We start from the raw sequence: 288,358 nt of genomic DNA, 5'->3' as shown, positions 1-288,358 counted from the left end.
TTCCTAGACTACATTGCAAGAGCTGGTCCAACAATGAAAAAACAAAAACCACTTTAAAGGAAGTGGACATTGAAAGCAGCTGAGAAGGATGTCTGGTGTAACATGACTGCGTGTAGAAAGAATTAACATCCTTGTAGAGAAAGAAGGCAACAATGACATGTTCCTGACTTCTCCAGGCTAGCCTCTCAATTATTCTCCATCTCCTCTGTTTTCATTTCGCTTTTTTATTGAGATATGAACTTCAGTATTCAGTCCATGGTGGCCTAAATACATACTTGGCCTTAAACTTGCAGTCCTCCTGCCTCTGCCTCCTAGGGGGTAAGATTATAGGCATCAGAATCTTCTTTTTGTTTTGTCTTTTCCTGTTAGGCTTTTGAGACAGGGTATCATGTAGCTGTGGCTGACCTTAAACTTGTTTTGTAGCTGAGGATGGAGTTCTATTCCTCTAGATTCAAGGCAGGTTGTTGGTATGAATCAATACCCTTGAAATGAACTGATTTATTAGTGTAGTAATTTTATATGCAGTAAATACTTTCACTGTTCTTTGAGGTTCCTTTATTCTTAGAACTTATGCTATATGCACACATTTTTATTGTCTTAAAGTATTTTTATATTTCGAGGTTATAATATAACTGTGTAATTTCCCTCTTCCCTTCTTACTTTCTCATCTTCTGTTTTTGTAGCTGTGGGACATCCACTATTGTTTCTTTGTTCCCTCTCTTGAAACTGGAAAAACAGGGCTTGATCTCACAGTGTAGGCAAAAATATACAGTCTGTTCTTTTTATAGCCTGAGATTTTTTCCCCATCAAAAGATCGGTCATCCTAAACTCATGACTTCAGATATTACAAGTCATACTAGACATTATCAAGAATCTTTGTCAATTATTATAAGAGCCTGTGGTGATATATTTGTAATCTAAGAGATAAAGCTTGCCTGAATATCAGAGGTCAGAGCCAGCCACAGAGCTAGTCACAGAGGTCAGGTAGTGGTGGCACACACCTTTAATCCTAGTACTCAGGGAGGTAGAGGTAGAGATCCATCTGGATTTCTGTGAGTTCAAGGCCACACTGGGCTACATGAGATTAATCTAGTCTAAAAGAGAAACAGAGCCAGGCAGTGGTGGCACACACCTTTAATCCCAGCACTAGGAAGGTTGAGACAGGAAGTGATATGGCTGGGCAGGGAAAGGAATATAAGGCAGGAGGAGACAGGAACTTGGTCCCTTCTTCAGACTGAGGAGTCGATGAGGGAAGAGGAGGTAGTTGTGGCTTGCTCTGCTCCTCCCATCTTTCAGCTTTCACCCTGATATCTGGCTCCAGGTTTTTATTATAAGACCATTTAGGATTCATGCAACAAGAGCCTTCCTTGCTGACTTCATTGTTTTTTTTTCTTGCTTTTTTCCCTGACTGATCATGATAGTTTGTGTTCTAGTTTCCTTTAGTTGCTCTGATATAATACTCTGACCAAAATCAACTTAAGGGAGGGAAGGGTTCATTTGGATTACAATTCCAGATTGGAGTCCATCATTTCAGGAAGCCAAAGCATGAAATGAAGGCAGCAGCTTGAAAGCAGGCCTGCTTGCTATTCTACATAGCACCCTGTCTGACAAACGGACTCACTTCGCATCTGAAGAACTGTGACAGGAACCATGAAGATGCTTCCTGTTGCCCAGCAAGCTGGACTACACTCATCTAGCTTTCTTATAAAATTCAGGACTGCCTGGATAGGAAATGGTTCCACCTGCAGTGAACTGGGCCCTTCTACACCGATTAATAATTAAAAAAATCTCCCCAAACACATCTACAGACCACTGTGTCCTAGGCCATTCCACATGATATTCTCTTCCTGGGAAATTCTGGGTTATGTCAAGTTGATAGTTGCAGCAGGGACCATTTGGATTTCCAGTATCCATTCATACAATTTTGTGATGGTTTTCACAAAGCAGTGGAAATAGTCTTATGTCACTCTTAGTGCTTTGTGCTACAAATTCCAAGCACTTGCCTAATTTGGCTACCACTTCCCCCTTGAAGTGCTCTTCTTTGCTTACCAAATCACAACATCATTCCTACAATTCTCTCAGTTTCTCAAGAGCTTCTTTTCTTTCTTGCCGTGTCATTCTGTCATTCTCCGCCTGATTCCACCCCTCAACATGTAAAATCGACCAGCATTTTCAGCACTTGCTGAATTCCTGATCACCACAGCCTGAACTCTCCCAGATTTCAAATCTTTCTGTGTCCAAATTTAATTCCAACTATTTGGTGAAAGTCTCTGCTATAGACGGGTTTCATTAAGACATTAAATGATACACCTTCCTCAGTGCTCCTGTCTTTGCAATGAGCACAATGGCTTCTTCCAGAGGGATTGCTTCTTCCAACCAATTCATCTAGGACTCACTGGACAGCATTTCAATTTTAATTTAAACATCACCCCTGAGGAGGAGACTTCTCCAACCCTGTCTTAGTGTTTCTATTGCTGTGATTAAAAACAAAATGATGAAAGGCAACTTTGGGAGGAAAGGGTTCGTTTTGTCTTACAGCTTGTAGTTCATCATCCAGGGAAGTTTGGTCAGGAACTCAAGACAAAACTGGAGGCAGGCGCTGATGCAGAAGCCATGGAGGGGTGCTGCTTACTGGCTTGCTCCTCGTGGCTTTCTCAAGCCAGCTTTCTTACAGCACCCAGGACCACCAGCCCAGGAGTGGCACTGCTCACAGTGAGCTGGGCCCTTCTATGTCTACCGCCAACCAAGGAAATATACCACAGACTTCCCCAGACAAATCTGGTGGGCACATTTCCTCCGTTAAGGTTACTCCTCCAACATGACTCTAGCCTGTATCAAGTTGACATAACACTAGTCAGCACAAGCCCTCTAAAGCTGACTTAGCTTTTATTCTTCTGACTTACCACAAACCTTTGTCCATAGCTCAGTGGTACAACTCATTATATTTTCTGATATTATTGGCTTTATATTTGTGCCAGTGAAACATTTGTGGTAATTTGACTCTACTGATCATATATATATTTTAAGGACAGAGATCAAGTACCAAGATTTTCTTCTATCTCCTTGGTTATTTATTAGAATATTTGTTATTTTTTTTTAAATCTCTGGCACCTCAGAAAGTGTTTGGCCTTGAAAGATAATATTAACAGCGAATGACTGCTATATAGCCTGTGATCAAAAGTAGAGAAGTGGTGGTGTTTTCTTCTCTTACCATTTACACTTGAATGTTGAAAATCAAAGAGGCTTAGTATGGGAATGCTAACATCATTGACTATTAAGACCCTCTTAGGGAGTGACAGCTAGCTGGACTGGGGCTACTGAAACCCTCTAAATCAGTTGTTCTCAACCTTCTTAATGCTTTAATGTGATTCCTCATGTTGTGGTGTCTCCCAATCAGAAAATTATTTTCATCGCTACTTCATAACTGTAATTTTTGCTACTGTTATTAATCTGAATCATAATGTAAATATTTTTGGAGAATGAGATTTGCCAAAAGGGTCATGACCTACAGGCTGAGAACCACTGCTCTAAATGTTCTGCAACTCAAGTTTTCAGGTAGATAATGGTCACTTGTTGGAAAACCCAGGGTCATTTTGTATTTGGAGAATCCATCAATTTTCAAGTCATTAGCTTCACTGTATCTCTAAAATCCATCTTCTCTCTTTTTTAGCTTGAAACAGTTTCAAGCACTGCCTATTGAAGGAGACCAGTATTTCTTTTCAGCGCTAAAATTTGCATTCCATTCATAATGCGACAGTAAATAAGATACACGTATTCATCCCTATGTGGACAAGCAAGCAAAAGAGCCGTTCCATGATATTATTCATTTGCAGGTGTTTACACGTTTGTCTTTAACTTTCATCTCTACTTCCAATTTTAATGTCGTCTAGGTTTTGCCTTCCCTCAAAGATCTTGTCAATTTCCTAAAATGTAAAAGTCATTTGTTGTTGACAGTTTAGGATCAGTTGTGTTCTGTGGTCACAGCATTTCCAGCTCTACACTTTAAATCAGGCAGTGTTTCATTTCATCAGATTCTTCTTAGCGACTGTCCTGACCTCATCTCCATTCGGGAATGAGCCGCTAAGCATTGTCTCTGTCATCTGCCACTCAACTCCTTCCTTCTTGTACATGCTTGGTCTCCTGAAGTAAATTTTTATGGGTCACATATCCTGAACAGAAAATGGACAAATAGATCCCTATTTTTCCGTAAGACTCAAATACCATTTATCTCTGATCAAGTGTATTGCAGATTTTCCCCTGTTCCCATTGTTCACTTTTCATTCAGCAAACACACTAGCATGTTTAAGAGCAATGTTTATATCTTACAAATTTATGAGCAAGAGAAAAGCTTATGCAATCATATAATTTTTCTTTGTCTCAATTTAAAATATAGCCTTAAAAATCAAATATACTTCAGATTTCTTGCAATTTGAACAGTAGGTTACTTATAAAGAAAAAATTTTGAATGCCTGCCACAAAGGACACTCATGTTTCCAGTCCAGGTCAATTGTCTCCACTGGTTTTGGGTCCACTGTGAAGTAGAACATCATGGCAAGGGCCGTGTAGTTGAGGAGACTGTTCACCCCATGAATGTTGAGAAGGAAGGAGTGAGGTAGGATAGAAGAAAAGGAGGAAAGGGAAGAGAAAGAGAGGACATAGGGCCGGGCGGTGGTGGCGCACGCCTTTAATCCCAGCACTCGGGAGGCAGAGCCAGGCGGATCTCTGTGAATTCGAGGCCAGCCTGGTCTCCAAAGCGAGTTCCAGGAAAGGCGCAAAGCTACACAGAGAAACCCTGTCTCGAAAAACCAAAAAAAAAAAAGAGAGGACATAGGAACCAGGGTTCCAATATCCATTTCAAGGCCACTCACACCCCTATAATTCAACCTGTGTCTGCTTTGCTTTGCCTCTAAGTTACTACTAGCTCCCACTAGCTGGGACCAATTCAACACATGAACTCCAGAGCAGCTCCATATCAAGGACCCCAGTGCCTCAGCCACATGGAAGTGGCAAAGCCTTCTTGGGGTAAGCATCAGAGGCTAGCAAAGCCTTCCTCTGGTCCATGTGTGGATGCCGATAGCGTGTACAGAAAATGTCTATCATAACTTTCTCCCCCTGGATATTTATGGTCCGAAGACTGCTTCGCTACAAAGACTGCTACTATCAAGATTAGTTGAAACTACCTCCTTGTTCATCTGTATGTAGTAACCCTGTTTCCCAATTCAACTGTGTAGAATAAACATGCTGAGCTTGCAAGGTGCTGTGACTTCTCCATCCAAGACCTCAGCCTACCCAATCCTAGCTTTCCTTTGTCTAAGTGTCCCTGTGTTTATCCTTTCTTTATTCTCCTATCCCTAGTTAAGGTTCTGGGACTCAAGCCATGGAAGGGCTTGGCAATGAACCTTTGTGGCGTATTTGAGATCAAACTGGAGCAATGCCTAATAGCAAAGTGATTAAGATGCATCTAGAACTGTGTTATCTGCTCGGAAGACCATTTTGCATTGAATCTCAAGACAGCTTTCAGTAGGTGGAATGTCTGTTGTGCCTGCTCTTTATATGAAGCTGCTGAAATTTACAGAATTTAAAATGTGTCTAAGGTCACTTAGTGAGTAGAAAGAAAAGCTATAGCCCTGAAACATGGCTCACAACGTTATTCTTGCCCATTTTTCAGCTGGAGAAACATAAAGTTCAACCAGGCTGAACACAGCCATGATACTAGAGGAGGATGGAGTGGTCACTAACAGTCTTCACCGTGTCACTGTCCATTACTCAAGTGTTGCATGAAACAAGGGTGTCCTGATTTCTTTTTTTTAAAGCTCAGTCCAGTATCCAGTTTTGTTACCTTTCCTGGGGAGAAAGTGGACAGTCTATCAAATAAAGTGTCAGCAAAGCATCTTCAAAATATATACCCATCAAAAGAACAACCTGCCATTTCAACAACAAAATAATGGGCCTGCGGTAAAAAGACCTACTGGCAACACAGAGGACCTGCACATTTGGAAATAACTCCAGGCAAGAGGGAAAAAATCATTTCACATAAAATGACATTTTCACATTCTATAAATTTGTCCTGTAGCCTATCTGCTTTTGTGAATATAGACAACTGTATTTACTCAGAAACTATTTCAAACATTTATTTTTACTTATTCTAAAATTAACTCTTTTTAATATTTGCCTAAGTTCCATAGAAGATATTGGTTTTTATATCTCAGATGTGATGTTCTTATTTGATTTTAAAAACTCTTATAGGGAAAGGCTTTTAAAACTACTTTTTGTTTTAAAAAGAGATCAGAAATTATTTTGCAAACATATATGTTTCAGCTGAACTGGAAAAATCCTGACTTCCAGATATAAAACTAGAGTCCGGCTAGTTTGGCCCCCTGGCACTGAAGTTAATGAGGGTGTGAGGTTTAGGACTGCTTGCTTGTACTTTTATGATGCTGAGAATCAAACCGAGGCTCCCATACATGCTAAGCAAGCTGTTTCCTACTGAGCCTGGACCACTATACTCCCAGTCTAAGATGTTAACCTGTTCAGAGTATCTTTCAGCTGATGGACATGCAGTCTGGCCATGGTTATGCAGGTTGGTTGGAAAAGGTGGCGGAGTACACAAGTATGTAGATACTGCTGCAGAAATTGTTTCTGTTCATTGTGGAAGGCAACTTGTGATTGGTTATAATGAAGAGCCGGCCGGGCATCTAACAGTGGTTAGGAAATTTTCTACAGTCATAAAGAAAGGACAGATGGCATTCTGAGTTGGCATTGGTTCAGAAATGAAAAAATATGCTTTGGGGTTATGTTGTGTTTTCGTGGGTATATGATCACTACTATAGGTAAGCAAGTTTAACCAAGGTCAGTTTGTGGGCCCCAAGAGTACCTAACTCTGCAGGTTTCTATTTTTCTCTTTTTTTCCCCCCTGCAAGCTGGAGAGTTGCTTGTTATTTTACAAACTACTTTGAAGTTAGAAAATAGCAAAACAAAAAGTAGATCAGGCAGCATTCCAAAACATTATATTTTATGTCTTGTCAAAAATTTAATGCCTATTTTCCTCTAGTTTTATTGTGATATATTGCTCTTAGGTCGGGGGGTACTTTGCAGTAAGGAAAAGAGCCTTGGGATCGAATGAAATAATGGTTCCCAGAATAAACCTCACTCCAGTCGGTGACCAAGGTCAACACATGTTGACCAGATAATGATTATAATACTGATTTTGAAGATCTGGATTAGTTAATAAGATGATTATCAAAGTAGACAGCTAAGTATTACTTTGGATAGTAATCTTTGACTCCTTCAAAAGACCAAATTAAACTTGAGATCATTGTTTAGTTTTCTACTTTTCATTCTGTAGCCTCAGTTTATGACAAAGCACGGGTATTGTGCTTGGGCAATGTGACCATGTAACTACTTAAAATCTGTTTGGGATTGAAAACATAAAAAAGAGCTCTTGATTCACAGCTTTCAGAGATTGTCTGCTAGTCCCCATTGACTGACTGACTGGAGGACTGTAACTGTCATTGTTGTAAATCATTTCTCTTCCGACCTAGTCACACTGAATTGTTCCTAGAGAAAAATAATCCAATATCAACAGCAGCAGTAAGTCAGAAACTCAAGTTTTTTGAACTCTTATATTCAGGAGAGCCTGGTTATATGTAAATAAGCCTTAGTCTAGAGAAGAGAAAACATGTCTAAAACAGTTCATTGTTTCTGTTATTCACTTGGACCAATAAAATCATATGTGTGTAGATTACAACATGGTATTTTAAATACTTATACATGCATAATGGCTACACTCTGAAAATTAAGATATGCAGTATCCCAGATGTGTATTATTTTAGCAAAACTCTTAACTAATTGCTTTCTTGAGAAATTTCAATTATTTCATATTTTTTTGTTCTTGTCACAGTGATATAGAACAGAACTTTCTTAACTTTCTAACTTCAACTGTATTCTTTGACTGGCATCTTTCCATCCTCCTTCCCCCACAGCCCTGGTTAACCACTGCCATGTCCCTCTCTGACTCTGACTTGTACAGATTCTACATACAGGTGAGGTCATGAGGTGTTTGTCTTGCTGTGCTTGCTTATCTCATTTTGGATAATGTTCTCTGCATTTGCCTCTGTTGTTTCAGATGACAAGATCTAAATCTTTTTAAAAGGCTGAATGCATTATTTTCTTTGTCCACTCGTCATTTGACAGGAACTTAAGTTGATTTCACTTCTTAGCTACCATTGATAGTGCCACAGTGGACACTGGCATGCAGCTGTCACTTCCACTGACGCAAGAAAGGGACGCAGATGCAAAGTTTTGTGTCAGCGAGTTCCTTTGGGTTGAGACATGACCTCCTCAAAAGAGAAGGGAGGCTCATTAGATGCAGGAAGCTAACAGAACTGCAAGCTTGGGAAGCTCATGATGCTTGAATGATCCGGAAGCTTAGAAAATGACAGGGTTCACAGCACCTCTCCACAAGGTTATGTAAGCAGTAAGCAATTGCTAGTGAGGAGGAAACTCCATTGAAGTTGCCTGTAAGTTGGACAGGAAGCTCCAGGAATGCAGCCTCTGTGATCCCCACCCATGCCAGGATGGGCTTTTTGGTGACACAATTACCTTATGTCACCCACAATCTGTGAGTGACCCCAGTAAACTCTCTGGTTCATCTAGCTAGAGTTGGAAGGAATTGTTCCTTTGAGAAGAATCTTTGAGAAGAATGTTTCTGTTCCTGTCTCTCCAGAAAACAGTCATGCAAAACAAACAAACAAACAAAAAAGCATTCTGGGTTAGCTGTAGTTTAGGCTCTTACATAAAGAAAAGAAACAAACACACAAGTCATGATAAATAAAACATTAGGTGGCAGCATGACCTCATATCAGGTGTAACTGATAAAAGTCTAAAAGTCTTGGTAATTAAAAGCATTTATTCTTTGATTTTAAAGCCCTCTCTAGTAAGACAGAATTATGGGATAGTGCTTGCTGGTGCTGTGTCTACTCAGCATAGAGTACTGACTTACTACATCATAGTGGGCAGTGAGTTGTGGTTGAATCGTTTTAGTTTGAATTTCTTCATTTTTAAAGTAAGGAGAATTAGAGACTCATTTTCATTATTTGTAAATGGATGCTTTTCTCTGTCCTGCCCTGTTCCACAGCTGCTTCCAAATAATCACTCAGAGGTTTATATTAATTATAAATGCTTGGCTGATGGCTCGGGCTTATTACTAGCTAGTTTTTACATTTAAATTAACCCATTTCTATTAATCTATATATTACCACTTGGCCCACAGCTTGCAGTGCTTTCACATCTTGCTTATTTGGTGGCTCACAGAATCTGCCCCAATTCCATCCTTCTTCTCCCTGTATCGTCATTTGGTTTTCCCACCCAGCCTTATTCTGCCTGGCTATGGGCCAAAACAGCCTTATTTATCAACCAGTGAGAGCAACACATTCACAGTGTATAGAAAGACCATCCCACAACATTTCCCACTTTCTGTCCAATCAAAAAAGAAAGGTTTTAATTCTAACATAAAATTCTAACATATAAAATTATATACAACAAAATGAATTATCAAGTAAGAATTAGTTACAATATTTGTTTTTGGCAAAATTATAGAAAAAATATTCTATCATCTATCCTATAATTATGGCTCTAAAGTTTCATATGAAATTTACTTTTTATCCTAAGGAAAACTATAATTACAACTATCTAATCTTCAACTCCTTCAAAGACCCCAGAGGATATAATATTACCTGAGTAAACAGGAAGTGCATTGCAAGCAACTTCCATAATTCTAGAAATGACAGAGACATCTGGATGCTTGGATAGTCACCCAAAGTTTTTCTGCAACATTGGGGCATCCATCTTCAGCCTATAGGCCTGGAGTATCTGACAGACTTTTTAGTGAAGCAGGAAATTTGAAGGACCATCCTGCCTCTATTGGCAAAGTTCATTAGTTGCTTTCCTCTATGTCCTGAAGAATGTCTGACAGTTTCTTCTGTGAAGCAGGAACCTGAAGGACCATCCTGCCTTTGTGAAAAATTCCATTTTACAAATATATTTTTTGACTTCTGTTTTAGTTAAGGCATTTTTAAAATATCTAGGCTGGTGTATGTCATCAGTCCCTCTTTCAATCCCATGTCTCTCAGGAGCTGTTGCTTGCTTGTCAGGATTCAAAAAATTCAAGATCAACACAATAACATGCAGGATCCAGACTCCCTGTGTATTTCCCATCTCTACATGGCTTATCCATTTTTTTCTGTGACTATACCCTTTTTCTCTTCTTAAGCCTATGCACATTTTTCAAACATATTGTAACCCATTTAGAGGCCTTTTCATCTGAATCTGTTTTTATTGTGTATCTTTGTCTATATGAGCGAAAACTAAATCCACCACACAGCGGGTTGCAAAGCTTGGAGACCACTCTGTGTTACTGTGGGAATCCTCTATGCTATAGCTCAAGCCTGCATGCTGCAGCATCCTTGTACCATAGCACGCATGAGAGACATGAACTATGAAGGTGCTCTTGGCTCCACTTTTGCATGTGTAGAATCCCCACTACCACCTTTTTTAAGCTTTCTCAGGCTTTATGTGGATGTACATCTGACACGTTGGAGCATCATTTATAAATGAAGGCTTTTCTCTGTCCTGCCCCATTCAGCAGCCACTTCCAAATAATCACTCAAAGGCTTGTATTAATTATAAATGCTTGGATGATGGCTCAGGCTTATTAGTAGCTAGCTCTTACATTAGTTTAAACCCATTTCTATTCATTTCTATTAATCTATGTATCTCTACATAGCCTGTGGCTTACCAGTTCTTTCATATCTTGCTTCTTGAGTGGCTAGCAGCATCTACCCCAACTCCACCCTTCTCTTTATTTGGCTTTCTTACCCAGCTTTATTCTGCCTGACTATAGGCCAAAACAGATTTATTTATCAACCAATAAGAGCAACACCATATTTACAGCTTATAGAAAGACCATCCCATAGCAGTTATTTTTGCAGATTATTACAAGGATTATTGTAATAATCACTGTATTTATTATTCATTGTAATCATTAGTCCTTCTAAACTGTTCTAGACTATTATTCATTTCCAAATTATGATGTCGATGGTAGCTAGGTTCTGAGCTATCAAAGACAGATACAGCAAGGGCCTGTCCTCAGTGAGCTTTTCTTCCAGTAAGGATAGTGAACATACATAGCTACACGTTGCATTAAATGGATAAAAGGATCAAATGCCAGTGTTGTGTTGGGAGGGAGAACTATTGTCCACAGAGCAGAAAATAGATGAAAATGGGAAAATGCATTACCTTTTTACTTTCAATAAAGCAGTTTTGGGAGCCTCTTTAAATTTAAGAATTCAAATCTTTATCAGACTTCAACTTGGTTTATACATCAAAGTAACTGAAATGCTCTAAACCAAGCTTGCTAGTGTGTAATAAATTAGGATTAGTAAGAGAACATTCAAGTTGGGCATCTTTGAACAAGGGTCATGAGTTTTGCAGAATATTATGAGACCATGAATACTGAAAAACATGTTTTCCAATAAGAAATTAATTGCTCCCTTAAAAGCCACAGGGAAACAATGGCTTCATGACGTATGACTTCACCCTCAAAAGTTTTATCTTAGTAAGTGGTTAATCTAAACATATGCAACAGGAGAAAGAAAACTGCCCATGTTAGACTGAGGTCTTCAGCAGGCAGAGTAGTGTTTAATGTCATATGAATGTAATTTAATATGAATTTCTTCAATACTTGAGTAAGCATCCTCACCAAATCTGCTAAATGGAGTTACTGATTTTGTTTCTTTCTAGAACGATGATTTAGTTGTGCAATCATGCTGTCACCAGAAGAGATTCATCACAATAATGATGAGTCTTTTTCCTAAGGACATTATCATAAATCATTTGCATACAGCCCAAGAGAAAGATTTCCAGTTAAACTTTCTAAATGTTACAAAACGGTTATAAAGCATGAGTTGTTAGAAATAGGCATTATTTTTATTTCAGCTTGGGGAACATATGGCAAAATGATTATTCACTGATGCTGAATTGATTTAGCAAATGTGCACACACAAGGAATATCTTAAGAGATGTTCAGGATCTGCCATGCCATGATACTGATGTCAGATTCTTCAAATTATATTTATAACACTTTAGGTAACTAATGTAAACACTGGGTCCAACATTTTTGAAAAGATATTTTTGAAAGTTTTATGTATTCATATAACATGACTTGATTATATCCATCCACCATTACTTCCCTCAACCTCCACAGTGCCTCCCACCCATTGGTTGTGAATGTTGAGGCCAAGGGTCAACATTTACAGGCTAACATCCAGCTATTTATTTATTTATTTATTTATTTATTTATTTATTTATTTGTTCATTCATTCGTTTGTTTGTTTGTTCACAACAGATAGGATTTCTCACTAAGCCTGGAGCTTTCCATTTTGGCCATTGAGCCCCTGATATCTGTCTTTTTCTACCTCAACCACACTTACCACTAGGGTCATAGACATACTCCTCTGACCTGGCTTTTACATGGATGCCGAGGATCTGAGCTCAGGTCTTCATGCTTGTACAAGTACTGAGCCATCATCCCAGGTCCGATTTTTCCGAGATAATGTTACAGGACACACTTGACATTTATAAGCCTGTCACTTCTCAAAAGAAATTAGGCGATAGATTGATATGGGAAGGTGGATTTATTTATAATTAGGGCAAACTGAAGGAAGACTCCTAGATTCTCTGTGCTTGTGTGGCGGTGTCATAACCTTATTGAAAAAGATGAACCATGGGGCCAAGAAATATGCCAATTTTAATTCATGTGACCTCTGCAGTCTCTGCCTAAGAGGCAGGCTGGCATTAGGGTTTTAACATTTGCTTCCCTCAGCATGGGATCCTGAAGGAACTTGAATCCTTTGAAGCACATTGTTCCAACAGCCTGATAGCCATGGGGCAGTCTTCTCTCAGGCTCGAGTCCTATAATAACACACCTTTAAAATATGTTGTAACTTACAAGTGTTCTTCCCCATCTCTTCTTTCTCACCCCCTGATTAATCATTTTTATTTCTTCTCTCCTTCCTCTACTTTTTCTAGGTCTTCTTCTGCTTCATTCTTTACTTTCCTGTTATTAATCACAATTTTATCAGGTTAAGCATATATCATGTGTCCCTCTAAGAATAGTTTGCAATCTTGCTTCATCCTCACAGACTGAAAGCTAAATTCAAGGGAATTATCACAGTGAAGTTTTTTATTCTAATTTATTCCACTCTCAGGTTCTGAGGCATTTTCCATAAAACTACATCCTGTTCAAAACAACATATTTTCAAATTGACAGTGTAATCCCTAGTCAAGAGCTTAATGTATGAACTTTAATTTCCTTATCTTTTGATATGACTAATTTTAGACTATTGTACATAAAATATGGTTTAAACTATTCAATTGCCATCTAATTATAATCACAGAATCTTCCACACCTGCTTTCTTCACAGCAGTGATTTGAGTCAAATTATCGTTTGCCAATGATATGATAGTATACATAAGTAACCCTAAAATTTTCAACAGGGAACTCCTACAGCTGAAAACACTTTCAGCAAAGGGACTAGATACAAGATTAATGCAAAAAAAAAAATCCTCAACGCTTCCCCCCAACCAACACCAAACCAAACCAAACCAACCAACCAACCAACCAAACAAACAAACAAACAAAAAGTAGCCCTTCTATACACAAATGACAAATAGACTGAGAAAGAAATCAGGGAAAGAACACCTTTCACAAATAGTCTTAAATAATATAAAATATCTTGAGATAATGCTAACCAATCACATGAAAGATTGATATGATTAAAAACTTCAAGTATTTGAAGAAAGACATTGAAGAAGATATCAAAAGATGGAAATATCTCCCATGCTCATGGACTGGTAGGATTAATATAGTAAACATGGCTATTTTACCAAAAGCATTCTACAGATTCAGTGCAATCTCCATAAAAATTTCAACACAATTCTTTACAGACCTTGGAAAAACAAAAAGCCCAGGATAGCTAAAACAATCCTGAACAATAAAAGAACCACTGGAAATATCACCATCCCTGATTTCAAGTTGTACTACAGTGGTATAGTAATAAAAACTGTATGGGATTGGCACAAAAACAGACATGTTGATCAGTGGAATTGAATTGAAGACCCAGACATAAATCTAAACATCCATGGACCTGATTTGTGATAAAGAAGCCAGAAATACACTCTGGAGAAGAAGACATTATTTTCAACAAATGCTATTGTTCTAACTGGATGTCAGCATGTAGAAGAATGCAAAGAGATCCGTATCTATCACCCTGCACAAAACTCAAGTTCAAGTGGATCAAAGACCTCAACATAAAACCAGATCCACTGAATCTGACAGAAGAGAAAGTGGGGAATAGCCTTGAACTCATCGGCACAGGAGACTAGTTCCTGAATATAGCACCAGAAGCACAAACACTGAGATCAACAATTAATAAATGGGACCTCATGAAACTGAAAAGCTTCTGTAAGACAAAGGGTACTGTCAACAGGGCAAAATAGCAGCTTACAGAATTGGAAAAAAATCTTCACCACTCCCACATTCTGATGGAGGACTGATATCCAATATATAAAAAGAACTCAAGAAACTAGATTATCAAATAACAATCCAATTAAAATATAGGGTACAAATCTAAATAGAGAATCAAATAGAGAATCCTCAATGAAGGAATCTCAAATGGCCAAGAAGAAACACTTTAAACGTTCAACATCCTTAGTCATCAGGGAAATGAAAATCAAAACTAATGATTTTGAGATTCCATCTTACATCTATCAGAATGGCTAAGATAAAAACCACAAGTGACAGTTCATGTTAGTGAGGCTGTGGAGCAAGGGGAAACAACACTCTTCCATTGCTGGTGGGATTTCAAACTTGTACAGTCACTATGGAAATCAATCAATGGAAATCAATATGGTTGTTTCTTAGAAAGTTGGAAATTGATCTACCTCAAGGTCCAGCTATATACAACTCTTTGGCATATACCCAGTGGTTGTACAGAACTAGGGAGAGTGGCTAAGCAATGTCTGCTTTGACTTCAGGCCCACTCCATGAGAAGGACCCCACTCCTGACACTGCTTGGGTAACCAGGAACCAGAGACTAGATGGCCTAGAGACCTAGGGTAAAACCAAATACTACTGGTCTAAACACAACACAAAACAAAAAAAAAACCAAAGCAATAGAATGATTCATAATGTTAATCTGCTGTACTTGTGGATCAATGCCTTATCCAGTCATCATCAGAGAGGTTTCCTATGACAGCAGGTGGGAAAAGAAGTAGTGAACCACAGCTAGACATTACAAGGAGAGACAGTCTGAATCGGAGGTCTCCATCAAATCCCTCCCTTCAGAGCTCAGGCATTCAGGTAGAAGAGGAAGCAGAAAGACTGTAAGAGCTATCGGGGATGGAGGACACTAGTGGAACAGGACCCTCTGAGTCAACTAAGCAAGACAAATATGAACTCACAGAGACTGAAGCAGCAAGCGCAGGGCCTACAAGAGTCTCCACCAGGTCCTCTGCATATATACTATAGTTATTAGCTTAGTATTTTTATGGGACTTTTGACTGTGAGAATGAGTGGGTCTCTGACTCTAGTGCCTGCTCTTGGAACCCTTCTCCTGCTGTGTTGCCATGTCCAACCTCGATGTGATAGTTTTTGCTTCCTCTTATTTTATTTTGTCATGTTGGGTTGTTAGTTCTTAAAAGCCTGTTTTGTCTTTTTTTTTTTTTTTAATTAGAGATCCTGAGGGGAGGGAAGATGGGGAGAGACTGAGAGGAGTTGAGGGAGGGGGAACTGTAAAAAAAAAAAAAAAAAAGAACCTTAAAAAATGAATAAAGGTTGTATACACTTAGATTTTTTAAAAAAGAAAATTAACTAGAAAGAAATTGTAAAACTCATTGCTGATTCTAAAGGCTACTGAAATACAATTGAGGAAGAAAGCATGAGATGGCTAAGAAATTTCCATTCCTGGTAGTCTGGTAATTTGTTGGTGTTTCTGAGCTTATTTGGTCTATGCTTTCTGTTGGCAGGAGTTGCTAATGGCAGGGATAACACTCAGCTTAGTCACAGAGAGTGAGTCCTCAAAGAACAGAGAAAAGTATTAGCTAGACCCAAATGAGGAAAAGGCTCATTTTTTAATCCCTTAAAAACTAAGCTTTTTTCTTTTCTTTTTTTTTTTTTTTTTTTGAGAAGCTGTTCATCATTTGCACACGACTTCCTATCTCCTTGTTGGAACCTATTAAAGTTAATTTCTTTTTTTATTTTAAAAAGCATTTTAAATATCCAGTGACTACACCCTCTCACTTTACATTGTGAGACAAAGTCTCACATGTGGCCCAGTCTTGGCCTTGAATTTGCTATGTAGGCAAAGATGGCTTTGCACTTTGATTTTCCTGTCTGCAGCTCCCATGAGTTTATGGACATGTGTCACCGTCCCTGATTCTACGGAGTGCTGTGACTGAGAGTTGGGGTTTTATGCATGCTAGGCAAGTGCTCTACCAACAGAGCTACATCCCCAGACTATTATTTTTTTATAACCAAGAGTTATTTTAGACTTTTCCTTTTGCTGCTGTAGAAACATACCACACACCAAATTATTAAAAACAACAACAACAACAACAACAAGAATTTAATTTAGGAGTTCTTGAGCCTTGGAAATCTAAGATGAAAGTATATCCACCATCCTGACAGTGAGTCTTGCTGGGTCCTAACATCATGGGATGTGGAAGAACTATTTAGAAAGAAACAATCCTTCTATGTTGGGGCCATTTGTGAAGGTACTTATAATACTATTTCCAAAGACAAAATCCTTATGACCCAGATTCTTTTCAAACACTCCATATCTACCCACCAGCATTTTGGGAAAACTTAGATTTTAGATGGTTTACCTCAGAACATGCAAGATGGGACCTGATCACCATTCGTCATGATACAGGATGCTAAAACTGAGAAATTCAGTTTCCTGTAGTATATTGACTCTTAGAATAGAATTGTCGAGGAGAGACTGAAAGTGGCTGAGACTTCTTCAATGAAATAACATGCCCTGAGGGTGAACGGAGGTTACTTCAGTTCTTACAAGGCAAAGGGAAGCACGTGTGTGTCTCCTCCAGCCTCTGAGTGTCTTTGTACCTGAGCCGCCTCCTTTGTCAAAAATGGTCCGGATGATAAGAATTACCTATCTCCTACAGTCGCCTAAGGAGTAAGTGAGTTACAGTGTGGACCTAAAAATGCCTGGAAGAACAAGATGGCTGAGAGATGACAGTATCTCAGCAAAGATAACTCTGCAGGCTCTGCAACACTCCCTGCATTTCTCAGAGCCTTCTCTGCCTCACTGCTTTCCTTCCCAAACCCATCCTCTTCAGCTTGACTTTGCTTCACTTTCCCTTAGACCATGGTGGTCCTGTGATAGGACACTTTACTTGCCCAGCCCTGCATCAAGTATTTATACTCTTCTCTTGGTTCTTGCATCTCCATTTTGGCTTAAGACTTTCTCAAAACGTCGATTCTTCATGATCCATGTTGTAAGAAACTGGAATATGAAATGTATTGGGGGGATGATATTGGAATGTCAAGTTTCTTCTATTTGCTGTCGATAATAACCAACACAGAGCCCCCCCCACACACACAATTGGGCAAGGTACATAGAATAAGAATGTGGAATTCCTAAATGGAGCACTTGTATTACACCATCTCTTCCCAAGGCCCAAGTATCATTGTGGCAGGGTGAGTAGAAAGCATAACATCCAGAAGAATTGGATGACACAGTTACCAGTGTCTTCTGGACACAAGAAGGGAGCTGCAGAGATGAACTCACAATGGTTGCGACAGCATGTACAATACCTGAGCAAGTTCAAGTTAGATCAAATCCCAAAATGGAGAAAAGAAGTGGCCATGAAGTTTCACTCTTAGCTCTTTGCAATTAATAGCTGCTAAGAGAGGTAGAGTCATTTTCTTCAAGGGTTTTGCTTCTGTTGAGTCTACCACACTCTAGTGGAAGACCATGCATCCAAGACTATATACAGGCAGCTTGAATTGTACTTCATAGGTGTAAGAAAAAAAATAGAACAGAAGACACGAAATTGGGTGGGTATGGAAGAAGGGCGAATCTGAGAGGAGTTGAGGGAGGAAGTGAATGCGATCAGAGCACATGGCAGGAAATTCCCCAAGAGCATATAAAGACATTTGAAAAATATTAATTATCACAAGGGTTTCTTCCACAGGAGTCTGGGGCAGGGGGAGGGAGGTATTCTTTAATGCTGTACAGAAATGTCCAGCGGTCTCCAGGACTATCCCATGAAGAAAAACACGAATTCCATAGGCTCCTCTGCTACAGAACCATTGTCTTTCAACCAGTATCTATCCTCTATGCTTGGTTAGAGACTTGATAGCACCTACAGTTTGTCCCACCGGCCTCAACAAGCTGCAATGAACAGCTACAGAGTAAATTAAGCTGTGTCTTTCTCAAATGAGACTCACTAAAACGACATTTAAGTTTTAGGCACCCTGGAAGCTAACTGTTCACTTATTGCTACTGTTTTCTCTGTAAAATGAAACATATCATTGAAAAATACAACTTTGAAGCTTACAGAATAATAATGATTAAAACTTGTTAAATATGTATTCTGTGACAGGCTTTCTAAGCAGGATTATAATAAATCGTACCTTCCCCGGGGCTCAGTGGTATTTTTATATTTTTCTTCTACACATAAAGAAACTGCAGTTCTACAAATGTATGTAACTTGTCCAAGTTTAGACAGAGGATGAGTGTAGTCAGTCAGACGCAACGTTTGTTCTGCAGCTCAGATCCTTAATTATTCCAGACTGGTAAAGGGAATAGACATTTATATGACCTACACAGTTCTCTATATGAAGTAGACTGGCATAATTCAGTGGTTGGTGCTGACTGTCTATTTGATAGGATTGGGAATCCTTTAGAACAAGCTCTCAGACATGCCAACCAGGATTATCTAGATTAGGTTGCCCTGTGGACATCCTGTGAGGGATATCTTGATTAGGTTAGCTGAGGCTGAGGTGGGAAGGAGGGGGCAGCATTCCTTGGTCTTGAATCCCAGAGTAGATAAAAAGAAGGAAGCTCACTGAGCAGCAACACTCATCATTCTCTTCTTGCTGATGGCAGACCCAATGTCAACACCTGCTTCAGGCTCCAGTCACCCGCCATGATGAACTGTCCTCTCAAACTGTGCGCCAAAATAAACCTTCCTACTTTACGCTGCTTTCATAAGAGCATTTTAACACAGAAGCAGGAAACACAATAACAGGGGAGCATGTGGATGCTGATGTGAAACACAGAGTCGGTCATCAACCGTGGAAACAACTCACTTCCTGCCATCGCAGAAGAACCTCCTTTCTCAGTCTTCCTGTCTAAATGGATCCCAGAACACATTTTCGTGGCAGGACAGGCTTCCAAATAACAGCTTATACTTAAGCAGCCATGTACTGATGAGCCCTTGGAGCTGTATTAATTATTAATGATTTAAATGCAGGCATTTGCTGCATTGGAGTCTGAGGTCCTTTGTGAGTGATGTCGTGGTCTTCCAGTCAGTAAACCTAGTGCTCTCAAGAATGACCTTTCTGAGGCTCGTAAAGTGAATGAAGAGGAAAAAAGCATACTTAGAAATTTCAAAAGCTTCTTCGATTTCCAATCTAAGGAAAAATTGTGTATTTGTCTGGGAGCTCTCGGTGCTGTTGATTTCTTTTTAATGTCTAAGTACAAAATAGCAGTTTTCTTCACATGTTCTTTGAATATTGAATACAGTGTGAAATCAAAAATATCTCACCTGGAGATACTGGAGGAAAACAAAGAATGAGAGTCAGAAACAGCATTCTGAATGATAGACAGGAGCCAAGTACCTGTATGCATGGACAGTCAGTTTTGTACATTTCATTGCCTTACTAACCCTCCTGAGGAAGTTGGAGGCATTGACGATGGGTTGCACAGTTTTATACATCTCCCACACGTGGAAACAATCTATTTGAATAGAAGAAATATTGGAAAATGGGACTCCATTTCTGAATAATTTTAGCTCTATAGAATTTGTATCACCCATCCAATCCTTTAGAGTCAACAACTTCCCTACCTCGTAGCTAAAACTAAGGATCATCACAGAGAAACACCCCAACAAAGATAACAGAGAAAACTAAAAATAGCTCATATTCGGGAAGAAGACTAAATATCAAATTGCTCTTTCATGTTTTCTTTCAAAAACATATTTCTCTTTCACTATAAAATCTGATGAAAATTTATCCCTTGTAAATCCATGTATTTTTCAATATACTAAGGGGATAGAAATATAAAAGAAAACATCCTACGGTAAAGTGTATAAAAATAAAACATTCAAAACTATACACAGACCAATAGACCCAAAATGAGGTGGGTTGGAAATAATAGAAGGAGAAATTTCAATAAATCATTATACAACAACAAAATTATGTTATTTTCCAGTCAATCATGACCACCAAATATACCCCATCATTCTTTTCTTGCTCTCTGCCTCTGGAACATTCTTCTCTCTCTCCCTCCTCCTCTCCCTCTCTCAGTCATTGAGAGCATCATTTATAGATGATAAATGCAATGAAAGTAATCATTATGTGAAGCAGAAAGAGCCAAAATTTAAAAGGGTTGCTTCCTTTTTTTTTTCTAGGCTGAACTGTTCATTATTCAATTAGTTGTACTTGTAAAACTGAGTAAGAAAATAATTTTACCTGAAATTAATTAATTTCCTGTCCTTTAATTTGAATGTTAAAATTATCCAATTCAATGGCAATTATAATGCACATGTAAAAAAGGAGCTTCAGAAAAAGACATCTTTAAAAATGTTCTTCATAGTCTTGTCTTTGTTCATTTCTGATCTTTGTATGAGTAAAAATGCCATTAATTGAACCAATTTTGTGATACCAAATAGCTTCCCTTATGCTTTCAATTACAAAAGAAGATTAACACTGTATTTGTCATACTGGCAAGGCTTTTAGAGAATTATCCATTATACAAGAGAGAGTCAGTTTTATTTTGTTTGTAACATGAGTAAACAGTCCATGGTAGATATTCATATAATCTACTCAATTCTTGTTAGCCTAGAATTTAAGATTAAAACGTTTTCACCTGTCTGTTTCTTCATACATCACTTGTATCAGCCCGTTGTAAGAAGCTCAGGTACACCGTGTTTAGCCATCCCAGCATCCAACTGGATGTGAGCTTATCTGGAATATGTATGGTAATTCTCTTTCTAGCTAGTAGTGTAATTGGTTCATTTTGGTTTAGTGCTGAAATAACAAATTTCACAACCAATAGATGGCACTAGAAGTATTCCAAACATTTTCTTTGTCATTTCAGTTCCATTCAGTTTGATTATTCTTGACATCAATTGACAATTTATATAGTTAAACTAAAAACGAAGGTGCATTTAGAATATCTATGTTGAAGAAATTCAAATAATTGATTGCTGCACAGGTGTTAGACGTTTCAGTGTCCTAATGCTATGGAAGATCTTTCTGCTCGCACACATGGAAACCTCAATGTGTTATTCAGAGACGCATCCCCACCACCTGCTGAGGTTTCTGGGTTGTCTGTAAGCTCAGTGGATGTGTCTGTTGTCTGGACAGATTTTGAGTTTGGTGCTGTTTGCCTGTTCACGTGATCCCAGTGGGAGGAGAATTGGTGCAAAGTGTTAATTAAGTCTTCTCTTTTCTGTTCTTCACCTGGATTTTTCAAAAATCCAACTTAGCAAGTAACCTTTTCATTCTCCATAATAAATGACATCATAAAAATGCTCAATGAAACACACAGAGCAAAGAGAGAATGGACGATGGCCTTTCAACAACAAACTACAGCAAATGAAGCAATCCGCCTGTAGCATAGAATTTATTCCCCTGCATTTAATAGTCACTTGTTGACTTATTTATTTTGATGTCTATGCATGTTCTCTTTCATAAATTTATGTGCAATACATGCGTGTATTTTCAAAATTATACACAGATTAATAAAGCGGAAGAGAGTATCAGGTCCTCTGGGCCTTGAGTTCCAGGAGGTTGTGAGCCACCATGTGGGTGCTGGGAAGGGAACTGGGGTCCTGTGCAAGAGCAGCAAGCTCTTAACCTATGAGCCATCTCTCCAGCCCTTTTTCCTAAATTTCACAAACAATGGATGCAATACTCTAGAGTAGGTTAAAAAAGTTTTGTAGGTGGAATTCAATAGGGATGCTGCATATACAGGTAGCCATGCGAGTACTAAATCTGTGTTGTTAAGAAAGATTAAATGGCTGCTTTAATCTTTGCCTTTGTTTTTTGCGGGGGGGAAAAATATTTTGCAGTTATAGCAAGTGTTCCATGACTCCAAGTGATATTTTCAGAAAAGTATTCTTAGTATAATACAGTGATATAGCACTAAAGACTTTAGCTACTCAACCTGGAAATTGTTATCACCTTTTCAAAACCCTGTCTTAATGCATTGCCTTTAAATCTTTATTTCATGAATACTCCACACCAAGTGAACCTCACCTTCAGTGAGAGATGGACCACATTTCAATATTTGCTTTCATATAAAAATAAAGCATCTAAGTTATAAATATCTTGCTATTTTATTTTTAAAAAGTTTCAGGATATCCTGGAGATATCCATGAGATATCCATGAGATATCACCATGGAGAAGATGCATGCGTACATGGATTTACACTCACAGGTATTTCATGGTGGTGCCTCTCATGTACATACATCTGAAATGAGGCAATGTAGATGCAGGATGGAGTGCAGTGCCTTGCTGTACTTTTGAAGTTCCTACTGTTATGTTCCCTTAAAAACCACAAAATCATGTTCAAAGATTAATTATACACTTTCAGTGATAACACTATACAAACTCCTCTGTTTCTATTCCTGAGGTCATTCTTTAATATCTGGCTTTAAGAAACTCTCTGTGCTCATGTTCCTCATTCAGAATACTCAACGCTCTATCAGCTATTATGTAAGTGTGACCACATTCCTTTAACTTTCTTTAGTCACTATCTACAGGTGGGAGGTGATCTCTGAGATCCCCTCAGGGAGATCAGACGCTCTTTTTTTTTGTGAGCTCTGTGGTATGCAAAATCAAACTAAAACTAAAGCAATTTATTAATGTGTCTAAGGATGTTTGGAATTGCAGTTTAATTGGGGGCACATAAAACTTGTCCACAAATCATACTCAGGGATTTCTAGAACTGTGCAAGAAGTCCCTATGGAATAGTGCATACTGTGACATGTAGGTACTTTTATCTTTAATGCAAGAGTATGACTTTGATGCCTGAAGAGGCCAGAATTGACAGCATTCACTTGATGTCTGCATCATAGTTTCAGTGACATTTTCTTCTTCCCCAAGTCATTAGTTTCTCTTTTATAGCAAAGAAAACAACAACAACAGACCACCACTCTCCCGTTTTGCATTTTAGATAAAAAAGATTACAGCATGGATGGGTGGGTGCTGTGTAATATGAACAACTTGACATGTCAAATAAATGTCACCATAGCAGTGGTATTCTTCTATATTGCAAGAAATAGATACATCGGGGATGATTTACTGTCAAAGCTTTGTTTTTTGTTTGTTTGATATAGTCTTCTGGGTGGTGAGCTCCGCCCTCAGGAGAACAACAAATTATGTGTACTGACCTTCAATAAGTTACCAGCTCCTCAGACTTTCAGCCATGCCATTGATGTAACAAATTTATCCACCTCATAGATGAATGTTAAGAACTACATTTAAAATAAATGTGCTTCACATAAAATAATGTGTTGACAATCATGTGGCAGTATTTCAATAAATTAAACCTAGAATTATCTGAGACCCCAAAATTGTACTCCTGGGTATTTATTAAAAAATAATTAAAAACAGATGTTCAAATAAAAACCTATATGTGGATGTGCATAGCAGTACTGTTAAATATAGGTGAAGTAATAAGAGCAATTAAATGTGGTATATGCATGCAATGGAAAATTATTCCAAAAGGATGAAATATTTATACCGGCTGTCACGTGGGTGAGTCTTGAAAGCAAATTAAGTGAATGAAGCTATTTAGAATATCTGCATATTATATACATTATAGGAAACATCCATATTATGAAAGTCATAGAGAATGAGAGCAAGTAATTGGTTGATAGGGGCTAGGAAATAAGAAAAATGGGGGGAGACTACTTAGTGGTTGTGAGGGTCCCGTTGTGGTCCTGAGAAAGTTTTGAAACCCTATAACAACAGAAATGGGCTAATGCTACTGAACATGCCTTGATATTTTCACCGTTCCCTTATGGACAGTAGGCTAAATACATCTCGGGTGTGCACGGGTTGATAATTTGGGGACTTACTGCTACTAGTTTAGATGCTTTCAGTAGCAATGTCTTTTGAAAGTCATTTGATATTAAAGAAATGTAAACATCTACCAATACAAGTTTATAAAAATTTTATTTTTCCTAGTAATTAGGGGACAAAGGCCATTAATTATCAAAGTTACAACTCAGACAAACAGAAGCTCTGGGTAAGAGACTGAAAGGTTCACTCATACCAATCAAATATCCCTGAACCCATTGACCTATTTTAGGACATAAAAATTCTGGTTTTCAGAAAGGAAATTATCTTTCATGCAGCCTTACCCAGAACAATTTCAGATTAAAAATACCTACCACAATCTACACATTCAGTAGCTCATGCACCTATGACCCCTATGTAGAGGTGGCTGCCAGAAACAGGAGAATCCCCAGAAGGCCCTGGGCCAGCCAGCTTCCTCCTTGCAGCAGGAGGCATCAAGAGAAGCCCTCTCACACAAGTAGAAGGCAAAGATCAGTTCTGAAGTGTGTCTTCTGATGAACGCAGGGCCTTATGGCATATGTGTGCCTCTCCACATGAACACAAGAACACACAGTTAGTAAACGAGCAAAACAAACACAAATCCAAGCCAAAGAACCAAGTTCTAGGTTACCAAAGTTATATAATGATATTAAGATCAAAGCCCAAGACAGTCAACAAGCACATTTTATATGTCCTTTTTTTATTAATTATATGATAACTGAGGTAAGAAAATATAAAACCTCATCAGTGAGATTTCAAGTGCCAATTCTATGAGTATATTGTACAAGAATTTGTGTGTGAGGGGATGCAGTTATTTATAGCCCTCTCCAAGCTTTCAATATACATAGAGGCTGCACATAGAGGCAAGGGGAACACTTATTCACTGCTGAATGGAGGGAAAAATAGTGCTGCTACTATAGAAGTCAGAATGGGGGTTCCTCAAAAAGCCAGAAATTTATTTGCCACATGGTCCATTTATACTCACAATAACTACAAAAATGGAAACAGCCTAGATATCCATGAATGAATGAAGGGATAATAAAAAATGTGGTATACTTGCACAATAGGTTATTATTCAGCAGTTAAAAAAATGAAATTATGAAATTCTCAAGTCAATGGTTGGAGGGGAAGCAACCATTGTGAGTGAGGGAACGCCAAGCTGAAAAGACAATTGTACCATGTTCTCTTTCATTTGTGGAAGTCAGTTTTGAGTCTTCAGATAAACATGTCTTGTTTAGAATACTCGGGGAGGTCAGGAAACTAGTAAGGAGTCACCGGGAAGAGGTGCTTTCCAGGGAGGGAAGATAAAATGCAGTGATGCAGCATGAGTAATAGAACAGGAAGGGTTAGTTGGGGTAGGGGTGGGAGGGAAGGACAGTTGAGTGAACACCTGGCTAGATAACTAACACTAAAGACCTTCTGAAAAAGGTCATATAAGAAACCACTGCAGAATACACACACACACACACACACACACACACACACACACACACACACACACACATATGCTAAATGAAGTTAGCCTATAACGTCGGGTTCTACAATCTCCCTTAGAAACTACAGGCTGAAAGTTTAAAAGCCCAGTGTCAGCATTGGGTTACCTCTACTGGAATTACTGGCCAGTGAAGTCCCATAGATGCCCCCTCCTCCCCACAAAATACAGGCTATTGCCACTGCTCTTGGTTACCCCTCCAGAACTTGCTGGGAAGACCCTGTTGCTGGAGACACCACACACTTGAGTTCTAGAACGTGGAGAAATCAAGCTGGAGTTGTTCTGGCAGTTTCGCCTACACTGTTTAGCTTTCACTGTGCCGTGTGGTGCCACACAGGAGAAAATAAACCACCCGTCTTGCCTGGCTGCGAACCTAGTGAGCACCAACCTATCGGATTAGACACCTGTTGGCACAACAGTAGCAAAAAGGTCCTAAGAGTAGCCAACCACTTTTTGAATGGATTTAAGGCCCAATCCACAAGATAGAACCCAAACCTAGAACAGTACCTAGGAACAAGAACCTGTGGGCAGACAGGTCCTAGGTCCTAGGGGAGAACCTATAAGTATTACTCTGCTAATGAGAGAGAAACAGCATTAATCTGACTCCTAATAACTCACGCTCATAGATTAGTGCAACTCTTACCCCTTGTCATAGAAGCCTCCCTTTGCAGTAGACAATGATGAACTCAGACCTCAGGAAATAAGTGACCAGGGAGTATTCATCCCTAAACGGCACATCTATATCACACACCCCTCCTCTCTGGGCTCAGGAGTCTTTGTTGAAGAGGGGTGAACATACTGTAGGAACCACTATTGGTGGATGACTACAGGGAACAGTGTTCAGTAGACGCATCAGGGAAGTTGTGCACAGGTACCTACGGAAGATGTAACAACAGCATATGCCAAGACCTATGAATCCTCAAGCCAGACAAAGTTTCAGCACGGAGAAGGGAGGTAGGCACAAAGTCCCACCCCAGTCTGAGGAACTATTGCCAAATGCTCTAAGAAATTTACAGGAAGATGGGCATTCCAAGTTGCAGTCACCCAAATAAGCAACCAGAAGAATCCAGAGATGTAAAATAACAGTTGTCATCTACCCAGAAAAAAAAAATACATGTAGGGAAGCTGGGTGATGGCCACCAGTTTTAAAACTGCTCATCTCTGCCAATAGTATATCAGAGCTGTGAGCCTCAGAATATGTAAGAAATATGTCTAGTCATTCACAACACTCTCCCAAAGAGGGAAACAACCACTATGAAACTGTTAGGCCAGGAGCCAATCTGTGGGAATTAATGGAAATATTTGGGGATTAAATTCACCAGGGGGGGACGAAGGCATGACAAAATTGTTGGAAAAAAATTTATTATTAGATATACAAAGTAGCCTGGATTTCCAGCAACAGATGAAGCAACCATTGTTAGGGTACAGATTAGGAGACTTCCCTAGATCCTGAATAAAGGAACTATAAATGTTGTGCTCATTCACACATCCATGGTTGCTAGACTAACAGCCTTGTTGTCCTCTGTCTACTGGCCAGGGCATGCTGGAGCTGTCTTTAAACACACAATTGCATTCTGTTACCTGTTTATTAGGACTCTTAGCATCGTGCCAGACTGGTGACTTGCTTGTGACTAAATGCTTGACCCTTACCTGATTTAGCCAAAGTTTCTCAATCCCTTTTGACATTTTCCCCCTCATTCAGTCATTTACTAAGCCCCACAAGGATATTAGACATAGTGGCGAATTAAGAAGCCTTTATAGGTTTATAAAAATAAAAGTGTGTTCCGTAACTTTCAGTTCCTATGGCTTGTCTTATTTTTTTGTTCTCCATGTGCACATATCACTGCTTCTCAAGTCACAACTTTTCCAATATGTGTCTAGTAAAATTGTCAAATTCAAAACCAGAGATGAGAAGTGCATTTAAAGTTCAGAAATTAAACTGGCTAAAATAAAAGGTCTGGATTGCTTTTCTGCAGCTCCTGGTTATGTGTAGTTTCTTTTTCCTCCTCCTCCTCCTCCTCCTCCTCCTCCTCCTCCTCCTCCTCCTCCTCCTCCTCCTCTCCTCTTCCTCCTCCCCCTCCTCTTCCTCTCCTGTCTTCCTCCTCCTCCTTCCCCTTCTCCTCTATCTCCTCCCCTCCATCTTCCTCTTTTTTTAAGTCTTTAGATTCTCAGAAACAGTTGTGGCAAAGAAAGGCCCCCAAGGGGTGGTCATTAGCTCTGTACTGGGGAAGCGAAGTCTCTTCTCATTAGTGTGGAAAGCCATGACTGACTGTACTTAGGGAGGGAGAATTCAAACCCAGGTGAGTGAGGGCAGGAGGTAACAACCTATTAGCACAAGTAAATCATCTCATTATTTTTGATGCTTATATCACCCATCTGAACGCCAGCCGGGGTGCATGCTCCAATCATCTGTTCTTCTAATGATCCCCTAATCTGACTTGATTTTGTGAATCTTTTAATGTTTATTGATTTATATTTTTTTTAAAGAAAATTCATTTTGGTTAAAGAAATAAAAAAAAAAAAAAAACTCCCGTGAATAGGAAAAAGAAATTCATGATAATGATTTTACCCATGGGGTAAAATCTCTTTGGAATGAGCTTATTGGCAGTGTTCTGGTGCCACAATTATACATAGCTTTTGATCCTAATAATCTTTTAAAAAATACAAAATGACTTAAATGGCTATCATATAATTAGGGATCTAAATATAAATAAACACATATAAAGTGGGCTGATGCATGTCGAAGTTACTTCGTTTATTGACAAAGCGTAATTTATTTTGAGCAAACGATACAAACTCCAAATGAGATGGTATTCTGGAAACAAATGGAAGAGGATAAGAAGACTAAGGAAAATGCTGGTTTCCAGCCCCCTGGCTGGCTCCATGATGTACGGCTGAGCCTCGTGTGAGCTCCTGTGTTCAGGGTATCTGCAGTGTAAGAGCAACCCCGACACAGAGTCAACTCCAGTTAAACCTGGAATAAAAGTACACTCTCTCCAGAGTTAGAGAATTTAGGGTGCAAACAAGGAATAAAGGGGAAACCAAGAAATGAAATAATTTATGATTAGATTTTGTAATGGATTAAGCTTCATAAAGCAGCTTGTTTTTCTATAGTGTATTTTTTTTGAAATTATAATGTAATTCGATCATTTCTCACTCCCCTTTCCATCCCTCCAGCACCTCTCATGCACCGCCTTGCTGTATTTCAAATTCATGGCCTATTGTTGTATAATATATGTGTATGTGTGTGTGTATGCAAGTATGTATGCATTTATGTATGTATACACACACATATTCTGAAATACTTAAGTATAATCGGCTTAGTCCTTGTATTATTACACACGTGAACATGCTCTCAGGGCTGACCACGTGGTATTGGGTAACCAGTTGAAAGACTTTTTGGGGAAGACCACTTCTCCCCTCTCAGGACTCCCCATTTACCTGTCCTTTTTCGTCTACAGATGAGGCCCTACCAGGTTCCCCACTTTCCATGTTAGCATGTCCGTTGGTGTTGCCAAGCAACAAGTTTTTTCAAGTCTTCTTCGGCTATCCATACTAGTGAAGTTTCATGGGTGCTGTTGCCTCTCTGGCATCTCTAGGGGCAGCACAAGATCAAATTAAACGTCCAGTTCCTCTAGCTGTTACACTGTTTCTGCTTCCTCTGGCACATGATCCCCAAGCCTTAGGTGCAGAGTTGTGTTATAAATACCTCAGTTGGGACTGGCACTACACAATCTCTTGTGTGGTTTTCTGTAATGGTCTTTGTTGCCAAGAAAAGTTCCACTGATGAGGGGGTGAGAACTGCGCTTCTCTGTGGGTCCAAGAATAAATATTGAGGATTGAGTTAGGCATTATGCTGGTTTAGTAAAAATAGAAGTTGTGGATTCTCCTCCATCATCGGCCACTTCACCAGCCCCCGGGGAGTTGGCTACATTTCCAGTAGCAGCCACGCTGTCCCTCTTGCTGAGCAGGGCTTAAGTTTAGTCAGAGAGCTGTTGGTTACCTCCCCATAATGCATGCCACTCACATGAAAATTTCGTTTCATTTTTCTTATAGCTGCATATCAAAAAGTACACTGGAGAAAATACCTATTTCAAACAGCGCTGGGAAGACTGGATGTCCACATATGGAGAAATAAGATTACACTCGCCTCTTTCACCTTGCACAAAAACTAACTCTAGATGGATCAAGGACCTACATGTCAAAACTGAAACACTGACCTTGCTAGAAGAAAAGGAAGTGGAGGGTGAGTACCTTACAGGATGTAGATATATGAACAGGCTTTCTGAATAAGGTCCAATTTTTCCCAGGAACCGGGGCCAATAATTGACAAGTAGGACCTCATAAAACTAAAATGCTTCACAGATAAGCAAACATTAATTTAGTGAAGAAGAAGCCTGTAGAATGAGAGAGAATCTTTGCCAGCTACAAACTGAGTATTAATATCTAGGATATACAAAGAACTAAAATATAGACTAAAAAGCCCAAATGACACAAAAACTCAAATGACACAATTTAAAAAATGGGCCAAGGATATGAACAGAGAGTTCTCAAAAGAAGAAATAAAAATGTCTAAGAAATATTTCAAAAAAATGTTTATCACCCCTAGCAATTAGAAAAACTGGAAATCCAAGCAGCTTTGAGATGTCATCTTACCCCAGTCACTGACTAAATTCAACAAGAAGGATAAGTGCTAGAGAGGATGTCTGGAAATGGGAATCCCCATTCACTGTTTATGGGGTTGTAAACTAATCCATCCACTCTGTAAATAAGTGTGAAGAATCCCCAAAAAGCTAAAAATAAATCTACCATATGACCAACCCAGATGCACCATTCTTTGACATTTGCCTAGAGGACTCAGCATCCTGCTTCATAGACACTTACTCAGCTATGTCCACTGCACTTAGGAAACAGAAATAACCCAAGTGTCCTTCAACTGACGAATAGATCTAAAGAATGTGGCACATATACCTTATGGACTACTACTCAGCAGCCTGGTTTTTGCAGAACCAAGATGACTGAGGTAGAAGGAGACAGTAGAAGACTCCAATTTACAGAAAGAAATCTGACAGACACTGGGCTCACTCCAAACATTCATGTCGAAAATGAGTAATGCCAGTCCAACTGTGGCATTAACCCAGACAGGGGCATACTATGACCTCTGACTCATAACTCAAATACACTTAAGTAAAACAATATAAATTTCTAAGAACAGGACTTGAAGTACAGAAAAATCTCTGCAAATATTGGCTATTAGTATTATAGCCTTTTATTATAATTATGAGTATTGCTAGTAGTCTTAACTTTGGAAAAAAATGACATTTTCTCATGGAAAATATAGTCTTTCTTAAAGATATCAGAATTAATATTAATGGATGACATATAAAGCCTACTGGGACAGTTTAGTCCTTGGGACTCTTTATTACATAGTAAAAACACTCTAATTTTAACCATTATTAAGACCACATAGTAATTGTCTACAGGAGATTGGTTCTAAGACACTATGGATTCTAAAATTCATGTTTACTCAAATCTTTTCACATAAATGGTATATCTATATATAACTTTTATATTTCCTCTAGTGGACTTTAAATCATATCGAGATTACTTCTTTGTCTTAATATAGAGTAAACATTATGGAAATGGATGCTGAACTGCTTAGGGAATTACAATGTTTTCAGTATGTATGTTATTCTTTCCCCATTTATTTCCAGTCCCTGCTTAGACTCTGAATATGCAACCTATTGATAGGGATGGCTGATGGTACATGCAGAATAACTCCCTCAGATGTTGAATTTTGATTATTTCAGAAATGCATTAAAATTTTCACATGCTCACTTTGAGAAAAATGACACATACATTCAGCAAGAAAAACACAGGACCATCTTCTGTTTTAGCATCCAAATTAACAGTTGCAAGATAAGCTCTCCATATCTACATACATCTAAGAACTTGACGGTCCCTGTCTCAGAGATGTGCAAACTGAGTCGCAGATGGATTATTTAACTTGATAATGAATTCTGCATGTGACTTTCTCTGGGGGAGGTTTTTTTCTACCCATTCTGGTACAGAAGGCCATGGCAGCCCAGAGGAACATCCCACTCAAATCCCCGTTGAACTACACATTGTGGATCATGATGGTAAGCTATTGCTACTCACCAGGGAAGAGTATGTAGCTCAGCATCACACCTCTTTCTCTGTAATGAGTTCAGTCTCATGTGAAGAAGAGTTGGGGGGTTACCCTTATACCTCAGAGGTGTGAGCAATGACTTTGAGTAACTTCCTCAGCTAACTGTTTTTAAAAGTCAATCTTGGATGTATCATTAACAAAAGCATAGGCACTGAGTAAGACATAACTCCCCGGAGGGCAGGAATATCTTTAATCTTTGTTTTCTGTTACATATGCAGCCACAGTGAAACAGTGTTTTAGTTTAGAAAGTAATAAATAGTCCTTTAATCTGAGGGATAAATGTAAGTAGTCATAGACAAAGAAAATGAACATCAAGGTTAATTAACAAATTTAATTAGCAGCGAGAGCTTTGTGTTTGGCACTTTCCCCTAGAAAGGAGTAATATTATTACCTACCTAACTTTAAAGAGGCTTGGGGACATTCGACCATTTTCTCCAGCTAACAAAGCTAGAGAATTAACCAAGGAGTGCCTGGCAAACCTTTTCTGCTTCACAGCAGGACGTGTCTGCAGGAATTTTACAGTTATTTACTCTGTCCTTTATTTGCTACTGTGACCCCCAACTAGAACATTCAAGTCAAAACAAGATAGGAATGATGGCAGAACTGCTTTGTTCCCCGAGTTATCCTCAGCATCCCAAGCTATTTCTGGTTCATTGCGAACACTTGGTAAACCCTGCTGAATGAAGGCATGAACTAGGTTGTGGTGATACATTGCGTACCCTAATAAACTTGCCTGAGAATCAGACATAGAGGTCAGGCACACACCTTTCATCCCAGCACTTGAGATCTCATGCCTTTGCTTGGGAAGCACACGCACCTTTAATCCCAGGAAGAAATATGGCAGGGCAGGGAAAGGTATATAAGGCGTGAGGAAACGGGAACTCACTTTCTTCAGGCTGAGGATTTCGTAGAGGTAAGAATTAGTGGCTGACTGCTCTGCTTCTCTGATCTTTCAGCTTTCATCCTGATATCTGGCTCTGCATTTATTTATTTGTTTGTTTGTTTGTTTTTACTAAAAGACCATCTAAGATTTGAACAACACTAGGTGACTGTATTTGACCCTGAATCAGGTTCTGGTGCCTACATTTTACTTAGTGTACTCTACCTGTGAAGTGTAACACAAGGAGGGTCTCACTGTATATCCTTACCCTAAAGCACCAAAGCACCCTAAAGCTAGCAATGTCTTCCCTTAGCTTCCTATGGCCAAAGGGATGATGGATCACAGATAGCTACCTGGTATGGATTTGACAACACAGAATAGCAGCAAATAATTAGTCTCACAAATTAAATCAGAGTGCGACACCAGAAACAAAAGAAAGCCTGGAATTTAAAACAGCTATCCCTTATTTGTTTGCAAACTAGTTTAATTTAAGCTTAAAGAACAAAGAGACTCTCAGCATTAGTCCGGACTCGCTGGTTGCTGTATATCGTGATTTCTCTTGAGATCTTCCTATTATTTCAGAATTGTGAGCTATATGAAGTTAAAATTAGTAAGGGGATTTGAAGCGCTGCGTTTCCCTGCTGGGTTTCTTTTAACTTGAATAATTTGCATGCACACTCTCAGGGTTTTGATTCAGAAATTTTAATGTAAGTGATGAATTGGTCAGGTTACAGTGATGTTATAAAGTGGAGACTGCAGTCGTGTTACCCCAACAGCGCTTCGGTGGGCATCCTCAAAAAATCAAATGAGGACTTGTGACTCCCTCTTGGGTAAGTTTGTTTCAACAGCCCTTGTCTAAAGTCCATGGCACATGGCTCCCTGCTCCTGTGCCTGGACGGCTGCTAACTGTCATAATTAGTTACGCTGTACTCTGTGCCACTGCTGCTAGGCAACTTCCATCCACCTGCTACTTTACAGATAAGTTTTCCTAGAACCTGACTCCGTAGCAGCAAGGAGAGCCCACGAAACCGCCACATTGCTAATGCAAAGTAATCCAGGCCCTGAAAGACGTATGTGAGAAGTGGGCATTCACAGAATGGAAAATATAATTTATATTACTCATGAATTTCTCCAGACTGTTATCCATGGTAGCATTTCAGCAAATTTAAAGTCTGTATCATATATATATATAATATATATGGAAATAGTCTCCAGGTCCTCTGGAAGATCAGCCAGTGCTCTTCATCACCAAGTCATCTCTCCAGCACTGACTCTAAGTTGCGACACCAGCTTTTCCATGGGTGCTGCAGTTCCCAACTCCAGTCCCCATGAGTGCATCAGGCACTTTGTGGATGGAGCCTAAAGAGTCACTTTTAGTTTTCACTTGACCAAAGTCATGGGTGACTCAAAATGATGTTCCAAGATGGAGGAGCCTCTAAGGTTGATAGCTTCTTGGGTTTTTTTTTCCTTCCTGATCTTGCACTAACAAGGACAGGCTAGATCAGAACAATGACTCTACAGAAATCACTCTTGGTCACATATTATCATGTACGATTTTCATCTGCCCCATCACTGGAAATAGCAGCCAGCTGGTATTTTGAAGAGCCCTGGGTACTTCTGCATAGCCCGGAACTAGTCTTTCTCAGGAAGTTCATGTTGTACATTGTCCCTGAGTCGGCACTCAGTTCAGAGACAGTTTGACTGAAGAGGATTTAGGGGAGAAAATAGCTTTCGGAGGATTTTCTAAAATTAAATTAATTAATTTATTTACTTATTATTTTTCAGAAAGAAAGCATTCCATTCTCAGACCTCTTGCTTCTTCATTAGGAAGCAGTAAATTTGACCTTCCACAGTGGCATCTGACTCCTCTGTGTCTGCAGGGTACCTCCTTTCTGTAGATGTCACTACATGCAAATTTTGCCTTCTGGGTTTCCTTTCTGATGGAGCTGATCCATATCTTTTCTTCTTGTAATTATCCATATCAAAGATCCAGGCCTGGCTTATTGTGCCATGATGCATTTTGTGGAAACATGATATGATGAAAAGTGATGTTCCAAAATTCTGAATCAATATCACTGTGTCCAGACTTGATTGTTAAATTTGAATTGGAGACTGAGGCTAATTTTTCATTTAGAATGCTAATATGAAAAGTGCTCTGATGAATAATGATGTTGCCAGATCAGAAAATGGTTTCTGGATGTGATATTCTCTTTTTGTATTTATTTGTTATGAATGAGTAATCAATATGTAACTGAAAACAAATTTCAGATATAGCGTGGTCCCTAAATAATCTATATTTTAAAAATTTGATAAAGAGATGCTAACATAGGCTACTTTATAGTGTTTATCCTGAAAGGGTCAATGGAGTCAAAGCTTTTTTTTTGAGATTATAATATAATTACATATAATTACATTTCTTCCTTCCCTTTCCTCCCTCCCATATACCCCTCCTTGTTCTTCATCAAATACTTGACATATTTTTCACTATTATTTCATGCATATATGTATATGTATATATGTAATTTCATACACATGTATTTATATATGTATAGATAATCCTGACTGGTTCAGTTACTTGTACATATGTTTTCAGGGTTGATCACTAGGCACTAGACAACAATTGTGTGCTCTATCCTAGAGAAAACCACCTCTGCTATTCCTACATTTAAAAAAATATTAAAAAGTGGCCGGGCGGTGGTGGCACACGCCTTTAATCCCAGCACTCGGGAGGCAGAGCCAGGCGGATCTCTGTGAGTTCGAGGCCAGCCTGGACTACCAAGTGAGTTCCAGGAAAGGCGCAAAGCTACACAGAGAAACCCTGTCTCGAAAAACCAAAAAAAAAAAAAAAAAAAAAAAAAAAAAAAAAAAAAAAAAAAAAATTAAAAAGTGAAATCTCTTATTAAAAAAAAAGGCAAAGACAGGAAACTAGTTGAGGAAACTCACATCACACTGGATGAGCAGTGCACTGTGGTTCCTAAGTGGGAGAACTCACTTTCACCTCTGTCCTACTGGCCATAGATCAAAAGATTTGGCACCTCACGGAAAAACCTTCATATATACATCTGAAAAGTGCAATTCTCCTTTCTAAGTTATTCTATTATATTTGATATATAGCTACCAAGTAAATCTTTCCCTTTATTGAGAATATATTTTTTTCTCCCACATGACACACCCCGATCACGGTCTTCTCCCCTCTTTCCACCTCCCCCAACCCCACCGCTCCCCTTCACCTTCCCTCCCATCAGGATCTACCCCCATTTTGTCTCTCATTGGGAAACAAACAGGCCTCCAAGGGCTAATAATAAAAAATAAAATAAAATAAGATAAAAAAAAAAAAACCCTAACACACTGGAATTGGACCAAGAAAACAAATGGAGAGACAGGTCCCAGGAATGGCAAAAGAAACAGAGGCCCGCTGGTCCCCACTCAGGAATCCCACAAAACTACCAAAGTCAAAGCCACAATATATATGCAAAGGTGCTGTAGGGTAAAAAGAGTCAATAAAAAAATGTATATTAATAAAATAATATTGAGATAAAATTAAAATACAAAGGAAAAGCCCTGACATGACATTTTTCAGCAAGGCGCCTCCAAAGATGTCATTGAATTGGTTTTCTGTTGGCCGTCTACTGCTGGGCATGCACTCTACTCTTAATAGTAGTTTGTTCTCCTAGGGAGACCCTCTTGGAGGAAACCAAGTTTTCATTTGCAAATGGGCATCAATTGGAGATTTCTTCAGATTGGGGAAAGGGCATGGATCTGTCTACTCTCCCTTCAGTGGAGACCGGTGCCGGCCTTTTGCCTTCTGCCTCAGTCTCTGTGTTCACATGACTTTGATCACATTGATTTAAAGGGCCTTGTTCTCTTGGTGTCCTTCATCCCCTCTGTTCTTACACTCTTTCAACCTCCTCTTCTACAGGATTCTCTGAGGCCTGAGGGGAGGGGTTTGATAGAGACATCCCATTCAGAGTTGAGTGTTCCAAAGTTCCTTATTCTATACATAATATCTGGATGTGGGTCTCTGTATTTGTTCCCATCTGCTGAAGAAGGAAGTTTCTCTGATGACAGCTGAGCAATGCACTGATCTATGAGTACAACACAATGTCATCATGAGTCATTATTTTCCCCTGTGATTTGTTTTTAAGAACAGTAGTATTTGGTTTTACTCTAGGTCACTGAGATAATATTTTCAGTTCTTGGTCACCCAAGCAGGGTCTGGTATGGGTTCCATCTGGTGAAATGTGCCCTTAGTCAAATCAGATATTGGCTGCTTACCCCCATAAGCTTTGTGCCACCATTGTCCTAGCATATCTTGCAGGCAGAACACCACTGCAGATCAAAAGGCCCGTGTCTGGGTTGGTGTCCAGGGCTTGTGGCTGGATTGGTGTTTCTGTTTCTCCTTTGGTAGGTAGCCTTCAGAGTGTCCTCTTAAGATGCTATAATATAGGGCTGAAGGCTCTATGTAGATATCAGCTCGACTTCTCCATATTCAGTGAGCTGTATAGATGCTGTCCTCAGCAATGGAGCCTTGATCTCAGTTCTCTTTCCATACACTTTGCTGAAAGTGTTTATCTGTTGTAAAAGTTTCCTGGTGGAATTTTTAGGGTCACTTATATATACTGAATGGAAAGATAGTTTGACTTCTTAATTTCTAATTTGCATCCCCTTGATCACCTTTAGTTTTTTTATTGCTCTAGCTAAGAGTTCAAGTACTATATTGAATAGATATGGAGAGAGTGAACAACATTGTCTTGTTCCTGATTTTAGTGGAATTGATTTGAGTTTCTTTCTATTTAAGTTGATGTTGACTATAAGCTTTCTGTAAACTGCTTTTATTATGTTGAGACATTCCCCTTGTATCTGTAATGTCTCTAGGGCTTTTATAATGAAAGGGTGTTGGATTTTGTCAAAGGTCTTTTCTGCATCTAAAGAGATGATCATGTGGCTTTTTTCTTTAGTTTGTTTATATGGTGAATTACATTTATTTATTTTTGTATTTTGTATATTGAACCATCTCTGCATCTCTGGGATGAAGCCTACTTGATCAAAGTGGATGATCTTTTTAATGTGTCTTGGATTGCAAGTATTTTACTGATAATTTTTGCCCCAATGTTCATAGAGAAATTGGTCTGTAATTTTCTTTGTTGGGTCTCTATGTAGTTTGGATATCAGGGTTGCTATGGATTCATAAAACAAATTGGGAAATGTCCCTTCTGTACTATTTTTTGGAAGAGAAGTATTGGCATTAACTCTTCTTTGAAAGTTGGGTAGAATTCTGCACTAAAACTATCTGGCCTGGAAATCTTGTGCTCCTTTTTTTTTTAATTTTTCTTTATTAAGAAATTTTCTACTCCCTCTACATACCACCCACAGATCTCGCCCCCTCCCTCCTCCCAACCCCAGCCCTCTCTCCCAAGCCACCCCACATCCCTACATCTCCCAAATCAAGAGAGGAGGGATTCTGCAAGTGGGGGACTTCGAGATCATGATGGGAAGATGTGCATAGATGATCGGCCACACTTGTGTTCTTTTGTTTGTTTTTGTTTTTTGTTTTGGTTGGGAGACTTTTAATGACAGCTTCTAATTCACTACGGGTTATAGATCTGTTTAAATTGCTTATCTGATATTGATTCAACTTTGGTAAGTGATATGTATCAAGAATACTATCCATTTCTTTTAGATTTTCCAAGTTGTTAGAAAGGTTTTGAGATAATATGCTTGTAATTCTCTGGATTTTCTCTGTATCCATTGTCATGACCACCTTTTTATTTCTAATTTTGTTATTCTCTCTTTGCTTGTTAATTAATTTGTCTAAGGGTTTGTTGATCTTATTGAATTTCCCAAAGAAGCAACTCTTTCTTTCATTGATTCTTTACATTTTGTTTGTTTGTTTCCATTTTATTGATTTCATCCCTGAGTTTGATTATTTCTAGCTCTCTACTCATTTTAGGTGTGATTTCTTTCTGTTTTAGAACTTTCAGGTGTGATATTAAGTTGTTAGTACTAATTCCCTCTAATTATTGTATTTTAGAACTATGAACTAGAATAGCCTTCATTGTGACTCCCCATTTGGGTATGATGTATATTCATTTTCATTCAATTCTAGGGAGTCTTTAATTTCTTTCTTATTTTCTGTCTTGACACTTTTTTTCTATTCAGTAGAGAATTGTCCAGTTTCTATGAGTTTTGAAGCTTTCTGTTGTTTCTGTTGTTGATGATATCCAGCTTTAATCTGTGGTGATCCGATAGGATGTAGGGTACCATTTCAATTTCCATGTATCTATTGATACTTGTTTTGTGTCCAAGCATGTGGTCAGTTTTGGAGAATGTTGCCTGAGATGCAGAGAGAAGAAGGTATATTCTTTTGTTTGTGTGGAATGTTCTGTCTATGTCTGTCAGGTCCACTTGGTTTATAACATTAATTAGCTCCAGCATCTCTCCATTTAGGTTTTGTCTGGATAACCTATCTGTTGGCAAGAGTGCGGTACTGATGTCTCTCCCTATCAGTGTGTGAGTGTCGATGTGCGATTTAAGGTGAAGTGGTGTTTCTTGGATATCCTTGTGTTTGAGGCATAGATGTTAAGAATTGAAATGCCATCTTGATGGATTTTTCCTTTGATGAGCATGAAGTGTCCTTCCCCATCTTTTCTGATTGGTTTTGGTTTGAAGGATATTTTGTCAGATAATAAAATGGCTACACCTGCTTGTTTCATAGGTCCATTTGCTTAGGATATCTTTTTGCATCCTTTTACCCTGAGGTGATGTCTATCCTTGATGTTGAGGTGAGTTTTTTTGGATGCAGCAGAAGGATGGGTCCTGTTTTTCACTCTATTCTGTTAGTCTGTGTCATTTGGGGTTATTGATGTTGAGAGATATCAATGAGCAGTATTTGTCGATAACTGTTATTTTGTTGTTGTTACTGTTATTGTGGTGGTGTATGTATGTATGCTTCTCTTCTTTTGATTTGCTGGTCTGGGATTATTTATTCCCTGTGTTTTTCTTTGGTGTGGTTATCCTTCTTTAGGTTGGAGTTTACCTTCTAGCATCTTATGTATGGCTGAATTGGTATATGAATATTGCTTAAATATGGTTTTATCGTGGGATGCCCTATTTTCTCCATCTATTGTGATTGAAAGTTTTGCAGGGTATATAATCTGGACTGGATCCTGTGGCATCCTATTCTAGTGTCAGGTATAGAATATTTCTGTAAAACTTATTGGTTGTAAAGTTGCCAGAGGCCCTCAAACATTACATGCTTTTGCCACTTCACTTGATTTACCACAGAGCATGGTAAAACCTTATTGTTGAAGACACAATGAATCATGATTGCAAAATACAGAGAAGCCATACTGGAACTGAGCTGGAAGCTGGATGGTTTCCACAGCATCAGAAGGTGCTGTGCAAGCTACTGAGAGAGAAAAGGTATTAGTTGTCTTACTCAGCTCTGAGCTCTATAAAAAGAATGAAGATAATACCAACTGCAAGGCAGTATGTGTCCACTTGTGCAGTGATGTCATGATTGTAAGCAAGTACCCTGTGATTGCATCTGAGGTCACTCCACATGAGGAAATCCATGCTAGGGACTGTAAGTCCAGTTTAAAAATGCATAGATGAGCCGGGCGGGGTGGCGCACGCCTTTAATCCCAGCACTTGGGAGGCAGAGCCAGGTGGATCTCTGTGAGTTCGAGGCCAGCCTGGACTACCAAGTGAGTTCCAGGAAAGGCGCAAAGCTACACAGAGAAACCCTGTCTCATAAAACAAACAAACAAACAAACAAACAAACAAAAAAGGCATAAATGGAGAAGTCATAGGCCATATGGGTGAGGTGAATACTGCTGTTAGCTAAACTGACATGGTGTTATACTGGCTTCTACACGTCTATGTCTATACCCATAGACAAATGCTACTCTCAGCTTTAATCAGTGAACCCCCACTCCCTTGCAGTGAATGGTGATGGATCTAGCAGAGCCATGGCTGTTTATGGTGTTAAGACTGAGTTTTAGGTAAGTGCTGAGCCCTAAACAAAACATGCACATCTTCCACTCTAAGGTGCAGGCAGCAATGCTGAAGAAGGACAGAAATGATGCATGAAATGGGTGATAAGGAGAGGGGCTGTGATAAGCCATCTTCTGGAAAAGACACAGCCATTACTATCCAAAGTCACAACAGCTTCAATTACCTGCCCAACTGACCTGGGAAACAGCCATAGATGGAGGAGGGGCTCCCATGGTTCTATATCTCTCTCCTGAATTAGTGGCTAATCATAGATATGGAAGAGAGGGCCTCGATATGCTCAGCTTTGTACCCATTGGTGAACCTACCAGGATTCAGTGGATGGTTTCAAAACTGTGGTCACAACAACAGCCTTGGTAAATGAAGTGAGTCAGAAAACAAAAGGCATGATGAGTGTGGGAAAAGGACTTTTAGGGATGCTGGTGTTGATAGGTGGGGGATCATAAGACAGAATAGGGGCTGAAGGTAATTGGAATCCATTTTTTTTTTTACATGTACAAATTCTCAATGAACAAAATTAATTAATGACAAAGGAAAAGAGTAGTGGTACATCTCGAGTGCAGGGATTTTCTTCCTAAGGACTCAATGATAGATCATATTGCATCAATGGCCTCAGAGACTAATGCAGCAGAAGAGTTCACATTGCCCAGTGGTATCATCAGGCGTTTGCGGTGCAATGCACACTCACAATAATGATGTTGCTAGTCCCAGCCATGGTGTACTTGAGCATAGTGCAAAGCACTTGATAAAAAAAAAAAACAACGATGTTACTGCCTTAGGTATTTACTGGACTGTACTTTCATCCCTGTTTTAAAACATGCTCATATTATATATATATCGAATGGAGAAAAGTCATAAATAATTTACAAGAATACGATTAGAGTTAATATAAGAGTCAACAAGTTTTCAGAACATGAGTTCAATATACAAAAATCAATTCTAAAAAAAAAAACACTAGTGGGAACAGTCTGGAAATGAAATCAAGAAAGCAAATATAATACAGTAACTTTAAACATAATAAAATATGTATGATAAACAACAGAAGAGGCACAAAGCTTGCACAATGAAAAAAACAAAACAGTGTAAGGAAGGCACTGTAGGGCTGCATTAGGATGTGATATTCTCCTTGGTGATCTGTGAGAGGAAAACAGTCCAACCAAAACTTCCATTAGTGTTTTTTTTTTTTTTTTTTTTTTTTTCCAGACAGGGTTTCTCTGTGTAGTTTTGGTGCCTCTCCTGGATCTCGCTCTGTAGCACAGGCTGGCCTTGAACTCACAGAGATCCACCTGCCTCTGCCTCCCAAGTGTTGGGATTAAAGGTGTGCACCACCAATGCCTGGCTCCTTTAGTATTTTTGTAGATACTTGACTACCTGGCATCAAAATTCACGTGGAAATGTAAGGGACCTGCAATAGCCAATTATCCTGGAAAAATGGTACAGAGTTATATTTTCAGATTTCTAAAATTTTTTTGACTTTACTAGATCCCACAATAGACAGGAAGTGTAGTGACGACAGGGTGAATGAAATAGATTTAGAACTCAGTGTGTAAGAGCTCACATTTACTTCAGTTGTTTATCTCACACGAAGCCATCTTACCCCATTGTGCTGCTATGAACAGGTATCTGAGTCTTCTTTTTTTTTTTTTTTTTTCCAGAGCTGAGGACTGAACCCAGGGCCTTGCGCTTGCTAGGCAAGTGCTCTACCACTGAGCTAAATCCCCAACCCCTGAGTCTTCTTAATAATTCATAAACAGTGATATTTATTTTCACATAGTTCCAAAGTCTAGAAATCAAGTATTTGAAATTTGGTGAAGGTTGCTCTTGCTTCCAAAAACAGACCGTTGTTGGTATGTAGCCCCATAACAGAAGGACAATCTGTCTAGCCGCAAGTTTCATAAGGCAGAGCAGCAAGAAGGTTCCTTGGAGCTTGTAGGTAAGCTCCGAATCCCACACATGAGGACTGATTTTGTTTCAACTGCCTGCCCAGGGTCCACCTTCTACAACCACTGCATGCGGGAATATATTTCAGCGTGAGTTTTGGATATCATAAACATTTAAACCTCATCAAGTTCCAAGATAACACGGAGAGAGAAGAATATATTCTTGGCAAACCAGTGCTGGAGTAACCTGATAATATTTATTTTCTCATATTTAGTTCAGCCATGAAAAGTCTGAGACTCCCAACCAAAATGAAGAGAGAAATTCACACCATGGTGGTTTTTAATCGTAATCATCATCTCCTTCAAGTCCTCACAGATCAATTAAAGAGAATGAAATCCCAACTTCAGGCCACATAGAATTAACTCAATCTGCATCATAGACCAAAGTGCAAGAACTGTTTAAAAAAAATCTTAGAAGAATTCAAGATTTTTTTTTTTTTTATCACGGGTGAACCTCTTCGTATTTCTTTTTAATTTAAAATTTTAAATGTTTACATCATTTCTACTCCTTGCTCTCCCTTCTCCAAATCTCCTACGCCCCCTTTCAAATTCTTTACCTCTTTTTCTTTAATTATTACTGTTACATATATAGGATATATTATCACATATATCCATTATGTAATATACACATATACACACATATACATATATAAGATTTGGGATTAGGTAATTACTTCTTTGATATGACACCAAATGTATACCAAGCTAAGGAAAATAAATCTTAAAATAGCTTAATTTTTAAACTTTGTTTCCACAGGCACTGTCCTAGTTTGTTTTCCGTTGCTGTGATAAAAACACTATGGATAAAAGGAACTAGGGTAGGAAGGAGTTTATTTGGCTTACACTTCCCTGTCACAATCCATCCTGTAGGGAAGTCAGGAAAGGAACTCCGGGAGGCACCATGGAGGCAGGAACTGAAGCAGGGACCATTGAGAAATGCTGCCTTCTGGCTTGCTCAACTCCCTTTGTTATATAGCCAAGAGCCACCTGCCCAGGGGTGGCACCACTCACAGTGGGCTGGGCCCTCCCACACAATCATTGATCAAGGCTGGGCCCTCCCGCACAATCATTGATCAAGAAAATGCCCTAAAGACTTGCTGACAGACCAGTCTGAAAGAGGCACCTTCTCAATCGAGTATCCTGTTTCTAGATAACTCTAGCTTCTGTCAGGTGACAAACAGTAAGAATGGACACCATAAATAAAATGGAAAGACAGCTCAGAGAATGCCTGAATGCATCTTCAGAGTGTCTGAAAACCACTCATCTCTTGACCAAAAACAAACAAATTCCCAAAAAAATAAACACTAATGAATTATAAACGGGCAAAGCATTCACATGAACATGTCTCCAAAATGTACACAGAAATTTCTAAAAAAAAAAATAATAATAACATAAAAAGGTGTGTAGCTCAAGTGGAAAATCATACTGAAACACATTGAGAATCCACTGCACACCCACTAGTGTGGCTGTCGTGAAAGAAAGAAGAAGATGGACAATTTACAAATGTTGGCAAAGATGCAGAAACATGCACCCCTTGTTACACACTGCTGGATGAGATTTAAAACAGGACAGTCACCATGGAAAGCTGTTAAGCTCAAAACAATACACACTGAGTTAGCAAATAGTCATGTAATCCCACTATTAGGTGAAATGTAAGCCTGTGCACCAGTGGTCATAAAATCACCATTCATACTAATCAACAGCTGGTGTGTGTGTGTGTGTGTGTGTGTGTGTGTGTGTGTGTGTGTGCACATTTGAATATATTTTATATATATATATATATACAAAATGTGACATAGTCAGGTCTGGGGAGATTGCTCAGTGGGTAGGATACTAGCCACATAAGCATGATGACCTGAGTTCAGAATGTCAGCACACACATTTAATTAAACGTGTGTCAGTGCATGCCTATAATCCAGCATTCACAGGGCAGGTATAGGCAGATTTCTCCCAGCTTGATGGCCCTCCAGTATAGTCAGAAATGGAAGGTCCAGGTTCAGGTAGAAATCACGTCTCAAAATATACAATAGAGAGCAATAGAGGAAGACATCTATGTTGATATCAACTGCTGCTTTCCATAAACAAACCAAAGGAGAAACACATCAGCACACACATATGATACATGCATGTGCTACATGTAAAAATAGATGGAAAAAAGCAACATGCCCACACAATATAACATCAAGCCAACAAATCAGTAAGGTCATAGGTAATACAAGAAAGATGGATCTTGATTAAATTATTTGAAGTGAATGAGCTCAGCAGCAGAGGGCATAAGAAAACTTCCACCAACAGAAAATAGCTTCCAGGGACTGTGCAGGGCTGGTGTGTGACTGACAGTGCATTAGGAGTTAGAGTTAGGTTTACTTATAAGATGATGAAAATGTTCAAAATTGATGATTAAAGAACATATTGGGCATACTAAAGAAAACCATACTCAACTGTGCATTTTATACGCAAGTGAATTGCGCCTCCATAACACTGTTTGAATTCAAAGTTCATAAGCAAACATTAAAAAAAAATACAGCATGACATGGTCCTCAAGAAGACTATCATATTCTTCAGAATAGTTCACCACGGATATGCAGTGGACGAGCAACATTAGCACAAACAGAAGAACATTTAATAAATGAAATAACCATTTCTAAGATAAGACTCCAATAAACCACCACTTGTATTTCTTTAGTAATAAACCACCATTTGTTGTTGGTTACTTCCATAAGATCTGTGCTACTGTTGCACAGGTGGGTGTATCTTAGAGGCAGATCATTATTGTATCTCTTCAACTTCATAGCTGGGTGAGACGAATGGTTATTTTTTTCTCCTTTGGTTGTGTGTAGCCAGTAGGAGTAGAGATTCCAGTGACGATCAGCCAGATGTCCCATGTTTTATGATTCAACTACATGCTGTCTTCACCAATAGGGTCTTCCCAGCAAAATTTTGGAGGAAAAATCAATAGCATTGACACTAGACTGTAATTGGCTAACAGCTTAAAGAATGGTAATCCATTTCTGGTACTGGAGATTTCTTTGGTAGTATATGGTGTTCACTTGGGGTATTACCCTACTTCCCAATTATAAAGTTACTCTATTTAAACTCCTTTTATATTTGTATGTGTTTTAGGGAGCTTCTACACCAGTAGGTTTCCATGTAACAATTTTAAACTAATCACATAATTTCTAGAGCTCTTTATGTTCCAAATCCAGATCTGGTATAGGATCAGATATTACACTCAGCAGCCAGGATCCTTTTAACTTAAACCTCAGTTAGCCAGTCTTACTTGTTTTTGGTTGGTTGGTTGGTTTTATTTTTTATTTTATTTTTTTTGGTATCTTTTAAAAGTACAGTCATATCTTATACTTACCTTGTAATAGAATACTCAGAGTTTTTTGTGATGGTGATTTGTTTTATGTTTCTTCATAATTAGACTTAGGTAAAGCCACCTGGAAAACTACAAAAGTGATGTGATGTCCTTGTAGCACCAAGTGCAGGGCCTACTGATGCGATTATTGGGATCATTGCTTGGATATTAATGAATGTCTTCACTGTACACTTACTTTTTTTTTCTATCATATAAAAGTACTCTGTTGCTAGGTAGTGTGAGCTCATATACATCCCATAGTCATCAGGATGTGCCCATTGGTTTAGCATCTGCCTCTATTTCTTCTAGGACCCAATTGAACCTATGATGTGTCCAGAAAACTTGTTTTCTACCTTAGCATTTTCCTCTAAATCCCCTTCTCCCTGACATAGTTTAGGAATATTTATATATTTAATGGTAGTATTTGTATATGGATTACTGTTTCTTCAATGATTCATATTAGTTGTCATCTGGATTTCTCTGTACTCAAATTGTCCCACCTTTGGCCATTGGAGACCCGCCGGCCTTCTTTGTTTTTCTGACACAACCAAGTGTCTTCATTTCGTCCTTCTTCTTCCCAGCCCCACCCCCATAGTCTGTCATTTCTGGAGAACACTCTTTTCTTTCACCCTCATTGAGAAAATGCATCCATCAGATTGGTCTGCAGGCAAGTATGTGGGGCATTTTCTTAATTACTGATGGATGTGGGAGGGCCCAGTCCACCCCACCCCACCCCACTGTGGGTGGGGCCACCCCAGGCCAGGTAGTTCTGGATTGTGTGAAATGGCAAGCTGAGCAAACCATAGAAGGTACACTGGTAACCTGTGTTCCCTCATAGCCTCTGCTTCAGTTACTGCCTCCAAGTTCCTGCCCCGACTTCCTTTCCTGATGCTGTTAAACGGTAAGATGAAATAATCCCTTTCTACCCCATGTCACTTTAGGTCATGGTGTTTATCGCAGCATTGGGAAGCAAACTCAAGACACCTAGTTTAAAAATGAGAAGCTTCAAAGTTTGTTTTTGGTATCTTTGGATTCTGCTCCAACCTCATAAAACATTCTACTCATATATTATTGACAAGGCTCGCTCTCTTTTCGTTGATGAGGGGATGTGATTCAGCTGACGCGCAGTTGGATTTCTTTGTTTCAGATTTCCAGTTTTTCCTTCTTCTAACTTCTGAGTTTGCTACCTTCGGCTACTTCCTAAGTCAGCATGCACCAGAAGTAAAGTTGGAAAAGAAAGCACACATAATGTCATTCCTTTTCACTTTCTCTTGACTCTCCCATATTTTGTAGCTGACCAATTTCACTGTCTTCCAGTTCCCTGAGTTTCCCCTGCCAATATAAGCAGCACATATAACTTCAAATACTTCTTTTTTTTCCTCTTGCACCAGAATAGTGTACTATAATGCTTTTTTTGCAATTTGTTATTTATGCTTAACAATATTTTTAGGAAATGACTTCATATTAATTCATGAAATACTGCCTCAATTATTTTCTAACTCTACCACTATTCCATTGGGTTTACTTGCCATTTGTGGTGGTTTGAATGTAACTGGTCCTCATAAGCTCATAGGGAGTGGCATTATTAGGAGGTGTGGCTTTGTTAGAGTAGATATGGCCTTGTTGGAAGAGTGTGTCACTGTGGATGCATGGTTTGAGGTCTCATACATACTCAAGCCCATACCATATTCCATACCTATTCCCTACAGCCCTCCTCTAAGTCTCCTGTGCCCCTCAATAAATGACACAACTTCATGTTTATATTTTTAATAATTTACTGAGTTCAATTAATGCTTCCCGTATGTACATGGACATCGGACCATCCACTAGGACAGACATGATCAACCTACCAGTGACCACAGTCCCCCAAAGAAAAATGACTCTCCTTCTCAGAGCAGCTATGAACTGCCAATGACCCAAGTTGTAAATGGATTTTGGTCTAATCAATCACAGTTGTAAAATGTCCATTCTTATGCCAACTTACTGTGAATTTTACCCCTGTTAAGGGGTAAAAATGAGTGACATTTCCTATTGTGTCTCTTACCAGAAGACATATTGTTTAAGGAAGATTCAGCTAATATATATTTGGGTGCCATTTCTGTTTCAAGATGTTCCAAAAGAATGGTTCCCCAAATGCTTAAATGACATGTTTGCAAATGGAAATAATAGCATTGCAAGTTCATATAAAACAGAGTCCTTAGAAATGATACAGATTACCAGTGCCATCTAACTGGAAGGAATAGTTATTTTGTCTAGCTGGAATGATCAAGAGTTGTCATGGAGGAGAGAACACTTGACAAGAATTTTGAAAAATGAGGGTTTTAGCAGACATGAGAAAATGACTCATAGTAAATAGAGTTTTATTGTTCTCTCTATGCAAGGATTTGGCAAATCTGACTTGACACATTTTGATTGTAATTTTTTAAAAGGGATATCTCAGCTATGCATAATGCCTTTTAAAGGTTGCAATTGCCTTCTTGATTTATGACACAAAATAATAGCGATTTCTTGGTATTGTTGTACTATTCTACAGTCTTAGCATTCTTGGTACTTTACAGGCTGAGGCAGGAGGATGAGAAATCTGAGTCCATTTGGGTTGAAACGTGAGACCCTAGCTCAGAAAAAGAAATCTCTAAAATTAAGTTGTGTTTTATAAATAATCTTGATTTAAAAGAAAATACTCCCCAAACCAATAAACCATAAAATATTAGAATAATTATCATTGAAGTTTTTATTTTTTTGTACGTTTATGTGTATTGTTTGTATGTATGCATCATGTACTGACTCATCATATACATGTATGTGCTCATGTAGGTAAAATTCAGAATCTCTATTTTATAAATAATAAATAATAAATATATTTTTAAACAATATGTCCTGTGGTGAGAGACACGAGATTATATATATATATATATATATATATATATATATATATATATATATATATTTATCGTGCGCGCGCGCACGAGAGAGAGAGAGAGAGAGAGAGAGAGAGAGAGAGAGAGAGAGAGAGAGAGAGAGATCCCGGAGGCTGAACTCCCCAGTCTGGCTAGTCTGACTAGCCGGTTTGCTCTGGGCATTTCCTTATCACCACCTCCTGAGGGGATTTAAAGTCTGGTTCCCACACTGGCCAGACAAGTACTTCACTCACTGAGCCCTTAGCTCCATGTCTGAAATACTAAGGAGAAAATTAAACACGCTCTGTAACCTATCTTTCTCCCTTAACAAAATTCTACTTGAACAGAACTTATCTTGAAAGAATTGTTAATCTGAGACACTTTGATATTAAGCCACTTAATGTTTTTCCTCTGGTCCTTTAACAATCTGACTGAAAATGGGTGCCAGATTTTGTGGAAGTAGGATTGTGTTGGTTTCCTGTAAGTCTTCTAGAATGGTTTCCTATGTCTCTTTTCCATGCGTAAAATGGGAACCATGCTTATAAAAGACATTTATGAAATTGATTGACTAGTGTCTGAGTTGATCTAGCCTGAAAATCACCTACCATGTCACTTGATTAATAGCGAGACTATTAACGGAATGAACCATGAATGATTTACAGTGTTGCTCGATGTCTGGATGTCTGTGTATCTTCTTCTCTTCCCCCTTTTTTTGCTGCTGTTTCTGAGGGTCAAACCTAGAAATCTCAGCCCACAGGTTCATTCTTTATATATAATTAGAAAGTAAACAGAAGATTCTCAGGTTCATGAGGTCATATTTATTAATTTTTGATCTTAGTGTCTGTGTTGTCTGTGTTCTGTTCATGAGTTCAAGGCTATTGCCCACTTTCTTTTCTATGAGGTTCAGTGTGTTTCTGGTTTTATGTTGAGGTCTTTGATCTATTTAGAGTTCAGGTTTGCGCAGGGTGATAACTATAGACCTATTTGCATTCTTCCACATGCGGACATCCAACTTGGCCTTCACCATTTGCTGAAGATGCTGCCTTTTTTTTCCATTGTTTATTTCTTGCTTCTTTATATAAAAAAAATAAATCAGGTGTCCATAGGCATGTGGATTTCTGTCTGTGTTTTCAATTTGATTCCATTGATCAATGGACAAAAAAGATAAAATCTGAAAGTTTGAAAAGGTATTTTCTAAACTGTCTCTTTATCTAATAAGAGTTAGTTGTGGGAAGAACAAAAGCAAACAGTGTCTCCTTTCTTCCCCCTCAGAGACTGGCAGCACAAAAACTACAGAGCAGGATGAAATTCTTAGTTTACTGTTTCTCAGAGAGACAGGGACGGTGACGGAGCGATGGCACTTTCACAGCAGCCATTGATGTCCTGAAGATGTCACTTGGCACTGGCCATTTGTCCTTCCTGAGAGCTGATTGCATTGAAAGTGAAGTACACATGCACCGTGGCTGCCCTGTCAGTCAGCTTTAACAACTGTCACTTTGAAAACACACAAAAAGCACTCGGGAGGCAGAGGCAGATGGATCTCTGTGAGTTTGAGGCCAGCCTGGTCTACAGAGCGAGTTCCAGGAAAACCAGGCCCACACATAGAAACCCTGTTTTGAAAAATAAACAACAACAACAAAAACAGATTTTAATTTTTGTCCTGTTGCTCGTTTGGTAATTGTTAATTGAGTACCTACCATGAACCAGCCAATATCCCTGGTTTGCAGGATATAACTGTGTCTTGGTTTCAAAAGCTTGATGAGGAGAGAGACAATAAGCCAATCAAATAAATGAATATAATATTTACTACATGATGGGAAGTCAGTCTCATGTCCCAGTGTTGCCTAGTGGAGTAGTCAACAATGGCTGCGCTTCCCTCGGGCTACTGTGTGGTCATCACTGCTGACTTCATGTCGGGGTAGGAACATCATCGCTCTGATACTGTCCTAACATAAGCCCTTCCTTCTTGTATCCATTTGGAATCTCCTATTCCTCAGTTGCCTTTTTAAAGTTACTCACAATTACAATATTCATATCACGTTTGAAAAAGTAGCTGTCATAATTTGCTCAGGAAGATGATCAAGGACAGGATATTGCTGAATCCAGCAATATCCACCACTTTATAGGATGTGAGTAGCGTGTGTTCTGTGTGTCCTTAAGCCATGCTGCATAGGGCTCATGGATATAATTCTTCAGTGTCATGAGAGTGATATGCAGGTATGACATGCTGAATTTATTTTTTTTTAGTAGATGTCTATTTAAAAATATGCTCTCTATGTTAGAAGTCTTTAGAGTGGAAAAAAAGATTCTGAGGTTTCTATCAGCTTTTTGTGTTTGTGATAATCAAGCAATAAATAGCTCCATGGAGAAGCTTGTTTGTGTCTTACTTTATTACTATCCCCCTGGATAATTTTTCCTTCCAATTGCAATTAATTTGAAGGCAATCTAGGCATAAATTTACCAGAAGGTGAAGTCATAGATCCAACTAATTTTGTAATATATTTCAAATATTAGCGTTATGTGGAAAATTCATTCAGAGAAGGGGAGACGTTTAATTTCTCACATGCAGACGAAAAGGCAAACTAATTAAATCCAGCTTGATAAGGCTGAAATATAGCTGTTCTACAGAGGAAGTGAGTTTTGTGTATTTGTGGCTGAAAGCACACTGTTACTTAAGTTTGTTGTTTACAAACTGCTGTTGAAATCGTTGAAAATGTCACTCACCTGGCTAGAGCGCTGCATTCATAAATGCCACAGTTGGTTTCTAGGGAAGAGACTGGTCACCCAGGAGTCAATATTCTTAAGCAGTACTGCACTGGGCTCATGGAAGGAATGCTGTAGTGATTCACGGGAGGGTCAGGAATACAGAAACCAGAAAGTCTGTCTAAGAGCCCATTAATTTCCCACTCTCCAGCAAAGGATGCCTGTGACGAAGACACTATCTCTATGATGCATGTATCCTTCAGGACTTTTAGTTTACAGGAGTTGCTGCAAACTTCATCCTGAGTCACATACCCATTCAAAATTTGAGAAAAGAAGCCGGGCGGTGGTGGCGCACGCCTTTAATCCCAGCACTCGGGAGGCAGAGCCAGGCGGATCGCTGTGAGTTCGAGGCCAGCCTGGGCTACCAAGTGAGTTCCAGGAAAGGCGCAAAGCTACACAGAGAAACCCTGTCTCAAAAAACCAAAAAAAAAAAAAAAAAAAAAAAAAAAAAAAAAAAAAAAAAAAAAAAAAAAAAAATTTGAGAAAAGAAGTTAATCTCTTAATAATTTTATGTCTTTTGAGTGCTGTGTCGGGTCAAAGAGAAATGGAAACAGTTATAACCCTAAGGGATTACGCCACACAGGTATCCCCTCTCAAAATCAATGCACAGGGTTGGAGAGATGGCTGCCAGTAAAGTGTGTGCCATGCTGGGTCAGAGACCTGAGCTTGGATTTGTAGAACTCGCACAAAACTTGGGTGTGATGCCTCACCTATAAACCCAGCAATGGGGAGACACAAATAGGAGGGTCCTTGGAATTTGATGGGTGTCTAGCTAATCTTGCCAAATTTCTGAGCTCTAGGTTCAGTGAGAGACCCTGTCTGGAAAAAATGAGCCAGGGAGTGATAGAGAAAAACACTTGGAAGTCAAGCTTTGGCCTCTACATGCAGCCACCCACCCATACACACACACACACACACACACACACACACACACACACACACACACACACACACCCCAATTTCAAACCAAGATGAGCATTGCTTGTTATAAAAGCGTCTAAGGCTAGTCGATTCAGCTGTCCTTGCTCTAATTTCCCATGCCTGTGTCACACGCGACTGAGACAACAACAGTATTAGTCTGATCAGAAATTCCATATCTAAATGCTGTGTTCTAACGAATAGCCACACATTAAAAAACCAATGCTGGCCGGGCGGTGGTGGCGCACGCCTTTAATCCCAGCACTCGGGAGGCAGAGCCAGGCGGATCTCTGTGAGTTCGAGGCCAGCCTGGGCTACCAAGTGAGTTCCAGGAAAGGCGCAAAGCTACACAGAGAAACCCTGTCTCGAAAAACCAAAAAAAAAAAAAAAAAAAATTAAGCTGGAATTGATATGTAACACCAGTTCTCACTTTCTGCCCCCCAGGAGGTCCTGATCTCTTAGCCCTGTCATGGTCATCCTGCCTTGTTTACAACCCTCTCTTTGTTAATTAGTTCCCATCCCTCTTGCCTTACCTTCTTTCTGCTTGATTTTTCCCATGAACCTTATTTCTTTCCAACAGTTTAACTTGTCCTTATGTTTCTGATTTATTCTCTCTGTATATTGGGTCCACACGGCCATGGGTTTCTCCTCATTTTCCTCCCCCCAACATTAGAGGGGTTTATGTAGCATGTGTGACATAACCAAGGATTTACTAGTTAATCAACGTATTTGATTTTAACTTTGAGTTCCCAGCAGAACTTGCAGACACACTGACTCCAGGCACCTTGCCTCTTGCTCTGAGCTGTGCTTTTGTTGATTGTCTTCCATCATCTTGGAAAGACCTGATCTTAAGTTTACTGTTTATCCCCTCAGGCTCTCTTGAGTTTCTGTTGGGGAGTCCTGGCATTCTTTTTTCTCACTCTGGTACAATGCTTTGTTTGCTTTCTGAACAGCTTTTATCAAAGTCAAGGGACATCCATAATTATCTGATTTTGTTCATTCTTCAGTTTTGAATTTTTTTGTAATATTTCTTAAGAATTTGACACAGGTACACAATGCATTTTGATCATATCCACCCATGCACACCCCTCCTGGAACCCTTCTCAATGTCCCTCTTGCAAATGTATGTCCTCTTCCTTTTTATTTAATGCTGAGTCAAAAAGTAGTGCTACCTACATGTGCATGGGTGTGAAGCCATCCATTAAAGATCACAATCTGTACAGTATTTATTGCCCAGACATTTTGATATTTTAAAATAATAGCCATTTTTATAGTAATGTGCAAGCATCAATACTAGTACTATGTTTTATCACAATGAATGTTGATGTGTGAATAAATTCTAGTATCCAATAGGTATGCTCTTTGCAAATTTTACATGTTGATTTCAGATTCTACTTTGTAATTATAATACAAGTGTGAAAAAATTGTATGTAATATATGGTGGCTGATTTTGCATAAAATTTAAAAATAACTGTGTGTCTGAGATTGGAATAAAATAAACTTAATTCTGTCTATGGCTGTAAAATTCATAATCCTTGATCTTACCATGAAAGGTGTGTAGAAAAATTATCTATTCAAGGCCATTCCCATGTGGATTCATTTAGTGAAACTTTACTAGCAAGAACCTGTAAAAATGCTAATCAACTGCATTCCTCACCAGTTTAAGCCTAACTCTTTATTTGTTTCTGGCTTTGAGATAACTTTGAATAGGCAATGTAGTGTCACCATGGGTAATGAATGATGCATGTTAGAAATAGTGACCTTAAACCAGCGCATTTCTCTTAAAGGAATCAATTTACACATGAGTGCTGCTTACATTTTACCAGCAATTATGGATCATGTCTTTCCCATATAAATGATAGAAAATCTATTTTAATCAACATTAATTTCCATGACATTGTAACTTCCTTAGTCCCCATTATCAATGGATATAGCTTCAACAAAATAAAGATTAATGGGAAATGCAGATAAAACTGCAGGGAAAATAGTTTTCTTTGAACGTTAAATGTCTTGGAAAAATTATAGGAAATGTCAACAATGTACCAGCAGCATAACATGACTCAGAATATTGGCAGGTTTGCACATTGGAAGGACATTCTGAACACACTTGTAAATTAAAAGACTGTAGGACTTCCGAGGTCATAAGATAGTATTCATATAGTGCAGGTAATTAGCAGTGTAGCATATTTCCATTTCCTCCCTTTAAATACTTCCTTCTGATTTTAATCTTATGGAATCACAATTTGAGGCACTCTTATTAATTTTTCTTTTGCTTACCCAGAATAATTTAGTGATTCCTCGCGGTAACATAGCAAGACCGGGAAAATGCAGGCAGATGTACGTTTACACCACTGATTTGCTATTCTTTTCAAGTTCTTCGCCGGAAGAAAATTACACCTGAAACCTAGCAGCCTTGAATGAACCCAGCCATCCACTTCATGTTGTCTAGTTCAAAAGACTTGAAAGAGGGATCCAATCGTGCAACCAGACAATATGCTATCTATATCGTTTTCCTCACAAAACTCAAGTAGATACTTAACTTTGAGAATCTGATCCAGTTTCTCCAGACTTATTCTCAAATTTCCCCTAACTAGTGTTTTATATATTCTTAAATCTTCTTTGTCTTTCTCACCACCCTGCCTACACCTTTCAGTTCATGACTTTGCTTTGCACATCCTATAGGAGGACACGTTCACACAGGAACTAATCAACAGGAAGCAAACCATCATTAACTCTGTTCCACATTAAGTCCACCCTCTGGGTCGATCCCACCTCAACATTCGCTAACTCTGGGACCTAAGGTCGTGTTTATTCCTTTTATGTATGATGTACATACAGTGCTGGTACCTATGTCAACCTCATGAAATTAATAATATGTTACATCAATTTAAGAATATATCATAGCAAAATTAATGATTCACATATATTAGAAAAAGATCTAACATGGAGCAAAAACAGTTCTTAGCTATGCTCATTATTTTCATTTATTACTCTCTCCTGTTAGAAAAAGTGTCTGTTCTTTTGCCAATGGTCCTCTACCTGACCCTATCTTCTGAGGGTATTGACTTTCTCTTTTCTTATCTTCCCAGCTCGTCATTCTCGCTTTCTGCATCTCCCCGGATTGTTACATGAATAGATGCTAACACATTCTATCCCTAAAGTGTTGCCTCCTCTGTTTACTAATCTCCATTCTTACCCTGATACTCTGTCAAGACTTTGTAATATAGAATGAGACAGAAAACAGTCCAATGCCTTTGACCATGTGGAAAATACTCTTCATTCTTTTCAGCTCTCTCTGACCTTGGCTTCTATGACATCATCAATCAGCTGATTTTTTTTCCTATCCTTTTTGTTTTTCAGGTTAATAATTCTCTACTTCTATCTTTCTTCACCTTTGGAGTTTTCTTTGTTTCTTATTTTGTACTGTCTCCTCGTGGGAGCTCCTTTAGTGCCAGGGATTAAAATTTAAGTTTTCCTCCTTATTTTCTTCCCTCATTCTACTTCAATGCTCTTTGTTCTTTAGCACATGGCATGCTGTTCTGTTCACACAGTTGCTGAAAATAGAAAAAAGAAATAGTGTTCTACATGGTAATGCCTTTATGCCTTTCTTATTCCCACTTTATAGTATAAAGCTTGTGTGTGTGTGTGTGTGTGTGTGTGTGTGTGTGTGTGTGTGTGTGTGTGTGCATGTGTGCATCTGGGGCTGGAAAAATGACTCAAAGGTTAAAAGCACTGGCTGCTCTTCCAGAAGACTCAGACTCAATTTCCAGCACTCATATAGTGGCTCAGAATCATTTATAACACCAGTCCCAGGGTATCTGATACCCTCTTCTGTCTTTTGTGGGCACTTCATAAATGTGGTCTTTGGACATGCATGCAGACAAAACACTCATAAATAAAAATAAATAAATAAATAATTTTAAATTGTATATATGTTCACTTCCTTATATTTATCCATCTTTATTTTAAATAGAATCGTGATTTTTTAACATCAGAGACCTGGCTACTGACTGCAGACCTCATATGATATCATTTTGTCCCTTCTCCTTGCTGCCCACACTGGTCTTCACATTCCTCGAAGAGTCATGCTTTATTCTGCCTCATAGCCTTTCACTGTGTCCTCTATGGAAGGCTTTCTTGACCACTGTTTACTCCGATGATCTTATTCAATGGTTTGAGCTTCACTTGTCTGTCTCAGTTCTTTGAGTTCTCTTATTATTTTTCCTCTTGTGACAGTTATGGTAGTTATGATATACTTCAACTTCTCTGCTAGTTTAATTTGTGAGTTCCATGTGAGAAGACATGGAAAATGTTTTGCTCTGTTTGATGCCATGTATGGCCCTCTATGGGCATTTAACACGGAAGTCAATGAACCACAAACATGTAAATCTGTGAATCACTATGTATTATAAATCTTATAACTTCTTTGGTTTCATCTGAACTTCAACTGTCAAGGTGTTCTATCATATTAGCAAACACACATCACCTACGATGGATTTGTGTCAAACTATTATTTCTTCCATCTAGCTCTCTGCCATATTCAGCCTTCAGCTCAGTAGAGTGATAGTAGTTCGAAGTAATTTGACTTAGTTTTTAATTTTCTGGTTAATGCCTGACTAACTTTGGTCAAGTTATTTAACACCTCTGACCATCTCTATAAAATAAATATCTACTCCTGTGAAATTGTGGTCAACATTACATTGGATAACATGTCTAAAGTATGAGGAATACAGACATTCCTCATGTATGTGAGCTTGCAATTCTAAATACCCAAGATACTATCTACAGCACAACTTTCTAGCATCTTCATACAAAAATCACATGTATTCCTACTTTTAGGCTAAAATGTCCTTTGAGGTGAAAATCAATCAGAGGAGGTATTTCACGTCTTGTATTTACCCAGAGAGCTTAATGAAAACGTAAGTGCAAGGCTTCCATTGCTGGCCTCTGATTCAGCTTCTGCAATGAGCCCAGAAGTTTGCACTTCGATCAAACCTACTGACTGAAGCAGGTGTTCCATTAACTCCACTTTGCAGACCAGTGTCTCAACACAACCCAGTTTGGGATGTGGTGTTTTCAGCCCCGAACTCCATATATTTGTAGAAGCCAACAGTGATAAACGAGACTGTTTCCTCAAAGGGCACGTTTATTTTCTTCTGAATTGTAGGATTATTCAGGATGCTTTATGAAATAAATTTAATGCTGAAATTAGAAGATATAAGAGCAGTTCCTTTCCCCAAGGCACTGTGCATCAGACCATACTATAAGCTGCACATGAATCTCAGCTCTTACACCTGTGCATGCTCTTGTATTTGGCAAGGAACTCCATATACCAATGAGACGTGATATTATAAATGTAGATGCACCTCAGAAATAATGTGTTTTCAGGAAGAAAATCCACTATTATTCATTGGCTTGACATGCAGGCTTACATTTTATTAAGGGCATTCTTTAAGGGAGGCTTTTTTTTTATATAAAGCAGCAGCCATGAGATATGAAATGATCAAGAATAAAACAATGGAAAAGTGTTGTAAACAAAACACTTTATGTAACTTTTTTAAAAATTCAAGAAAGTTCTAAACATCCTTTGATAAATCTTTTACATAAATAACCCTACTTTTAAAGTGTTGATACTAAACATTTCAGCTCCGGTGGCTTCTTATGTGAGAGTCATTTAGTTGTCTTTTAAAAACAAAAATGTGAAAAATGAAATTGAATTTCCAGTTACAAAAATGCCCAAGGCATAAAATCCATATGGAATAGCCTCTAGATACCTTACACAGGCTAATAGCGTGCTTGAGTTCCTTCCACTTCTTAAAATAAATACATTCCTGATTTTTGCTTATGCCATGAAATGCTTTAATAGTGATTAAAATATTTAAATGTATAACATTTGCTTTGATGAATTTAAATTCAGTTCCTAAAACACTGAAGATGAAATTTATATCTTGCCAGCATGTCGGGTAAACATATTTTCCTCTAGATCTGTGAAAACTGTGTTCTGAGTTTCCCATTTATAACAGAGATAGTTCAAAGCCTCACTGTCTTTGGCTCCTGAAATGTCAGGAGAGAAATAGTTGAGCCGTGAGAGAAGCTTTTGTCTTCTTATTGCGGAAAGTAAGATGCATTTTCTGTTGGGTAAATTAGAAGACTTGAAAAGTCAAGCTGGATATAATGCCAGATTCTGAAGCACCCACTGTTTTCCACACCTCTATAGCACACTCACCCTGGTGATACTGAGCAACCACTGTGGGAAAGGGAACAGAATGATTGGAGGAGCCAAAGCCAGAGAGGACTGGGCTGAACCAGTGTCTTCAGGGCATGACTGGACTGCTTTATTCATGAACTCACAGATGCTGGCGTTACCTGCATAAAATCTGCACCAGATTAAGACAGTAGATAGTCAATATTCTAGCACTGAAGAGGAAAGGGGTTCCTGAACCTCCACCTCTGGGTAAAGAGTTATTGACACTTGGTGGCTTCTGCGGGTGGGAGGGGTCAGTTTTCTTTAAGGGTGTGGCTCACTGATACATCCACCATGCTTTAGTGAACAGCCCCACATCAATGGGTATGTGGGTTGCACAAATTAGACTCAGTTTGCTATGAAAACCAAGTGATAACATGAAGTTATGAGGGTGGGCAAGGTGAATCTGGGAAGAGTTAGGAGGTGTAGGTAGGAAAACTGGTCAAAATACATTGTAGGTATGTATGGAATTCCTCAAAACATTAATTAAAATGTTGTATGTTCAAAGTCCCCCTTCTCCTTCAAGTTCCAGCAAGCAAATATCCTCTTTCTTTAAGATCACCTTCGTCAAGAGTATCTCAAAATCTTTGGTCAGTTTTTGAACATGACTGATGCCATTGAATTATCCTTAGAATTACTAAATTACCCTGATACCTCATGAACAATATTAAATTGATCCTCAAACACAAATCTCATGAAGAGCTCACTAGCACTCTCCACCCCTTAGTCTCTCCACGATGTGATCCTCAAGCCAACTTTCCACTGATCTCAGGGATAACATCAGCCTCAGACGATTCCTTGGCTTTGGGTTGCTCACATTATGTAGGGTGTCCTCCATGTTCCTTGTTTTGAAATGATACTGAAATGTGAAAGTTGTCAGAACATACAATCTCTTCCTCTATTATTGCTCTGCCTAGAGAAAAATCAAACTCCGCATTGTGAAACTGGCCTACAGCTCTGGATTAACAAAGAATTCAAAATATTTGCACTTGCTGAGAAATATCTAGAAGCAGATCTCTTATGGATATGTTATAGAAAACGACAAGGTTCCAACAATGTTGGTAAACATTTGAATCACTGAGAAATCATACATGTTTACTAACTATGATGTGCCAGAAAATAAAACAGAAAGAAAAGGAGAATTTTATGCGTGAAACTTAAAAAGATGAAAAATAGGTGTTTCAATGACCAGTGTTTGTTAATTCCTGTTATTTTTTTATTTTTTATTTTTATTTTTTTGGTTTTGTTGTTGATGGTGGTAGTATGTATGTGTTTCTCATCTTTGGGATTTGCTGCTGTGCAACTATCTATTGCCTGTGTTTTCGTGGGTGCAGCTAATTTCCTTGGGTTGGAGTTTTCCTTTTAGTACTTTCTATAGGGCTAGATTTGTGGGTAGGTGTTGTTTAAATACGGTTTTGTCATGAAATATCTTGTTCTCCATCTATGGTGATTAAAAGCTATTCTGGGTAGAGTAGTCTAGGCTGGCATCTGTGGTCTCTTAGTGTCTGCAAAATGTCTGTCCAGGACCTTCTGGCTTTCAGAGTCTCCCATTGAGATGTCGAGGGTTACTCTGATAGGTCTGCCTTTATATGTTATTTGGCCTTTTTCCTTTGCAGCTCTTAATATTCTTTCTTTTGATTTTTAGCTTTTTTATTTTATAATTTAATTTAATTTTACATATCAGCTACAGATTCCCCTGTCCTCCCTCCTCCTTCCCCCCCACCTCCCCCCAGCCCACCCCCTATTCCCATCTTCTCCAGGGCAAGGACTCCCCTGGGGATTTAGCTCAACCTGGTAGATTCAGTCCAGGCAGGTCCAGTCCCCTCCTCCCAGGCTGAGCAAAGTGTCCCTGCAATATTCTTTCTTTATTCTGTAGGTTTAGTGGTTTGATTATTATGTGGTAAGGGGACTTTTTTGGGGAGTCCAGTCTATTTGGTGTTCTATAAGCTTCTGTATCTTCATAGACATTTCCTTATTTAGGTTGGGGAAGTTTTCTTCTGTGATTTTGTTGAATATATTTTCTGTGTCTTTGAGCTGGTATTCTTCTCCTTCTTCTATCCCTATTATTCTTAGGTTTGGTCCTTTCATGGTGTCCCAGATTTTCTGGACATTTTGTATTATGACTTTGTTGGCTTTACTGTTTTCTTTGACAGAATAATCTATTTCCTCTATTGTATCTTCAACACCAGAGATTCTGTCTTCCATCTCTTGCATTCTGTTGGCTGTGCTTGCATCTGTAGTTCCTGTTCATTTACTCAGATTTTCCATTTCCAGCATTCCCTCTGTTTGTGTCTCATTTATTGCCTCTATTTCAATATTCAAATCTTGAACTATTTCCTTCACCAGTTTGATTGCTTTTTCTTGGTTTTCTTGGCTTTCTTTAAGGGACTTATTTATTTCTGACTTTTTTTGTTTGTCTTTTTCTTGTCTTCTTTAAGGGAATTTTTCATTTCCTCTTTAAAGGCTTCTATCATCTTCATAAAGTCATTTTTAATGTCATTTTCTTCTGCTTCTTCTGTGTTGGGATGCTCAGGTCTTGGTGTTGTAGAGCTGCTAGGTTCTGGCGGTGTCATATTGCTCTATATGTTGTTGAATGTATTCTTTCACTGGCATCTACCCATCTCTTCCTCCAATCGGTGCAAACAGTGTCTGTCTCAGGGAGCCACTCTTGGTCCAATCTGACCTGGCAGAGTCTGTGTCTCAGGGAGCAGTTGTGGTCTTGGGAGAATGGGTGGGTTTGGGGGATGGAGTGGGGCTTATAGATTACAGGGTCCAATGGAAGTGGTGATAGGCAGGCCTGTCTTTGGAGTCTTGCCTGCTGGCCTGCAACTGGAACTGCAATGGGTGGGGGTAAAGGGGAACAGGCTATGCATCTGTGTCTAGGGCTTAGAGGCTACATGACTGGCTAGGAAAACAGTTACTCACCTCCTGGTCTAATCAGAGCTGGCAGAGTCTGTGTCCTCAGAGGGTTGGATATCACTGTTCTAACCATGTAAATGCTACCATAATATACTTGAGAAAAAAAAAAAACCTAACAGAAATATTGAGAGAAATGACATATCCATAATTACTGTAGAAAACATCAATCTATTCTCATAATTATTGCTATACTAAGTGTTTACAAAGATCAGTAATAATATAGAAAATCTGAATTTCATTCCCAAGCCAATTTACCCATTTGGTGTTTATTCAATGATCCACCCAAGGCAATGTGAAAATACATTGAAATATTTACCAAGAAAGAAGAAATTTTATGGCATAAAACAAAACTCAATAAATATGACATCTATCATAAAATATTCAAACACATATCTACCATCTGGCACCGCTACCACAGTCTTACATATATACACACAAGAAATGGAAGAATTGTACACAAGTGTCCATAAATGTTTATATTTTAATAGTCCCCAACTGGAAGCATTCCAACCATTACCAACAGATGGATATAGATTTCATAATACACGCACACACAATTTTTATCAAAAATGAATGAAATATTAGTATCAGTGAAAAATGGATTAAAAGTCAAAACTATTATTTAGAGGGAACATAGACAGACAAGAATGCATAATGTTGGACCAGGGAGCCTGCATTGGACTGACCATGTGTAGTTTGGTCTATTTGTGGGACTCCTAACAATGGGAGCAGGGGCTGTCCCTAATGCTTTGGCTGGCTCTTGGGAACCTATGCCTCCTACTGGATTGCCTTTCCCATAATAAATATAAGGGGAGGTACTTAGTCTTACTGCATCTTGATATGCCATGCTTTGTTGATACCCATGGAAGGGCTGCTCCTTTCTGAACAGAAACAGAAGTGGAGTTAATATCGGGTGGGGCAGAGAGGAGGGGAGGGAACTGCATTCAGGATGTAAAATAAATATATTAAATTAAAAGAAAACATAATGTGTGATTCTAGTTGTACTGAATTCCAGAAAATTCTTATAGTGACAGTGTGCAGCGGTTAGTTGGGATGAGAAAGGATGACAGACGACTGAGGTGACAAGAAGAGAAACTTCTGAGAAACCATGAATTAGACAGACCTCCTGATAGACTGACAGATGGGGGAGAGGGACCATGGATAGATTTAAAGGTGGGGTGAATTTCCAAGATGGTTGACTTCTTCCTCAACCTTGACTTGAGACATAAGCCTGGCTGCTTTTGTCTCCCACCAGCAGGCTCCTTGAACAGTTGTGGACCAATCAAGCATTCTATCTGTCTTCAAAAGGACCGACCCAAAAGTAGGGGAGAAGGACTCTTGAAAGTCTTTAGAAGCCCAGGCCAAGAGAACAGGCTGGATTGTCGACTTCCTGAATACCCCCCCCCTCCTTTGCAGAGGGTGGTCTCTTTCCCTGTATGTTTGCCCTGTGAATGTTTCCTCACCCCCAATAAACACCTTCCTGTAACTGCTGAATCTGTCTGCAGTGATTGAGATTTCTCTGCGGCTTCCCATTGTGCTCCAGATTTTCCTTGTCCTTTAATTCTGTAATTGGCAGGGAAAACAAACCCAGTGGATTTCCTAGGTCAGTGGTTCTCAGTCTCCCTCATGCTGCAACCCTTTAACACAGTTCCCCATGTTGTAGGGACCCCCAATCATTAAATTATTTTTGTTGCTACTTCATAACTGTGATTTTGCTACTGTTATAAATCATAATGTAAATATCTGATATGCAGGGTATCTGATATGTGAACCCTGGGAAAGCGTGGTTTGACCCTTAAAGGGGTCACCATGCATGGGGTTGAGAACCACTTTCCTAGGCTATCATTTTAGACTGTATCACATCCAAGTACATTTAGTTTAGTGATAATGACCTTACAGCTATACACATATGTTAAAATACATACTCTGTCAGTATGCATAGTTTATTGCCTACCAATTACACTTCCAATAATGTTGTTGTAATAAAGTTGTCATCTTCCTGGTTTCTAGGAAAACATTCCTGAAACTCTAGGGACACCAAAGTTAAAAGAAGTCAGCAACAAGAAACAGGCTCTTCTTCTAAAAGTGCTCCCTCATTAACTTATCCAGAAGAAAGGAAAGCAAAATAGGATTTTACCATGGTATCCTGAGCATTTCTCGAACTGTAAACCTCTCATACCATTAAATGTAGAGAATAGAGAAGTTGGTCCTCAAAAGATTCCTCAGAGACTCAAAGGAATGAGCTGGTTAGATAGTGCTGAAATCGTTTATTTAAAAAAAAAAAGTTTTTATTTTCTTTCTTAAAATCTGGTATTCATGGAACCAAAGTTACAGGAATTGCATACTGTTTAGGAATCTTGCCTTGTTCTGAATTCCTTAACATTACTTTTTTTTTTTTTTGAAGTGGAATTAAAGTGGCATTTCTTATATTTTAATGTATTTTCTTCTTTCCTTAGATTATTAATTTAATAAGCTTATTAACATTTCTTCTTTGGCACTTATACCAGCAAATGTTGATTTTTTTCCCCTAATGAGAAGATTATCAGGAAATAATATCTTTAGAATAAATAAATCTTTAGAATAAAATAAAACATTTCACAATATGATATTTTTATCTTTCAACTTTATTATTTTGGTTTGACTTGTTAACAAAGACCTAGAGCTTGTGGAGATGGCTCCGTCATGAGGACCTGAACTTGGATCCCGAGCACCCACAAAATAAAGCCAGGCACCTGCCACCACCTGGGAGGGACTTAAAAGAATAAGATATTCAGCAGCTTAAAATGTTTCTACCTGTGTTGTCTGTCATGAGGAGAAAACTGGAGGCTGAACACGACTTTCTTCTTGCTTCTATTCACTCTCCTAAAAGCCATATCAATGTGGTGCGCATGTAACCAGATTTACATGAATTACATGCAGATTAGGGAGCTTGTATTTCTTGGTGTGAATTCTTTAATCCTAGTGCTGGAGCAGCAGAGACAAAAGTACCCCTGGAGCTCGCCAGCCAGATATTCCAGTCAAAACAAAAACATGTGAATATAAAAACAAAACAAAGCAAATAAAAACAGACTTGTAAGGAGAAGAGGGGGTTGATTGAATGGGTAAGAGACAAGTGAAGATATATATATATATATATATATATATATATGTCTAAGAACAAATTTGGCAGTAAAAAAATTGTAAATAAAGATAGAATGTGATAGACAAACACACCCAACATAAATCTTCCCACATCCATATATACCCACATATGTGCACACATGCACATAAGCAAGTGTACATACCTATGACACAAAAATAATTTTAAAAACTCACAGATCTATTATCCTAGAAAAAATACTTGATTTTTATCATATCATAGAACTTGAAGAGTTTCCCACTTTTCATATGGACAAGAAGAAATCCCATTGTGCAGTTAGAAGAAGAAATACGAGGAAGATGGCGGAGTGGGAAGGAAACACTCTGAATTCACTCGGAAAATTTCCACAGGTGACAGCCATTAAGAGAATAAAATTCAGTAAAATTAGGCTTATCCGTCACTTTTCTAGCACTCAGCATTTTGAAAATACTCTTGTTCCTTATATTATTTGCAGTAGATTTTCTGTATAATACACTTTTAGGAGTAAAATGTTAATTTGCCAAGGTGATAGGTAAGACTGAGATAAAGTAGCCTATATGTGCATAAACAGTATCTAGGTAGGAGAGGCTGGTGAACAGACCAATGAATGGTAGAGGACTGGATAGATGGATAGATAGATAGATGATAGATTGATAGATGGATAGAGTAGGACATACAAAACTGATATGTCTGTATCATGAACTAAAGTTCTTTTAATGGAGTACCCTAGATAATAACCAATTTATTCCTATACTAGGCCTTAATACTTGAAAGCAATTAATTCCATCCCAAACAACTAGGCTGCTTTGGGCATTAACCATATATCATTAACCAAGCAATCTAAACCAGCTTTTATAATTAAATATTAAATCCCCAAAGACTATCTGTGATTAATGGTATGTTATCATTGATCTTAACTCATAATATTTACCATAAATATATAAAAATAACACTGTGAGAAACTGTCCTTAAGAATTATAATTTTATTTGTCATAGAAAAAAAAAAGAAAAATGTCCTTTCAATCCATATAATACAGCTTGTGTTCCAGGATGTTAAAGCCATTACTTGAATAACTGTATTTTATGTTTACTAGTTTATTGTAACAATTAACATTTGTTTTCTAAGGTTCTAAGATATCAAATGCTATTTTAATAATATCTAGATTTCATAGATTTAGTCTTTCATCATAACATTTCTGGGAGATTTGATAATTTAATTTGGTACATTACAAACATTATTTGAGAATTTGAGAAGCTGTATTAATTTGATAAACCAAAGGTCTTGATATATCATATTTCCCTATGTGCCCCGCTGACCTTTAGAAGATATGTGCCGTTTTCTTTTTGATGTCTTATCTGATCTCAAAAAATAAATGAACAGGAAGCAAAAAGCCTTTTCACTCTAATTCTCAAGGTGACATTTAAGACTGGCATCCTGCTAGCAGAAGAAGATCTCAAAATTTATTCTTGTCCTGTGGGGATAAGCAAATCATTAATATAAGAAGGTATCAGGCCATTAAGTGCTTTAAACGTCCACGATAAAACTTTAAAATCAATGGGAACCCTGACAGGAAGCCAATATGAAAACTGGAGGACAAAAGTGATGTACTTTGAACAGGTAAGTAGCCTCACTCCGTGAATGAGACGAGTCTGGAGATTGATTTATCAAGAAATCGAAACACCGAGATGTTGAACCAGTCCACTCCCTGTGATTATCACATTGCAGGAGTTTCAGGATCATTCACACATCTTTACTCAAAAGATGCACGCTGCAGGAGATAACCAGCTCTTAAGAAAGCATCACTTTGTAACTGGACTCGAATTAATTGTCATGCTAACATTTTGTAGAATAGCTAAGTTGTCACATTCCACAGGGACAGTGTGATTCACATCTGATAAGAATACATCCACAGGCATACTTTACATCAATGCCATCTGAATAATAAACAATTGTAGAATGCAAATATCAAAATGAAAGCATCCTTTAGTTTTTTTTTTTTTTTTTTTTTTGGTTTTTCGAGACAGGGTTTCTCTGTGTAGCTTTGCGCCTTTCCTGGGATTCACTTGGTAGCCCAGGCTGACCTCGAACTCACAGAGATCCGCCTGGCTCTGCCTCCCGAGTGCTGGGATTAAAGGCGTGCGCCACCACCGCAGTTTTAAGCTATACTTCTAATCTGCAAAGTTTCCAATTTGTAAGGATAGCTCTATTTTTTTATATATAGTTTTGTGTGTATGATACCGTAGATGAAGGGGATAATGAGAGCTAATTCTGAGTACTTACTACAAGACATGCATGGGCTGATTCAACCTACTACTGGTATCCACATTTTAAAGATATGGAGACTGAGGCACATCTGATAAATAATGCAGACTCACCAGTATTCCAAGACTTGCAAATATCAGAACGAGTATCCTGACCTTAGAAACTGCAGGGCTGACATGGGCATGGTATTTTAATATGTATGTTGTCATTCACATTTCTGGGTGTGTACACATAATTTGAAAAAAAAAATCACCGAACTGCTGCCATATTGAAAATAGAGAAAAAAGCAAAGTGAAGAGTAAATAAAGCCTCTAGACAGCATAACCTTTGCCTTCATGCATAAAACCTTTCAGGGACAGTATTCATATGCAAATGAATGTGTCACATTGCAACTGGAAAATTTGTTCTGTGACTTTTTTTCTTTATCCTATAAATTTAAGTGAACATGGCTGGATGAGGTGATGAGAGAGAGGAGGGGTGGTAATGGATCTACCAAAACCAGTGATGTAGGAAAAAAAAATATATAAGGAAACCTGCTACTTTATAAGCTAATTGAAAACCAAAATGTAGAGGAAGTAAGAGTTTGAATAGAAGCCTCCTCCTTCCTGAGTGGAGAAAGCTGCTCCTAGAAGCAATAGACTACTAAATACCATGTACTAGAAGTGGGCTCTCTGATTCTGAAATCTTGGTTAGGAGCCGTGGAGGCCCACAAACAATACAGACTATTGCTTTTGGTTGCTCATCAGAACTAGAAAGTAAGATTGTACTCTTGAAGATGTCACATATTTTTGGTTGCAGGACAAAGGGAAATGAAGTTTGCTGGCTAGTTTTCACAGTGTTGGAGGTGTTGTGAAGGCTAATGAGGGAGAAAAATCATCAACAAACTTAACTAGGTGTAGATCCTGTGTGCTACACTAGCCAAGTGGGATGAGCTCTCTGTCATAATAGTGCATGAGTGTTATGGAGTAACTTTGCTCTTTCTGATTAGGTATGAGGACTGACCCACAGGAGAGGATTAATGCCTGGTAGTATAAACCCAGTCAAAATTTCATGTCTAGGGTGGTCATGTGCCTTACTGAGGAAGATACTGCTGTTATTTTGCAGAATGGGCATGTCATCTTGACGACAGAGCTTTACAAATATTTATGTTGATACCCATAGATTTGAGCTACTCTCAGCCTTGATCAGAGATACTTCTCTTTGCCGCAGGTCATAATAACTGCAGAGACTCACAACCGATCAAAGGGCTGCAAATAAATGATGGCTGAATGTTCAATCGTAAATGTGACTTCTGTGTCAGCTTCTCCAAGAATCAGGTAATATCAGAAATGGGAGAAAAAAAAAATAATGTGAGAATCCAAAGAAGGTGATAAATATTACAGGCTGCTGTCTTCCACATGACATTGTTACTGTACTCATAGACATACAGCAGCGAACTAACTGGATCCAAATAAAAAGGTTCAAAAATAGAAGGAGAACTGGCTAGGAAGAAGAAGTGGGTGGGTGAGACGGGGAGATGAGAGGGTAATGGGGATGAACACAGCAAAAATATATACAGGTATGGAAATGTCATAATGAATCAAATTACTGCATGTAATTAAGATCAGCTAATAAAAAAAGACTTCTTCTGAGTATGCTGTGGGATGTTCTGTGTGCTATGAATGTGTTGCTCTGATTGGTTGATGAATAAAAAGCTGATTGGCCAGTAGCCAGGCAGGAAGTATAGGTGGGATAAGCAGACAAGGACAATTCTGGGAAGAGGAAGAGCAGAGTTAGGAGACACCAGCCTGCTGTCCAGGAAGCAGCATATAATGGTACACAGGTAAGCCATGAAATATGTGACAACACATAGATGAACAGAAATGGGCTGTGTTTAAGTGTAAGAGCTAGTCAGTGGTAGGCCTGAGCTAATGGTTGAACAGTTTGTAATTAATATAAGCCTCTGTGTTTTTACTTGGGTCTGAATGGCTGTGGACCAGGCAGGACACAGGAAAACTTCAGCTACATGAGTATGTTCTTGCATTGATTCCACAGGACTAATAATTATAAAGGCACATGTGAGTTTCTAGGATATGTTCATATTAGCATCTATAAAATACAAGGATCTTGCATGAGAGGAGGAGTAGAGTTATTGGTGGTTTTATCCTCAAGATTGTATCATAGATAAAAATGCACTTTGCTTTCATATTGTAAAAATGAAAATATGTATATAGCATATTCATTTTAATGGAATCCAAGCAGAAGTTTAAGGCATGGATGTTTCCTATTCTATCACTTATGTAAACTCAGACTGTGTAACAGGAAACTGTAAAACAGTAATCATGTCTAAGCAGTATTGACCAGTTTGGCACCAGGCACCCTCAAGGACAATCAGATTCTTAACATCACGTTATAAATTACTGATTAATTTATCAATTTCTTATCTTGGCTAAGAAACTTCTCTGAGTTATCTTTGTTCAACCAGCAAGATAACCTCCTTCAACACAATGCTCATTATTGAGAGAGGCAATGTATTGAGCAGGTAGCCAGTAAGTCCTAATAGACTCACCTAAAACTTACTAGTTCTTCATTTGCTGGCCCCAAATCTTGCTAGAATGCAATATCTTCTTCTGGACACTGAGGAGCAAGAGTAAAAAGCTTTCATATACTACCATTATAAAATTCAGAAAAAAATCCTCATACAATCAAAGAAATATGGATAACAACTTTCAGAGGCATTTTTTTTAAGTGAGAAAACCCTTTCTGTGGATGGAGAAAAGACTATGATATCCCTTTCTCTACTTCTTAGGAAACAAAAAACAAGCACTGGATATGGTGATATTTTATTTGTACTGAAATGTGATTTTATTTGTATATTAATAAATAAAGTTGCCTGGGGGTCAGAGCTAATAGCAAGCCATAGCAGAAGCTGGGCGGTGGTGGTGCACGTCTTTAATCCCGATCACATAACAGGCAGATCTCTGTGTGTTCAAGGATACAGCCAGCATGGAGACACATGCCTTTAATCTCAATACCAACCATAGAAGACCTGGAGGTCTGTATAGACAGGCAGTGATGAGGAGGTCATGTGGTTGGGTTTACAACCAATAAGAAGGCAGAACAGAAAGTCAATAAAAAGACTAGACACACAGGAAGTAGTTCTCTTTCTGAGGGGAAGGACGGCAGCGGCAGGAAGGGTAAGAAAGCGGTTTTTAAATCTCAGCTCTTAGCTACTGCTCTGACCTCTGGGGTTTTTAACTTTGCATTTGGCTCTGTTTTTCTTATTTAATAAGACTTTTACATCTACAATTGGAAGATGAGGATATCAGTCGAAGCAAGAACAAATTAGACGTCTATTTGAACAAGCTGGACACGGAATACTTTGGTATTGTTCAGAAATGCTGATGTGCAATTCATGTCCTTCAATATGATGTCTGACAACTTGAATACAAATAGCAGCTCTGGCAGGTCATCGCAGTTGGATTTAGAAGAGTAGTTATAAGTCAGAACAATTTGTCATCATATTTTTCTGTACACAATAAGTCAAATACCACCACCACCACCCCTTTATCATGGTGTTGCCTGTACTAGAAGGCAGGAATTATATCATTAAAAGGATAATTATTCTACCTATCTCCTTAGTATGGCTTAAAGGTGGGTCTGTCTTCCCAGGGGTGGTACCCTAATTCAGGTCATTCACTGACCCTGCTTAGCTGGAATGTTAGATCTCAGCCCAGGCCAGAGATTTCATCCTCTTGACCAGAATTTACCCTTAATAGAACTTAAATATTGCTGTGTTCAGAATGAAGGTTTATAAAGCAAAATTCAAGCACACTGAGTTTTTCTTTCCTCTTCTGTTCAGGGTTGGGTGGTTATGGAAGTATTCATGTCAAATGCTCAAGAAGTTGGGGACTGGCAGAAGTTGGGGATACTTCCATTGATAGCTAGTATCTATGGAAGATGGACATAAATGATTCTTTGAAGAGTAAATGACAAAGGTCAGATGTATCCATACTGTTACTTATCATATAAGAAATAGACCATTGACATATCTTCCAATAAACTAAGGTAAAGTGAAAGTGCTAATATCAATATTAATATTTACCAAGGAAGATTAGGCAAAAAAATCAGCACATTGCCTTATTGCTATAGATTCTACTTCCTTATTCATAGAATAAATAAATGCAAAACAGCAGTACATCAAGTTACTTTTGCCTTCCTGTAGCCACATAGGTCTAGCTCACAAGAAGTATGAATGTGGATACTGCTTTAGAAAATGTGAAGAAGGGCTTCTGAAATAGTTGTTTTATTCCCTGAGCCAGACCCTTTGTGGGCATCGATGCCTGGCAATATCTTCTCCCTAAGAAATTGTCTACGTTTTCCTTAGGAATAAAAAAAATCTCACTTTTATCCCTTGTTCTAGCTGCTGAAGTTCACACATATCAATTGAAATGAAAATTATACCAAAAGACTTAAAGTAGTTTCAGATATGGTCTGGATAATGTTCTTTACCTGACCATCCAGAGCAGATCAGGCCACTGGTCTTTTAGGGAAGATTTTCGAGTGTAGCAGGTTATATCACAAATGTGTTTAATATCTTATTGGTTCATCCATATGTCTTTGACTTTTGATGGGAAGATAACAAAATAAATTCATTGTAAAGTTTCAGCATAAACTCATCAAGATGACTGCAGGTCATCACTTGACTTGGGCAATTCTCTTTTCACAACTCAAGAATAGTCACTTGTCACTTGTAAATGGTAGATATGAAAGCCAAGAAGAAAAACATAGTTTCTATTCCAATAAAAATGGAACTTCTTGCTTAATTGGAATGAAAGAATTTGAAGAAATTGATTAACCTATTCCCTCACGTGGAGTAAAAGTATGCAAAGTTTATGTATTCACATGTGCTTACCACCAGCTTGAGAATTACTCACTTCTGGAAGTACTGGGTACTTCCTGGTTGTCGGCATCCCCTCCTTGATGATGTGAGAGACCCTAGGGTTTGTGGAATGGGAGGTAGATGCTCAGCAGGCTTCCAGTTCCACTAAGCAAAGCTTTCTCAGGTTTGCCGGGGTTGCAGAGCCTTGACACTGGTCTTTTCCCATCTCTCCCATGATACCGTATGTATGTCTGCTTTTCTCAACTTCACTCTAGTGGGCTCATCTCTAGATGATACTTTGAAGACTGAATGACAACCTTTCCATTTCTTCTCACTGAGCTAATCTCACCTTATCACTCAATATTCCAGGTGTGACAGGCCTTGTTCCTGTCACTTTCTTCTAAATTGGAACTGTTCTAGAGGTTTTCTCCACATGGTTTTTGAACCAATACAATCTTCAATCCCTATGCTTCTTTATCACTGAAGATACCATGGGATCTGTTTTATTTTCAATCTGAGATGCAAAATCTCTGCCAGCCTTTCTTTTAGGCCACCAATCAGCTCCTGAAACTTGACAAGGAGACATATTATTAGTTATGAATGCTTGGCCTAACTTAGGCTCATTTCTGACTAGCTTTTTTCACTTAAATTAAACTGATTCTCTTTTCTACCTTTTGCCTCAGGGCTTTTTACCTTTTCTTTCTGTATGTCCTACTTGTCCTGCTTCTTCCATGTCTGTCTGTCTGGCAGCTGCCTGGCTGAGCCTTGGTGTGTCTTTCTCTTTCTCCCTGTTTCCTCCTCCTCCTCCTCCTCCTCCTCCTCCTCCTCCTCCTCCTCCTCCTATTTATTCTCTCTGCCCATCTATCCCTCTCCTGCCTATTTATTGGCCATTCAGCTTTTTATTAGACCAATCAGGTGCCTTCGGCAGGCAAGGTGAAACAGATGCAAGACATCTTTACAAAATTAAACACACATCCTTACAGCATTAAACAAATGCAGCAGAAACAAGTGCAACACACCTTTACACAGTTAAAGTCATATTCTGCATCATAAACAGGGGTAACACATCTTTACACAGTTAAATATTCCACAACAAAGATCCACTTTGCCCTCTTTTATATGACAATTTTCAGAGGATTTCACCATTCTCGATAAGGATAAAAATCCTGACTGTAAAAAGAATAGCTTTTGTTGACATTACATCAGAAGTGAAAAAGAGGTGGCCCATTCCTATTTGAACATGCCCCACACTGTTCTTAAATATTCAAACTGTAAATTAGTATACAATACTCTGTGGTATTGCATGTTGGCAGGAAATGTACTATGAAACGTGATAATAGAAGTTAAAGGCGCTAAGATTGACAAGGTTTGTAAAGAGAACATCAGTGTAGTCAGAGATCGAAATGAACGGGAGAGGATTTAGGGGACAAATGGAGAAAAATGCATGAAAGATTTATCGAGCTGAGTCATCCCTAAGAAGGATTTAAATTTCATTCCAGAGTTCCAAGCAAAGACAGGTGGTACTGTCATGTTTGTGTTAAGAAGAACGCTCAGGAAGGTTGCAAAACATTTTATAGTTGAACAGTTTGTACAGGAGCTATGGGGATGGCTCAGTTCATTAAGTATTTGCCATATAAGCATGAGAACTTGATTGGGAATCCACAAAACTTATGTAAAAAGCTGGATACAATGGTCCCACCTGTTAAGCTATCAGTGAAACACTTTAGGAAACACAGCTAAATGTTAACAGAAAGAAAAGTAAGTTTGAAGTTGGAGATATATATATCTGCTAAGATTAGGACTGTAAGATACAACAAGGCTACCCTAGACATTGAGAGCTAAGGAATGGTAATATGAAGTCAGTTATGAGAGAGAGAGAACAGTTATTAAACTACCAGAGCTACAGAATAAGTTGAGATATTAGTGCTGTAAAAATGAAGAATAGAACAATGGTCATCAGAGCCTTAGAAGCATGTAGAACAAGGAGATAGAGAGAGATTGGCTCATAGGCAGGAGTGCTTTTGGATAGGGAAAATCAGCTATGGTTGACATCATCTAATTCAGTATTTTAAATAGCTAATAGAGAGGACTGCAAATGTTTCTAACAAAAAGACATGCTAGATGTTGAAGGCGATAAAAATGACAACTTCCCTGATATGATTGTTACATATTCTATGTCACATTTTAGTCTATAAATATGAACAATTACTATGTTTTATATGAAAAGAAATCTAGTTTTAAAGAAGGTAACTATGATTTTAGGCCACAGCAAAAGAAATATTTTTGCCTTTGTATTTATAACAGCACTGAGCAGAGAAGAAAATACTCCTACTTCCTCCAATATTTGACAAATAATCCCTATTTTAGACATGGAAAAATTATGGAGTGATGGTTTCCATTATGCAGACAGTCTTCCCTGGTAAATGGGAGTTTTAAAAAGATAAATGTCTTTGATATCTGTGCTCACATAATTTCTAAACAGCACAGTCATATTTAGAAAATGCATTTGTCATAATTTTACACAAAAACAAGTCTGTGATTATCTACCACAATATAAAAAAGTCAGGACACACTGATGTTTGAGATGCAAGAGATTTTCTATTGTCTTGTCCTTTTTCTCTGGAGCAATATTGACTTGGTTTTGGGGATGCTTTATAACTATTTCAGAACGTTTTTCCAAACTCATTAATAAAGGTTGTCTGGAGGATCGTGATCAATAGAACGAACGTTTGCTGGGTTGGCTTGCACAGGTAGATGAAAAGTCTGCCCCAGAATGACAGACGACTCACGAAAGCTGCCTCTATGGCGCCTCCTGTGTGACTTGCAGGCAGATCAGTTGGTCACTTTCTTCTTCCTAGAGACTTATTTACTGCTTATATAACCCTGGTGAGGGCCTGTGTGAATCCTGCAAACTCCATTCTTCCTAGATTCTTAAGTTCGTTTGCTTCATGAGTTTTGTGACCCTCCCTCCTCTCTTCAAGATACAGTGGTTCAATTAGGAGGAAATTTCTACAGAACTAACTCTCTCTCTCTCTCTCTCTCTCTCTCTCTCTCTCTCTCTCTCTCTCTCTCTCTCTCTCTCTCTCTCTCTCTCTCTGTGTGTGTGTGTGTGTGTGTGTGTGTGCATGTACATGGGTACAGTGGTCCATGAATGTGGAGACCAGAGGTTCACCTGTCATTCTTTGTCACCTTCTTCCACTTCACTTCCTCCTTCTCATCACCATATTTTTTATTATTCTTATTATTTTTAGTGAGGTTGAGTCTCTCACTAAACTTGGAGCATGCTGTTTTGACTAGACTAGCTGGCTAGAGAGTCCGTTGGTGTCCACCTGTCCCCACCTTTCTGCCACACCTCCCAGAACTGTGGTTAGAAGCACTCACTCTTATGCATGACTTTCATGTGTGTACCTGTTGGAAATCAGATTCATGTGTTTGCGTAGCAAGCATTTTACCCACCAAACCCTCTCTCTGTCTCCTTCTTCTACTTTTTATTCCATCCAGACTCCAGGCTTTGTGGTGGGGCCACCTTCATCTAGTCCAGGTCTTCCCTACCCAATGGGGTCCTACCTAATGATTCTGGAAACACTTTCACAGACTGATCCACAGGAGTATACTTTACCAATTTTCTACCACAGGAGTATACTTTACCAATTTTCTAGTTCTCTCTTAGGCTGATAACCAAGGACTTTCATTACACCACTATTATTGTGCTTTTAAGTAGCTATATTTTAAAAATATAAATTTGTCCTGTCTGAAATTACAAAGTCAAAATTCAAAGGTGACTTTTTGATTATACTTCATTTTGTTATGGATAAAGGGAAGATCAGGTCTCAAGATCACCAGAGATAATGACACGGAGAAAATAATTAAATAACCAACCACATTTCTGACCCATCTGGCACTTTGTCAAATATAGTGTCCTGTTTTATGTGGAGACATGTCAATGATACTTTAGCATGGCACTTAAAATGCAGCTCCTGTGACTGAGAAATTGAATTTCAATTTTCTGTAATTTTACTCTAAGTGGCCAAATATCAGATAACATAGCTTTCGAGGAAGTAAAATATAATATCTAAACGAAGAGGAGACCCATATTCTCTTCCTGCAGCACTTTGTTTAAGAATGAAAGTTCATACTTCACATGATGAAATCCACATCTGGCACCATTATCTGGCCAAGGACCGATAGTGAGATCAGTCATAGTTTCTAGAAGAGAGCCTACTACTATCCTGCTAAATGGATAGAACATTAAACTGACCCCTAATGATCTATTGTTTTATCCATAGATTAACGCATCTCTCAGTCCTCCTCAGAAAAAGCTTTTATTAGTAATATGTGGAGATGAACACATAGACCTTCAACTGGCCAAGGTGCAGAGAATAAAAGACTGCTGAATGGCCAAACCTAAATTGGGTATCTCTATCATACCCCTTCCTCTCAAGGCTCAGGGACCATTGTGGAGAAGATAACAGAAAAAAGTATAAGAAACAGAGGAAATGGATGGCTACGATGACACATGGACACATAGGGATTGTGATAACTTACACAGGTCTTGTGCAACTTCAAGCCAGACCAGGATGTGAAGAGGAGGGCATGAAGTCCCATCCCTAGGACCTATTAGACATTGGTAGATATTAGGAGACAGAAAGTCAGATTTTTCCCTAAGAGTGTATCCCTTGGTAAGTTGGCCACACTCCAACTGAATGCCAAGCATCCCAGAAGATTTGGGCAATGAATATTGTTCGTGATGAGTTAAGACACAAAATAACAAGATACAAAGTTGTGTGTGTGAAAAAGAGGGGGATCTGGGTCTGGGAAGAGCAGGGGAGGAAGGAGTGAATATGATCAAAGTGTATCATACAAAATTTTGAAATAATTGACAAAATATGTATTAAAATGAATTCGGGAGAAGGCTTAAGAAGCACCTTGTAACATACGCAAAGATCTGATGATGAAATGAGTGAAAATAGTTACGTCAGGTATACATGTATCAGAGTAAACGTTTTCATATTCTAACATACAAAGGAGAAAACAGAATGGTCTAGAGAAATCACAAGGTTAAAAGCAGAAAGGGAATATAAAAACTCAAAAATCTGTAATATTAATATCAATACAATTGTGTTTTCAGGCTTCCATATCTGCTGGTCCCACATCCATAGGATCAATCAATCCCAAACTGAAAATACCCCAAAATGTCTGTTTGCACGAAGTTGGGGGAGATACTTTTCTTTGTTATTTCTTAACACTCTAGTATGTATCCATGCACATAGAATTTAATTATATGAGATATTAAAAGTAATTTTTTGATGACATAAATTATACAGGAAGACAGTGGTGCCTAAGATGCTGTGGCATTTTATGTGAGATTGTAAGCTTCCATGGACCAGCTCTTCTCTGCGATAAGGAGAATAGTGCCCTCATAAAAAGAGGTCACAGGGGGATCATTTGTCTAGTTTAGGATGTGAGGATGTGGTGAGCAGGCATCATCTACAAGGCAAAGGCTCTGATCTCATCAGAGTCCAACCAGACTGGCACCCTGGTCCTGGGATTTGCTTATACATAACCTACATTGTGACATGTAGTTATCTATAGAACCAGGACAGAACAAACAAATATACTGAAAGCAAAACTGTTCAAAGATTTATTTTGGTGTAGTGTAAGTAATCAAGTTATACCATTTGAAACCTTTATTTTTAAAATAGAACTTTCAAATTTCTCCTTAACTTCTCTATTCACTTGTTTTGTAACTTAATAGTGTTTCACAAAAAGTGAAGACACCAGTTCCTACCTCTAATTACATCCCAAAGCAATTTAATTCCAGAATGAGTACCTGAGTTGATCTCTGAACCCTAAGTATAACAGGCCAGATGTGGCAGTGTACATCTGTAATCTCAGCATTTCTATGATGAGATGGGAGACAAAGATAGGAGAATTACCCAGAATCCACCAGGAAAGCTAGCCTAGAGTATGGAGCATGAAAAGCCAGAGAGGTACTTCCTCAGCAAAGAGGAAAGATAATTGATTCCCAAATGATGTCACTTAAACATCCCCACACACCATAGAACATACATGCATGTGCGTGCATGCACACACACACACACACACACACACACACACACACACACACACATACACACTCTTTCTACTAAAGATTAAAAACATTAAATTGGGCAAATTATCTGAATATATATTTCTAAAAGATACACAAATAACCAAAAGGCTCATGAAAAAGTGTTCAAGACCACTAGTCATTAAATAACTCTAAGTCAAAACCATGAGAAATAACACCTTACCTCCAAGTTAGAAGGGATACTATGAAAAATATTGCCAAGAACAAACATTGGTAAGAGCATGGATTCCATTCCCTTCTTCTGCTTTTAAAATTTGAAATATGCAGCTGCTGTGGAGAATTGTGTAGAATTTCCAAAATGAGCAGGGACACGATTGTCCTTTGATCCAATAACCATACCACAAGTATATCCAAAGGAGATGGAAGCTGTATACTGAAGAGCTAGCCACATTTTGTGTCTATTGAAAGAGATCCAGAACATTTGAGCTGTAGAATTAATCAGGATGTCCATTCATAGGTGGGCACCTAAATGAAAAGGAATATACTCATACATGATGGAATATGATTCAGCCATGAATAATAAGAGACTCATTCCTATCACTGTGACAATATGGATGGAGCTAAAGGATGTTGTGAAATCTGATAGCATCCAAAAGACAAGCAGAGCATACTCTTGTTTATTTGTGGAAACTGACAGGTACAGCTATGAAGAGCAGAATGACAGTCAGCAAAGGCTGGGAAGATGATGTGGGACATGAGAAGAGAGGGTGGTTGTCAGGTACGGGGGAGTCATTGGGTATGAGGAATAAGTTCAATATTGTATGGCGTAGCAGAGCACCTGTGGTTGACAACAGCCTTGCGTTTCCAAGTGTCTAGTAGAGTTCAGTGTTCCCTACACAGAGGCATGATAAATGTTAGAAATAGCACATACAACTATGATCCTGGTCTGATCAATTGACATTGTGTGTGCTTTGAATACAAGGCACCCCATGACTACTCAAAAGTATTATATTTAGGCCACAGGATCTGGTAAGAAGTTGGTACCAAGTGAAGGTTCATATTTAGTATAAGAATAAACAAATCTCCCGAAAGAGAAAAATTGATGTGACAAGACATTTTCCTTTCCTGACTGGAGTCTCTACCAGTACTGTCCTGTTACTCCTCTGTACTCACTATCAATCTGCCTCCATGAACTCTGCCCATTTTTTTGGTAGCTCTGGTATTCTACACAAGACTTCCAGAAGAGCAAGTTTCAAAAAAATGCTACAAGGTGACATATTACCAAATATCTATGGGGTAATTTCACTTAACAACCCACAGTAAGCCTTTTAGGCTAAAAGGATAATTAAAAATACTAAATGAGTAGTAACATTTGTATCTCTAATATGTAAAGATATATTTTAAATTTTATTTTTTAGTTTTATTTCATGTGTATAGGAATTTTTCATGAATATATATCTGTGCACCACATGCATACTTGGTGCCCACAGAGGCCAGAAGAAGACTTCAGATCCCCTGGAACTAGAGTTGCAGATGGTTATGAGCTACAATGCAGATGCTAGGAATCAAACCCAGATCCTCTGGAAGAGCAGACAGCACTCTGAACCATTGAACCATCTCTCTGACTTCTGAATATATATACATATATCCATAGATATGTAATATTTGGTAATATCTATTTATCTTGTGATATGTGTGTGTTTCTGAGTACATGTAGGTGTACCGTGTGCATTCAGAAGCCATAGACGTCACCAGATGCCTTTGAACTGAAGGGTTCACTTGTCATGTGAGTGCTGGGAACTGAACCCTCAACATCAGTAGTAACTACTCTGAACTACTGAGACATTTCTCTAGCCCCCCTAAAGATGCATTTTTTTAAGCAACAGAAGAAAGATTCAGGATAGTATAAGGTTTGCTAGCCTCTGTGAAATAAACAAAGGCAATAAAGTTATCTATTCAGAAACAATAGCACATGATAACCTAATAAAAGTGATTTAGAAGGATGTAAACAAGTGTAGAAGCAAGAATAATTTGATTCTGAACCAACTGAAGGAATTACTGCCTACTTAAAAACTAAATTTGATTGAATGTTAAAAAGATTTAAATAAATAGGTCCAATTTTGCCATTTGATTATTTTCAATGTAAAAGTACATCTGTTACAAAGACATCTGATTTTAATCATAGCAGCAATTTAGGAAAGAAATTTGCTAAAAGATGTTAAGCAAGTAGATAATTAGTATTTAATGTGCAGACATTATCATGTGCAAAATTACCCATATTTCTAAAAGTTCATATTTTTGAGGCCTATCCTACACTGTATATCAGTGGACTAGAAGGAGAGTTTGAAAACATACGTTTTATTAGGAAATTTTGGTTTGTTCATAGTGAAATGAATTGATTCTACTTTGAATAATCATGATTAAATATTATGCTGTCAGATATTAAAAATCAACCCTACAAAACTTTAACAGATTCTAGAATATAACAACAAATGTCTCTAAAGATACTGACAGGAGGTGTTTGCCATTTTCAAATTGACATTGTTTTGTTGTCTTCATTTATTCATTTAAAAAGTTCATATTGACAAGTTCTTTCACTTTCTCTAACTTAGCATGATTAGATAATGTTATGGAATAAACAACATGGATTTATAGTTCTAATATAAAGGAAAGGCTCTGTATTAGTCAGGCTTCTCCAGAGAGGTAGAAGCCATAGAATACAAGAGTAAATTTATTCTGGAAGTTGGCTCAGTCGATTACAGGAGCCACGGAATACCACAGTATGCCATCTGCAAGGCAGGGTGAGTCAAAAAGCTGTGTGGGAGAAGAGTCATACTGTGTCAGCCCAGAGTTCTGGGGACAAGCAAAGACAGTTGCTCAAGCTCAGAAAGAAAGAGAATTTACCTTTTCTTCTCTGCTCTGGATGAGAAGATGCCCATCTGTACTAATGAAGGCCATCCTTCATCATGGGGTGTACTCACTCAAATGCTGACCTCTTCTAGGACACACTCAGACATGCTTAGAAATAATGTATCAACACCTGTCTAAACATCCCAAGTCTAGTCAAGTTAACATAGAAAATCAACCATCGTGGCTTCCATACTAGTTGCAGAAAATAATTTCACATGTTTAAAGTTGAATAGAGGACATTATCAGTCTAGATATCTGCCACTGAACTTCATTACTGTTTGGGAAATTCTGTACTTTATAATTTGGGCTGAGGGGTAGTAAATTCCTTTCCGTACAGAACCTTGTACTTTCTCTGCAAAACATTGATTGTGACAACAATCAAAGGTCACTCAGATGCAGGAAGATAAAGATTTAAAAGAACATACCGTATTCCTTTCTGTACAGACAGTCCTGGTTCCCGGTCTCTACTGAAGCTGTCTAATGCCCTTTTAATACGTTCCCTTCCTACCTAATAAACAGAATAGCTTGGTTCTGCTTCTCACATCTAAGAACTTAACACAAAGACTTAGGTTTGAAACCCGTTTAAAATGGGTCAGGGATATCTGTGGAGCAGGGATTGACAGACTGAGAGAGCCAGAGGAACAGGATGTTTGCTATGAGTTTATGTCTCCTAGAAATGTCAGAAGCCACACACCCATGATGTCTCACCAACGTAGCTGCCTAAACATCAGCTGAACAAGGGCAACAACAATAGATATGCCAAAGTGGACAGGGAAGAGACCATGTAGCCTCAACCCTACACAAAGAACTACAGGCAGCTAAGGAATGCTGAGAGTGGGAAAAACAGTCTTCCCCACAATCCAATACTGTACTATATGGTCAGCCCTAAAAACATACACGTGTCAATAACGTTATATAAACTCCACAAGTTGTATTTACATATTTTGGAATACACACACACCACCACTACCACCACCACCACCACCACCACCACCAAACAACAACAAGTAAAGAAGCCGGGTGGTGGTGGCGCACGCCTTTAATCCCAGCACTTGGGAGGCAGAGGCAGGTGGATCAATGTGAATTGGAGCATGGGCTACAAAGCGAGTTCTAGGAAAGGCACAAAGCTACACAGAGAAACCCTCTCTTGAAAAACAAAACAAAAACAACAACAACAAAAAAAACCCACAAAAACAAAACAAAACAAGTAAAGAAAAAGAGGTCATGGATTTGAAAGAAAGCAAGGAAATATGGGAGGGTTTGGAATGAGGAAAGGGAAGGGGGAAATAATGTCATTATATTATCTTATTTTTTTTTAAATTAAAAATATATGAGAAAATGGGTAATAGCAGTTTATTTAATGGAAAACTCAATAGATGAAGTTTCTTCTAACTTGATATAGTTCAATCACAATTCACGTTTGCTCTAAATTACCCATGTATGCTTAGGGAGATGGCAGGGCCAAAGAAAACACAGAAAAGTAATTCTACAATCCCACATTGGTGCAAACACCTCACACATATGCTTTGGCTTTGTGCCTTGCATCCTAAAGAAACCTTTAGGAATGAGTGTTTCAAGAGAAAGCCTTGCCTAATAAATGTCAAGACAAATTAAATATATGCCAGCACATATAGGAGATTTGATGATGGGCTTGTGAACATTAATGCTGAATACACCAAGCTATTTCATGAGAGAGAAAATTTTAAACTTGTGGTGGTCCCAAAGAACAGCATGTCCACAATATATTTCTATTATCATAAAGCAACCATATAACGGTTTTCATCAAATTAAAAGGTTCTATACTAGGCAATGGCTCATTAAAACAAAGAAACAAACAACTCAGAAGGCTCACAAAGTTCCTAAAACTTAAAGAATTCATAAGGACCCTCAACAAGGTTATATGAGCAGTAAGGACTGCTGGAGAGAGAGGATTCTGACTTGTCCAGCTTCCTGCATTCGTGACGAGTGCAGTGATGTAGCTTTTGGGTGTTGTCACCTAGACAGTGTAGGGTTTTCTGTGATGCAGCTGCTTTTGAGTCATCTGTGTTTACATACATAACCCTCATTCATACTTTTGTAAGTAACCCCCAAACTCATTAGCTTTCTTAGTTGAATTTGATGGAATAATTTTTTGGCCTATTATCAGTGTAGCATCTGGGATGTATAGATGATTGCTCTTATCTCTCTGGGAACTATCAAAAAATACTTAATAAGTAAAGATACACAAGGAAGAAATAAGACCATTCAACACAGGCCTAATGATAATGTCCCAGAATGTAAGAAGTTTATAAATCATTAGGTGCAAGAAATTTGTTAAAATATAGATTCATTAACTCAGAAAACTTAATTTATTTAAATGAAAACAAATAATTTTAATTGAAAATTTGCAATCTATTAGATATACTATGATCAATGAATCAAAAATATAAAGCACATGGAATCATAGTAGGTAAAGTTCTGAAAATAATTAGAAGAGTTTAAACTGTGTAAACAGGCTGCGTTATTGGGCATAAGGTCATGTGTCCTAAGGTATTCTGTGAGGAATGTTCGCTTCTAATATCTGAGAATTCTAAAGTAAAATAACTTTCTAAAAATATCTTAAACAATGCCCAATGAGACACCTTGGTACATGGTTCACTTAAAATTGGGTGTTGTACATAGAGTTAACTGGAAGTTTAAAATTTATATGCAAAGCAAGAGACATTGTAATTATTAATATCAATTCACCTTCCTAAATTTGCCAGAATGATCTTAAAGAAACATCAGTGTATAAGATTTTCTGCTCAGGTACGTGTGTGTGTGTGTGTGTGTGTGTGTGTGTGTGTGTGTGTAGAGAGAGAGAGAGATAGACAGACAGACAGACAGGCAATGTCTCGTGTAGTCCAAGCTGGCCTCAACTCCTGTTTTTCCTGCCTCCACCTCACAAGTGCTGGGTTTACAGGTACCACCACATCCAGGCTCAGCTCTTGAAAGCCTTCAATAGCAAAAGGAATGAAAAAGACACAGAGAAGAGCAGCAGGAGGAAAAGAAGCAGGGTGAAATACTCATCCATCTGTTAATTTCCCCCCAGGATCTCAGCATCCAAACTCCTTCCATCTGATAAAGCCTGAGGCTGGTAAAAAGTAAAGGAGGATCAGGACTATTTCACAGTAAGATTGGCATTAACCCAGGAATAAAGGCATGTCTGTGAGTTGCTGAAAGCGGAATGTGCGATCCTTTTGTGATGGAGTGTCTTAGGCTCTTCCAGGTTGGCTACAAGCTCCATTTTCAGGCAAAGAATGAAATGAATATGCTTCAGCCCAGGCAGAGACTGGAGAGATGAAAGGTAAATATTAACTTACTAATGGCACTGGAACTCTAAGAGTCAAGAGCACGCCATTCTCTTTGTATTTTTCAATTCTGTCTATGGTCCTTGTGAGAGCTACGTTGTAGGGAAAAAACTTTGAGTCTGATTATATGGTTGTGAAATATATACATTTTTTAAATAACTGTTAGTTTTAAAGTGACTGAATGAGAAAAGAAATAGTAGGCTAAATTTTCCAGATAATTTTGATTTTTTTTTTCCAAAGTAAAGTAAGGTGCATATACACACCAGGCAGGGCTTGGGGGCTGGCAGAGGAGGCATGAGATAAAAATGAATGGCAAGAATAACTGAACCTGATTATTTGTTGTTGCTCTTTGGTTTTGTATTGTCTGAAATGTCCCCTCCATTTTTACGTAAGATGTTCCTTTAGGATTCAGTCTGTTTGAGATGGTCTTAGCATATGACTTTTAATTACTCCCCAGTAGTATAACCCTAAGGCTCCTCACAGAAGTGTTTTCAGAGAATCACTCATTCCCTTATTTCCGGGCAGAGCCTGAGTTAGCTTTCCTCTGTAACCTCAGAAATCTCACAACAACTCTCTTTTCTCCAGCTGTGCTTGAGAACTTCTGGGCAACTGTGTGTCTATCGCGGACGCTTTGTTCACTGTGGCCGTAACTTGACAATGCCCAGGTTGCTACCGGTCATCTCTCTGTCTCATGATTATGTTTCCCCCGCCGCTATGAGTCTCTCTAAACTTTACAGTCTCACCGGCTGGTCAACATGACTTGTTTACTTGGCCCGGCCACAGTTGCTTGAGCACTGTAGACGTTGACAACCTTTCCTCAAGCTTAGAGATATAAAAAGAGCATGAGGTAGTAAAAAAAAAAAAAAAAAAAATTCAAATCAGAAAAAAATGGAACATTTCTCCACCACTAACAAAAATGATTCATTTATCATAATAACCGCAGGTGCCATCCCGCATTGCTCAGGATCTAGAATCTCCCCAGTCAAGGCCTTTTGGTTGGGTTTAAAGCACTCTCTTTCGAGGACAGGACCACTGATAGATTGTTTATATACTAGTGGATGGCCCCACACCCATGTACATATGGGAAACACTAATCGGACTCAAGGGATTTTTGTTATAAATATATAAATATAAATAAATTTTGTTGTAAATAACAAAAATTACAAAAAAACCTGGAAAACATGAAATTGGAAGATATCTTAGTTAAGGTTATTGTTGCTGTGATGAAATACCATGACCAAGAGCATCTTGAACAAAGGCCAGAACACAACAGAACAGAAAAGTGTTAGGGTTAAGGGCACGAGGGGAAACTGAGATTAATGTACATTGTATAAATGTGTAAAATGTACCATGAATAAACAAAAAAATATTAAAACCCAAAAGAGATTCATCCTTCTAACACACACATCCCTCCCAGACATACAAAAAGGGATCAGATTGATTCCTTCCTTTACTGTGCAGGTAGGCTGGTGGGATATCACTTGACTACATGAGAACAATGCTTTAATTACCCTGTTAAGAAGGCTTTCCTCCATGCCACGTTCAACTTAATGAGCCCCTGGGGTTATTTTCATCATTGATAGGGAAGATAAAACTCAAATTTCCAAAGTTTTATGAGATTTGTGTGAATGGCTCTGTGTAATGAAGTCTACTTCATAAATCCCCAACTAATTTTCTCTGTTTACTTCATCTACTTCACATTGTGCAGGTATGCCTCTTGCTTGGAGGTTCATACCATAGCACTGGAAATTAAACATCCATTTATAAATCCCTCCCACCACAGTAGTGCCCAGGCTGGGAGAGAGATCCCACCATCAGCTGTGGTCCTCACAAGGGGACAATTTCAGTTCCGTGTAGACCATCCCTACATTTTCAGATGTGTGAGATGCTCTTGTTCAGAGGAGTCCCCCATGGTCAGTCTGTAAATGACTGGTTTATGGGTTTCAATGGAGAAGGCAATGTGTATAAGGCAAAGAGCAGACATGGGTAACAGGACCCTTGTCAAAGCACAAGCCATCTGAAGAGCTGGATGATTCACAAAACAGGAATCTGAGTAAGACATGAGATAAAACCAGGAGGGCGGTAGGTAGTGCCTTCTAGAGGGAGCCAGTGGCACTCACCAAAGCAGCAAATATTAAGATGAATTTGTAGATAAAGGCAGAACATGAGACTCCAAATATTAGCCTAGAAATTTCTGCCCTAGAAGCTAGGGTCTATAGGTTTAATATCTGTGTGTCTTTATCAGAGATTGCTGACGAGATAAATACCCAGTAATGACAATTCAGCAATGAAGCCGATTTTCTCTGTACTGGCTCCTTTGATGATCATATCTAGTACTAGAATCAAACCCCTCACTGGGGTCTATCCTGTCCATGTATCTGGGTGCCTTCCTGTGGTGTTACCTTCAGACTCTCCTTGGAGACATAAACTCTTTCTCCAAGTTAGTGCATCCAGGTCTCAGTCCCACACCTTTCTCGGCCCTCACTCCACAACTGTTTTCGTACCAGCAAAAGTGTTAAGTAAGACCCACTGTTTTTAGACTTAGATGCACATCATCCTTTATTCTCTGCCTTCACAGACTACATTTGCTCTTTAGTAATTTAGATTTCCTCACCAATATGCTCAGTTTTCTTGCCTTTTCACGTCCTTTTGCTTCTACTTGAATTTTCATAGATGGAAGCCACAGATTGCCTCTCCGACCAAACAAGTGCACACTGACTTCCCTGTCTAGAGCTACTTACGGCTCTTGATCTTATTTTAGAATTTCTATATGAGCCTCCCCTGGAGCAATCGTTTTCCATTGTGGATGGGGAAGAGATAGCAAGAGTCCTTAAGAAAGAGGTACTAGGCTAACTCAAATTATGCAATTTTACTAAGTGATGTAAGAGATTGAGATGTAATAATAAGCAGTTTCTCAACTGGTGTTCTTACTGGAATGCGTAAGTGTTTCCCTTTGAAGTTAAGATAAAAGAAATATTTCATCAGCCTTTTTCTGGCGTCTGAAAACCACCTCCTAATTTAATTACCCACACCACCTTCTCCAGCTACATTTCTGCAGAATGTATCTTACTAATACTAGATCTAGATTCATTTCAGCCCATTTGATACTAAAGGTGTATGGTCTTTCGGAACCTTTTCTGAATTATTCTAACTGCCCCATTGATTTTCCTTTCACTTTTCAGACAGACCTCTCTGTTTTGTCCATAAAATATGTCACCTCTTTCTCATGCGATTATCAAACTTGAACTATGACCTCTTCCACATCTGTTAACATCCACTTTGTTTTTTAAAAAGAATCTTGTGTGTGTGTGTGTGTGTGTGTGTGTGTGTGTGTGTTATCATGGCTTGCACCTGTAGTTCATAGAACAACCCTGGGTGTCTGTCCTTGCCTGCTACCTTGTTTGAGACAAGGTCTCCTGTATGCTTCTGAGTACCTAGGATATCTGGCTCAAAATCTTCGAGGCCTTCTCCTGTTTCTACCTCCTGTCTCACTGTCATAGCATTAGGATTAGAGACATGGAAGTTTGAATGTAGGTTTTCACACTTGCGTGGCCATTGCGTTACCACTTAGGACCAACACTTGAATTTCAATCATATTGCTTTCTACTGGAACATTGCATTCTTCTAGAACGTAAGTTCAGGGGCAAAGAAATTTTATATATCTGTTCAACTAGATCCTCCCAGATCTAAAAGAGCCATAACAGGATATTCAATAAAAATGTAAAGAGAAATAAGAACAAGGGTGAACGAGAACACACAAGGATTGGTTAAATCAAATTCAAATACCAATGTAGGCTTATCACAATGCTAATGTTACCACTTTAAAAGGAAAACAATTGAGGAGACTACATACTGTATGACTCTAACCACATGACAGTCTGCAAAAGGCAAAACCTTTATTGCTCCAATTAAGATTGGTGTCTTCAAGATGTTAATGGAGAGTGGAGGTGAAGGGTTATATGATGCCTAACTTTGGCTGTCACCCTGACCCATCCAGTTGAGGGATTGTCTCTATCAATTTGGCCTGTGAGCGTATGTAGCATTTTCTTGATTGATTTTTATACTATTTACCATTTACATTTTTATATTTTACCTGATCCAGAAATGTGACACACACTTTTGACCCCAGCCCTCTAAAGGCAGAGGAGATGAATCTCTGTGATTCTGAGGTCAACCTGGTCTACATAGTGAGTTCCAGGATAGCCAGGACTTCATAGAGAGAACCCCTCTAAAATAAAATAAAATAACATAAAATAAAATATAAAATAATAAAAACAAGAACTTAAAAAATTCCACCTGATGTTATAATGATTGATAAAAGTTAATTCACATGTATTCAAAAACAAAATATACAATCTCAAGGATAAACTTTAGTGTAACCTTTGGAATTTGTGATGTGATGATGGTGTGTCCGTGTGGGCTCATCAAGTATAAAAAGTCATCCCTCTTGTGAGGATCCTGGTCATCACTAGGCTATGTGTATGTCGGGGAAAGGGATGTAGAAGAAAATCTCTTTTCTCCTTAAATTTGCTACAAATCTGGAACTACTGTTGAAAATAAAATCTTTAGGAAAGTGGCAGTATTGTGTTCTCTTCTACGATCCAGGTCTCACTAACCACGGGTGGATGTCTAGGTTTGCAGTACCAGTCATTATTTCGTATATGTTGAGTTAACCATAAGTCCAATTAGATAGATGTCATTTACCATCAAAATATGAGTGCCACTAGTGTACCTTTAAGATATCCTGTCACGCTGACTATTGTTGAGGGGCATAGGCATCACAGCTGGGTATAAGACAACTTGTCTCCTCCCTTAGCCATTTTCTGGGACTTTGAAAGTTAGTCCTCAGATCCAAATCAACTCCTCCAAATCCTGTGTGTAAACTGCATGGCATCTTCAACAATAGGGACTTACATTCAACTTCTGTGAGTCAACGGAGGGCAATAACAATGACTTATATTGTTTTGGGAGTCTCTTGGACTCCCCTGATCAACGGCTCAAAAGGAGATTTTTCATGCCTAGTGATGGGTTTTATTGTCAGATAAGTCTACAGCTTTTGAAATAGATATTAACATCCCAGGCAGCATAGCTTCATTTAAACCGTATATATATATTATATGTAATTTTATACATATATAATGTATATACACATATGCAATAAAAATACACACACACACACACACACACACACACACACACACACACACACACATATATATATATATATATATATATATATATATATATGTAATTTTAGGATAATACATTTTGCTGCAGATATTTCAAATATCCTTAGTGTTATTTATTCCCCCTCTTTCCCTCTATATCTGTATCATCCTGCCTCCTCTCCCTAATTAGCTCCTCCTCTGTTTTTTTCCCATTTCCTTCTTCATAGTACCTGTATCCTTTTATGCCATTGCTAAATGTACTCTAAATACTCGTCTTCATATTCACAGATAAGTGTAACTCTCACCCTTCATCTTTGACCTTTTTACAGCAGACAGAGAACATTGCAGATAGCCACTACTGGTTGAAATGGAGAGCACAGCTTATTGTGAGGTGCTCATCCCCCAACTGAAACATCTGTAACACAACCCCATTGCCAAAGACATAGGAAACAGAAGAGGGGGCTGAAAGACTGTAAGAGGCTCAGGAAGTCCGCCGCCAGACATCTTCTAGATATGACCTGGGAGCTACAACCACGGAGTCTAAACAATGTGGCTGCTTCAACAAGACTTGACCAAAGACAACAGCAGTACACATGCCAAAATGGAGAGAGGAAATTTCGTGGGGTCCCTAGATAAAGAGCTACAGGCAAATAGGGACCACTGAGAGGAGTTTTAATCTTCCCCAGGGATGAGCCCCTAAATAGTTATCTATTACCAAGTGGTCAGGCATAAAAAGTATACATACAAGCAACAGTAAACAGACTTAACAGATTATATTTATATAATTATTCACACACACATAACAATACTAATGAAAAAGAGGCCATGAATTTGAGACGTCATAGGAGAGCATGGGAGAGATGAGGGGGAGGAAAAGGAGGAGAGAAAAATGATGTGATTATAATTAAATAAATAGAAATGTATAAATGCTATATACAATGAAATATAGTTCTATACAAACGTATTAATCATTTTAATATTGGAGCATTGAAATGTATCCATCTGTTTGAATGTGATGGGTAATTCCTAGCAGTATTTTCTTGGCAATATGGTGTTCATTCCTAGAATATTATTTAAATCAATCATTTCACACTTACTCTTACTGTGTAATAATAGCAAATTATTTCATCCAAGTTGTTTCAGTCTAATGTTTTTAAATTGGACTAATTTCTTACTGATGCATGATATAAATCAAGAATCTTATTTATGTGATTTATCTTCCCTCAGAAACAATTTTTGGAACAGTGAAGTTTATCTTTATACTGTATTAAGAAGTTAATTACATGAAAATATTTAAATATACAAGTGGTATTGTTATTAACTCTACTTAAATATTTTAAGTAAAATAAGCAGTATTTTCTATATAAACTATAAGACTGTTTCATAATATTTTCATAAAATTCTTTTGGTCTATTAGGTTTCCTCAAAAATTTTTATTCCTCAGTAAAACCATGCATTATATCTTGGAAATGAGTATATTGATGTGATTTCAGAAAAGATGCACTATTACATGTAGTACCAATTTAAATTTTGTCAGAGTTTAGAAATAGGAATATTGTGTCTACAGAGCCCAATTCAATAGATGTATGTTGTTGAGATTTATTATAATCTTCACAGAAGTTTTTGTTGAAGAATTTTCATTGAGAAATATATATATATATATATATATATATATATATATATATATATATTAGCAGCACCTAAGCTATAAAAATCCATTTAGAGAACCTTGAATATTATGCTAGATATTACCAGACATTTATAAAGTGCCTCAGGTTGACACTCAGGAGTTCAGATTTATTTATTTCACATACTAAAAGAATAACTCCATGAAAATTTGATGCAATATAAGAAATTACTTTGAAAATTTGGTTTTCTTAATTCAAAAACTTCCAATTGAATCACACTTTCCAGTAGAAATATTCATAAAGCTGTCAGTCAACTGCATGAGAAAGACGATGTAAATTTTCAGAGAGTAAGTAACAGAACACTCGTACTAACTTTTCTAATGCTTCCTTCTTAATGTTCTACTCCTCACATTCACATTTCCTGAACTCCTATGCCCATGAGCCACGGATTCATAAGAACTCTAGCTATATATATTTAATAATGATTAAGTTAATTTAATTTTGGTAAAAATTAGCAACTAGAGTCATTTTATAAAATTCAAATTCATCAAGGGTGTCCCTTTTGATTTTCCATTAGACAATAAAAATCATGACAGACTGACAGATGATATGGTTTAAATACTAGGAAATTATAGTTTTTATATTCTCAATTATCAATTAGAGGAGACTGTTAAAATTATGTAAGAGTAAATCATTTATAAAATGTGGTTTATCTCTATATTTTTAATTAAACTAAACAAAATAATGTCATAAAGTATAGAAAGTCTATGCTCTAGCTCTAGATTCATATTTTGATAGAATATTTTAAGTAAGTAGACTTAGTGTGATGAATAACATTGTCAGTTTGATGGGCTCTAGAGTCACCATGGGGACAAGCCTCTGGGTATGCATTTGCATTGTAAGGCGTGAAAGATCATGGCTTAAAAGTGATGTATTTGCAAGTCAAGTTGACAAGGAGTGAGAACTCTGATGTTTAATGTTGACATGGACCTGACAGGATTTAGAGTCATCCAGGGGCTTGACCTAAGAGTGTGCCTGAGGGTAATCTAGATTAGGGTAAATGAAGTAATGTAGACCTATCCTAACTTCTAGAGTGAATGAAAAGGGAAAAAAAAAATGTGAAGCAAGCACTCACATTCATTACTGCTTTCTTATTGAAGACCCAGCATGATCAACTGCCTCAAACTTCCCCCATTCTGACATCTCCTCCATTAAGGATTGTACCCACAACTAAGAGTCAAAATAATGTCATTGTTTCTCTGGCTAGAACTTCAAGTACTACATTGAATAAGTATGAATGGAAAAAGCACAGGGACAAATAGCCAAACTAGTGGAAAGACATGAACTGTGAACCAATAGCTGAGGCGCCCCCATGGAACTGGACCCGGCCCTCTGGATAAGTGAGACAGTTGATTAGCTTGAACTATTTAGGAGGCCCCCAGGCAGTGGGACCGGGACCTGTCCTTGGTGCATGAGCTGCCCTTTTGGAACCTAGGGCCTATGCTGAGTCATTTTGCTCAGCCTTGGTGAAGGGAGGAGGGGACTGGACCTGCCTCAGCTGAATCTACCAGGCTGAGCTGACTCCCCCGGGGGAGACCTTGCCTTGGAGGAGGTGGGAATGGGGAGTGGGTTGGGGGGGAAGTCTGGGGGGTAGGATCAGGGAGCACAGGGGAATCCGTAGCTGATATGCAATATTAAATTAATTATAAAATAAAAACTAAAAAAAGAAAAAGAAAAAAATCAAAATAAATTTCCTTCTTTAATTGCCTCTTCGGATATTTTTGCCGCAGCATCAACACAAGTACCCAGTTTACTTAGTGTCCTAAACTTTCTTCCTGCTATCTGTTACACGGTAACAGCCAAGTCGATCCTTCATAACTCAGAGACATATCCAATAATAAAAAATAGTGTAAGAATTAAAGAAACACCTAATATTAATTAGAGAGTGTGTGGAATCTTTTATCTATTTTTAATGTCATTTAGTGGTGTATCGGTTGCTATGGGCCAAGGACGACCACAGATGATTCAATTAGAAACCCTGAGATGTGACATGTGACATAGGACAAAGCTGACTGCCCTGCAGTGTATCGATAAATGGTCTTGAGGGCTTGAAGTGTAGTGTAGTGATTGACACTTGATTAACAAATACAAGTGCCTGTGTGAATCTCAAGTACTTTAAAGCAGCAGTAAACAGCCAAGGTGCAGTTGAGAAGTTGTTCCTGGAGACAAAGGATATCAAAGCCTACTTCACACTGAGAAAGTGTGTAAAACTAAATGTGAGGAGGAAAAAAAAAATGCATCCAGGAGATTTAAATGGCACTGCAGTAGAATACCATCGTGGTCTTCATTCAGGGAAATAGTTTGTGAGCAGGACATTAAAAATAAATAGTAAAAAAAAATGTGAAAACTTGATGGCTTTAATGTTAAGACTCCCATTTATCAAAAGCTTCATTGCAAGTATAAGAATTGCAAAGGATAGGAGAGGACTTTTATAGTATGTTATTGACCAAGAGTTTGTATTCAGGGCATATAAAACATGCTAGACTCTATGCCCAGCAGAAGATAGGAAGCAAAATATGAACTCAGTAATGTTTTGAAGATTTTTTTTTTTGTCTCATATTGCTTTGATTGGGCATTTTTTAATCTTGCCAGTCTTTTGCATATATTATGGTTTCCAATTTTTTATTTTGGGGATGTGTGTGTGTGTGTGTGTGTGTGTGTGTGTGTGTGTGTGTGTGTGTGTGTTTTATGATTTTTTTTTGCAGTATTATTTCAATTCTTAAATTTAAATTTTTTAAATTTGCCTGTTTTGTTTCCAAAACAGGAGAAAAAAGAAAGCACGGAGTTGGATGTGTGTGGAGAGGTGGGTAGGATTTGGGAAGAGATGTAGGAGGGGAAACCATAATCAGAATGTATTGTGTGGAACTTCAAAAACATAATACCTAGGAGCCATAAACAAAAATCACAAAATAAAAAGAGGAAAATGAAGAACTGCAACTTTCCAAACGCAAATACGTAGCTGGCCAATGTGCATATGAGTCCAGCCAGTTCTTATGGGCTCTGTATGAAATCTTACTATGCAGAAATTAATAAAGTGTTCATTTCTAGAAATGTTTGATGATATCTTCTGTTAGAATGTAAATGAACAGGACTTCTTCAGTGCCTGTAGGAAAATTAACTGATAAAACTACCATAGAAAAATGCCTGATATGGTCTATTGAAGTGGAAAATATATAAAACCTCAGAAGACTGAATCTATTCCTAATCTATATATTAACTATGGAAATTATTCATGCAGTGTGTGTATGTTGGAAATAGGATCACAAATGTTAATAACAACACAGCGGGAGAAAAATGAAATTCCATCAAAAATAAAGCAGAGCCAGGTGTTTTGATTCATTTGTACAATGGAGTAAGATAAGTTGAAAACTTATTATATATCACTAGATAAATAAAGAAATGTTAAACAAGTGTAACTAACCTTGAAAATAAAATCTCATACAGAAATATTTAATTTACATACAATTTTTAAATGCACCAGCTGTATTACTTGGTTTAGGAATACATTTTGGCTGTACACCACTAAAGGAATTTGAGGACTAGAAAAGGACAAATTAGAAATTTTGTGACCTAGGTGGTTTATTTTTCATGTCCTAAAACTGTGAAGCTATATACATTGATGATCTGTCTATACTTCTCAATATATAAACTTAATCTCATTAAAAAAATTAGACTCTAGAAGTAAGATTAATAGACCAAAATTAAAAATGTTATAAAGACTTTTAAAATAAAAACCGAACAGCGCAGAGAAGACTGATAGACCTCCAAAGACAAATCAATACCTTATGTAAATAGAACATTTAAAGCATATCCGAAGTATCCTATACAATTTTACATGACTTCGCAACTTGACTTTTTGATGTCTTGTCAAATCTCCGATTTATGTCCATACCAACCTCTGTTTAAAAATATCATATGCAAAGACCTCCAGCATCTATTTCTGAGTGCACACAGTAAAGTCATTTGTCTCCTATTATGAGAAATGATGACTGAGAAGCAGAACAAGAAAAAAAAATGAACTGATACAACCAGAAAAAAAAGGTTTATGATGCAATATTATTTTTACTCATCAATGCAAGTGGGAAGTAATAAGAAATTGGGTTCTTATGATTAAATAGCATTTGGTGGGGAAAATATTAGATCATACATGTACAAAAATTGTCTTTGCGAAACTAGTCACAGGAGGTAAAATATGGTGGACAAAAGGAAATGCACAAGAGAATGATGCAATCTATATCAATGCTTTATGTTTGTTTTTTTTCACAAATTAAGTAACTGTGTTTTATGTTCATCTATCACATATTCAAGAAATAGAAATGTGAGCTGCTACATGAAATATCTGCGAATATTTTTGGGAACGGGTGTTTGTAGATACACAAGTAGGAATTTTCACAATTGCAAGTGTGAACACTGAATAAGGGTGAAAGGCGTGGCATAGTGGGAGAAATAAAAGCAAAGGGCCAAAGTGAAACTCACTCCTGATGCCCGGGCTCTTGTCTTCCTGCTCCCCACCTCAGTCACTTATGTCAGGGATTTCTGTTCCCCCTGCTACTCCTTAACCGACAAGGGACTCTGCCGTGCCAGCCTTGGTTCTCTGTTCTTTTCTGTTTGTCTTACTCAATGACCTCACTCTCTCTAGCGATTAAAATTAGATATACAGCCTGAACTCCCCCTACACTGTTCATATTATAACTTCTGTCATTTCAGCCATCCTCAGGACACTTCCATCTAATGCTTCAACTTTCCATTTACAAAACGTATTGTACAGCTTTTCCATGAAAGCCAGAATTTCTTACATGCTTGAGTTTGACAAACAACTTGACTATCCAAGCATTAGTCCAAGTAGAACCTGGAAATTTTGCTTAGTTCTTTATTCTCTACCAGCAACATATCCCATCTTCTTCTCCTCTAAGTACCCATCACCATAATCATCATCTTCATCATCATCATCATGATCATCATTCTTATTATCCTTATTAGTCTCCAAATAATTAGGTTCTTTGTAATGCTGCAAATGTTCCCTGTTGAAAAGGCAAGCCTGAATCTACAACACAGTTGCCTACTTAACGTTCTCTACTTCCCCATAATTCTTCTCCCTGTCACTTAAACAATGTTTAATACTTAACAGCATATAAAAACCTAGTTTTAAGATCTGGTTTCAGACTTTATTTGCATGTATATCCTCACTAGAATACAGATTTCTCAAGAACCAATCAGAAGCTTCAATCCTCTGCACATTATCGTGTCTAATAAATATTTATGGGATGAATGTATTCTTTGCATGGCTGCTTGCTATAGACCAATTAAACATAAAAGTAGGAATTATTAATTGTAATCCATAGATAGAGCTCATGAATTGGTGTTCTCTGTGAGCTGTGGCTAAAATTAGTATTGTTTTTAACCAGAAAACTATAGTCTAAACTGTAACCTTGACAGTAATAAAATAGTAAATTTTTCACAAATTTAAACTATTGAAGATGTTTGGACTATTTAACTCCATGAAATATCAACTATTGGTTCCCTTTAGTATAGCTGCCATTGTCACAGCTAACAGGCTGTTCTTCCCTCATACATAAAGTCATGTAACTAAACAATAATTTTAAATATTTTAGCGAAAAATATCCAGCACAGCGTTTTACTTCAGAACTCCCTTGTGCTTGATTTTTGTTCCTTGAAACTGAGAGAAACAAACAAAATGCTAAATGGTCCACTTTACCTTTCACGTTGAAAACAAAGTGAACAAAAGTGAATAAATCTCCACTAGGAGATGGATTGTGATCTTTCTGCGGGAGAAAACAGCTCTGGCAACTCTGCAAGAGATAGTTACGAAGGCCCGGAAGCTTGAGGAGGTGGATGTTGTAACTAAAGGGGCAAGGGAAAAGGGGAGAGGGAAATTGAAATGTAAAATGTAACAGTATAAATAGCAAGGGATTTAACTGAGTGATTAAACTAAGAGCTAAACCAAGGCATGAGTTAAAAGCAGAGAAATACAGAATTAATGTTAAATGATAAGAATTTATGTGCTAAGAGTTCAAGAATACTTGTACAGTAAAAGTAGGAATCCATTGGGCTGTATGATAAGAACCTTCTTCTGTAAAATACTTACAATACTTACAGAAGACCAGAACCTTACCACGGTCAATCATATGCTCATCCAGAAAAGGTAACAAAGAAAATTTGAGGCACTTAGGAAGAATATGAGCAAAAATGATGAAAAAGTAAAAAACCCAACATATATCTAATATATAATCCAGTGAAGTATTATTAATCCCACATGGATGACAACTGATTGTCCAAACCTGTTGTTTGTCACAGACTCACTTTAAGAAGAACCATTAAAGAAGCAAAATTTCAAAGAATCTTAGGTTGCTGGTTCATTTGATTTTCCATTGTCCAGCTCCTGAATCTGACACAGCCAATCACAAAGCAGAAGGGACTCTCATTACACGTGACAAGAGAGTTGTTTTTAAGGGGGGCTTGAGCAGGTAAAGGAAGCAATGATGTAGAAAGGGCAATTAGCTACTGCTGGGTTGCTTTCCCTGTGAGGGTTTAAGCAAAGGGACATCTATAACATCCCTAGAATGGCTGGGACCTTTCTTATTGGTGTCTAGGAATCTCACGTTTCTGGTAAAGTGGATTCCTTGGAGATTTTGTAGCTTCCCTGACATTTCAGTTTTCTTACTTGAGACTGAGCCCAAATGAATCCATTTAATGTTGTCTGTTTTCATCTGTTTGGAGATCAGTCCAAAACCAAGACCTCCTGTAATTTTATTTAAAAAAACTGTTTCTAGATTTTGTGGATTTAACTAACCTGCTTAGTTTATTCAACTTTGGTTTTATTACATATAGCCTGTAGAATTACTTTTAAAAACTTCATGCTTTTAACTTTAACAAATTTCAGTAAAAATTTAGGTTAGTTTTAATAAGCATTTTACATAGACCTGTTTACCAGTGACCAATAACAGGGTGCTCTTGAATCTACCCTCTTGTCACAGATAAAATCCAGAATGCTGCAGAGGAAACAGATTTACACAGTAAAATGGAGATTCTTTCAAGAGCCATGGGAAAATATGAGGGTATAGAGTAATGTATTACAGAAGATACCATGCACAATTCTTTAAATATTTTTCATTTAATTCATCCAGATACACAGATTTCCATTTTCATTATTGACTATAAAATGAGATGACAAGCAATGTCATTGGAATGTAGGCAGAAGGAAGCTTTTAATTAAATCAATACAAAAATTTTAACTCAATGTGACAAGTGTTATAAACACTATATAGAATAAGATTCTTGGTGTGTAACAGCAAGACCTAATCTGGAATGCATCCTTAATATTAATGGAATGACATTTTGGCTGAAATATGGCATCTCTGGGGACAGGCGCGAACCAGAAGAAAGATAAATTGAAGATGTGAAAGAATTTGATACCATCCAAGACAGGGGGTAGTGGCAAGTCATGAATGACAATCAATGAACTATGGTAAGCATGGGGGAGGTGGCAGGGGGAAAAGCTGGAAGACCACATAGGACTTGGGTTATAGAGTGAGTGAATATCCCAGCACCCTTGCGTGACTCATGTTTAATATGAGTAAAAACACACAACAATCACAAACAGTGCATGTTACCTATTGCACAATTAGAAGTGGGACATACTGAATGTATTATTGTTTGAATTCTAAAAGTAGGTAGTAGGTTAAAACCATGATTTTAATTAGGAATAATGCTTGGTAGCTAATATTATGTACCAGAAATAATTAATGCTTTAAAAAGATAGAGGTTTAACCTGTTGTAGAGGCACCCTCCTGCAACCCCAGCAGTCAGGTGGGGAGAGGATTGGGGGCTTGAGCTTCCCACAGGATACAAAGTGGTATCCTGTATCAAAAATAATTCCAGAGCCAGGCGCCGGTGGCGCACGCCTTTAATCCCAGTACTTGGGAGGCAGAACCAGGAGGATCTCTGTGAGTTCGAGGCCAGCCTGGTCTACAAAGTGAGTTTCAGGACAGACACCAAAACTACATGGAGAAACCCTGTCTCTAGAAACAACAACAACAACAACAATAATAATTCCATGGACCTCTCTCTTAAGAGAAGCCTATATTCTCAGGTGTCTCTTAAACTTTCTTTTGAATGCCTCTCTTTTTTCTTAGTCCATATGCTTAAGCCTATTAAAATATTTTATTGAACCCCAAATCTACTTCAATATATGTATAATGTGTATGTGTAAAAATGATATTTAATTTTCTATACTTAAAAACAAAGATAAAGAAAAAGTAATAGAGCATGAACCCCTAGCCTAATCTCATAGAATCACAGATATATTTTTTCTTTGTATCTCCAAACTTGTAAATTAGGTATGAAAAGATGATATGTTTTCTTCACTCATTACATGCATCCTGGCTAACACTCCTATAACAAAAGACAGATTAATAATGGAACAAATTAATCAGTTTTGTACTGCAAAGAAAGCTTCAGAAATAAGAACTCAGAACTCAAGGAGAGTGGACTTCCGTGTTAGGTCTGATGACGGATGTGGGTATTTGTGTGGACACAAAGAATGAAGAGAAGTGAGACCTAATGGGGTAAGCTGAGGAACCCCAGCAGCTCCTGCTTCCTCATGCTTCCTCATTTTCTGATGGACACTTTATATAACCTTCCTTCCTTCTGGATATAGGGCAAGACTACAAGTATCTTTTGACCTGTTTTCAGAAAAGTTATTCGGAAGAGTGACTTTTCTTTTAGAAAAGCATGTATAACTTTTAACATATCATTGTGCATATTTATTATGGTACAATGTACATGCTCTGGTTTCTCTTCAGAACATACAGATATTTTATCCTTGTTTTTAAGTCTAGAAAATTAAATACCATGATGGTGGAGCAAGGACATAGCAAGAAAAAGCTGAGATTTTATGTTTTGATCCACAAGTATCAGAGAGAGAGAGAGAGAGAGAGAGAGAGAGAGGAGAGAGAGAGAGAGAGAGAATGGTACACATCTTTTGAAACTTCAAAACCCACCCCCAGTGACACACCTCCCTCAACAAGGCCCCACCTCCTAAAACTTCTCACATTATCACACAGTTCTATCTAGAGACCATGTAGTCAATGTATTCAAATATATAAGTCTATGGATGGCCATTCTCATTCATACCACTACAAATGTCATGAAACACGCTTTAGATAGAATCCAAAAGTGGTTGCTTACTCTCATAACAGCTGTGACAGTATTGTGCCGGTGGGACTATCTTGCCATGACAGACACTATTGTAGTTCATTGGACTCACAGCTGGGGTAAGACTGACGATTGCTTTTTTTCTTTTGGTAGCATTCCTAGCACCTCTCAGTGCTAGGAAAGCTAACTATGAGAGATGAAAGTTTCAGGTCAGTACCAGCGTGGTTTCATCAATAAGTTCTATAGGGTAACCAAGGGCAGTGGCAATAGTCTGTGATGTTTAGGGGGAGTCTGTGGAACCCCACTGACCAACAAATATTTTAAAAAAGTAACTCATTCCTGGTGCTAGAATTTGTATTTTCTAGTATGTGGTATCTTTGGGGGGGTATTATGTCCTCATTATGGGGGTAACTTTATTTGAACTCCTTTTAAGTATGTGTATATTTGAGAAACCCGTCTTCAGTGGTAGATTTCTATATGGACATCTCAGAAGGCCTTTAATACTGGTTATCCATCTCCATATTCCATCCCCTTCCCTGCCCTCCCATTCTCCAACCCATTTAATCCTACCAGCTCTACCATTCCCCTTAAATGAAAAGCAGGTTGCTAAGGCCTACTCTTAATTTAAGTCATGTGGTAATTAGCATATAGACAAGAACTTAAGTTGCAGATAAAAGTGACAAAACTAAAGTAACACAGGAAATCATGAGAACGGTGACCCGAGATCAAGATGTAAGTAAGTTCAGTCAGACGTGATGGTGCACATTTTTAAACCCAGCAATCAGGAGAAGGATCATGTTAAGAGGATCATGAATCTGAGGGCAGCCTGGATTACATACACAGTGAACCCCTGCTTTAAAAAAAAAAAACAAAAAAGAAAAAGAACGCCATCATCTAGAGTTATTGAAGATGTTGTTTCAAGAACACTGGAAATGCTTGTGTAATAAAGTAGGAAGGCAAATGGGGCTGTGACATGACAGAAGCCAATGCAGAAACGTCAGGGTCATAGAAAGCGTTGAGAGTCACACACCAGTGAATCTACTTTACACCATCCTTAGGAGACGACTCCCGGTCTTTCATACTCTTTGACTGAAGGCTCACTGGGGGAAGAGACAGCATTGCCCTCTAATTTCCCAAAGCCCAAAGAGAACCTTCCTGTTAATGTTCTATTTCGAGTCTGTCTTAGGGCTCTGGTCACCGAACCTCCTCCGTTTTTATTTTAAACCATTTTGTAGCAGGTCTTTCGTGAGTGTATCAGTTCTTCTTGCCAGAATATGAACGCTGGCAGAAAGAAAGGCCTTTTACATTGTATTTCAAAGCAGTTGAAAGGAGAGCGTGGGTGGACTTCAGAAAGAAGGAGCAAGCGATGCCTCTGCAGGAAGAAGGTGCAACCTATGCCCCTGCAGGAAGAAGATGCAAACTATGCCCCTGCAGGAAGAAGATGGCAACCGATGCCCCTGTGAGAAGAAGGTGCAACCTATCCCTTTGCATGAAGAAGGAGCAACCAATGCTTCTGGACTGGCAAGAAATGCAAAGTGGAATGATTTGCTTCAGGAGCCAGTCTGTGCAGGATTAGAAACAGGTGGTCAGTTTTTCACGTGGATGATTTTGTGAGGCTTTTAGATATAAATGTTAGTGAAATATTAGGTTCAAATCTGTTCTTTAAAAATTCAATGAGGAAAACAAGACACCCCTCCCCCCCCCCCCCCCCCCCACACACACACAGAAGAGACACAGAAAGAATTGGAGGCTTACGGAAATCAATTAAAGAAGCAATCTTTTTTTTTTTTTTTTTTTTTTTTTTTTTTTAGTCCTTAATAAAAATAAAGCATCCAGAAACAAGAGAAGATGGGCTCAGGGGAGATCATGGGGGTGTGATTATCAGAATAAAGAATAAAGAACTCCTTAGATATGAAGAAGGAAATAGGTGAAGATAGTGATGAGTATGGGAAATCTCAGGGTGAGCTTGTGAATCCCAAGTTTTATAAATTACTGGTGTTTTTTCTTCACACCGTGCTTCTCTGAACCACAGAATCTTTAAACTTATGTCACAATTGCATTTCCATAGCAACCTGGAGGATCCAATATGTCCACAAAAATGTTGTCCCTCTCCATTGCTTACCTCACTTTTCTCCATGTAAAAGCATTTCATGGCTTTTACTCTCTCTTCAGGTCCATTTGTTTTCTTTAAATTACAAGTGCACCAACAATCCATAGTATGGGCTGGCATGACTCTACCTGTGTCACAGTTGTTAGCTTTTAACTACAACTCCACACTAGGCGATTAATATTGTTACATACAGTTTATATATGAGTACATTGGATCCAGGTTGAGGCTTAGTGCTATAGTTCCTAAATTGCAGAACTAGGGTTCAAACCCAGCTGTGCAAGGCCCTTTAGCACTGCCCTGGGATGCTTTTCTGCTCTACAAGGAGCTCTCCCTGATCCCTTCCTCAGCAAGAAATCGCTGCATCGCTGTCTCATCTGAATTGCTAATCTGCTTGATCTGGAGGCCCACATGGGCTGTTTCATCGCTTTCATGTATAACTGTCTATGTGAAGGTTCTAACTTGACCACGCCCACTTTGCAAAGTCTTTTCAAGCAAAGACAGCTTCTCACTCCTCTCTGGACCTACAACCTAAGAAAGTGTAATTCCCCTCTCCCTGCCCCAGCAGATTTGATACCACCAGGCATCCTGAAATCAAAGTTGAGTGGATTCAGGACTACTGACTTGCTTATGTGGTGGAATCCACCTGCCTCAGTCTCTTCTCATGAAAAATGGAAGAACATCTCTGTGTTTATTATGAAGATTGATTTTAACATACGTCCTGATATATACTTGGGTGTCTCTTGTTTCTATTACTGGCTGAGCATAACAAACTGCTCATAAGTATTTGTAAATGATTGATTTAGTCACTGAGATTACATATGAATGTATCTGCTGGAAAGCATGGAGTAGCCACGTCTAGTTAAGGTCACAGATGACATGTTTGAAGTGTAATTATAATCATGAGTTTTTTACCTTAGTGTATGTTATGCAGCTAATCATCTACTTCAGGTCTGAACTTATAAAGATGAGTTTTATTTTGATCTGATACATTTTTCTTATGCATACAAAATGATACTCATAAATTCTTACACAATGGCAGATAGAGAAGACCTCAGTTCAGCTTTATTTGAAAGTTTACCCATAATACTACAATATTTCCATCTTTACAATGAAAAATAACTCAAACCCCCCTCATTAAGGCTAATTATATTTATAAGATAGGAAATTAAAATGAGAAATATTGAGAATAAATATCTAATAAGATCAATTGGGACTGAGAACTAATTATTTTATGAGTGTTTTATTGTTCTCAATAGAAGTAGTTTTCTTTGCTAAGAAATCATAGAGAATAATTTCATCCAGCTCTGTGCTTTACTCTCTTTGCATTCTCATAAGGAAACTTTTAATGAAGAATGTTCTGACTCAAGGCAAAATATAAGGCACATGTGACTCTCCTTTCTCAGACTGTGGAAAGGTCCAGTGACAGGTGACTCACCCACTTTGAGCTAAAGCTCAAAATCACTCTTTGCTGTTACAACACAGGCTCGATTGTGAAATGTTTCATGATACACAGCGGTCATCATTGCAAAGTAAATACTATATATGTACATTTCTTACTTAAAAGTGTTTTCCAGACTAAGAACCATTGTGTTTCAGTAGATGAGAGAAGGCATTTCTTTCAACAAACATGGGTACCTTTTAAACCCCATACCCACTTTTAACGTGTGGCATCTTCTTAGCTTTCACTTTCTTTTGCAACATAAATTTGTATATCTAGTTTAAACTTATGAATAAAACAGTATTTATAATGTATAGCATGATGTCTTGACTCATATACATGGTATGGGATGATTAAATCTAGTTAAGCAACCTACATCATTTCACATAGATATCATTGCTATAGTAAGAACGTATAACATCTAGTCTCTTCGTGTTCCTCAAGAATACATTGTCGCCGGGTGGTGGTGGTGGCGCACGCCTTTAATCCCAGCACTTGGGAGGCAGTGGCAGGCGGATCTCTGTGAGTTCGAGGCCAGCCTGGTCTCCAAAGCGAGTTCCAGGAAAGGCGCAAAGCTACACAGAGAAACCCTGTCTCGAAAAAACCAAAAAAAAAAAAAAAAATACATTGTCATTAGCTATAGTCATCATTCTATGTTACAGATTCCTTGAATTTCTTCCTCCTGGGTGTTTTTTTTCTTATCTTTAAAAATCTTTTTGAGCAATATCTTCATAACAACCCTATTCCCTCATGATCACTATTCTTCCCATGAGATCAACATTTTTAGATGGGATAAGTGGAGTCAGGGCTACTTGACACCTGGTCGGTTGACTTAGAATGATGTCTTCTATTTTCTTTCATTTCTGTTACAAATAACAGGTCTTCCAGCCGAGCTGTATCCCGCCTTAGGAATAGGATCATGATGCGATTTAGAGACACAGTGGAGTGTTTCTCAGTCTTTGCTTGTAGGCCCTTCACTTTCACCAGAAAAGCTTCCCAGAAGGAACGTAATGCCATACCCTCACAAAGGAGGAAATGCTGTGGGAGGAATGAGATTATATGCACGGGGATCATTTAGAAGGACATTTTAATCATCTCAGGGATACCTGATGAGGGCTTGAGTTAGGATTAATTCAAGTTGTCTAAAAATAAACTTTTCTTAACCATCTCTTCCTGCAAGTTCTAGTAGTTGAAAGCGTTTTCTGTTAAATGGACTTTAGAATTTAATGAAGCAGCAAGCCATCGAAGTCTAGCGGTTATAGGGAGAAGGTAGGTGATTCACTCGGAGGTACTAGAGTTGAAATATAAATTCATTTGAGCTCATGAGTCCCGGGGCCTCTTTGTGATCACTCAATGCAAGACAGGGAGGATTGAGAACCGTGGAGCAGCGACCTCTGAGAAAGAAGGAGCTAGCTTGACTGATTGGAAATGGCAGAAGTTAAGTCCCCGGGCAGAGAAACATGTGAGCTGGATGAACACATTATGTCGAGTTGCAGAGGAAACTCCTCAGGTGAATGTCAGAGCCTCCAGTGCTGTCCTGAGACTTTCCCCAGGGCTGCTGGGATGCCACTGAATTGGAAGCATGCCTGTGTAATGGAATAACTTATCAAGAGAAAGAAACAAAACTACAAAAGATATTTTTTTTTTCTTTTGAGATTATAAAAATACAAAACAAAATGAAAACCTAAATCAGTGGTTGCCAAAAGCTGGAGGTGGAGCTAAAGAGCTGATGGCTGATCATAGTACTGGTTACGGCGATGAGCACATTTACCAAAACTCAAGACTATACACCTACAATCTGGGCTATACGCTGCTTGGATAAAAGCATAGAGACCCACGATAGCTCCCAGAGCTGGTGGAAAACGCCATGTTGGGAAGCTGAGGTGGGCGGAGCCAGCAGCCACAGCTGCTGCAGTTTAAAGCAATAGATTCACAATAAGACAGATTCAGATGTAATAGTTTACAATGTGTGTAAAATATACGTAGGCTTGAAAGAGACAAAAAAGGTGATATATACAGTTATAGAAACAAATACATAGTTTTAAAAAATAAAGTCTTTAAAGACACAGTAAAATTAATATAGAAAATAAGCCACGTAAAGATGAATATTACACAGAGAATCTGGATTGTGTTGTCTTTGGGATTCTTAACTGCAGAGAGATATTTGATTGTAAAGGAAACTGAGTTAAACCAATATGCATATTTTAAAGATATCTTGACTTCAAAATTTGGATGTAAGGATATGTTGCTTTGGAAAGGAGACTCTGCTTTTGTTCCCACAGAAAGCCAGAGGCTATGGATTTGTTCCAGATTAAGATACATCAGGTTTGACCAGCCAAGACCCCCTGAAAGGTCTCCGATGACACCATGGCCCAGATGATCCAACATCCAGAATGGTTTCAAAGCAACTGGCTCAGACAATACAGCCTCATGGACTATTCCATAATCCTAAAATTTTCTTTGTGTCCCCATAAGATACAGCACCCCCCTCCAGCAGGAAGTAGTAAGAGAAGCTACGCCCAAATTCCCAAATTATATGTAATTTTACTTTGTTAAGGTTAAAACCTTGCTTTTTGAAAAAAAATGGGGGAAGTGCTGTGGGATGTTCTGTATGGCAAATGTGTTGCTGATTAGTCAATAAATAAAACATTGATTGGCCATTGGCTAGGCAGGAAGTGTAGGCGGGACAAGGAGGAGAATAAAGCTGGGAAGTGGAAGGCTGAGTGAGAGGGACACTGCCAGCCACCATGATGCGAAACAGCATGTGAAGATGCCGGTAAGCCACGAGCCATGTGGCAAGGTATAGATTAATAGAAATGGATTAATTTAAGCTGTAAGAACAGTTAGCAAGAAGCCTGCCATGGCCATACAGTTTGAAACCAATATAAGTCTCTGTGTTTACTTGGTCGGGTCTGAGCGGCTGTGGGACTGGCAGGTGAGAGAGATTTGTCCTGACTGTGGGCCAGGCAGGAAAACTCAAGCAACACTACAATGTTTGAATTATCTTCAAAGGAAGTCATACTTCAAAAGTCCTGAGAAAAATGTTAAAAATGAACATATTACACTTAGAAAGGTGGGCATAGTATTATAAGTAAAAAAGCACATATGCATGAGTGACTTCATCTACAAAAAGGTATAGTCTCAGGGACTAGATGAGTCTAGAAAGAGAGAGGGCCCTGTAAATTTTACACTTAGCTTGTCAAATATAAAATGTGCATCTACTAAAATGTACAAGTGTAAAATGTACAGGTTGTTCAACCAACCAGGTAGTGTAATGTGATCAATGTCTTGGATTAGTATGGGGTTTTGTGAAATGTTCACATAGATACATTTCCTCATGATCCACCATAAATTAAAAAGGACTGAAAAGTTAGCATAGTCTTGAAGAAAAACTCCAAACACTTATTTTTGTCCTTTAGATATGAATGTCAGCTGGTTCTTATATTCTCTTCTGAATGATATAGAAAAGAATCGACTCTTCTAAGCACCGACTCTAAGCTGCATACTCATGGCTAAGCCAACCTACTGACACCATTCCACGTGGCGGCAGTACCAAGGGCTATTATTTATTTCAGCTTGTAGTAGCTTATAATAGTTCCTCAAAATTGATGTTTATTATCCTGAACTGACATTTATTATCCTGAGGTCATTACCCCTGCCTCCTTTAGAATGACCCTGGTCTCCTTACTCTTCACAGTCCCCATCACCATGGGGTATTGGTTAGCTTTACCAAATTGTCTAAAGCGGGTGAGCTGGGTTTGGAGACTTCATTTTGGCCTTTCTCACTATGATGTCTTACCTAAAAAATAAAATAATGGTTCAGTATGGGAGTTGCTTTTATTGTGGAGTTGGGATTATAGCATAGATCTTTTCAAAATCTATGAACTGAAACTCTATCTCATACTGGTGATGCTTATTTGGAACTAAAGGTATAGGAAGGTAATTCAGTTTAGATGAGGCCATGAAGGTGATGAGAATTCGTGTTCTCCAGAAAAACATAGAGCTTGCCACCAGGATCTTTGTGGGGACACAACTCAAAGATGGTCATCTGTACATCTCAATTTAGTCTCTTACCAAGTACCTGGCCTGTGAGCACTCTACTTCTGCAATTCAGGCACCAATAAGTATGTATTGTTTAACCCACACAATCTATTATATTCTACAACAGCAGCCTGAGCAACCCAAGGAATCAGCATGTTCATCTCATAGAAGAATGGTTACCGAATGAATGATCAAAAGATAAAGCCAACTTACTGAGCTGGACCTTGGTTGCATCACACTTGCTGTCTAGAACCCAGATACCCGAAGTCTACGTAGGGGAATGACAAATCACTGGATTTCTAGGTGCCTACGTCAGTTCGTACATGCTGTCAGTCTATTTGCTATGTGAATATCCTTTCTCCTAATGCACGGGCATAGGTAACCTCAGGGAAAGATTGTGAAACCACTTAACAGAAACTGTCCTGGTCTTGCAACAGCTCCTGGCAGCCAGTCACCTGTGTAGCAATAGTGCTCCAGTTCTAAACCCTGGCTCTAGGTGGACAGGGTGAGAGTTTCTAAGTGTTAGAAATAATATTTATATTACATAGTTTTATAAAAATTCTGTCAACACACAATATATGGGTTTCCTTATGACATTTTTATATACAAAGGGGGTGGCCACACACCTCTTTACCTTACATTAACCACCTCTAATTTCTTTTGCTGTTTCAATATTAGGAATATACTCTTCAGCTTCCCACTAATTTTCCCTTTGGCATAACAAGGGAAATTGATCATCTCCCTGATTCCCAACCATGCTTGGGGATGACAATGATTGTGCTATCCTGATCTCGGCAGGCACTGTTATCTGAATTATATCTGTGTCCTAGTTAGGGTTTTTGTTGATATAAAGAGACACCATGACCACAGCAACTCTTATAATGGAAACATTTAATTGGGGTGGCTTGCTTATAGTTTCAGAGGTTCAGTCCATTATCATCATGACCAGGAGCATGGCGACAGACAGGCAGATGTGGTGCTAGAGGACTCGCTGAGAGTCCTATATCTTGCAGGAAACAGGAAGTGTACTGACAGTCACACAAGGGAAGCTTGAGCAAAAGAGACCTCCAAGCCCGCCCCCACAGTGACACATTTCTTCCAACAAGGCCTCACCTCCGAATAGCGCCATTCCATTTGGGGGCCATTTTCTTTCAAACCACCACAATTGTCTTAGAACTTTCTCATCTTTATTGCTATCAGTAAGACAAGGTCTGTAACAGCTTTTCCTCCTACACTAAAGAGAACTATTAAGACGATTTCATTGATACATGCCCTCCTCCCACCAGCACACCATGTAAGGCCTTGTTGAAAATGCTGTGTAATACTCCCAGGGAATGCAACTATCTACAGCAGTGGCTCTCAACCTATGGGTTGTGATCCTTTAGGGGATATAATGACCCTTTTACAGGAGACATGTATCAGATATCCTGCATGTCAGATATTTACATCACAATTCATAATAATATCAAAATTACAGTTATGAAGTAGCAATGAAAATAATTTTATGGTTGGGGGTCACCACAATATGAACAACTGTGGTAAAGGGTCTCAGCATTAGGGAGGTGGAGAATCACTCATCTACAAAGTCTTTTCTTTGTAGATAGTATTCCTTCCTATGCATGAACTTCCTGGAAACTTTAGTGTTTTCCATCATCATATGCCACAGTAAATTCTACATGTTTGCATTGCTGAAATGATTTCATAGTCAAGTATCAGGATGAATATTGCTGTGGAGGTATTTTTTTGTAAAAGTGGTAATCATTTTAACCAGTAGTCTTTGAGTAAAGAAGACACCCTCAATAATATGACTGGGATTTAATACAATTTACTGACAATCTTTGGAGACAAAACTGAGTTGTCTTAACTCAAGACTTTTTTTTTTTCTGAGACAAGGTTTCTCTGTATAACAGTCCTGGCTGTCCTGGAATTCTCTCTGTAGGCCAGGCTGGCCTTGAATTCACAGAAATCCACCTGCCTCTGCCTCCCAAGTGCTGGGACTAAAGGTATGCACCACCACCACCACCCGACAACTCAAGAACTTTGAGGAAGAAAGAATTCTGGCTCAGATCTCCAGAGATTCTAGATGGCAACATCTTTCCTCTCTACCCTGCATGCCCTGTGTGTTTCACACTTGCCACCCCACCTCCTTAAAATAAATCTGTTCACTTTGTCTCTTTATCAACTTAATGTCTAATGCCTGCTACCAAGAAAAAGCTCACGGCAGGAATGTGACTTCCTATAACCCAAACGGGATGTGAATCTGCTTGTTGGAGTGATGTTGGCTGTTAATTGAGACATTCTCCACTGGTTGGTGGCTGGTTGACTTGAGTAGAAGCTACTTTCAGGGGTTATTTTCAATATCCAATTTTATCTCAATCTCTTTGACTGAGCACCCCCAGAGTGCAGAATCCTGTCAAACAGGTATCCTTCCCCCAGCTCCATTGTTACACTGGAGTCCAATCTCTCATTGTTATGCTTTTGTTTGCATGCATGTAAACAACCTGGCATGTCTTTCATGCTAGTACATGCTTTCGCTAGCATTTTCCCCCAATACTGCTGAACAGCTTTAATGAATGGGCCACCACATTGTACGGAAGATGCTTGTCTTCATTGGCAGTCATTGGTAAATAATTCAGCTCAAAAGCCCATACATTCAAGTGCCTTCTCACGAGTCTTCCTGAGATGAACTAATGTAGACTCCTAAAAGAAGATTGGATATGTAGTAGTTATTAGGAATTGATACCTACGAGCTGGGCAGGTATCTGAGAGGAAAGAGTTCTCACCAAGAAATCTATGAATGGATACCTTAAGGAGTCAAAATGAGTGGATGTCTTTTACAGAAATCACCCCTGACTGCAGTATTTTACGCTGGGTCACAGTGAGTTGCTCACTTGATGTAGCTACTGAAGGAAGGAGCTGCTGTGAGAAGGCACGGTTTGCTTCAGCAGAAGTTGAAGTTGCTGCTATCTTTTTCTTTTTTTTCCAAGACAGGGTTTCTGTGTGTAGTTTTGGTGCCTGTCCCGGAACTCGCTCTGTAGACCAGGCTGGCCTCGAACTCACAGAGATCCGCCTGGCTCTGCCTCCCGAGTGCTGGGATTAAAGGCGTTCGCCACCACCGCCCAGCGAAGCTGCTGCTGTCTTGAGGCTGCCTGTGAGCCTCATCCTTTAGACAACATATTTCCGTTTGCTTTTTGGTTTTACTGTTGTTATTTGTTTCTTATTTTAGATTTTAGATCCTGTCTTCACCGGTGGCTGTGTTTCCCAGAATTCTTCTCACAGGATTTTCAGCTTAGCTCTAAAGGCACAGCCTCATCCTCATCCTTTAGGGTCTGTTGTTTTGTGAAGATGGAAGGCAACATAACAAGGAATTCTGGCCTCTTAACAGAGTTGAGTTGTTACTACTCAACGAAATTCAAGCCAGGTGGTGGTGGTACATGACTTTAATCCTTTAATCCCAGCACTTGGGCAGCAGAGGCAGACTGATCTCTATGAGTTCAAGGCCAACCTGGTCTACAGAACAAGTTCCAAGACAGCCAAAGCTATGCAGAGAAACCTTGAATCTGTCTTGAAAAACAAACAAGCAAACAAACAAAGAAACAATAAATAAATAAATCAAGAAAATGAGGAGTAGGGGCTGGCAATGTAGCTCAATTGGCAGACTGCTTGATTGGCATGCATGAAGCCCTGGGTTCAAGGTCCAGATCCACATAAGGACATGTTAGCTCAAGTCTATCATCCCAACGACTGGGAGGGAAAGGTACTTATTAGAAACTGACACCTAGGAGCCAGGGACATAGCTCAGTGATAAGAGTGCTCATGAAGAAATCTAGGAACCGATACCTAAATGGGAAGTGGAAGATCACAGGTCCCAGGTTATCCTTCAATACAGGAGAAACTTATCTCAGAAAACAAAACAACAACAAAACCAAAGAAGACTTAAGCCCTATAACAGCATGGACACAAATCCTGATAGCAGATGTGAAGAAGCTTGGCAACAGATTTACCTCCAGATTGTGAGACCCAGAGCAGAGAAACCAGCCAAACTCATCCAGACTGCTCACTTAAAGCAAAGTAAGTTCATAAATTGTCATGTTAAAAGCCAGCAACTGTGGTCCTTTGTTAGAGCAGCAATCATGGAAAACTAATACTGACTTATGATTCCCTTGCACAAAGGAGAATTTGTAGGACAGTCATGGAGTAATTTCTGAGTCTAGGCTTACTTCCTCCTTGTTCTTGCAAAACAGGGCTCAGTATGCTTCTTCTCTGAGTAAGGCATACTCTCTGAGTATCATGCTCTGATAACCCTAAATCACTTGGCGAAATCATGTTTAGATGATCCTACTGTAATCCACATAGCAAACATGACTGAAGATGTTTCACTTGTGTCCAGACTTTTGACATTGTGACATGACCTTGTCATTCATAAAGTTCATGCTTGAGAATCATCCAGTCAAGTTAAGGGAAAAAAAAAGAAATTGGAAAAAATCATGTTTTAAGTAAGTTTATGCTCTTGTGTTGAGACACAGACATAGATGTCCTAGGTTGTAAGTTGGACATGCCTGTATAATATTAGCCCATATTCTTCTACTCCACACTGGCTAAGGCCCTATATACCACAGAGTGGACAATCAATTGAATCTTATTTTGCAAGCAAGATCAATAAGCACCGTAAGATTGTTGTTTGTTTTACTACCTTTTTTTATTTTACAAAATTAGCAATGAGAGCAGAAAGGAAGAAGAAAAATGTTCCTTAAAATAAAAGGAGATATAATCTTTAAAGGTCCCACACCTGCAGCGGGGAAGAACTGGGTTTCTCCCCAGAACAGGCAAGGGTCAGAGTTTCATTCTACAGTCATAATTTGATTGAGTGACAGAGGACAAGAATCTCTTTGTACGTCCTGTTCCACAGCCAAATCCCTTGCTCCTACATGACAAATGGGTCTTCTTATGGTTAACCAAAGATATCTATCTTATCTTAATATGAGATTTATTTCAAGTAAGATGACATTGAAGTGATTAATTTTTCTATGAAAATTATGTCTGGATTATGCAACTGTCCAATTTGGCCATTAAAAGTGATTAATGAAAAAAGCTTTCATCATCTTATTTTATTTCTGATGGATTATCTATTTCCTAAACATGTACATATATTGTTTTTAATAATACCCTCTTTTATTTCTATAAAAAGATTTATAATTTACAAGTCAATTCCATTTACATTACCTGGCTGACATTTCTTAGTTACCGAAGTATCTTGTATCACTGATGAAGAATGTAAAAACATTTTTGTGGTTTTGCCCAAGCTGTGTATTGGTAGTATATGTCTAGACCTAAATACATGTTCAGGTGCCTACTAAAATAACCATTTCAGAAATCTTATTATTTTAAAACAGTAAAATACATTAATTTCATTTTGTACATTATAAAAGTCAATAATACATGTCTACAGAATTATTTATATTTACACAATCATAGGAATTTTCATACCATAGAATACTTCTTACCAAGAAAATGTTCAAGCTACTGATTCATATCTGTACCTACATGGATATAAAAAAAACCAGAGTCTGTGGACAAAAAAAAATGTGTATCAATCCAATTATATAACATCATATGTGGAAAAACTCAATTAATCCCAACAGTCTTCTGAGGTAGGAGAAAGAGTAAAAGAGAATGCAAGGAGGGCACAGCACATTCTAGACTTAGGAGAATGCTTGGGTATCTTCAAGTGCTAGTTCCATGAGTGTGAAAATTTACCCAAATAAATCAAAATGTTAAATACATACTGGTTAATGTTTGAATTATACTTCAGTAAAGTTTGTGTAAACTAAACTTGCAATATTGGCAAAAACAAAACAAAACAAAAACAAAAAACAAACCACAAAACCCTACAATTTCCCTTGACTCTTTAGCCTCATAGGCAAAGCCCAATAACTTGAAGGCTACCGTGGAAAGTATCCACATCTGTTTGAAACATATTTTCAGGTCTCTAGACAGCATTGCTAGGTAGCCTTTTATGACTGTAACTAAGCACCCTAAATAATGTACTGAAACAGAGGTTCACTCTTTGGAAGTTTAAAGTCCATAGTGGTTTGGCCCAGTTGATTTGGGGACTGTGGTACATGATGGAGCATAATTGCTTGCTTCATGGCCAGACATGGAAAGAGAGAGACAAGCAGGGCCTTAGTTCTGATACCACCTTCAGTAACATGCCTTGATTGACCTGCAGTTTCCATTATCTCCATTAGGGACTACCTCCAAAGCATTCCACCACCCCTCAATGGCATCACAGGCTATAGACAAAGAAAGCTATTAACACACAGGTCTAAGATCTAAGATAAAGCAATAAATAACCCTTCAATTATATAATTAAGATAATTTATTTCAATTTTATTAAAAAACATAAAAATATTACTAGACAAACCTCATGTCTCAAGGTTTTACTTCTGTGTGTCTGTAGATATACTTATTTGGTGAGTGTTTTATAGACATAGTTATTTGGTAAGTGTTTTAGCATCTGCACCACACACACTGTGAAGGTTCAGGACCTAATGTATGGTCTATTTAAGGTCATCACAATTTATAACTGAAAAATTATTACAGACCCTTTAATATAATCAGCACTAAAGTATATGCAATGAACAAGTGAAATAATTAAGATAAACATTCTAAATTGCTGTGGATCTTGTGATTCTAGGTCTGCACTGGCAAATGAACTTCTGATAAACTAAGAAAAAAAGTAAGCATAAAATGTGTAACACAAGTGATGACTAATACTATTTATTATACTTCAATCCAGTTCACAGTGTTAAAGAGCAGAGGCATAGACAAATGACTCTGAAAATACACTTCACAGTGTACAATAGACCTTGAATAGATTACTTATCATTGCAGAATGACAAAATCATAATCACAAGACTATGAAAAAAGTTAAATAGCATTAAGAAACTGGCACACAATATGTATAGAAACAGCGTAACAATTCCTGGTAGGTGGGAAGTAGAAAACCAGTGGACAATAGAAGAGCAATCTGCCTTAATTTTAGACAAATAAACCATGCAATTGCAGTGAAAATCCAGCTTACTGAGAAATTCCCAGCTGAGAGAATTTTATGTGAAGGTCTCCTATGACCTTGAGTTATTATGTGAAAGCAAACAGTGACTAACCTCCCCTCAAGGGCATTCTGAAGACATGACAAGTTTCACAAGGACTGAGCAAGCAAATCTATGGTGACATATTGTGAAATACCTTGTTTTTACATTGTTCTCCAAAATCTGAACAAGAAGCCTATTTTTGTAAAATTTCCTATTTTTGGAAGTGAATTTATTTGGGGGTTTCAAATAATAATTTGCTATGTTAATATTTTTCATTTTTTAAGATTGTGCATAAATTTTGTAATTTGTAGCCTTGAAATGCTTAATAATGTCATAGAATTTTGGAAGGTGAAGCTACCTATTAAAGTTTTCATGTAAATCCTGTGACCCTGAAAGGTTAGATGGCTCTTCTTTGATTACATGCACGGAAAAAGGCACTAAGTCCTTGGTTCTCAACCTGTGGGTCAAAACCCCTTTGAGGGTTGAATGACTATTTCACAGGGTCACCTAAGACCATCAGAAAACACAGATATTTACATTATGATTCATAACAGTAGCAAAATTATAGTTATGAAGTGGCAATGAAAATAATTTTATGGTTGTGGGTCACCAAAACATGAGGAATTGTATTAAAAGGTCACAGCGTTAGGAAGGTTGAGAACCACCGACTTAAGGGAAGGGAGATTTGTCTTGCAGTGTGAGAGGATCCAATCCATCATGGTGGGGAGGCATGATAGGAGGGGTGTCTTTTGGAGGGTTACGGCATGTTGGCAGCCAGAAAGCAGAGGGTCTGTGTGGGAAGCAGAAGCTGGGCTCTTCTTTCTAGCACATTTCTTCCTACAGGTTCCAAACTTTCCAAAAGAGTACCACCAGCTAGTGCTGTGGGATGTCTTTCTGTATGCTATGAATATGTGTTGCTATGATTGGTTAATAAAGAAGCTGCTCTGGCCTATGGTGAGTCAGGTTATAGCCAGGCAGGAAATCCAAGAAAGAGACAGGAAAAAGAAAGGCAGAGGCAGGAGAGACGCTGCCAGTCACTGCCAGGAGAAGCAAGATCTGGAAGTATTGGTAAGCCACAGACCACGTGGCAAAACATAGATTAATAGAAATGGGTTAATTTAAGATGAAAGAGCTAGCTAGCAAGAAGCCTGCCTTAGGCCATACAATTTGTAAACAATATAAGCCTCTGTGTGTTTACCTGGGTCCGAGCAGCTGTAGGACCAAGGGTAAGAGAGATGGGGTCATGGGGGAGTGGGGAGTGGGTGGGTGGGGCATGGGGACATTCTATATTCAAACTTCAACAGGCACTAACTTCTTGGTTCTTTAGAGACATAGTTGGTCAGCATGGAGCATACCACACAACTTACTAAATACTAAATTACAAATAGGTGGCATTTCTGCAATCTCTACCTCTCTGTTTGCACCTATGGTAAAACTTCAAATTCAAGTTTCCGATCTTGCATGCCTTCAGAATAACCAGAATATTTAGATGAAAACATCTACTAAATCCTTGGAATCCATTCAGCCTAGCTTAAAAATGAAATAATTATAGTGTAAAATTAGGAAAACGCCAACTGATAAGGTGTTTTTATATTATTTATCTTTAAAAATTCTCTCTCTCTCTCTCTCTCTCTCTCTCTCTCTCTCTCTCTCTCTCTCGTCGTGTGTGTGTGTGTGTGTGTGTGTGTGTGTGTGTGTGTGTGTGTATGTGCATATGAGTGCAGGTACCTGCAGAGACCAGAAGAGACCAGAAGAGGTCATCAGATTCCCTGGAGTTGCGGTGAGTCATCCAACCTAGGTGCTGGGATCAAAACTCTTTTCCTCTGAAAGAAGAGTATGTGCTCTTAACTGCTGACCCATCTCTCCTGGCCCAGAAAAGAAGTGTGATGCTGAATCTCTTGAAAGAACATCGAGATGGGGCACTGAAAGTCATTTTTCTTCTACAACATATCCAGTAACATGAGACATGTGTTCTTCAAAACTTCATGAGAGGCTTCCACAGAAGACTTTTTCCACGTGATCTTATCAGGACACACTCTAAACGTGCAACAAGGAGGGAAGAAATGCCTTTTACACTTTGTACATTCCATGTGGCCAGGCCACAGAAATCCCACTCAGGGCTGTGAGTCAGCTATAACCCCAGTCACAGTATGTTACCGGGTACGTACTTGTTTTTACTCCAGTCGAGGTGGGTATTGAGTAACTTGATCTTTTGTTCTTCGTTAAAAACCAATCTGTAGCATGACTTATGCATCTACTTGGTCTCAGTGCATCACTGTAGAGAGATTATTAAATGGATTTGGGGATCATGAGAGTGTTACTACAGCTCCTTGAAGGACACATTGGAACAATGCTGTAAATTTAATCTTGCACTGGGATTTTGCCAATGTAACTTAAAAGCTTATCAAACAATATCCTACGGTGTTTATATTAAGATGGGTTATGTTCTCATGATGAACCAGGCCTGAAATCACAGAGGGTCACATGCAGACACAAAGACCAAACTTGTCATAGCATTTAGGGACTCCAGATTTTGCTACAAATCTATTGGAAACCTGGTAGGGTGGCTGGGAAAGACAGGAGTGGAGTAGCATGATGGGACTGGACTCCCTTTAACCTGAGGTTACAGGCCACTTAAACTAGTTTTCAATGGGATCAACCAGGAGAGGAGGACATTGAGGTTCATCTTTAAACATGAACTTTATTGAGAACCAATCAGATGTCCCCAATATAATTGCAAAGGAAGTCAGAAAATGTAGCTAGGTAGATTAATAATCCTGGGATTATTACCAAGAGCTTTCTCCTCTTTACCTGCTTACAGTACTCAGGGCCTTCGCTGCTTTTTCCCACGAGCAGGTACAATTGATTATCTTTTGATCTGGAAGACTTTGTGAAGGGTGCTAGAAGATGTCCAAAAATGAATGAAATGATGTATTTCTTTTTTTTTTTTTTTCCAAGCAGCCTTGTCGATTATGGTGAGAGATATTTTAAAAGCTCCCAAGGTATGCAGGCGTACCTTGAGTTGGAAGGAAAAAGGTGTACACCATGGTCCGTGGGAGTGCTTAAAGAGGGACAGATCGCTGTAGAATCCAGAGGAGGCTACAGAGCTGGTGACCTATCCGCTGTGCCTAGAAGGGGGAAACAGATACAAGCTACACATGGACAAAAGGTGGGGGCATGAGAAAAGAAATACAAGAAGTTAAGGGCTGGCTGAGGAGGAGGATGGAGGCAAAGGACCTGAGCCCAAAGTGGGCAGCTGTGGGTGTAGACACTCGGGCTTCCTAAGTCTGGGCAGTACATGGATTCACTGTTTGTTTATTTGTGGGACATGAGCTGCTAGAGTCGCAGATAGCTTTTTTGTGTGTTTGTTTGTCTTTTTGCCTGTTTTTCCCATTGTTATTTCAGGTTATGAATAGAAATGTCAGGGGCATGCTTACGTCTGTGTTCTGGATTCTCTTCATAGGAGTTCTCTTTTCACTCAATTACATTTTCTCCTTAAGCTCTGAATAATATTAAGTAACAAATCACAGGATTATATGCACTAATTAACTGAACTTGCTCTTACCGCATTCTACTTTCAGATTCCTTTGTCATCCAAACAAATATTTACACACCATGCCTGGCTATGGCAACCAGGCGATTCAGAAAAGAATTCCCAAACATAACTCGAGGGAGGCAAGACAATTAGATTCCGAGTTTGGGGGTTTTCTTTGTTTGTTTGTGGTCCTGGGAATTAAGCATAGGGTATTGCACTAGGCAAGCTTCATACTGTTAGGCCACACTCTCAGCCTTACAGAAAAAAAAAAAAAAAAAAACCATTTTACTTGGGAGCAGTGGTTTTCAACCTGTGGGTGGAGACTCCCTCGGGGTTGCCTATCAGATATCCTTCATATCAGACATTTGCATTGCAATTTATAACAGTAGCAAAATTACAGTTACAGAGTAGCAATGAAACAAGGTTATGGTCGGGGTGGCAGCATTAGGAAGGTTGAGAACCACTGTTTGGATCCATTAGCTCACTGAGTAGCTCAAGATGACCCTGAACTCACTCGTAGTAGCCTTGACCCTCCAGTCTTCCTGCCTCAGCCACACCACCAGGCCCAGCTGGATTTAGAGATCTAAATACTCGAAAAAAGCACCTACAGCGAAAGCATGCTATGGTTCTAAAACGTTGAGTGTTGATGTCTGCCAGTTTGGCAATGGGTGAAGTAAGACAAGAGACTGAAGAAAAAAAAAGATATAAAACACACAAGAGAAGGAAAGGGGAGAACTGATTAAATTCAAGAACTGTATGCTTGCTTGTGCTTCCTTTTCTTAGAAAAGAAGTAAAAGTGATAGATGAGCACACACACACACACACACACACACACACACACACACACACAATCTTAATAACAAATGCCCAAGAACATGACCTCGCTATGTCTTTATGTTATTTCTCTTAAATGTTTATCACTCTTTCTTGGCAATGAACTAAAGATATTTATAGTCTTTGTTAGATATTCAAGTGTGATCTTCTACAAATATCCGTCTATGCTGAGTTCTCCCCCCACCCCCAGAAAACTGGTTGTTTTTAGAATGTTTTGCCATAACTTTTAGTTTTGGAATTATTAACTTTCCTAAAAACACTTAACATTTATTATTATTATTATTATTATTATTATTATTTTGTGTGTGTTGTGTTTGTGTGTGCATGTGTGTACATGTACATGCTTGCCAGGGGTGTGGAGGTCAGAGGACAGCTTGAAAGAGCAAGTCCCCTCTGACTGAACTCAGGTCTCCTCCGGACTTGGTGGCACACATCTTTTTAGCCGCTGAACTTTTTGGCTGGTGCGTTGGGGACATGAACATCCACCACCTGATCCTCTCAAATCCTCTTCTGATCACTTTCTACAGTGTCTTACTTAAATCTTTTGGAAACAACAATCCTCTTTTGTCACTGCAGAAACTCAAATCCTGCCCTTGCCTACAGACTGACTAGCTGGGGCAAAGTGGGATATCCTGAATGTCTCCAAGGGTACCACCTTACCGTGTCTATCTCCACATGTGTATAACGCGAGTAATTGTAGACTGCGTCTAATGGAGTGCTCCATTACGGAATTAGGAAAGGAAAAGGCTGGTTAAATGGGCAGAAAACTTCGACCAAGTTCATATTCAAGCACTTATTCTTCCACACAGTTTTTCTCCAACCAGAGAGTCCACTTAAAGATATTAAAGAAAGCCGGTCTTGGGAGTTGTCTAACCCTTCCGTTCCAACCCTTCCTCTTTTTAACTTCCCCCAAGAAGGGCATGTTAGGGGAAGAAACAAAACCAACATCTGTGGGGATTACCATCATTATCCTTAGCGTTATTCTTTGTAAAATAACTAAATCCTGTCTTGAAAACTTAAATGTTATCTACAAAAAAAGGGGGGGGGGAAGGAATTAGTTACGACTGACAGCCCCCCCTCACCCCCACCCCCCAGCAACTCTCATACTTTCAGTGTCTAATTGTGATGTTTTCTGTTCCCCTTTTGTCTTTTCCTTGGAGGGATTTGGCTCTGACCATAGTCTCTTTCTCCATCCTCAACTAGGCCAGCACTCACTCCGCGCTGCAATCCTTAACTGAATGAATGAACCGGGGACGGAATGGGCGGGCGGATGAGTCACGCGCCCTTTCCTGCCCCCCAGCTCCTAAAGAGGACCTGCTCTTTCCTCTGCCTGCGGCAGGCTCCTCTGGGCATCCTTATCTAGAGATTGCATAACAGCCTAGGTCTCTCGAGCCGCCCTCACACCTGCCTCTCCTCAGGTTGGGCGCCAAAGCGCAAGGGCTGGGAGCGAAGCAAGTCCGGGCGGCCCAGCCAACCCGGATCGCTCCCGGTCAGAACGAAAATCCGAAGTGGAGTGCCGGGGCGCCACAGAGCCCGAGCTGACAGGCGCCAACCGCGGCGCCCTCGGGAGCATGCTCAGTGCGCCTCCCTCCCCTGCGCCCCCAGCCCGCGCCCTCCTCCCGCGCCCTCCTCCCGCGTCCTCCCCCCACTCCCCCTACTCCCCTGCACCGCACCCAGGCGCCCCAACCCGCCTCGGCTCTCCCGCAACCTCCCCCCTCCCTCCCCCAGGCCTCGGCAGGCGAGGCCACGTCAGGGGACATAAATAAATAAATAATTCCATTCAGCGGGTGACAGCGAGCGAGGCAGGCGAGGCGGCTGCAGCTGGGCGGGGTGGGGAAGACCGGGAGAGCGGCGGCGGGCGGTGCGCGCACCGGGTGCCCGGAACCAGGTAAAAGGCGGTGCTCCCAGGGAGGACGAGGGGGAGGATGGGAGGAGGCGGCGGGAGGAGGCGGCGGGAGGAGGGCGAGCGCGGCTCCCCAGCGACCGCACGCCGGTGCAGAGAACCCGCAGCCCCGGGCTGCCAGCCCCGCGCGCGCCCTGCGCCCTGAGCCCTTATATAGACAAAAATCCCCGAAGCCGAGCGGGCGCGGGCTCGGGCGGGAGCTGCGGAGTCCCCGAGGTCCGGGGATCCAGAGGTTGCAGGGTTCATGCTACCAGCTGCTGGTGCTGCTCCCCTCCTCTGCCGTGCCGCCCCGCTTCGGGACACGGCAGGACACTGGGCGGGCCCCCGCCCGGCGAGTGCCCCCTCGCTCACTGCTCCCAGCATCTTCCCAGGATCCACAGCATCCCGGGTGGTGTCCTTGCAGTGGGTGTGGATGGGTGGGGACGTGCGCGGAGGGAATGGCAGCTCTTTCAGCAGAAGATGGGAGCCTGGGAAGAAGGGAAGGTGTTCTGTTTTGGTCCCCAGGAAGCCTAGTGAGAGAGGCCCGCTGGCAAGGTGAGGCTTGTGGTCTGGCCTGAAGGTTGTGCTGTCTTCCAGATGCCTGACAAGGGCCTGCGCCACCCTGGCGTCCTCTGGGCTTCCTAGGTCACTTCACCACGTTGGAGGTGCCAAGCTTGGCCAGGTAGCACAGGTGGCTGTGAGCCTCAGAGGATGATGCTGCATCCCAGCTTGCCTCTCCATCCTTTTCTACTTCTGCTTGCTAAGAGGGCTGCAGACTGCTTTGGGAGGGGCGGTAGTGTTCTAGGCCTCTCTCATTTCTGGTTGGACTGCTCCGGTTATACTTGGGGAAATGGTGACACACACACACACACACACACACACACACACACACACACACACACACACACACACACACCCCAGTTTCTCTGCAAGTGTTTCTTTAACTCACTTTGGCGGAGAAGTAAGAGCGGGCCACCTCGAACGAGGGCTGTCTAGTAGCAATTCAAAAGCTAATAGTCCATGTCCTGCTCCCTCCTCAAACTAAAAGGAAATGCAGCGAAGGTATAAAAATAGCAGGGAATGACGAACATGACCCTAAAAAGCCCTGGCAAGAGGAAATTGTGGGCACCAAGGCCTTTTTTTGCTGGCACTCTAGGCTTCGAGGCTGAACCCAGTCAGCTCAGACAGGAAGCTTTTCAAGGCCTGCCATGGTTCGATTGCATGTCCCCCGTCACCCCAACCACAAAGGTGTGCATTTTAAGAAGGTGGCAGGAAAATCAGAGCCGGGTGTGGGCAGCCGAAGGAAGATGAGAGTTGAACAAGGTAAGTCCCAGGAGGGCAGTGAGATGATCCTAACTCCGTTTTCTCCTTCCGAGGGCTGTGCACCGAAGTCCGTCTAAATAAGAGGGTACCTGAATGACCCCAGTGACAGGGAAGGACGTGATGTGTGTGCTGCCACAGCTCAGTTCATATTAATACTTCGTAGTTACATACTGCTCTTTCCTCCTCAGTTGTTTTTTTTTTTTTTTTTTTTTTTTTTTTTTTTTTTTTTTTTTTTGGTTGTTGTTTGTTTTTAAACTAGTGGCTAGCAATCTGAATTTTTGTAGGGGAGCAGTAGAGGATGGAACCCGGGGCTCTATCACTGGGCAATGTCCTTATCCATTTTTTTAAATTTCACTTTTATTTTGAAGCAGACTCTTGCGAAATGAGCCAGAGTGGCCTTGGATTCTCTGTGTAGCCTAGGGAGACTCCACATGGACATGGTCCTCCTTCCTGCCCAGGAACAGGGTTTTCAGTCAATCACCACTCTACTCTGATGTGACCTGCAGAACAGTGTCTTACACACAAATTAGTGCATGCTCCTGTCAATTCCAGTTTGCTCCCAGACATGCATGGTTTTTTTTTTTTTTTTTTATAGCACCTGCCCTGAAATTTAGGCTTTCATCTTTCCTACAGGTAGGGAAGGTAGAAGGACTTCAAAAATGCTCCTTATCCAGAACTTTAATTTGGGCTCGTGAAAGGGGTGCCCTCTAGATGTTTCTTTTGATACTGTTCTCATTCACCAAATACTTCAGAGATATTTGTGTGACAGAGGGAAACTAAATATAGAGTCAGTAAGACCCAGATACCAAGATTGTTTCCATGGTGCCTGGGATTTTTTTTTTTCAAAGAATTATTTTGTTATCGAGGCTACCATTGTACACATTTTTATCCTTCAAAGTCCACACAAATTTTCCCAAAGGAAAAGGCATATTGGTGAGAATCATTAATAATGAAAGTAAGAGGGTGCTGGAGAACTGTGATCCGCCAAGTCGAAATGCTGGGACTTTGTCAAGCAGCAACGGTCGCCATGCGGTCCATGCCACCCACTATAGCATCCTTAGCGTCTTTAGAATGCTATCTTCAGGCATGCTGCTGCTATTTTCTGTCAGTATCTATGAACCCTACAGGGTAGATTTGTCTATACTTATATCTACAGAATTGTTTAGGCACAGTTACAGGGCTTACTCTATCAACATAGTCTGTTTTCTGTTGTTGTAACAAAATATCTGACGTGGAATAACAAATTTGTAAAAAGAGGTTAATTTGCCTCATGATAGGGATGGCGGGAAAAACTCAAGTATCATGGTACTGGCATCTTCTTAGTGTCCCCTGGACAATGATAATATATTAGTGTAGTAGAGTAAACAGGGACAAACAAAAGTGGCCAAACATGTTGGGTCGTCTTAAGTTTTCACAAACTGCTCTCCTGGTAACTAACTCAGTCCCACTTGACCTGACTGATCTCATGAGAAGCATTATGCCTATAGGAGTGATACCCACGGAGTCCAAACTGCTTTTGCAAGTCTTCGGCACCTCTCAGCACAACACCATTTTGTCAGTAGTTCAAGGCTCCACATGTGTGTTCATGGGGACCAAGGAGATTCAAGCCATAGCAACTCCTCGGTGACAGAGCCAGCCGAGATAAACAGACTGCCTGATCCTAAGACCTGAGTAACACAGAGTCTGCCTTGTATGACGTTAGTCAAGGGCAAAATGCTTCTTTGTTGTGCTCTGCGGTGCCTGGCACATGGTACTACTGAAAAGCAGATTATAGGAGGAATGAAGTCAAGAGCAACAGAAGCAGAAGCAGATACAACAGAGGAGAAGGAGATGAAGATGAAGATGAAGGAGAAGGAGAAGGAGAAGGAGGAGGAGGAGGAGGAGGAGGAGGAGGAGGAGGAGGAGAAGAAGAAGAGGAAGAAGAAGAAGAAGAAGAAGAAGAAGAAGAAGAAGAAGAAGAAGAAGAAGAAGAAGAAGAAGAAGAAGAAGAAGAAGAAGTGGAAGGAAAGCAACAAAGAGCACACTGACCTCTTCTGTCTTTAGCTCTAAGTCAGGCAGGAAGTACCACAGGGATTCTGCCCTCCACAGCAGAAGAGCTGAAATCCTTTGGAGGAACTCTTTGTGTTTGAGGCATCTAGTTCGTGAGACTTGTTTGTGTGAAGCAGAAACATTGCTTTCTCCTGGATGGTGAATTAGCAAAAGGAGCATATAGCCTCTAATATCAGAGGGCAGCCCACTCAAAGTAGACAAGATAGAGTCAACACACACAAAAGGCTCCTTTAGGGACTGAGTTTGAATGGCTCTTAAGACCAAGCAATTGGCCTTTGTCCTAGGTCATGTGAGAGTTGAACTTCTATGATATTTTTCTAACACCAAAGAGGATACTGAATGTGAGATGACATAAATGGTGCCTGACAAATAGAATGGGCTGCAGCAAGTGCAAAAGACGCCCCTTGGCAGCCTTTGTCTCCCTTCCTACCCCGTCCTTTAACCGATTTCAGTGGTGAAGGCCCCTCCTGTTCCCATGACTTGATGTCATCATCAGGACTCTCTTGATATTGACCTGGCAGTCTCTTCAGCCGGACAGTCCCTTTTATGTTAAGTTCTGCTTATTCTGGAAAGCATTCTACCCATGTTTTTGGGCTTCTTGGTCTTGAGAACAGAGATCATATCTGACTGATCTGGGAAGCCATATGGATGGGACATAGTAGAGGTCAAGGCAGGTGCTCTGAAGACTAGCCTGTCTATATTATGATTTTTTTTTTTTTGGCTCCGTCTTTAGCCAGTTAGGACTAGTTGCCAACCTCTTCAAATCTTAGTTCCTTCTTTGTAAAAAAGAAGTCAAGAACAAAATTCATATAGATTAGAAAGACTAAATGGAATAGTATTTAGAACTAACCTATGCATAGAAATAATTTAAGGCATGGTAGTTGGATGATATTAATTATATTAATGATAATACTAGCCTGAGGGCTGAACAGGTCATTTCCAACTTCACTGGCTTATTTATCTTAACTGATTGGAAACCCCAGCTAGATGACTTATTGGTGGTACATAATTAAACATTGAACACACTGATTTTTTTTTGTATACTCTTTGTGGCAGACTTTCTTAAAACTAGATCTGCCAGGTATGCATATCCATTATTCTAGCTTTTGGGAGGTAGAAACAGAATGATCAGGAGGTGCAGGGCCAGTATCAATTTCATAACTATGTGGAGGCCATCCTGGGCTACATGAAACACTTTTATAGTAATTAAAAGAAGCATATTTGGATCAGTGTGTCAGGAGAAGCACTGGGAAATGATTGTATAGTGATACTTAATGAGTAACAACATTGAAAAGAATTTCAGAGAAAGCTTTATTTTTCTCACTTGGTCACTTAAGTGTTGGACTCAGAAAGCCAGTCTACCTGTTTGGAAGATTCAGTGCTTTACATCTACCATATGATGGAGCAGCCTACCATAGACAAACTTGTAGAAGAGTCAATATTAATAGCCCCACCCATATTTGACATCCAGCAAATACATGGGACTGTTATGTGCATGAACTGAAAAAACAAAAAATATGAAAAAAGGAGCTGGGGAATGTATCTTAGAATGTAAACAGCCTAGAGTTCTGCCCCTAGCACTATAAAAAATGGAAATAATTAATTACAAATTAAACACTGAGCTTAACAATAATAAAACTGGTCTCCAGGTAGGGCTGGAGTAATTTATACTTGGGTTCACCAGAGACATTTCCAATATGTTCATATATATCAGGGCTGATAAATGATGCACATATTTTGTAAATAATTTTCCTGACCAAATAATAAGACTCTTGCAAGCATTTTCATTAATATTCATGGAAATCCCAGAGGAGTTTCTGAAAATCCCCACAAAGTTCCTGAGTGGCAGCTACACTGTGCTAAGGGAAATTTATTTTTTCTTCAGTTTTCTTTTCTGTTAAAGGAATTATGCAGTTTATGGGTACTTCCAATGGTAGTGTTCATGTAGTTTAATTACAGAAATCAGTTATTCATATTTGGCAATACTTGTCATAAATACAACAACTTTCAATTAAAAGTATTTTGTATGAACAGATACAAGTGGAATGTTTGTTTAGATAAAGATTTATATAAATCATTGGTATTCTGAAAGCTATTTCAAACATTTGCTTATTTCCTCACTAATTATAGTGAAAAACTATATTTATTCTTAATTAGATTCCATTTAAAACTGTTACCTGGCACAATGGTGTGTTGGTTCAGACTCATACTCCCAAACTCTCTGAGGCGGGTAACGTAGAAATAAAATGTGTTCATTTAAACTCACAGTCTCAAAGGTTCACATATCTGTGACATGGCAGGTGCTGGTTTCTGTTCGGTGAGGGTTGTATATAGTGGTGCATTGTCGTGGGCATGTTTAAAAGAGCAAAGGGGTGCATCCCAGAGAGGGACTGGGATTCTGTATCCTCTGATAACCTAAGGACCTCTTACCAAGAGGCCCTCTCTTAAAGGTCCAAGCAATTGGGCTGGGCTAAGGATGCAGTTCAGTGTGTAGATTGCTTGGCATGCATGAAGCCCTAGATTCAGTTCTCAACACTGCATTAGTGGTGCGTGTAGAAACAACCGGAACGCTGGGCCTTTGTAGACATGCGCACACCTCTGCTGGACAGCTCCCTATGCTATACTACTGTCACCCCCAGTACTCTGAGGTCTCTTAAACAGTCTCCCTCTTTTTTCTCTTTTTCTTTCTTTCTGTTTCCACATCTCCTTCATGGGTGTCACATTAGATGTTTGAAAGATCTCTTTGGTCAGCCTTTGTTCGCACAGTCATTTTTATTTTTAGATGAGACAGTTATACATCCAAAATATACATGCTGTTAGATACTCCTCTTGCAGCAGAGCTCCCCCAACCCCTGCCACCTGCAGATAAGTCATAATGATAATATCAGCAATTCCCACTACCTGTATTCCCAAAGGATGTAGTTGGAAGCAGCTTTCCCAGGCTCAACTTTTACTGTCATCAGAACCAAGCCGAACTGAACGGTTTCTGGGCCCTGTTCATTCTCATTCTATCCCCTACATCATGTCTTGGGCCATGCTACCCTTCCGTCCTGAAATGTTGTCGCGTTCTAGTATTTTTGTTTCGAGTATTAATTTCGGCTTCAGAGTGGAGCTCACACTCTAGATTCAAATTTCCTCTGACCTGGGATAGGTCGGAGCAGCTTTCTAAATGACATTGCATTTCTTAGTTGAGCGGAACACCCCTGTATCTGTGGTGTGACAAGCTTACAGGTCTTATGCTTCCTCTGTCAGGTTAAGAGTCCCATTTCTTTTTTTTTCCTGTTTGCTTCTGCTGTGAGTTGGCAGGGCCCCTTTTTCAGGAACATTGCATTCCTGAAGCATTCAAGATCAGGGAGGTCCGGAAACATACCTCTGACTTCAGGGGTCGTGGCACTGTCTTTGAACAACTTAAACTGCTCTTCATGACATATTTGATTGTCGGTACGATCCAGTGAGGTGAAGTGGGAAGGTCAGGAAGCATGAAACCGAGGTGTCTACGGAGTCTGCTTCTGGAGGAACTCACTCTTTTGTGATCACAGAACGAGCATTCTCTTGTGTGTGGCCTCAGGGTAATGAGTTAACAATCGAAGAAACCACTGGGAGAAATGGAGGAGACCACACTTTAAACTGTGAATTTAACTGGCAATTAGCTAAGTGCACTGGCTGGTTTTGTACCAACTTGACACAAGCTGGAGTCATCAGAGCAAAAGGAGCCTCCCTTGATGCAATGCCTCCATGAGCTCCAGCTGTAAGGCATTTTCTTCATTAGTGAGTGATGGGGGAGGGCCCAGCCCATGGTGGGTGGTGCCATCTCTGGGCTGGTGTCCTGGGTTCTATCAGAAAGCAGGCTGAGCAAGCCATGGGAAGCAAGCCAGTAAGCAGGACCCCTCCATGGCCTCTGCATCATCTCTTGCCTCCAGGATTCTGCACTGTTTGAGTTCCTGTCCTGACACTTCCTTCAGTGATGAACTGTGATGTGAAGTGTAAGCCCAATAAATCCTTTCCCCGCAACTGGCTTTTTGGTCACAGTGTTTGGTCACAGCAATAGAAACCCAAACTAAGACAAGTTGGTACCAGTGTCGGAGGGTATTGCTGTGACAGACCAGACCCTGTTTGAGGAAGGATTGTGGAAGGAAGGATTTTGGAACTTTGGGCTAGAAGAGCCATTGAGTGTTAGGAGCTCTGTGGGATGTTCTTTAGTAACTTGGAAGATAAGAATGTTGAGAGCAGTGCAGAAGATGGAGGCCTGGCTTGTGAAGTTTCAGAGGGAAGTTTAAAGACTCTATCAGGGCTGTTTGCTATTTTGAATTAAGATTCTGTCTCCCAGGTTAGTTGGGGCTAAAGAGTCAGCTGTGATTAACAAGAGACAGGCAAAAGGAGTGAAACCTTTATGTTCCTGGCACAGTTGATGCTGGTTGGCTGGAGCTAAGCAATTAGCGGAGATTGAGAGGAGACCAACATCACTGATGGTGAAATCTTCTGGGAAGTGCTATCTGAGAGCACACAGAAGCTGCGTTCTAGAGGTGGCCAAGGCTGTACCTTGTACTGGCAGCTGGACTTGGTCATGTGTAAGAGTCACCCAGGTGGTACTGGTTTTGAAGGCATGAAGGGATCATGGAGAGCAGCTGAGGCTTGGCACTGTGAGAAGCCAGAAGAGGACGTTAGTGAAGATGCAGCCTCAGTAGCAGATGAAGGCCCAGGACTGAAGGGGTCGTACAAAGAAGCTGAGTCCTGGCCCCACGAGGAGAGCCTATGAGAGGCTATTGGTGAAAGTGTAGCCTAGTTGCAGCGGGAGACCCAACATTTTGGACATGCCAGTATCACAGGATGACCACCATGAACAGCAGCAGCAGTGGAGTGGAGCCAGCCAGAGCTGGAAAACAGGCTGTGTGTGCTGCAGAGGGGAGAGGATCCTAAAGAGTGAATCCGGGGTAATTGGACATTGAGTCGTTTATACTATTGGAACTTTTGGATTATTGATGTTTTAATGTGGGATCTTGAGGACAAATGAGAAAGAAAGTGTTGTGGGTTAATAATTATATGTTTGTGTGTCAAGTTGACTGCTTTTGTGTGTCAACTTGACACAAGCTGGAGTCATTAGAAAGGAGCCTCAGCTGAGGAAATGCCTCCTTGAGCTCCAGCTGTGGGGCCTTTTCTCCATTAGTGATCAATGGGGGAGGGCCCAGCCCGTGGTGGGTAGTGCTATGCCTGGGCTTGTGGTCTTGGGTTCTATAAGAAGGCAGGATGAGCAAGCCAGGAGAAGCAAGCCAGTAAGCAGCTCCCCTCCATGGCCTCTGCATCAGCTCCTGCCTCCAGGTTCCTGCCCTGTGTGAGTTCCTGTCCTGACTTCCTTAGACCATGAACAGTGATGTGGAAGTGTGAGCCAAATAAACCCTTTTCTTCCCAGTTTGCATTTTGGTCATGGTGTTTCATGGCAGCCATAGAAAGCCCCAAAAAGATAGTAACCAATAAAAAAAATTGTCTTCTGTAGAGGAATGAGGTCGGGATATATGTGTGTGATAACTGGTCTTAGAGGTATGAGACTGAGGAGGTTGTTAGGGAGAAATATGATGGATAACCTTTGGACAAAGATAGCTTTTCTTAGCCGGGCGGTGGTGGCGCACGCCTTTAATCCCAACACTCGGGAGGCAGAGCCAGGCGGATCTCTGTGAGTTTGAGGCCAGCCTGGTCTCCAAAGCGAGTTTCAGGAAAGGCGCAAAGCTACACAGAGAGACCCTGTCTCGAAAAACAAAACAAAACCAAAAAAAAAAAAAAAAAAGATAGCTTCTCCTTATTGAGTACTTCTGTGTGTCAGATATAATTACTGTACTTTATCTGTGATCTTCCAAAACTTTAGGAATTATTGTTTTTATACCCTTAGGTTACTCGTGACGTAACTAATGCACCAGGCTGAAATATTTTGTCAAGGTTACACATCTTCTTGGTAGAGCGCTCTGGATGTAGACTGTTAACCTCAAAACATGTCTGACTTTGTGTTCTCAAGCATTACTGCGGCTGTACATTTTCAGTAATTTAGAAGAAAAAATATCCCTGAGAGACGTTGAAAACAAGAAACTAGAGAAGTATAGTCATTTGGGGTCTATGACGTATTTAGAAAGAATGGCAAACTTTCCTTCCTATTTGGAGGCAGTGTTTGGGGGTCAGTGAGATGGCCCAGGGGTTAAGAGCACTGGCTGCTCTTCTGAAGACCTGGATATGCTTCCCAGCACCCAATTAGCAGCTCACAACTGTCTGTAACTCTAGATCCAGGGGATCTGGTGCCTCTCTTACCGCTGTGGGCAATGCATTCATGTGGTACACATACATACACCCACATACACATACAATAAAATTAATAAATATCTAAAAAAAAGTGAAGGTAGCTTTTCAAGGAGAGATAGAAAACTTAAGGAAATCCTAAAATCTTACTGATTATGAACATAAGAGAGGCGAGGACCATTATGGCCTGAGAGTAATTTCAGAATCCCATTCTTCTCAGTTTATTTTGAAGGCATGGCAGAAGCCAGGAGAGGGCCTGGACCCTTTTGTGGTGGGTGCCAGTGGATACCTGAGCAGAGTAGACGGACTTCGCAGAAAGCTTTTGACACATCTAAAGGTAGAGGATGTAATCTTTTTTTTTTTTTTTTTTCAGACTGTTCTTCTAAATACTGTTTTAGATTCCCGGCAATGATTGTGAATGAAACAGTTAATGCTTTCTTCCTATGTACTTTTATGAATAATTAAAAAAAAATAAACAGTTATGTCTCTGACCCAAGCTATTGGTAAATCTAAGATGCCACGTCTCTGTGGTCTGTCTCATTCTGTAGTTTCTGTTTTCAGCATTTTCCTGTTTTCTCAGTCTCCGTTATATTTGATAGACACTTTGGAAATGAGCGGGTATATCTCCATCGAATTCTTAACTTAGCAATGACTGGGCTGTTTGACTAAAATCTATTTATCAGCTCACAGAGCCAAGCTTGCTCATTTTCAGAACAGTTAGAAAAGCCCATTTCTTGGTTTGTTTTTGTGAGAGTAAATAATATCTTTAACTAGTAAATGATTGATGTGATCATTTAATTTTCATTTGATTATATTTTTGGTGTGTTTTCACAAAGAACCTTCTTATTCATGAAGAATCCTTTTCTTTACATAACCATCTGTGAGTTTTAAGACAGCATTTCACAGCCTAAGCCAAATAGAAAGATTGTGATGGAGACAGCATACTGAATTCCCAAAAATAGGCATCTTTCCACTATGTAAAAATTTCTAGTTTGGGGAGCATATAGGAGAATACCCAACTATTGATATAATACTACAAAAAATTTTCCCATCTGAAGTTTTCATTTAGCTTTCAGATTTAGTGCTCACATTTGGGTATCTCAAGGGGCATTTCAAGGGGAATTTTTTTAGTCTCCACCTGGATGTAATTGTGCACAGAAGCACAATGAAGAACCTCCACAAAGAGGAAGATGATCATATTACAATGACTTAATAATTGCTCACATCAGAATGTAAAATATATACCTACAGGATCATTGATACCATTTACATGCCTCCCATGTATCTGCTTCCTTCAACACAGCATCTCTTCTCATCTCTATTACCATATAAGACAGATCATATTAGTTTAGAGATATGGAGCATAAACACAAGATAAGATACCCATTAGAGTGTCCCGAGAGTTGCTGCCTCAGCAGGTAGTCCAGGGCTGGGAAGATGCGAAGAGCCTCTTGCTCTTCCTCCAACATCTTAAATCAGTGCAAACCAGTAAATAATTAAGGATTCTAGGTCAAGTATTCTGCAAAGAGGCTTGGGGAAAATATAATAAAACCTTTTCTAGCTCCATCTCTTTCATGATACTATAATTTTTGGAAATACGTTCACTAATTAAAGATAAAAATCAAAAGTAGAGCTAAGTGTTAAAATGAACAGCAGAGAACATATTGTCTTGAACAATAGATGACAAATTACAGCTTTTTGGGGCCTGAATCCAGCCTGTTGTCTGTTGTTTTTAAGCAGCTACACCAGGGTGTCTCCATATGTTCTAGACTTCTCTGTCCACAGGGAAGAGTTGGGTAGCTGTAAATTAACTTCCAAAGTATAAGACACATCCTATTTTGTACTTGAAGTGTTTGCCCTAGAATTTCAGAAAGACATGTGTCTTATGATGAAGATGTCAGGTATTAGTGAAGCTTAGAGAAGAGACTGTCCTTGGTGAAGTCAAGAGGAGGTGGCCATTTCAAGTACCACAAAACTAAACGTTGGGAGCACTTGGATAAGTGCAAAAGTCTGCTGAACAGAAGGGTCATATTACTGCATTTGTTATAGCCACTGCCTGTGAGTGTTTTTAAATGTTCTTCTAGAACACTGTCCCTTAAGCTCAGTATGTGAAATATTTGAATTAGTAGAATTTTTAAGGTAAGAGTTTTATTTTATTCAGTAGTCCATGATGTCAAAGTGTAGACTTGTGGACAATCATTTTTCTAATGACTTTATTCATTTGATAAGTAATTTTCTGTTGATTACCAGGACTCTGTTATCTCAGTTTTCACTAACTATAGGTATGATGGTTAGAACACTAATATTTTTCTTATTAATGTCTAATAAAATAAATTCTAGATGTTACCTATACAACTGTGTACCAGCCCTGTTTCAAGAGCACCCCATATCTTATCTCATAAAAAAGTACAATAGCCCAATAAGGCAGATGTTCTCCTTACTATTTTACCAAAGAAAGCACTGAGCAGCCAATGGGAAGGATTAGATCTACAAAACTAGTAGGGACAACATTATACAACATTACCAAGAAACAAATGAGAAATTTTTGCAGCTATGATGCAGACTGGAACACATCTTTAGAAAATGCAAAAATGAGTATTCTAACTTGTTTCTTCCTGAGACTCAATTCTTTTCTAGCCAAAGCATTGCACTATATGAAGACGTTAAGTCAGCTCTTAATACTGATGCTTCTGCAAATTTTTATTGAAAAATACTGGCTTTTAAGGAAGGAGAATTTGTTTTTTTTCTGTCTCTGTTATTCTTTACAACTCCTTATCTCAGCTTTTTGCCTCTTGACATTAGACTGTGATTTCTTCTTTTTTTATTTTGTGTAGTGTAATATCCCTTCCTAATAGTCATGTTGGTTCCACATAACTATTGTGTATCACTGACGTGCTTGATATATTTTTGTAAAGCAAGACCTGCTTTCAGAGGAAAAAGAATCAATGGAACTTACTGCCAGTAGTCCCTGCATAGCCACAGGGGATGCATTTCCAGACCCCAGTAGATGCCTTAACCTAATAGTAGTATTGATCAGCATTTCCTCTACATACATCCTTCATATAATTTTTTTTTTGCCTTGTCACTTCAAATAAGCTATTTATGGCGACTCTTTGGTGTGTTTAGACAGTCAGTACCACTCCTCTTGCCTGTTTGAGCATTGTTAAGTACAATTCATGTTCGTTGAACTTAGGCACTAGAGTGCCAGCATAGCAGCGAGCAGCGTACACTATGTGGATACACTGGACAGTGAAAATTCCTGCCATGGTTGGGAAAGAGTGGGAGTGTAAGATTTCATCATGCCACTTGGAATGTCATATAGTTTCAAATGTCTGAGTTGCTTATTTCTGGAATTTTGCATTTATTGCTTTTGGATTGTGGTTGATCACTGGAAACTGAAACTTGGGGAAGTAAGCTGGATGAGAGTCTACTGTAGGAGCTCCCCCCCACTTTTTTTTTCTGAACTTGAGTCAGATTCCACAAAACTGTTAGCATCTCTCTAATAGATCTGACCAAATAATATGGACATAGAGAAAATGAGTGACTGGAAGAAGCTGCAGGGAGCCTAAGAAAATGTGAGTGTTGTCCCATGGGCCGCATTAGTATCTCTATGGAGAGTAATCTGGCCAACAGGCTATGGGGAGAACATTAATTACACACAATAATGACCTGCCATAGGAGGACATGCAGATATCAGATCTGAATCTTATATGGTGATTGATCACTTTCTTTTATCATTAGTTTTTAAGTAACACATACCATTAGCATAAGAAAAATAACTAAGTGAGGAAATGTATGGATATTTATTGTTTTTGATTGTATTTTTATTAATAACATAGATTTATTAGTCTGTCTTATTAAGAACCTGGGTATGTTATCTACATTTGTTTTCTAAGTTTCCACACAAAGGCAGGACACACTTTTAAAAATATTTAATCTATTTAGAAATTTAATTATAACTGTTTGCTAAGATATACCAATATTTATGACATTTCTTATGTATATGTCTTTCAAGTTTCATTTTTTCTAAAGAGTGACTGTTCTAGCCAACATTGCTTTAGTCTCAAGATATTTTTAATTATTCCTCATTTTATTAATCTTTTTTTGTTAGGCCTTGTCTCTAAGTAATAAATGGTACTTAATATCCTCTGTGGTATAGACTCAGATCATGAATTATAGTCTACAAAATTTAATGATTTTTTGTGTGTATGTATGTCAGTGAGTATGAGCATGTGGTGTGTGCACATAGGTGTGTACTGGTGCAGAGGCCAGAGGAGAATTTCATGTGACCTATTCTAGAATTCTTTCTTATTCAAATGAGACAGGGACACTCATTGAGCCTGGACCTGTCACTCACTGTGCTGGCTGCTAGAAAGCTTTGGTGATTCCCATGTTTTCTCCCCAGGCAGCACTGGCACAGGTGTGCTCCTGAATCACAATGCCTAACTCTTCAGTACTCTCTTGGTGTCTGAAAGTTTTTCAAAAGGATTTACACACTTAGATGTCCAGGATTAGAATGTGAGAAAGAGAAGATAGTTAACGAATTCGACGTTGTTGTCTGCCAGCACTTGGGAAGTGGGGCTTTTGAGATCCATTGCTGCACACATCTCTGCAAGCCATCTGGCATCCTCAACAGTTCTGTTCATTGTTACCACAGCCTCGTTCTGAAATGCGTTATAGAAACACCCTGGTGAGTTAGGGAAAGGGTTGAGAAGTCTGTACACGCACAGCCCCTCCCCTGTCTCCTGTGTTCTTCTGTCCTGCACAGAATTGGCTCTTCCTTGTTCGTGCATATATACCATGCTAGAGGAAAATCATGGGCACCATGAAGGAGAAATCACCTGCGACATGGGCCTCTGGGTATTCCCCTGGGGGATTGACTTAATTATGTTAATTGATGTGTGGAGACCAGTCTTGGACTCTGGGCAGGAGTATCCCTGGACAGGGCATCCTGGACTGGCTAAATGGAGAAAGCAGGGGAGCTGAGCAGTAGGACACATTCATTGCTGTGTCTTGACTGGGGATCAGTGTGACCCCCTGCTTCGAGCTCCTGCTGCAGTGACTGCCTTCAACCGTGAGTGAGGAGGAACGCTACTTTCTCCCTTGAGTTCCTTTTTTCAGAGTATTTCATCACAGCAACAAAGAAAAGAGACTAAGACATGTTTGCTTCGTGCACTGCAATTAAAATTTCACTTTCTTGACTCTCCAAAGATAGCCAGTCAAGGAAGTGTGAGAAATTATCAGGTACAATTACATACTACCCACTGAACAGTACTTTATAGGGGAGGGCTGAGAAGGAAAACAAGAAGTGTGCCATTTTTAAAAAAATTCTTAACTCTCATTCATTTACCTATTTACAATCTTTCTGTTTTGTTTTTTCTTAAATGTTCCATTGTTAATTGAATGCTTTTGAAGATTGGCCAAAATCACAGATTATGTATTTTTTCCAAACAATCATTCTTTTCAAGTTGTTCACAAAAACCAAAGGACTGAAACCAGTAATTCACACAAGAGGGAATTATGTAAAGCAGGTATCCCTGAATGGATAAGGCTTCTTCTGTGAATATTGCAATAAAAGGTCAAGTTAGAAACATTTAGGATTATGACCAGTATTCATGATCAGTCTCTTATCATGCTAAGTAGGATTAACACATAAACAGTAGACACACTGGAGCCTCCAGGAAGCACATGGTTCCAGACTGTATCCCAGGGCAAGAAATATTTTTAAATAGTTTGAAATCCAAGGGAAAAAACATTTAAATATATATATATATATATATATATATATATATATATATATATATTCCTTAATGATTGAAAAAGAAGTGGTTTAGATATGCATCTCATGTTATTAAAAGGGACCAGCATACTATGAGATGATCAGAGTGTCATGGCTTTAACTTTATTTTATGATAGAATCCAACCTTACTGTGTGAAAGCGCATTATTTGCTGCTGTGGCTGTAGTGGCTTGGCCATATTCGGGAACATGGCAGGCAGCATGTCAGTGTTCTGCAGTAGGGCCTTCATCGGGTGGTTCAGTTGTGCGGGGTGCCTGCTCCATCAATGGGATTAAGGCTTCCCGCAGCCCCTGGGCCTCTTGCCCTTCTGCCTTCTGCCAAGAGAGAACACAGTGTTCCTCTTCTTGGAGGGCACAGCAGCCAGCGAAGCAGCATTCTGGAGGAAGAAATGTAGCCTCTGTGCAGACTCTGAACCTGCCAGCGCTTTTATCTTGGCCTCGCTTAACTGTGAGAGACAAGTTCCTGTTTGTGGAGGTTACCCTTTCCTTTTTAATGGCCATCTTCCTTTCTACGTCTCCAGACTGTGTCTTGAAAGCCTGCAGTACTGAAACTTAATGCATACATGGTGACATAATTTCAGGATAATTTTGTTTAAAATTTTCAGTATAATCTCATCTTAAATATGGCAGTTACCATGAACAAAATCCTTTTCTTCTTTTCACACTGACTTTTACATTTTGTTATTTTAGTACATGTTAGAAGGGTTTTCTGTCAGGGTGGGAAGCAGGTTTCTTGAGAGACTCTCTTCCAGTGTGTCACGACTGGAAGAAATTCCGATGGAGAGTTCTCACAGACACCTCTGTGAAATCAGCACTGTACAGTCACAGTAACTGCATCGATGACAACACCCTCCCTGTTACCAGACATTCTTCTCTTGGAGACTATTTATACCCTAGGAGCATCATGGATGGTGCTGCCATTGCTCTAAAAATCCACTCCTGGACTTGCAAAAGCTAGGTCCTAATCAGTATGAAGAAGTTTGTGTAAATGGCAATATTTTCATAAACTTCTCTGTACTCAAAAGAGTATTCATCCCTGCTAGCTCCCCAGTGCCAGAGAATCACCAAGGGGGCCTGCTGGAGCCTGCTGTTCCCTCATTGTGCACCCTGACCTGGTTCCTATGCTTGACTCAGTTAGTTCTTGGCATTAACTCTAGCCGAGGGTTGGTGACTGTTCTCTGAAATGCCCTTCAGTTTCGCTGAAAGGGGAAGCTGCATACAACAGTCGCTGGAACCTAATCGTTCCCAGAAGCCAGACCTACAAAGAAAAGCATAAAGGACACCCAGCAGCATGGGGCCTAAAGGAACTGGATTATGACTTTGCCACCTCAGGTCTCTGACCTTTAGGTGTAAATAGAGCAGACGTTTCTTTGTGCAGAGTTTCACTAGGCATATAGTAGAAAAATTAGGGATGCTTGTTATTTACTGAGCATGGGAGCACCTTGGTCATTTGTAGGAATCTTTCCTTTTGCTTTCAACACAAACATTTGGTCATTATTTTGAGCAAAACCAAATAGAACTAGATAACCAAAACTATAAAAATTCATTTCTCCCTCAACACAGACATTCTGGACAGTTCATGAAAATGATCTAAAAATGTATTATTTTCTTATAAGCTCATTTTCTTCAGCTTATGCCAAAATTGATGGACACTCTGTTTTAATGAAAAAAAGAATGCGTTAGCTATTTCTTACAAATACAGTGAATAACTATTAGTTGAGTTTTGTTTTATCTGACAGTCAATTTGGAAAATAACCTAGTGTATATTTAAGGCTGTGCTAGATTTAACTCCTTGGTTAGTTGTTCAGTTGTTTCTCTTTGGCTAATGGTCAGAGTGGCAAGAAGGGATGTTTAATAAGAAGGATGAAAAAGAACTGGGTCACTTTCATTCTGAGGAAAAGTAGAGCTCCCAGCAATTAATTCTGGCATTTCTAGAGCTGCGGCATTGCTCAAACAGCATGCTTCCTTCCACAGTTTCCCCAACATCCGTCAGTTAGAAGATAAATAGGACTCATTTCTACCCAGGCTTGGTAGAATATTTTAGTACTTCAGCCTATTAAAAAATCATATTCTGTTGAAGATTTTATTTAAAATAAGACTTTGTAAGTTTTAGTTGTTATAGGTCATGGCATAAAGGCATTATTTGGGTAGGTGACTGATTAAGTTGACAATTTATTATTTTCCAATGAATAATTTTTGAGTTAATAGTGTGGTATGAGGACAAATCACCTCCTTGTTTTAGTATTATTCTTAGGCTCATTTCTCCATTAAATGAAGAATAAATGCTTAATATCCCCATGTTATCAATTTACTCTATCTTTAGTTGTATGAATACATTGTTTAAGTAATTTCTTGTTCATGATACTTATACAGGCATCACACACACATATATTACATATATGTCATCACTCATTGTTAATATACTCATCAAATGCCACTTGGTTAGAGTAGCACTTAACTTAATCTACAATATAAACATTTCCAAATTTGATATGCATACCATTTTGGTAGAAATTTACATTTTCTAAATTTTATAAAACACCCTTCAGAAGAGAGCTTCTTCAGCCTTTTCCACTTGTAACACTTTGTCTCCTAGAATTAGTTTTAAGTGGACCTGGTTACATGGATATATAAGGTAATTATGCAAACATAGATTTACCAAGAAGTTATTAATATGCGATAAAGTGATTTTAAAGTGATTTTACTATTTGCCAAAGATGAAAAAATTTCATACTAATGAAATTTGTGTTTGTTTATTTTTGCATACTTAAATAGTGGCTGAATATTTGATAAACAGGATGTAACACATCTTCAGTATTCAAGAATGGATGGATATTTCAGTTTTCTAATTGTTCTGAGAATGCTGCCTCAAGTTAAGGCATAGTATAAAATGACTAAAGTGAATTTAGGGCCATTTCAGAATTTGTTAATTCTGTCCTAGACCCAACTCTCTCTCTCTCTCTCTCTCTCTCTCTCTCTCTCTCTCTCTCTCTCTCTCTCTGCAAATAAAGTAGTAATTTTAAAACTCAAACTTGTAACAGGGCACCAAGATATGCTGACCTGATTCTTCCTTGGTGAGGGGTGATAGTAGGTATACTAATTACTTTTCAGTTCCTGTGATAAAACACCATGACCAAAGCCGCTTATAAAAGAAAGAGTTGATTTGAGCTTTGTCTCTAGGAGGTAAGAGGCCATCAGAGTGGGGAACATGGCAAGAGTCCACAGACAGAGACAGGGCAGCCAAAGCAGGTTTGGTACTAGAGTGATATTTGACGTGGGAATTGTCTTCATTTTCTGTATAGACATTTATGAGTATATAATAATGTTGTGACTTTTTTCCTGTTATATATTTATACTTGTAAAGTGATTATAATGAAAATCTCTACAAACCCATTGCTTTCCATCATCTCTAAAACTCCGATTTTAGATATTTAGACTTTTAGAGTGGTTTTCTTTAACAAACACTTCCTGTTCCAATGCACATTCACCTTCATATAACCGGATTTCATGGCATGCCCCTTTCCTTCTCAGATGTATAGGATCCAAAGGGGAACTTCTTTAACAATTCCAGATTTGCATTAAGACTTAATTACAATTTAGTACCATGGGTTATTTCATATAGTCTCATTGTAACAAATTGAACCATGAAATCAAGGAATCTTAAAAAATGTTTACCCTACTATTTGCTCAGTATTGTTCATGAGTTAATGTCTTTCAATCTGTGAAACACTATAAAATGGCTTCAACTGAAAGACTTTTGGGAAAACAGTGAACTTGCCACCATTACAAGTAGCTATTTTTTTTCTTGGACAACACCCTTATGAATTTATTTTAATATTGCAGTGAGAGAGAAAGTATCTCTGCCTTGTATTCTCTGTGTTGTCACAATTTTATTACTCTCTGAATTAGGCCTGTGACCTCTTAGTAACCAATTATGAGGCTCCATGCCTGTCCACACACTCCATGAGGTAGCCATGTATATCAGACTTGGCCTTTGGAGTTGTAAGACAGCACTCCACTGAGCTGGTGGCAGTGTGGCACATATGCAGTGACAGAGCCACTGGGTAAGGAGGGAAAATGAAGCATGTGTACATAACAAGTCTGTTATGATAATGAGTTACAGTTCTTGGGCACCATTCTGAATACTTAATGTGTTATTTTGTCTAATCCATACACCTAGGAGGGACTATTGTTATTTAGTAAAAAGGGAGGATCACAGATTGCAAGCCCAGTGTCACTTTGAGATCTTTGGCAGCAGTTACTCTACAGCTCACGTGGTTGAGTCTGTATGATAATGAGTATTCAGAGACAGGTAATACTTGGGGGGTGGTCATTAACCTAAGACAGAGCACTTGTGTAGCCCAGGCTGGCCATATTGGGCTCTCAATCCCCATTGGCATCAGAAGGGGAGAGTTCTTCATGAAGGCCCAATAGGTCTCTGCCATGTTGGGATTCAGCAGCAGCCACAGGGCACACGCAGTGCTCAGGAACCCAAAGAGGAACCTCATTGTCCTGTGGGAAGACACAAACAGATCCCAGGGCCCACACCAACACCGGATTGGGTCCCTTCCAAGTGCCAGTAGAAAGATCCTTCCATCACACCAGAGGATGATTTGCAACAGGAGCCCTCCAGTGCTTATCTGCAGCAGATATATTGTTGTTTTCCCAGAAACAGAACCAAGACATTAAAACATAATATGATTCACTAATATTAACCAAGTTTATAAATAATAGAGATGATGTTTGAAACGAGGTGTTCTGACCCCACACTCCACATGCTAACACCTAGCCAATATTCCTGGCAGCTGAAACATCGAGGGCCCATGGGTGACAGAAAGTATACCTTAGCTGGGCAGTAGAATTCTAGGTTGCTACATCACTGGCAGAAAAGGGATTACATATTATGTCCTTTGTAAAGCAACACCTTTCTAACAAAAGACAAGTTAAGTGATAAACAATACAGATATGGAATTATAAACATATATATATAATATATCAAATATATATATATATATATATATATATATATATATATATATATATAAATAATTCTATGCACAACACAGGACTTTAATTTTGAAGATCTTAAGCCTTAGACTGATATAACTCATTTTACTCTTAAGTGAAGAGTAGGTAGCTGTGTAGAAATGATGGGTCCAAATGGGTGTGATCTATGAGTAATAAACTGAAGAGACTCTCAACAAGATGGGTCTGTCCACATTGTTGGCTTCTATGTGCAGCATTCCTTCCTCCCACTTATGGTGTAGAATTCTTTCTAGAATGGAAGTGGTTTCATTAAGTGGTTTTATTATAACTGGCAGTCAAGCACGTGGGTGTGGGTGTGTGTGAGTGTGTGTGTGTTAGAGAGAGCAAGTGAGAGAGCAAAAGAGAGAAAAGAGAGAGAGACAGGGGTATATAGAGTGTGTAGGTGCATGTGCCCATGTATATATGTGTGTGAGGCCAGAGGCCAATGTGGGAGTCACCCTGTACCATTCTCCACATTTTTTGAGACAGGGTCTCTCACCAAACCTGTTGCTCACCTGTTGCTTAGACTGGCTGGCAGTGAGCTTCGGTATTTTCCTTCTTTCCTACCCAGTACTGCAGTTACAGATGCTCAGGACTGCCACGTCTGGCCTTTTATCTGGGTTTTGGAGATCTGTACTGAAGCCTTCCTGCTTGGGCAGCTGGCACGCTATTGACTTGAGCTCAACCCCTTAGACAATTTCTTTATGGCCAATTCTTACAGACAAATATTAGGAAGGGCCAATGCGGTGTTGTTGCCTGGCATTGGGGATAATGGATTCTGGTTTCTATGCCCCTTCTTGGGGGAAGATGAGCAATAGTTTCTGTGGCTTCCTTGTGCAGAAAAGAAGGGGCTGAGGATGGAAGGCAGGAGAGAGGAGGGCAGGAGAAGGTTGGACACAAAACTTTGTTTCTGACACTTTAATTTGGAAAAATCATTTTCTGAGCCTCAGCAGTATTTATTTTTATTTTTTTCTCTTCCCGTCAACTGAACTGAATAGATTTTGATTTGTTGGTGCCAAAAATACCTGTCCGTGAAACAGGTTTGATTATGTATGTTATTCTGAGTTTTGCTAACAGAGAGGAGTCTCCAAGGATTATAGACTCAGTGTTCAAATTCTAGATGCAAAACAGAACAGGTCAACTTGGAAAATTATCTCCTACTTCACATAACAGCTCTTTCTTCTGAGAAGTCCAGGTAATTATTGGCTGTACAATGAGGTGTATTTATGAAAGACGAAGACACCACAATATTGTCAGTCTGCATCAGCATTAACATTAAGGAGGCAAGTGTGACCTTGCCCAGGGGGTGAAGATATTTTTCTTGCCTGTGAATCTCAGAAGGGATGGCATTTGTCTTTGCAGTTCCATCAGTCTGAAAAGTTGATGACTACGGACGGGCCCTTCTGATTGCCTCTGTTCTTGACATCTGTCTGCGGGGCAGAATAAGGTTGTATGTCTCCAATGAAGGAAAAAGAAACAGGAAATTGGTTAGAGAAGATGAGTGAGATCCTCGTAGAAGAGGTGGAAGCATCAAGCATTTAGGAGTAAGAAGAAAATTAACAGAAACACTCCCACAGAAAGGAAGCACATAGGATTATTTGTGAGAAACAGATAATACAAAAGAGTTCACCCCTCTTATTATCCCCAATATTACCTTTCAACAATTTACCATTCACCCTGGTTTCTAAGCTCAGTGGCTTTTGGTTTGTTCATTTGTTTGTCTGACTATGCAAACTTGGCTTGCGATGGCATTATTAAGCCAAGTACAGTTTGGTATGAGATACAATGTATAATTTTCTCTAGTAGGAACTGTAAAGCTCCTTGAGTGGTATTCCTTAATGACAACTGGAGGGACTTCCTCCCCCTCACCCTGCACGCCCCCCTCCAGTGCTGGGAATTGAACCCAAGACATTGCTTGAACTGGAGAGTGCTTTACCATTGAGCTACACTCCCAGCAGAACTTCTAGTAGTGAGGCTTTAGCCTAGGGGCCCCTTAAGTTCTCTCTGAAGTCTAGACATCTATTTTTGTGTGTGTATGTGTGAGAGAGAGGATTCTAGGCCTGTGTTCATAACCTTGTGTTTCACAATGTCACATCCCTCTGCTTTGGGGATTGGTTTATGGTAGCTCCCAACACAGTCTATTGATTATATTGAGTTTTCTGCCTTTGCAGCCCATAGTGAGTTCTGGAATTCTGCCATGTTTGCTCTAGTGTCTTTCCTTGGGTAACAGAGTCCTTGCTTCCCTGCCTGGGTGCTGAGATCCTGGTATCTTAGAGTAGATCATGTCTGGGAAGGTCTCTGTGCTGCCTGAACTTCATGTCCTTCTCATCTGCTGGGCCAAGTATGGATTCCTCTTTCTAACTGCCAGCCATGCTCCTATTTCCTCTAACATTTAGTCTTGTCTGCCTACCTCTCTGGGACACCCTCTAATCAATTTGTCTTTGCCTGAATTTCCAAACTACTGTTCTCCTTTTATTCTTAGATTACAGAGATTGTGACAGGGAAACAGAGTATGTGGTCTGAGCACAAGTTTGTTTCAAATGTGAGGAGATGCAAAAATCATTTTTTTAATTATTATTTAATTGTAGCCTAAGTTTTCTCTGGTCCCAGGTTCCTCTGGTCCCATCTGGCCCTGTGGTCTCTCAGCCACTTATAAAATAATCATTCAGAGGCTTAATGTTATTTACAAACTCTATGACCTATAGCTTTAGCCACTTGCCAGCGAGCTCTCTCATCTTAAATCAACCCATTTCTATAAATCTGTATGTTGCCACATGGCCCTGGCATCACCTGTCTGCTGACATCTTCTTGCTCCTTGGGCAGTCTCGTATCTCTCTGCCTCTGCCTTTCTTCTTTCCTCTCTCCTTAGATTTCCCGCCTGCCTCTAAGCTGCCTTGCCATAGGCCAAAGCAGCTTATTTATTAGCCAATGGGAACAACATATATTCACAGTGTACAGAAAGATATCCCCCAGCATTTAATTTTTATTACAAGATTTTTTTTTTCCACACCGAAGCTAGACAAGTGCATGTTTTCAAATGTCCCCAGTTAGTGTTGGACTGGGACAGAGGCAGAGGATGGTGCAGAGGATGCATGCCCATATTTATAACCTTGTCTACTTTTCCTCCACTGCTGCCCAGTCACTTCCCATTTGATCTCTGATTATTCAGGGTGAAGTAAATGGGAAAATGAATGCCCCAGTCCCATTAAGCCCTGCTTTCAAAGTGAGAAGATTGTGAGTGTCCTCTGAGCTTCTCACGTATGTCACCGAGCACGCGGAGTAAGGTAAAGACAGGTTGTTAAGTGAGCTAGAAAACTGTCTTCTAATGAAGCAGAAGCTGATGGTGAAAGCACCCATTTAATTACATGTTCAAACATTACTATCAACCTACTCAGATGTTGCTGGGATGCCATGTAATCCACCATCATTTTTCTTCTCGTTTGAAAAATTTAAGTTGCTGTCTGCCTCCTCCTTCACTGGGGCTGTTTAAAATAAAAATGCAGAAGTTTGTCAAATGCTTCAGTCACACAATATATTGATAGAGGAAGCCAGAGTATAATTGTCTTTTTCCATCACCAAGTACTTGATAAATCTTTGTGCATTTTCTAGATGGTTTTAACTTTTTTAGTTTTACATGTAATATAGATCTTGCATAGTTTTTATATATACATATTATAGTGACATTATGTTGGATTAAAACTTTGTTTCTACTTCTTTATAGTATGTCTCCACAAATGGTTCTAAATTTTAATAGATGAATTCATTGTTCCTACTGTTGTGTTATTTCTGTTTGTTATTTTTGTGTTTTACTGATTATATCTCTTCCAGTTGGTAGAGTGAAAAGCGATACCCTACATGTGTTTCACCACTGTGTACTACACTTTTATGTAATGAATCATTTTTCAGTGATTGTTTTGATGTTCATTTATTCCCACAATAGGCAGAAATACTCCAGTGCCACATTTCCCTATGTAGATGGCCATTTGTCCTAAAACTATAGCTTACATGCAGTGTGTGTGTGTGTGTGTTTGTTTGTGTGTGTGTGTGTTTACCTTTGTAATTGGTCCAAACTAACACTAGTGTGTCTAAATGTCATGATCACACAGCTTTATGATGAGGCTTCATCTTTGGTAATGTACATGACCCAGCCCCCACCTTGGTTCCTCTTTAGAAATAGCTTTGCTTCCCTTGGTCTTGATCTGGATCTCTCTCACAGATATTTTTGACTCCAGCTATAAAATAGAAAATAGCGATGGGATTTCCCCCATGTCACCATCCCTTTAAGATCTATGTTTCCTGAAATCAGGACTCAAGAAATGCTTCTTTATTTCAGATTGGTCAGTTTATTTCTGGAGTTAATTTGTGCAAGACGGTCTTTGTAGTCCAAAACTCCACTGTTGAAAGTATCTAAACATTTATAAAATATGAAAAGCAATAAGAAAGTATGAAACATCTAGAGAATAAAATGAACTGACAAGGGAAACTGGGTAGTTAAAAGGATCTCTCAGGTTTCTTTCCTTAGATATTTGGTGCACTGAGCGCATTGGTCTTGGAGTTTCAAAGCCCAAATGATACATCTATATGAGAGGGGGGGGCATGGAGATGGAGACAGAGACAAAGGTGTGAGGGAGGAAGGGAGGTGAGGGAGGGAGGGGGAAGGGAGGGAAGGGGGAGGGGAGGAAGGAGAGAAATAAAGAGAGGCACCTAGCAAATGCAGAGAAACCGGTCTACTTGTAAACTTGGCAGTTGTCTAAGGGAACAAAAAAACATAATCTGAGGATCTATAATCAACAGTCATTCTTCAAATGACTATGGAGCCCAGCATGTTTCAGAAGATCCACAGTCTACTGTGCTTGATAATGCCTTAGGCCCTGGCAGAAAGAAACATAAATTCTTAACTAGCAACCCAACTTAGCTCACCCTTTTAATAATTCCCACATAATAAAGATCCAAACAATGCTCATTTATAAGAGCTTCTTAAGCAAGAACCAGGGGAAGCAACAGATAAAATCATCCATAAAGATGTTCATCATAAACTTGCCATGCATTTGCAACAGGAAATGATCTCACCCATCCAGTATCTACCATAGCACCCTGATTCAGTCTCCCCATAGAGTACTTAAAATTCTTGACGTACAAACTGCAATTGGCTTAGCCACATGTATAGATAGCAGAAACAAACTAGTTAACACATGTATATAGAATGATTAGAAGTCAGTAGCTAGACTGGCTGATGATCTCTGCTCCAAGTTTTACTAAATTTACATCCTTGGAGAACTTTCCTGACCACCATCTAACTCGTGTTTTTTCTTCAGTAAATGGAGATAATGACTAACCTAGTCAGCCTAAGGATTCTAAGTTCCTACATGGAAAAGTCAGAGGAATCTTTCCAATATAGCATTCATTCAATAGTATTAGTTATTTTTTTTCCCTTGAACTTGGTAGGGTCTATTATCTGTGAGCTGGAGTTAGAGCCGTGTGACACAAGCATGTCCAGATATATTTCTTTAGTGCCATCTAGAAGCAAATAGAATAATGGGTGGCAGTAGCCAGCATTTCTAATACATGAAATAGAAATCAAACAATGAACCAGGCTGGGTAAAAATTTATTGTTTAAGTTCATTTATATATGAAAAAAATTGAATGCTAGAGTTGTTAGCCAAAGAGGCAAATTTTGTAAAATTTATTGACAATTATAATAATATGTAAAACTTCACAAATGGAAGTTTTCCTACTTCAGTGTATCATGTGTTTATTTATAATTATCGACAGCATTTTGTATGTCAGCCCAACACAAGTGGGCAAGTATGTATAGATTTGTTACCAACACACACATATACACTAATGTATATGTTACTAACACATATACATATATACATGTATACTAACATATATAGATATATACACATATGTGCTTGTGTGTGTGTATTAGTAAGAATAATCAGACTATAAAATGAAAATCATGAGTGTTTTAGAGAAATGAGTATTTGTGGTGCCAAAATTCTAAGAAAATTATTAACTATTTCAAAGAATAATTTTTTGTTCATCCTTTTAAGCATCTGAGGCTTTGTGTTTGTTTTGAGGGAAGAATGTGTGATTTAGAAGTGATGGTGTAGACTGAGACTAAATTCCCACAAATGAGTACAGTCAGTCACGTTCTGAGTATTCTCAGGACTTAGGTAACTCAAAAATGAATAATAGAGCAATCAGTACTTTCAGTGGGCTCTGCCTTCTCCATGGTCACAGTGCACTCATGTATTTGTCTTACTAATCTTAAATAGACCACTCTCTGGTTTTCAGTTTTACAGATGATTACTACTGAGGTTCGGGGACTTTGGTGACTGTTTGGCCATTGAACAACAGAGGCAGGGTTTGTCCAGACTTGGACACGGGAGTCCTGCTCCTTGCTGGGGAGTCTCACTGTGGAGCAAGAGTCCAGTTCTCGTCATAAGTGAGCATCCTTCTGTCTGTGTATGAGAACGCACCCCTGAGACCCGGCTGACTCCACAGCACAAATCTGCTCACTTTTCCTTTGATTGCTTTTGCTTCCTAACTGCCAAGGTTACAACTCATGGCAGCTTGGTCAGATTAAAGGAAAAATCTAGTCTGATGCAGACAAAAGCTCCTTAGAGTTTTCAGTCATTTGCCACTGAATAAAATGGATTCAAACTTTCATCTGAATGCGTAGCATGTAACAGTCCCCACCCACCAAGAGACTATTCTTTTAACATTCATAAATATTTATAAATACTACTTAATATCATTTTTCTACTTACTAGAACATGGGTAAGAGTTGTTAGAAGTACTCGACCTTTAAGTGTGGAGTGTTTAAATTAATTCATGTTATTACTTCAGTTTCACAGCTGACTTGTCTTGTAAATAAAACTTTTCCCTCATTAGAAATGAAGCCAGTCTTGCAGCTCCCCACAGGTTCCGTCTCTTTCACACCATGCTATGCTCTCACACATTGACCTGGACCCCAGGGGAGTCTGTGCAAACTAGTGAATTAAACCAGAAATAATTTCCTGTGGCATTGTGTCACAACCTCAGCGATGAAAAAGAAATCTATTCAGTTCTTTGCACTTAATTAGAAAAAAATTAAATGAAATCTTCTAGAAATATTTAAACTCTAATAGACCAGTATTCAGAATTTCTAAACTGTACCAATTTCATGTCTACCTCTTGGTTAAGTGGTGTTATGGAACTCTCTCTCTCTCTCTCTCTCTCTCTCTCTCTCTCTCTCTCTCTCTCTCTCTCTTTCTCTCTCTCTCTCTCTCTCTCCCCCCTCTTCCTTCTTCTTTCTCTCTTGATTGTATTTTGTGGTGTTTGTGATTAATTCTGCTAGAGAGAAACTTCAGCCTCAATAATTTACTTTTAACATTTGAATAATGACATGCTTTTTGCCCACAGGTGTTCCAAGGGAGTAAGATTAAATGGGACACCTTTCTCTTGGTAAATATGTCATTTCTACTCACTTCCCATTCTCTTTGATGTACATGAAGGCTCATCTTCGCCCTTGTCTCCTTCCTGGAGACCCCTTTTTCCTCTGTTACCTGGACGTTTGCCTATACCTTTTCTCATGTTTCTTTTGTAGCAATACATCTTTCTTCACTGTCAGGTGAATCCTGCTAAGCTGAAAGATTTCTAGGCTTCTGTTCTTGCTCTATGGACTTCGGTAGTGGTCCTCTTGAGTGACCACATGGCACATACCATGGCTAGAACAACAAACTCAATAATCAGCATGTAACCAGTGTTCAATGAGGAAAATGCCAGGGTCGTTCTTAACACTTATCATCACACTACACTTACACTAAATGCTTGGCTTCAGTGCATTCTTAAATTCAACACCATTTCTTCCATTGCTGCTGACTGAGCAGTTGAGAACTTTCACATCATCTGTCTGAATTACCCCACTGCTCATCTCTTTTCTCATTATTATTTTTTGATTCTCCATTGATACTGAACTAATTTTACTAGAAATTTCATCAACTCTTATCCTTCTTGTACCTGGTGATCTGCAGTGACCACGTGGATAGGGCTGTTGCAATCCTTAACTTTGTTTTTATCATATGCTGTCATCTACCATTATAGGCTTTTTCTCTCAATTCATGCCCCTTCTGATCGTGGTGAAAGCTGTCACATGCTGCCTGACCCTTCAATCATTAAATCTGTGTATTTTGATCTTACATCAGAAATGACTTCTCCAAAGTTCTACTCAACTTTTCTTCCATGACTCTGCTAACTGTTACTTCCTCTACAAAGTCATGCCAAGGTCCCCTAGGGAATATTGGTTGCTTTCAAACAAACTTCATCTAAGTCTTAGCACATTTGACTCTAATTATATGCTTCGATATCTGCCTCTGCTATTATTTAATGATAGAAAACAAATAACACCCCTTTTCCCATGTTTCCACCATGCTCTTGCCTTTGGGACTGCTGCATGGATAAATCCTCAGTTGATGACTAAATAACTCAACCGGTTAATTAATATCACACAATAAGCTAGTCAAACGAAATTTTTCCCAGAAGTCAAACTGGCTTAGAACTAAATTAGTTTCCTCCATAATACTTTTGCCCATCTTCATTTATATTGCTTGCAAGTTAAGTTATCTGCCAGTCAGCCTATCTCTCTCCACGTTTATGTTTCCTTTAGTTCATACCATATAAGGAAATATGAGCAACTATTTTGCTCAAATAAGAGACATTTATTCAAGGTAAAGACAGTTTCTGATGAGTGTTCTTGCCATCTTCATTAATTAAGGGGAGAGGAGAGACAGGCCAAGTTTCCTGGACTCTGTATTTGTGCTTGCAAACAAGCGCACACTGTATCATCTCACTTGCATTCACAGCCTCTCAAAGCTCTGTCATATAATGACATCTTGTGTAGGACTATAACATATAAATTTGTGGAAGCACAAGCCTTTAGTCCACAACATTCTGCATCTAATTATACCCGTTGTTCTCTATTTCTGCTACGTCCAAGGTAGAACTCAGCAATCATTCATTGTTTTATCAGATATCTATAGTTGGTTCTTACTTCACAGTTGCACGTCTATGAAAACGACATATTCTCAAATTCCTTAAATGTTGTATAATGGCCACTGTATATGTAACACAGCATACTTGCAATGTTTTACTCATAAGGAATAAGATGAAAGACAGTAATCTATTTTATGAGCAACTTTTAAATAGAGTGGAAGTGACTGACATCTTTAAATAACTCATTTCTCTTAAAAAGATAACACTTCTGTAAGAACCTGAGTTTCTTTGAAAAAAATTTAAAAAAAATTAAACATGAGTTTCTTAAACTTAAAATCTATTATTGCCCTTCTTTAGATTTTCATTATGTCTTTTTGTGTGCCGACTTTTCATCTGTCATGTAATCTGTATCGATCTTGTTCTTGTTGGACATCTCTAATTCCAGTTTCTTCCATGAGGCTCAGTTCAATGACTCCAACCAGAAAATTGTGTTCCTTTTGGATCTTCCTAGTTCTCATTAAGTGATCAAAATCTTAAGAACTCATTGTGTGCTAAACTTGCTTTTTAAACTTTTGTACCTATCGAAACCTTTCGACTATGGTGGTGCTGATCTCTTTTCATCCTGTACAACTGATACTAAGTGTTACATAAAGTCATCCTAAATCAACATAAAATCTTCCTAAATGTGAACGTGTGGTGAAACAAGGGAGGAAGCAGAGAGAACTTAGTGCTGTGTAAGAGGCCATGCAGCTGACTCTCTTCTCCTCTTTGGATTTGCCTCTGAACTCCAGCCAGCGTGATATCACGTCTGTTTGCGGCTGCCTTCCTTGGTGCGGTGTGCTTCATCTCGGCCAAGCTCAGAGCCTCAGCCTCAGCCTTACCACAGCTTCACATTGAGCTGAAGAGCTGGTCTGCCCATGGAATGCTCTGAAAACAGGAACCTGTTTTCTGCTTCTTGTGGGTTTGAACGTGCTCTAGCACATTTTGTACCTGGCTGTAGGGAAACAGCTGGAAGATCATGCTTCTGAAGTGCTGGCCACGTACCAGTGGCGTGAAAAGAAGAAACTTGCTTAGACACTCAGAGGTTCTTTCTTCATCTTGAGTGTGGGAAGTAAAGCCTCTTTCATCAGAGTGCCCTTGATGCGAGTATTAGTGAAATGCATGTGGAAATGACTTGGCTTACTCTGGCCCTCGAATCAAGTCAGTTCTTCTCCTCCCTGACATTAAACAAAACCACTCAGCACAGAGTCAAATAATGCAGTCTCACAGAGTCAGTCTCTGACTACATGTTTTATCATTTGTATGGCTATAAACGGCGGTGGTGCACGTCTTTAATCCCAGCACTCAGGAGGCAGAGCCAGGAGGATCTCTGTGAGTTTGAGGCCAGCCTGGTCTACAGAGTGAGATCCAGGACAGGCATCAAAACTACACAGAGAAACCCTGTCTCAAAATAAACAAAACCAAAACCAAAAAAAATTGTATGGTTACATGTGCATTAAATTTTGATTAGATTTATTTTCTCATGATAACTGTTTCACAGTAAAGTCATAATTTCTTATTTCCAGGGGCTAGTTAAAGTTTAAGGTGATTCCTTGATAACAGTTAGATAACTAAGATCAGTGGATTTCTAGTACACACGGAGTAAAAAGCCCTTGGTCATGGTTGGCAATGACAGGGATACATTTTGAGAAATGCATCATTAGGCAATCTTTGTTATTGCACAAACTTCAAACTTCATCTAGTGGACTTACACCCAATAAGAATAGGTTAAAAAAAGTTTCTTAAAGGATCTCTGGTAATATGAATGAGCATGGTTCATAAGGCCTTATATATTTGCATGTTTGATCCAAAGTTGGTGGAACTCTTTGGGTAGGATTAGGAGGTGTGGCCTTGGTGGGAGGTGTGTCACTGGGGTTGGGCTTTGAGGTTTCAAAAGTCCATCCCATTCCCAGTTAACTCTCTTCTGACTTATGCTTGTGGATCAGAGGTGAACTCTCAGCTACTGCTCCAACACTATGCCTGCCTGTCAATCTCCATGTTCCCTGCCTTGATGGTCATAGTCTCACCCTCTGCACTGAAAGCCTTTAAATATTTTTTTCTATAGGATGCTCTTGACATGGTGTTTTATCAGGACAATTTAAAAAATAACCTGGGCAGGTGGTTAGTAGCATGAACTCTAGTTTATAAATATGGGAACCACACGTAGCCAGGTTCTTTACCTTGCCCAGAGTCACATGTGTAGGGTCATATGCTTCCATTCTGTGCTGTTATATAACGCTTCAGAGCTGCGTGTAGATGACCTTGAGGAGTGGGCGGAACACCTCCAACTGGTGACACTATATACCACGTGAGCAATCTGAGATTTAACTTACAGATGTGCAACACATGCCAAGTGAATTACACCATGTCTGTTACTTATTTTAATAAGGAAAAATGTTCAAAGATATGGGTAGAAATGGGATAAGCGAAGCTTAACACAGTGCTGTTGTACTAGGAAGAGAGATCATTGCCTTGGTTGTGGCTCTGGTGTAGAGGTATTGACCTTGGCTCTAATGACAGCACAGGTATGTGGGAATTCACTGGGGGAGACGGGGGACAGAAGAACCTAACCGGATTTTTAAGGAAGAAAGGTTAGGGTCATAAGATAGACCTCCTGTGGCTGTTGACCCTGATAGATTTGTAACTAATGTGAAGGTCTCTTGCTAACCTGTCTCAGCAAACTCTTTTGAAAAACTAGATTTTTAAAAAAATAAGACATAGAGGAATGTTATGAAAATCAGTTTAAAGAGAGAATTTTGTCAAGTTTTGATTTTTTTTTTAGCAGATCTCAGTGCCATCTCCTCCCTTCTCCCTCCTTTTGTCCTTTCTTGCATTCCTCCCTCTCTTCATCATTCCTTCCCCCCTCCCTTCTCTGAAAGAAATGGGCCTGGGTGTAAATTAAACTGAGAGAAGGAAGCAGTTCCCACGAAAGGTTCTCGCTGGCCTCTTGTGGTTTCTGCATCCCATGCGTCGGGTACAGTTAGAGTGAAACATCCCCGTTAGAACTCCCTCAGCTAACATTAGTGAAAACTGTAGAATGCTACCAGAGTTCTCTTCCTGACGCCTCAGGCTAGAGTATTCTCTGCGCATTATTTATTGCTGTCGTGGAGCCGTTAGCTGTTGCTATTAGAACTCTGCTTATACCGAAGGTGTTATGGCTGGATGTATGGGCTCCTGATTCTCATTACGGGCTGCTGACCTCTCCCTATAAATCTCAGCTTGGAGTTACCAGCTTTCTACTTGTTGGCCCTAATTGGAAAGTTCTCTGCTATATACAGATACAAAATGTACGATCAGAGCTTGAATTTCTGCCCCTTATTAACATTGCCTCTGTGACTTATTCCCTCAATTCTCTTTCCATTGGAAATCTAGCCGAAACAAATTCCTCAGCTTTGTATACAAGTGAGCTTAGGTAGAACCCATTATATACTGCGCAATCCACTAACCAGGAGTGGTGATACTTGGGCAGCTAGAAAATGTTAAAATGGCCTTAAATAATTAAGCACTTGTACACCATTTTTTTAAACTGAGTAATCTAGATAAAAATTCATGGAATTTTCAAAGTTGGAAAATTATTTTTGTGTTTGAAAAAAATTCAATTATCAAGCGTATAGTACTAAATGGTGTGATGGATCTGTGGGGGATGTATACTAATTTCATGGAACTTTCCCTTTAGATGGACTCTATGGGCAAAGACTGATGGGTGTCTATAGGAGGAAGAGTGAATGTTTCTGACTTCATCTATCAGAAGAAAGTATTTCCCTGACATAATATTTTTAATTTCTCATTAAAGTAATGTATTCATACTGGGATATTTGCCAGGAGGCTATCATGATATTCATTTTAAGAAAAAGTATTAGCTGTACCCTGTACTCAGAAACTCTTTAACCCAAGATGTCCCAGTTCTGAGTCTTTACATATGGCTTGACTAGAAGTCAGTATAATCCAGAGACTCATCTCAAGTGTACACTTAAAAGTCTTGATATATATATATATATATATATATATATATATATATATATATATATATATACTTAAATAGTTACACCACTTTTATTTAAGTAGCATTTAATAGTCATGTGGGATATTCTAAATAAATTTTATTCTCCTCAGATTTTTCTTTTTATATTAAAAAAAATTCTGAAGCAGTTTCAAAGAAGAGAAACTTGAACTCCACAATCTCATGAGATGAGGTTATCATTAACTTTGAAATTTAGATATGTGTAGAATTATTGTATCTCTAAGAAATTAAACATGATTACTCAAATATTATCCCATGGCATACAAGTACTAAAACAATACACAGCTTTTAAATAACCTAGGAAGTATTCATATTTGAAGAAGAAGAAACTGACTTTTAGTGATTAAGATTTTCAGGTTCACACAGCTCATCAGTGGTTGAACCAAACATGCAGATCACTCTTTTTACATATTCTGTAAGTAACTATCTCCAATCTTAGTAAGTGCAGTTAAAATCTCCTTCATGTTTATATGCTGGAGACCAATAGAACTCATAATAATCATGTTGATCAATAGTTAACACATAGAAAACATTACTATAGATACTATATAGCAATTACTACTTATGGATATCTTATGAATTATTTATTACTTGTAAATATCAAATTAAAAGGAGACCATGGTATTTTCATAGGTCTTCCTGGTTTATTAAGTTTCTGGTCCTTTTTTGTTATCATCTGAGATGTTCTATACCTTGGTGGTTGGACCCGGTGTGAAGTACACTAGTTAATTTTAATTTTAGCATCAAATACTCATATAGTCACGTACCTTTCTATCCCATTTCTATTACTGTGAACTATCAACGTAAGAGGATACATGTGGCAAAAGTTTGTAACCTCTTTTTCTTTCCTGGCTTGGACCTGAATAATTCTTTTTAATATATTGATGTATTTCTGAAAGATTCTCAGTCATTTCAACATTTGGATTAGAAGTTGAGGACTCTTTTTTTTTTTTTTTCATAATACTCTTACCATTATTACTATCTGAATCATCCAGGGTCCTCTAGAAACATAGGCCCAACAGAATAATTTTATAACAAAGAAGACTTATTAGATTGGCTTGTAGAATACTGTGTGAGAAGTCCAGTACAGGTTGCCTTCACACCGGAGAGGCTGGGCACTAACTGCTTCATCCATGAGGTTGTGTACTTTGGCAGTTCCAGTCTGGTGCTGAAGGACTGCAGGACTCCTGGAGTATCACTGTTCTTCAGTCGCATAGGAAGATGAAGGATGGTAGAGGCAGTAATGGGTAGATGAACTTGCAAACAACGTAGATGCACTGTCCAACAAGATGAAACATTGCAAGCAGGCAAAATAGCAAAAATTTTTTCCTTTGTCGTCTGTACATCTGGGCCACCACTGGAAGTGCTACTTACATTCAGGGTGGGTGTTCTCAACGTCAGTGTATACAGGGCCTCATCTCTTAGTCGATTCCAGATCTAGTCAAGTTGACAGTGGAGACTATTCACCATGCTGTCTTTGTTCCTTCCTGGGGAAATTAATTTTCAGTGTGTTTCATCAAATTTTTGTTTGCTGCAAAAAAAAAAAAGTGCATTGTTGTGCCCCTGACGAAATCTTCCCCCTGTTTAAATTTCTTATATTAAAACAGATAAGCAGAAAACAATCTACATCTGTAACACAGTCTCTGTGACAGGGAGTGTATAATCAAAGAGACAAAAGCAAAACAAAATGACTGTTTCCAACCCCCTGACACTAGATGTAGAGATTTGTTTCCTACTTCAATGGATTCTGCAATTCTCAGCCAACATTAAGTAGATACTGTCTCACAGTTTAAGGCCTCAGTCCATGAGAGCACTACCATCACATACCACAACTGACATTCGAGGTTTTCTACAAATCTGTCAAAACTCTTTGCAAGTCAAGAGTTCCCGGGACTCCCTCTCCCATTCAGTAATTCCCTAGATAAGCTCCCCAGACTTGGCTAGCATTTTACTGATGTTTTTCAAGGCTGTGAAAGGACACAGATCAAAATGGCCAATTGAAGTGGTACATGGTGCGAGGTGGGTGTGAAATCAAAAGACTTATACCCTGCCTGTATATAGAAACTTCCAAGGAGTTGGCATGACCTTTGTGGTAGTGTCTCTTTCTTAGCTCTGTTTAAATAGTTGAAGGGAACTAAGAGGTGTTTCTACGGGAAAATTGGAGCTATCACTTAAGTGAGTTGTCCCAAAAGAATTGGCGATTTTTTTTTCTGTTTCTAATGTTTGACTAGGAGGAGGAGCACATCATGATTACAACTTATGTGTTTTATTTAAATTTTTGCAGATGTCCTATTTTGTGTTTACAATGTAGTCTTACTTTATCATGTACTGTTTACAGACTAAGGAAAAAAATCAAATTCCACTTTTCTAAATAATGTGATTATTTTCGCTTGCTACTAGAAACTAAATGACTGGAGTTCTGAAAAAAATTGAGTGTTTTTGCAAAAAAAAAAAAAAAAATACCCTTGCATTCTATCCACTCAAATATCAAAAGGATTCCTGTTTGCTATTGATTGCTAAAAACCATTTATCATGCCAAGTGTTTGTGATTGTTTAGGATTTTTTTTCAGTGATTTCCTCCCCCTTCACTTTTGCCATTTGATTGACAAATATAATGAAATTTGTTGGCAGCCCCTATCAGAAACAAGTGCTGCCGTGTATTATCAACTGGAAACAGTCACCTTTCCTCTCGGCAACCTCAAACAGAGTCTAATATTCCAAGTTCCTTTTCTAAGACATTACACAAAAATTGAAGTATTTTGGAGTTAAAAAAAAAATTTCTGTGGTGAACGCATAGCTCATACTTATTGTTTGAAATCTCCTTGTGCAGCTTTTTAAGCTTTAATTTCTGTAGACAATTGAATCATGGTGGCTATTAGCACATGTGTGTGCCAGTGTGAACTTGTTTGAGAAGCACATGGAAAGTAAGTCTGTAGGTGGCTGTCTCCTCCATCTCTGAACCAGAGGCCTTTCGTGTTGACCAAAGGAAGCGTCTCTCTTTCTTATTCCTACATTCTCCTCTGACAAATTTTGAATGCAGTGGTCCTTTTAATTTGCCTATTGTATTGGCAGAACAAGTCTATGTTCAGTTGATGCCAAATGTTTTCCATGTTATTAATCATAATTAGCCTTCTCTTATTTATGCATTCAAAAACCTTGCTAAGAACCATTTTCTTTGATAGAGATATTGTGCTCAACAGTATGCAGTTCCTGCCTCATAGGGCATAGTAAACTTATATTCATAAACGAATATTTTAGTCATTCCAAACATATAATCATGTAGTGATTTTTGAGATGTATTCTTAAATTTTTCCAGCATAAACACAAATTAGTCTGTTATTTTTTTATTACAACATATGCCTTTGTAGCATTACTGCTTTTATATTCTAGACAATCATTTTGTGTAGAAGTTTCTGATTTGAAGAGAATGTCTCAGCAGTATTGGATATTCTGATGCTTTTCTCCAGCCCAGACCTTAATGAAGCATGGCTAGTCATGCCCCCTAGTGTGGATCATACTTGCTATAGAAAGTGTTGGTGGATTTTTCTGGATGTCTCTCATAGGGAAGTTTGCCTTTGCTGGTAGGATGTGTAGTGATGGCTCCCCCACTGTAAGATCTCAGACTGGATCCATGTGCTCAGAGGTGATGGTGCACATCCAAAAGCCTCAGCTATTTCCTAATGTTGCTTATACAGTGTCAAAAGGAAAAAAGGCCTCTTTAGCACTTGCAAAGTAAATATATATTTCTCTCTAAATATATTTCTTTCTTTATATATTTTATTATGTATTTAAAATATATATTTAAAAATATGTTTTTATATATTATATATTACATAATAAATAGATATATAATATACATAAAGCATAATTATATCACTTATAACACATAGTATATATGTTATATATTATATTTATATTTAATTATATATAGTTTATATATTTTTATATGTATGCTTATTTATACATAAAAGGACATTTAAATAAGCACAATCTACATTAAGCCTTTTCTTCACATTTTCCTACCAGACACAAACTTTGTGAGTTGAACTACAGTGTAACAAGAGTTTCAAAATAAATTTCCATCTTCAGATTTTATGAATACATGTACATTGCTTATACAAGCCTAGTATGAGCTCTTTGTCTTTTGATCTTCTTGTTTCCTCCTAATTCTATTTTTTATGGAAATTACAAATTTATTTCATTTTTCTGTATCTATTTTCCTTTTTTTTTCTCAATTTTTTTTAACAAAATAAAATATAGTAAGATGAAACAAAAACTACCACATCGAAGTCAGACATGGCAAACCAGCAGAGGAAAAGAGCCTCAAGAGACCCACCCTTTCACACATTTAGAGCTGCATACAAGTACTGAACTGAAAGCTATAGTACATATGCAGAGGACCTGGTGGAGACCCACGTAGGACCCCTGTTCATGCTGTTTCAGTCTCCGTGAGTTCATATGAGCCTTGCTCAATTGATTTAGGGGGCCTTTTATTCCTGGTGTCTTTCATCACCTCTGGCTCCCACATTTTTTTCTGCACCCTTCTCTTTGGGGTTCCCTCAGCTCTGAGGGGAAGGACTTGATGGAGACATCTCCTTTAGAGCTGTGTAATGTCTGGCTGTGGGTCTCTATTTGTTCCCATCTGCTGCAGAAGCCTCTCCGATGATGACTGAATAAGGCAATGATCTATGATTATAGCAGAATGTCATTAGGAGTCATTATTACATTTTTCTTCTTCCTCCTCATTCTTTTTTTTTTCCTGTAGTATTTGGTTGTACCCTATGTCTCTGGGCTATCTAGTCTCTGGTTCTTGGTCACCTAAGCAGTATTAGGTATGGGTCCCATCTCCTGGAACCCTAAATGATATTGTTTGTTTGCTCCCATAGGCTTTGTGCCAGCATTGTTCTAGTGTATTTTCCAGGCAGGAGAGATTATAGACCAAAGGATTTGTCACGGGGTTGTTTACTTTTCTCTTCTGATGGCCTTCAAAGTACCTTCACATATCAGAGTCACTATAACATGTGGGTGAAGGTTCTATGTAGGTCCCAGCTCTACCTCTCAGTGTTCAATGAATTGGGTGAGTGTTGTCTTCAGAATGACAGCTCCCACTGTCAGTCTGTGGAGAGCAACAGCCTGGGTTGTTTGGGGATTTCCATGGGAGCCCTTTGACCAACAACTCAATTAGATGTCACTGTCAAGATACTGGAAACTTGTGGTCCTGGTGCTGGAAACTTCATTTGGTAGCAAGACAATGTCCCAGTTGGGACTCCATTTCACTCATTATTTGGAGACTTTATTGGGATTGCTTTCATGTATTTTAGGAAGTTTCTGCTGCATTAGGTTTCCATCCTACCCCTCAAATATCCCAATTCTAACTGACTCACTCCTTATTCTGTCACACAACCTCATCTCCTTCCATTCCTGTCCTCAACTACCCCCAGTCCACCCATAAAAATCTATTCTATTTCCCTCTTTCAAGGAGATCGGTGTGTTTCCCCCCTTTCCTCTATGCTTAACCTCTCTGGGTTACAGATTATACTTAGGTTATTATTGATTTAAAGGCTGATATCCACATATAAGTGAATATATACTGTATTTATATTTCTGAGTCTGGGTTACTTCACTCAGGATGATATTTTTTTTCTAGTTCTGTCAATTCTCCTGCAAATGTCATGATACCATTTTTTTAACAGCCAGGTAATACTCCATTGTGTAAATGTATCATACTATCCTTAACCACTCTTCTGTTGAAGGGCATCTAGTTTGTTTCCAACTTCTGGCCATTATGAATAGAGCAGCAATGAACATGGTTGAGCAAGTATTCTTGTGTTAGGTGGAATGAACCATCCTTTGGGTATATGCCCAAGAGTGGTATAACTGAAGTACATGGATCCCCCTTCCTTCTGAGGAACTAGCAAACTGATTTCCATAGTGACTGTACAAGTTTGCACTTCTACCAGCAATGATGTCAGATGGAAGCTCAAAGTAGTTTTGATTTGAATTACCCTCTTTAAGGATTTTTCTCACTCTTCCTTTTCTCAGGTTCTTTCCATGTCCTGCATCCTTCCCGGGTTGACTAGATATCTCTTCACAATCTTCACATAAGATCCATCATGCTTATGGTCAGTCTACTTACTGCATTCTATAATCCTTTGCTTCTGCATTTGCACCCCTGAAATTGTGAGTCTTTTGATACTTTAGGACCTTACTGCATTCATGTTTATGACTCTGTACCCCCCCCCCCAAAAAAAAAACAGTACCTGGTATACAGTTGAGTCTCAGCAAATACCTGTTGGATAAATATTTGAATGGATATTAAGGATTAAAATCAGGTCTGATTGTTCATTCAGAGGGCAAAACGTCAAGGCAGGTGTAATCCAGGAGAGAGCACAGTGTCTCCTTCAAAATGTGCAAGGTTGCTGAGTACAGGAGTACATGAACATGAGCTGAGGAAGAGCATGAAATGTGCTTCAGAGAATTGACATATCAGTGAATTAGGACTGTTGTTATGTGGATCAGGCAAGACAGATCCCAGCATGCTTATGAATAGCATGGACATAATGCACAGTAAAGCATGCTAGAACTTAATTGAAAGAAATTTGTTGAGAAGGCTGGTGATAATTAGAAAAATAGGCATGAAGAAGTTGAGAGATTCATTTACGTACTGTGAATCATTAATGAGTTATCACTGCCCGTATATGTTCAAAATAGATTTATATTGTCAAGCTTTAAAAGGATAATTTAGATTAATATAATTCTCTTAAAGTGACATAAATATTAATAAAGTGACATAAATATTACCTCCTTCATGTAGATCCTGCTCCCTGATATGGGCCATGCTGTAGGCTCTTGTACACATTACCTTTACTTATGGCAATGCCATTATTGACATTCTACAGATGAGGAAACAAGGGGGCTAGAGAGTTCAGTCCACTTGTTTTTTTGTTTGTTTGTTTGTTTTTTTCTCCTCACAGAACTTTAAATATCAAACATGGCATTAAATCTATCCCACTTGAATTGGAAGTCTGTGCTTTACCATACGATGACTCAGAGTCTCCATGAGTGCATGCTAGTTTTCTGCATGAGTTTAAAATTACTTAAATGTGTGTAAACTTAGCTCTGTCTGTGTTCCTTGTTCCATTTGTTCATCATTTATTGAAATTCTGGGCACTGTGAGAGGTATTATGTATGTAACATATCCATGAGCCCCTGTGGGATTATTTTTGTGGTAGAAGATATGCCATTAGAGATATAAATAACCATGTAATAACAATTTTGATAAGTGCTTTAAAGAAAACAGTAGTGTCTTTCCTTAAGTAGATTACAGAGAAATATTCTCAGGTACTTTCTTCCCTGTGGGTAAGTGTAATTAGATTTACAATATAGCTTACTGTAACCTGAGAGGATGCTTAAAATAGCTTTAGGGAAGTGTCACCACACAAGTGTAATCAAGCCCAGAAATACGAAGACATCGGCCTTCTAGCTGACTGTTCACTGTACAGAGGGAGTTTTGGTGAAATTTGCTATTGTCGAGCAAAAGTGTGATATCTAATCAGGCTTTGAAATCTGAATAAATGTCACAGCCACCTTCCCGTTTGAGAGGGTGATTTTAGGATTATCGAGATGACCTACATCAGCTCACAAAGAAGCATGAATATCCATGGTGGTAATGACTCCATTACTACCCTTTAGAGAGTGACATGCCTTCTCATTCAGCTCTGAACATGGAAGAGATACTATGTTAGAACTGTGGGTGGAGTAAGTATAAATTGCCTAAGTGTGAATATTGACCTTCAGATATTGATGGCATTTGACATAAAATAAAAATTCAGTTAAGACAGGAGAATTTATTTCATTTAAGACATAATGCTGGGTGCTCAAAACAAGCAAAAAACTACACCCCCCCAAACCAAACACCAGTGTTAACACATAGAACCTGGTGCTTTAGGAGGTCCGAAGTTAAAATCTTCAATTTCAGTTTTAGAACATACTTTGGACTTATTTTGTAATATCATAAATAACTAACCTTTAAGTAATTTTTGGACTGTAGAAAAATCAGTGACCTGTTTCTGCGATGTTTCCTTTCTCCTTGATAAACACGAGATGCAGCCCAACTTCTCCCCTTCTCTTTATTCTGAAATCTCTTTGTAGGAAAGAGAGCATGGTAGTTTCTCAACAGTCGGAGATACATTTGTAATCACTGGAAAAATCTCAAAAGCATGAGACTATGTTTCTGGGCCATCAGGGAATGCTAAATGTGCTTTCACAAAGTGCAAATGTTTGTGAAAGAAAAAGAAAGCAAGAATTGAAGCCATTGTTATTAATGGAGTCTGTAGAATGTACTCAGCCCTTAATCACTAGAAACATTATCATTTGAGAAATTCATGCTTAAGAACTTTGCAATTGAACTGAAAAAGATAAACATTAAGTAAAATTTCATAATGTTTAGAGTCTGTTCAGGACATTGAGTTTGGCCACATTCACAGCTGGAGTGTGTGTCTCTTCAGCGTGAGGCTTCCCCTCTTACTGCCTCCCCTGAAAATTTATCCTCTGAGTGAGTCTTCTGATTCCCTTTTGAAAAGTCTTTCTGGTGTGCTCCACTTGTAGGAGAGAAGCTTTAAAAGTGGTTTTGAGGAGTAAGTAGGAGCTTGCTTAATTGAAAAAACCAAACAGTTCTTTAATAGGACCTCACACATTAAGGCAGGAAAGACTCAGAGATGTGAAATAACATGAAAAGAGCTGGCATTAAGTGTCATTAGAACATTTAGTACAAGTGGAGGAGTGTCTCGGGTGGTCTTTTAATACCTACTTTGGGTTTTTATGATTATTGCCATGGGTGGGCTGATAACAAAGACAAGATGATGGAGGTGACTTTAGAATGGGAGCCATGGTGAAGATAGTCAGGATCCGTGGTGGTGGTGATGAGAAGGCATCTGAAGACCTTGCGGAGTAACCAGGGCAGAAATGACAGGGAATGGAGACATTAGAAACCCAGAGGGCCATGCCCAGCTATGAGAAACTACAAACTCTGGTTATGGAAGGATTCCCAAGAAGCTATCAAGACTTTAAAGACCAAGGCTCTCAGACGTCTTGACTCCAAGAGCTAGGAACAGTGGCCACTGGGAGTGTCACACATGCAGTTGAGTAGTGTGAGAGTCTCAGCATCCACGGTCTATTTGAGAGCTGTAACAGGAACAGCCAGTGTCTGCTCTTGGTTGCTGTTCCCTGCTGCAGCTCCTCACTGCTGCTAGAAAACTAGAATTACAATGACGACCACATGCTGGAACTGCCATTCCCAGACTGTAAGCCCCCAACACAAGTATCAGGTGCTATGTTCCATGTCTTTTCAAGTTCAGAACAAAAGGCTCCTAAGTCAGATTAGAACTGTAAGACTGTGAAATCTAGCAGTCCAGCACTTATTAGACCTTGGCCATTGTAAGGCCTGGGGTTGCTGGCAGTTATTACCCACCAATTATTATTATTTAGACAGAGCAAAAGGACCATGTGTTCAGTTGGTTGGTAACAAAATTAGAGTTATGCTGAGTTTTCTGTTGAAGCCCTGAATGTGTGGAGAAGATGAGTCAAGAGGCTGGGAGATGACTCTTAATTTGGAAGATGTCAAGGGTCTACCCAGTGTCAAGGAGATTCTAGAAGGATGGCAAAGACTGTATAAAAGACAGGCATCTGTAATTTGGAAATACAGTATCAACACTGAAGACCCTGGTAACAGAGATAGTCACAGTGGCCATGAAGTCCAAGTCTGAAGTGAATTCCTTTAGAAATAAGAGTCCAGTAGAGGTCATGAATTCTATGATGACATTATTGATTGCAGTCTGTGAGTATTGATTACCATAATTAATTATGATAGTATTTTGGAATGATGAAAAATGGGTCTTGAAGAAATGATCTCAAAGAAGATAGATGAGTCTTGGTATTTAGGATGATGTGGCTTTGAAATGAACCTCAAATAAGATGGATTTCTTTTCGTGAAGGTTAAAAGATAAAAATACAATGGCCACAGACTGATTTCATTGAGCCTTTGTGTATAGTAGTGCAGACCTAAATGTATAGAGAAGAAATTCTAAATCAGTCTTTGAAAGAGAAAAGAATTTGATGATGATACAGTGTCCTGATTGAAAAGAGGTTTTTGTTTTTTTTAACGTGGAAGCCTACAGGATGGAAAAGGCTGAGAAAGGCACTCATAGTTGTGTGACTAAGTAGAGAGAGTGGCCCAAATGGGAATTTGCACAGCTGGGTGAATAATATGCAGAGAAATAGAATTAATAATTAGAGGAAGCAGCTTATTTGTTTAGTGAGAGCAATAACCAGAGAGACATCATGACAACTGGGGCTGTCATGTTGGTAGATTTTTGACTGAGTGAATTTTCCTGCTTCTGGAAAATACTCATACGCCCTGATTTAACATAATTTTCTTTGAAGGAAGTCAGTATGATGCATTTCTTAGGGTAATAGTCTTGTGTTCCTTGCAACTGAATTCAGAATAGCAACTGGATGAAATTAACTGGATTTATGCACCTGGTTTTGTGGATTTGGTTACTATTTGACTAATAAATTCTAATGTTGATATAAGTGCGCATTTAAAATAGTTTTAATGTTTCATTTTTGAAAGAACTATTCTATATTTAACATTTAGAATTTACATGTCACCATTTGTACTTATGTGTAAGTATCTTCATTCTTAATGAATTTATACTATTGGTACATATTAAACCAATACCATTTTAGCACTTTGGTAACTGTAATATAAGTTAAGCAATTTGAGTTTGCTGAATAGATTCAATTGTTCAACAATGTATAAAAATCAAGGTTGCTTATCAAGGGGATACATGACAGTATTAACTGAACTTTTACAGAAGACTCCATAAAGCTTAGCATGAATGCTTTATATATGTAGTCCATTCATGCATTTGTTATGAATACATTTGATGTTTGTTTATGAATGATATTTTTAACTGTTTGGCTTTGTGGACAGGTTGAAAAAGCTCAAGATCGGATAGTAACTCGTATCCTTAAAGCCCTACAACATCAAGATCTAAAATTCATTGTATCTAGTCTTCCTTGCTTCTGAAATGGGGATGTTAGCCTTAGCAGAATGTTTGGGAAGACTGGAGTAGTCAATTTTACTTTTAGATAATTTTTTTTATATTGAATTAAAAAAAAATCTATCTCTGTAGTTCTAACCCATTTCCTTCAATTCCATATCCTAGAATTTAAAAAGTTGAAAATTTCTTCAAACTGAATTTCATTGTTAGTTCAATTTCTATTATTTATGCAGCAACTTTGGTTTTGAAACATTTTCTTCCCCAAAATAATTCTCCAAGGACAACTGAATAGGAAGAATAGAACAACCAGGCAAGGCCAACTGAAAGTCCCCCAGTCAAAGTCAGTGATGAGATTCAGGAACAGGTCTGCCTTCCTCTGCCTTCCTCTTGTACTCAAACCCAAGCTCAGATCTGCCCATGGTAGATGTGCACTCCTAGTGAATTCAGCAGGGGCCTTCAGAATGGAGCAGCTTTAGCTCAGACTCAGCCCCACAGTCTCTAACTGGAGATCTCTGAGGTCTCTTCTCCATAGCTCTGTGTCATACTTGTCTATCCTAATCATGTGTAAAGACAGTATCTATAAAGGATCTTGTGTATAGTTGCCTTCAGAGAATGAAAGGTAGATATAAATCAGGTGTCTGTCTTTATTGCTGTCTGTCTATTCCTTCTGCATCCCCCACCCCAACCCTTCACTCCTGGCTACACCTCTAGCTTAATATTACCATAACTCTACCTGGTGAAATTTTGACGAGACAAGCTGATATAGATGCAATGTATTTTGGCTTTCCAGTTCTTAATGGTTAATTTTTAGTACAACAGCAAACAAATTGGTTTTCAGTGCCTGTAGCCTCTTTTCATCTTTGACTTAAATAGGAAAATAGAATATTTACACCCCTAGCTCAAATATATGTGAATAAGATCCATTCATTCAATATTTTTGCTAAAGCTTTGAGATAAAAAAAAAATCTTTAGGGTAATGTTCTCTCTTTTTATTTTTATTCTAAGGCAGTGGGTGCTGTTCCTTGAGTTTCTAGTTGCCTCATAGTTCAGCTGTTTTAGACTTGTTTACAGATGTTAGGTGATAATATTTACTAAAGAATACAATAGAACTCTTTGGAGTTGGCCATGAACCTGCATTCACATTGTAGCCATAGGAATGGCTCTGTAGTTGAATGTAAAGGCTTTTGTAATCTGCCTCCTGACTTCCAAAGGTCACCTTTGGTGAGTGCATAATCTTAACACAGTGGGTTTGTTTGGGGGGGCGGCGGTTGTTAGAGGAGGACATGCTGTCTCACACCAGCCTTTCAGCTACTAAAGGAATGTTATTCTTTGCCCTTGAGTAACGCCCTTGCATTCTTCCACCTCGGGTTAGTCAGCTGCTGGTCAGCTGATGTGACTCTTATGTGTTTGCCGGTGTCATTAGTCACTCACTTTAAATTCTCCTTCTGCACTGTTGACCAGTTGCTTCCAAAACAAACATGTTTGGGGGGCTTTTGTGGAAGGAGAGAGGAGATTTAAAGGAAGGTAGTAGCTAGCTTCTCTGTTGTTTTGTCTTCATTATTAACACTAACGACTGTAATAATGCATGGGATTATGATCCAGATATTAATCAAATTTTATTCAAGGCAACTTTTGCTAAGCCCTAATGACCACCAAGTATTCACAAGCATGATCCTGACTAGCAAATGCTTCTGAATTAAAGGGAGAAACTTTCTTCTAAGAGAATAGATGATCTTTCATTTCTCCTGAAAAATCTGAATGGGAATCTCAATAGCATTACATATTTCTGCTACATTTACTCTGGTTTCTGAAATAGTCCTTTTTTTTGAGCCAGTTCTGATTTGTTAAGGACATCAGTACAGTGTGCATTCAACAGCTTAAATCTTTCTGGTTTTATCACGTCGCAGATAATAAACCATGTGTGCACATGAATGGTGTTTAATTGCCTTACACTTTATATTTTACTAGGTAGCTTTATATTTTACTAGGTATATAGTGGCGCCTACCTAAATGCATTACTCTTTAAATAAAGAACTTTATCAAGTGTATGTCACTTGTGAGTTTATTAAAATTTGTTTTCTTCCTTGGTTAGAAGATATCATATGTCCTAGCTAACTCGTCTTGGTCACAACTGAAAATTTTAAATCAAGTCATGAGCAGGCTAAGTACAGATGCCTTACAAAATGCCAGAGTATTAAAGTAGCAGAATATATATAGGAAATATATGGCCATTTCAACTACCTAATCATGTTCTCCAAAATTTGGGAATGAAAAATATTCTTGAGTGTGATATGTGTCTATAATCACAGTGAGTGGGAGGTTGAGGCAGGAGAATTGCCACCAGTTGGATATCAACTTGAGATACATAAGTTCTAGACAGTTACAACTGCAACGTTAGGCTATGTCCAAAAGAAAAATGTTTATGTGATAAAAGATTATACATTAACTTAGCTTTCCAGACTCAGACATTCATGCTTGAACTTTTTTTCTCAATGTTTTTCATTCCTTTTGTATTTGTGTTGATTGTTGAGTAACTGTAGATCAAGAAAATTCTCTTACTTTGGGGACTCTTTTTAAGTACAGCCTGTGGTTTTATATTCATGGAATTATGAAACAAATTGTTTGTAAATACATTAAAGTCTTGTTAAACTCTCTGTGTTTTAGACAAGGGATTTTAGAAGGTTGGATACACCAACCCTTGGGCAAGGTGAAAGTTACTTGCAAGGTCAAACCAAACCAAAAAAAAAGTGTTATTTTTATTTAGCTACCTCTTTTTTTAAAAAATGTATCTGATAGACATGATATAAATGTCAAACTGGTCTCAATATTTTAATATGTCAGCTCATAAACAAATGAACTTCAGGTCAATTTCTTTCATCAAAGAAATTAAAATCAAAGACACATCTTAATGCAAATAAAAAAGCTTTATCAGCCTACTTTTATATGACAAAATAATGTAAATTAAAGAACTAAGAATCCAAAGTTATGGATGAAAATCGGCAAATTTCTTATGTTTCATTTTTAAAAGTTTATAGTTGAGGGAAAAGGAAGAAATAAAAAGGAAAGAACCTCCTCATCTCATTCTCAGTATTACTATTTTCCCTAAATATTAGTAGTATTTTATCTCACTTGAGAATCAAAATATGGGCACTATTGCTTTTAAGATCATGATGCAAGTAACACAAATATGTAGACAAACGTGTATTGTGACATAATACCAATGAACCATCATATTTATAAGTGAAATAAATGCAGAAGTCCAGTCAACCATCATATTTATAAATGAAATAAATTCAAAAGTGCGTGTTTCCATAGCTATCACTGAAAATAGGAAGTCAACCCTAGTAGATGTTATGGCCTTAAATACGCTTTAGTCAAATATGTCAATCTTACTCATCATAACATGGTAATTGGAGTAACTTGGTGAACTTTATTTTACTATGCATTTTAAATTCAAGTGAATTTAATTACTGTGACAAGGAGGATTTTGCACATAGAATTGACATGTTTTGCAAGACTTCCTTTTTTTTTTTACTACATGAAGACAATAGTGTGTAAGAAATCTGGTTATTATAACCTTGGAATTTATATAGTGAACAGATTGCCTGTTGAATCCCCCTCTGTGTATACCATGTGGTCAATCAGTGCTCTCTGACCAAGTCAGTTCTAACTGCAGAGATCATATACCTCTGTCCTCTCTTATCTTTGCTCCTAGGAGAGGATTTCAGTAAACTTTCTCTGATCAGCTATAGATGTCTGATCTTCTCAGTCATAAATGAAAGTTAATTATATTGCTTTAGTAATCAGAAAAACGTATCATTTTACATACGTCTTATTTTTCAAATAGAGAATCAGCAGGGATTTTGTATTTATTACTTTATATTAAATAGTTATTTTTTCCTGCTTAAGTAACAAATATTAATAGTGGTAACTATTATTTTATGACTATTTCATTGATAATTACTACACAAGATATTTTCAAAACGTTAATTTGATTAATAGTCATGATTTGGGGGTAGATACTATTGTATCTTTTCTTTTCCCTTTTCCAAGTTAAGTGAATTGGACAAAGAAGTGAAAATTTTGTTACAAATTCCATAGAATCAAGGAATATAGATGGTCAGATTTTAATTATATTCTGTGGTGTTTCTGGAACATTGTTTAATATTTTACTGAAATGTTGCTTTTGGTTTTTAGTTAATATCAGTGGAGTTTCTTGTATTTTTATAGAAATCTCAAGTTTTTAGTTTGCAAACACATGTACACCCTTATATACATTATTGTACTAACAGTACAGGGAATCACCACTCTGAAGATGAAAGAAAATTATTATAAAATTTCAAAGGCGGTCAATTGAAATGAATCTACAACTTTTTGTAAAAGCCTCCAATTGTGTAAACTTGAGTTGAGAGAGAAAACAGGAGTGGGGACATTGCAGTTAGAACACAGGGCTGCTGCTGCTGGTACGAGCTCATTGAGCTAAATCCTTCCATACCTAATGGAGAATTTAAATCAAACTACATTGTTTAGAGAAAGTCCGCAGCAATTACAGCCGAGGCAAGAGAAAGCTGTGTGGTAGAACTAGTTGAGACATAGAATTATGCACCTTCCTGTTAACATATGCTGCGATACTTAAATGGGTACTCTCTTTTTGATACTTCTAGGAGTCAGATGTGGGATGTGACACTTGCCTGGAGACAGACAAGGATATCTGGGCACCGTGAACTCAAAACAGAGCGTCTTTAGAGCTGCCTTGTGAGTTCCTTTGATGTGCAGTGCATTACAGTCTGTCTGTTTCCCTAACTCATGACATTTGTTGAATTGGACATTTTAACAGGAACAAATCTTGACTCTCATCTTGAGTTTTGTCCCGTAGCAGATTATGATAGTTGAGCATGTTTGTCATAGGTTATGTGGCTCATGTTGGATACACTTCCCTGGCATGTTCCATCATCTTCATTGTTAAGACCTCAGACTGTAGCCTCTGTTGTCTGGTTTCAACTCTTAGCTCTGTTGCTTCCTGATTAAAATCTGTTCACATACAGTATTTTTAATTTATAAAATGAGAACATAACAAAGTTTCTTCTTATTGGCTGTGACAAAAATCGTTTTAGTGTATTTGAAGTACTTGGAGCAAATTTAACAGATCTTAGAAGCCAAATAAATTTATTGTTGTGATTGTTGTACTTATTCCATAACTAATATGTCCCTAAATTTACTCTCTTTTTAAAATAGATTAGACCTAATGGTGCCCAAAATTTAGGAGGGGCTGCTATTGGGCTAGACATCTTTTAATGAAACTAAATACTGCTAACAGCACAATGTGATATTACCTAATTTTTTAAATGTCATGCTTTTAAGTCATTCTCTGCTTTGTTTGCACTATCGCAAATATTAATTAATTAAATATTAATTAAACATAATTAGCAGACTGCAATGCTTCCTTTCATGGGAATCACTTACCTTTCTGTCTTACTCTCTTTATAGTTAGTCTGTTTGTGTTGATATCACTGCTCAAGCATGCAGATATCTTGGCACCAGCAAGTGTATAACATCCTGTAAAAAGGGGCCTAGATAAGAAATATTTTGAAAGTGAAGGAAACATATGCAGAATGTTGCTCTCCACAATGTACTGTAAGAGGTGTTTGTAAGGTGGATGGGTAGAGATGTTCTTCATCTGTCAATGGTGATAGCTCTCTTAGGTAAGAAACGTATAGTTGGTCAATCTGTTAGAAACTTGGTCATAGGATCTATATTGCAAGATATATATTTTAATTTATTCAGCCAGCATGTGATACATACATCCTAAATGGTAATGGAGAAGTGGTATCTTTACGAGGCTTTCCAGGTATAGGGCTGAAACCCCAGTGATCCCTGAAGTGGTATAGAGGTGCTCAGCAGAGTTACCAGTGTGGTAAGATCTGTTTACTCCTTCCAGCTACCCACACACAGGCCAGTGGTACTGTGTCGTGTGTGCCAAACTGTTTTTAATTGTGCATTACTCTTACAGAGCAGCCTGTCTGTGCTTGTCTTTGAACACCCCCTGCTTTCTGTAGGGAAAAAATTCAAAACAAAACACGTTCTCTACCCAGACATCTGAAGCATGAGGGAAGCCACTTATTTAAATTGGAGACTTAGACATTCTACTCACGAGTCTGTTTGGTATGTGATTAAGAAACAGACAATGTCACTGCGCTGTTGGCTAAGTGAGATTTCTGTGTCATTCTCAAATAGAGCTGGCATATTTGTGGTACTGTTCAGGCAAGTCCTTCCATTTTCATGTCACAATTCACTTTTCCAGCGTTTCCTAATTCATATCTCATTTACCTAAATATAGGTGAGAGTCACAGAGCTCTGAGGGGCTTTCCGCAAAGCACTGATGATGTGGACATGGACAGGTCTTTGGTAGCCTCAAAGATGAATTTGAAGCCTATACAAGTCATTGCTCGCCACCCAATCCACTAATCCTCCACTGTTTCTCTTTAGATACAGGCAGGCCTCTCACAGATAACAGCCAGTCAAAGTATATCAAGTTGCAGTGAGACTAGGCTCCTCCTCTTCCTTAAGGCTGGATGAGGCAATCCAAGAGGAGGAATGGGTCCCAAAAGCAGGCAGCAGAGTCAGAGACATTCCCTGCTTTCACTGTTAGGAATCTTACAAGAAGACCAAGTTACACAATCATAACATAAGTGCAGAGGGCCTAGGTCAGTCCCATGCAGACTCCCTGGTTGTCAGTTAAGTCACTGTGAGCCCCTATGAGCCTTGGTTAGTTGATTCTGTGGGTTTTCTTGTGGTGTTCTTGACCCCACTGGGTCCTACAATCCTTCCTCCCCCTCTTCCACAGGGTTCCCCGAGCTCCACTTAATGTTTGGCCGTGGGTCTCTTCTGTTCCCATCAGTTGGTTGGGTGAAGCCTCTCTGATGAGAGTTAGGCTAGGCACCAATTGGTTCTGGCTGGTGCATTGGCCTGCCTCATTGTTCTTTCTGGCTCCTACTTTAACTGAAGCCCGGAAGTTAACAGAACAATAAAGAAGAGAACCATCTGAACTTAAAAAAAAAAAAAAAAAAAAAAAAAGCCTCTACAATGAGTTAGCAGCAGCAAGTGTCAGGCATATTCCATTCCTCAGTAGGACTTCTTTATCTCTGGCCCTCTTTCCGAATTGTGCGCCCAGGCAGCAGCTATCTCATCCCCGTGAGAAGTGCTCCATTCCTCTGCCACACACAGTCACTGTGTCCTCATTCCTACGCTTACAATGCTTACAATGCTGATCCTGTGGGTTGACATCAGGGCTAATGAGCAAATGGGGCTTTTCCTTTCAGGAACAATTGGCTCGATAAACATTTGGGGCAGTGTCTTTTTTTGTTTGTTTTCATGCAAAATATTTTGGTCATTTTCTTCTTCCCCCAATTCCTCCGTTCCTTCTGGATTCTTCCCACATTCCTACCCACCCAACTTTATGTTCTTTGTTTTCTCTTTCACTCCAAAACAACAACAGAAACAAACACACACACACACACACACACACACACACACACACACACACACACGCACACGCACACGCACACGCACACGCACACGCACACGCACACACACACATACACACACACACATGACAGAGAGAGAGAGAGAGACTAAAATCAAAATAAATAAGTAAAAACACCATAAAACAACAACAACAACAAAATGCTCAAGCAAAGCAAAAATGAGACAATAAGTCTACAAAAATACTATTGAGTTCATTTTGTTTTGCCCAGCTACTTTTGGGCATGGGGCCTTCCCTGAGGTATGGGTTGATATACCCAGTGAGACTTCACTGAACAAAACTGACTTTTCCCTCTGCCAGCAAGCATCAGTTTGCACATAGCTTCTCAGTTAGATGTGGTAGCCCATGTCCACTTCTCCTTTCAATGCTGTGATTCTGTTTATCTTGAACCTGTGCATGCCTTGTATGGGCTGCAGTTTTGAATACTCCTGAGAGTTCGTATGGGCATCGGTCTTGCTGTGTCAGGAAGAGGCTGTTTCCTTGAAGTCATCCATCACTTCTGGCTCTTAAAAAAAATCTTTCCACCCTTTCTTCTGCATAGATCACTGAGTCTTGCTTGAGAGGAAGGCTTTGATGAAGACATCCCATTTAGGACTAGGTGCTCCAAAAACCCTCACTCCCTGACAATGTCCAGCTGTCTGTCTCTTTGTTAGTTCCCATCTACTACACTGGCAACATCTATCTTTTTTTATATTTACTTTATTAAACTGATACATGAGTACAGCAGAATGTCATTAGGAGTCATTTTATTGATATTTTTTTTCTTTTTAGAACAGTAGTAGTTTTCCCCTAGGTCCCTGGCCCTTCTAGTCTCAGGTTCTCAGTCACTCAAGCAGTATCAGATAAGGACTTAATCTCATGGAGTGGGCCTTTACTCAAATCAGATATTAGTTGGTCACTCCCACAAGCTTTGTGCCCCCATTGCACTATTGTATCATATCTTGCATACAAGACATGCCTGTAAAGCAAAGAGATTGTGGCTGCCATCATATTTATATTACTCTATTGGTAGCCTACAGGGTGCCTTCCTGTACCAAAGAGACTAGAAATTATGGGTGAAGGCTTTCTGTAGACGCCAGCTTGACTTCTGCATGTTCAATGAGCTGTGTGGGTGTTTTCTTTAGCGATGAGACCTTGCTGTCAGATTGTGGAGAGCAACCTACAGTCCTTAGCAGCAGTTTTCAGATTCCATGGGCAGTGTCTTATACCTAGGAAAAAATTCAAACCTGGTATTTGTTCTCCTCTACCTCTCATATGGTTCAGAATAACAAAGTGAGAGTTCCTGTCAAGACTAAGTCATTATATTTGCTAATGTGTCCCTAAAAAGTTGGGTCAGAGAGGATGATGTTTTCAGACACAAAGAAATGATTCGTCTATATCATCCAGAGAATCAGAACCTAGCATTTCTTAGAAGCTTTGTGATACAGAAGACGCCTGTAGTACGTGGCTTTATGAGCTTTCTATCACACATGTCGTCTGTGTGAATGCATGTGCTGCTGAATTAAATCCTACCAGGCTCTACAGGACATTGATCACTCTATTAAGACTGTGCCTCTATTATAGCTTTAATAATTCTGGCTGGGTAGCTCTGTGCACATCTATATTCATCACAAGGAGAGCACATATAAGAGAAAAAAGCACCAGCCTTACTTACCTTGACATCGCTCCTTCTCCTTCCGTAATGGCTTTTGTATGCTAGCCACCCACTAAATGTTGGTTAAACTAATTAATTAAGCACAAGGAGGAAAAAAGGCAGATTCAGCTAGCTTCTCAGATGCATCTACTCAATTCTTAAACCTGATGTTGCACTAGAGAATGTGGTTTGAATACATAATCAAGTGGAGATTTTAATTTGAATTTATCTCCATGCTCGGCTTTCTCTTCTCAGAGAGAGAATCTGTCCTAGAAAAGGCATCATGGTGTTCACCTCCAAATCCATCTCTTCTATAGTAAGACACCTCAGAAGGAGCATGGGGATGACCTCACCACCCTTGCTTAGCTTTTTGGGGGGATGAGTATTTTTTATTTTTCCCTTTTCTTGAAATAAATCATCATCTAAATGTAGAATAGACTGTAGTGTTGTTTCAGCAGATGTATTTGCATAATAAACTATGTAAAAACACTAGGTAGGTGGTAAGCCTGAAACTCTGGTTATGCACCTTGTACAAGGTAAGAATAGGCTGGAAGTCCACACTGACAAGTAAAAGCCAGTATCTATAACAAAATCGGGAACCTAGAACCCCAGTCCTATAGTGCAGAGAAGAATTGCAAGTAGTGGGTTATGTTAGACTGTGTAGGGAAACAGGTGAGAAAGCAGGACAAAGAGACCCAGGGAGGACTCCGGGACTGGTGACATGGCCCATGAAAGGCAAAGGTGGCCTTTGTCCTCTGCTGCTAGGGGTCAGCAAGGAGATCTAGTCTATGCAGAGAAATAGCAGACAGGAAGATAACACTGAAGCCTATCAAGCCTCAGGTGTGGTACAATTCCCATTGACTGTCCTCGTGCATGAATTTATAATAATGTTCTTCATTTTTAAAAGTTTACTTTTAGTTATGTCATCATTATTGTTATTATTATTATTATTACCATTATTATATTTGTATGTTGCTATCAAGCTTCAGGCATGATTAAAACTCCTGTTAACTGTGTTTCCTGTATGACTTTGCATTGCTTTTCATCCTTTTTTATTAGATTTCCCTTTTTAACAAGTTTTTATTTGAGAATTTCATACAACATAGTTTGACCTTATACTTTCTCTTCCCCTACATCCTTCCAGATCTTCCCCCATCTCCTTACCCCTAAGTGCATGTTCTTTCTCTTTATTTTAAAAAAGAAGAAAAAAAAAACCATCACCGAGTCCCATTTCTGTTGGCTGACTTCTCCTAAGCATGGGTGGATATACCCAGTGTCACTCCATTGATAACAACTGACTTCTCCTATCCCAGAAACTACAGGTTACAAACATTTTCTTGACTGGAGGTGGTACTTGTATTTACTTCCCCTCTCTGTGCTGTGGTTTTCATCTGACTTGAACTTGTGCAGTTCCTGGACATGCTCTCACAGTCGCTGTGAGTTCCCATCAGTCCCTGTTTTATCCACACAGTGTTGTTTCCTTGAAGTCATCCATCATCTCTGGCTCTCACCGCCTTTCTGTTCCGTCTTCTGCATAGATCCCCCGAGCCTTGAGGGGAGAGGAGTGATGTAGCTGCTTCATTTGTGGCTGATTCTTCTAAAGTCTCTCGTTCTCTGCACTCGGTCCAGTTTTAATTACCCTAGTGCAAGAGGAAGCTTCTCTGATTAGGGTTCAGGGGACACATTGGTCATCTGTCATACGTATACACTTATCTTCTATTGAAGAAAGTTGAATTTTAGTTCTTAATGTTATTGTGTGTGTGTGCGCGCACATGGGTGTGTAGGTGTGTGTGTGAGATATACATGTGACATAGCACTAATATGGATGTCAGTATATAGCCTTCTGGAGTTGGTTCCCTCCTGCCATGTCTACATGGGTTCTGGGTTCTGGGAATCAAACTCAGGTCATCAAGCTTTTATGGAAAGTTTATTCATTCATTGAATCATCTGGCTGGCCCTACATTTCTTTATTGCTATTTTCTGACGTCATCAGATGAAGGGCTTATGCTTTCCTTTAAAATAGCAGTAAAAAGACGTTTTTACCAAAACGTCTTAGAATGACTTAGGAGTTGAGTAATTTATTCATTTAAGTCATTCTGAGACATCGAAGCGTCTCACTCCCAGTGAGGTGATGTGTCTGAGACAGTCTGTCCAAAGCTGTCTTTAACTTAACTTGTGGATACCTTGTTAAGGGTGAATGCCTGTATGGTTTAAAAAAACAGTATAAATAACCGCTCCTCATTTTCCAAATGACATTAAAGAGCCAAAAGACATTGAGATATGCATCCTGGTGCTGTTGCCTGTAACAGTGCGTGGAATGCACACTCTGATCATACTATATTTTATTTAAAAAAAAATGTTTCTGGAATTTCCACGGGGGTTAGGCAGGTAGGCAGGTGTGTGTGGTCTGTAATTAGACAAGCGGATGAATAAAAATTGGAGGCTACTACAGTTATTGAAGTTCAAGGCACCCATGAATGAAAGAAAGATAGATGAGTCTGTGTGGTCGGAAACTTTGATCTCATAAGGTAGAGGGGACATTCTTGCCAGTCTGGACTTTGTGCTGAGTCACTGGCAGAATGTTGGTGCATGGGACAGAAGGCGGCCGGGCTGGTCTTTGCTGAGGGCGATGCCACGGAGTTCTGTGAAATCACAAGTTCTGAGATGGGAAGGTGCATTGTTAGCTGAATATGCTGCGGTGTACTATTGACCCGACAATACCAAAGAAGAAAGGGACCTAAACCTCTCCTGCGCCTAAGTCACCTTTTCATGCTTCTGCTCTATTGACTTCCATGAAGGAGAGATGCTCTGAGATGGTAGAATACTTGCATATTTTTTTAACATCTTTGTCCACCCTGTTTTATTTTCCTTTGATATGTTGAAACCTTAAAGGGATGACTCCATGATGCAAATTTAACAGATAGCTCTCTTCTTGTCCTTGACACCAAAGTTACAAACAAGATGCCTTTTATGTTGTGACTCCGAGGGATAATTAACTCAGGAAATGAACTAGGATTGTTTCCTTCTGCTTCTGCTAATTTTGAGTTCTATTGTGTTCTAGAATTCATAATATAAAATCACAGTGAGTTCTGTTCAATGAATATGAAGGGTATAGTACTTTTTCCAGGAAAGAAAACAGAGGAAAAAAAAAAAAAACTACAACTCAGAAAACAAATAGATACTCAGATCACGTTGGGAGTCTTTTGTTTTATTTTTATCTGTTTGCTGTTCAACTAATTTCCTTCTAAAATATGTACCTGGGCTCTCTGTTCTTTTTAATCAGGTGAAAAGCATGGGTTTTGCTCATTCGTCCATTTTGTAACATTTAGTCATAATGTGCACAGCATCAAAACCTCACAAGGGAAATGTGCAATGACTGCGTGAAACTTGGGAATAAGAATACAAACAAATCTATTGTCAGGAACTTATTGTCATGATTCAAGCATGGGCTAAATAACCTGTTCCAAGACCACACATGCTATTCATCAAGATGTTCTAAGACTATGTCCTCTTTCTCTTGTCCTGAACCGATTGAAGTGTGCTAAAAACTTGGGGATCTGTAGGAGCAAACCTTTTCATGCTCACAGCTCCAGAATTACTCTTGAGAGCATGTAACCTTGGCAAAGGTTAGTCACCTTCTACCCCGGTCTCCCTAGGGCTCAGTGAGCAGAAACAGGGCTCTTTTGCCTTTGTCTTTCTCAGAGGTACATGCAGCCAACACAACTGTCTTTATCTCACACCCCACAGAGTTGACTGTACAACTACAAGTGTGTGATTTCTCTGACTTTTCATATTGCGTATTTCTTGTTAGTTAAAAAAAAAGAAGAAGAAGAAAGAGAAAGCTTGGATGGCTCAGTGGCACAACAGTTGTGCAAGGCCCTGGACTCAATGTCCATGTCGTGTGGTGAGTCAGGCCAGCTACATTGGCTATTTTTTTTTCAACTACAGCAAATGTTAACCCTTAATTTGATTTCTAGATAAATTTAATTTTTGGTAGAGTTGATACAAGTGGATATTTAAAATGTTAAAACAAATTAATAAATCAATACCTTTTGAGAAAAGTCAAAATGGAGTCACCCATGATACTAAGTGTTGTTGGATCTTAATGATATAATCCAGAAGGTCTGGGTCACCAAGAATGAAAACGAGCTGCATGTCTGCCATGAGAAAGCAAGATTACGGAGATAATCAAACGCATTTCCCAAGCAGGCCGGTTTCAGTTGGTGAGATAATGCCTTCCCCTCTCACCTTAATCTCACACAAAAGAAGCCGAATATTAACCAGTCAGTTGCCTTCAGTCCTGCTGTCTCCAAGCCCCCAGTTTACAAGGCAAATATTTGAAATGGCCAGTCATTCTCGGTATTTTTAGGGGGTAGGGGTGTGTGGTCTGCTTTCCCTTTCTCTGTTAGAACACTCACTCTGTTTAGTGGAAGGAAGTGCTGCTTGATGTTAAAATAGAAATAAAGCTGTTCGGGTCATTGAGCTAAGTTGTTGTAATCTGTCCTTTGACACAAGTTGCTAAGTGCTGAGCTTTGTTAAGCCAAAGGTGCGTTTGAAGAGGTTTCTGTAAAAATGTCATCTCTGGATTGTCAGATGTTTACTATGTCGTGGGAGAAATCCATACACCAGTTTGTCACCGTATCAAAACCTCAGTATCGGTCTATATTTGTAGAAGGAAAGAATTCCCTTATACTTCTATTTCATTTTACTTTGTAACTCAAGATTTTAATAGAAGAAGCAGAAACCTATCATGTTTTTGGAAAAAAAAATAATTGCTGTATTTGGTCAATAAATCAGAGAATTTCTGGAAGAGAATTGTCTTTGTTACTTGATCATTATAACTATTATACACATTATTAAAATCTTTGGGAAGCATATTTTGCAACTGGCTGGTATCTGGTGTGCTCCGTTCTAAAGATCTGAATTTTTCCCTTTGGAAACCATGAGTCTTGTCGTATTTAATTGACTGTTATTGTGATAAAATACTCTGACCAGAACAACTTGAGGGAGAAAGATTTCATTTCTGCTTGTAGTTCTGGCTACCGACCATTGTGGGGAGTTACAGAGGCAGGGGTTTGAGGGATCAATGTATATAATATCTGCCCCCAGTAAGAGGCAGAGACGAAGGAATGCATGCATGTTGGCACCCAGTCATTTTTCCCTACTAAGGACCCTCTTCCTAAGACATGATAGATCTGAACCTGTGTTAAGATTAGCCTTCCTCCATCAATAAATGTAATCAAGATAATCACACATGCTTGCCCATGTTCTCATGTCCCGGGTGATTCCAGGATTTGTCAAATTCACCATTAGCATTTAAGTCCCTACCGACTGTGGAGACATTAGTCTGCTGTTTAGTAGAGAGGAACATATACCTTAGATCCATTAAAAACTAGAGAAGGAAGCCAAAACCCAACATTCCCAAGCTTTAGGACCTTACGTAAGTAACTGAAACTCTACACCTCAGTGTGCCCATACTTAAAATGTTTACATAGCCACCTATCTTATATTATTTAGAGAATGAGGTGGTGAATGCAAATTATTTGGCAAAATACCTCAGTGCTGCAGAGATGGTTGTCAGTGAAGTGCCTGCTGTCTGTGTCCCCAGCACCAATGTAAAAAGCCAAGAGTGACAGCATGCCTCTGTCACCACAGCCTGGAAGAGGTGGAGCCAGGACAGTTGCTGAAGCTCAGTGGCCACCTTAGTCTAGCTAAATCTATGACTTCAAGGTCACTGAGAGGCTATGTCACAATATAAGACAAGGGTGGAGAGCAGCCTAGGAAAGCCACCTGAAGAATACTTCAGACAACAAAATGAAACTCTGTGACCTCAACCTCGTCAGTATTGTTCATAGTGCTGTCTCCCCAGTATTCAGATTCACTTAAGATTCACAGACACAGCATTGCACATTGTACAGCGTTTCTGTGGTGTCTTCCAGACATGATATCAAATTACATGATGGAAAAAAGTACCCTTGAAAAATGTGTCCACTTCAACAACAGAGGAGAATCAGAAGATTAAATGTAGCAATTCAAAGTGCCAGACAGGTCACCTTCTTTGACCCTGGATATAATTTAAGCCCAGTCTACGTTCCACTGTGTGAAGTATGAACTAATTCTGCATGTCATAGCAAGTTCTTCAAGAAGAGAGAGGGAGCTGCCTTTCCCCTATTTGAGAGGAGAGAAGGAAAGGGAAGCAGAGACGTGGCCTCTGGAGAGCTGTGTGCAAGTTTGCTTCTGGCTAAAAGTTAATGATCAATCGCTTGTGTTCTGAGCTCTGAGTCCCCAACAAAGCGGCTAATGCAGCTTCTTTCTCTCTCTCCAGGTAACTTTAAATTTCTACAAACTGTGCTCATGTTGGCTCTGGTAGATTATAGGCACGGCTCTTTTCATTCTTTTTATTCTGCTTCAGGTTTTAAGATTATTGAAAGTCAAGTTAAAACTCATAAATGTTGCCTCATGAGAAAGTACTTGGTTTCTGAAGTGGACTGAATTGAGGCTAATGAGAGATTGTGTGCTTGGGGTAGCAAAGAGAATTTTTAAATGTTCTATAAAAGTTATTATTGTGGTTCTTAGCCCTCCTGGCTGAAAGATAAACTAACCATAATTATTTAAAAGAATACCTCACATTATGTAGCCTGCCAAGTTTTGGTTTGGAGGAAAGGTTTTAAATCATCAGTACTGAATTTTTGAAAATAAGAGTGATTCTTTACTCACTAAAATTCTCTTTGTACCTTATGTTATCTAACAATAAAGTGCCTTTTTTTTTCTTATATAAGTTGTTGCATCTTATAAGTATGTGTGCTCGGCTGAAAAATAGTAAAATGAACTGTGTTAGTTTGAGTATGCAGGTGAGGTAAGTTGGCTCCCAAATGTTTGGTTGGTGTGGTGGAGGAGATGAGGTGATCCTACAGTTCTGTTTCGGGTGGTCCTTCTGCAAAGCATTGTTGTGACTAAAGACCTTGTCTGTTAAATTTTCATGCTCAAAGCTACCTGCTGAAGATGACAGTACACACTCTGTGACCTTCAGAATCAGTTATTCTGCACTAAGTGTTCTTCATTGAGGGCACAATTGCTCAGTCACAGGAGTACAGGTTAGACAAATTCGGAGAGTTTTTGTTTCTGAAGTGTCTGCCCACTTGGTATCTTTATTCAACAAATATCTAAGCCCAAGAAAACTTGTGTTGGTTGGATTTAGACTCAAACCATATGAGCTTTGAATAGCATCAGCAGCTAGATATTTCTGTGATGCTACATATGTAGTCTTCCGTTTATATTTTTTCCTCAACTGAAATTCAATGCCAGACAATGAACGATGATTTTGCAATTGAAATTTAGAACTGGTAGGAACACAAATGAACATCCGCTTTATACACCAGGAACAGGGTCCAGAGAGGGGACATAGCTATGTTATGGACAATGCTAGAACTAAAACAAGGCCTCTATTCATGGGTGACAAGTTGAGTTGATGGTTTATTAGTCTACACTCATGCTGGTTTTGAAAGGGAAATCATGTGTTACTCCCTAGCAGGTTTCTAGTTTGGAGCCGGGCTGGCAAAGCATGTACAGTTAAGAGCAGGGGGCCAGTGATGTTTTCCGGTTCACCTTTGGCCTTGTAAACCTTTATCAGTTTGACTTGGAAAACTGGATCTTGTCTATTTGCTTAGGTCTATTTAAGTTCCCCATACAAAAGGAGTTTCTCAGACTTAAAGATAAGAATATTGCCAGTCATTTTGATGCACACAAAAACAACATAGAGAAGTTTGCAATTTATAAGTTTTCAGGTGGCTGAAGTTTTCTTAATTAAGGAAATTTAAGTTAGTGTTAAAATCAAAGTATACAGTAATAGATGAATATTCACACAAAGTTTGAAGTGATCCATATATAATCTGATGATAGAGTGACTATTTGCCATGATACTGTAAAATATTTTAGATTCTAATGACTGAGACTGTGTGTGCGCATCTGTGTGTGTGTGATAGTGTCTCTTTGTGTGTCTGTGTCTCTGTTTGTCTGTGTGTGTCTATGTCTCTGTGTGTGTCTGTGTCTCTGTGTCTGTCTGTGTGTCTGTGTGTGTCTGTCTCTGTGTGTCTGTGTCTGTGTGTGTCTGTGTCTGTCTGTGTGTCTCTGTGTATGTCTATGTGTCTGTGTGTCTGTGAGTCTGTGTATGTCTGTGTGTGTCTGTGTGTCTGTGTCTCTGTGTCTGTCTGTGTGTCTGTGTCTCTGTGTCTGTCTGTCTCTGTGTATATCTGTGTGTCTGTGTATGTCTGTGTGTCTGTGTATGTCTGTATGTCTGTGTGTCTGTGTATGTCTGTGTGTCTGTGTGTGCGCATGCCCACACATTTGTGTGTGGTGTGGAATGTTTGCAGCATGCTTGCGGGTACTCAGGTACACATTCATGTTCATGTGTGCAGAGGCAATGGCAGGTGTGTAGAGTGTTTTCTCCCTTGATCTCCACGTGTCTTATTGAGAGACACAGTCTCTCACTGAACCAGACGTTGGCCATTTTGACTAAGCTGGCTGGACAACATCCTCGTGGAATCCCCCTGTCTCTACCTTCCAATACCAAGGTTACAGGCACACAGCCAAACCTGATTTTAAACGTGAACGTTGGGGATTCCATAGCAGGTTTTCATGTTTGCAGATCATGCATTCTTCCTCAACTAGACATCTCCCCAGCCTGAAGTTAGGTTGCTTTTGTTGTGGTTGTTTTTGTTGTTGTTTTTTCTTTTGAGTTGAATATATTCACATTTCTTCTTATAGTTGTAGTATACTCTTCAATTAGCACATAACTCGTGTCTACTCTGATGCACTGTGCCTCTTGTCATTTCCTGCTCAGTTTCCCATCACAAATTTACACATCACGTGACCATCAAAAAGCTTATCTCTGTTTCTTTAGCCCATTTATTAGCCATGGATAAACTGAATTATGCACTGTTGATGTCTGTCAAGGTTCTCATAGACATTAAATAACACAGAGACACATAAGAGTTCAGATTCTCTTCAAAACAAAACAAAAAAAAGCAATTGGGGATCAATGCCATGGAGAATGCAGGAGTTAGAGAACCTGGCTTTCATCCACTGACTTCTTAGATCATAGGTGAATCACATGACCTGTGAGAACCCCCATTACATGAGCTCCAAGAGTAGGGGCTCTAGCAGTTGGCAAGCTTGTCTTTCTTGGTGCAGCGTGCCAAGCAAGCCAGTTACAGAGCCTTGGACTTGGTATGTGATGCATCCTTCCTGACATTCCTAGGTCTGCCTGAACAAAACTGCATCAGGTGGGTGGCTTAGACCCACTGAAAACTCTTCTCATTCCATTTTGGAGGCTAACAGTGTGAAATGAGGTGTAGGTAGGCTGGGCTGTATGTTCTTGTCTCCTCCAGTTCTGGCCTGACCTAGGCTTTGCTTGACTCACGGCCCTGTCATTCCAGTATATATACCTCAGTCTGCACATGACATTCCCCCCATATTCCAGGGATACCTTCTTATAAGGACACCCCTCAGGCTGGCAAGCACCAGCCCACTTGTTTAAAGCAGGCATATCTGCAGCAGCCTTGTGCTAGAATTTGCATCTAGACTACCCCTCTACAGGAGTCCTGTGTGTTAGAAGCTTGTTTCTTGCTTGGCAGGGGAAGCTTCAGGAAGTGTGGGTTAGTGGGACAAGTTTGGTTATGGTAGACATGCCCTTAAGGAGATAGTGAGTGAGATATAAGCCCCTCCTCTTCCTGACTTTACCTCTCTAGCCAGGAAGTGAGTGGTTTTGTTCTCCTCTATGTGATGTGCAGTCACAAGCTTAAGGACAGGGCAAACTGATCCTGGTCTACATTATCCAAACCTATTAGGCGAAATGTGTCCTGCCTTTGTAAGTTCATTATTGAGTTGTTTTTGAAATAGAAAGTTGACCAGCATACTTTGTTTCCAAATCATGACACACTATAAAGGAATGCCTGCTTTTCAGGAATGTAATCTAATCAGGGGATTCTCTGACCTTGATCCTGCCCACCCCCAGATACATTCACCAGATCCCAGCATCTCAAATACTAGCCCTTTTAACATCAACTCATAGTCCACATCCTACCGAAATAAATGGAGAGACATGGAGTAGAGCCCAAGTTCCAGAATAAAATTCTTCTCCCCCCGTGGACCTCTGAAACCTTGGAAACCAGTGCCGTGAATTCCAGGGTAAGATGGGGAGAGAGAAAGACGAGACATTTATTCCACAAAAGAGGAAGTTGAAAGGAAGGAAGGAAGAAAAGAAGGAAGAAAGAAAGGTTTCACTAGTGTAGAGGAAGCTTGCAGCCCAGCAGAACAAAATCTAACAGTTACGCACAGGCTTGGCACACTGTCTGCTGAGCCTGCCTCAGGCGATACGGGCCTCAGCCCAGGGTCTCCAGCCTTGCTCAGTTCTGGACCTGAGCTCCATGGCCCTTCAGCCCTGTTTTCTTACATCCTTGGAGTCACCTCTGCCCCCTCATCCCTGGGTGTGGTTCTTCTCTCTCCAAACAAGAAGGCCCTGTGTCTGGAAGGGCAGCCATAGTTCCATCCCCTGTGTCTGGGAGCCCAGCCATAGGTCTACCCTCAGAGTTCTTCTTTCAGGTGGTTGTTTGTTTGTCCTTTGTTTTTGTTGCTTTCAGGGCAGGCTGGCTGTTTTTCTGATGGCTGGAAGAATTTCAAACATCTGTCACCCATGTGAGCAGTTCAAGGGATGCCAGGTCCTCAGACAAGAGGGTCCTTTATGCCTCTTTTCTTATATTCTTTACTATCTGTTTTGAATTTTAAATTTACACGTTTCCTTGAATATTTTATTTTGTTCTCATTTATTTCATTTTTTTGTGTGTGTGTGTGATCCATCTGCTGTTTTTAAGATTTTTGAGGTTACAGTATTATATAATTGCATCATTTTCTCTTCTCTTTAAACTTTCCCATATATCCCTCCTTGCTCTCTTTCAAATTCATGGCTGCTTTATTTTTTTTAATTGTTGTTGCATACTGTGTGTGTGTGTGTGTGTGTGTGTGTGTGTGTGTGTGTGGGTGTGCGCGCGCATGTGTGTGTGTGTGTGTGTGTGTGTGTATTCCTAAATACATAAATATGACCTGCTCAATCTGTGTAATGTAACTTGTATCTAAGTTTTCAGGGCTGACCATTTGGTGCTGGATAACCTGTAGGTGTATGCTTTCCTAGGAAGTCTAAATCTCCCACGCCCAGCATTCCTTAGCTGTCTGTTGTTCTTTGTCTTGGGCTGAGACCTCTTGGGCTTTCCCTCTGTACACAGTTATCATTTCTACTGGTGTCATCTGTGTTCAGCTCCTGCTCAGGAAGCCACGTGGGTGAGACTTTATCCCTGTCACTTCTGACATCACTAGGAGACGGACGCTCACAGTCAACGCTTCTGACTCCTACTCTCCAATCAACCCTGCGCCTTAGGTACAGGAGCTGTGCTGGTGATGTATCGGTTGGAACTGGTCCCCACACACAACTCTTCCTGTGAGTTGGTTGCAGTTGTCGGCAATGGTCCCCTGTTCCAAAGAGGAGTTTCCTTGTGGGGTGACGAGGGCTACTCTGTGTGGGTAGGAGGAAAAATAGTTCTAATGTAGTTCGGGATTGGGCTGGCTATGAACATAGCCTTTGTAGGTTCTCCTCTAAGATTCGTGGCTTCGCCAGCCCCAGAGAGCTGGCTAGGTTTCCAGGACCAGGCATGAGTCCTCTCTTGTTGAAGAGGTCTTAAGTCTAATTAGAGAGCTGTCAGTTAATGCCGACGTGTGTGCCACTGCTACACTCTTAAGGTTATGGTGCCAAGCTAGAAGTCGTGGTTCCTGTGTGTCACATCCGGATACAACTGTTCATCACTTCACCACCTTTGGAATCTCGCATGGTGCCTTCTGGTACCTCAAAAGCTCGTCTCCAGGGAGAAAGCTGGAGTTAGTTCTAGCTCGAAGGCCTCTGGGCTCTGCATCTAAGTTGCGTACTGTCTTCAGCATTAAGGATTTTTCTTACACCTTTGGGGGCCAGCAAAGGGCAGTAGGAATCACTTGTGATGTTTTTGGAATCTCCTGGATGCCTCTGACCAAGAACCCAAAAGAGGGCGTTTCACACCTGGTGTTCTGGCTATAAGCACATATTACCACTCCCAATGGATTTTTGGTCTTCAAACTTATAGGGCAAGTGCCTGACTGACTGAGCTACCCTTCCAGCTCTAATTATGTATCACTTTTATTTTTTTTTTATTAAAACATTAATTGTACGCATTAGTGGATTCCAGTGTCTTTCCCCACCCTGCTTTCTAGTCCCTCCACCTCCACACCTTACCTGATTCCTGGTAACCACGATTCTACACTCAGGTTCACGATTTTAACTTGCAAAGGCAAGTGGGAATGCAAGGCCTATGTTCTCTCCTTGGTTACATCACTTAGCTTAACGCAAAAGGCAGGATTTCAACGTTTTCCGTGGCCTGACTAAATAATACTGTACACATACTCGAGTAAACACTGGCAGGCAGGTGTGTCTTTATTGACCTGATTTCATCTCCCTCAGCTGCACACTATCAAGTGGGCTGGTGGGTTCCGTCTATCTGCTTTTACTTTGGGGAGGCCCTTCCGTCCTGTTCTTCCACGTGGAGGGGTCGTTGAGGGGTCCTTTCACACTGCCAGTTGACTGTCCTTCACTCTTTGTTACTCACTAATTATAAGTTGTTACATAATAGCAATTCTAAGTGGGTGAGAGAGTAACTCAGCCCAGCTTTGGCTAGATTCTGTGACTGGTTCAGGATACTCGGGCTCATCCGTTTTATTCCTGTACAAAGAAAAATAATAATAATTAAATAAAAAAACTACTGCATGAGTAGGTGGACCTTCTCAGTGTCTCTGTCCAGCCAGTCCCGTGTGAAGTGTTTGTGTTTTTCTATACTGTGTAAGTTGTGCCAGAAGCAGTTCTTCGGTACAGATGTGCACATCTGGAGGGAAATGAGTGCTTGTAGGTTATTCAAAGTTTTGAGTCATAGGCTCTTTTTTTTTTTCTTTTATCTTAAGAGAGAGGTCACATGTACTAGGTCATGTACTGGTTTGGAGCTGTGGAAATCCAGGCGTCATTCTGATTTCCATGTGCAGCCCCGCCCACGTCCTCTTGCCTGGACTGTTTGTTTTGGTTTTGTTTTGTTTTGTTTTGTTAATTGTCCTGTGTGCTTGTGACCTTCAGGAGGACTTGAGGACTTGGAAAGCAAGGCCAGGTGGGTACCGGGCTAGTACCGGTAGCAGTCTTTCTAATCTTCCATCTTGCTCGGAGCAGTTAACCCCCTTCTGCTGTTTGGACATGAACTTCACTGACAGCTTCCAGGCTCCAGCAGATCACAGTTTCCCAACACTGCTTCTGTCCTGTGTCGGGGCAGTAGAAATGTCCTTTAGTATTTAATTTGGTTTTCTCTCTTCAGCTTTGATTTTGCTTACAGCAGAGGAGTTACCGCCAAATGCAAATGTATAGACTTTCGTGATCTGGTGGCTGATTTTTGACTAAACCTAGATAGAATGAATCTGCAGTGGTTGGCACCACCGTTTTCTGTGTTTCTATTGGATGTAGCTGATTTGAATTCTCATTGTGGGGTGTGACAAAATGATATCCTTATATAAAAGTCAAAGAACCATATTTGTATTTTCCTTACATGGACGAGTGTGTCACAGCTCTACAAAGATTATTCTGCTTTCATGCTTTGCAACAGCCTGAGAATTTGAATTCAGCTAATTGTCTTTGGATTGATTCAGGCATTTGAACCAAAGACTTAATGAAGCCACGGAGCTTGATCTGACTTGAGATATGTTTCAGGCAAAACTTCCTCTTCTTTATCACCCCTGTCTTAAAACTTACAAGGCTCTTAGAAGATTTCAGGACATGGAACAGTGTAAGAGACCATCTGAGTGACTTTGCTGGTTGACATTCCCACATACAACGAAGCCCATGTGTTGGACAGAAATTTTATCATTTTGCTTCTGAGTGTAGAAGGACATTTGCCAAAACAGATGAGTTTGTATTGGCAAAACGAGTGTCGAGCTGTTCTCTCTGACAGTAATTGGCAAGTAGATTTAGTTATTTCTTGAGGCTAGTTCAAAAGCGCACACTAACGCATGTCATCGGTATATACAGAATGAATACTGGATCTGAGAATCCCACCATACTGAGCCCAGTTCAGTCCTATGTCATTGATGCAGTGTATCCTTTATAGGCCATACACACTGTAGGTTATGTCACTGACATAAACTGTTCAGAAAAGGAGAGATTTTGCTTTACTTGTGGCTTTACAAGTTTCAGTTCATGGTTTTTTTTTTGTTGGTTTTTTTTTTTGGTACTATGACTTTGGCTTCAGCTGAAACAGAATATAGGACACATTGTGGAGAAAACTCTGTTGTCTCAAGGAAGCAGAAAATGGGGAGGGATAGTCAGGGTAGGGGGCCAGAGGGAGAGAGGGAGAAAAGAAAGAATGAAAGGAAGTGGCTGGATGCCAGTGTCTTCTTTAAGATGTTCACAGTATTTTAATGTTCTACATGGTTGGGTCTCCCACATCCCCACCACCTACTCTTAACCTCTTGACCTGGAAACTAAGCTTTCCATATATAAAACACCGGGGAACTCAAGGTCTAAACCATAAGACTAGTGAATATAAGTTCTTTCAGTTGTAATCCCCAGTATATTCAGTGTTTGTTAGCAATCAAATGATTTGCATCAGTATTTAATTTATTCATTTTTTCCTCCTTAGTATATTCTAAAAGCCATAGACACATTGAATATCTTTCTCATAAAAGCCAAGAGGAAATGGACCAAGATAATGGAAAAGTCACACAGCTTATTTCTTACACACCCAATAGAATATTGGATAACTTTTATAAAAAAGAAGTTATATGTGCCCTTTGTGTGCCAGTCTCTCCAAGTGACTTTAAGCTCTACTGGACTTGGTTGTAATCTTTGTTGGGCACCACTAGTAACTAACTAGAAGAGGGAGCGAGCCACTGTAGCCATGAAGAACATCACCCCTCTCACAAGAACCTTAGGAGACTTTCCTGTTGGGTGGTTCTTTTCTCTCATCTTGTCATCTTAGTAAATCATTTCATCATTTCAGTTTAAGCCAATGGAATCATGATCAGCTCGGCTGTGTAGTTACACTACTCTATACAGGCGTTATTACAGACTAGCTTTTCTCAACCAGTTTGATAAGAAAATTATGCCCTCATGTCATTTTTCTTAGACCATGAAACACTCACCTTATATATTGAGCTAACTTTTCTCCTGGGCACCGAAGTATAATATTTACATTGCAGAACTAAGACAGAAGCCACTGTAGCCATTTTCTCTTTCTGATGGTACAGTCACCTCAAGCGGAGATAAGCTGCTCTTGAGACCTATAACACCTTTTTGCGTATCTATTGTTATCTCCCAAGCGACTATGCATGGAGTGAAGACATGGGCCACAGCTCCTTCCATGACTGTGAGTTTAGTACGACCAACCCAACTCCTTCCAGCAAGGGCTGATTTTATAAGTCTTGTGGATGAAATTTTAGAATCAAGGCTTCTTTTTCATAGCAGAACTTCAGTAATAGAACTCTCCAAGGTGACCGATCACTCATATCACCGGGCACAAGGAGCTCAGATTATATACGAACTAGTGTTGACATTTGAGTGATGTAGTCAGCGAGTGAGACCAGCAGCTATTCTGAACTGTGTTGATACTTGGTGTCAGGGCACCAAGATTATCTCCACTGCTGATAGGTCTGCTTGGGGAAGGTAAAGTCACATGTCTTGTTATTGTTCTCTACAGTGAGAAACACTGTGTGCAAAGGCTAGAAAGAGGAGAATAATGGCAGAAATAACACCAGGAATCTGTGTTCCTGTTACGGAACCATCAGAACTTAGGCAAGGAATCCAATTAGTTAGGGTCTGGAGTGCAATTCAGCAGCCCACAGAGGGGTCATGTTTGACAGAGAATGATATGACTTCTAGATATCCTAAACCAAACTTACATGTGATGGGACCAAAAAGAACTCAAGTACTTGAGAGGACTGGGAAGGCCAAGAAATAGTAAGTTATACTTCTCTCAGAGAGTGGAATGCTGATCTTTTCAGGATTACTTGCCTGTACCTTAACATGCCTGGGTCATCAAGGATGACTGTGGAACCAGCCTCAGCCTCATATCTTTCATGATCCAGTAGATGAACTGAGGTTGCTTGGCGGGGGTTTTGTGTGTGTGTGTGTGTGTGTGTGTGTGTGTGTGTGTGTGTGTGTGTATGTGTGTGTGTGTCTGTCTGTCTGTCTGTCAGAGAGAGAGAGAGAGAGAGAGAGAGAGAGAGAGAGAGAGAGAGAGAGAGAGAGAGAGAGAGAAGGATCAGAACATACCTTTGATGCCTGGTAAGTGAAAACAGGCTCAACCATACAAATGCTTCTCAAAGGGCTACATGATTCATGTCTACTACTGACTCATTCATTGGCTACAGTGTTAAATAGAATATTCATGTTCTCCAGATTTGTGTTGCCATCTATATTGCCCTAAATGATGGTATTTGAAGATGGAGCTGTTGGAAGGTAATTAAATCATGAAGGAAGATTCTGGTCTGGTGACGTTAGTGTTCTCATAAGGACTCTTGAGGTCTTGATCTCCATTAGTCCTTTCTTGAGCCAAGGAAAACAGATGATCCCACTGGGAGACATCCCTTACCAGAACCCTTCCACGCTGAAAACCTGACCTAGGCCTCCAGCTACTGGATCTGGGAGAAAAATCAGTTTGCATTGTTGAAGTCACACAGTCTGTTGAACTATGTTACCACAGCTTGAGTAAGCTAATAAAAGAAATCACATGGCCAAACCCTAGAGTAAATATAAAAGCAAATGGAGCTATTTCAAGAGGCAGATGTAAGAGAGGGAAATTCGTGGCCTGTTTTCCAATCAGCCATAATTGCACCATAGTCTGAATAAACAGAATCCATGATGCAAAGGCATTTGAGTAGCCTTTGTAGATTAACAAATGATACTTTATTTGATACATACTAATGAGTGAAATTTAACCCTATACAAAATATATAACTTGGGGTCAGGAGTTCTGAGGTTTCCTTGGTTCTTTCTAATTCTCACATTTATTAAATGCATCTTAAGATCATTACATACTTTACTAAATTTACATTCTGAATCATATTTCCTACTGCATATGTACATAAAATTAAATTACAATGCAAGGTAAATATTCATTAAATCCTTCTCCCCATATACTGTTCCAAACCTATGATTTCTATTATTTCATTGCTGATTGACCTTCAGGCAAATTGTCAAGAAATTTATGAAGGCGATGGTATGAATATGTGTACCCGGTGTCTCTTGGGCAAACGATGACTCACAGCTTTCTTGTTCCTGAAATGATTAAGCCTCAAACCTCAAGCTGACAGCAGAGGCACTGTGCAGATGGATGGTCTCAGTGACTAAGGACTGACAGTTTGGTTCTGATTTATTATGCTTCTGGGTAAAAACAATTTGCTTCATTTTAAAAGCATTTTACTATGTTCTTTCAGTAATTGAATGAAAAACTTAAATTTCTTTTTTATTGAGGACATGTGCAGTTTGAATAAACTAATGTTTTTAAATTAGATTTCTGTTTAGAAAAAAAGCACAGTTTCAGTTGTTTTATAGTATAGTGACATAATTTTCTTTCTTTCCTATTTAAAAAAGTGTCAAGTAACTCTTGATTTTTTTATTATATTAACAGTAAGGTATTACTCATATGAAGGCTGCTTAGCAGTTATAGAGTTTTGTTAATTTATCCAAGTCCATTAATGTACTTTAAGAAAATTATAGACAATTAGGCACAACTCTTACTAACTGAAATTATAATTTCTGTAAAGCAAAAACACAAGAAATCACTTTTCTTTTTCTCCTTGAGAGTGCTTTGGATTATAATATTTTAAAAATTTAAGAAATAAAACATGCCACATTAACTTACTACTGTGTTCTTCCCCTTCCTACCCCCTCTCCTTTTCTTCCTTTCCATATCCTTCTCTCTCTCCTTTCCTTCCTTCCTGTCATTCTTTCTTACCATCTTTATTTTAGTGAGGGTCATATGTGGTCAAGACTGGCCTTGAACTCACTGTACACTCAAGGATGGTCTTGAACTTCTGACTTTCATGTTTCTACTCCCAAGTGTTAAAGTTACTAGCGTATGTGCTGTCATGTCCAATTTACATGGTGTAGAAGGAGATCAAATGTAGGGTTCTGTGCATGCTAGACAAGTACTATACATATTCACATATATATATGTGAATATATATATTTATTTATATATATATGTGAATATATATATATATTCATTTATATATATATATGTAATTTGCATTTTCCTCATGGCAGAAGTATCTAATAAAAAAATTGTGATTTTTTTCATCATTTGAATTTTCAGTGGAATCTTCGATTTTAAGAAACTCTTGCTTCTTTTTCTTTATTAACTACAGTGTAATTTCTACTAAAAGCATACATTTAGAAATTATGTGGAAGTTGATAGGTCTAGCAGATCATTAGTCTACAGACCCTGGCCCTGTTGGAAATTCTAACATCCATGCTGGAAATATCTGGGGCCACACCGCATGGATTTGGGGGGGATGACCGTAGTGAAGTCTCTGTTTAAATGCTCATTATGAAAGCTGGTGGTTACTCATAAAAGTTGCTCCTCCCTGGACCTCACTCCATGTCAACTGTGTTCTCTTCTACACTCCCTCTCTTAATGGAAGACTTCACTGGGGCCCTAACTTCAAATGTCTGCCATCTGCTTGGCCCCTATGTTTTCCACTGCTCGTTAGGGTCCGTTTCCCAAGGGTTGGCATGGTTCTACCTCCTTGACGGTGCTCAGATCTGCCCTCTGTCTGCCTTTCCCCCGAGAAACCTTCAGTGCCTTGTCTTTTCTAGAACACTACTGTGAAAGATGCCAAAGCTCTACCAGCGAGCAAACGCCTAGACAGCGACTGCAGGAGAATATAAGCGGGTTGTCATAGCCTCCGCCCCCAGCCATTTTTGCATTATCCTTAGGGTTATTTTTTAAGATGTAGGCTACCCCAATTTTGTCCTTGCTAGTAAAATGAAAAAAAAAATCCAGTATAATTTCCAAATGGATTTTTCCTTTTCACTCTCATTTCTCTCCGATTCCATGTACCTTGATGTCATGCTTTCTCTCTCTCTCAGGAAACAGTCTACTGGTATTTTTGTGGTCCCCTGTTGCTTCTTCTATTCCCACCCTAGTGTAACACATCCTGGGAGTTAACACTGTTCGTGCAGTTCAGCGCTCCACTCAGTATAACTGTGTCTTCATTACAACCGACCTGAGACTGGATGACTTACAATAATGACTCATTTCTTAATAGAAGTGGGTAAGCACTAGGTCAAGGTAATGGTACCTGATGATACCCATCCTATGTGCCATGATATCAGAGCATCACATAGTGAGGCAGAGGGCATGAGGGTCAAATCTCTCTTCCTTCTCTTAGAATGTCCTGATGCAATCTCCTAGTGGCCCTTAAACTCTGAATGACAGGGATTAGAGCTCAGAATTTAGTGGCACATGGGTGTGAAACTTCCTTAGAGATGATAATTGTAACAACTCTTAAAATGTTGAGGATGTCATAAAATGTGAAAAAAAATCCCTATTATGTTCACTGGTTTTATGAATCCTTTGTATGAATGTTAGCAATTACTAGTCTCCATCAATGTGGTATCATAAAGTTTGTATGTGTTTCACAACCTCTCAAGTGTCTTGACAATTTTTTAAATCCTATTTTACATGAATTTCTTAATCTTACAGGGTATGATTAATATGATTGTCATTTGTTAGCTGTGTGGTACATATTTCTGATAGTGTATACATTATTCAGAAACAGAGAACTGTATAAAATACCTAGTTTGTGAGTGGAGACTGTAGTGCTTTCAGATACTGAATATAGAGACATAGGATTCATGGTGCTGTTTTCATTTTATCTTCAGAAATATCTTCATGTGATTGATTTGTGGCATTGAGCCAAATTGTCTCAGTTTTATGGGAGCATTTTCTTTTAAACAGCATGAAAAATATACTTCTCCATTTTGATCTTGATTAATGAAAACTCCTCCCTCGTACATCAGATTCTCTGAGGATCCCCTATGATAGCTTTTTATGGGAACTAAATTGTGATTTGAGACTGGAACAGGACTCTAAGTACTCGTTTAAGAAGGAAGACTTAGCCTCAGGAGCACATGGGCTTCACGGCCGAGGACAGACTGTGTCTGCTTGGATCATGCAATTCTTTCCATGATTCTTTGAAAAGCACTTTGCTCATTCAAACCAGTTCTTTGAATCTTGGGGAAACTGTACACAGGTTCTATAGGTGTTCATTATTGGGTTTTGAATAGCAGTGCCATTTCTTGGATCAGGGAAGAAGTTTGTATTTCCCACTAGGAAAGTCTTCGGAAGAAGAATGGTTCAGTGTGATAGACTGACGCAAAGGGAACTCCAAAGAACCTTAGAAAATGCGACCTCTCAGCCTGTCGTTCTATGGATGAGGAAATTAAGACCCAAGTATAACTGCCACCTGCCTAAATGGTGACACATTATTATTTGCTCTGATGTGTGCATTGTGTTCTAATTCTGAAAATCACGTTTTGAATTACTGCCTGTTAGAGTCGAGCCAGTCCTTTGACTTTTTCTGTTTCCGGTACTTGTTGCTTCCCCATGAGGTTGGCACCGCATGTGGTAGCACAACCCTCTTCGGAACATTTTTCAATCACGTGGGTGCAGATCTTGCTAGTTAGTGCAAACATTTGCACTGTATGGTTTACTGTTTGCACTGTTGTGACAAAATAATCTCACAGAAGTGATGCAAGGAAGGCAGGGTTTATTCTGGCTTGAAGTTTTGAGAAGACAGCCTGTCATCTCTGGGAAGCTGTGGCAGCAGGGATGAGTCACATTGTGCCCATTGTCAGGGGAACAATGGACAAATGCTGGTACTCAGCTCCATGTCTCCTTTTGTTTCATTCCTAGACCGCAGCCCGTGTGATGCTGAGGTCCATCTTTAATCCTCAGTCCTCAGTTCACCCTTCTGGAAACACACTCGCAGGCACACCCAGAAGTGTGTTTTCACGGTGATTCTAAGTCCAGTCAAGTGGACAGTGAAGATTAACTGTAATGCATACCATCACTTCTATTTGTGTTACGTAGGTTAATATATAATAATGTTCGAGTTTCTCACATCGAAAGGGGTGACATACTGATCTCCACTTCTTTTTTTTTCTTTATTATTAAGAATTTTTCTATTCATTTTACATACCAACCACAGGTCCCCCTCTCCTCTCCCTCCTGCCTCCCCTTTCCCCCCAACTCACCCCCCATTCCTACCTCCTCCAAGGCAAGCCCTCCCATGGGAAGTCAGCAGAGCCTGGTACATTCAGGCAGATCCAAGGCCCTCCTCCTACACCAAGGCTGTGTAAGGTGTCCCATGATAGGCACTGGGCTCCAAAAAGTCCACTCACACTCCAGGGATGGATCCTGATCCCATTGCCAGGGGCTCCTTAAGCAGGTCAAACTAAACAACTGTCTCACCTATCCAGAGGGCCTAGTCCAGTCCCATGGAGGCTCTACAGCTCTTGGTCCACAGTTCATGATTTCCCACTAGTTTGGTTTGCTTGTCTCTGTATGTTTCCCCATCATGATCTTGATGCCCCTTGCTCACAGAATCCCCCTTTGACTGGACTCCTGGTGCTCAGCCTGCTGTTTGTCTGTGAATCTCTGCATCTGCTTCCATCAGTTACTGGATGAAGGCTCTATGATGACAGTTAAAGTATTCACTGATCTGATTACCAGAGTAGGCCAGTTCAGGCACCCTCTCCACTATTGCTAGTAGTCTAAGGTGGGGTCATCCTTGTGGATTCCTGGGAACTTCCCTAGCACCCTGTTTCTCCCTGTCCCCATGATGTGTCTCTGTATCATGGAATCTCTTTCCTTGCTCTCCCACTCTGTCCCTGTTTCAGCTCAACCATCCCATTCCCTTATATTCTCATCCCCCATCCCCTACCCTCCATTGGCCCCCCCACCCCCAGTTTGCTCATGGAGATCTCTTCTATTTCCACTTCCCAGGGCAATCCGTGCATCCCTCTTAGGCTCCTCCCTGTTAGCTAGCTTCTCTGGAGCTGTGAGTTGTAGTCTGGTTATCTTTTGCCTTACATCTAATATCTGCTTATGAGTGAGTACATACCATGTTTTTCCTTCTGAGTCTGGGTTACTTCACTCAGGATGATATTTTCTAGTTCCATCCCTTTGCCTGCTAATTTCATGATATCTTTGTTTTTTACTGCTAAGTAGTACTCCATTGTGTATATGTGCCACATTTTCTTTATCAAATTTTCAGTTGAGGGGCATCTAGGTTGTTTTCAGATTCTGGCTATTACAAATAAAGATGCTATGAACATAGTTAAGCATGTGTCCTTGTGGTATGATTAAGCCTTCCTCGGGTATATGCCCAAGTGTAGCATGAATCTTAAAAGTTCTTATTAATAAAATCAAACCTGAGCCCAGTATTGGGGTGAACTGGAAGATCAGAGAACCAGAACAAGACACAGCTAACCTCATCTGGCCAACTTCTCAGCTGGTCTTGTTTTCTCAGACTGGATGCTTCTGTGTTCTCATCCCAAATGGCTCTCAGCTGAACTGCTGTTCGAAAGCCTGAAGCTTAACCAGCTAAAAGCTTAACCAGCCAAAATGCTTCTAGTTTCTGGTCCTCACGCCTTATAAACCTTTCTGCTTTCTACCACCACTCCCTGGGATTAAAGGCTTGCTTTCTGGGATTAAAGACGTGATTAGTCAGCCGGGTGGTGGTGGTGCATGCCTTTAATCCCAGCACTTGGGAGGCAGAGCCAGGCGGATCTCTGTGAGTTTGAGGCCAACCTGGGCTACCAAGTGAGTCCCAGGAAAGGCGCAAAGCTACACAGAGAAACCCTGTCTCGAAAAACAAAACAAAACAAAAAAAAAACAAAAACAAAAAAAAAAAGATTAGTCACCATGCCTGTCTGTATCCTTGAACACATGGATTTCTGCCTCTGGAATGCTAGGATTAAAGGCGTGTGCTACCACTGCCTATCCTTTATGTTTAATATTGTGGCTGCTCTGTCTCTGAGTCTCTAAGTTTATTAGCATGCACAATATTTTGGGGAATACAATACCACACCCAAGAGTGGCATAGCTGGGTCTTGAGGTAGATTGATTCCTGATAATCTGAGAAACCACCATACTGATTTCCCAAGTGTCTGTATAAGTTTGCACTCCCACCAACAGTGGAGGAGTGTTCCCTTGCTCCACATCCACTCCAACATAAGCTGTCATCAGTATTTTTGATCTTAGCCATTCTGACAGGTGTAAGATGGTATTTCAGAGTCATTTTGATTTTCACTTCCCTGATGACTGAGGATGTTGAACAATTCCTTAAACATCTTTCAGCCATTTGTGATCTCTACTTATCTCCTTCCAACAGATTTTCTTTTTTAACTGAAAAAAAAAACTGTTTAGATGTTCTCATAAAATAATGCTATTTGCCAAATGATAGGTCAAGTAACTTGATTTAACCATTCCACAATGTATAGTTCTACATGGAATCTCTTTCCTTGCTCTCCCACTCTGTCCCTGTTTCAGCTCAACCATCCCATTCCCTTATATTCTCATCCCCCATCCCCTACCCTTCATTGGCCCCCCCCACCCCCAGTTTGCTCATGGAGATCTCTTCTATTTCCACTTGCCAGGGCAATCCGTGTATCCCTCTTATCATGCTGTACACTAAAAATGTTAAACCTTACTTTGTCAATTTAATCTAGTAATAAAATGCACATAAGATAAAGAAAAATTTAAAGTATGCTAAGACTAGGCTCACAGTTTGATGTTTGCCCTGTCTTGGTAACTTTGCTTTTGACTTAACTTAGTTTTGATGCAAGGTTAAAGATGAGCAGACATGAAAAGGCTGTAGTTTCCATTATCTGTAATTTCATTTTCTGCAGTTCCAATTACCTGTAGCCATGCTCCAAAAATTAAAAAAAAATTGTAAAATTCTGGTAGTTGTGTACCATTTAAAGTAAGATGATGAAATTTCATGGATTTTAGTACCATACTGACAGAGTTTTAAATCATGACTTTGTCCAGCCTGGGGCAGTCTCCACTGTGAGTTGCCATTCTGTCCATTATTTAGTAGCCATGTGGGCCATTCCATATGTTCTCAGAGCTTCAGACTTTTGTGTTTGATAACTCCTATTGTGTATGTATTAGTAGCCTCAAACTACCAGAGTTATAAGACTGACCATTTGATATGACAAAGAAAAACTATAAATAACTTCATCCAAGTGAAACATGGAAGTTTCTAACAAAATTAGGAAATAGAAAACTGAAACATAACCCAAGACTGGAGCTATAACATGGTTGATAGAAGGCTTCCTAACATGCATGAAGTCATGGGTTCATTCTACAGCACACACACACACACACACACACACACACACACACACACACACACAGAGACACAGAGAGAGACACAGAGAGAGACAGAGAGAGAGACAGAGAGAGAGAGAGAACAAAACAAAAACAAACAAACACCTGAACAAAACAGGCATGATGGCTCATGACTGTAATTCTACAGAGGCAGGAGAATCACCAGTTCAAGGTCATCCTCAGCCACACATGGAGTTGAGAGCCAGCAGCCTGAGATACATAACAACCTCCCTTCGAAGAGAAGCCAATGTTGTTCATCTGTAGACAGTAGTCGCTCAAAAATGTTCCTCTGTGTTCCTATGAAACATTACAGTGAAGAATAAATGAAATTTGAGTGCAGTATTAAAATAATCCAGTCTTATCTAAGGTGTATTTGCTGAGGCCCTTTGAAGATTCTGCCCAGTGTTTAAAGTTGGAGGTACTGTGATGGCCAGTTCAGATGTCCCTTAATGCATGTCAGTTTTCTTTTGACATCTCTGTTTGCAGGCCTGCTAAATATGGTAAGGTGATTGAGCTTCTCAAAATCGCCGATTGATCTAGTTAATTACAACATCTGAAGCTGCCAGCATCCTATCCTTACCTCTTTCCCGGAGACCCAAATACCTTTGCAGGACATCACAGGAAAAGGGGTTTACCAGATATTTTCCGCTTTCTAAAATAAGTTGCCATTTCCCTAACCTTCTCTGATAGTGCCTCCTTGCTAGCTGAGTGCACAAGTCAGCCTCTGTTTTCTGTACCCAACCTCAGATAGTCTCTCTTCTATAAAGCCATGCCAATGTCTTTGCACTCCCAACAACATACATTTGCTTTTTTTCTTGCCTCTTAGAGATTCATTGCCAATATTGCCTCCAGTGATTATTACGAGGATTGCTGACTTTCAGGAATGTTTTTATTTTCCCCCAGGAATCCAGGCTAATGAGATCTGATGTCATTTTAGGAGGCTGGGTGAAGTCGAATGTGCCAACACAATTTTAAGCTTACTTTTGGTTGTGGCTTCTACGGCACTGGCATATTCCATGGCTCAAAGAAGTCACATGGCCACACTTAAAGTTTGTAGTCGAGAACTGTATGCTGCCTACAGAGAAACGTGGTAGGGATGAATACCAGAGGGTGAATTTTTACCAGAACTGACACAGTTTGATTGACCTAGGAATGTATAAACTGTGCTCAAACTGTGAGGTTTGACTTACGGTTTTTTGTTTTTGTTTTTGTTTTGCTTGTTTTACTTTGGTATTTTAAGATTAGGACATACTCAGTAGAAAGTGAATTTTGAACTCCAAGCTCTTTCTGGACTTGTCGCCTGAATGCTGGATGGCGCTGGTGAATCATATGACTCCCAGTTACATGCCCTGTCGTGAGAAGGAACAATCTCCTCTATCATGTGCCATATTGCTAAGCAGTGATGCTCCTCCGGTTGGCAGGCAATGTTTCCCAACTCGGCACTTTTCAATTCCCAGTAGGTCTATGAGATGAGTGTCACTGTACACTGAAGAACGTCTGCAGTGGAAAAAGGAAAATTGATCACTTTGTTAGGTTCCCACAAACCCACAGTCACTCCCTTCAACAGGTTTCTATCGCCACCCTGACTAAATATTACACAGTCCTTCAAAATCTATAAAGAACTCTAGGTTTCCTTTCTTCTGCCTGTTTTGGAAATTATAAAATGATTGTTTCTTTAAGTCAGTGGAAAAGCGTTATCACTGGACTACTAGAGGGCAGACATCCCAGTCCCACTGTGGAACACATAATGACAGCCAGAGGGAGACAGCAGAGTTGAATGGATGGCAGCAGAGGGCTCAGAGCGTTTAACCCTTTAACAGCCTTGTTCTAAAGTGAGATTCTTCCTATGGGAACATATTAAGGCTTCGAATAAGACATGGAAGTCCTTTAGTTTTGTGTCTGCAGAACAGGGCCCACAGCTACCAAATAATACTGCCCCAAATCTACATGTTGAAGTGCCAGGTGCCCTGTTCGTTGACACTTACCTAGAATGTGACTGTGTAAATATTATTTATACAGTCTGGTGCCAATCAGAAAATGTTATTTACATCTGTATGTTTGTGTGGTTGCCTTCTCTAGGTACATGCTTACAAATCTTTATAGTTATTCAGGCGTATTAATTCACTTAGGTATAACCAAAACAGAAAAGTAATAGAAGCCAACACGGAAATATTTTTCATTTAGATACGTTTGGCTTATTTTTACTTATTTCACTTTATGATCATATTTGACTAATTAAAACCATTTTAAGGTATATATATATATATATATATATATATATATATATATATATATATATATATATTTTTTTTTTTTTTGGTTTTTCGAGACAGGGTTTCTCTGTGTAGCTTTGCGCCTTTCCTGGAACTCACTTGGTAGCCCAGGCTGGCCTCGAACTCACAGAGATCCGCCTGGCTCTGCCTCCCAAGTGCTGGGATTAAAGGCATGCGCCACCACCACCCGGCCATTTTAAAGTATATTTTTAAAAACCCAAAAGAGCAAGAAAGTAACTGTGCATATAATATTAACTGAAAGTATTTTGTATTTATTATATAATGGTGTGACTACACTCAGCTACTCTGAGGACATATAATTTTCTTACACTTCTCACTGGAGCACTGTAGCTAATAGCACCACTATGGTATTTTTTCAATACTTCCTTGGAGTTTTGCTGACAGTGGTTAATATCTTCATTTTCACTGGACAGTTTATAATGAATACCGTGTTTATTGTATACTTTTCACAGCTTTGTCTATGGAATGTACCGGAGCCTATCCAGATGACAGTATGACTTCTAGCCAGTGTCCAGGGGGAGCCTTTTGACAGTCTAGTTCCCTCATGATAGTAACATTACGACTCAGAGGAGGTGAGGGCAGAAACTGTAGAATCCTGTGACCTATCCTGACATAGCACCGAGTGACAGAGACATGTGTCATAAATGAAACTAAGTGCCCAGGATTCTGAAAGGAACAATGGCTCACAGGAGAGGCCCACTGTCCGGTGGCTAGAGGAGTCAGTAGACCGAAGCGGCTCATCTTGGTGACACGAAAGACTGTGTGGCCCCATGTCTCTGGCCAGCCCGACCCACTCTGTTGTGATCATTTAATCCCGCTCGAATGGTATTGTTCCTCCCAGAAACTTTGAGTAGATTCTAGCTTATTTCTGATTCATATTATTGAGACTATAATAATAATAATAATAATAATAATAATAATAATAATAATAATGATGATACGGTTTTTTTTTCTTATTTGATGTTTGAAAAATGAGTATTTTAGTGGGAGAGTCAGAAAAGTATTCTCTGGCTATGTACTTTTGCTAGAAATAGCCAGGGATTTTTAAGGAATCCTTTCTTAAGGCCAGTATTAATTTAATCCTTTTGAAATTGAGAAAGAATCTAAGGGCTAGTGTGATACTTTTTTTGTTGTGTGGTTTGGTTTGGGTTTTCTGTTTGTTTTTGTTTGTTTGGTCAGCCTGACACAAGCCAGGTTCATCTGGGGAGAGGAAACTTCAGCCTAGAAAATGCCTCTCCAGAGTTGGCCTGTAGGCAAGTCTGTGGGGTGTTTTCTTCATTAATGATTAACATGGGAAGACGCAGGCAGCTGTGGGCAGTGCTACCCCTGGGCAGGTGGTCCTGGGTTGTCTAACAAAGCAGGATAAACCAGCCAGGAGGAGCAAGCGAGTAAACAGGGTTCCTCCATGGCCTCTGCCATGAGGTGCCTACCTTAAGTCCTGCCCTGACTGCTTTCACGATTGACTGTAAGCTTTAAGATAAAACAAATCCTCTCCTCCACACATGGCTTTTGGTTATTGTGTTTATCACAAGAGGAAGTGAAGCAGGACATCAAAGATGTCCATGTAGATTGATTGCAAATGGACAATCCCAAATCTCTCAAGTCCTGTTCAAGTTTTCTTATATGTTGTTCTGAGACTGTCAATAGGCATGAGGAGGAAAGTTCTGGCCTTGTTCTGAGAAGTTCTAAGCATTTTATGCATACCCCAGGTCCTGTCTCATCAGAAATTCAGTATTGATAGGGGAAGATCCAGCTCTCTGTGGTCTCATCACTTGAACCAGACTGTCCGGTTTGGGTGGTAGGATTACAGTCAAGATTTTTCTTTCTTTCTTTTTTTAAAAGTTTTTTTTTCATTTTACATACCAACCACAGTCCCCCCTTTCTCCCTTCTTTCTGCTACCTGCCCCCACCTCCCCTCCACCCCACCCCACATCCACTCCTCAGAGAGGGTAAGGTCTCCCATGGGGAGTCAACAAAGTTTGGCATATCAAATTGAGGCAGGACTAAGCCCCTCCCCTCTGCATCAAGGCTGAGCAAGATTTTTATTTCTAATGATTCCTAAAATCGTCACAGCCCTGTGCCACTGGGTTCGGCTCTTTTAATATAAATAGAACAACCAGCTACTGAATACAACCATCTTATAAAGAACAGATTTATATGTGCATATTAAAGCTTTGTATTTTAGCACTTTTATGTAATAAAGCTTATAATAGAAAAATAATATGCATTCATCATATAATCTTTATAAACACTTTTAAAGCCCCACAAGTTATATACAGCTACTTCCCAAAACTATTTGCAGTTGATAGCTTTTTATGTGTTGCTCTAGGTAATTTGTATGTGTATATAACCACATGCACATTGCATGGTTAAAGGAAAATCTTCCCTAGACCCCTCCAGAAGCTTTCCTGAATGGGCCTGCACCGGATACATTAATAGGGAAAAGACATATTTTTTGTTTGGTTTTGAGGTAGGATTTTACACATCCTCCAGGCTGGCCTCAAACTTGAGATCCAACTTTGTCAGCCACCTGAGACAAGAACATCAGGCATGAGCCACTATTTCAGGTAGTACATATAAACTTACTTAACCTGTACAGTGGTGACTAATGGGAGAATGATTACCTACCTGCCCAGGGAGATTTCAATGGTTACTTCCATTCAGGTACTGAGGGAATGTGGACCATTCCCTCTGAGGGGTAGTAGGAGTTGTTTGTCTTTTTTTGTTTGTTTGTTTTTTGTTTATTTCAGGAGAATGGAGGGAATTTAGAGGAAAAAAAGAAAACTCATTTGCAAACAATTATCTCTGGAATTTGAATGCATTCAAAGGAAAGACTTCTATGAACAGCATTCTGTCTGTGCAAATTGAGGTCATCAATATCCTCTTCTGCCTTGTTATCCATGAGATTTTAAGGTGATGGTGGAAAGTAATTGTGTTCTGTCAGATCTAGCATTAAAGAGGATCAAAAGATGAGATATGGAGGCATGCTGGCCAGCAATTATAATTGTCAGACTGTTTCTGTATCTCCACACTTTGTGGTATTGTTCACTCAGCCAAACAACATACCGGTACACCTGTGCAGTACATACTTTAAAACACATAGAAACTGACTGGAGAGGTGGCTCAGCAGTTAAGAGCACCTTCTGCTCTTGTAGATGACCTGGGTTTGGTTTCCACACCCACATGGTGGCTCATGACTATCTGTAACTGCAGTTTCAGGTGATCCTCTACTCCCTCTGGCCTCCAACGATGCTGCATGCATATGATGGATGCATATACGTGCAGGCAAGACACTCATGCATCAAAAATAAAAATAGATTTAATAAAGTAAAATAGAACCACATTTTACTTTTTGTAATTTACTTTTATCCTTTGTTTCACTCATCAGTCATATAGATCTGCTGCATTACTTTAATATTATTGGATTAGTGCTTTTCTTAATGAATGAAACAATTTGCCCTTTTATGATGACTCTCCTTAAAAAGTATTTTCAAATATCTTTGTATGATTATGTAATTATCCATGAAAGAGACAATGTTACAGTGCAGTCCCTGTGTTTATGGCTTTTAGAAACAATTTGCCATGACATTATGGGAATTTCCCATGAAAATTTTAAGACATTAGTATAAGCCTCATGCTGGGAACAATGCAGACCCGCTCTTAACACTAATGGAGACCAACACGCAGGACAGAACTCCCCAAAGAGGTGTAGAGGACTTGGCTCCATGCCTTCTCAAGCTTCTGGTGGTCATTGTTGTTACTTGATGTTCTGTTCTGTGGTCGCTTCAGTTTCTGCTCTGCATCCATGTCTGTCTGTCTGTCTCTCTAAACTCCGTTTCTCTAGTCTAAGGATAGTGTGATTGCAAGCAGATCTCACCTCAGGAATACAGAAAAAGGTTTTTAAACTCCTTATGTATTTGCTGTACAAGGTACCTTTACGGATCCTGGGAATTGGGACATGAACATAGCCACCATTTAGACTATTGCAATTGTTGTCAGTGTGAGTCTAAGAGCATGATATCATAGTAAGCCAGGGTGATTGTTTGGTGTGAATGGTTCGTTTCTAATTCTTCGTGGTTTATTATGCATTAGTTTATTATTTTTCCTTAATTTTCCAGTTCCAAAAAAATCTTCAGTTAGTTTGACCCTTAACATCAATTAGAACTCTGAGTCATTTTAACTACAGCAAGAGTTTGCACCTAAAATAGGTTTTGTGTGGCTGACATTTTGAGGGCCATGTACTATTGATATATTTCTTGTCTGGATGTGAAAGTAAATCAGTCAATAGGATTTAAAAGATGGTCCGCTTAGAAGAGAAGAGCCCCCAGGATCAGATTTCAATTTTAATTCAATTACAGGTTGGAAAAGAAAAGATTCGGCTCTACTTAGTTCCTGGTGTTAAATTGGATGAGCTTGCACCTCAACTTAAAACACTGTACATTAATTTGGCATTGTTATACTGTTTTGTGTAGGAAAGAAGAAATAGAGAACAAAAAGATCACATGGTTGTTCTTTATGGAGCATATTAATCTACTTAGCTGACACATAGGCCAGTGTTGGGAATATGTGAGAAAGAGTTCCTGCTTTAATCTAAAAATTCTGGGGGGATTTACAGTGGAGCCAATCACCTCCTAACCACACTTAATCTAGGCCTTTGTTTGCTGAGTCAATTATTTCAGGATCTTATTTTTAAAGATTATATATGACACTATCTGGTTAAGGTTTGGGAAGTTAAAGAAAGGACCTTCACAGTTCATAAAGGAATGTGCTGATATTCTTTAGTGTGGAATGCAAGAGAACATTGAATAGACTGAGGCTTTAGATTATAAAACTTTTAAATGAATGTCTAGAAGTGACAGAATCATTAAGGCATCATTTATTCAGCTATCCTATAAAGCATGTGGCATATATAGGCACAGCCAAGAAAAGTATTAGAAAATATGATGTCCGCCAGTGATAGCTACAACAGTTAGCATTGCTTTGTAGTGGGGAGGAGGAAAGAAATCTACACAATTTTTACTTTATGAAATTAAAAATTTAAAATTCTTGTTTTCTTAATAATCATTTATTAAAAACAAATTCCTAAACCATGATCCTGCATTGTTAAAATTAACAATAAGTTCATTTATCATGTGTATATGTGTGTATGTGCCTAAGTGTCTATAAACTACACCATGATTAATCAAAATCAGTAGAGAAAGGATGTAACTAGATTATCTGAAACAACTGAGTTGAGGCTTCTGGATTATTAAACCATTTGTTGAAAGGTACCTATGATATAGACTTTTTTTAAAAATATGGACCAGTTAGATTGTACACTGAAAAATTTCACGGAGACATATCCATATTGGTGAGCATGTAGAATTTGTAGCATCCTGAGATTTTTCTCAGAGTTCCTTTTATTCTTGCTTCTTAACTAGTGTGTGTAAGACATGAGCAATTAATTATAGCCTGTGGGTCAGAACCCAGTTTTCAGGGATGCCTCAGGCTTTCGTCTGAGGCTATGCCCTGCACTCAGTAAAGTTTACTATGCCAGAGAAAAAAGAAGATATAAAGATTTCCTACATTAACATGGACTGGTACTTGGGATAGGCTGGAGTTCATGACCTACCCAGCTTTTGAAAACTATGGCAACTCCCAAGCATTCCAGTAGGACCAAAGCCCACACAAACTACTCTACAGGCCCAGGAAGTCGACTGAGTGAACCTTTAGCTCTGTTCCTTGTCAGTTTCTTAGATCCAGTCAGTTTCTTTAAGACTTCTTCACACGCTTTATTGGTCGCCACACATCCTTCATCCTCTTGACCCAATGGTCACAAAGTCTTCTTTCCATACTTTATAACAGGCAGCTCTATAACCAAGGTGGGTGGCTGGTTATTTAATTGGAAGAATCTAGTTTTCACTTTTTCCCTTTGCTTACTCAGGTCAAAATTAAGTTATACCAAATTTTATATGTTCAGTACCATATTGAAATTAATATCTTGAATAAAGATATTTGATCTATTAGACATGTAGACCTGATTAGGAAGTTTGAATTTCAAAACAGATCCCTAGAATATTTTTTAAACAGTGTTGCACTGTTAAAACCTGTTTATTGATAGTATTTAGAATTACTTTGTTAAATATTGTATGTACACACCCACAGACATGTGCACAGAGACACAGACACACACAGACACAGACACACATAGACACAGACACACACACACACACACACACACACACACACACACACACACACACACACGTGCAGCTGATTTAGCACCAAATTACTTAAAAAGATAAAAGGAATTGAGTGGTAGCTAATGAATGTCAATACATTTTCTTTTTCCTAATGTAACCTGTCTAATCCATTCTTGTGTGATGTGTCTGTATATGTCCCGGTGTGTGTTCATTTGTGTGTGAATTTAGAAGGAAGCCAGAGGCCAACCCCCATTGTCATTCTCCTGGAACCTTTCAGTGTTTTTGATGAAGGGTCTCTCCCTTGGATCTGGAACTCATCCATCCGGCTAGACTGGCTGGCTAGCCAGCCCCAGAGATCCTCCTGTTTCCACTTCCTAGAGCTAGAATCTTAAGAGAGTAACATATGCTGGACTATTTGCGGGGATGCTGGGAGTTGAGTTGAGTTCCTCATGCTGGCATAGAGAGCACTTTATTCACTGAGCTATTTATCCTGGTCCTATAATTTGTTATTAATTTTGAAGAAAATAATTTATCTTTGTCTTCCACTTTTCATGTTTGGCTCCGTGTGTGTGTGTGTGTGTGTGTGTGTGTGTGTGTGTGTGTGTGTACATATATACAGATATATGTGACTGACAAGCATATCTATACGCATACACATACTTATTTAATTATTGGCATTATAAAAGATGTGCAGAATTACTGGGGTAAATTAATGCTAGTGACAAATGAGGCAATGGAATACGGTTATACATTTAAAACTTATTTCTCTCCTTTTTCTTTAGGTAATCTGGAGTCTGCTCAACCTCTCCCTTCATATTGCCTTCAAATATTGCTCATCAACATAAAGTGACCAGGCTTACATATACACAGCACCCAAAGAAATCTGTTAAAAGTGGACATCTGACAACAGGTAAAAGAATATTTTTATTTCTGGTTCTTTTGGTCATACTTCCAAGTAAAATGGACACAACATGGCAGCTTCCAAAAATATTATAGAACTGGTCACGAGGAAAATCACTGTGAAGGAGTATGTATGCTCAGGTTGAATCTTGACAGTTGATCGACTCCAGCTGCTAGTGAGAGTTACAGGAGGTGCTGTTTTCCAAGGGTAACGGGCTTAGAACTTCATGCCATGAACCATTAGTAGAGTGCCCGTAGTAAGTCCTCCCAAGGGCCTACGATCTGTCAACCCACAGGTTCTCAGGCCCAGTAACTGGTAGATGCATATTCCATGTTGTGGAGTGTGTCATAAATCCAATCAGACAGTGGTGGTTTGTTCTCATGCTCTCTGTGGCACTGTAGCTCTTTGGTTCACAACTGGATAAGATTGATAGTACCTTTTCTCCTCTGGTGGTAATGCACACCTCCTTTAAGGGCTATAAAAGGTAGTAGGGATTAGACTCCAAGGCCCATAACAACTTGATTTCTCTGTATCTGTGACTCAAGTATGGCATATCTTCAGTCTCGGGGTGTTACCATCAAGTTCTAGACAGTAGCCAAGAGCAATCACAATAGACTTTAATATTTGAAGGTCTGTGGGACCTCAGTAGCCAACAACACGAATAAATGTAAACCAATCCTGACTTTGGGATTTTTGGTTTTTAGCCTATAGTTTCTTGTAGGGGGATTTATGCTGCATTATAGGGTAATTATATTTTGGCTTTTTAAATACATGTACATGCTTAAATTTTAGAAATGTCCTGCAGTAATTTTTTTTATCATTTTCCTGAAGGTCTTTAGTGTTAGTTATCCCTCCTTGAATTTCTTCCTCTACCCTCTATTCCTACCCTGCCTTCTATCACTGTGTTCCGTCTTCTATCTCTTGAAAACCTCCTCTTGCCATGGCACTTTACTAATTTCCTGACCTGTATGGGTATTTCACATGAGACTTGTATATATAAAAACTCAATGCTAACATCCTCAAATGAGAGAAAATAGCTATTTGTCATTCTGGGTCTGGGTTGCCTCTCTCAGAATTATTGTTTACAGTTTTATCAATTTACCTGTAAATTTTGGAATTTTTTCCTTTGTACAGGTGAATAACATTCCATTTTGTAAATGTGCCACATTTTCTTATCCATTCATTCATTGATTAATATTTAGGCTTTCAAATTACTGGTTATCTTAGATAGAGCCTCATTGAACATGAATGAGCAAGTATCTCTATAGTAAGATACAGAGTCCTTTGGGTATATGCTCAAGTGGTATAGTTGTATCATGTAGTAGATCTGTTTCTAGCTTTTTCCAGAACTTCCATACTTCTGCAGTGATTGTCAAAGTGATTCCTATCACCAGTGAGTAAGTGTTCTTTCTCCAAGGCCACACCAGAATTTGTTGTTTTTTTGTTTTTTGTTTTGTTTTCATCTTAGATATTTTGACTGGGATAAGATGAAATCTCAAAGTTATTTTATTTTGCATTTCGTTGCTAAGAATTTTGGCCATTTGAGAAATACTTCTCAGCCACTTATCTTGGGAGAACTTTCTATTTAGTTTGGTGCCTCCTTTATTAATTGAGTGTGTGTTTTCTTGATGTTTGGCCTTTTTACATTTTTCCATGTCTACATACTAATCCTCTGTCAGATATATAGCTGGTAAAGCTTTTTTTTCTAATTGTGTAGGCTGCATATTTACTAGAGGTAAAACTCAATGTCCCAGTTAGAAAAGTCAGGGGAAAGCCTTACAAATGGAATGCATAAAAAGAAGAGCTGGATAATATAAGCAAAGGAAATAAAAGATGTTAATAAGCACAGGATAGGAAATATGGGAAATGCAGGACACTATACAGAAAATATGGGACACCATCAAAACACAGGATCTTCAAATTATAGGCATAGAAGAGAGAGAAGAATCCAAGGTCAATGTTTTAGACTGGACTTGTAGGAAGGCTATAGAATAAAACTTCCCCAAACTAAAGGAGGACATAACCATGCAAATGAAAGAAGCCACTGAACCCCAACTAGACAAGACCAAAAAAAAAAAAAAAACACCGTGTAGTATATAATAGTCAAACACTAAATATACATAATAAAGAAAAAATATTGAAAGCTGCAAGAGAAAACATCCAAAAGACACATATAAAGGAAAACCCACCCAGAATGACAACTGATTTCCTAAGAAAACTCTAAGAGCCAGAAAAGCCTAGAGTTCAATAATTCTAAAAGACCATGTCCGCCAACCTAGACACATGTACCCAGAAAAACTACCTGGCATAGTTGAAGGAGAAATAAAAACTTTTCATGACATAAACAACCTAAAAAATTTAGTACTAAACACAAGATACTGAAGAGAGTACTGGAAGCAATATTCTGAACTGAGGGGAGGAACAAACATAGCCAGTAGACTCTAGAAAGGAAACAAAGCCATGACGTGATGAACATACACCACAGGTAAGAAAATAAACCAGCAGGAAACATCCAATGACTGCAGTCTGTGCATAGCTTTCAATAATAACTCTATCAATGACTGCAACTCTCCAATCACAAGACACAGCAAAAGCAATCCCAAGCAGAAAGAACAATACTGGATGGATAGCTATTGCAGACTCAAAGACACGTTTCAGAACTATAGAAAATAAAAACAATATTATACTGAAAAACAGAGAGACCAATGGAACAAAAAGAGAAGACCCAAATAGGAGTGAGCATAACTACAGCCATCTGACTTTTGACATAGAGACAAAACACACATTGGCAGAAAAGACAGCATCCTCAACAAATGGTGCTGGGAAACTGGATATCCCCATTTAAAAGAATGAAGCTGGGTCCATATCTATAATCCTGCCCATAAATTAGATTCAAGTGGATGGGTGATCTCAGTTTGAAACCCCAAACACTGAAATTGCTAGGAGAAAACCTAGTCGGTACCAAAGACCTTACAAAGTGCAAGCTTAGTATCCTAACAAGACATGGGCCTAGGGAAAGGACTTTGCAAACAGAACTCCATTAACAAAGGAGTTAAGGCCAAACATTGACAACTCAGACCTCATAAAACTAAAAATTGTTTAACAGCTAAGAAAAAAAAATCATTCAAGTGAAGAAAAAACCCCAAAGCAAAAGAAAATCTTTGCCAGCTATAAATCAGAGGATTTATAGCCAGAATATACAAAGAGCTAAAAACAATCAAGGGATGTTGAAAGATGACCTAGGAATCTAAACAGAGTTCTACATAGAAGACATAAATGGCTAAATGATACCTCAAAAAGGGATTCATTTTTCCTTCGCAATGAAAGGAATGTGGGTTAAAGTAACTTTGGAGATTTTATCTCACCCTAGTCGGAATGGCTAAGATATACTACTCTCTTCTTCCTGGCCCAGTCTATTCGTGACTTGGTCCTTGGATTTTTTTTTCTTTGAATTTTTTTTTTCCACTTCAAAATTTTACTTCATTTTGGCTTTTCTCCGGAGATTTTCTTTATTAAGTTACAGTTTTGAATTGGTTTTCACTGTTTCATTCAACCGTGTGTTGCATGGTCTTCATCACAGCACTTACACTCTCTGTGCGTTCTTTATAACTGCAGTTTTGAATTTCTTGTTTGTGTGTCATTTAAGTTGTTTTTCTCAGAGAGTGTAACTGTGGTAGCAGTATTTGTATTATTTAATTGAACTTTATTTTTTGAGATTGTAGTTAAAATACTCCTCCTTTCTCTACCCTCCATCTAAATCCCTCATACACTCCCCCCCACTCTCCTTCAATCATGACCTCTTTGTTTTTTTCCCACTGGTTGTTACTGCATGCACGTTTGTATGTGATGTATATTACTAAATATAACTTGTTTCCAGCTGTATAACGCCACCTGTACGTTTTCAGGGCTGATCATTTGGCCCTGGACAACTGGTGTGCACCCCGCTGGGGAAGACCACCTCTTCCACTGGCAGCTTTCTTCAGTTGACCACAGTTCTTGAGATAGAGTTGAAGTATGAGTACCAGTTCTTAGCAGAGACAATTGCGTTGGTTAGTAGGTTGTTTGTTTGTTTGGTTGGTTGGTTTTTTTTTTCTGGATGGGAACTAAAGATATAGAATTAGGTCTTTGGTAGTGTTTTTGTGTAGAAATCGTGCTTCCCCTTTGTTGAATGAGTGTTTAGATATCGGTTTCCTATTAGCACAGTTTATCAGGTTGTACATCCATCCATTCAGTCTTGGGGCAACTCACTGATGGGGTTTGAATGGAGTATCAGAAGTGGTCCCAGCTCAACCCAGGCATGTGGAGCAGACTTATGCAGAGTCGGAAAAATGCTCATAGATAGTCCTCAGGAGTTAAGAACTTCCCCTCAAGTAGCTGGAGTGAGTGAACTGGCTATGGGTCTCTGAGGTCCCAACCTGGGAGCGGGGAGGGCATGAAAGCACAAGACACAGGGTCCTCAAACAAGCTGCAGGTGTGGATGTGTTGGTGGCAGGAATCTTTCCTTCCTACATGGAGGGGAAGGGTCAGCCAGCAGGAAAGGAACATGTATCCCTCAGGAGGTTGTGGGAGCAAGTGGAACTGGAGTGGAAGTGATGAGTCTGGTGTCCTTATCTGGAGAGTGGTGTGTGTGTGTGTGTGTGTGTGTGTGTGTGTGTGTGTGTGTGTGTGTGTGTGTGTGTGTGTATTTATGCCTTTAAAATTTTTAAAATTATAGGAAATGAATCATGAAATTTTATCTAAATGTTTGCCATATCAAATGTGATCAAGACTACATTCATTTGAACTCATGGATTAGTAATGAAAGATAGTTTCTTTTCCATTCTGCATTTTGGAAATTACGGGGCCACGTCTTTACCTCTAGTAACTATCTCTACATTCTACAAGAAAAAGCTGTTTGCTACATAAATGCCTTCTGGTTTTTCCTCAGTGATTCTCCAGCTTTTCTGTTTTAGTTTACAAGCAAGAAGAAAATTGATAACTTCACAATTTAATTTAACAATGTGTAATGAGCTCAGATTCTTAAGACAATTATCAAGGCCAATTGCTGTGGTCTACTTATTTAAACAATGTTTGCAATCCCCCTGTTTTCTTTAAGTGTTTTGCATTTCTAAAGATACTATTTTTGGACTGAAATGTCGTGAATTGATCAACATACAGACATAGTACTATTTTAAAACCTAATAAATCAGGAAATAGAGATAATTAGTGTTGTGTCCAACAAGAAACAATTAAAAAAGATTATATCATACTGTAAACATAAGCATTTTAAAAGTAATTCTTAACAAATGTGGTATTTTTTTAAGTAACTTGTAACCTCTATAGAATATTAACCTAATAGAAGTGTTTTTCATAAAAAAAATATACACTTTATATGCATCATTTGTCTATGTCTAAACTTTCCATCCTGTTGCTGGTTTCTTTGATATTTTAGTAGACTTTTGTTGTGTGAGTCTTTTTCCCCCTGGGAAGACATCATAGACACACACACACACACACACACACACACACACACACACACACACACACACACACACATTGTTGAACGAGTGAGATTTTGGGGAGTGACTTACAGGTGTACAGACGATTCAGAAGCAGCTGCATCCCCGAAAGCCCCTCCCAGGAGCTCCCTGAATCTTGGCAGACCTCAGAATCCTCTCTCCTTTTAGCAGCCCTGACCTTCTGCAGCAGTTTGGCCCTCTGTGTCCTTGGGTAGCGGCCCTGGGGAGAGTTTCTGCTTTCCCTGACTTGTGAAGTTGGCTGGCCTCTCCAGTCTCATGGATCTCCTGTCTCTGTCCTGTAGGGAATGTTTCAGAGGAAATTGTTAACACAATAGTTTAGTGTGTCGAAGCTTGCTTGTGCTAGCTGAGTTTTTACCACTGTGACAAAATACCTCATGAAATTAACTTTAATGGAGGAAAGGAAAGAAGTTACTTTTATCAGATGTTTCAGAGGCTGTCATCACTGTTGCTTCCTTTCCTTATTGGGGACCGCTGTTGATAAATTGTACACCCCAATAAACGTATCTGGGGGTCAGAGGACAGAACAGCCACTATGTTAAACATAGGTCTAGGCAGTGGTAGCACATGCCTTTAACCCTAGCATTCAGGAGGCAGAGATCTGTTCAAAGCCACATTGGAAACAGCCAGGCATGATGACACACGCCTTTAATCCCAGGAAGTGATAGCAGGAAACAAAAAAGGTATATAAGGCATGAGGATCAGGAACTAGAGGCTTTATAAGCTTTTAGGCTTTTAGCACCAGTTCAGTTGAGATCCATTAGGGTGAGGACTCAGAGGAAACAAGATCAGCTGAGGAATTGACAAGGTGAGATTGGCTGAGGCTTGTTCTGTTTCTCTGATCATTCAGCATTCACCCCAATACCTGGCTCCCATATTTTTTTTTTTTATTAAAAAGACCCTTTAAGATTTGTCTGGTGCCTGTGGTGTGACGCCTTGCACAGCCTTGGTGCAGTGGGGAGGGGCTTGGACCTGCCTAGGCTCAGTGAGCTGGGCCCTGCTGACTCCCCATGGGAGACCTCAATTTGGGGGATGTGGGGATGCAGGGTGGCTTGGGACAGAGGGCTGAGGGGGGTAGGAGGAGGGAGGACGGGGGGTCTGTGGATAGCATGAGGAATGAGTACAAAATTTCTTAATAAAGAAAAATAAAATAAAATAAAAAAGATTTGTCTTACAGTGGACCACTGTGAGAACACCATGATAAGGGAGCATGTGATGTATTCTACCAAAGGTAATCATGATGGATGCCATGAAAAAAGTCAGAAAAGGCCACAGTCCCAGAGTTCTCTACAAAAGCTCACCCCAGGGACCCAACTTCTTTCTCTTAGGTTCCCCAACTTAAAGGTCCAACTTTTTCTCAACAGCACCAAAGGCCTGTGCCTAATCCTTCAGCACCACAACACTGAGAGATGTTTAAGATCAAACCATACAATTTCTACGGAGTGAAATTTTTAGGCTAATGATGTTTTGAAAATCAAGTGCTCTTGACTGTTTCAATCCTTAAGGACATTTAGATACACAGAATATAATAAACATGTCAAGTGGTTTGTCTTTGACTTATTTTGTTCCCTGAGTACATAACCAAGTAGACTTATTTCTAATTCTTTGTATATAGCTTTACCACCACCAGCAGTTATTAATGATATCCAGTTGCTCACATATTACTTACACTAAGTTTCTTAATATTTCTGAAATTTGTCTCATCTTTAAAATAGAGTATCAAAGGATGTCTGTGGAAACTAAATTGACTAATAAATGCTTACTGGAGATCATAAGGACTTGTTTAGCAATAACAGTGATTCAGAATTTGTAAGGGTATATCCCTTTATCCATATCATCTTTGTGTACCATAATTATATTTAGGTTAACTTGAATATCATGCATTTAGGTCAGTAGAATAAGAGATGCACAATTTGAAATGTTTTTAATATTTTAAATAGTTAGTTTTATTTTTAAGTTGAAAATAGTTTTTTTCTTATACTATATTCTGATTCTGATTCCCCTTCCCCCAAATATTTCCATATACTTACCACCTCCCCACCCTCCTAAATCCACATTCTTTCTTGATCTCTTTAATTAGAAAACAAACAAGCATCTTAAAAAAATAAGAGAAAAATAAAATAAAATAAAACTTGGCAAATCTGAACAGGACAGAACAAAGAAAAAGAAAAAGAGCCAGAGTTAAATAAAGCACAAGACGCATATATAGACACAGAGACACAAGGCTCAACTCACAACAAAAATATAAAATTTGTGTGTGTGTGTGTGTGTGTGTGTGTGTGTGTGTGTATGTGTGTGTGTCTGTCTGTCTGTCTGTCTGTCTGTTTGCTGTGGGGCACATGTGGAGGTCAGAGGACGATTTTCAGGAATTAGTTCTCAGCTTCTACCATATTGGTTCCTGGGATTGAACTCAGGTTGAAGAATTGGTTGCAAACACCTTTCCCTGATGAGTTATATCTTGCTGACTCTAATTTGAACTTCGTGTCGTTACTGTGCTTGGCTCTAGCCCCCAAGGTCCTCCCTCTCTCTTTCTATGTAGTTTGGAATAACTTGTTATCATACTTTATCTTCTTGGGAACACTAGAGGACTGAAAGAATCTGCCTTTTCCATTACAACTCAGAAATTCTGTTACACTCGTTTCTCACCATCTTATTCTCCCAAATAGAATGGGGGGGGCACATTTTCATTCATTTCCTGAGTTCTTTTTAACTGTAATTTGGGAGTGCTTTAAAAATTATCATCTGAGCCGGGCGGTGGTGGCACATGCCTTTAATGCCAGCACTCAGGAGGCAGAGGCAGGCAGACCTCTGTGAGTTCAAGGCCAGCCTGGTCTACAGAGTGAGATCCAGGACAGGCACCAGAGCTGCACAGATAAACCCTGTCTTGAAAAATAAATAAATAAATAAATAATAAAAATTATCAATGTCTGACTAAGCAGTGTATGTAATAGAGAGCTCAAGACAATACAATATAAAATATAAATTTTCTATTAACCATGGTTCAATGAAAATGGAATCTTTATGATTTTTAAAATTATGATTTATACTTCCTGTATTTCCTATATTGTCTAAAACTTGTGTAGCTACAAAAGAATTCTACGACAACTCAAAAAAAGTCATAAAATAACTCATAAAATTGCAGTTGTATCTCTGGGATTCATGAAATTACATTATCATTTAAAATAATCAGGCAAATAGTCATATGGAACAATAATGAACATAAATATGTACAATTTTTAATAATAACCATCAGACTGGGTGTTTTTCCTCTTCTGGGCTTTTCTCTCTACTGTCTGTTATAGGCATCATTAAACTGCACTTGTCAGTACTAGGTAAAGAAAGCGTCATCGGAAAAACCATGCTCCATTATGTCAGTGACATTAAAATTCAATTTGGATAAACACTCAGTGCAGACCATGTAGCCAGGAAACCTTACAGAACTTATTTGTCCTTTACAATAAAATCTTGAAGACCCTTATCTTATAATTAAAGTTGATAAAAAACACTATTATTGATCCCATTCAAAGGCTTGTGGGATCCAGTCACCTTTGTGACAGCATGTGAGGACTCAGAGGATGTTAGACTAAATTATATACATCTGACCTCAAAGGAAAAAAATACTGAAGGATCTCACTTTTTTGTTGAATGTTAAAAAGAAAACAAAATCTGAAATCACAGACGTCAAGAATAGAGCGGTATTTTCTTAGGGTTGGAGGCCAAAAAACGAAGTTGGTATTCAGAAGAAGGTGCTGTTCAAAGGCTCAGAGCTGCAGCTGTGCGGGATCTGTTAGTGTCTGTCTCCTTCTTACAGTGGGCTTTGTATCACAGAGTACTGACTGTATGCTCTGAACCTGCTAAGACGGTAGACTTTAGGTAGTCTCAACACACACGTGTATATGGGGGGGAGAGGGAGGGAGGGAGGGAAGGAGGGAGAGTGATGGACATTGAATGGGGATATGAGTGTCAGGTTAAATTGAAGGTAGTTGTCATCTACACATTAAAATATCATTATTTGCACCTTATACACTCGTGTGTGTGTGTGTGTGTGTGTGTGTGTGTGTGTGTGCATCTGTGTGTGAGAGAGTGAATGTAAAAACCATCTGCACATTTACAAAAGCAGGAAATAAACATATCTATAAGATAATTTTGGAAAACACTTTGAGATACACACACACATACACACACATATAAATAAATAACAGGAATTCTTGAACACAGGAATGTTGCTTTTTCTTCTGTATTTCAATGTAGCATCTCTGTACCCCAAGAGGATGTGGAGGCAAGGTTTTCACTGTGTGTAATTTCTTACATATTAAACTGTGTATCATCTCCCTCCACAGGAGAGTGTTTAAGTGTTCTTAGGTGTGTACATATGGAAGAGACTTTTTTCTTTTCCCTCAACAAACCAGCACATTTATCCATGTAGCTGATAGAAGTTCTTGGTAATGAAAAGGGAGGAGACATATTTACAAAACTCTTGGTAGTATTAATTTTGGAAAGGTAACATTTTAAATTAAGCTGTTATTCTTAGGGCTTAGGTGATGGCTCAGTTGTTATGTGCTTGCCACAAAATTGAGAGGACCTGAGTTCAGTCCTCCAGAATCTGCATCACAAACAAAAAGCAAAAAACAATTCCTATCATCGCAGTGCTGGGGAAGCAGAATGAGGAGAACTCTTGGAGCGGTTGTCCCTAAGAAGAGCCACATCAACAAGCTCCTGATACCATAAGATCCTTTCTTGAAAAATAGGTGGAGAACAATTGAAGAAAATACCATATGTCAACACCTGACTACACACACACACACACACACACACACACACACACACACACACACACACACACACACACACGCGCACACACACACACACACACACACACGTGCACATACACACATGTGCACACGCATGCAGACACACAGACACACACAGAACAAAGCATTTTTATTATTGAAGTAAAGTAGTTATATTTCCTTTATGCTTAAAAGTATGACTGGAATAATATTTATTTTTGTTTACTTGGCACTTCAAGGTTATATCTGTATTTCTTAACTCCACTTTCAAATGTTTTCTTTTGAAATAAATAAGTACTTTCAGATTTTTCCTCTTAATAATCAAGGCTGTATATCTCACATTTTCTGTTTTCTTTTTTTTTTTGGTAATTTTCCAAGCACAGGAGTACTAAATATATTATTAATAAAGTAATATTGTAGTTACAATGAGAATGCTATGCCAGCAACTATCAAGGGTGGTACACAAAAGCAAACATAGACGATGAACTGTTGTTTCTTTTTCAATAGGCTACTCAAGTCTCCAGAAGAGGTGCAGAGATGCCATCGGAGACTGGTATACCACCTCCACACCCCCTCCCTCCTGATGGAGGGTGGGGTTGGGCAGTAGTTGGAGCATCCTTTATCTCTATTGGATTTTCATATGCCTTCCCCAAAGCTGTCACAGTGTTCTTCAAAGACATTCAGGAAATGTTCCACGCCAGCTACAGTGAAATTGCGTGGATATCATCCATCATGCTGGCTGTCATGTATGCAGGAGGTAAGGTCCTTGGGGTAAGAATATAGTTCTTTGTTAACACATACTGTCTATTGACGATGTCCACATACTAAAACTCTTACTATATTATTATATCAATCAGTTAAAACCAATCAAAAGCGTAATTAGAACTGCATTTTTAATGATTTTTTGATGATTTAGCATCATTATCTGTTTACTTCATTTTGAGTCTTCATAGAATATTTGGTGGAATGAAGAATTGTCTATACAAATGAGGTTTGCCACATTATCAAGATTCCAAGTGAATCATCTGCTGTTCAGTTTGGAATGAATGCCGTACTATAATGTTGGAATTATTTCTCACCATTGCTCTAGCTGGCCAAAATGCTTTTTTGTTTATGGAAAAGGAAACGCATATTTCTGTCAGTTTATAAACCCATAATATACTCCATTTTGCACTGCCCAGAAGGACTGCTTGCATGTACTTTCTACACACATTCAAGTTTTATATGTGGAATAATTCCTTAATGCTTTAGGACTCACAAAATAATGACATCGTTTTATTTAAGTGGCTACTTCCAATTATCTTGTTAGAGTCTATGTTAAAACAGGAGTGTAAGTCATGAGAGAGAATGAATATATCAAACCACCCTGCATTGGAGTGTTAAATAATGGAAATTCCTCATTATTACGTGATCTATTGTCTTTAAAATATTCTCAACAGTAGACCAGACTTTTATAGATTTTTTTTTTTATAAATCATCACTTAAAATACATGGGTTTTAGAATTTTCATTTGTCAACTGGTAATTTAACTTCAAGGGACAGTTATAGACTCAGAATATAAGAATTCAAAGGTATCATATAAATCACCTACTGTCATTTTTTTATTATATAAGTAAAGATAATGTGATCCCTAGTGAGGGAGACAGAACATTAGCAATAATAACTAATATTTATTAGAATTTGCTCTTGGCCAAGGCCTTGTTTCACACTTGATTTGTGTGATATTTCCTAATCCTCTTGACAGCCCGAGAAATGATGGCCACCTTTCTGTTCTGGGACTAAGGACATAGACGAACTAGCTTTTCAAAGACACAGGGCTCATTTCTGAATAAGAAAGCTAAGCCTTCAGACATGTGGCCACTGTGCTTTCATCCTCTCTCATCTCTCTCTCTCTCTCTCTGTATATCTACAAAATGGTGGAGCTAGGCTAAACCAGTTCTTTAGAAAACCCAATACAAGTGCTCTAGCCTTACAGGATTGGCACACGTTCCACCTGGCCCAGAGGTGTACCATTTATTCTTTAAGATGTTGTCTCTCTACTCTACTACCCGTGTAAACATTTGAGCCATAATAATCCTACCTTATGTATATATGTGTGTGTGTGATAAATGTCACAGTGTCAGTGTGTATTTTCCACTTTTTTGTGTTTTAATGATTCTAGATTAATAAGACTGACATGTTTAAACTGTTGAGTTTTTATTTGATTATCAAAAGTATCATTTAAATTCTATTTGAGCATGTATTTGAAGAACTATGCTTCAAAAAAATCTTTTCTGGCAGTCACTTTTGGGTGCTCATTTTAAGGATTGTAGCTGTTATTTCTTACATGTATAACAAGATGGTTGTTCTTGTGAAGTGCATCTTGTTCTTCGATAGCTCTGGTGTTCTTTGATGATGCTGTGTTGGGCCAACCCATTTGTCTTGACCTGACAGGTCAAGGTAAATATTAAGATACCTCTGAGATAATTTTTTCCTGCATTTTAAATGGATGCCTCCAGAGCTAGACATTGGTTCATTGAATTTGGATATCAGGCTCCATTATATCTTTCAAAATTTTCTGTTGAAAATATTGTTAACTGACAGTCAAGACATAGCCTTTGATGTTATTAAGGTCAATATCTGAGTCATCTTCTTTCAACCTTTGATAATAAGAATAACCCCCAGTTCTCAGTGACTTCAAGACAGGCAAAGTTCATTTCTTGCTCATTCAGTGCTCTCTGTAGTACCTGTATTAGCACCCATGACTTTGTGCCCTTCTCTAAACCTATGCCCTCTATGAGATAAAGAGAAAGGATATAGCATGGAACATCATCTGCAGTGTTTGGTGTCCAGGCTTGAAATTTATGAGCTCCATTTCTAACTGTATCCTACTGGTCAGAACTGATTATTGCCCTACATGGAGGCAGGGCTCACAATAATTGAGAGCTTCCTGGAAGAAAAATGAGAACTGGATAACATACAGTAAGTCCTGGACAGAGTTTCCTGCTCAACAGCTGTTCTCCACAAGCAAAGGAGAGCTGGTTTATAGAGCTGCTGCAGTCATGGCACGGACTGTGAGCTGCCTAGATTAAAAAGGGGTATGAGGGTGAAGAATGACATCATTTTAATTTAATTCAGCATGACTTTAATTTTCTCATATTACTTAGTGTGTGTGACATCTTAATGAATAATTTTTATCCGACTCATCATATATAAATGATTTTATGTATACATTTATTTCATTTTAAAGATGTGTATAGTATAAATTTGAAGAGGCACAAAGGAGAAACAGAGTGTCTCATGTATCCCATTCTGGCCTTGATCTCATTGTGTAAATGATGATGGAAGGCTGACCTTGAACTTCTGATTTTTCTGCTCCTACCTTCCAAGTGTGGGTTATGTAGTTCAGGAGTTGAACACAGGCATAAAGGCTAGATAAGTTCTCTAACAACTGGAATACATCTCTATCGCTCAAAAGAAAACTCTTGAAATTAGTAAGTACAATGGTAATGTGATATTTATAATTTTTAGGAAGATCATTAAAATATTTACAGTAATAGAAGAATCAATTATGTCTAAAGTAAAGTGAATAGGTGTTTTGTTTTTGGTTGCTTTGAGAAAATAACTTAAGGCATGTAAAAATACTGTGTAGGAACTGCTAATGGTGACATCTAGGAGAGATACAACTAAGTTCTTGGAATATTGCCCCAAATCCTCAAGTCTCAGGACTGCAGCATTTTGCATGCCATTCCTGGCTATGTGGGAAATTATACGACCTTGTGGTGTTTAGCTTAAAACTGTAAACACAACCAAGGCCAGTGTCTAGTGGGAAGAAAACCCATTAAACTGCAGTACATACTGCTGGCTATAGAGTTTATCCATTCACATAGTTCCTCAAACTGAATGTGTTTTATGTCTTATCCCTATAACCAGGCTTTGGTCTATGAACAAAAAAAGTGTTTTGCACTAGGCATGCTGATGCACACCCAGAATCCCAGGACTCAGTAAGCAAAGGCCAGGAGGAGTGCCACAAGCTTAGCGCTAGCCTGGTCTACGTAGCAAGTTCTAAGTCAGCCAGTGCTACACATTGAGACCTTTTCTCAAAAACTAAAGGGGCCAGGTGTGGTGTGGTCCATGACATGAATTCAAGGCCAGCCTGGTCTACATAGTGAATTCCAGGAAGGCAGAACTATGTAGGGAGACCCTGTCTTAAAACAAACAACCAAAAGATGAATAAGTAAATGAAGAAGAAGAGCAAGGGAGTCTGCTAGGAGATTGTTTCGTCTAAATATATAACAGGGGTGCTGCATCCTTGAAATCTCAGCAATATGTAAAAATGAAACACGAACAGTTTCAACACCAGTTGACATTTCAATGTAGCTGGGTAAAATTTCATAGAATCCTACCCCTAGATGGAAAGTTACAAGCAATTAACGACTGGTGAGAGAAGGAACCTTAATCTTCCCTAGGGATGAGCCTCCTAATTGGTCATGGTTACCTAATGTCAAGTGGTCAGTCCCACAAACGTATACATACAAATAACACTCCACAGGGATACACCCACACAAAGATAGCCACACAACAATAATAATTAAAGATAAAAGAGGCCATGAATCTGAGTCAAGGAGAGAATGGGAAGGGTTGAAGGGGAGGATAGAGGAGAGAGGAAATGATGTAATATAATTAAAAATGTGTGGTAAGGGTGCTGAAGTTAGCTTTCCACAACTGATGGCTTCCAGCAGGGGTGTGGGAAGGGAAGGACTCTGTTCTGTCCAAAGGTCAGGCCACTGAGAGTTTGAACATGCTCCAGTGAATGCATAGATAACCCAAACTGGACTTGTTGATTTTTTGGTTGTTTTGTTTTTGGGGGAGTTCACAAGGGTGGGGTGGCTGACATTGAAGGACTGGGGGGTGAGTGTGATTGGGATGATCAATGTGAAATTCCCAAAGAATCCATAAAAATAGTGTGTTGAAAAAGTATTTACATTAATGAAGTATAAAATATGACAAAAACAGAAATGAAGGAAGAAAAGCATTGGTACTAATAAGAATAATGCATTTTCATATTAAGCTATGATCTTTTATATTTAGAAAATTATATGTATATGCATAACAACAATTAATTAAAAAGAGGCATGATTTTGAAAGAGAGCAAGCAATGGTTTATGAAAGGGTTTAATAGGAAGAAAGGGAAGGGAGAAATTATATAATTATACTATCATCTCAAAAATAAAAGGAAAGGAAAAGAATACATTTATAAAGCCAAGTAACAGAAAATGATCTGTCCAGATAACATTCCACACAAAACATGGTGACAGATTCATGAGAGCTTTAAGAATGCCTTCAGAGTGTATCAGCCTTTGGTGATTTCTGATGAATGGGGCATTGATTAATCTAATAGAGAATGAACAGAAGAAAATCATGATGTGTAATCCAGAGTCAGAGAGACAATTTTTGTTTATTTGTGATGGTTTACAAGTTCTTTTTGGCTAAAAGAAGAGGCACTATGCATTTAAAAAGCACCATGCTTTTTGAGATATAGGTCACATACTGTGAGATTTATTCATTTAATATGTGAAAGTTGGTCGATTTTTGGTATATCCATAAAGTTGTGTCAATACTGCCCCAATTAATTGGAGAACATTTTTGTCACTTCAGAAATAAGTATTGTAGACCCCAGTAGTTTTTTCCTATGATTTAGCCTTCTGTCTTAATGAATGTGCTTATTCTTAGCAGTTTTATAAATGTCCTTTTTCATTACCTCCTTTCACAAGGTAAATTCATATTATAGGGTGAATCCATACTTCACTACTTTTTATTACACAGTAGTCTATTATATGGACATACCACCAGCTGGTTACCCATTCATTCGTCAATGGATATTTATATTATCCCCACTTTTAAAATTAATGCAAATGGTTCTCTACAAACACTTCTTGCATATGTTTCTGTGTGGACCCATATTTCCATCTTTGTGTGGCATGACATGCTTAAGCTTCTATGGAACTGACAGATGCTTCCAATATTGCTAGATGGGTTTTCATTTCTTCTCACGTGCACTGGCTCTGGCTTCTTCATGTCTGTGTCCGAACTTGTGTTTTTCATTATAGCCTTCTTAGAGGATATCAAATATGTCACTGTGTTCTGATTTGCATTTTCTATTTAGGGGAGTTTATTCAGATCAACTTTCTATGAAAATGTTTCTTATATTTACCTCTCTCTCTCTGTGTGTGTGTGTGTGTGCGTGTGCGTGTGCGTGTGCGTGTGTGTGTGCGTGTGCGTGTGCGTGTGTGTGTGTGTTGGTCAAAGGACAACTTGCAGAGGTCAGTTCATCTTCCACCACATGGGTACCAAGAATTGAATTCATGTTGTTAGACACTAAAATAAACAATTTGTAGAGACAGTGGTTTAGAATAGAGTCTGATATATTTGATTAATTCAGGTATTAGTATTTTTACCTTTCAGTATATTTTTTTCAAGTGTGATTGACAGCTTTTCTGATATGACTATTAAGTCTTCTGTCAAAAGTTCATTGTCCTAGGCCTTACTCTCAACTCCCTTTTATCATGATTTTTATGGGTAATTATGTATAACATTGCAGTTTCTTCTTATAGAGGACAAAGTCAATATTTGATTCACAATATTTAAATTTTTGCCTACTGTTGGGAAGACCTCTACTTACAGAGGCTTTTCTTGGTTGATGATTATAAATATATTCAAAGACCATGAGGGGAAAAGGCCTGTAGTTTAGTGTGAAACATAATGAAGCAACTGAGGTTATGTTCAACACAATGCTAACTTTATTCGCCTAGAGAACGTCTAAGATCTGACACTCTCATTAGGACTTTGCATTCCACCTATTAATCACTGCAGTGGGGTCACCCAGAAATATGGAGCGTTGTTCTGAGGTCTGGCCTATGATGTCAAGACTGGAGCCTCTTGTAGTAATTAGTTGGCATCTGGGCCCTAGTAGCAAGGCATTATCTTCCCTTCTGATGTCTAAATTAAAAATGAAACTAATAAAAGGTATGCAGAAAGGGTTGAAAGAATGCAAATTACATTGATACATTACTTCATCCTTAGAATAATGGCACTAAATTACAGCAACCCATCTGGCTGCCCATATGGTCTCCTGGAGTTCTAGCAAATTTCGGCAAATAGGTCAAGCTGGGTGGTCATCCCATTAATACAGCACTAAGTGGAGGCAGAAAGTGTAGTATAATCTTAACTTTCTGTGTTATTTAGCTGAAGGTGGGATTTATTGCCTGAACGGTGATGATACTGTTCAGTGATGAGAGGGTAGTTTGTACCAGAATATTGTTTTAAGGTATGTTACTTTTGTTTATGTTGCATTTGACTCCATGAAGCTATGTTACTATACCCATATAAAACACCTGATGTTCTAATAAAGAACTGGCCAATAACAAGGCAGGAGAAAGGATAGGCAGAGCTAGCAGACAGAGAGAATATATACAGTAGGAACAATCTGGAAAGGGAGATCGAGGAGCCAGAGAAAGAGGAAGACTCCAGCAGCCAGCCACCCAGCTACACAGCAAGCCACAGAGTAAGAGTAAGAGTTACAGAAGTAAGAGAACCGGAAAAGCCCAGAGACAAAAGGTATCTAGAATAAGTTAAGGGCAGCTGGCAAGAAAGAAGCCAAGCTAAGGCTGGGCATTGATAATTAAGAATAAGCCTCCCTGTATGTTTGATTTGGGAGCTGGGTGGTGGACCCCCCAAAGGAGCAAAAACCACCACCACCAATAGTGTTTTAGTGGAAAATTTGTCTGTTACTCCGCTGAAAGATAACACAAGGGTGAATACATGCAGGACTTCCAAATACAAATTTTGAGAAGCCAATCTATATGATTGCTTCTTTGTGTGTGTGTGTGTGTGTGTGTGTGTGTGTGTGTGTTTTCCCTCTAATTCAATTTGGAGGGGGAAAAATGTTGTTCTGGTGAACAGAATTGACTTTGTCACCCTGGAAACTTGTTCTGATTCATGAGGGAGGAGACTACCAAATGTGATAAGGAAGGGACATTGTTTTGTTATGGACCACTGGGAAGAGGGGACCAAGCATTAACCAATGAACGTCTTTTCCCTGGAGGCTAAGAAGCAGAAGGTTTTAGTGTAACAGATGGGTAGACATATATGATTTGTATCTGTTCTTTTTAAGATTTAAATAAAGCTATTATTTTAATTTGCTTTGTGCTTTATAATATTTGCATATTTGGGGGAGAATATTAATATAATTCGTATAATAATGCTCTCCTAAGAGCAATAAAAGTGGAGGTAGTTCTAGTGTTCTGTTAGAGACAGCTAGGGATTTCCTCTTAGCTTTCTAAGTCTCAGAAAGTCTAGCAGGTCTGTTTAGCCAATCCTGTACATATTACACTACGTCACATTAGAGTTGTTTTTTTTTTTTTTTTTTTGGTTTTTTGAGACAGGGTTTCTCTGTGTAGCTTTGCGCCTTTCCTGGATCTCACTCTGTAGACCAGGCTGGCCTTGAACTCACAAAGATTCGTCTGCCTCTTCCTCCCAAGTGCTGGGATTAAAGGCGTGTGTTGCCACCACTGCCCGGCTAGATTTTTTTTTTTTTAATCCCTAAGTATTGCCGAACATTTCCTAGGAAGCATGGAGCAGTGTGGAAGAAACTATTATGCCCATCACATATGCATATTCTCCTGTATTCCCAGGTTCCCTCCTTTTAGGTTAGGCCAAGTTACTGATTTTTTCCAATGAAAAGTGACTGAAGGATATTTGTCACCCTTGGATACCTCATGGACAAGCTTCCTTTGTCCTAACCAAAAGGGAAGTCCATGACCTAAAACCAGACTTTGAAATGGGCGTTACATAACACATACAATGTTGAGAATTGTTATGCATAGAACCTAAACTATACTTGCCATTTAAATCATGAAAACTTGCCTGTTGGGTACACAGTATAACTTGTGCAAAGTATTTCCTAGTAGCTGGACCAGACTATGAGATAGTCTTAGATTGTAGATGAAGAATGGCTGTACACTAAGTACTTGGTTCTCTGTTAAGGGGAATGTGGAGGTGGGTGGCATCTAACACAAAAATGCTGTTTTTATGCCGACCCTACTGGTATTGTCAGGGAATCGATGGAAAAATTAAGGGAAAGGCTAGCCCAAAGAAAAAGGGAGTTTGAAAATCAGCACGGGTGGTTTGAAGATTGGCTGCAAGGGTCCCCCTGGCTCTCTGCCTTGCCACCTACCATTCTAGCCCCCTTAATTGTTTTTCTCCTTCTCATTACCTTTGGTCCCTGGGCCAGATTCCGAGGAGGCCGGCCAGGAGCCCCATCAAAGACTCAGATTCAGTGTCCTAAGGCCCTAACGTCCCCACAGTCTTGCTAGAGGGTACCCAATGACGGGAATAGTACAGGGCCCACACCGGAGACAACAGCGTACAGAGGTCGTCGAGACCGGCTCAACATGGCACGCTGCCGAGTGTGGGAAGCCCCCTGTGTAGCCTAAGACAGGGACTCTCTCGGACCCTAGCCACCCCGATCACACGGACTTGGTCCATTTTTGAGAAAAGAGGGGGAACTGTTAGAGACCGACTCCGGACAGCTGTGTCTTGAATTTTGTGTGACCTTCCTTACTTTATCAAACCTTGCAAAAAACAGGTTCCTGGCCTAACCGCGGGCTGTACAACTTCCTGGAGTACCTGCTAATCAGCCAGCTGCAGGGGCCTGGGACCAATGCGACCTCATCCTTCCTTAGGAATTTTCCATTCTTCTCTCCTTTTGCTTCCCCTGCTCCCCTCCCTGCCTGAAGCCCTGCTTATAAGCCTCAATACCCAGTCAATAAACGAGACCTTGACACGAAAAAAAAAAAAAAGTTCTAATGGCTATTGACCTATCCCAGTGTTCATGGGAGTAAAGGTAGGAATAGGGAATTTCCAGTGAAGGAATGCCTTTGTCCCTCCTAAGACAGGAATTGAGAAAATTAAGAGTCAAAGACATATTCCAGGTATCCAACCCATTTGAAAGTTTTCATGAAGACTGCTTCCATAGAAAGGGATTACATAAATAATATCAGATTTCCATTAAATGCACATTGGCCATTTTTAAGAAAAATATTGAGAATTTCATAAATGCATTTAACCTGTTTTGATCAAATTCACCCCTCATTCCCTCCTCTAATTTCTCCCCATCTCTCCCACCACTGTTTGCTTCCAAGTTCATATGATTTTTTTTTTTTTTCAAAACTACATTGAGTGCTGCCTACAGGACCATCTACAGGAACTTGGTAGCTTTTTAAGGGTCGCATCCTTGAAGAAAACTTATTAACAAATAATAAACTCTATTCTGAGGACAAGTCAGCATCCGTTTATGATGTTTCTATCAATGAGCAGCACATGTCCATGTCTTCTGTCTTTCTATTCTAAAACGTCTTACTTAATTACATTCTTGAACTATTAGCATAAACCTTACCACAGACAGCATTGTAAATGTTCTCTGGATGAGGCTTCTCTAACATGCATTCTATATTGGCATATCCCAGACTTCTTATGCTTATGCATAGTAGCCAGTGCATCACCATCAAGCCTGAGGACAGCAGAAGCATTGAAATCAGAAGGCACAAAAATGTGGGGAATTTGGTGTCACTAAGAACATGAAAGGAACCTCGGTTCACAATCTCCGAGCTCCAATAAGAAAGCTGATCATTGCCTTCTTTGAACTCTTACCAAGAACGTAGATGTCAGCCCATTCAGATTTTCAACACATGGCACGTACCCACTAGGAACTTTGAGAGCACTGTGAGCACTGATGTTTGCAATACAAATATCGTTTAGTGAGGAAGCACATTGGCAGATAGTCTGATATAACAAGGATGGGCCATACCCCTCTAGCTTGTCTGATTGAATTATATCAGACTGTTTCCTCTGTTCCATGTATCACTAACTGCTCATCTTTGTTCTAGCAATTCTGCCTATTGTTTTGTGACGATGAGAGAAGCCTGTGCAACCATCATGCTAATTTATATAGAATTTATGCAGCCATATGTCATTTATCACCTAGATTTTCTGACAGCTCTTAAATGAACACAACTCTCACACATTATTAAAACAGTAATAATTACAGCTAGGTTTTTTTTTTTGTTTTTGTTTTTTTCTAGTCACACCAACAGCACTAAATGTAAAAGCTCTGAAGAGCTGATAGGGAAGATTGACAGAGATTTTAAAACATCAACTGATGAGCAAATAAATGATGGTTCCGAGTGTTGGGTTTTTCTAACTAGAACGTGTTGTATATGCTGTGGGAGTTTGGCACTATGGTGGTCTACAGGTTCCTGCTCTTGTGGCTTCACCTTTTACGCAGACCAATGACTTCCACCACTAAAAGCAACCTGTGTATTTTCTCAGCACATCAGGCAATGAGTGAGCATTTCGGGAAGGTAGAAAGCAAATAAGACCGTTCAGAAAAGCCCTCACCTATAGACGAATTTCTAAACAGTCTTATTAAATAAGAAACACAGAGTCAAATACAGGGGTGAAAGCCATAGAGATCAGAGAAATAGTGATAACCACCAACTAACCTTAGCTCACCCTGCTGCCTAGCTTTCCAAGAGAACCTGCGTCTTCCTGTCTAACCTGTGCCTTTATTGCCTTGCTGTTCTGCCTTCTCATTGGCTCTTAGCCCAGCCACCTCACTTCCTCTTCACTGCCTGTCTATGCAGACCTCCAGGTCTCTATGGCTGGTACTGGGATTAAAGGGGTGTGTCACCACGCTTGGCTGTGTCCTTGAATGCACAGAGACTCTGCCAGCCATGTGATCAGATTAAGGGCGTGTGCTACCACCGCCTGACTTCTGTTTATAGCTGGCTATCTATGTCCTCTGATCTCCAGGCAAACTTTATTAACATACAAATAAAATATCACCACACTCACCCATTACAAATTGATCTCTTCTGTTTACAACATGTGTAAAAGGCATCTGCAAATGAGGCTGGAATTGGAATGTAGATGGAGAAAAGTGGAGCGAAAACACAGGTGTGATTATATATAGGTGACTTGGGTGTTCTTTTACTTTTTTCAGGGTTTTTTTTTTTTTTTTGATAAACTAGTACTGATGTCAGTGACTTACATTGATATGGAAACAGAACCATCTACAGGGTCTGGGAGGATGATCCTGTGCCAGGCATGAAGACCAAAGCTTTTATTCCTTGCACCTCCATAAATTCTGGGCAGGTGTGGAAGCCCACCTGTAATCAATCTCTTGCAAGAGATGCAGACAGGGGATTCCTTCCATTAGCTGCCTAGATCAACTAAACAGATCAATGGGCTCCGTGTTCAGGTGAAAGACCCTGTCTCAATAGTCAAGGTGGAGCGAGCATAACCAAAGAGGACAAGGCAACCTTGACCACTGCCCTCCACATGCACGCAGACAAACGTGCAAATGGGCAAAACACATGGATGCACACACACAAAAAGAAACATTTTCTTAAAGACTTATCTACAGAGCAAAATAGTATTTAGGTATCGATCTGAACTACGTATTAGAAAAAAAATCGAAGATTCAAACCCTTAGGAATTTTATCTCGACAGGTGTAAGCTATTGTGGTATTGGTGAAACTATGAACTGGTATGTGTTTTGGCAAGGACTGTTGTAAAATCTGTGTGAACAACCTGTGACTGCTGGTTTGATTCTGAGGCAAGAACTGGCTGCAAATTCTGCCGTCTTCCAGCGACACCCACCCACCTAGAAACAAAAGTCTTTGAAAGGCACACTTTTAATTCTTTGACCTTCGTTTTCTGGGAAACTTTGTTTTCCCGTTCCCCTCCATTAGTGAAGAGTTGAATTTTAACAACTTCATGTATAGTCCTTGAACACTCAGAGGTTCTTATTTACCTCCCAAATACCTGTTGGGCATCAAGAGTATTTCACAGTGAGTTTAAAAGTTATATAAAATTTGACTTATTCTGTTAAAGTAATTTAATGAGAAGGCTCAGATAAAACGAACTATAAACATGAACATTACTCTATACGAGAAGTGCTCTTAATCTAGGGTAAAAAAAAAAGTGTTACTTGGTTATTTTTGTTAAATCATATGCTTTGGGTTGTAGAGAGTGGAGGGAGCTTTCCTAATCAACATAACATCTCTTCAGAGCCAGCCTCCGTTTCAAACATGGCTCATACACAGCTCACTAGAAGCTTGAGGTAAGTCGTCCCCATTTGGGAAAGTGTTTTCCAAAGGAAAAGTACCTCTTGACTTCGTTTTGAAATGCACATATGTAAATTCTTGTTTGGTTTCATTGGTTTTATTCTATGAGATTCGCTATTGTTGATTGTTTTTATTTTTTGTGGGGGGCCTGCCACCCAGCTCCCAAATAACGCACACAGGGAGGCTTTTTTTTTTCTTTTCTTTTTTTTTGGTTTTTTTTTTTTTTGAGACAGGGTTTCTCTGTGTAGTTTTGGTGCCTGTGTTGGCTCTCCATCTGTAGACCAGGCTGGCCTCGAACTCACAGAGATCCTCGTGGCTCTGCCTCCTGAGTGCTGGGATTAAAGGCATGCACCATGACTGCCCGGTGGGAGGCTTATTCTTAATTATGAATGCCCAACCTTAACTTCCTTCTTTCTTGCCAACTTTCTTTAACTTAAATAATCCCTTCACCCTCATGCCTCTGGGCTTTTCCTGTTCTCTTCTGTAAATCTTACTCTGTGGCTTGCTGTGTAGCTGGGTGGCTGGGTGGCTGGGTGGCTGGCCCCTGGAGTCCTCCTCCTTCCCTTACTCCTTCCTTTCACTCCGTCTCTTTTCTTTTCCCTCCTCCCAGATTTCTCCTCCTATATATTCTCTCTGCCTGCCAGCCCCACCTATCCTTTCTCCTGCCTTGCTATTGGCCAGTTCTTTATTAGACCATCAGGTGATTTACACAGGCACAGTAACACAGCTTCACAGAGTTAAACAAATGCAATGGAAACGAAAGTAACATACCTTAAAACCACACTCTACAACAATTCACTGAATGAGAGGATAAATGTTGAGTGATATTTGGTGCAGCTTTTTCCAAGCTATTCATGAGAAAATACAGTTTAAGAAAGAAGTGCTTTCCCCCATTTTAGTCCTTTGGGAGGACGAGTCTGGGAAGAGTGATCAGGGAAACATGTCTCATAAAGCACCTTTATTTCTTCTTGGCTGCATGCAGCCCTTTCTTGTTGCTTTAGCAAACTGATAAATATTTACCTCACAATGAGTTTAATAAGTGGCAAATTAAATTAGCCAGATAGGGGAACACCAGTTTTATCCTCCATGAATCTTGCGTCGTATTCATGAAGGCTGGGGTAATGGTTCGTTTGGTGCTTTATTCTGCAGATGTTTCTTTTCCACTGACAGTCTTTTTCATTTGCTCTCTCTGCCTTTCTTGATTCTTGGTTCTAGGATTTTATACTGCCTTCTTATTCCAATGTGGACCCAAACTTTTATGTAACTGGCTTTTTAACCAATCCCTAAGCAAAATTCTCTCTCTTCCTTTTCCCTCAGTTTCACCTTATTTAGTCTTTGAGACTTGGTGCCAGGGTGGAATACGGGGTAGCGGTTTAGAGAGAGGGCACTTCACAACACTTAATCCCCAGTGTTACCACTATGAGCTGGTTACTTGCAACAAGACTCTCAGTATTTCTCTGGCTCCACTCCACTCCATATAATGGCCCACATTTATTTACATGGATATAATTTCTGAACTGCACTGACCATCATGTCTCTGATCATACTCACTGAGAAAGAACTTGTGACTCTCTGGGTAGAAGGCACTCTACTATCGAAATCTGCTTATATCAACATGATGCGTCAGGTTTGAAGTCATTTAGTCTATTTTAACTATTCAAACTTAACAAATTATGTAGATCCTTCTATAATTTAGGAACTTGAGTGGATGGTTAGATGAAAAGAAAGTATCATACGGCAACGCCTGCCATGCCTTCATTTTCTCCTAAAAGAATCATGTTCGAGGGATGAAAATGGGCCATGTTCCCATCACCTTAATTATTTTCACATCTCTAAGTACATCTAAAGTAGATAGTTCAATGCTTAGTCTAGGTTTTGTGTTCTGCATTTTAGAGTCCCTTCCATACTTTTTTTTCTTTTTTTAAAAGGTAATAATTTGAGAAAACGTGTCTTGTGTAAAAATGCATAGATCACCAAATCCATACTAATTAGAGATGTCATTGCATGCCTGTGACCTTGGCTGGAGATGGCTGTGCTGTGTTTAAACAGATTGTAAAGTAATGTGTGCCCGTAGGAAACCTCCCCTGTCACAAAGGACAGCCAGAGAAAGTTCAAAGCAGAGGTGCTGAGATGAGGCTAAACACATTTGTGGGTTGGTGTCTGCCCTTGAAGTAGCCTTTGCCTCTCCAAGCAGGACAGGCAAATCACATTCTGCCTTCACTGAGCAGAAATTTCAAGTCTAAGAAGAGATATAATAAAACAATATGAAATTCTGAAGGGTATGGTTTATGTGAATAGATGTATTAACTAAATTCTACTATATTGGAATTTCAGCAAAAGGAAAATGGAGAAGTCAGTGCCCAGAGAAGCCTAAAAAGACTGATTTTATAGCATGTGGTGTCAAGAGCCTAGCGAAACTATGATGCCAATAATGAATTAAAGCAAATTCTGTAAACATATAATTTAAATAAATTCATTAGTGATAAATCTAGACAAGTGGAAACAATGATACTTAATATGTTCCATATCAATCCATCAATCTATACACTACTGATGATTATTATATTATGAATTTACTACATATGAAATAGTGTTGAAAACAGGCTTAATTTCTAATCTATACGACTCTAATGTTCATGCTCCCATTAACTTTTCTGTCTAGTGGCACATAATCTGTCCATCATGTACTTTTCCCTTTTCTTTTATTCCCTTTTCAGCATGGTGTCATAAGCTGGAGTTGAATATATTCTCTTGATGTTTCCCACCATGGGGCATTGACTGACCAAGGAACACATTCTAGAGAAGGCAGTCACTTTGGCCCCAGATCTCTTCTTATGTCAGTGTTACCTATATTTATAGTAGACTAAATTTCTTTTTAGCTTTTTTTAATCCCATTTTTTCTATCTTAGCAATATTTATGAATTTGGCCTACATTCCCTTTGAAGTAGAGTTAGTCTTTGGAAGGCACAGTTGGTTCCTATGCCAATTGCAAATAAATCTTTTGTTTAGAAAAGGATTCGTTATGGTAATATGAACTGCTTTTATTCCAGAGATAAAAATAAAGAAGAAAAGTATAAACTGTTAAAGTAACATAGACTTAGGCATGATCTGTTTGCAGTATCTCCTTAAGCATATTCCTATACCCTCAGAGATTTAATATTTTCTTTACCATATGTGGTCACTTGAATGAGAATGTCCCTGCCGTAGGCTCATATATTTGAATGCTTGGTCTCCAGGGAGTAGAACTGTTTGAATGATTTAAAAGGATTCGGAGGTGTGGCCTTCTTAGAGTACATGTGTCAGTGGAGGTGGGCTTTGAGGTTCCAATAGCTCATGCCAGGCCCAGTCTATTTGAGCCTGTGGATCAGGCTGTAGTTCTCTGCTACTATATACCAGCAACGTAATAATGGACTCTGAAACTGTACAAAAGCCCATAATTAAATGCTTTCCTTTAAGAGAATTGCTTTGGTCATGGTGTCTCTTCACAGCAATAGAACAGTGACTACCATATGAAAAGATGTTAAATTCCAATCCAGGTCTTGTCATCTTTTAGAAGAAATACAAGAAATAACTTCTATTGACATCAGCAACATCATGTAATCTAACTACCTCTCCTTTCAGTCCTGTACCTTCTTGGTTTTGGAACTCGTCATGTGTAGGAATACCCTTATTCCTGTGGTCATATCCGTAGACTCGTTATTACCAACAATTCTGAACGTCTTAATACCGATTTTATAATATCTTATTTTCTACATACTGGGCCCTATCTTCTAGTACATGACTGTTAATATGATACCTGACTTGTGATCAAGTATCACAACCTTTTAACACTATCCTGCTATTAATCCTCTGATACTGCCACATTCATTGATGTCCTCCACATGTTTTCACTCTGCTAATGTAGAAAAGTGGTTATCTCTTGCTTGCATACCTAATGATAGTTTTCTTGGCGCTATGGTAAGAAGGAAAATTTGGTTAAATTTAGCTCTGTACCTACTTAATCCTTGTGTCTCTGTAATTAAAAGTAACAAAACCAGACAGTTGGATTCCCTGGTCTCTCTTAGTTTATCAGTAACCTCAAATGGGCCTCTAATGCTGCATTCTGTTGTCCTAGCCTGAGTTCTCCTACAGTCAATGAGATAATTTTTCTTTCTTTTTTTTTCTCTAGTGCAAGACTGTATTTATTTGTTTTGTTTCTGGTTTTTTTTTTTTATGCTAGACACCTTCTTGGGATTTAATTCTAGTTTTTCCTAACCTCCTGGCTATCTCTGCATTGGGAAGATGAGCTTTTGAAAGTCTTTCCTATGTATTTTTTTTAGGTGACATCATGCTTTTTCTATTTGATTTGAAAAGAATTATTTTTTAGTTTATTTTAAATTTCTGGTTTAGGTCAAGTATTTTTTTCCTATTTTCTTGGGATTACTTCTCTATACTCTCTTGCATTTCACCAAACTTCTTTCAATGATTTTGAATTCTTTGTCAAGTAGTTCACCTATTTCCAGCTACTGGAAAAATTTCACTGTCTTATTTGGTAGTTATTTCTTTCCTTGGTTTATGTGTTTGATTTACATTGACAACTGAATATTAGAAGTAAGGGCTTATTCCAGCTTTTTACAGACTAATTTTCTCTGGTAAATAATCTCATTAGTCATCCAGTACAGAGATTCTAGGCAGGCTGTCTTTCATACCCACTTTACGAAGGCTATCTAGTGCCTGAGTTACCATGCAGGCATCCTGGTACCTGTATCTGCAGAGTTGGTCTTAGAGTCTATGTCTACAGTGGTGGATCTGCTGACTGGGTCTTTAGAGATTTTCTGGGATCCTGGGTTCATCCATAAAGGAGTGCCTGGAACCTCTACCTAAGTAAGGCCATTGCGAAGTCTCGAGTTATAAGAACTCACCTAATGCTAGGTCTGCCTGGGTCTCAGTCATTGAATATAGTTCTTGTCCTGGATAGGTCTATATTCTGTATCTACTGGAGCAAAGTGAGCCTTGGCTTCAGGTATGCAGAAAAGGAAAAGTGACTCATGCTGGGACTAACATAGGGCTCAGGGCTGGTAAACTTGCACTTTCTCATGACTTTCTATAGCTTAGAGATTGATATTTCTTTGATATTTACATCTAAACACACCTCTTCCGAGTCCAGACCCAGACTTACATGGCTTCCTTCTAACACCTTCAGATGCCTAATAAACATTTTTAACTTGGCATGTTTTAATGTCTGCTTTCCGGCGTTGTTCTCCAGGTCAGATGAACAGACAGCAACACTCATGTTGTGCTTGTTTCATAATCCCTAGTTAGCAAATCTGTTGTTTCTCCCGACTCAGTATCCACAGAAATTACTTTCGCTACTGCTGTTGCCATTACCTCATCCGTAGCACCGTTAGTTGTAGTCCAGGTTATTATTGAAGTCTGTGATTGCATAATCTCTGCTCTCAAACAACCATCAGTAAAATACAGGAAGCCAGGTCCAGGGAAGTCTTCTCATCTCAGGGTGAAGACCTACTTCCCCATTTCCTCCCTGCCCTTGACTCCTATCATCCCTCCTCATGATCATTGTAATTGCAGTCTCCACCTGCTATTCCTAAAATGTGTTAGCATTTTTTTTTTTTTACTTTTCTCTTTGTCTATAACGATTTTCTCTAAGATTAAGAAATGGCTTTAACTTCTGTCCCACTTGTTTTTAGATCTTTGTATGAAATTCATCTTTGTCTAATGATACTTTAGAATTACCCTAAAGATCTCAATATTATATCCCCCAAATTATGTCCATTTTTCTTGCATTATGTATTTCCATTCACAACATGTCACTATCTAATTGTCCATGTCACTATCTAATTGTCTGTGAGGATCGCACTGTCTTATAGAGCTTTCAGCAGTCATAAAAAAAGCATCCCTTAAGTCCGATTGCCCAGTCAATGCTATACCCTAGCCACATGTGACTATTGAATGCTTGAAATGAAGCCAGTTTGCAAAAGTAATTGCATTTTTATTATATTTAATTTTAAGCAACTTAAATTTTAAAAGGCCTTGGTTAATTACAGGTTACTATGTTGGACACTACACATCTGGAACATAAACTCCTTCCCTTTACGCTGGAATATATGCCTCATGAACATGCCTACACTGAAACAAAGAAATATATTTTAATGAACGGATAAACGGATGCCATTGTCAAAATGACATCACTGATCATGTAAGACATTGAAAAACTGACTCCTACCCCTACTGTTTGACTCAGTGTTGGTGTGATTGTGCAGGAGTCACCGTCTTGGCGCTTGGATTTCTTCATATTTGTTTTCAAGTCTAATAACAGTGTATTGAGATTCTCCTGTGCTCCCATAACCATGCTAGATGTTTATACATTTAAAAAGTCATGGTTTCTATATAAAAATGCAAAAGTTATAGAAATGCGAGACACTAGAAAAGAGGTTCCTCCAAGAAGGAATGAGAAGTCAGAGTTATGAAAGCTGGGTTGTAATCGGCGCGATGTAGCCATGCACTGCTGTTAGGGAAGAGAGAAGAAACAAAGGAGCCGGAATGCTCAGAAAAGGAGTGGAAACGAAAACAGCAAGACTTCTGGAGGAAAGAGAAGGGTTTGGGGCATTTGGGGAAAGTCAGCATTTCAGTGTCCAAGCAACAGAGAAGTGTTTAAAGTTAATTCTCTCCCCAAAACATGGAATGTGGAAATGCCATGGGCCTAATCAGGCACAAGGTTTCCCATACTGCAGCTCTGTGCTGGTGTGAGGTCACAGTGTAAATACCCGAAGGATCACTCATCAATTTTGATAACCCTTCAGCTTCCTATTACACTTCTCAAACAGCAGCTACTTACTTTCAACTATCATTCTCTTTCGCATTGTCTTTTTATTTCCACTGTGTTCTTTCTTCTGGGTCAGAAGTATTTTCCCGGTGCTAGCTAACCGACATTGTGTGATGCTTCTTCTTTCCTTGGTAACAGGACATAAATATTGCAGAAATTCAAAGTTATGAGTACAGTTGTAGAGAAAAAGAAAACCCAATATTAGACACTTAGTGTCTATTTCACAGGCGTTCACAGTGCTAGAACGTCTTAATTAAAAACTGTCCACAGTACCCCCCTGTGTCCTTATATGATTTTAATGTTATAGGTACTTCCTAGACTCCAAAAGCTGTCAGGTGCTTTCCAAGAAAACCTTAGAGCTGAAAGGCTAAAGGCAGTGGGAGTCTAGAGCAGCCACTGCGACTTTCACATGCATCTTTCTCCTGCGGAGGATTAAGTGACAGTGGAATGAGACGACCAGTAATGTGAGGAAACGGGGCAGCTTTTTACCTTCTGCATCTGCCAAAGAACATATTGAGTGTCTCTCCGAGTGTTAAACGTACTCTCCTAACTCCATACTAGTTTTCAGGTATATGTGCTCTTGTAAGCACTTGTGCATACATGGAAAGGAGAAAATAGTCTGTAGAATTTTCCATCAATTGCAAATAAAGAATTAAAACTGAACAGTTAATCCATCATATTAACCCTCAAGCATGCAAATGTCTTTCTATATGACAGATCACAACCTGTTGGAGGTGCTTGGATGCTTTAAACTCAGGTGTTTGACAAGTAGCATAGAGAGACAGAGCTAGAACTTAAAACCCAATTGTGACTAGATATATGGTTTAATTCAACAGCATTACCTGTTAGTAATTTCACTCAGGAAGTCTTAATTAAAGCTATATTTAAAAGAAGTAATACTTTTTAATCTTAAGAATGGTTTTCATACATCTAACAATAAATCCTGTATAAATTCTATAAATATGAAAGGAAAGTATGCTAGGAATTTTTACCTAGGAAAATAATAGGTAAGCTAAATTATGCAAAGTTTAGTATACTTCCTGATGAAGAATTACTACAATATCACCACATATTATTCTAATATGAAGGAATAATAAGCAATATGTCTGCAAATACATGGTTGAGCGAACGTCTTAATTAAAAACTGTCCACAGTACCCCCCTGTGTCCTTATATGATTTTAATGTTATAGGTACTTCCTAGACTCCAAAAGCTGTCAGGTGCTTTCCAAGAAAACCTTAGAGCTGAAAGGCTAAAGGCAGTGGGAGTCTAGAGCAGCCACTGCGACTTTCACATGCATCTTTCTCCTGCGGAGGATTAAGTGACAGTGGAATGAGACGACCAGTAATGTGAGGAAACGGGGCAGCTTTTTACCTTCTGCATCTGTTCTCTGAAGAACATATCCATTTTAGTCACAGAGACCAAGCTCAACTCTTTGTTTTTATTCATGACTAAGTAGAAAGCTGCTGGTGAGGTCTTACTATTATTTTGTAAGTATGGGTTGCAATTAATCAGCTGGGAATCTCCTAACTTCACATACATGAATAGTAGTATGAAGAGACACCATAGTTTTAGTGATTCCTAGATTTGTACACGATGCAGGGAGGTTTCCTTTCTCACTTTGCTTTTCAGAGGAGGGATGATCGGAGTGTTCTGAAGGCTGCAGGGAGGCTCAGGACAGACGATGTGATCTTGCTCCACCCTGACTTCCCTGCATTTACAGCCCTATGCGCCGTGGTTTTCAGACACACTTCTCCATTGTTATTAATAGAAATAATACAGGAGGGAAAGGAAGCATTTCAGAGGAGGAACTTTGGCTTTCATGCATAATTATTTGCCAGCACAGCACAAACCAGGTAGAAGCATAAATAAGTAACATAATGATTTTTCTATTAGAAATCATTTTCCTCAGCCAAACATATTTCTCCACAAGAATATTCTGTGTTTCAAAGGATTTCTAAACTTCTTAATTATCCTCTACGATATGTGGTTTTTTTTCAATTGTCCTAAAGAAATAGAAACTACCAGTAATGGTCATCATTATTGTATTTGGTGAATACTATGTGCTTTTACTTTTCGGCATGCTTAGGTTTAAAAAGAATGAAGTCACCACATCACCCTCCTTAGTATTCTCTCACCAAGCTCCCCATTTTTTTTGTTGTCTTTACTAACCATCATAAATCAGCTCCGTAACCTGTTAGACATCTCACTTGCTTCTCCCTGAACTGCCTTCTGAGTGCAATTGTTGTAATTTATTTTTTTAGTGTTGACAGTTTACATGGCACTGCTCAAAACATAACATCTTTCTAAAAACTGCATTCTGCCTAGTATGGTCTCAGTAGACGAGAGAATGAAATCCCAACATGCAAACCCACTTCAGCCCAGTCCAGGATCATACAAAGGGTTGAAAACGAACAGTAGGTGATTAGAGTTCAAGAGGGATTCTGAATTCTAGTTTCATTTTCCCCTGATCATGTTTGTACTTTTCTCTGCTAAAATGGGGCGTGGGTGGTGGTAAATAAGTCCGTGCAACCAATTTCAAGATTCTAGCATTTCAATACAAAGTCACCAGGAGACATTTGAAAACCTTTTTAATATAAATAATAATGTAATATTCAAGCAGCTGAAGACTGTGTATTCAATGTTTTAAAATCTTTTGGAAACACCAAATACTAAAAGTTTGCCATTGTAAATTAATAAATGCCTTAAATACAGTTCTTCTAAGTAGATGTTCTGTTTAAAAAATAGGAAAAATAAGGACCTGCAAGATTGTTCAGTGGGTAAAGGCTCGTGCCATCAAGCCTACATACTTCAGTTTTCTCACTGTTATCCATATGGTAGAATTAGAAAACTGATTTCTTAAAATTGTCCTCTGACCTCCACATGCATTTTGTAGTACTTGCACACACACACTTCATAAATAAAATTTAAATTTTAGTTAACAAAATAGAAAAAATGAAGGTCAAGGGAATAAAGGAAATGGAAAGATGCTGATTAAATGCATTGTAACCAGGAATCTTTTTGGTTGTTTGTCTAGTACAACTTTAATGTCCTCACTGCCCTTGGATGCTGATTATATGACCTAGATTCTGATCTCTGTGCACTGTGAGCATGTGAGTGGACAAAATTGAACATTAAAGAGTTTATGGGATAGTTTAGAGGGAAGAAAGAGAGGAGGGGATAATGTGATTACAATCTCAAAAAATAAAACTAATAACACACAAATGGCTAACGAGGACCAGGAGTTCTGATTGCTGGTGTTTGATCCCTATCATTTAGCTGTTGGAGCTGCTAGTTCCTTGATTGTGCTCTACACAGTCCTGAGCTGAGACCCATAGTCTTCCTCAGTGTCTTGCAAAACCATCATTCAGTAATCATTACTTACGTATGTGAAGTTAGAGATTATATATGGTACGGCATGTGGAAAGAAGATGATAGCAGGATTTATGCTTTGGGTCTCTATATAGTAGATCAGATTAGGAATATACAAAGCTACCTAAAAATCAGAGAGCCTCCTGTACTGCAGCAGGAACCATACTACGCTAATGAACTTACGCAAAGAAAGGCATCAGAAACAGAAACAGAAAATCAACAACTCTCCAAAACATCTCCAGTCTGGTGGTAAAGGGACATCAGCCGACTGACAGTGTAGTAGGAGTCTGTCATCAGAACAAAAGTGGATGTAGATATCACACTGGGAGGGAATAAACTGCACATTCAAGTGGAGTTGGCCATCTAATCTGGAAAGATGACACACTCCTTGATGATCACTCTTTTGTTTCAAATTGCAGTGACAAAAAAATAGAGGAATAGGTATGTGAATTCTGAGAGAGTGGGAAAAGACAATTATTTAAAATGCATAAAGCAGTATCAGCATGCTATAAAGTCTCCTTGGAGGTCCTGAAATTTAGATGCCTGTTAAGGCAGCTTAGTGATCTTATGGGGCAGTTTTCAGATTCAAGGAAAAGATACTGGTTGAGCTTCTCCAGAGCTTCAAATTCATCTATCAACAGAGAGCAGAGTAAATGAATCAATGACTCCTTCAAAGAAGTTGTTGCCAAGAATCAGCCATTCAATTTAACTGTGGTAGAAGAGGGGAAAGTAGACCTTGGTGACTCTAGAGAGATGCCAGAGAATCTGTGTGGAGTCGTTGGTGAAGTTAGTTGGTGAAATGCAAGGAGAGGAATCCAAGTTGGTGAATGGGGTGGTAGCCAGCATTTGAAGTGGAGTATGGAAAGGTGTCATGTTGGTTATTGACGGATTCTAGCTATGTTCACTCAGGATGTGACTGAGTTTGATAATGACAAGACAGATGAACTCAAAAGGTCAAGGGAAATAAAAAGTGTAGGAAAATTACAAGGGACCATGTATACTATGGTATTAGGAAAGGTGACTGGATATGGAACAGGAATAGGTTCTTGGCCATGAGCCAGGCAGTTGAGAGTTTCAGATACCAATTGATAAGAGCAGCAGGAACAGCAGAGGGTGTTAAGGATGTTATACAACTTAACAAAAACAGCTTCAAAGAGCTGGGTGAAGCTGTAATCCCAGCTCCTCCTCAGAAAGCCAAAATGAAAAGATTCCAGGTTTACACAGTGAGACCCTGTCTCAGAAAAGGGAAAAACATAGCTTCCAAGAAGCAGAGAGTTACATGTGAACATGGTCTCGAGTTCAATTCCTAGTGGAAAAAAAAAGATGGGAAAGGAAGAAAGAGGAAAGAAAGTAGAAGAGACATAGTAGACAGGGCGCTAGAATGTGGTGATCAGGGAGAATCATGTCCGGGTCAAAAGTACTCGGCTGTGAGATGAACAACTGAGATTGTTCGAAGGAGAATACTTCTCTATGGAATGGGGGAAAAAAGTGACACTAGAAGAAAACCCAAATTCCAAAAATGAAAACAAGACACTCAGGATCTTTCTGGTACAAAGAACTGGGACGTGGCTTTGATAAGCAGCCTGGATACAGAGAACACATGTGTGAGTGGTCAGGAGCAATGAGGACTCGAGGCAGCAGTTCTCAAGCCAGCCAGCAGAGCGTATAACACTCATTCAGTCTTCACTGTTGGGCTACACAGGTATTTTAGTGGCTTGATGACATCCATTCCCTCTTGTCTGCACACTGGGGTAGGGTCTGTTAGCTGTTAGCAAGCATTTTTAGTCAGTGTACCATGGGTCAGTGACAGTTCTTTAAGGAGAACTGTAAGTGATCAGCATGAATGGTTCTGAGAAGTGGGTGTGCTCCTCATGTAAACAACAGTGGGACTTGGCTCTCAAGGCTAATGCCCATCATTACTGTTTCAATAATGAAGACACACCATGAGACCTGTGAGTGACACATAATGAATTCAGCCATGCTTCCTTATGAGGCACTGTTCGCTTTTGCACACCCTGGCGTACTTTATTCTGCTAGAGGAAAATAGAATCCTAGACATTCTGAAAATGTGCCAACATCTTAAAAACAGGAAAGTATTAGAGAGATGTTCCACCTAGATATTATTTGGGGTTACTTACACCATTTGTCTCAGCTTTCATCTTCAAAGTCATTTTTGTTAAAAAATTTCAAAATCATTTTTGGTTTTTAGTTACTAAAGGCGCCATGAAATCATGGCTAAGTCAAGTCCCATGAGTGAGTTCCTAGATCCTGAACATATTCTTATTATGTGTATTTATATGTAATTGGGAATCATCAATTTCATAGTTGTCTTCTTTTGCCTGCAATTATTTATTATTTTTGAACTAACTGTTAATACATTCAAACTTTATACAAATACAGAGAATCCATAGACTTTGAGAGAATCTTTGGAATAAGGTATCATATTCATTACCAAACTGGATTTTCTCTTTCCCATACTCTCTTCTTTTGACTTCCTCCTTTCCCAAGATAACGGAAAGGGCCATTTGTGTGAAAACAGAGGTCTCCTCTCTGTCTTCATCTTTCTTCCTCTCTCTTCTCTATCAAAAGCGTCTTGTAATTCCCATATCATCAAACACTCTGCATTTCATTCCTTGGGCATAAGTGTATTTTATTGCCCTTAAGCATTTATACATATGAAAATCAAACTTCCTATGATTCACCTTTCTCTACAGGAAGCCTAACCCACTCCAACCTCATTTATTACCTGGTGGTTAAAGAGTCATTGAGATAAAAAGCTTTACTAATCACTTGTTTTTTTGTGGTTTTACAATGGTTATGTAATAGGAAAATGAATCCTCTCCTTTTAAACAGATCAGTTTTATGAATATGCAGCTCAGACCAACGCGATTTGTCACTTAAAATTGGACTTTTAAAAGTAGACAACTGAATGCACATTGACAGTTCAAGAAAAGTTAAACCCAACATTCAGATACCACAATGAGGCTCACTGACAGTTTAGCTGACTTGATATCTGCATGAAGCCATCTAGTTTTCCAAGTTAAAAGGAGCTGTAGGAAGGGATCATTCTTTCAAGGTGTGGAAAAATCCGTTTGTAGAGACATCCACCAAGCTGCCTTCTATGCAGATGGGTTGGGCAGTTCTGCACATTATATCCAGTCTCCATTATGACTAGGCTCATTACTAGGAATATAGGCTTGAAATTTCAAAACAGGAGCCTTCCAGCCATCACTCCAGACAGCACTGAAGGTCTTTCCTTGCAGTTATTGCTAGCACACTTTCTCATGTTTATCAGAGTTTGTGGAATTTCCAATGGCAAAGGCAATAACAACCTCTAGCACCTTGTATAAGTTCATTGCTGTCTGGACCAATTTCCTGTGCTGAACCCTGACTCCTCTAATGTGCGTTCCCACACATAGTCTAATGTCTGCTGTCAAATTAAAAGTAGCCAAGAAGGACAACTCCTAAAATGATAAGCCGCTGGAATTTCAAAACTTCCCCCCATTACTACCTTACATCAATATATTGTAAATATTGGGCTAGGTTGTGTGATATGGGTGTATATTAAATGTAGCTGCATCTGAATATTGATAAAATAAAATTAAGATATTAATAAAGACAGCGCATAACACGGGGAATGATTAAGAAAAATTAGGTGGGCAATCTTACATCTAGGCAAAGTTCATGTATTCTTTTTCTAATTAATTTTGAGAGATTTAGATTCCAATTGGCATTATTAAAGTCAGCAACTCTCTCCTGAAATACTTATTTTTCTGATTGGAGTTGTTTTGTACTATTCTATCCTACTAAATTATGATTTTGTTTAAAGAAGTTTCAGGCTTGTAGTCTTTTGACACTTATTCCATAACATTATTTATTTATCCAACATTTCTACACATGTCCAAAGACCTTGGAGACCACCATGTTGTTTAACATATTAACTTTCTTCAAGAATAGATCCAATGTACAACACCCCCACTGGTTCTCTCCTAATTTCTTTTAGAATTATTTAATTCTGCATGTTAAGTTGTAATCCATCCTCACATAGGTCTAAATTTGTACATTGTATTCTTATGCAGATTCATTTTATGGATCAAATAACAACCTTCTCTAAGACTTCATTTCTGCAAATGAACTAGCAGAAAACAATGATGCATTACATTGTAGGTGTGTTAAATATGTAACATCCACCCACAGGCATTGATTCCTTTGCATTTTAAGAAACTGAATTTGGGAATGTTAGGATCATCACTTTCTAAATAGCAATTTCCAACTGAAATTCAAAAGGTTAAAAGATTGGCAGAGATCACAGGACTAGCTGTAGAAAGGCAAACCTGGCAACCTATCACCATTGCTTCTAAGCATGGGGTGGAAGGAAAGAGTCATGGATAAATGCTCATTAGCTTTTTTTTTCTTGCAACAGTAAGTTCATTGGGTATCTAAGCACTTGAGATTTGAAATGTAAAACTGCATGCTAATCTTTATTCTTTTATGTGATGACCGTGTGACTCTTACACAACTCAGCTCAACTCTCGGAGCCTGACTTCAACAGTAACAGGTTTGTTTATGTAAGCCTTGGCTCTTTCACCAAAGGTCATATGACCCACACCACAAAGAGAAAGTATTCTGGAAATGACTGAGTGCTTTTCTAAAATATAAACAAACCTTATTTCGTGCTACCATGGCATTTTATAACAAGAAGTATCCCAGAATAAAAAGATATGAAGTCAAATCTTGACTCTACCACTGAGAGTTACGTGATTCCAGCCAAGTCAGGAAACTGAGAATCTGCTTTGCTCACTATAAAACAAGGCATTAGGTGGTGTTAATATCATTAAAACATTGGGATGTATGTACTACAGGCTGTGAGGGGTCAGACAAAATGAACAGGAGTGTAGAAGTCTTCAAACACTGAAAATGGATTCTAATAGGATAAACATACAGAGAGACAGGGGGAGAGAGAGAGAGAGAGAGAGAGAGAGAGAGAGAGAGAGAGAGAGGAGGGAGGGAGAGGAGGAAGGGGGAAAAGAAAAAGAGAACCCTCTTTAGTCTGTAGTGTACTTGACATTCTTATGTCTGAGTCAGAGAACATAATTATCTCCATAAGTTCTAAAAGCAATAAGCCAAAGCAAGCAGGAGAGGGGGCAAACCACAAAGGAAGGTCCGATGTGACTTAAACCTTACATACAACTCTGGATTGGCGTATCCTTACACTTCGAACTTTCTCCAGGAGTTTGATCCCTTTCTTCCTGTACTTCTTAATTTTCTCAAGCACTCAGAATGCTTGTTTTTCTACCACTGTATCAGGGCCTTCCTAAGAGCTGAACTGACAGTCCATACTGACTCAGCCCTTTGTGGATAATTCATCACCCCACTCACTCCACTAAACCAACTTTGTGCCTTAGCCGGGTCTAGTGAGACTTCTAGATTCAGCCATTGTAGGCTCCGTACCCTCTCCCTGCAAACACTAATTTTACAAATGAGAGTGTGTTGTGTCAAGTCCTGAATTCTGTAAGAGTGAATGTAGAGGATGACTTTTTATAATGTCCCGAAAAGAAAGGATAGTTCATTCTTCTTGGTATGAAAAAATATTCTGCAGTTGTCAACACAAAGAATACCCAACAAGCACTCTGAAAAGTAGTCAAGCATATTTAAATGGTAACCATATTCTCTCAATGTATAACTGTTTTTGTTTATCTGAACTCAAACCTGATTTTCTGGCTATAGCAGCAATGAACAGAACATTATGAGAGGCTCAATTAGAATCAGAATATACCTAAAATTTCTTTAAGATTATAGTCGACATTGTAGATTTTGCTAATTTAGATTATTGTCAGTTCCTCTTTTTATGTAGCTAGACCTTATTCAGATATGTTAAAAATAAAATTATGATAATAGAATAGCCCATGATTCATTTTATTTATAATCTTAATTTTTTGAAATCTTCAAATACTGCTCCAAATACATCCCTCCCTCTAGTTTCTTAAAATGCGGCTTGAAGTTTCCATTTCCCTGACAGCAACTATAAAGCCCAATACATGTCCCATATAACTAAATCATCTTCAGAAGAATTTAAAACATGATACAAAGATGAAGGCAAAATTGTTTTTTATAGCTCATGAATATAATTTGAACACTCCCTTCGTGCTTTGTGATGCTGTATGAAAACAGCTAAGGTATAAATAGCAGACCACAACTGAGCTCCGAAGGACTCAGTTTGATTTGAGGCATATTTAACTTATACCTCAGAGCATAGTTTTTATGTCAGGAGAAAAAGTTTTTACTACTAGGAAACCTCCATCCTATTCTCATCACAAGTCTGAGATGTTGCATCTTTTCTGAAGCTGGTGTATTTCATTGAATCATTTTAATGGGCTCTGGCTGCAGAATATCAATATCACTCTTCAGCTGAAAGGTGGTTCCGGTAATGCCTGATGCCTCAGCATCGTCTGTAACACAAGTGATGGGGAGCGTGTGGCTTAATGGCCACTAATTTATTTTGAATGTATGATAGATAGCATCCATTAGTAGTAGGCCGTCTTACTTCAGCTTGTGAGGAATAAGAATTCGGCTTGCAGAGAGTTTTATTCTTTAATATCAGATGGGAAATATGCCCATTTCAAGAGAAAAACAAAAACAAAATTGGGAAGCAGTCTGCTGTCATGTCATCATGTGGGGTTAGCTTATACATTTACCAGTCCAATGTAACATTCTCCTGTTTCATGCTCCTAAACAAACAAACAAACAAAAAACAACCTTTGCTGGGCTTTGCCTTTATTTAAGCATGCAGCTTCCACTGGTTTTGGAACACTGTTTCTTAATAGATACCTATCATGACACTTTTCTCCAAAAAGATTATATATTGTATTTTAAACATCAGAGCTGCTGTATGTCTCAATACGCACCAATATTAGATTAGATTGCCAGCATTTTGCTTAATTACATGGTGGAGGAGGGCAAGTTTGCCAGGTTATTGGAGTTCTCAGAAGTCATTTTTGCTCAGTGATGGACCTTTCAAAACAATCAATGTAGTCTCTAAAACCTCTGTCCTCTGGTAATGTCATTAAATCATTGTAGTTGAAACTGCGTTCTTCGGCATTTGATTTTTAAGCATGTTGATGTGACGTCCTTCATTGCTGTGACTGTAGTTATGAAAAGGAGCAGTGATCTGAGTCAGTGTGTGTATGGAACAAGGCTTTTCTAATTTTTTTTTCAATGATGATACAGGATCTTAAGATGTCCACACTCTAGACTTGTTCCTGTCACACTTTCTTTTATCCTTGATCCAGTGTTCCTCTCCCTGATGGCCCAGCAGAATTGATGAATGCCTTCTAGGATTATGTTTCAGGACCTCCTACTTGACTATCAATACCAGTGTGCCCTTGCTTCCCCTCCAGTGTTTCTGTATTCTGGCTTGTCTTCTGCAGGTCAATACTCTGTATCAGTGTATGTGGCACAAAGAGCTATTGGATTGCAGAAACAGGTGATGCTTTGCCACTACACTATGTGATAATGGCCACCATTCCCATATTTCAAATCATTGTTTGTGTGTTTATGTAAGAACCAGACATGGAAAATCCTGTGAGGATTCAACTCTACACAGAGAACCAGCGGCAACTAAGGAAAGCTGGGAATGGGAGAGATGGTCTTCCCCAGGAAATAGCACACCAATTGGTTGTCCAATGCTAAAATTGCCAGCCTGGAAGACATACATACAAGTAAAATTATATGGACTGAGCAGGTTATATTTAGGAATATATGTTAATAGATGCAAATGCAATAACAATTAGCAGAGAAAGAGGCCATGAATCTGAAGGAGAGTTGGGAGAGATACATGGGAGGGTTTGGAGAGAGGAAACGGAACAGAGAAATGTTGTAATTATATTAATCTCACAACCATAAAACAGACTAAGCCTTAAAAAAATAATATTAAATTATATTCTCACAGAGCCCCCATTCTTCTTATGGGTTATCCTAGAGATAATTGGATTTATAGAATGTGTCCACTTGTCCACATCAACTCTAGATCAGCTATCTAACCTAACGTATTTTACACACCACACCAAGAGAAACCCAGTTCCTGAAAGGGCACACACAGAAGACTGTGAAACATAACTATCAACCTGAGCTGATCAAGGGGTCCAGGTGACCTGGAAAGTCACACTAAGGCATGAAATCCCACAGAGTGTTTCTTGGTAGGACTCAGGGACAACTTGAAGGTTTGCTCCGTCAGGTTAAAGTGGTTGCTTGACCATACGCTGTGTCTTCTCCAAGTAAACAGTTTGGGAAAGTCATTTACTCCAGAGAGACAGGGCAGAAAGAAAAGATAATGGAAATCTGAAGAGTTTTTGAGGGGTGGGGGAGTATTATTGCCTGGAATTTACATGACTTGCCTAGGAACTACTGAGGATACCTGAGCAGCTTAGGAGATAAGAGATCTCAAGAAGACAGTGGATCATAAAATGTGATTATTGATTTTCACTCTAGCCAAAACTTTAAGAGATTAAGTATTAACCGAGGTTTGGTGAAACTGGTTCTGGTCAGCGGCTTGTGGCCTTGTCAGAGAGCCCAGCGCAGCCTCGTGGAACTGGCAAGACAACAAAGAACTCATTCAAGCCGGACTGTTATCACCGCTGTAAAGGGGGGGGGGGGGGTGAGTCAACAATAGGAAGACTTGCTCTTTGAAAACAAATGTAGACTTGAATTATTTCTCCAGCTTTGGCACCCTCTTGGCTGTTTTAACTTTTCTGGGGAACGACCCCTGACGCGTTTAGTTCTATTTCTCAGAGGCAGACAAAAATGACACCAGTCAAAATGTCCATCTTGTTTCCAATGGTTCCTGTGAATCTTAAAAAAAAAAAAAAAAAAAAAAAAAAAAACAAAACTCTGGGTCATTTCCTCATGATCAGTCTCCTTCCCAATGTCCCCTGTGGGGTTTTCAGGTAGAATGACTCGCTCATTTCTCACAGCATCCTTACTGGATGTTTTGAAAATCTATTTATCAACTCCAAACTCTCTGCTCTTGATCTTAAACCATAGATGGTTCTGGCATTCCGCCTACCCTTTGCTGGTATTTCAGCCTTTTCCTTGTCTCGCATTCTGACTCTTACTGAAGACAGCTGGTAGTCTTAGTGGCATGGCCTGTAGCCTTGCCTTAGAGGAAGGAAGTGCTGATGATTGGCCACAGGTGAAAGGAGGCCATTGAACACAGAGCTTAAACTCTTAAGAATTGTGACCTTTAAGTGCAAAAGAATCAGTTGAGGATCCTGATTTCTCTCTACAGGTGTCTGGGTCTAGGGCATCTCTAAAGATTCTACTGCATAGGGTGGATGGCATGGAAACACTTTGAAAGTTTTTAGTGTGTTTGCAAGTGTGTTATGAGGAAGCGAACATTTTCCAGAGGTAGGCTGGACCTTCTCCTTCTTATGTTTTGCTCACTTATAGCCTTACCATGATTCCTTGTGGATGTTAGTTAAAAAATCAGGCAAAGCGGGGCTGGAGGGGAGGGCTCAGTGGTTAAGATCACTGGCTGCTCTTCCAGAGGACCTTATTCCCACATGCCAGCTCATAAATGCTAAGTTCCAGGGGATCCAGTGCCCTCTCCTGGCTTCCACAGGCACCAGACATGCATGCACATTGATGCATCATCTAATAAATGCTAAGTTCCAGGGGATCCAGTGCCCTCTCCTGGCTTCCACAGGCACCAGGCATGCAAGCACATTGATGCATAGACATACATACAGGAAAACAATCATACACATAAAATAACTGAATAAACATTTCTTAATCTTTCAAAAAAATCTGGATATAGAGTGAAAGGTTCCATTCCTGAAGAAGGAGGAGTAGGGTATGCTTTTCTAATGGTCTCATGCTAATATATCCATAGCTTTCAGTTACTGGCATCCTTTTCACTCAGCCTTGGAGCTCTTGAAAGAAACAAAAAGGCATTGACTTGAACCCTTGGGGGCTCCTGAAGCCAGTTGGGAGCTGTGAGTGGTAACTTATGCTATTGATTTGTTGGTTTGCAGTTAATTTTAGGTTGTAGAGGAAAGCAGGACCTTAGGGTTCAGATTGTGCCAGCCTGTCCTTCCTGAACTTCATGCCCACGTAGAAAGGAAGTGAGAAATCACTGTGGAAATGAAGGAATCAGCAGAGATTTGTAATGAAGAAATAGGAATTTAGTCAAGGAGAATATGTTAAAGATATTTGATGGGACTCTAGGGAGACATTTAAAATAATCAAGTTGTTGCAGAAGATAGCATGATGTGAGAAACAAAAAAAGAAGAATGAAGAGAGAAAAAAACAGATATTCCTATAGAAAATCATCACTATTATTGATCAGTATGAGATTCTCTAGAGTTCCCTTAGGCTGTACTAAATATAAGAATGAATAGTTCTGATGCTACACCTCCAGAAGTATCTTCTTTTTATATTCCCTTCCTTTCAGTATGTCTTGCACATCTCTGTAAATCCATGCACCATTAAGTACCTTCATAATTTCCCAGGTTTTAGTTTTATTTGGTGACTGAGTTGACAGGGAATGGATGTTTCAGAAAAAAAAATCTCTCCCCATAAGAGAACTTGTATGTATCTGTATATTGTCTAAATAAGTAGATGATTCTGTGCACAGAAATTGTCCCTTAAAGGAGCCATATCTGGCTGAAGGAGGAATACCTGAGATTCCAGAAGATGGTCCCTGAGGATACCAGGAGGGTAAGGAGCTTGCAATGTTCTTTCACTAATAACTAGCAATGTTGAAGTAGTAAGAGAAAATTGGGATGCTCAAACTAAGAAGAGAAAGGTTTTAAAATTACAGAAGTCAAAACTGAAAGCAAAATTATTTATTATTTACCTATGAAATAGAGTTTTCTTTCACTGGCATTTCATATACTTCAGAAAATGTTGTGTTGGTATGACATGTCATTTGTCCTTAATGATTTTTTAAAAAAACCTGTTGGATCCTGCTTTTTTATTGAATATTTTTATTATTTAAAATAATTTTTAAATTTAAATATACTTTGACTATATTACTCCCCTCCCCAAGTCCTTCTAGACCCTCTTCCCTACCTACCCACCCACCCACCCCACTTAATAATCAAAATTAAAACAAAAGACCCAAGACAACAACAAAATCCTCAAAACCAAGGAAACAAAATAAAGCCATACACTCACCTAAGAAAGAAACAAACTGTCACCAAATAAAAGCACACACACACACAAAACAAACAAACAAAAATGAAAACAACAAAACGGGGAGTCCATTATATGCTGGTCAACTACTCCTGAACATGAGGTCTGTCCTGTGGTGGTTAATATACCTAGTGTCACTCTGTGGGAGAAAAATGATTTTCCCTCTCCTAGCAGGTATAAGTGACAATTCAGTTGTTAACCTTTATCCTAGTGGCTAGGTTTTCAAATCATTAATGTATTCATTTTTTAAATAAAATAAAACAAATAATATCACATTGAAGTTGGAAAAAAATTCATTGAGTTTTTATTTATGTTCTCCAAACAAGAGAAACATGCTAGGAAAAAGGCCAACTATCATAATCATATAAGTCAATCTAAATGTATTTTAACTATATAAATCCCATGGATGGCAGACACCTTGAAAATGGGGGTTGTAGCTCTTTTGTTTATAATGCTTGTACATAGCCTTAAAAATGACTACTAAATATTTGTTGAATAAATGAATGAAATGTTTCATTTGTAGCAAAAATTTTTCCTGAATTTCCTCTTAAATAACTTTAAATTTAAAAGGACATTATCATATATGAATTTAAAGTGGCATAAACCATAAGGTTAGTTGATTCAGGACTTGAGTGATGTCACTAGAAGATGCAATCATGCCTCACCCCACCTCCTCCCTTTTACTTTTTCCTTAACCAAGTTCTCTCCCTAATTACCAAGTGGTTACCACCATCAAATAAGCAAGGCACACTGTTTCCAAATATTAAAGAAAAAGAAACAAAAATAAAACGATGGAAGAAACTATGTATAGGTGTCAAAGGAGAAGAAATCCCAAAGTAGAAGGTAGTAGACAGGTCACCAAATACACAGTATTGGCAGAATCAGCCACATTCTAGTAAGGGAGACAGAAACATCAGAATTACAGTAATCATACGTGTACTAGAGAAATGTACCAATTATGATCCATGCACAAATGAGGAAGCAAGGATTTCCTCCTGGGAGACAAGGCAGACAGATGTACACAGATGTGACATTTGGGGATTTGGTGACTTACGTTGTATATAAATGTGAATATATGTGTGGGAAGGTGCACATATGCTTGAGCATGGGAAGGCTAGAAATCAACCCTGAGTATCATTTCCCAGAAGCCTTAACTTCTAGTTTTTGAGACAGGGCCTCTCACTGGGACTTGGGGTTTGCTGATTCTGCTAGGCTGGCCAGCTAGCAAGGCCCAGGGCTCCTTCTGTCTCAGATGCTCCGGCACTGCCACCCTCTACCACATCCAGCTTTTGACATGGACGCTCAGGCCCTCGTGCTGACATGACAAGTACTCTACCAACTGAGCGATCACTCCTTGACCTTGAGTCCTGTGGGATAACGCTGTTGTATGCTGGCTTAGTAAAACACTGATTGGCCAGGAGCCAGGCAGGAAGTATAGGCGGGGTGAGCCGACTGAAAGAATTCTGGGAAGAGGAAGACTGAGTCAGGAGTCACCAGCCAGACACAGAGGAAGCAAGATGACAAGGCAGAACTGAGAAAAGGTATCAAGCCACGTGGCTAAACAGAGATAAGAATTATGGGTTAATTTAAGTGTAAGAACTAGTCAGTAATAAGCCTGAGCTAATGGCCGGGCAGTTATAAATAATATTAAGCCTCTGTGTGATTATTTTATAAAAGGCTGTGGGACAGTGGGTGAGAGATTTGTCCTGCCTTGTGAGTTTGGGGATTTTATGCATAAATATATATATAAACTTATGCATAAAAGGACTTATATATAAAACATTACATGAAAATATTTTCATATAAATATATAGGTTTATATAAAAATATAAAATATCATATATATGTAAGTATATATATTTACAGAAAAGCCATAACCAACCAGAAAGGATTGCCTTCAAATACTAGAGACTAAGAAGTTTCTGTTTTGTCCATTCTATATACTTAATGCCTAAATGTATGGATAAAGCATAGGAGGCATTAAGTATTTCCAAGGTGTGTTAATGAACAACACTCACTGAGAGAGTAGATCATACACAAACATGGAAGCTAAGGAGTTGTGAAGGTGAAGACAGGTAACATGATGAATGCCCCATGTCTCATTTTAAAATATTTCAGCTTTATTCCAAAGCTGATCATCAATTAGGTGTTTTACCAAAGAAGACTATGATCGATATTATGCTTTTATAGAGATTACTCTAGTGAGAAATTTATGTCCAGTAAAAGAAGAAGTGAGTAACAAGTAAGGAAATGCCAACAAGGGAGAAAAGAAAGAATTGTCTGAGAGGTATATTTACAACCTAGAGTTGATATTATTGCCAATTAATCTGGCACAAAATGTGGAACACAAGGGCTGACCTAGGATGAGGTCTAGTTTGAGGCTTTGTTGAAAGAACAGTACTGCCACTCATTGAAGTAGTTATACAGGAGTTGGAGCCAATTTTATTTCAAGAGCTTGAATGAAACCAAATTTGTGTCTCCAATTATTTTGATGTCATCTACAGTGTCCAAAGCTGAGGATGCTGGAGAGGGCTTGTTCTGTGCTGCAATAAGAGCTCTAGTGCAGTAAAGTCTAAAGAAAGCTCAGAAGGTGAAATGAAGATTCCTAACATTTTCATCATTTAGTGCATCCTGAAGAGCGCCCTAGTTAGTTGGGTGTGGTAGTTCATGCCTCTAACCTCAGCATTTGGGAGGCTGAGAGATGAGGATTGCCTTGGGTTCAAGACTAGCCTGGGTTACATAGTGAGTTCCAGGCTAACCTGAAAAAAATATATATGATATATATATATCATAATAAAGAATGAGCATCCTAGTTAAGTTCTATCCATGTTAGCATTCCACACCAGCTCACTGTCTGCATCTAAACCTAGCAGAAAATTATTGTATTTTTCCTTCAAAGAATATTGACAATGTACATAACAAATAATTAGATTTTTTTTTATGGATGAGTAGGTCCTTGCAATCTCATTTCCCCCGCAAGGCAGGGAAGCAGTATTGAGTGTAATTCTTCTTTAAAATAAGTAATAGATTTCTACCAAGAAGTACACAGACAAAATAGGTATGTGTTCATATATATATATATATATATATATATATATATATATATATATGCTATTATAACAATATGAAAGTCTCAAAAATGTTTACTATTTAAACAGAAAATGCACAACTGCTACGATGCATTGTAATAAAATTAACAAACTGTACATTTGAACAAACCAGCCATTAAATAACCTCTAGAAGTATAACAAATTATCATTTAATACAATAATTGAAAATATATTAGTACACATTTAGGATTTGTGACCTTGTCCCTTTCTCCTTGGCTAAATGGAGGAACAAAATCTAGAAAGAAGACTGTAGAGGTCAGATATCTGGAAGAAGGGACGCAGTGCTTGGCTTACATCATTTAAAGCATGTTAAGGTTAGAAACATGAGCTTTCTTTCAGCTGACAATCTTGAAATATTTGAGTTAATAAACTTGCTACTTACTTTATACATGTGGCTCATTATTTGTAATGGACCCTATAACATCCAGTTGGCTTTGGTGCTCCCAGTATTCTATTTTCTAACAACTACAAAAAAACAGTAATTTACCTGAAATCCTTGGTAACATTTGAAGAGCCAATCTCATGTAACATAGCCTTACTATAATAAAAGGAAGATTTTTAATAATGACCTTAGAAAATTAGAGAAAGGAAAATTTGTAGTTAGGTTGCATGTTTTTCTAGAGAGTATTGTTTCCTGTGGGTAATGTGGTATTTTTCTCATGCAACACCTACTTTACAAAGGAAAATTAGAACTGTTCACTTCAATTCCATGACTCTGCTTAAATGAAATCAATGCCAAGCTATACTCAGCAAGAACAAAATCTTCATCCCATGTAATTGTTACCAAGTATCAGTTCATTCAATATAATCTATAGGATAACAGCATACAATAATATTGATTAAGGCAATAAAACTAGGAGAGTGAGAAGAATAGCTACATTCAGCTGAATATAAAATTAATTGCTAATGATTATTCTGTTTACAGGTGCATAACACAGATCTTAAAAACAGCAACTGCTGTCTCTTCCTGAGTGGCATTTCTAGAGAAAACAAAACTTAACACTTTTCCTAACTGTGCTAATTATCCACCCCCTTTGCAGTACACACCCACATCTCTGTGCCTCCCTATTTAAAGATAGGCCTGTAACTCACACTTAGCCAGTTGTTTGACGTCCCTTTCTGAAAAAAAAAAAAAAAAAAAAACAACAACAACAACAAAAAAAAAACCACTTTCATTTATCAGATCACAATAAAACATTTAATTAGTTTTTCTTTATATTTTCTAGCCTCATTGCCGTTTTAAAACAAGAGAACTCTTAGCTGACATATAATATGACAGAGAGTTATGTGAGGGTCACTTGGTCTTTATTGTAACACTTCAACACTTTAGTTTTTGTTTGTGCATTTGAGGAATGACTTTTGTACATTCTGAAGCCAGACACCTACTGATCCACTGTCTGTTAATTGTTAACTGTGGGTATCTTCTTGTGACTATGAACTAGTAACATGAAACTGCTGTGAGATGGTCTGTATGTCAAATGTGTTGCTGTGATTGGTCAATAATTGGCCAGGCAGGAAGTATAGGCAGGACTAAGAGAGGAGAATTGAGAGAACAGGAAGGTGGGAGGAGACACTGCCAGCCGCTGCCATGACTAGCAGCATGTGAAGATGCCGGTAAGCCACGAGCCACGTGGCAAGGTATAGATTTGTAGAAATGGATTAATTTAAGATGTAAGAACTAGATAGCTAGAAGCCTGAGCCATTAGGCCAAACAGTTTAAATAATATAAGCGTCTGTGTGTTTATTTTATAAGTGGACTGTCGGACTGCCGGGGCTTGGCGGGACCCCGAGAGAAAACTCTCCAGCTACAAAACATATCTTTTCCCAGAATAACGAAACTAACCAAGTATTTTACAGTATATGTGATAAGATGTGAAGAATATCTGGGGTATTATTAAGGCAGTCTCTCTTCACATCTACATAATTACTCCCTTATCTACCTATCTGTCAAGATCTGTTCTTCACACTAGATTATCAGAAGCACTTTCCAACCACTAAATCTATATCCTTTTCATTGCTCACTGAATGGAATTAGAATCACATCCCAGGGCCTCTTCTTGCAGGCTAGTGACAATAGATGGGAATATAAGCAAATTACACAGATGTTTCCCTCAAACTATTACTCTGTAGATTACTTTTAGCTATGTTTTTATCATTTGCTTTTAGACACTAAGCACCTATGTCAAAAGCCAGTCAGGGTGTTATGACCCTAGCACCCCAGTATTAGGAAAATTGACACAGGAGTATCCTTGGAGTTTGATGTTTGGTTAAGGTTCCCAAATCAGTTTGCTGCAGGGTCGGTGAGAGATCCTGTCTCAAAAGCCACAGTGGAAAACAATTGAGAAAGACATCTGACATTAAACTCTGACCTTCATGTTCACAAATGCATGCACAGGCACATATATACATACACAGATACCCATACATACACACATAAACCACACACACACACACACACACGCACACGCACACGCACACGCACACACGCACAGCAAATTGGCTAGTGCCTTCATTATCATTAATTAAATATTGGATATCAATACATGGATTATTTCATTAAATATAAAACTGAGGATATTTTAGAGAAGTAGCCTGAGATTTTAATACTTGATCCACTTAAAAATATTAATGTGTCTTGAAAATATGATGTGCCACACTTGTGTTTGCAGACTGAATATTTGAAGTTCTGGATTGGGGCAGCCTTCAAGATAATGCAGCAAAAAATGGTAGTGAATCACATAGAACATGCAACTATTTATTGTTGACTGTGTGGTTATAATATTTAGGGGTCTCGTTTGAATTTTTTAGGTTTACAGTTTTCTAGGGTTTCAGGGCCCGGCAATAGGTTTATGATTTTTGGAATATTTCAGTTCATAAACCTTCTGCTTTTGATATGCATATGTTTCATTGTTTGGGGTGCGCCTTGTAAAATCTGTCTGACTTTGGTGCTTGCTGTGGGATGTTCTGTATGTCAAATGTGTTGCTGATTGGTCAATGAATAAATCACTGATTGGCAGTGGCCAGGCAGGAAGTATAGGCGGGACTCACAGAGAGGAGAATTGAGAGAACAGGAAGCTGGGTGGGGGAGACACTGCCAGCCGCCATCAGGACAAGGAAGATGTAAAGTACTGGTAAGCCACAAGCCACGTGGCAAGGTATAGATTAATAGAAATGGATTGATTTAAGCTGTAAGAACAGTTAGCAAGAAGCCTGCCACGGCCATACAGTTTGTAACCAATATAAGTCTCTGTGTTTATTTGATCTGGTTTAAGCGGCTTGGGACTGGCGGGTGAGAGAGATTTGTCCTGATTGTGGGCTAGGCAGGAAAACTCTAGCAACAGGTGCTATTTCTATTAATCTGTTTTATAACAACTACAGAAAACAATACTTTACTCTTTGGTATGTTTGGAAACATGTGCTAAATTCTTTTATTACTTTTACTTTTTGGCTGACAAAAAGCATTTTATTTAATTTTTCTCTTTAGTAATCATGACAATGACAAACCTTAGTACAGTTTAATTTGCATCATAGGTAGCATATCTCTACCCCCTCTTCTACATTGACCCCTGAACCTTAGGTAGAGGAATTATGTTATATCTAATTGCATGAAATTAACATTATACAGGTTGTGTGTATGTGTGTGTGTGTGTGTGTGTGTGTGTGTGTGTTCAACAATTAAAAAGAGACCATGAATTTGAAAGAGAGCAAGATGGGGTAGCATGAGAGAGTCTGGAGGGAGAAAAAAGAATAATAAAATGATGTAATTATATTAAAATAAAAAAAAAATGAAAAGTGATTTTAAAAAGGAATTTTAGAGCCAGTGTATATATCAATAAATGTCTATCATCTGTCATTCTACATTAACTAGTAACTATTCCTGTGATAACATGGATTCCTCCTAAGAACAAGAAGCAAGTATCTGGAGCCTGAGCAGAGTTCTATGGAAATCCTGACACCAAAATTTCCAAAGAGACTCGTGATAGGGCTTCATGTTTTTTCAAAGGTTTGTCTATGACATTTCTTGGCATCAACACTCTGAAAATAAGTTCACAGGTGTCTGTGGTTAGTTTTCCTTCTTATTCAGAGAAGATGAAATGTTTTCATGTTGTAGAAGGAGTAGGTAATCCTCACACGTCGCAGGTGATCATGCTGGTTATATAACTTGTATTTTCTTAGGGCTTTGTGTTTCCCTTCACTTCTTTCACTGGGCTACGGCCATGTAAGTAGTGTACACAGTACACTTAAGCCCTGATCAATTGTTCTTTAGTATAATTTGACTCAGCATGGACGAAGATGATCTTTACCAGTCTACTACTACTTTTGTGTCTTTGTATCTTGAGTTAAAGTTTTTCTGCCCCTAACCTGCTACTTAGTACCTATTTCTTCTTATTTCTCTGGTTTTTTTTTTCTTCAGAGTCAGGGATAAGAAACAGCACCAGGGCTATTGTCTTCTGTGCAAGCTTTTGGCCACCTATGCCCCAGCCCTGAGCACATTTGAGAAGTTTCCCTCTTGTATGTGACACACCAGCATGCTGTGGAGAAGGCAGGAACTCCTCCTTATATATGGGTGCTTTGTTGTGTGCCTTCAGGAGAAGTTTTTCTCAGTTGTTTTGGTCTAGCTTGATGGGCTGAACAGAATTTGTTAAGATAATGCTTACTCATAATTTTTTGTGATGTTGCATCGTTTTGACACATTGTGAATTGAATAAAATTTATTACAGATTTCTGAAATCTGCAATGCTTTGTAAAGCTATGCTCCAACCTGTATATCAATTTAACCACATATATAACCTTAACCACCAATACCGCGAAATTTCCATTGCAGGCACCTTTACAATGCAAAGCTCCCAAGTATGAAAACTTGACTAACAATTCTACTTAGAACTTTTTCATCATTACAAATATTTGCACAAACATAGAAATAGTAATTTCTTTCTAAAATTTAAAAAAAAAAACAGGTAATACATTTTCATTCATCCTTTTCTGAGTTTGTTGTTTCTGTTTTTTTTTTACTTTGTACTTTTAGTTTTCTTTCTTTTCATAAACATTACATCCATCCCTTATTATTGAGAATACTGTGGGCTACTAGACCCCAAGTCTCCTATACTAGTAGAACTATATAATAATGTTACAGGAGACTGAACCAAAAGAGAGAAGTGTCACAGAATGGCAGATTGACTGCTAAGGTGTCTTCCCTAGCTTGGCTGGTTCTTCTTTGTAGCCTAGGTAAGTAGTCATTATTAGTGGGTAAGCAGATACAAACTTTCCTTTTGTTTTTCATAAAGGCAGTTGCTACATAATTGTTCAACTCAAACTTTGAAGACAATGGAGAATATTTGACTTCATTAGTCATATCAATCAAATCTTTAACTTACCAGAACTTTATTAGTGATACAGTAAAAAAAAAAAAAAACAATTATTTGTAATGATCCACCAAGTAACTATTTTCTACCATCTTCTCTCAGTTTGTGAAAATATAGACTTGTAATCCACCCATTTTATTAAAGTGCTGTTTCCAGTCACTGAACTTCTCTACTTCTGAGCTGACTAAAAACATTTACCAGAACTTACAAATCACAGACAACTGCATTTTTATCATTTAGATGCAATAAATTTTAATGCAGTGTACCCATAAAAGACAGGGAAAGTGGGGCTGGGGAGATGGTTCTGATGTTAAGAGTTCTGCTGCTCTGGCAGATGACATGGCTTCAGTTCCCAGCACTCATGTGGTTCATAAGCACCTGAAACTCCAGATCCAGGGGGTTTCTGATGGTGTCTCATGGTTTGTGCAGGTATCAGACATGCACAAGGTGCACGTGGATCTATGCAGGCAAACACCCATTAACACAAAGCAAAAATCATAATTTTAAAGAGAATAATTTATATATATATACATACCTGTATTGTTAGAAATGAATGTTTTTCCTGCAAAATTTCTTTTGGTAATCCCAACCTCCATATGGTGATATTTGGAAATGAGGTTCCTAAGGAAGAGTAAGAGGCTGTATATTTTGGAGTTCTAAACTGAAAGGATAAGTATTTTAATGAGACAGCAGGGAGCTCTCCGTTTCCTGATGTATACATATGGACACACGGTGTGATGGCACACAAAGGACTGGGGGTGAAATGTGCTTTGTTCACACTCAGAGCTTGGACTTCCCATCTGCAGAAATAAATTTCTGTTCTTTAAGTCACAGTGTGTCTGGCATTCTGTTATGGCAGGTGAAGCAAACCCATGCACAGGTCAAAGAATTATTCACGATTAAAGGTTTATATTCTCATACGTTTCAAGTATGTATTTGTGAACACCTTAGAGATGCAACCTTACCTCATTCAATGAGTTCAAAAATAGCTTCATGTAACTAAATTACCAAAAATGGGAACCCACTTGCAATATCCAATTTACTTTTTGTTAGCGTCGAATAAACACTTTAAATGCATCTGAGGATTATTTGTAAAAGTGATGCTGAAAAATAAATTATATAATTATGGCTTATCAAGTGAGGACATAAGAGACAATATTATTAAATATGTGAGAACAGTTTAAACACAGGTACTTTAACAGGCATTATTACTATTCTTCAAATTTAATGAAAGATAAACGTATATTAAATATGGCCTTAGAAGGTTATCTTTTCTCAATTTTCACACCTTGTGGACACTAGTAGAAGTTTAGTAAGACACACACAGAAAGAGAAATGTTCATACATGGCTCATATAAAAGACAGAGATAGAGTGGGGGGAAGGGAAAAGAGAGAAGGAGAGGGGGAGGGAGAGGGGAAGAGGGAGGGAGGGAGGGAAGAAGGGAGGGAGGGAGAGGTAGGGGGAAGAAAACAGCGGGAAGGGTGAATGCAAAGGATGAGTTATAGCCATCTCGCCTTCTGCGACCCCCATCCCTATTATGTATCAGGTATTACATACCATGCTAATCCCTTTCCTTGGTATCTACAGTTACTCAAAACCCTCATTAAAATATCTTCATCTTATGTGGGTACTTGAAATGCTCGCTAATTCAAAATACCTCTTTGAAAAATACATCACATATGAAAGCTGTTGTTTTGAAAATGCTGCTGTAGTGAACTTAGGTGCATTTCTATAATTGCAAATAATGTCTTCGAGTCCTACGCAGTTGCTTAGTCTCCTTTCATTTGACAGGATACCACAAATTCAAATTTGAAATATAGCAAATAAAAAAATAAATTACAATATTTTATCACTTCTTTTGTTAGTGTTTATCGTGTGTATAAAATTTCATATCGCTCGAATTGATGCTCCATTCCAATTCCTGGCTGTAGATTTGATCAAGTTCATTTTTTGAAACATTTATTATTTTGCACTCCAAATTTTCTCATAGACTTTATCATGTACTCTTATTTATGGAGAGGGAAAAAAAACAGGAGTGAGGGAGAGCGTTGACTCTGTGTTTACAAATCGTAACAATGTATGAAATAGACTCGTTCTTATAGATGTAGATCATATCTGAGCTTTGCTATGGGAGGGCCAGTTGTGTTCAGAGACCCTGAAACAATTTTCTGCTTCAGTGATTCACTCAAAAGATTCACAAGACTCAGCTAACCTGTGAAGCTAATTCTTTGTTGTGGCTTTGATATATTATGGTAAAGACACACGAAGTCAAACCAGGAAAGAGATAGCACATAGATAAAGTAGAGAGAATATCAGTTCCACACTTAACCAGGCTTCCCTTCCTTTCCATGGAATCACACCAAGTGTTTCGTTTTCCCAGAAACGATTGTGATCAAAAGTCATGAAGAGTTGTCTATCAGGAAGCTAATTAGAGGGTTGGTATTGAGTGCTTTTTATTAGTGAGCTGGTCTCAAAGGCAGTTTTTGCAGTGTGTACCACTGAGTCTGTACCAAAACTCCAGATTCCCCAAATGAAAAGTAAACATCATATTTGCAAAAGGTGGTAAACGTCTCTCTCTCTCTCTCTCTCTCTCTCTCTCTCTCTCTCTCTCTCTCTCACACACACACACACACACACACATACACACATACACACACACACACACTATTTGCACAGACTAGTCTGGTTTAGCTATCCTGTTACTCATTACTAATTATGGAATACTACTGTGTATCTATCACAGTAGTATTCCATGTCAGACAAGATCCTACATTGGAAGCAAACATTTCTAGTTGTCTTAGCCCTGGCGTGTTGAATATTCTCTGCACATTAGTTAAAAGCAGTTTTGTCATCAAATGAGCCTGAGTCAGTCTACATTTTACTACCTAACATTGAGAGACTCATAAATAAATTGAATTATTTGCACCTCTGTTTCATTAACTGTTACTATTAGGCAGTTCAATCACAGGATTTCCATGACAAGTCTTGGAAACAATGTACTTAAAAATCTTAGCACACTATCTGGAAAGAGTAATAATAGTTGCAGGCAACTAATAATAGGATATGGCATCTACCTGTAAAGAATTTATAGTAGAATCTGGTCACTTTCACGAAATTGTAACAATCAGCTGTTCGTTATGTGTGTTCCCATCTATTAGTGCAATATATATATTGCACTATAGTGCACCTATAGATGTGTGTTCCCATCTGCCAGTGCAACAGGACCTCTGAGAATGAGCAAACACAGCAACACTGTGAGACCCATACTACTACTTTCGCATGAAGCTGATTGTTACAATTTCGTGAAAGTGACCAGATTCTCTAATTCTGAGATTGTTTAGAAATGAGTATCACATGAATTTGTGTCTAGACAGTCTTATATGCATACAATCTAATCTTCTTGTGAATGGTTTTGGAAATTAAAGTTATTTTTCATACTCACCCTTTGTGTGTATGTGTGTGTGTGTGTGTGTGTGTGTGTGTGTGTGTGTGTGTGTGTGTGTGTGTGTGTGGTGTGGTGTGTCTGTGTCTGTCTGTCTATGAGGCTGACTATCAAATAGAAGCATTTTGGTGAATGTTGCCTTTATGCTGTTTAGGTATGGACTCAGTTATAACTCTGCAGAAGGGACTGTTCATTACTGATATGGATAATAATCATAATTTATATACATATATATCATATATTACATATATGATAAACATAACTAATGATCATTATATGTTCAATATGTGTATTAAACATTGTGATTATAAGAAAAATACACTGATTTTGAACATTCAGATTTATTGACAAAAATGAAAAGTATGCTTAGGATGTAGTCAGTCCTAAGGCTGTTCAAAAGGAACATTTTTGGTTGTGAAGCCAATTGATGGCTAAGGAAAAAAATGGTATTATGAGAATGTGTGCTTTGCTCTTATATTCCTCTTGCTTGTTTTTATAATAAACCAAACTGTTAATATATCAAAGAGATGTACCCCTTGGGAGTGGGGGTTGCTTTCGACATTAGGTGTGTCCTTGGGCTATTATTAAGCATTTAGGGATTCTTTCCATAAAAAAAGTCTTAATTTGTATCATACCTCTAAATTCTATTCACAGCTCCTACAAATTAGGGATACTTTAGGAATTCCCTAAGTGTTAATGTTAAGAGGGAGAGAGTTTGGTCTATTTCTAAAAAGATCACTAATAAAGTAAGTCCTTACTTTTGCTAGGAAAAAAGATTACAGATGAGTGTTATAAACATACCCACACAGAATACCATTTGACTAAGGCGCACAGTTTAAGGTAAAATTAACCTATTAAGGTTAGAACTTCCATTGCATCTCAGCTGAAATCTTTGCAGAAATGACAGAAGGAACACAAGCACCGTTTGCTGTTGTCATGGCTCTCCTGTTTAATCGTAGCAAGTGACAAAAGGTGGATTGAATGAGAGTGACGCGGCCCATGGGTATAGATGTATTGGAGAGGTTGGCTCAACCTACAGATAGAGGTACATAATCGTTTGCCATAGATTACAAATTAAATTGTGATTCATGGCTTCAGTTCAATTTTACAGTTGTGCAATTTAGGCAAAGATACTTAGGAATATAGCAATGAATTATCGACTTTGTCCATGAGTTAGTTATTCAGTCACCACACAGAAAATGGAATACACAATAGAAGAGCTAGACTAGTTTTAAGATTCTAGCATGTTTTGCTTATTATTTTATTCTTTACGTAGGTCAGTTGGCTTTATCCTGAGAGCTTGAGTAATGATGTCTTGAACTGAATCCAATTAAGCGGAATTAAATTGAGTCAGTTAACTAATTTTGAGAAAAGAAATAGGAATAATCCTTTATGAATCATCTACACCTGAGTTTAATAATGATGACCAATTTATTCTGTTTTTCTCTTCTTTTTCACTCAAAATTATTTTAATTTTGCTATATGCCTTCCAAAAGTGATGTTTTATTCTATATAATAGGATCATATTATGTATTATATAATATGTAATTTTTTTTGTTCTTATCACACCTTCAAGGGACTTTACCATATTAGGGACACAATGGTGGTTTTCACTTATCTTAATCATTTTTCCTCTATTTTTGTTTCCCAGCCCCATGGTTTTGGAATATCTGCATTCTGTTAACTCTTTTAAAAATGTTTTCTTGTCTACTACTTTAAATATAAGATTTTATCTTTTTTTTTAGTTATCTTTTTTGAAAACTACATTGTAACTAATTATATTTGCATGAAAGAATGTGGGCATAATGATAACTGAATTACAGTGTGTGTTAAATTTATCCACATAAATATTTTCAAATGCAACATGATCAGATTTAGCAAAAATTGAAATTGTACTATAGGTTAAAAGTTTATTTTTCTAGGTCCAATTTTGGCTGACAATTCTGACCTAATGTTATATTTTATTTTCCTTAAGCAATATTCCTAGTGTCAGGTGAAACATAATTTTAAGTTATGGAAGAGATGTCGAAGGAAATAGTTTCTGCATCGGCAGATTATGGGAAATGGACTTTCATCACATCTGAGTTTACTTATTAAGTTGCATTAGTGTTTTGAGAGACAGAAAAACTGACCACTAAAGTAAAACACAATGCTTTAATACTCAGAACTTACATTCTACAATACTTAAGACAGCTTCCCTGCACTTAATTAAATGTGCATGATTGTAGCAATCTTAATTATTCCTGAGTTGTTTTTTTGTTTTGTTTTGTTTTTTGTTTTTGTTTGTTTGTTTGTTTTTTACTTGCATGTACATCCCCCCAAATGCACTGGAAAATATATGGTAAATAAATGGTGTAAGTTATTCCCAAAGCGCCTTCCCTCTGAGTCCCAGACTCAGACCTGATTGTTCTCTTTGCCAGGGAGGTAGGATTACCTCCTACCAAGGGCAGCTGGAGGAAGCTGCCCTCATTCTGTAAGCTTCCATGCTGCTGCTTACGTGGTGTTCACAGAATGGGTCACACAAAGAACTTTTGGGCAAAGTCGGGATTCATTTTCACACAGTTAATGTGTGAGTGACTATTCATGGTCATGCAAATCATGGAATGTGATACAAAACCCAAGCATGTGTACCATGACAGCTATACCAGTGGTGGTGTGGTTGGCATGGACCAGCAACAATCAAAATCTTAAAAGAAGGAAGTATGGGCCTGAAAGACAGCTTAGAGGCGCCAGACTTTGGTGACTCACGCCTTTAGTCCCAGCACTCGGGAGGCAGAGCCAGGCTGATCTCTGTGAGTTTGAGGCCAGCCTGGTCTACAGAGTGAGATCCAGGACAGACTCCAAAACTACACAGAGGAACCCTGTCTCGAATAAACGATAGCTCAGAGGCAATTCCAACCCCCAGGAACCTGAATCTCTGAGTGCAGCAGCACTGACATGCATATATCCATGTATGCATTGTGTCCATGTGCGTGTATGCATACACACACACATACAGACATGCGCACACATACATGCATGCACTGCACACACACAATTTTAAGAATAATATCTTTAAAAAGTAAGAATCAATAAAATATGGTATTAAAGAAAAGCCATATTTGTGTGTAATTCACAACTTGAACTCTGGTTAATGACATATACCTACACATACATTATTTCAGAAATATAGACTAAAACTGTGTATAATACCCAGATTTTTTGTAACAAAAATTTGCCAGCAATCTAGAGATGTTTGAGGCTTGTTTGGCTGTGTTCCACTGAAAGCTTTTGCGTTACATTTGATTGGTGTCAGTCTTAAAAACTATACATGTTAAATGTTTCCAATTTATTTTCATGTGTTTTTATAACATGGTTTAAAAAAAAACTGAAAGTGACTAGAGCATTAGGCTCATCAGTTAAGAGCACTTACTGGTCTTGCAAAGACCTGGGTTTGGTTCCTCCAGCACCCATATTTGATGGCACTAGCTCTAAGGAATCTGATTGCCTTTTATGGCCTTTACACACACACACACACACACACACACACACACACACACACACTACACACATACTAAAATAAAATCAATCTTTATAAAGTAAATAAAAATCCCTCATCAGCTGGAAACAGTCATGCTTTCTTCTAGTCCCAGATAATCAGGCCTTTGGGACGGAAAGATCACCCTAGTCCAAGAATTTGATACTTCCATCTCAAAAAAAGTAATGCAAAACAAAAGTTAAAAAAAAATCAGTCTGTGTGAAGTGTTGGAAAGCCCTAATTATATTACATGCGAACCAATCTATCTTGATCACTAAACTTCACTTTCTCAGCATTCAGAACAAAGAGATAGGAAGGATAAAATCATATTGTGTCAATCACTTATCTGCCTCAGGTCCCGTCAGCAGTATCTTGGTGAATAACTATGGCAGCCGGCCAGTGGTGATAGTTGGAGGGTTGTTATGCTGTACCGGAATGATTTTGGCTTCCTTCAGTAACAGCGTGATACAACTTTATCTCACAGTTGGCTTTATCGGAGGTAAGTCAGGTTCTCTTCTCATCTGAACAGTTTGAAAAGGATGAAGAAGATACAAATTCTTCATGGTTTGTTTCAGTTTGTTTTTAGAAAACAAGTCTATTCTGGGGTCTTTTGATCTGATGCATTAAAATACTGCTTACAGTAGGGCTACACATTTCATTTTAAGGAATGATTTTTAAAGGTTGTCGTTTGGTCACGTGTCATCCTACAGACATGGGAACAGGAGAAGCTTTGGTTGTTTTTGACTTGGTCACTTTTTAATTGTTGAGTCTTGTGACTACCTCCTAGGACAAGGGCTTCATGTATAAAACACATTTTTAGTCCTGCCTAGAGTATTTGACTGACCACTCACGGTTAAGTTAAAAATGCTGTCAAACACATATTTGGGGATAGCAGTGATTTAACACCAACAGTAAAATTACTACCAGCTATGCTTTAATGAGTGACAGAGAGAGCTCGTTAGTCTTTACGTTTCCCTTACTGAAATGACCTGCTTATGAGCACTCACACAGGCTTGGCATCTGACAGCACTGTGCCTCATGAGAGAGTCCTTTTCACTAACCCGACCTAAACTGTATATTTGAAGAGCACCGCTTTTATTTCCTTGCCAATAAATTTTATTTAAAAATCTACATTCCATGTTTTAAGAAAAAAAAATGGCCAGTAAGGCTAAATTAACATTTTTGTCTCCTTTTTGAGTTGAGATCCATCTCAATGTATACATGTAAACCATTTGTTGATGAGAACAGGTAGGTTTTGCAGGCTACTGCGCATCAGACATCCTAGTTCAAGCTTATAAAACCAGCACTAGGAAAACTGAGGCAAGAGAGTCTGAGTCCACTGTTAGTTTGAGCTGTACAGTGAGTTCAAGACCCACCGGGGCTACATACTGAGAACAATAAAAACAAAGATCTACAATAATAACAATAATAAATGTCTGTATTTACAACCACTCCGTGTCACTCTGACTTTTTATACAGCAAAACACTTTTTTTGATTGTTTAAACATCAAATCTAAGTATTGCATATTGGAGCTAAGAATTGCTGTTGTGGAGAGAGTATCTGTGTTTCCTTTATAAACACATCCTGACTATCTTCTGTCTCACCAGAGAAGAGCAAGAGGCTAGAGTACAGAGGCCATGGTTTTGATGTTCCTATACTAGAAAATTCCTATACAGTAACATCATTGCTATTCCAACACAATTTCGTGTGTTTGGGTCTTGGTGACATTGCTGTTTCTAGAATGAACCAGTGTATATAGCTTACCTTGACATAACATCTAAAGGCAAAAAGTCCTCCTCTTTGTTCAGGGAGAAAATGAATAAAGATAAATGAAAACCAATACATAGGTTTTTAATTCAGCTTCCTCTGCTTACAAGCTACCTGCCCATAAACTGATGAGCATCTGTCTAATGATTCCCAGTCTGCATATCTCAGTGGTGTGTTTAAGGGAACTCATGAGGAGTTGCAGCCTGTTTTCCCTAAATTATAGCTTTGGTTTCTTCCATGGCTTTTAGAGAACTTATTTCCGAAAATGTCATCAAGGGTTGGAGAATTTGTACTTAGCGTTGCATATCCCAGAAGTTGAGTACTTAAACACTTAGCAACATGGCTTCAATTCATCCAAATTAGCAGGCTAAAGAATTTTTACCTTAATAGTCCTTTACATATAGAATAGTACCAATGCTAATGTAGTAAAAGATATAGTTTACATAAATCAGTTTATATGCTTTTCAAAGAACTGGTCATCTATACTGCTGAATAGTATCATGTCTGGATGATCTGCAAGAAGTAATTTGTCTCTCAAAGGTGGAACTAACACTGTTAAGGATATTGTGGTGGGAACTTGGCCCCAAAGAATCAACTAAAACTCTCTAAAATAAAATATATTCCAAAAATTTTTACTCAGCCCATTTGTAGATCTCTAGATACTAAATTTAGAATGTGATGGATGTGGAATGAAATAATGGAATAAACTTATTTCTCTGGTTTATTATTACATGGTGTTGAAAGGAATATTTATGAGAAGGTAGAAGATTGTTAAAAATTGTGACTTTTTTAGTCTGTCCGTAATTTTACTGCAATAGCAGAGTACCCTCATTTTTAAATCTCACTAGAAACAAATCTAGCCTTGTTTATTTGCATGGAAGTATGCATGAGAAGGAAGGGGTTAATTTATCAGTGGGATTATATTATTCTGATTAAGAATTCATAATTTTTTATGAATTGTTACAGCCTGTTTTATGGTATTTCTTTCATACCTCAGTAGTTCCCAGTCTTATTTCTGGCTTTAAAACAAAGGACTCTGAAAACATTCTTACTGTTTAGTTATGAAAACCAAGTTAGTTTTTTTTTTGTTCAATTATATTTCCATTTGCAATCCTCAAAGATTGGGATTCACGGCTGCATGTCTGATTGCCTTATTCTTCACAGTGAACGTTTTGAGGAATTTATTTGGTGAGTGATATAATGCGTTTATATTATCTTTTGTTTTTGGTTTTGTGTTTCAGGTTTAGGATTAGCGTTCAACCTGCAACCAGCCTTAACAATAATTGGAAAGTACTTCTATAGGAGACGACCCATGGCGAATGGCTTGGCCATGGCTGGAAGTCCTGTTTTCTTAAGCACACTGGCCCCTTTCAATCAGTACCTATTTAACAATTATGGCTGGAAGGGAAGCTTCCTGATTTTGGGAGGCATATTTTTGCACTCCTGTGTGGCTGGGGCTCTCATGAGACCTGTCCAGAAAAGCCCACGTAAGTCGAAGTCTAAAAGTAAGGTTGGTTCAAGACATGATGCAAATATGAAGAAAGCCAGTAAGATGTCAACAGCAGAACAGATTAATAGGTTTTTAGATTTCAGCCTTTTTAAGCATAGAGGCTTTTTGATCTACCTATCTGGAAATGTCATTATGTTTCTAGGGTTTTTTGCCCCTATTATATTCTTGGCTCCATATGCTAAAGACAAAGGAGTGGACGAATATAACTCAGCTTTATTGCTGTCTGTGATGGCTTTTGTTGATATGTTTGCTCGACCTTGTGGAGGATTAATAGCCAACTCCAGGTTAATCCGCCCACGAATCCAGTATTTCTTCAGCTTTGCGATCGTGTTCACTGGCATAGTCCATCTCCTCTGCCCCCTGGCAGATACCTACGCAGCCTTGGTGGTCTATGCTATATTCTTTGGCTATGGATTTGGAAGTGTTAGCAGTGTTCTCTTTGAAACTCTCATGGACCTGGTTGGACCTGCCAGATTTTCCAGTGCTGTGGGACTCGCTACAATTGTGGAATGTTGTCCTGTTCTTCTCGGACCTCCTCTTGCTGGTAAGCATATTTCTCATCAAGGTCAGCAAAATGAATAGCATAAATATATATGAAGAAGTATGTTCTTTGCACTGATAAATGTGCTTTGAATAATTCTAGTTGCATAAAAGACAGGAGGGGTTTCACACTTGAAATTTTCATAATTGGTTGATGTAACCCAAAATTTAAAACCCTGGACTTAACAAAAGTCATGAACTTAAATTAGATTGATGGTTAGTATAACTTTAGGATTTTTATATACATCAATTATTTTATGATTTTTTAAGGCTATATCACAAGCTATTTTTGCTGAACAGAGTCATGTTTCACTTACACAAAAGTAAGCAGAAATATAAAATAATATCCTATAAGGACTAGAATCTGGATTTTTTTTTTTTTTTTTGGTTTTTCGAGACAGGGTTTCTCTGTGTAGCTTTGCGCCTCTCCTGGAACTCACTTGGTAGCCCAGGCTGGCCTCGAACTCACAGAGATCCGCCTGCCTCTGCCTCCCGAGTGCTGGGATTAAAGGCATGCGCCACCACCGCCCGGCTTAGAATCTGGATTTTTATGAGAGTATATTAGCTATGTTGATTTTGAGTTTTTGCCTAAGGTATACTTTCATATCATTGACACAGAATATGCAAGGATAAAGGAAAATGCATTCAAGTTCAGTTTTTTTGAGTAAATAATATCTGTTACATATTCATAAGTGACAAAGATGACATGTAGACTTTTAAGATGTGCAATGGTTTCTAAGTTGGCTATAGAAGTGTCTATTCTAAAATTCCTGCTGAAGGAACCAAGTATATGCAGGTACCACCACGTCGAGAAGTTGAGAAAAAGGCTTGATATTTGTCTTTTTATGAAAGAAAGAAAGAAAGAAAGAAAGAAAGAAAGAAAGAAAGAAAGAAAGAAAGAAAGAAAGAAAGAAAGAAGAAAGGAAAGAAAGAAAGAAAAAGAAAGAAAGAGAAAGAAAGGGAGACAGAAAGAAAGAAAGAAAGAAAGAAAGAAAGAAAGAAAGAAAGAGAAAGAAAAAAGAAAAGAAAGAAAGAAAAAAATAGCCCAGTGGTGGTAGTGCACACCTTTAATCCCAGCACTCGGGAGGCAGAGGCAGGAGGATCTCTGAGTTCAAGGACATCCTGGTCTACAGATTGAGTTCTAGGACAGCCAGAGCTACACAGAGAAATGCTGTCTTGAAAATAAACCAAAAAGAAAAAAAGAGAAAGAGAGAGAGAGGAAGGTAAGGGAGGAAGGGAGGGAGGGAGGGAAGAAGGGAAGGAGGGAGGAAGGAAGAAAGGAAGACTGAAAGAGAGAGAGGGAGAGGGAGGGAGAGAAAAAAGGACAGAGAGAAGACAAAGGGTGAGAAAAAAAAGGATAAAATGGTTATTATAGAAACATTGCGTTTTGTTGATTTTCCTATGGATTGTTTTATGGCTTCCTTTTGAAGTATGTTTGAGAGTACTCCTGGAAGGAAACTATGATAGACAGTTGTGCAATTTAAACTTAAAATATAAAGGCAAATGGCAAATGCATTACATGCATGATTTAATTTAAAATCTTTTTTAGTGTTAGATTTTAAATGTTTTTGATGATGTTGATGGTGGTGACACTAATTGTTATTTGTGGTATAATCTCTAACAGTCCTTGTATATGCATAATGAATACTGAGCTCATTCATTTAGGTTTTTGGTCTGCCTGCCTGCCTGGTGCTCAGAGCCATGCTGATAAAATTTTTCACACATCTTTAGTCAGTTGTTAAACTGTTTTCTTTAGAACATGAAGCTCCTGTGAAGACGGGAAATTCATTATCAATTTTTTTCAGTCTTAATGCTATCACTGAAATTCCATCTTCCACTTTCTACTGATTAGAAAGACATCCAAGTCATTGTCAGACCTTAGTGGTGTGGCTGGCACTTTCATTAGTAAGAAGCATGAATGTCTTAGATGGTAGGGCTTTCAATGCAATGCCACATTGTCAACAACACAGTTGTGAAAAGAGTGATGATCATTAGGTGTTAGTTTTATCAATCAGCTTATTTTATTGCATAAAAAATTGCACAGCATGCCTAACTTTCCATGCTTACAGAATTGATTTCATGAATCTTGGAGCTTATGAGTTAGTGATAATATTCTATAAATAGGAAAAAGTTATGTGTGACTATCATTGACAGAATTAAAATAAATGTTAAGTCAAGCAAAAGAGACACTAAGTGGGCTCTAGGGATTGAAATAAAAGAGTCTAAGTTGGCCACTCCTGCCTCTGCTGAGAAACTTCATGACTAAATAACATCACTATTATTCTTACATGAGATTAATTATTGCATACATATCATATGCCATACTATACCTTTTGGAAGGCAGTTAAAAATAGGCAGTGTGTGGCATTTTATTTGTCTATCTATTTCATGGTGAATTATTTTATTATTCTACAAACAGCTAGTTGTTTGTTTCCCTGGAAAGCACACCTTATTTCTTGATGCTAAACTTCTTCAAACTTTTAAAAAATATGCTAAGGTGGCAGTCCAAAATGATATTTGTTGATGAGGCCATGGCCACTATATTTGTGTGTTTATTAGTATACTAACCACTGCACTAACAGAACCCTTTCACAGAAGTTAAGAAAGAAACCGTGTATGTGTGATGCTTACTCACTGAACCCTGATTGGTGCATTACAATTGTTTCTAATTAAACCACAGAAATTTTCTCAAATGGGTAAATATTTCAAGTAGCTCAATTTAAATGCTAACTATATTGTAGTCAAAACTCCAGAGACTCTGACTAAACTGATGAACTTGAAGGTCTACAACACAGTTACCTGGGGTAGAAGTAATAAGTAATGAGAATCCTCGACATTAAAGTTTGTCCTTAGGAGTTATTAAGAATGTAATGCTTTCATGAGAACATCCTGTAACCTGGTTAAGAGGGTGAGCTGTGATGGGCCTCTTTTAAAAGTCCACAGTCTGGGGAGTAGAAAGATGGCCCAACAGTTAAAAGTACTTGCTGCTCTTCCAGAGGACCAGAATTCAGTTCCCAGCACCCACCTTAGGGAGCTCACAATGGCCTGTAACTCCCTCTCTATGGGAGCCATCTCTCTCTTCTGGCTTCAAAGGGATATACACAAATACATGTGCATAAACACACACACACACACACACACACACACACACACACACACACACACACACACACACATATGAAAGATAAGTTTTAAAGAAAGGAAAGAAAGCAACCAGGCCTTATTTTGATAACTATAGCAATGAAAATTAAAAAAAAAAAAAAAAGAGTATAGTCCACAATGTAACCATGGTCCACATGTAACCATGGTCAGATCAGTTCATAGTCCTGACAAGGGAGATTAACACAGATAAATGCTCAGCCATTAGTGAACCACACAAAAGGCCATTGGGTCTTCCAAAATAATGTACAATTTTCATTATTAAAGTAACAAAGAAACATGGGAAAATGAAGTGTTCTCAAAGTGTCTGATGTAAAGTAATAGTTAAATATATATGAAGCCACATGCCTATATACAAAAAAAGTCTCCTATTCCTATTTATTAATATACAAACTCATGTGTGCCTAATTTATCTTGATTATACATTTTCTTTGCAGAAATAGTTTTCAATACATGTGATGTGCTGGTAAGGTAATTCTGTGGATATTTGTTCACACCTTTATTGAGTATATACAGGAGCATTATCTACAGTATTTTCTGTGTTAAAGTGTGATTTGATTCTAGTTTAAATAAGAGAAATACAGTTTGTCTGAGGAGTTTCTTCCAGTTGTTGTATTGTCATTTTATCAGGCTCTCTTAAAGGATGTTCTCTTGTCTCGTAGGTAAATTGGTCGATAAAACTAAAGATTACAAATACATGTATATAGCCAGTGGAGCAATCGTGGTAATATCGGGCATTTGGCTCTTCATCGGCAACGCCATAAACTATAGACTTCTTGCTAAGGAAAGGAAGAGAGAGAAAGCAAGGAAGAAGAAATCAGCCACCTATCCGTCCAGAGAATCGGAGGCTTTGAGCAAATCAAAAGAGGACGCTGTTGCTGTCAAAGTTTCAACTGCAAACACTCCTCCCGCAGACAGAGAAAGGGAAAGTAATATTTAACACGAGTCTCATCTCAAATCAGTGTTTAGGAATTTACTCATGAGTTTCTTTGTGTTTTTCAAAGTGTTGGAAAGGATTTTAGCTAAAATGAAGGATCACAGACCATAATGAACCCGAGATTTTTGAGATTATGCATACAGAAATTCCGTGCAGTGGCTTATTTCCGTACCTGGCTTGGGGTGTTGTCATGAAAAGGAAGAATTTTTAAATCTTTCACTGACGTCTACTTTTAACTGTAGAATGAAATCTGCACCCCAGGCCCCTGGCTTACTTAAGCATATGTTGAATTCTATACAACGTCTCACTTCAAAGTTCATTTTTTTATTTGACATTGTTATGAGTTAAATTGAGGACAATTATATCTCTTTTCACACACAAAGAATCACATCTATATACACACAAACACTGAGCATCTGGAGACCATAAAGAAATAAATGAATTTGAAAAAAAAATATTATTATAGTCATTTTTAAGTAAAAGATAAAACTTCAGGGAGACAATGGGAATGTGTTTTATTTCCGTGCAGTTTTACAGTGTGGATTTAAAATAACAGTATATGTTGAAAATCAAGATGCTATTAACTCAAAAAAGTAAGTAACTTCTACAACAAGAAAAAAGAAATGTTTGTAAAGTAAGTTTGGCTAAAAAAAAAAAAAAAGACCCCTTTGCACAATTACTTCTGTACACTCATGCTTGATCCATGCACACAGTTTCTTTGAAAGGTTGTGATTAGTGCCTAGTGCTAGACAAGAGAACAACTCCCCAAGTAATTTCTCAAATTCTTAGCCAATACATCAGTTGAATGAAAATCTTAATGACATTGAACAGTCAGTTGAATCCCATTGATTTAAAACTCATAATGTACAACTTAATGATGACTTTTTTTTAAACCAGGGCTCAATTCAGATTCAGTGTTGTGCTGCAGTATCCAAGCCAAATAAACTAGAATCCTAACTGACACTTTCACGTAGAACAGGTTCTATTTTTTTTCCCAACCAAAGCAGTTGATACAAGCTCAGGCTTATGAATAATTCACAGGCATAGGGCTGACAAGAGTAGGGTCATTATTGAGCCCACTAATATCTTCTAATTCTTTACTAAAGATAAGCAAAAGCAAGAAACAAAAACACCTAGGACTTGAATTTAGTCCTTGAAGATCTCTCATGGTAGAAGAGAGGGTGAGGAAGCACTTGAAAATTCTGCCCTCTACTGATTTAAAATACCTGCTGCCTAAGAAGAGAACCAGGAAATTGGGGTGTGGGGTGGGGGGGACACTTCTAGAAATACAAGCTGTGGGGACTTGTAGGTACATAGTTTATAACATAGTGTTGACATGTTGAAGGATTGTTGCTCAGGTTAATTTAGCGTGTTCTCATTTTCCTACATAAAAGTACCTGGGATTCAGAATCATTCTTAAGACACTTTGGCAGATCTGTGATTTCATAACATATAAATATCAACTGAAATTAAATATTCATGTATGTCTCTTTTAATTTTATGATGACTAGAGAGAACTCAGTGATCTATTACTAAGTGATGCCATTCTAAAAATGTCCTTGTCTTTCATTCTTTGCAGTAGAGGTGGGTGCTATTCTTACTCCTTATCAGACGCTACCTAGACCCTGTACTTTTACAACATTGACATTAAAGGTTTGAGTCTGTCATAAAATGTATACACTGCTTCAAACATGTGGTTCATATGTTCACATTTAGGGATTTGGTGCTCCTTCATTTAACATTTGCTTTTTTGAATATGGAAATATTTCCAACTTTCAGTTATTTAATAAAAACAAGATGTGCCAATATCATAGGGAAATGAATCAGGACAACATGTGACACCATATGACTTCCTTTCTTTCTTTCTTTCTTTCTTTCTTTCTTTCTTTCTTTCTTTCTTTCTTCCTTCCTTCCTTTCTTTCTTTCCTTTCTTCCTTTCTTTCTTTCTTTCCTTTCTTTCTTTCTTTCTTTCTTTCTTTCTTTCTTTCTTTCTTTCTTTCTGCAGCATCTTTTTTTTTTTAACTTGGTTCCACTACATCTTGAGTCAGCTCTTTTTACGGGATTATCCCTTTCATATTCACCTCTGTGGTCACAAATCATTCTAGTCCATCATAAACACTTCCAAAAAGAATGTCTTGCACTCTTTGAAAATACCTTTTCAAACTAATATACATGTCAGACAGCAGAAGGAGAGGAATAGTAAGGCAGTGACCATGGGATTTTCGGGCAAACCTGTGTGCTCTGACTACCTGCCCACTGAGATGCAGTGGGTGGGCTCCAGTGCCTTTCTTTCTCCTTGGAAAGAGGTTTAGTTACGTCAATTGCTGATGAATCAAATCAAAACCAAATTACATTTCCTTTGCTGCTTCTCAGTTGCCTTAATTCACTTCATTTCTAAAGGTTATTGCATTGATTTTTTAATGGAGTAGAAGGATTGCAAAGCACGTGACCTGGTACGTAGCATCATGCCAGAAACATGGCATTATAAGTATATATATCTATCACAGACATGCTCTAAATTAAGCCATAACTCACCTGAATCAGTAACAAAACCATTGTAGAAATAAATCTACTTGCTTGCTCTTCCCAGTCCATTGCACCCATTGAAACACTTGTTGCTTTAATTAAGTCTTTCAAAGACTGAGGAAAGACTGTTGGCCCAAAGCTTTTGTTCCTATTGTCTGCAACTTTTAGGGTTGAATACATTCCTATCACAAAGGAACAACAAATTTTAGATGTTCAAGATAAGACTAAAGCGGTATCATTAAAATCCCCACTAAATCCTAGTTATCACAAAATTATACAAAAGGAACTAGATAGTACTCCTAATTACTGATCATTAGCTAGTTTACATATTTTGCCATTTGCTAGTTGAGCACTCCTCATTTTTTTGGTATTTAACCTTAACTATTTCTTCATCGTCCATAGAGAGATAAATAGGTATGGATTTGTTCTTACCTAGTCTTCTCTCTAGATCCTTTTTGAAGAGGCAATGGGCTAGGCAGTAATATGTATCACATTGAAGACATGATGTTTTCTCATTATAAATTCACATGATTCATAGAGCTCCCCTTTTTGGTCTGTGTTCTAACCATCTTCACTTCAGTGGGCACATGCTCTACCTGGGTACCAGAAAATAAGTAAAACAATTCAATTTGGTATGTTCAAAAGTATTCTGTAAGGACGTAATTGTCTACTTACTTGCTTCCAGCCCTACAACATGACAATCTAGAACATAGAAAAGTATAAATAGAATTTTATAGAGATGTTATAAATAGCTGAAATCACATTTTATCCAAAGATGCCTTATAAAGGATAAACATATATAGACTATTTCCAGTCTTCAATAAGATAAAGTATCCTAAATGTTTGTCTTAATTTAATGGGAGAATACAAAGTGAAGAAGGAGCTAAGGGATCTGTGACATTTATTTTGCCTACATAATGCCTTTTAATATTAAAACCAAAGCCATACTAGGGGTCATTACCTTGATATAATAATCACACACACACACACACACACACACACACACACACACACACACACACATGTAAGCTCAGGAAATTTCCCTAGAGTTAAAAATACTGTATTGTCAAACCAAAATTTAAATTTAGGTTTACCTAAAAGCAGAAAGAGTCCTCAGTGAATTCACTCAATTTACAAATACAGTTGATAGTATCAAAAGCAAGTAAAAAGACAAATGCAAAAAAGCAAACTTTATATGGGAAATGAGACCTAAGTGCAACCTGTATGATGATTTACTATAGGTTCATTAGCAGCTGAATTTTCTATAAGGAAAACATAATTTCAAATTGTCTACTTATCAAAATATCTCAAGTAAAGATAATAATCGTCATAGCTGAAAGTGCTTTAATAAAACATTTACTCATATAAATGATGGCTTACTTATATGACTCAGGTGTCATATATTTTCCCTGAAGATGGAGTAAAAGAAAATGTTCTTTATTACACATAAGCTATTCCTATTTTTGTTCCAACCTGTGATGTAAACTGTAAAAATACTGACTACAGAACATGAACATTTGAATTTTAGTGATGATCCCATTTATAGGATTACCCCAAGAACCAAGAAATACTTATGAGATTAGTGAGATTAAAGTAATTCAGTTCATTAATACAATGTCTACTTATTTTCATTATTTGCAAAATCATATCCTAAATGGTTACTTTTCAGCTTCCTCTGAGCATGCTCCTTGTTCACTTGTCTCACGGAGAACATAACTCTTTCTGCTTTTGTCATCTTCTCTTGCTAGAGTGTTGAAGATCTTATGTATCCCTCCTTGTTTGAGGAGATCGATCTCAATGGAGTTTTCCTCATGACATCATCCATGATGTCATGTGTGGATGACGTCCTGTGTGGATGGCCTCAGCTGTGATGCAGAGGGTCTGATTCATTTGTGAAACATAAGAATAGCCTCCCTGAAGTACTACATATACTTAAGAACTACTCATCTTCACAAATAGGAAAAGCCCTCCTCCATCTAGGGTTGAGCGTTCTGAGATTGGAAAGGTGTTTGTGACTTAGAAGACTTCTTTCAAGTGTGGATTTTTCTGTGGGTAAGATAAATACATAATTGAATCTGATTTGACAGAACCTAGCAAAACAAATCATTCTGTCATTGGCACTTGCCTTCTGGAATTTTCCCAATATTTTTGAAAGTGTCTGAGACCTTCAAGAAGTCAACTTAGCAGTGGCACCCCACTATTTTGTTGATACAGTAGTATCACAGTGATATCCACAACTGTTTGTGATTCCAAAGGTCATTCGTATATTTTTTTTAAGCCTTGAGTTTAATCCTATCACTTTTACAAATTTGACTTCCGTGCGTCCATATACCTCCACATGTTTGAGAACACAGGTAAAAAGCCAAGAGACACACGTGTCAGAAGCTCCCATGTAATAAAAATACGAGTGGTCTTTGTCGACACACTTTAATGAACAATGGACTGAGGCCATCGTTTTTACTGTTCAAACTTAGTCTTCTTTGCTTTGAGTGTTCATACTCAGTCGACTTTGACTCTTCACACAGTATTATATGGTTAGGCGTCCTCTCTATGCTTTCTTTGCTTTCATACCTTGGTGGACAGAGCTTTAGAAACTTGTGGTAATAAGCATTATGAATGACGTTTTTACAAGTCTCTACATTGAGCAAAATTAACATTGACATTGAACAAAATCACCCCTATTCCAGTCCCAGCTGCTTTCTGTTCCTATCACCATCCTCTGCCACTTAATTTTTTACTTTTTGAACTAATTTCCTCTTTCCATACTGTTTGGATAAACGTCTTTAAGATTTTTGTCCTCCTCTTCTGGACATTTTCCACATAGAATATTCATCAGTGGTGGTGGCTCAGTGATGCTGTCATTGTTCTCATGGTCTTTTGTTTTCTAGTCTTCATAGAGAACTTGTTAATAAGGTGAGCAGCATTCAGCAGTAATAAAGAAGGCCAGTGTATCACAAATTTATTAACATCACGGTGTCTAAATTTTCCCTACATGATAAAACTGGCATTTTTTCTCTGATTTTAATTTGAAGGACAAAATAAGCCATGGAGGAAATCAGCTTTATATGCAAAACAAGCCCCGAATGAGTGACCACTGGGGTATGGTAAAGTAGGAAGCATTTTTTTCAGAAAGATTTTTATCTCACTAAATTCAGCATGAAATTTCAAAACATTTGGCAATGATGTTCATTCTGTAGTTTTGTTGTTTGTAATTTCATTTTTACTTTTATACACATCTAATAATGCTTTTGATAGATCTACTTTATACACAACACGTTCGTTAAAATAGACTGCAGGTTTCAATGGGCTTTGCGTTTCTACCACCTGCATTGTATTGACTGAAGTCTGAGCAAATCTGGACTTCTGGGATAGGACCTGCCAATTGAAATGCTGATTTTGGAACATTGGATGCACTTGTATTTTGACTTGTGACACAGTTTCTCCCAGCACACACAAATATCAAAGTTATGTTTAATTGATTGATTGCATTGTCTTGCCCCTCTAAGCTATTTCTTGTTAGTTGTCCCCACTTTGTGGTACTAGAATAGAGCAGATTAAAACATCTGCTTAGGTGTATCCCAGTGCTTGGGGTAAGTGCAGGATTGAAGATAGGGCCCATCTTTTGATTTTCAAAACGTTTTTATTTCTATTCACAAGATAAGCCCTGCTGTCAGCAATGATGACCTTATAGAATTAATAAAATATTTTCCTAGAAGCACACTTAATAATTCTTCATATTCAATATAAATGTATTTCTTCGATTATACTTTGCAAAGTCAAGTTTGCAAACTTAATTTGAAGGATATCTACTGATTGCCACAGTAGAGAGTTCTGGACTTGTCACCGATAGTGACTAATATGCTATTGAATTTTGCACAATATATGACATTATAGTAGTATCAAAGCCATTCTAGAGATACCAGTATTATGCTAATAGAAATTTATCAGTATTCCTTTACTTTTTGCCTATACCTAGACCTTATTTTAAAAGAAACATTCAATTGTTTCCTAAATAACTGCCATCATTTAAATTAAGGGCATCACTCATACAATGTTCTAAGAAGCTGAAGATATGTTAAGGAAAGTACTAGCATGAGTTCTACCAGGCAAAACTAGATACTTAACAGGATGCTCACAACAATGTAATTAAAACTTTAATGTCAGAGAACACCCTTTACCTCTCTTCTGCCTGCATTTCTAGACTTTCCCTCTTTTTCGTACCCATCCAGAAATCAACAACAAACTCCAAAAATCATCCATAATGAGATAAGTCTCAGGAACACAGGTAGTGACTGTTTGGAATTCATTTTGGCAAAGTACAAAAACAGTATTCTGCACTAGATACGTGTTTGCTTCAGTCATTGGGGACATCTACCATAGGGTCCCCTGTAGTAAAGGTGTTCATACACCAACACGGCCCAGGAGAATGTCGAGTGCATATGAGAGACCTTCACACCTCCCCGGGCAGGTGTGTGTGGGTTATACTCAGCCAGACGGATGCCATGTAGCCAACTAATGACATTGTGATGGGGAACAGCCTTGGTAACTGCAGCATTACCTATCCTGGTCATGATAAAGTCAATATCATAATTTAGTCAGCAGTGTCACACCATAATTTCTATGTTGGAGGTGAAATAGCAGGATCTTCCCAAATAGCCATTAAAACTGTCACTTGATTTGAAGAGTTTTGTATAATGTGTTAATGAATTATTTTCTAGGTTGAAAAATTCTCCATTTGTGAAGGAAATTTTGAAAAATTGTTACAACTTCCATGCTTTGGATAAATATTTTCTTATCATGGTTTTAAATCAGAACTAAGATTGTTGGGGTGGAAAAGTTAGACATAACTTGTTATTAATAAGACATATATAAAGTATACTATAACCACGCTTTTTGATAAAATTCCTGAAGAGATTGGGCATCAGAGTTAATCTGTAAAATTATTTTAATTATAAATTATGCCTTAAGCTTTACTTCTAAGATTTCCAAGTGCAACATAATGTGTTTTGTTCTCTATGTATCTTGATGACCACTGAGCAAACTACCACATGATCACATAAATATGGGTATTCCCAGTTGTGCATAGTAGCACATTCTTTTAATCCCAGCACTCAGGAGGCAGAGCCAGGTGAATCTCTATGAGTTTGAAGACAGCCTGGTCTACAGAGCAAGATCCAGGACATGCTCCAAAGCTATATTCCCTATGATAGTGAAGTAAAGATTAAGGTAGCCTTGCTTGACACCTAAGAGGATTCAGTCAATTGTTTCTCCATGATCTAAGTCATGGCCATACCTGCTTCACCTTTTGAAAGTAAAGTACAAAATAATCAGTGTGAATACTTGTCAAAGTTTAGAAATATAAGATGATAAACTGCTCTTCTGTTGCCTTCCTGCAAGCGACTATACTTTGAGTCAATCTTTGTGTATATTTCTGGAAATGTTTGTAGATATAGCAATCCCTAATTTAGGAAATAAATGTATAAAAGTGAGTCCCAAATGAAAGATAACTGGTGTTTTCATAGAAATGCATATTTTATTTTAGTTAAATATTAAGTAGATTTATTTAAATCAAGAATAAATTGTTTGGGTGATGAGCTCATTTTTAAGAGAACTTTCCTGAGTACTAAAGTCTTGCCCTGATGTGGTGTCATGTGGGCATAAAGGTTTCTGAAAAGGACCTGGTAGAGTTTCTGTGTTTCGCTGTTTAACAGGTTTGAAAGAAATGTCTAATTCCTCTGTGAGAATGTGTTTTGCTTGCTGTTTCAAATATATTTCCAAGGTAGACTATGAACTCCTTGTAGACAAGGATGTTTCTAGAATAACAACCTTTATGCCCGGCATAGGGCCAAGCATAGAATAATTCCTCATGGAAATGAATGAATGGAGTGGATGGACCTAGATTGTCAAGAGTCCCACAGTAGTCTATGATGTAGCCTGAGGGGGATTTTCTGACTAGTTTCAAACAATAAGATGGGAAGCGCCTTGGAGTCTTTTGCCTACTCAAAATTGATAGTCTGTCTTGAAGGATTCATTTTCATTTTCTTAGTCCAACAGTCTATGCAAGTGTTGAGACATGCAGCAGGTAAACTTGTTGGTACTTATCAATTAGTTTTATTTTCTTTATAAGGTCATAAATACTCTATTTAGGCTTCCTGGAAATATTGACAATCATTTTAATTACTAAAGGTGCTACTTATTTTCCTACATTGACCTTGATCATGAATGCTCCTGTCAGCTGAATTTTGTGTTTTCATTTTTTTAGGGGTGGGAAGAGGTGCAATAAAATTAGATTATCTTTTTGTGTGAATTATGCAATTTAGGAAAGTCTGTATCTATTTGTACTCTATTGTTACTGTATTTTAATTATTACTGCTCATGAATTTTATTGCAGGTATGTGCTATTTATTAGAAATTACATGCATATATATTTCTATAGTATGTAAGAAAAACCTGTATTGCTTCTTAAAGTTAAAATTAATGTTCATGTTGAATTTTTGAAATGAAACCTGTAACTGCTTTTTCTCAAGAACCATTGAATGCTATGCTATTCTATGCTGATCAAAACATATTGTCCAACTCCAGTCCACATGTAAGGGCACTCTTTTGTCTGGATGTATATAACTGATCATTGGCAATGGAAAGATTAATGTCAACATGAAAAAATACAACCATTTCTGATGGCTGAAAAGACTGTGTACAGTTTGTTTTTCATACGACTTGTCTGAATGGATTCACACGGAGTGAGCATAAATATTTCAAAAGATTATTGTCTGAGCTGTAGAAGCTCTTTCCCTTGACTTGATTTTACAATGATCTCTATTTTTTGAACACTTTTAGAATAGTTGCAATATTAAGAGGAAAAGAATAAGATGTCCCACATGCTACTGACCCATACACTTCCCAAGACCCCTTAAGTAGTATCAACCCCCACCAGAATGGGATCTACATTAGCAAACCTTCACTAACATTTTTACCTAAAGCCCTTAGTTTATGGGCAAGAATTCACCCTCAGTATTGAGCATTCTAGAATTTTGAACAAAATAGTGTGTGGATATATCGTCTTTTCGATGACTTTTTTTTGTGGGAGACATGAACAAGCATTTCTTTACCCCAGATAAGACAGCACAAGAAACGAAAGAAATGATTCTGCCCATATTTAGCCAGATGCACCAATAAGTTAAACCTAGGTGCTTAATGGGAACATTTGTGAATGTTTTTTTTTTTTTATGGGAGTGTGGATGGAGGCTTGTCGGTTCGCGTGTTTGTGACTTTATAACAGTTGATGCATCTATTTCTCCTTTCCATTCTCATGTTTCCGTTCTTATAGATGGTACTGTTATTCGCCTCACAAATTAAATGGTCTTTCCTATTGGAAACTGACTTTTTTATGTAGCTCACCTTCTTTTAGGCCTGATTGCTTTTCTTAATGTGAAATCCATTCTGTTTGAGATTTTCTCCCTCTTTCATTTGATTAGCATTGACATGGTGTATCTTTCTTTGCTCACTTATTTTTAACCTACATGAACTATAAGAGGATTTCTATAGGCTGTATATCTTTTGGTGTTTTCTTTTAATGACACCTGTCAATCTCTCACTTTGTGCATCGAGACCATTAGTACTCAGAGTGGTTACTAATGTAGTTAAAAATCAATTGTATCTCTTACTATTTTCCTACTTATGGCCTTTGATTTTTTGTTTTGTTTAGTTTTTGTTTCTTGAGACAGGGTTTTTCTGAATAACAATGCTGGCTGTCCTGGAACTCACTCTGTAGACCAGGCTGGCCTCGAACTTATAGAAATCCCCCTGCCTCTGCCTCCCGAGTGCTGGGATCGAAGCTGTGTACCACTGCTACCCAGGTGTTTCTTTGCTGTTGCTTTTAAATTCCACTCTTTCCTGCCTTTTATCATGGTTTAAGTTGAGTATTGTATAGGATTGCAGCTTGTCTTCTTCTGTTTTTTTTGCATAATCAAATACACTGACGCTATTATTATTTCCCACTATTATCTGTTAGGTAAACTAAGAATGGGGAATATGTTTCCACTTTGCGTTCACTCATTCCTATTCTTCTCTTTCCATAGATCTAAGTTTCCAACCCATGTCATTTTTTTTTTTCAAAAGAACTTTTGCTCTAACATCTCTTTAAAGTAGGATTTTTTTTTCTGGCAACAAATTCCCTCAGATTTTGTTTGTGTTTAATTTGTTTTCTCTTTTGAAGTTAATTTGGGGAACATAAAACTTTAAATTGGTGGGTTTTTTTTTTTTAAAATACACTAAGTCCTTTCTCTTTATATTTAAAGGTTGAGAAGTTAGATGTAGTTCTTTTCCATGTTCCTCTACAGGTAAAATCCTTTACCAGTTTAGCTTCTATTCTAGCATCTTTTAATTTTCAGTAGTTGGAAAATTATATGCAAGATGTAGCTTTCTCAGATATATGTTCTATTTTTCTGTCCTTCACAATTTCTCAGTCTGTTGCTCAATGTATGATAAT

General features: G+C 38.7%; 1 protein-coding gene and 1 long non-coding RNA gene across 16 annotated transcripts; one reads left to right on the top strand and one right to left on the bottom strand.

The window, feature by feature from the left end:
- Positions 1 to 116,902: 116,902 nt before the first annotated feature.
- Positions 116,903 to 121,171, bottom strand: LOC128119852 (uncharacterized). The gene is made up of 4 exons (XR_008221710.1): positions 118,272 to 121,171; positions 118,067 to 118,155; positions 117,424 to 117,530; positions 116,903 to 117,292 (listed from the first exon to the last, which is right to left on the bottom strand). It is a non-coding gene; the product is annotated as an uncharacterized LOC128119852 (long non-coding RNA).
- Positions 121,172 to 121,305: 134 nt separating this feature from the next.
- Slc16a7 (solute carrier family 16 member 7) lies at positions 121,306 to 286,558 on the top strand. Of its 15 annotated transcripts, none has more exons than XM_052753503.1 (9): positions 121,306 to 121,512; positions 145,150 to 145,264; positions 161,062 to 161,141; positions 170,747 to 170,837; positions 209,023 to 209,150; positions 219,955 to 220,204; positions 269,786 to 269,929; positions 272,440 to 273,252; positions 277,070 to 286,558. In XM_052753503.1, exons 6-9 carry the CDS (start codon positions 219,985 to 219,987, stop codon positions 277,345 to 277,347), a joined length of 1,455 nt encoding a protein of 484 aa, XP_052609463.1. In that variant the 5' UTR covers positions 121,306 to 121,512; positions 145,150 to 145,264; positions 161,062 to 161,141; positions 170,747 to 170,837; positions 209,023 to 209,150; positions 219,955 to 219,984; the 3' UTR covers positions 277,348 to 286,558. The 15 variants fall into 15 exon arrangements, with proteins under 15 accessions (XP_052609463.1, XP_052609464.1, XP_052609462.1 ...); XM_052753504.1 differs by lacking the exon at positions 145,150 to 145,264 and adding an exon at positions 131,378 to 131,494; XM_052753502.1 differs by lacking the exon at positions 145,150 to 145,264.
- The last annotated feature ends 1,800 nt before the right edge of the window (positions 286,559 to 288,358 follow it).

The sequence above is a fragment of the Peromyscus californicus genome, unplaced genomic scaffold (assembly GCF_007827085.1).
Source record: "Peromyscus californicus insignis strain IS unplaced genomic scaffold, ASM782708v3 Scaffold_24__1_contigs__length_46423439, whole genome shotgun sequence".
Lineage (NCBI taxonomy): Eukaryota > Metazoa > Chordata > Mammalia > Rodentia > Cricetidae > Peromyscus > Peromyscus californicus.
The sequence above is the reverse complement of the archived record's forward strand: the minus strand, read 5'-3'. Positions and strand labels throughout refer to the sequence as shown.

What these genes read in the sequence shown, in the direction of transcription:
- Slc16a7 (XM_052753514.1), top strand. Translation starts at nt 219,985, where the DNA reads ATGCCATCGGAGACTGGTATACCACCTCCACACCCCCTCCCTCCTGAT. An exon ending in GGCTGTCATGTATGCAGGAG is followed by an intron (nt 220,205 to 269,785) that starts GTAAGGTCCTTG and finishes TATCTGCCTCAG; the next exon opens with GTCCCGTCAGCAGTATCTTG. An exon ending in TCTCGGACCTCCTCTTGCTG is followed by an intron (nt 273,253 to 277,069) that starts GTAAGCATATTT and finishes CTTGTCTCGTAG; the next exon opens with GTAAATTGGTCGATAAAACT.